The sequence below is a fragment of the Thermobia domestica genome, chromosome 9, assembly GCF_964235325.1.
Source record: "Thermobia domestica chromosome 9, izTheDome1.hap1.1, whole genome shotgun sequence".
In the NCBI taxonomy this organism is placed as follows: domain Eukaryota; kingdom Metazoa; phylum Arthropoda; class Insecta; order Zygentoma; family Lepismatidae; genus Thermobia; species Thermobia domestica.
This window is the reverse complement of record NC_137462.1, coordinates 246473045-246702844: the sequence shown is the minus strand read 5'-3', so window position 1 is coordinate 246702844 and position 229800 is coordinate 246473045. Positions and strand designations below refer to the sequence as shown.

The 229800-nt window shown below is 35.9% G+C and overlaps 4 protein-coding genes across 5 annotated transcripts; 1 reads left to right on the top strand and 3 right to left on the bottom strand.

Annotated features, from left to right (window-relative positions):
* Nucleotides 1-2360: 2360 nt before the first annotated feature.
* LOC145660658 (transcription initiation factor TFIID subunit 6-like) lies at nucleotides 2361-25186 on the bottom strand. Its single transcript, XM_081725973.1, has 4 exons — nucleotides 24527-25186; nucleotides 9217-9454; nucleotides 7671-7846; nucleotides 2361-2411 (listed from the first exon to the last, which is right to left on the bottom strand). Exons 1-4 carry the CDS (start codon nucleotides 24767-24769, stop codon nucleotides 2376-2378), a joined length of 693 nt encoding a protein of 230 aa, XP_081582099.1. The 5' UTR covers nucleotides 24770-25186; the 3' UTR covers nucleotides 2361-2375.
* A 34514-nt stretch (nucleotides 25187-59700) lies between these two features.
* Nucleotides 59701-146419, bottom strand: Ctf4 (Chromosome transmission fidelity 4). 2 transcript variants are annotated; one of them, XM_081725972.1, is made up of 18 exons: nucleotides 146080-146419; nucleotides 136373-136484; nucleotides 133536-133684; nucleotides 127261-127369; nucleotides 123307-123543; nucleotides 120437-120691; nucleotides 113012-113192; nucleotides 109907-110025; nucleotides 106886-107070; nucleotides 101576-101823; nucleotides 95975-96195; nucleotides 92836-92970; nucleotides 89826-89996; nucleotides 85363-85553; nucleotides 77937-78073; nucleotides 72742-72941; nucleotides 66750-66986; nucleotides 59701-60598 (listed from the first exon to the last, which is right to left on the bottom strand). In XM_081725972.1, exons 1-18 carry the CDS (start codon nucleotides 146154-146156, stop codon nucleotides 60392-60394), a joined length of 3171 nt encoding a protein of 1056 aa, XP_081582098.1. In that variant the 5' UTR covers nucleotides 146157-146419; the 3' UTR covers nucleotides 59701-60391. The 2 variants fall into 2 exon arrangements, with proteins under 2 accessions (XP_081582098.1, XP_081582097.1); XM_081725971.1 differs by having other exon boundaries at nucleotides 77937-78076; nucleotides 146080-146412.
* A 186-nt stretch (nucleotides 146420-146605) lies between these two features.
* Hmbs (porphobilinogen deaminase-like protein l(3)02640) lies at nucleotides 146606-179819 on the top strand. Its single transcript, XM_081725970.1, has 6 exons — nucleotides 146606-146775; nucleotides 155430-155502; nucleotides 160626-160809; nucleotides 168474-168559; nucleotides 173280-173461; nucleotides 179216-179819. Exons 1-6 carry the CDS (start codon nucleotides 146734-146736, stop codon nucleotides 179696-179698), a joined length of 1050 nt encoding a protein of 349 aa, XP_081582096.1. The 5' UTR covers nucleotides 146606-146733; the 3' UTR covers nucleotides 179699-179819.
* A 10120-nt stretch (nucleotides 179820-189939) lies between these two features.
* deltaCOP (coatomer subunit delta) lies at nucleotides 189940-221351 on the bottom strand. The gene is made up of 11 exons (XM_081725968.1): nucleotides 221198-221351; nucleotides 213359-213398; nucleotides 209157-209380; nucleotides 205215-205394; nucleotides 203734-203942; nucleotides 202936-203094; nucleotides 200811-200976; nucleotides 199727-199874; nucleotides 197613-197724; nucleotides 195070-195271; nucleotides 189940-191426 (listed from the first exon to the last, which is right to left on the bottom strand). The coding sequence occupies exons 1-11, from the start codon at nucleotides 221198-221200 to the stop codon at nucleotides 191337-191339; spliced, it is 1533 nt and encodes a 510-aa protein (XP_081582094.1). The 5' UTR covers nucleotides 221201-221351; the 3' UTR covers nucleotides 189940-191336.
* Between the last annotated feature and the right edge of the window lie 8449 nt (nucleotides 221352-229800).

The window sequence follows — 229800 nt, the reverse complement described above, 5'->3', positions numbered from 1 at the left end:
AGTGTACTAAATAACATGTCGAAAATTGACCAAATTTACAACAGTTGAACCCTGCCACTTTGGTCCATCTTTGATTAATTACAGCAGTTCTATAGACATCGTGCCAAGTGTAACTTGACTTTTACGATTTTTATGTTCGATATCAAAATAGTAGACAGATATCTACTGATGGACACTATAGGACACATGTCATATCCATAAATAAATAAATAAACAATACTCCTACCTCTATGTCCCATGACTAATTTTCTTTTACTCGTGAATAGCAGTCCGCTTAAGAGTCTTCATCCCGGCGAAATTAAAATACAGCTAATTTTACAGTAATTATGTGATATCTTCAAATAGATAAAAGATAATCGAAATGTGGAACAAGAGCGCCCTAGACAATATTATTTTACATGAGATACCGTTATCACGACTCACTTATCTGCTTTCGATGTCGAGCCATTTTGAAAATCGGCATTTATTTTCGCGTTTCTAAACAGCTGAAAACGGAAAGCCACTAAGTGACTTGTGATAACGGTACCTTACGCAAAATAATATTGTCTAGGGCGCTCTTGTTTCATATTTTAATTATCTTTTATCTATTTGAAGATATCACATAATTACTGTAAAATTAGCGGTATTTTAATTTCGCCAGGATGAAGACTCTTAACAAGTAATACACCAGTCATTGTTTTTCAGACGATCCTGTATTCTTAAAATTTTCCAGGCTAACGACTTTCAACAATTATTATTTAAACAAGAATTTTAGGAATGATCAAAAAAAAAAAAAAAAAAAAAAAAAAAAAAACCAAAAGATTGCGATCTTGGCCAATAATTAGTTTTTGGATCAGGGCCACAAAATTTTTGAACGGCCCCTAAATCGAGTTGTATTTTTTACGAAATAAGCACATAATACTGAGTTAAGTGATAGTTTGGATTTGGCTACACTATATGCAGCTCTTCAGATATAAAGCCTACAAGAAAATTTTTGACTGAATGGATCTTTTGATCCAAAATTGGATTAAGGGTCACAAACTTTTTCGAATGGTCCCACAATCGAGTTTTCGTATTATTTACGGAATAAGCACAGCATACTGAGTTAAGTGATAGTTTGGGTTTGGCTACACTATATGTAGTTCTCTAGATACAAGGCCTACAAGAAAACTTTTGACTGAAATATAATGGATCTTTTGATTCAAAAAATCAAGTACTAAACCTGAATTGGTGCCAAGAACAGGTCACAGAGCAAACCGGTATTATCCACGAATAAAAGAAAATTTACGGGATACAAGGGTAGGTCTGTTATTTATTAAAAGGCAGAGTCTAGATGTGGTAAAATGACAAGAACTGATATAGCACGATAAAGAAATAATGACGTGATAACTGAGTAACAAATATTTTCGCGTACAACGACTCTGAAATATTACCACTGCTCTTGAACTATTAAACTATTCACACAAATGGAATCCTGCAATTAATTAATTAAAATACAAAATGAAAGTAAGCAAAGCGAATAAAGTATTATACTCAGATCTAATTATAATGTGGTGTTCGGTTAAAAAGCAAGTTTTCACGAAGTGGCATTTTCAATTTTGGCAAATAGAAATCTACCTCAAGATTTTAAGCAGGATAAACTTAAAAAACTAGTACACAATTTAGATCAATTTCCTTCGTTATAGCAATACTAGCAGCGTTCACCCCGCTTCGCTGCGGTCACCCCGGAACGCAATAAACTTTGTTACTTAGATAATTTTTACTTTTTCGCTTTCAAATTGCAGTAAATGTTAAAATTATAGCGCCTGTCATTTATGTTAACCCGCCGAGTCACATGGTCATGCGGGTTGCATATAAATACGTTTATTTTTACCTATGATGAACTAATAACAAAGGATTTGTACGTATGGACACTTGAATGGTCAATTATCTCAAGACACTGGTAATTAAAAATTAAAGTGATATGATAAAAACCATCTAGGGTCCAAATCCTAATAACCCCCCAAAAATGAAAGAAATTGGTTCAGCCGTATTAGCGTGATGAGTTCACAAAGGATTTGTGCGTTCTCTTTTATATATATAGATAATATAGTATTTATCGACATTTTAATGCTATGAAATAGATTAATAGAAGGTAATAGAACTAAATATCTTACTAACATATGACATGGAAGTGTTAATAAGATGCTTTCATCAGTATAATTAACGTATTTCTCATGTATAATTCATTGAAAAGTCTGACAGTAGAGGGGAGAAAAACGGGAATGGAAGCAAATGCGAAAAAAATGAAATTATATAATACCTACAAATGAATTTGCAATAAGAAGAAAAAGGCTTCCCCATCGTTCAGTGGATACCATACATGGTCTCGGCTTCGACTCCAATTAGATTTCATGTTAAACTGTTGGACCCAGTCTCATATCGCTTTGGTGCTGAAATGAAACGTTACACTCCAAACAACTGTTTCACAAAGTGGCAACTTAAAATACTTAAAGAACTGTAAGCTCAGTATATTTAACAACACAAAATTATAACAGATAATAAGTGTGCTTTTCTTCCTTCTTTCCGCTCTGCAATTCAAATACACATTTTCACCAAAGACTGGTGATAGCATAGGGTCAGAGCGGAATATGGGCTGCGTTAATGAAAATAAAGTTTTCATAAAGTGAAAGATAAATTCTGAGCAAAGCATATACTATTTAATAAATAATATTGTTACAGTTTCGGCAAACTGGCATTGCCTTCATCAGACACATTATCTGATGGCAAAGATGAAGGCAAAGATACTTTGCCGAAACTGTATTATTATTTATTAAATAGTATATGCTTTGGTCAGAAATTGTCTTTTCTTTTATCTTATACAAGAAGTTCCAAAACTAGAATGAATGGTGTTCAAGTAAAAAGTTTTCAATAACTGATAAAAGGTGAGCCAGATCTGGTAGTTCATATATAAATGTGCAATCATCGAATATTTTATTTCATTATTTGGCTACCCTGGTGATCACATAACATCACATTCATGAATATGAATTACGATTAACCTCTAAATGACTCCAACAATACAACTGCATTGCATTCTGTAATTTTTGTTACAAAAAAATCGAAATAATGCACTGTAATAAGAGGTTAGATAGGGACCATCACCTAACAAATGAATCTTTAAAATACACTATTTTTAACTGATTATAATTAAATTATTCTTTAAATAAATAAAGTGTGAGTTTCACATACGGGATTTTGCACAATTAGTGTTCTGATAAACTCTGTTCCGTAAATAAATATTTTTAAAAACAATTGATATAATTACCAACAAGAATTACTAGATTTGTGAAATTGTACAAATGCGACAATTAGGTCATTATTTTCAACAGGAGAAACTGTATTGGGAAGAAAATTACATTTATTTGGGAAAAGGAGAACAAAATTACGTCTCTTTTTAACCATAGTGTCAACTGAAACACTTTCGTAATAAATTGAGGATAATGATTGATTAAAAAGTAAGCATTTCATTTTCATTATTAAATGCTCTTCCTTATGTTTAATCTTAAAAACTACAATAGCGCCTACGATTACTTTTTTGCTATCCGGGGTAGCTACAAAAATTACGGGTAAGGTATTCCCTGATTCTTCCCGGTTTTCCAGTTTATTATTATTATTATTATTATTATTATTATTATTATTATTATTATTATTATTATTATTATTATTATTATTTTGCCTGATAAGCAGTTAGACATAGACTTTCCCATGTTGATAGAAAAGACCAAGAAAACATGACAACGATGATAAATATGTAGTATATGTTTTACCTAAAAACAAATACAATGTATTTTATTTTGAAATTACACAACTTAAATAATAAAAATTCCTGCACAAATCAAGAAAATTAAACATCTTCCCTGCAACTTGAATCTGTAACTTTAGCCACATGATCAAAGTTTCGTCACATAAGAGGGAAAAAATTTACAGTAAAATAATCAACGAGAAAGGGTAGATGTACATAAAAGCGGTTGTGATAAATTAACAACTTATCTTTAGAAAACAAAATCAGTAGTACTCTCTAATTCATTTTACTTCTCTAAATTCTTCATTCTAAAATCAAATAATAAAAAAAAATCTAATCTGAATGCTGCATTTCCTCGTTAATACTGCGCATATCTTCCATTATTTTAATCTTCTTAGCTGCAAGCTTGTTTAGAATGATCTTTATTTTCCAGTCTTTAGCTTCTTTTTGTTTCTCTTCCTCTTCCTCTCGTCGTTGATTTGTTGCTTCTACAAAACGAATATGAGCAATTTGTGCATAATGACTCACCGATTGCCGTGTGGATAGTTTTTCAGTCACCAGAAAAAGACACTGAATCATACGTCAGTCTAAAGCCTGTTCTTTTAAATTATCTGCTACACAATGTGCATTCATTGAAATACACTTCACAACACATAAAATGGCGCAGAACATAACAATTAATAAATCAAACTGAACTACATACGGAACTATAAGACTATAATCCACATGCGGAAGCAGAGGCATTACATGCTATTTTGTCACATTGAAGCTGCATTTTTCCAGCAATCTCATTGTCTAAGACCATAAGTTTGAATACTTTGGACAGCGTGCATTGACGTACAGACGTGTTCAAATTATTACTCACGCTCGCAAACGGCAAAGTTGATGTTGCAGTTCTAATTTCGGAGTTCTAGAACATCTAATTTAAGGATAAAACCACCAATACATGATCCTTCATTTGTTTACTGTACAGCTGAAGTGGAGATATCACCGTTGAACGGCAGATGGCATTAGTAGGGGGAGGAGAGTTCTGAAAGTGGTGTTTCAGTTGTAGACAGTTATTGTGGTTTCTATCAACAAGTGAAGTCGTGATTACAGTCGTATTGTGATTACAGTCGTAGGCAGTTACGACATTCAAAGCGTTCAACAGTTCGAATGGGCCAGTTTAAAGTGATCATGACGTGTTTTGTGTACTAATCTTTTATTCTATGAAGTCCTGTAATCGCGAAATAACAGGAGAAGCCAGAGACATTTCTCTGCGTAAAATGGAAGTTACCAAAACATTTCTGGCGGAAGGAAGATATACACAACAATTTTTGGCGGAAGGAAGATATACACAACAACAAATTGTTAGTAGAGTTGGGGTTGGGCAAAAATTGTGAGTAGAATCTCTGAAGCAATGAACAAGAAATGAAATGAAATCTTTAAGTTTTACGTCCCACGGTTATGCCGGTTAGGCTAAAGGAGGCGGTGATGATGAGAGATGAATGAAACGGTGGAAAAAAGAAAGTGAGAGGAAACGGGAGAACCCCGAGAAAACCCACGAGCACGGTGTTTGTCCACCACAAAGTCCACACGGTGCGAGCTGGGATCGAACCAGGGACCCCAAGCACCGGAGGTGAACGCTCTACCACTGAGCCACCGTGCCCCCTGCAATGAACAAGAAACAAATGTATCAACAAAATTGGATTAGGAAGTGTGGGCGAAAACCAAAGCTATCGCTAAGAGGTATCAGAAAACTAAAAAGATTGGCACTGGGAAACAGAAACGCAACTTCTAAAGACTTAAGCGTAAAAATGACTGAGTGTGATGCAGACATTTTGCCTGAAAGTGTTCGAATTATTCTTTTGGCTGACGAAATAAAACCACGCAGGCGTGACAAAATTCTTTGGGGACAACGACATAAATATTCTTCCGCGGCCGGGCAATAGTCCTGATATGAACCCGATTGAAAATCTTTGGAGCGTCATGAAGGAAAAGCTAAAGAAGAAACACATTACAACCAAACATCAATTAATCGAGGAGATCAACAGTTGGTGGTATCATGATATTGAATTGAAGGCAAAATGTGCTAAACTCGTACATAGCATGCCACAAAGGATAAAAGACTTAATAAAAAATAAGGGATTTCATACAAAATATTAATTTGTGAGAGAGATCTGTTTCTTGTAAATATTCCATTTAACTTTTGTTTCCAATTTGGATATTCACACTGTATAGTAATTATATTTGAATGTCACGCACGGGTTTGTTTTATTGATATTGAAAAGCATATGCCACACCCAGTAGAAATTAGGACCGAGTTACAAAGCAGTAATTTGAAGTAAGTTCGAACGTGTTTTCTCACGCAATATTGTAAGAACAGTAAAATATTCAGAAACTGAATGTTGAGTCTAATAATTTGAACACGTCTGTACATCATTACACTTTGAATACATCAAACTTTTCCTTTCGTAATGATTCCTCTACCAAGAATCCTTGTCAACAACTTTGCTTCGTCCACCAACTCGAATCCATTTGCATCATAGAATCCACATTTCCGCACAGATGAGCTACAAACAGAATGACACTCAGAAGGTGCTGACTTGTTTCCTTGATTCACGAAGGCACTGATATTGAAAAGGGAGACGGGTGATTAAGGCCTGAATGATAATGGAAGAATTGGTGGAAAGAGATTGTAGAAGGAAACGGGAGTACCGGTACTCCGAGAAAATCCACGGATACGATGTTGTCCATCACAAACTTACTTCACCGTGGATCGAACCAGAGACCCTATGCACCAGAAGTAAGCGCTCTATTACTGAGCCATTGTGACCCCCTCCCTCCCCCCAGACACTGATATTGAGATGGACACAACCTTCTGTATATGCTTTTTAAACGCCTGCAGTCCCATGTTCCTTACCAAAAAGACGCTCGGCAAATGTTGAGGCAAGTAAAACATTTGTCACGTGGCACATCCCAAACCCACGATAAAGAATTATCTAACAATCAGGTAAGGATTGAATATGGTCTCGGAATATTTGGAAAACTAACGTGCTTGTTATCTGCATAGAAACACTGAATACAACGAACACCGAAATACAGTTTATCACTTTCGATCCTGGCTCTGTGACTTGAACCACTACACCAAATCGGTAGTTATAGTGAAAAAAAAAAAAAAAAAAAAAAAACGCAATTAAAAATATTAGGTAGTGAGTACCATGAGACGAAGGACATTGGTATGCAAATTCTCTTTACTTTTACTTCTTATATTTGGAACTTTTGTAACCAGATATTTTGGGCATGCACTGTTATTATTTAAATGTGCTCCAATTTATTAAATGACTCCAATGCAATCAGAAGCAAGATGTCTCAGCTCTTGTTTGTATATAAGACTGCACATTTCTCATGTATCTCATAGTGTCTGATGAAGCCAAAATGTTAGTTGGCGAAACTGTAACACGTATGTAGTTTTTTATGTGAATATATTGTTTTGCTCAGCAAAAGTTTGTTTGTGTTTAAAAACTCCAATGCATGTTCGACTGCGGATGGTCAATCAAGAATAATTACGGAAAACAGGTCTACAGCCAATCTCTCTAATCTTCTCCTTTTTATATTGTTTATTTTTTCAACAATAAAATTGTTACTATATTTTCGTTAGAAATTAACCTTTTTGATGTATAAGACAAAATTAATCATTTAAACATACACTATTAGCGGACTATTCGATACATCTTCATATTCTCTATGTATAAAAGACATATCAATCCCTTTAACTTCAGAATGAGTTTATTGACTGGAATGCACAAGAATATATATATTTGAGTGCTATGCAAAAGAATATATTCTCTCTACGCCAAAAACAACGAAAGGTATTAGTACACATATTCACTAGCAAATGTACAACATAATATAGCAACAAACGAACCTGTAACAGAACATCCGAGTTTCCGCAAATGATTTTCGTAATCTGTTTAAAATACGATACCAATTCGGGCGGCATTTTTGGATTTTCTGCTTCCTGTGACTGAGTGGAACACTTCTGCTCACCTTCAGTTGGAGGGTTAACTGTTTCCTGAGGAGGATCAGGAATAATCCACATTCCTGTAAGAAAATAACTAGTTCAAGTAATGAATCAAAATTTTAACGTATATAGAATCATATCTCATTTCATCTACAGTAAAAATATCAACCAGAAGCAATGGATGAACACGTGACTTCTGAATAATAATAATAAACAAGTGTCAGGAGGACTTTTAAACGCAATAAAGTTTACAATAAAACGTTAAAATGATTATGTTATCCCTGTATGTCGTAAAAAAATCGAGGACACCTCTCATTACTATACATTGAAAGTTGTGTTACCGTAATTAAATTTCTTTTTTGAATAAATGATTTATTGCAGTTCAATGCACTGACAAAGTGCGTAAGATTACTTTTAATTTACAGAAAACTACACTGAAATCCATCTTTTTATTCTAAGCTACCAGGAAAGAAATATTTTCTAAGTACAGCTATATTTCAACGTAACCATACGCACGCATTTCATAACTGCTACAATTTAATTTTAGAGATTAACTTATTTCGCAATCTGTAGTCTCTCTGCAACCTTTTAATTTGTATATACTTCGCAAATATAAAATAAACGCACAAATACCTCTAATACTTTGCAAAATAAACCCAGTTTAGAATGCTCCAAGAGCATTGCCAGAACGAACTTGAAAGGAATTAATTTTTTTTATTAACGTCTACAGGCTTTATACCAATTGTTCTATATACTTTATTATTCTACTCATTAAACAATTCTTGTAATATATCTATCCATTTATAATTTCCATGAGTAGTAAATTTTTTCCACGTTCAAGAGTTTTGTTAAAACGTTCTACGATACGCTGTTTTACGAAGACACATGCTCAAAATGGACGACTCAAAAAATAAATAAATAAAAATTAAAATTAAAAAATCGCAAAGTATCATATCTCTACGACTTCCGGTTCCCGAGATAAGGCTCCTTAAGTTTCCCGAAATCGGAACATTTTGCCCATATCTCGGGAACGGTAAGAGTGACGAGAAAAATTCCGTCACTTCTTTGAGATGGTTTTTGATGCTCTGTCGAATGGAGGAGAGCTCAGAATTGATAAATTCGCAAATAATAAACACACACATACATATATATATACATATAGACACAGAAAATTCAGTAATAACTTTTTAAGTTCGCTAATAAATAATAATAAAAACAGTTGACCAGTTAATCCTCTTGTTCAGAATTCGGAATCTTTAAGAGTTAAGATTTGCACGCAGCCTGGTGATAGTATTTTAAATACGTACGTCCTAGTCTACCTCCTACCTTAAATACATCCCATTTCTTTTATTGTTACACCTTTCAGTGCGAAGTAGGTTTTAGACTGTACTTGAAATTTTGAATAAACGAAAGCTTATTAAATTAAGACACTTCTAAGATTAAGACCTACCCTTGATAAAATATTTAGATTCTTCATAAGGTATTTTATCAGTTAAAGCTGCAGCTATTAAATCCACTTCATCTTCCTCTACAACGAACACATTCGCTTCTTTAACGAACGTAAATTTCATATCTTCATTCAATGAATAACCATATGCCTGAGGTACTTCAGACCAATGAAATGCATGATTAACGTCAGCAGTCGTCAAATTCTTCCGCTTGCTATGTCGCATAAAAACACAACTTTTCTAGAAAGAAGCACAAAATATTACAGATTAGGAGGAACAATAAAATATTTACTTCCAACTTTGTCTACAAGCTCTCAGATAATGGTTTCTTACTTCCCTTAAGCATAAGAAAACATTATAAGAATGAATAGCTGTAATCTCCTTAAATAAATATTCATATTTGATTGACGTGTATAACAGTATCTTTATTACAAGAAATAACGTAACTAAGGACAAAGTAAGCATGGATATTAATACAAGTTTAATGGCAGAAAGTCGTTCAATACAAAGCAACAAATAAGCAGTTGAATTAAGATGCTTACACAACAGTTACATATTACCAAATATCATACAGATAATACAAAAGAGACTTCTAAGATAGACGGTATAGTTGCAAGAGAAAAACATATATAATGCACAGAGTTGCAGTTAGGAAGCCCGACGGAAGAAGACCTATGCACAGACTATCAAATGGGAAGAATAATATTGTATAAAACAAGGTGTTTGATAAACTTGAGTAATAATCTAAACTAATTTGGATCGCCAAAGGATAACACTCAATGGGAAAATTTTCTGTTGCGACGAACCTTCAAGATTTTTACAACATAAAGTTAGTTCGTTAGCTATTACGAGAAAGCGAACTACGTTGAACGGTACAGAAAGACAATTCGGACCATAAACCTCTTTCGGTATTGGCAATATTTAAAGCCGCCCAGACATGAGCATGAGCCGCATGAGTTGGAGACAAACTCAGAAATAAGATTCATCCAACTCTCTCAATCATCGGCGGTCCCTGCTTTCTATCGTGGACACAACCTTTCTAGAAGTTTCGAAATCGCAACCCGATAGTTAACGTTGAGGTTATACAGCTCTCGTCGCAACAGATTATAGAAATAGGCACTCAAGATGATAGTTAAGTTCTGCAGCTAGTGTGTTGCATTAACTGCGACTCTATGACATTTTCCTTCTATGTTTGATGATGCGTCTCATCACTTAACTTTGTCTGTGAGTAGTATTCTTCTGGATGCGTTCTACCAGTATAAAACGCGTTGAGAGTGATGTTTTAATAGTGCAGAGAACTATTTTTAGGAAGATGAATCTGAATAACTTACACAAACGATAATTATCATCGGTTTCTTTCCGGACAGATCTTGTAGATAATGACGTGAGTCAAGTATATATTCAACGTTAGATAAATGTAACATGAATATGTATAATAATGTTATAGTTTATCTACTCAAAAACAGCGTATTTTGGAAATCTTAATTTTTAACAATTAATTCATATACGAACAGGGGCGATCAATTTACCTCAACGTGATTTATAAAGGTAACCAAGAAAGTTCTGTCACTTTTTGTTTAGGTCTGTATTCCATTGGCCCTCACACCGTGAGCTGAATGCGAATGGAAATAAGGCGAAGGTCAGTTGTTGGTGTGGGTATATCCAACAAACTACCTGGTTGTGGCAGTTCAGTTATACCGTGAATTTGCGTAAGGACAGAGTGAACAGGGGACCTCCACAGAGAGTCATAATGGCGTGTATGCTGTACAAGTTCAAACTGGGGTCAAACGTCGCTGCAACGGGGCGGAAGATATGCCAGGCCTTTGGTGAGGGTGTCGTGACTATGCGGACAGTGTAGTGGAGATTTAACAAGTTCAAAAACGGTGACGAAGCACTCGAGTGCCGGAAGACCAACACAGGTACAAAATGAAGATCTTTAGGCAGCAATTGAGGCGAACAGTAACCAGAGATATGAGGAACTGGGACTACAATTCAGTGTGAGTGGAGAAACCATCCGGCACCACCTCCATCAACTTGGGAAGCACGGTAAGTTGGGTCGATGGGTCCAACATGATTTGACTACGGGCTAGAAGGCAATGCGAACAGACACATTATGTTTCTTCGCTGTCTCGTCTGAGGAAGGACCCATTTCGGGACATGAGAAGTGGGTCCTGTACGAAGCTCCATGGCGCCGTCATCGTTGGTTAGCACCCATGAACCGGTTGCAAAACAGCCGAAACCAGCACTACACCAGAAGAAGGTCCTCTTGTGTTTTTGGCGGACTTCTACCGCATCGTGCATCGGGAACTGCTACCAGCTGGTCAGAGCATCAATACAACCGTGTACTGTCAGCAATTGAGCTGCGTTCAAGAAAAACTCAAAACATTGGAGCCAGCACTTCAGAATCGCAAAGAGATCCTCTTGTTATAGGATAACGCTAAACCTCACGTAGCTAGAATGACCCGGGAGACCATTCTACGCCTTGGATGGGAAACACTATACCATCCGCCATACTCCCCAGACATTGCACCGTCCGATTATCACTTTTCATTCCTTGGACAATCACCTTAGAGGATGCTAATTCAAATCTCTAGTAGAGGTATGCAAAATGCACTTGATACCTTCTTCGCTTCACGCCCCACCAAGTTCTACCATAACTGAATTCATGGCCTTCCAGAATATTGGCAGAAGGTCGTCGATGCTAAAGGGGACTATTTTTGATCTTCCAGGTATGTCTTAGGTCACATTTCGATGTTCGAAGGTGGTGGGTTAAAAAGCGACAGAACTAAAACAGAAACAAAATTTCTGACCATTCTGGGACAGTTATTTACTGTAAATCTGAAACTTGCATATTAATAATACTAGTTTAAATAAACAATATATTTTTTCTTTATATATATATATATATATATATATATATATATATATTATATAGATAGATTGATTGACTGATTAATTGCAGTCAACAGGCCAATTTTAACAACGTACTAATTTAATAATTTCAAATTGTACAGCAGACTTGAAGAGAAAGATTGAATCTACTTAACATTCAATACTCAGTTTTTATTTCAGAATTGTACATACCGTGCTAATACATATCATAGTCTTTCTTTACCATAATTGGAACTTTGACATATATGTATAACGGCTGAGCCGTTTGAAATTAATTTTTGTGGCATGGTTAGTACCTACTTCAACTGGGTTTTGATCATGTCACTTTCATTAAAATGCGTATCTTAAATGGGGTGAAACAGAGAGTTCACAGAGGGGATGAAAAATTTATTCCAATAATAGAGTATCTCACGAACCCCTCATGTTCGGAACATATATAACATTCTTACTAAAAGCAAGTGGCCACATGCTCCAGCATTCTAGAATATTCTGCTTCTGAGGAGGAGGCAATTTCTATGTTATTCTCAATATATAAAAATAACATCGACATTGTCTGTTTCGTCAGGGGAAAACGGGTGAACCGTTTCGAATGAGTTTCTGAGTAGTTAGTACTTGACTCGAGCCAGACTTTTATTTTGTCACTTTCACCATATTGCATATCTTAAGTGGAGAGGTCTTCAAAATTTATGACAAAAATATGCATCTCACGAGTTCTTCAAGTTAAGCAGATGGAACTTGGGTGTATAAAATATTTACTGAAAATATGTTGAGATGTACCCTAAGGTTTTCGACAACTCCCCCTCTAAAAGAAGAACACTTCTGTAATATTTTAAATCCCTATTTTGTATTCATAAAATAGCGAAAGAGAAGACACAACTGAACGCTTAAAATTATTTTTTAATATAGCTTACGTTGGCATGGGTATTTATCATTAGCTGTACCTTTAGACTGAAATGTGTATTCCAAAGGGAGGAAGGGTAGACTTTTCGCAAACATTAACGGCCGTACCATATGAAAGATTTTTTTGAAAATAGCAATTCGATCGAATTGGGTCGGTTTCTATCTTTTCATTTCGATCCAAATACCATCATAAGGGGCGGAAAAGAGGATTGAAATATGCCTTTCATAATTACCATAAACATATTCTTCCCGTCCTGAGAACGGATATTTCAGCTAGTTGTTACCAGTGTGCACAAGTGAAAAATATATTTAAAAAGATAAAGCCATTCTTTATTAGATACATCTTACTACTCAAATATTTTACTTATTATTATATTATTTTTGTCATACCGAATGCAGGTAACTTGAAATCAAATATTTATATTCATACATAATTCATGCTAATATGCAAGTTTACCTTGAATAATTTTATAATTTTACAGCAAAGGATAATGATATTTATAATGAGAAAGTAATAATGGGATGAGTAGAATTCAATATATATATATATATATATATATATATATATATATATATATATATATATATATATATATATATATATATATATATTCGCTATGCAACGCAATGGAACTTTTTTGTAGTTTGCAAAATTATAGTATATTCTACATATGCATATTTTACTTTGGTTCTTTATTGATTAAAACAGTTAAAAAGAAATACGTACTAAGATTACTATCATTATCTAGAGAAATCAATTTCAATTCAGGCCGAGGATGTATCACCATCGCCTACAACAATGTTAAAACTTTTTTAAATGGAAACTATGCGTGTTTTTTAAGATTCTCTTTTTTTCTCTCTCTCTCTCTCTCTCTCTCTCTCTATATATATATATATATATATATATATATATATATATATATATATATATATATATATATATATATACTCGTTTCGTTGAAAAACAAAAATCTCACCAAATAACTGGTCATCAAAGACGATAAGTACGATTTGTGAATTGAAGTCAATAAGGAAAATAGTCAACTTCGGAGCACCACTATTCAGCCGTGGAGACTGTTCTTGTTGTAGTACATACATATATAGATGTGATAGTTATATTTTATTATACTTTGGTTTCCACAAACGTAGCTTTTAAAAGTAATTAACAACTGAACGTCAGTTTATCCGAAAAGTCGATGTTCGCGAACTTTATTGACCACTTCCGTTTCGAATTTTAAAATTCTCTTTCCGTAATTCGAAAGATCTGGTTATAACTCTTTCTGAAACAAATTTTATATCGGCTCTGTGAGCAAACATTTTCTTTTAAAAAAAATCGAGAAACTGTCGATTTCTCAAAACTCACCACTTTCTTTAAAATAAATAAATAAAATAAAATAAAATATCTGAAGTTTTGACACGTTGTTTACTTTAACATGAATAAAAAACATACTGAAGTTCATTATCGACCAGTGCTTCGCGAATTAATTACAGCTTTTTGAAGTGAGCAAATTTTCTTAAGGTGTGATGTCCCAGTTGTCAACACTGGAACAATTATATGGCGATAATTGGATCGTGATTGCAGCTAACATTCATTAAATATACATTAATAAGGCTTGTCTAAGTGCTTTTTATTTATTTATTTATCAAAAAGAGAGACTAGATATCTGAAATGACTCATCCTCCCGAATTCATTAAGAGCAGTTTTCATTTTACTTTCGAGCGACGATACGCGAGACGAAAGTATTATGATCATGAAAAAAGGAAATCGAATTCAAGATCCAAACGTATTTACACGCCCCTATAAGCCGAAAAAGTTATTTATGGACGTCTGTTCGTTCGTCTCGATGTAAATTTGTTTACTCGCCTAGAAGGCTTTCAACGTATCTGCACTAAATTATAAACTTAAGGCTTTTATCTAGTATTTGTCCCAACTTTTGAGAGTGGCTGTACTTCCGCCCGTACAAGCGAGCGACGTCAAAAGCGGTATCATGAAGCGTAAGTCATTGCTGGATGAGCTGAAGAAGTGTTAAAATATCGGTTTTAAGTATCCATGATTGAATGGGGTAAGTATGAAAATCGTGTGGCCATGATAGTGTTGCACAAGCTAGGCAATCCACTAGGGGAGATTTCCAAAATCCTCCAGAAGCTGAAAATTAGAAAAAAATCGTTTACTGCACTATCCAACGAAGATTGGAAATGTGAAAGATCGGAACATGTGAAAGCAGTGGCAGTGCGTATCCAACGAAATCTAATAAGGAAACGTGAGTTATGCCTCGTGAGCTAAAGATATCGAAAGTGTTTATGTTTCACACGTTAAGCAGTGGCCTGGGATCCCAGGACATCTACTGACAAATGAAATGAAACGCCAGAGACTCCTAAACGCAAAGCGCTTACTTAAGGCTTCACTAATCTATGGGACAGTATAGGTAAGGGGAGTATAATTTGGGGGTACCAATTTCCTTCAAACCACAATTGTATTGGTACCAGAGGACCACGAAAAACTATGATGGCCGTCTCGGAACGGTAGCTTTTCAAGATGGCGTCGAATCAAAGATGGCGCCCGAGTCGATTTATAAAACTGGCAATATATCGGCTCCTAATTATCTAATTTTAACGTACTAAAAAAAAAAAAAAAGATAGCTCATTATATTTATAATAAGTAACGTTCTCATCATTTTGCCGTATCTTGGACGATACATGAGAAGAATAACAAAAAAATGAATTTCGAAGCGCTTTAAGATTTATTTAATCTACATTAATCGTGACAACGAAAGATTTTATGAAAAAATACTTTGGGCAGAAGAGAAAAGACATTAATTAGCTTTCGTTTGATATATTTGTGAACATTCTATCAATAATACAGCCGGAAATATCAAGATTTGAATGTTCAAAGGTGCACGCGGCAGTACTGCAATTCAATGTAAACAATGAATAGTGAGGCGGAATGTTTTCATAAACTCACCGAGTTAATGACGTTGTAATTAAAAGAAAGTGTCAGATTCGTGTCTACCTCTGAGACCTTATTTAATGACAAGAAGAAGAAAAGATGCATGGTAGTCCATCATTCACCTTTACCAAAATGTATTGCAGGTAAGAAGATTGAGCCTCCCAACATTACAACACACCCAATTCCTGATTGCCTTAGCTTGTTTTCGGAATCTAAACGGAAAAATTTACTTTGGGTTCTAAGTCGGCATTACAACTCTGGAAATTAGGCAGTTAGCTCTTGAATAGGATTTAATATACTAGTCAGGAACAACGTTAACCAAATACAATAGCTTATTTGCCTTCCATAAATCACCCAGCAGCTGATAAGTCAACAGTTAATGTCATATTGACTAAGTGCAATCAAAATAAAGTCAAGGCTAAATTTGGAAAATACTTTTGTTGTTGTAGATTAGGCCATTTTTCAAAAGCAAAAGAAAGTAAATGGATACATCTCAATGAATTTGACAGTATTTTCATAATGATGGGACCTTTTCACATATGTTGTAACCTACTTTCTAATATTGGGAGGTTATTGGTAATGCTGGACTTAGCAGTAGAATGAAATAATTGCAATTGGCTTCATTTGTTAAGTTTTAGACGGAAAGCAATACAACCGTGCTGTAAGACTCCACGAATGCGTCTACGAAGCTTTAATGAGAATAATTTGGAATGAGTTCTTGGATAATGTCGAAGTCGAAAATATTCAGCTTTCCTCTAACAGTTACAGAATTAAATTAGTTATTTTATTCATTTGCCGAAAACATACTGTATCTCAAGACAGTTTTGAAACGTTGTACGGAGACGACAAAATCAAAGAAATGTTTATTCTTTTCGAAGGCTATATGAATCATTTGAGACATGAGAATAGAGTACTTTCGTCTTTCTGAATGTTTTACATAGATTTAGTGGAGTTACTATTGGGCTTGATTCGAACTCGTAAGGAAGGTAATTGGTCCCCCTACCTTTCGTGTTTGCAAGAAATGACCCCATGGTGTTTTCTTTAGATAAAATGAATTATGCCAGGTACTTATCAATTCAACTGGCTGAACTATCCCAATTGAAAAATACAAATCTTTCCATTTTTGAGTTCTAGATGTCTGTAGAATGTTCTGTCCAGCGTAAATCAAAGAATCCATTCGCACGAATTTCCGTTGATCAGGCTTTAGAGGAGACAGTAAATAGAGATACACAGACAGCAGGTGGGACGAACGAATTCAGTTTAAAGCTTGGAGCAGTCAGTAAATACTATTTAACCGCAGAATATCGAGCTTCAGCACTTGAGAAGATGCGAAAATTTGTGGAAATCATTCCAGACAAGAAATACCAGCATCCGGTTCTTCAGAAGACCTGTATATCTAAAGACGAAGAATAAGTCTCGGCCTTAGTTAAGCTTCTGCAGAATGACTGGATCAACCCTTTCGACAAAAATTCCTCAACATTGTGCACATTTCAAAGGCTTAAAAACGCAGACAGAAGTTCAAAATGATTTATTATTAGCAAGACAGAAAGGAGAGAAAAGCTTACGAAGACTTCCAACATGATCGTTTAGAAATGATTAAATGTTTCTTTGACTCTACTTAACGTAAAACAATAACGAAGAAATAATTTAAAAGACAGATAGAAATATTTTAGGGAATATGATTTTGATAGCAGAAACCGTAACCTAAACATGGAAGAAATTTTCCTTTGGGTCCTTTACCATGAAGTCTAGCGAATCCTGATGGTACTTTAAGGAAGATTAATACAGCCACAGTAGCAAACTTTCTTGAGGGTATGGTTTCACCTACTGACCGTCCGCAACGTAAATCTGCAACAGTTATTGACGCAATGGAGCTTATTCATAACTTACATGAGAAAATGTACTTTTGATGAAATACCTCAGTTAATACTGCTAGAAGTTTTTAAAAGTAGGTCATCTCAGTGACCGAATAGAAGTAGCTTTTGATACTTATAAAGAGAAATCAAAGTCCGCTGGAAGAACTTTGAGAGGTGGTGATGAAGAGTGTACATAAGGTAAAAGAAACTGAAAGCGACTCTTAAGAGTAGTGACTGCAAGAAAAGCTAACGAGATTCCTAGCAGAAAGTTGGCAGCGAAAGAAAGAAGAAAGAAAAAAAAAAAAAAGATTTGAAAGGAAAATATTTTGTTCGTAATGTATGGAAACAAGTGTTTAAAAAGTACAGGAAAAGATATCAATGAAGTGCCAGACCTGTCATCCTCTCAAGAAGAAGCTGACACGAGAATAATGCTGTTTTAAGCTTTTTGAGTTGCCACTGTTCTCGTTCCTGTAAGCTACTTAGCTGTTCTTGTTTGATTACTACCATGAAGTATACACCTGCTTGTAAGTTCGCAGACTGTGATAACCTTCATCAAACAGATCCTGAGGAATATACAGTTAACGAAGAGGTTGGGTTTCAGACAGTGGAGAACTAAAATTTGCAAGATAAGTTTACATTTAAAAAGAGTAAAATAATATGAAATGCAGCCCATGTTACGTGCTTTTTGCAGAAGAGAAAATTTATTATAAAGATCGATTTTTACTTGAGTATTCTTAACGTCGCGGATCTTTGAACATTCAAATCTTGATATTTCCGGCTGTATTATTGATAGAATGTTCACAAATAAATCAAACGAAAGCTAATTAATGTCTTTTTTCTTCTGCCCAAAGTATTTTTTTCATAAAATCTTTTGTTGTCACGATTAATATAGATTAAATAAATCTTAAACCCCTTCGAAATTCATTTTTTATTATTCTTCTCATGTATCGTCCAAGATACGGCAAAATGATAAGGACGTTACTTGTTGCAAACATAATGAGATATCTTTTTTTTTTTTTTTTTTTTGGTACGTTAAAATTAGATAATTAGGAGCCGATATATTGCCAGTTTTATAAATCTACTTGGGCGCCACCTTTGATTCGATGCCATCTTGAAAAGCTACCGTTCCGAGACGGCCATCATAGTTTTTCGTGGTCCTCACGATACCAATACAATTGTGGTTTGAAGGAAATCTAGTACCCCCAAATTATACTCAAATCTTGGCTGGCCCATAGACTAAACTCGTCGAATTCAATTCACTGATGAAAATACTTTCAGTGTTGAGGAGATTTTCAATGCTCAAAATGACCGGAAGCTGGTGAAAAGTCTCCAAGGATTCAAAGAGGTCAGCATCCTGCCTCAGTCATGGTGTAGTGGGGTGAGCTGCGAGGGCACAATGTAGCTCCATTTCTGTAAAAAGGGGTCAAAACTTGAGCCAAAGTGTACCAGGAGACAGTGCTTGAGAGACTAGTCAAGAATCTCACCAACACCCTCTTCCATAGACAGAGCTGGAGCTTTCAGCAGGATTCAGCCCCAGCACCCAAGGCACGGACAACCCAGCTGTGGCTGAAGGCAAATGTTCCGACTTCATTTCCACTTCAGATTGGCCTTCTGCATGTCCGGACCTAAACCCTTTGGACTACAAATTGTGATCCAAGCTTCAGGAAAATGACTTGCAAGAAGAGGCATCCCAATATTGAAAGTTTACAGCGTTCCCTTTTGGAAAGCAGCTGCAGATTCTCCAGTTGATGTGTTGCGTAATGCAATTAATGAGTGGACTGTGTGCATGCTAATGGTGGTTGTTTTGAATAATTATTTGTGATTTTGGTTCATAACGTATCCATGGAACATACGTTATTAGGATATTAAAATATATCTTAACCACTTTATACTTAGAACTTTGGACTTGTATTTATGGTACGACCAGGTAAGGGTTTTTCGAAATCTTCCTACTCACAAAATTAAGGGTAGTTTACTGACGGGTAAAAAAAAAAAAAAAAAAAAAAACACGCTATTTTCTCGGAAACGGATCTAATGATTGTCTTTTATTTCATATTAAATGTTTAATTAATAACCCTATATTATGGAATAAGTCATTTGATAGAAAAATCTATGAGGGATGATTTATTTTCGTGAGTAAGTTTTTTTTCGGACGATTTTCTCAAGAAAGACTCACGTGATCTTATTCATATTTCATATAAATAAATATTTGATTAATAACCTGACAAAATAACGTACCTCATTTGTTCTAAAAAAGAAAAATACAAGGGATAAAGAAAAATACAAAAACACACAATGGAGAACACTAAATGTATGATAAAAAACACATGTTACATTATAGACTTGACGGGTGTCAAGAACACCACCACCACCACCAACAGCAACGCTCATTATATATCAAAATTAAGAAAAAAAAATTGAAATAAATATCCGAAATTTCAATAATTCACCAGCATGCTTATAAAATATTTCTGCCCAACACTAGCTTCTATATATAGGATTTTATTTTCCACTAACACGGAGACTTACGGAAGTGTAACTCATCGATTTGAATGAAACTTTGCGTATTTGTAGTACATCGAAAAATAATCGGCATATATTCTTATTATTTCGGCAATGCTGCGGGTGCAAGGGTAAAAACCACCCATCCAACGTTAGGGTGGTCTCTAATCATAGCCGTAAAACAATTATTTAAGGTAGAAAAAATTATGTCAAGGAGTCTTAGGACAACTGATTCAGAATCTGACGTCAAAATTACAAAATTCAAAATGGCGAATCGAATATGGTGATTGTAATTACAAAGTCTTCTGGTTTGAAATGCTTCGCAGTTAGCCAAGAACAATTACAGTTGCCAGGGGTTACTGCGAGAAAGTTGAAAATTGCAGACCGATTTGAAACCCCTTTCTTTCTGTACTTATTTTAACGAGATGATTGATTAAGGTGAACCCCTGCACCTTTAAGCAGGATTTGAATTAAAAAAAAAAAAAAAAAGCCCAACCCACCTCCGCCCATAAGGGTTTTTTCGCGTTTAATTGGGTTTTATCGAAATATTTCAATGTCTTTGGAGTAAGTGTTAAAATTTGATTTAGATTTCAAGACTATCATTGTCACAACTTGCAACAATTAAGACTATCATTGTCACAACTTGCAACAATTTTCTATTCACTGTTATTTTTTAAAAAAAATGCCGCCATTGTGAAATTTTATGTTGGATCGCTGCCAAAATACATACAGCTAATTTAGTGTCTCATGCTTCTACTCTAAAAAATTCAACTTAAAAGACTGAAAATTGCGCTTTGTAGCGTAGATACCCGCTATTTGAAAAAAATGGCCACCATTTTCGCAATTTTACGTTAGTATGATGCCAAAATCTATGTAGGAAGTTTAATGTGTGTCTCGTGCTTGTATCCCGAAAATTCAAACTTAAACGATAGTCAGTGGTACCCTGTAGTACGTGCGGTACAGGCATACGACGAACAAATGTAGATCGAATTATCCCAGGATCCTCAGTAACGTTCGCCAAATATATTAATTTAAAACAAAGATATAACTCATGCTTTATAAAATAAATGTTTCAAAATGTCTTATACGACATAAATATTTTCCAGCGTAAAATAATGGTTTTATTGTTGAAGTTCATTTTCGATACTCTGTGCGTTCAATTACGAGAATTTCCCGAACACTTGTTGCAAGACGGTTCTTTCCAGAAAATTAATTTAAAACAAATAACAAAACAATTCATATTTTATAAAGTAATTGTTTACGAAATTAAATATCTTCCAGCGTAAAATAAATAGTTTTATTGTTGAAGTATTCACTTCAGATGCTCTGTGCGCTCAATTGCGCGAATTTCCCGAGCACTTTTTTTTTTTACCTGCGAAAATGCAGTTTTCTTTACTGTACATTGAAATTTCCACTTATACAGAAGTCTGAATTTAGCACTTGCAATAGTATGCGTTGCGTAGTTTTCGCAACACTGGACATTAAGTTTCTTAAATTTGACAAGAATTTTTACGCTATTGCTGGTGTTGAGTCTACAGAATGCTTAATTGAAGAGTAGCAACAAATTACTGAACTAAACTGTTGTTGTTGGAAACTAAATTTTACTGAAAAATACTTGTGTTACCATCAAGGTAATAAAAAATAGTGCTAATAGTTTTACTAAATGCACTACATATTTACTGGTAGTACCGGCACCTATGGCCTTAAACCTGTCAAATGTCTGAGGAATAACGTCCCTCGGCGTCGCCAAGTACACTTCACGGAACGTATTTTATAAAATATAAACCTGGACATCTTACTTCACAAATAGGCTATAAGCATAATCCATACATTAATTTGATCTATAATTATCTTTTTTTTTTTTTTTTTTTCCCCATTCAGTCTTATGGTGAATGTTGTTTTATACCTTAATGTGAAAGAATCTAATTCGCCCAAGGAAAGTCCAAAATCTGGTAAAAATCACTTTCAATGTGATCATCATAGTTGTACCAATAATATACTAACAAAAGCTCAAAAACCCAGGTCGGTTTTAAAGTTTTTTTTAGGTGGGTCCAACCCGAAAAACCCACCGGTTTTTTTTCGGGCTGGGCCCACTTGAGCAAACCCTGATTTTAAGGCATACACCACGAATAACTCATTTTCCCCCCCTCGCTGTTCCCACATTATAATTCCCATTAACCAATATACTAGGAAAGTAACATACCGGTACACTGCACAGACCCATACACAAGACAATCTTCGAGTAGCCCGACTTAAATCACACGATCAATTAACAAGTGGATGAGATCACATGACCGCACACAAACCCATGATACACGGCAAAAACAGTAACGAGCCTAGTGGAACGGATTCATTCTCAAAACCCTGTTCAACCTGTTTATAAAATGGGGTGCTGTGCAGACTAGTACGTCATATTGAATATATATATATATATATATATATATATATATATATATATATATCACTTTTCTTGCTTCAAATGATGACTTAAGACGCTCTTAACTGTTATTACGCTGGCGCATGCCGAAATAATTGCACAGATTGCACAGACTGATAACATGCGTGCAAACTGATGTCCTCTCTCCTTATGGACATTAATACGCGGTCTGATGTATGGACACTACTGTGCAAAAACACCATTAAAGTTGTGCTAGGTGGCCACTATCGAACCGTGTTAGGGCAGAAGTGCAGCAGGAGCCACATACGGGAAAGTGTCCTTACGGAGCCGGTGTGTTACCGATGGAAGGTATTCGAATAAACGTGGAAATTTCAATAGCTTTTAATACCGTACACAACAGCATACGTTAATGCACTTATATTCGTTTCACACTGGTAAACATATAATACAGGTCTTCTATATCATAATATAGAAACACTGCCCGTGAAAATCGGCATGTTTCACAGTCGTCTTTGATTCGCACTCACTCACGTTAACCCTAAAATAACCCCTGTAATGGTATGACACTTAGTAACGTTATTTTATTTATAAACATACTATACTAATTTCCTATATTCTGCAAAAATACTCCACCAATGGAAATAAATATGGTTGGCGATCCTCTTTCATCTTCAATCACTCACTTTAACCGTCATTGTACCATTTTTATGACGGACCATTCTGCACCAGTGCCATAATGAGTAAACTTACGCACACGATATATAAACAGAAACTAACGTAACAAATACTTAATTACGCATGCACCCCCTTCTACTTCCGCAGACGGTTCTACCAAATACAAAAGTGGGTATGTGTGTGATTGTTCAGCGAAGAGAATGTTTTGTTTAGCAACCAAGACAAGAAGTTGAGATGATAATACCTAACCTACAAACCAGTCATATCGTAGAAAGCAACCAAGATAAAAATTTAGAAATAATACCTAACTTAATCTTAGTAAATGTAGGCCAACCAACATGATAAAAATGCGAGCATAAGAAAACTTTAGGCCATAATTAGTAACAACGTCTGCGTAAATAGTGCCTTGTACTCTTCTGACATACAGGTACCATATACGCAACTCAACCCCTAACATTTACTTAGATGCATAATTCTTTGAAGTCTAGGCATATTTTTGGAAGTGGGAGGCTTGAATATTTTGCTTAAATTTCGTGCTTTCTTGCTATATTTTATGTATTTTTTGATGGTTTAGGTAGGTTAAGATAAGATATTTGGATTTGGGAGGGAGAGAATTCTTTGCTTAAAATTCGTATTTTCTTCGGTAAATGTTTAGCAGACGGGGCCCAGAAGTACGTAAAAAATGCAAAATTTACTGGAGAAATAGAAGAAGCAAATGTTTAGGCTTGACATAACCTAACCAAATCTAACCTGAACTAAACTAAACTAACCTAATATTAATAGAAATAAACGAAATTCCATCATTTTTTCGAAAACTATGCTGGACTCTTACACTAATATAATCTGACATGAAGTAACTTAACCTAACCTTGCCTGAACTAAACTAGTATGAACAGAAACTTCGGAAATTGTAACACTTTTTAGAAAAAATAGCTGGGCCCCATCTGCTACACTGTCCCTTTCTTCCTATATTTTCTGTGTTTTTGATGGTTTAGGCTAGGCTAGATTAGGTTAGGTTAGAACTTAGTAACATCAACTCATTTCTCCCGCAAACATGGTGATTCTACCTGATTTTGTGTTCCCAATCTCAAAATTATCCCGAAATTTATAATGATAAAACTGATTCACAGACATCCACTTACATGCATAATTTCTCGTAACCTATACGAAGTATCCTCCACCAATATATTTGTTACATCGTCCGGCAGTCTTGGTATACCGGTTGCTTCTGCAGCAAATGTTATTGTGTCCTTTGGTAAGTTAACATATCTATTGCCTCCAGATGGCTTTTCTTCTTTCTTCTTCCGTGAAACAGTTTTGTCACCTTTCGTTTCCTCGGGCCTTTCATTCTTGACAGTTTCTGACTTCCCATTCACGTCATTCATAATTTATGAATTCTTCGTACGATTATTGTCTTTATATGAATACATACAATCTAACCACTTCCATATATTTCTGAGTTTGAGATCATTCACTGTATCTCTTCTTTCTACATGTTTTACTTTTCTTTATATTACAGATCACGATTCCCTCTAACATAATTTGAGCGATACACAGCTTCCCAGCAGTCGGCCATCTTTAAAACAAAAGAGTAATGATGTAGCCAAGCGCAAAGAAACATGAATAAGATACGATCTTCATGCGCTTGCTAATATTGTAACATGTAGAAAGAAAGTAATATTGCAACGATGATTTGAAAAATAAAGCAAAGTCAATTTGAAGATTTCCATTAGCACTCAGAAGTTCTATCAATTCTGATATCTATTAAAAATATCTGACTCGGTAATATAGTAAAGGGGAACTGGGACCAAGTTTTTTTTCTCTATTATAAAAAAATGATTATCAATGATTTATAACGTTCAAGATTTGAAGTAAACTTTATAACGATCCTCTCATGTAAAACCCTATATAACATTTACTACATAAAGAGATCTTGGTTTCAATAAATTCAATGGTGGGTTCGAGACAACATGACGTCAGGGTTTGAAGAATTGTCTCGAACTCCTGTTTAGTACAGTGGTTCCAAACCTTTTCTGGCTGACGACACACTTTACTGAACGCGACACACTTGTTGATATTTTTAATAATAATAATAATAATAATAATAATAATAATAATAATAATAATAATAATAATAACATCTATTATAGGCCCAATAGTGAAAACAATTTTTATAATGACTGTATGAAGCACTGAGCATTATTGCTGATGTTGAGGGTGTTGACTGGTACAGTCTGTCTCGATTTTAACTAATTATTATTAAATTCTTCGTGATATTTAAATTCTAAAATTTCACGACATGCCTTATACTGCTTGTAGACGATCCAAGAAAGCTTGAACAAGACTCTTGTTCAAGACCATTCAAGACTATTTGATGAAAATAACGTCAGCACTGACGTCATTTTTCTCTTGAATTCAATAGTTTCATTCAAGAAATTTCGTTTCGGTCCCGTTCTAAACAATCCAATTCAAGAGCATTCAATAGCCAATCAGCGCTCGAGTTTGAGTGCAGGAAAATACAAAACAAGTATGATGCCGTCGTGAGACTTAGCTGCAGTTGAATAAATATCTTTTCGTTACTCTTTTCCATAATTATCTGATATTCCAAGTGTGTATTATAATAAACAAAAGCTAATATTTGCGCCGCAAGATATTGTTAGTATTTTTTTATTGATAATATTCACGATTTATATAGTTATAATGCTTGCACGCCCATAACTTTTGTTAAATTTTGAGGCAGTGAGAAGTATAAGTATTAATTTGAGAATTTAATATACAAGAATACCGAGTGTAGATTAAGAAAGAAGAGACCATTAAATAAAAAGAACATATAACTGACTTTTCTTGATTTAATAAGAGGTTTTGTACTGTTATTAATTTCTAATAATATCAAATAATTGCGTACAGATTGATAATATGTTTGCAAACTGAAGTATCCTGGAAATGATTACATGTTATCCTACTGTAATCTAATTATTTTATCACGAAATCCACACGTAGTATTTGAGAAGTTATTTCTTAAGGTAGATGTTGCTTTCATGCGTGCAGATTAATTTTACTAGTTCTTTTCCGTAAGGTACAAATGTGCATCCTAACATATGCTACATACAAGACTGTGCAAAAATAATAATAAATAAATAAAATCGAGATGCTATTTAACAGTGTCGGGGCAGGAGCATTGAAGGGGGTCCACAGGAGAGTAGTCCGTACGGAGCAGGCGCGTCATCGACTGGGGTTATAGTACAAGAATAAGAATCATGTATAAGTTAGAATAGTGCAACAAACCCTTGACATAGTATTCACTCATTTGAACTGAACTATAGCTCTTGTAATGATTTGATACTGGTAACATTAAACTTATAAACATAAAATACTGGTTTCCTACATCATACAGGCATGTTTCGACAGTGGGACATTACGGTATTTCAGATAATTCTCCTTCATACACACTCACACATTTTAACAGTAAAATTACTATTCGTTTGACGGGTTATTCTTAACCAGTACCAAAACAGGGATAGATTTGTGAAGAAAGTCTGATGCTGATATGGGCGGTAAGTCCTCTAGATGAAAAATATTATCATTGTTTCGTTTGGTTTTCTGTGATTTCAGCCTTTTCTTAAAACAGTCTTCGATGCTAATGCATAAATAACATCAAATGGCAGTCATTGCCTCGTGATACACACAATTTTAGGAAACAGTTCGATTTTTCTTTTTGAGTGTGGTTCTGTGATCAGCACGCCATTTGAAGAATCAGATTTTTTTTTTTTAAAAAAAAGCTTAGTATAGGGAACGATTTTATACCTAAGCAGCACTTTACTTTTTTAACGTCACCTAACTCGCATTTAATGTAAAAGGGACAAACTACTTAGTGAAAATTCGATGGGATTGCTGCAAAATCAATTGACCTGTTTTCTAAGTTATTTAATATAATCTATTAAATTACAAATGCCTGCAGAAAGTTACGAAAAATATGCTAATATTATAACTATTCATGCGCAGGTCTGAGCTAAATCAGTACGCAGTTTCGCTTTCATTTGTTTTCATAGTTACAGTCTCTTGTTTTGGACTGCCATCTATTAACAAGAATATAAAACAGATTCAATACCTCTATGATCGTGTAAAAGTTGTTTCAAGTCCGTTCGAGACTCTTGTTCAAGTGTCTCGAACAATACTCCTTTGAACGTGTAAATTTCAGGTATTGAATGGTCTTGTTCAAGCTTTCTTGGATCGTCTACAAGAAGCATTAGAAACTGTGTAACACACCAGTGTGTCGCGACATGTCGGTTGCAAACCACTGGTTTAGTACAATGTTTTTGTTTAATACAAGTACTTTTTTAATTCTTTTTATTTTTGATTCCATCTTTGGACATCCCTGGCGTCCCCACTTTTACTATCTACTATCTGCGATATCATTTAATGCAGGCGAATTTTGGGTCTATGCCCGCGCTAATTTGGTTATATTAATGGCGTGACCAAAGTTATCTAGAGCAAATAATATAATCATTTTTTACAATTGATGTACTTTATAATAATACACAGTGGAATAGTCGACTTGGCTAAGGCTGTGAAAACACAAACTTGAACTACAAAAGAAAGAATAAATTCATTACTCTTCTTTCTTTATTTTTCTATTTTACATTCCCCTTTAAAAATTTAAATCAAAAGTTAGGTTTATTACATTTCTTTCACTGTTTTTATGATTTTCAGACTTTAAAAAGAAAACATATTTACATTGGCATGGCTTGATCCAACTCAGACTCCATTTGATCCAAGTCAGTACGCATTCGTCAGTGCAAAATAACCAAGGCTGAGTCGAGCCGAATCAGACGGATGCATGTCGAGCCAAAAAATGTTTGACCTAGATATGAATGTGTAGGCCTAATACTACTCTGTGTTCGTAGTGTCGCAGTAATATCATTAAATGTCTCTATACAACGCTGCAAGTCTGTCTTCAATATTGGGAAGGGGGGGGGGCGGATAAGACCGTTCCCATAATCTACTATTTTTAAAGGATGTTCAAAATATTTATGAAGTTGTAAAACAATGGTGTGGAGGATCAGGGGAACAAAGTTGTCTTCAACATTGGGAGGCGGGCAGATTTGAGACTTCTGGAGGGGGGACATCAATTTCATCTCACTTTCCCTTGTGGCAATCCAACACAAATCATCACATTCCTCCTCAAAAAACACATTTGAAATCGGATTATTAGGGAAACAGTCCCCCCCCCCAGTTCCAAGATTGGAGGGACATGTTCCCCTCATTCCCAAAGGATTTGAGCCAGTGTCTCTATATGATGTTTGAAAATGGATTTGTTGCTGTTGTGATTTGTTTCGGTAGGTGTTTTTTTTTTCATTATACGCATAAAACACACAGGAGAGTTGTTTGTTTTTTAACTAACATCATTGCGTGTAATATCAGTAAGGAGATATGGCTTTTTTCTCTAGTAATCACAAGACTGTCAGTGTCGGGCGTTGAATAGAGAAATAAGATAATTCTCCACAAATTCCAAGGTCATTGCACTTATTAAATTCCAAAGCCGTAGCATAACTAAGTATGCATGGCCCCCACGGAAATTCCAAAAGATCTCCACCCTTCCACTCTTCCGAAGTTCATTGTCACGCAAGATTTATATCTAAGCTATAGAAAACTTTTTTACTTTGTATGTTCGAACTAGTCAGTCACTACTTCCTCATATTATATAAAAATTGTACAGGGTGTCCACAAAGTCCTGGAACCATTAGAATTAAATATAGCTCGTAAACTATAGCAGATAAAGACATTTGGTTTTTTGCAACGTATTCTACAACTCTCCAAGTTTTATTAAGTTATGATAGTTGAGTAGTATTCTTATTACTCTGATCCTTTTAATGAAATTAATAGTTGACATGTTTTTTTGTATACTTGCAGATTGTTGTGAGCGACAATGACGACAGCACAGGAGAAGGCCCAAATCGGTGGTCCTATGCTGAGCTGGCCGTGTATGTGGTACAAGCTGAGCTGGTAAATCACTAGTAAATGTGCAGCGACAAATCCGCCAGAAGTATGGACGAGATAGCCATCAAAACAATCCATAATTGGATGGGCTGCAAAGTTTTTAGAGACAGGTAGCGTAATGGGCTTGCAGCGGAGTGGACGACCAGGTGTGGTTCAAGAAGTGATAGACAACGTGCAAGTGACATTTCAGCGCAGCCCTCAGAAATTGGTCCGTTATGCTTCACGCGAATTGCATGTCCCGAGATCAACAATTCATAAGGTTCTCCACAAGTGGTTACAGCTGCATCCCTACAAAGTGCAAATTACACAAGCTTTGGAGCCAACTGACCTTTCTCAGCGGACTGACTTTGCTGCTCGCATTATGGCCTTAACGAACGAAAACAATCAAGCAGTACTTGCCACTGGTCATGTTCTCAGTCGAAGCCACGTTCCACGTGTCTGCATATATTAACCAGCATAACATTCATATATAGGGTTCTGAACTTCCTCATTCGTGAACATGTTCGATCTAGCCTAAAACTAAAAGTTTGATGTGCTCTAATGCATGATCGATAATTGGTCCTTTTTTTTTTTTTTTTGCTGGGAACACGGTTATTGGGTCTACTTACTACGACATGATTCATGAGTACCTACTCCCTCAGGTGCTGGAACTGCAGCCACACATAACCTCTTTCCAGCACGATGGAGCGCCCCCTCATTGGTCTCTAGATGTGAAGGATCGTTTGGAAAGACATCAGGATGGAGCAATCTCCTGGCCACCGCGCTCCCCCTCATATCCCCCCCTTCGATTTTTCATTTGGAGGCACGTCAAGGACCGTGTTTACGAAAGCCCTGTTCCAGATATTGCAACACTTCGTACTCGAATTACCAACGTTGTCCAATCGATTGATGCTGATACGCTGCAGATTGTATGGATGGACGGAGATTGAATATCGTCTCGACGTCCTGTGTCATTGCTTGATTTTCGTACTTTTTATGGTACATTACGTCACAAATTCTATGCGCTATCCAAAATTTAAAGTTCTTAATTTAAGCAATTTGGCCTGAGCTTTGATCAATCACTCACCCACTCAGTCAGGATTTGTTATATATAGTTATATAGTTACATAATGTTATATATAATGTTATAATGTTATATAATAGTTATATAGTTATATAATGTTATATATTATATAATGTTATAATGTTATATAATAGTTATATAATGTTTATATATATATATATATATATATATATATATATATATATATATATATATATATATATATAGAGAGAGAGAGAGAGAGAGAGAGAGAGAGAGAGAGAGAGATGAGTATCAGAAAATGGAAACACCTGTGGTTGGCAACACGTCAGATGTATGGGTTGGCAGTGGTATCGTGGCGCCCGCAGCGCCGGACCGCTGGGGTGGTGTGTTAGGTCGGTCTCCATATTACGTCAGGCGCAGTGGAACAGCAGTGTCCAGTGGCTGCAGCAGACGGAGGTAGTGTAAAGTGGGAGACCTCTCAGATTTTCAAAGAGGGCAAATTGTTGGTGCGCGGTTATGTGGAGTGAGTGTGACGGCAGTGGCTACTGTGTTAGGTGTGTCGCGTGGGACAGTGTCGAAGGTGATGACGGCCTACACAACACACGGGAAAACCACATCGGGGAAGCGGAACAGTGGGCGGAAGAAAATCATGAGTAACAGGTCACGCCGGGTATTAAAGCGCATTGTCACGCAGAACCGTCGTGCCACTGCGGAGCAAGGACGGAGGAACTCAATCAGCACCTCCCCCACCCTGTTTCGACAATTACAGTCCGCCGCGAATTACATGACATGAACTTACGGGGTCGTGTTGCATGGGCCAAACCGCTCATCAGGGATCATAACGCTTTCGCACGCCGCAAATGGTGCCGCGACCATGCAACTTCGACCGTTGAGGATTGGAAACGTGTGATATGGTCGGATGAGTCATCCTTTACCCTATTCCCAACCACGGGCCGTGTTTATGTGTGGAGAACGCCAAAAGAATCTTATGATCTGCAGTGTCTCCGCCCAACTGTGAAATATGGCGGCGGATCGGTGATGCTTTGGGCCGCAATATCATGGTTTTCATTGGGTCCTGTGGTCACACTTAGCGGACGAATCACTGCTAACGATTATGTCGCAATTTTAGGAGACCACTTGCATTCTATGGTCCGGATGTTGTTCCCGGACAATGACGCCATCTTCCAGGATGATAATGCACCCATTCACACAGCTGGCGTTGTTGCAGCGTGGTTTGAGGAACATCGGGATGAAGTTCAACACCTCCCCTGGCCCGCCCAATCCCCAGATCTCAACATAATTGAACATCTGTGGTCCGTCTTGGAAACACGACTCCAGCGACGATTTCCACCTCCATCCTCTCTCACAGAACTGGCCGATGCCCTGCACGAGGAATAGTGTAAAATTCCACTTGCTACCATTCACGACCTCTATGCCTCCATTCCATGTCGCATCAAGGCTGTTCTGAAGGCGAAAGGTGGCCCGACACCATACTAATCTGGTAAGTTGCAATTTCGTTCAGGTGTTTCCATTTTTCTGATTACCATTTGTATATATATATATATATATATATATATATATATATATATATATATATATATATATATATATATATATATATATATATATATATATATATATATATATATATATATATATATATATATATATATACAGACTGTTCCATAATTCGTGTTATTTTCTACAGCGCTGGGAGAAGATGAAGTTTATACACTATTAATGTAAAATTTGGCACTCTTATTGAGAAATGTCTGAATTTTTCGAATTTCTAAAGAAAATAAGAGAAAATTGCTGTTTAGCCCTCCTTTTAGGGGTGTAAACACGAAAGTTCATTTTCCTTATGGGAGATTCAATGTTAAATTTTAGAAGCAGTTTTCTCCAATAATTATTCGTGAAGATTTTGGAGCAAATGAGTTGTATTTGTTACAAAATGTAAAAACACTCATTCACAAAGCTAGTAAAGCCGTCTCAAACATTATTTTGCGAAGGTCCCCCTTTTGGAGGGCAAGGGGCGTAAAAAGGTGGTGAGTGATATGTTACCAAAATCCTAAAATTTATTTTCGGAATGCCAGTAAGCGTGAGATTAATCACAAATGTCACAGAATTAATGCTCCAATGTCCTTACATGTAAGAGTGACTAAAAATGGGGCTACAGCCCCTTTTCAAAAAAAAAAAAAGAAAAAAATCACCATAAATATCCTTAGTAGGGACATACGAGAAGAAGGTATTTATGTTAATTAATGTGAAATTTGGCGTCATTGTATCAAATGAGTATGCGTTTTTCAAATCTGGAATGTTATTTTGATAACGCACCGCCTTAGGGGGGCACAGGGGGCGAAGCACTCAATGATGGATCTTTATAAAAATTCAAAATTTTGTTCCGGGAATGCCAGTGAGTGTCAGATTTTTCACCACTGTCACAGAGTTAATATTCTAATGCTCCTTGCATGTGCGAGTGACTTATATGGGGCTATAGCCCCTTTCAAAAATAAAAAAATCACCATAAATATCCTTAGTAGTGACATACGAAAAGAAGGCACTTTTTGTCAATTAATGTGTAATTTAGCGTTGTTGTAGCACAAAGGCATGAGTTTTTCACATCTGAAATGTTATTTTAGTACCCACTGCCTTAGGGGGCACAGGGGGCGAAGCATCAGATGATAGACCTTTATAAACATTCCAAATTTTGTTCCGGGAATGCCAGTGAGTGTCAGATTAATCACAAATGTCACAGAATTAATATTCCGATACTCCTTGCATGAGTCAGTGACTGATATGGGGCTACAGCCTCCTTTGCAAAAATCATATTAAAAATTCACTATAAATATCCTTAGCAGGAACATACCGGAAGAAGCTATTTTTTAAAAATCAATTAAGTTAAATTTAATTTTATTGTTCTAAAAAGGTATGTGTCTTTTAATATGGGATGTTACTTTGGTAGCGCACCACCTTAGGGGGCACAGGGGGCGAAGCATAAAATGATGGATGTTTATAAAAATTCCAAATTTTATTCTGGAAATGTCAGTGAGCATCAGATTAATCATAAATTTTGCAGAATTAATATTCCGATGTTTTTTTTTTTTTGCATGTGCCAGTGATTAATATGGGGCTACAGCCCCCTTCCAAAAATCACATAAAAAAATAGCCATAAATATTTTAGCAGGGACATCCGAGAAACCATTATTTCTTGTCAAATTAATGTAAAATAATTTATCTTAATAAAAAAGTATTCGTTTCTGAAATATAGAATGTTATTTTCGTGACAGCGGATTAGGAGGGCACAGGGCGCGCAGCATAAGCATTTGAATCTTTATTTAAAAAATCCAAATTTTATTCTGGAAGTGTGAATGAGTATCAGATTAATCACAAATGACACAGAATCAAGATTCCGATGCTCCTTGTATGTGCCAGTGATTGATGTGGGGCTACAGCCCCCCTCCACAAATCACGATAAATATCCTTAAGAGGGACACACCGGAAGAAGCTATTTTTTAAAATCAAGTAATGTGAAATTTGGCGCTGGCATTTTTTTTTTAAAATTCGGTATAATTTTGATAACGCACCACCTTTAGCGGCAAAGGGGCGAAGCATAAGATTGTGGATCTTTATGAAAATTCCAAATTTTATTTTGAAAATGCTAATGAGCGTGAGATTAGTCACAAATGTCACAGAATTAATATTCCAATGCTCTTTGCATGTTCCAGTGACTTATATGGGCTACAGCCCTCTTCCAAAAATCACAAAAATTCACAATAAATATGTCATAATTAATATGTAAGTTGTCATTATTGCAAAACAAAAAAAATAAAATATACAATAAACCTGTAAATTACTGTAAATGAATAACTTCCGTCAGTGTAACTGATTATGCATATAGCTTTGTTGTTATGTTGTCACTGGAATATAATCAAAGAATTTTATATTTTTAAAAATCAATTAGGGCTCTTTTTATAGCAGAAAATCTCACTCAAATCACCTACGTATTTTCTACACACTTAAGCAGAACCATCTCGAAATAGAACACAAAATGACAATGGAAAACGTAGCAGGAACAAAAAAAAAAAAAAAAAAAAAAAAAAAAATCTTAATGAAAAGTAAGATCTTAAAAATTAAAAGTGAGCTTTAAGTTTCAATATTGTTTGCTTTATTCGTAAAAAGAAAAAGCGTGTATTTTCATTACTTCTTACACAATAACCGTATTATCCAACTTTCCATATAACAACTTACTCGTATGTGCTGCAGACGTAATACACACGGACACACGGTTGTAATAGAAACAAATGTTTCCCGAGGAATAAGAATCAGTTGCTGGAAATTATTCTTTATTGAAAACAACTCTTTTTGGCTCTACTATCACTAATTGTTTAAAAAGATCATTAACCTAAGTGTAAAACCCATAAAATCAACTTACTTTTATTCGGCATACCCTCCTGAACGAGCAAGACATAAATTAATGCGATTTACTAAAGAAACTGTGAACACCTTCTCCAACATATCTGGAGTGATCATGACTATACTGTGGACAATCCTCTGTTTCAAGTCCTGTACGCTGTTACATGATTTTTGGAAGACAATTTGTTTTAGGAATCCCCACAAGAAAAAAATTGCATGGTGTAAGATCCGGACTTCTTGGTGGCCATTCGACACTTGACCCCATAGAAATAATCCGTTCCCCAAATTTCTCTCTCAAAAGATTTATAGTCGTATTTGAGCGATGCGCTGGCGTTCCATCTTGCATAAACCATAATTCATCACTTTGATCTAAATTTAAACGATCAAGTTCAGCAAATAGTTTTTCTCTTAGTAGCTTTGGGTATGATGACGTTGTTACATTTTCATCAAAAAAGAAAGGTCCTATCACCTCAGTCGCAGTTATACCATTATTCCTCGTTTGTCTATTGACACTTCTGATCTCACGTTCGGCTGTATCGATGACCAATCTCTTGCATGTTATGAGGACACAGAACCATTTAAGAAGAATTTTGCTTCATCGGAAAACATCACTTGAAATAAGAACATAGGGTTTTCATTTAACTTCTCGAGAAACCAGTTACAGAAATAAACACCATCACCATAATCACTTGCACACAATTCAGAAACCATTCGGACCTTGTATGGTTTTACCTTCAAGTTTCTTAAAATTCTTTGTAGCGTAGTTTTCTTAATATTTAAGCCTAAGCTTCGACGAGCAAGGGATTTCCGCGGTGAACTAGTAACAGATAACAACATCTGTCTTTTTGTTTCTTCTGTAGATACACTTGGAGATCTTCCTGCACTTTTTCTAGATGCAAGATGGGCAGTGTGAAAACAATTGCTGCGGAACTGTTTGTACAAACGGTGAATTTGCATATCGTGTACTTTTAATCCGAGTTCTTTAACTATACGGGATCTTGTTGCTCTTGCAGATTTTTCTGATAAAATGTACCATTCAATTACATTAGCACGCTGATCCTGAGTTAGACTGCATGATCGAAGGACACTACAGTATGAATGCACTCTTAAAGTATACTGGAAACGACAAGTAATTATCAAATGATTAAGCCAGTCTATCCCCGAGATTCACCTACTATGTAATGTCCATTTCCGAAGAAGTCAATCTAACCCAGGTGTTGATTACAGACACGAAATCCTATTGAACTGTCAACACGTTAACTCGTAAATCGTTGGTGTATTGCGATAAGAAAAGGTCTGAAACTGTTGTCAGCACACATGAACGAGAAGTTGAGTCAGGAACAAGAAGTTGAGGGTGTTTTATAAACAAAAGTTTGTTGACATTGCTTAAAATCAGCTTACAGAGGGACGCCAACAAATGATTCGGACGTGTTCCAGTGCTTCTTAAACACACATATCTTAGCATGCATTCTGAATAGGCCAGAGAGAAGCATGGAAGATAATAAAACAAAGTGATGTGGTTCTTTAAATGATTTTGGGACCGGGAAGGGGGAATTGAATTACTAAAGTGGTCGCTGGCACATGGAGGTAGCTTCCAAGCATTAATTTTGGTATATTTCCAAATATTTTGACGCTCACGGGAAATAACGAAAAGTTTGAATTTTTCTTACTGCCTATCTTCCCCAATTTGAAGGTTTGGAGTAATAAAACTAGAAACGCATGTACCATCATAGACGAAAGGGGAGGAAGAAGAGGAATGGTATCGTATTTTCTACCTAAAACTGCTAATTTAAAAATTCGTATAAATATAGAGCAAACTGCTTTCCGCATTTTACATTGAAACTCCAGTTAGGCCAATCAAATTTTGAGTTGACGCCACTAAAAGAGATCAACACATGACCGTTATCATGTTGTCGCTTTAGCTCTTTTTCTAAACAAACATTTTTCGACAATAAAGCCAAATTTCACTTTAATAATGAAAAATATTTACCTTCTGCCAGTAGGTCCTTGCGTATAAGGACATTCATCATGAATTTCTATTGTTTTATGTAAAAGGTTTGTAGCCTAATATCAGTCACTGGTACAGTCCGCAGCAAAAGACCTGCAACATGAGCATATATGTTTATTGTGAAACGACGAAGTCTTTTGCTCCAAAATAAGTGTACAGGGGAGGACGCCGAGGTTTCTCACGTTACGTTGATTCCCTGTGCTGTTAGTCGTAGTTTCACAATAAACTTACATGCTCATGTTGCAGGTTCTTTGCTGCGGATTGTACCTGGAAATAGCATAGGAGCATTAATTCTGGCACTACCACAATAAAATTTGGAATTTTTATACTTCGGCCCCTGTACCCTCCAAAGCCAAAAATTACCAACCGCGTCCTTTGTCCCCTGTTACCAAAATAACATTTCAGATTTGGAAAATACATAACTTTTTATTACAATAACGCCAAATTTCACATTAATCGACCAATAGAAAAAAAGCCTCTTCTGGTATGTCCCTGTTAAGGATATTTATCGTAATTTTTGGTGATTTGTGGAAGGTGGCTCTAGCACCACATCAATCACTAGCACATGCAAGGAGCATCGGAATACCAATTCTGTGTCATTTGTGATTAACCTAATACTCATTCACACTTCCAGAATAAAATTTGGAATTTTTATAAACATCCATCATTTTACGTTTCACCCCCTGTGCCCCCCTAAGGTGGTGCGTTATCAAAATAACATTCCAGATTTGAAAAACGCATACTCTTTTGATACAATGACGCCTAATTTTTCATTAATTAAAAAAAAATACCTTCTTCTCGTATGTCCCTACTAAGGATATTTATGGTGATATTATTATTTTTAAAAGGGGGCTATAGCCCCATATAAGTCACTGGCACATGCAAGGAGCATTAGAATATTAATTCTGTGACAGTGGTGAAAAATCTGACGCTCACTGGAATTTCCGGAACAAAATTTTGAATTTTCATAAAGATCCATCATTTAGTGCTTCGCCCCCTGTGCCCCCCTAAGACGGTGCGTTATCAAAATAACATTCCAGATTTGAAAAACGCATACTCATTTGATACAATGACGCCAAATTTCACATTAATTAACATAAATACCTTCTTCTCGTATGTCCCTACTAAGGATATTTATGGTGATTTCTTTCTTTTTTTCTTTTTGAAAGGGGGCTGTAGCCCCATTATCAGTCACTCTTACATGTAAGGACATTGGAGCATTAATTCTGTGACATTTGTGATTAATCTCACGCTTACTGGCATTCCGAAAATAAATTTTGTGATTTTGGTAACATATCACCCACTACCTTTTTACGTCCCTTGCCCCCCAAAAGGGGGACCTTCGCAAAATAATGTTTGAGACGGCTTTACTAGCTTTGTGAATGAGTGTTTTTGCATTTTGTAACAAATACAACTCATTTGCTCCAAAATCTTCACGAATAATTATTGGAGAGAACTGCTTCTAAAATTTAACATTGAATCTCCCATAAGGAAAATGAACTTTCGTGTTTACACCCCTAAAAGGGGGACTAAACAGCAATTTTTTTTATTTTCTTTAGAAATTCGAAAAATTCAGATATTTTTCAATAAGAGTGCCAAATTTTACATTAATAGTGTATAAACTTCATCTTCTCCCAGCGCTGTAGAAAATAACACGAATTATGGAACAGTCTGTATATATATATATATATATATATATATATATATATATATATATATATATATATATATATATATATATATATATATATATATATATAGAGAGAGAGAGAGAGAGAGAGAGATTGTGACATCCTTTCTGATTACCGTATTATTATTATTATTATTATCATTATTATTATTATAGACACAAACTTCGAAATGTTACATGACTATGGATCAATACTAAAGGAATAATATAAAACTTGAAAAATCGGTTTTAACACCGTAACATCATAATCTTTGGAATTTAAATGGCCTCCTTTTGCTGTGGGCCCTGCTGGCACGTTGATAACTGTTCAAACGCTAGATTGTATAGCACTAGTGATTGTGTACATTGTAGAAGAATGAGATTTTTTAAATTAAAATTTTCAATTGTTTACCATGTAACAGTTTTACTGTTTCATAAAAATCGAAGAATTTTTACGACTCCCAGGGACATACTTTGTTAAAATGAAGGGCATAATTATCTATTATATTATTGACTGATTTTACCCTCAAGCAGAAGAAATTACTGACGAGTTTTAAAAAAATATATTCAATATTCCACCAAAGTATTTTATTAACAAAAATGATGGTGTATCTTTTTTTTCTTTTTAATGGGAAAAGAGAACATATATTTATTATTTCACTCGCGAAAGACTAATCGCAAGCCCTAGGAATGATTAGAAATTTTCGAAGAAAACGTACTGCCTATTGCATTAAAATGAAATGATTTGGATGAAACTTATCTACAAAAATTATTTTCTTATCTCATTGTTTAAATAAGGAAATCTCGAAATTCTTCGGAGAACTCCTTTCGATCACTTATTCTTGAGTGATTTTAACTGTAACCAACGAGAATAAGGATGATTTCAGCTATTTTTAAAGTTTATTTTAATTTAAAACAACGGATTTGGGAATAAATAAATATATACAGTGCGTTCCACGAATAACACTAAGGCTCGTCTCCTAAAGAAACCAAGGTAGATAAAAACATGAAACCTTTTGTAACCTACAAGGCACAAAAAGCAGAAAATTATGCTAATAAGGAAAACCTCCATTAGGTGTGCTCGAAAGGAAATGAAATCAAATCTTTAGTTTTACGTCCCACGTGTATACCGGTTAAGCTAAAGGAGATGATGATGATGAGAAATGAATGAAATGGTGGAATGAATAAGTTGGGAGGAAACGGGAGAACCCCGAGAAAACACACGAGCACCGTGTTTGTCCACCACAAAGTCCACAAGGCGCGAGCTGTGAATCGAAGTAGGGACCTCAAGCAAGGGCGCCCATCAGGGGAGAAACCTTTTGTAACTTTCAAGGGACATAAAAAAAGAACATTATGCTAAGGAGAATCCCCAAAAGGGGCCTAAGGGGGTTACGGAGATGACTACAAAATTTTAAATAACAACCCCCATCATGTGATACCTCATTTGAAAGGTAATCACATGTAGAGACCAGTTTTGGAAACTTCATGTCGCTAGTGTATCCCTATCCAACATGGTGGCCATCCGTAAAGTACGGTCGAAGAAACATTGCAAAGCTGTAAGTAGAAAGAAACATGGTACCGTTTGGGACATACCACATTAATGCAGATGCTTGAACTGTGCACTGCTCACATCCTGCTAGTAATGTAAACATAGGACGAACTTCTCTCGAATCCGGGTACAAGTCATTAAGTATGGAATAACGGGCATCAACTATGCATTGGCACAAATCCGCAATGCTGTTCGGTTGTGTGCGGAACTAAATAGTCTTCAAATAGCCCGAGAAAAAAGTCGGGTAGAGCAAGATCTGGTCAAGGATCTGGCCATTCAATGGTGTCTTTAGGACCAATCCATCGTCGCAGAAAAACACCGTCTAAATAGTCACGTTGAAGACGGTGAAAATGGGCAGGACAGCCATCAAGCTGAAAAACAGGCGGAATCTTTCCAAATTCTTTGGGATTCTCTTCCACTGCCTCCACAATCATTGGTACAAATATTGCAGGATTGCCAGGTACTTCTCACCTGTTAATATTCCATCGATGAAGAGGGGCCTGATTATGTGATTACCTAAGATACCCGCCTAGACATTCAGCGACTGTTGGTGTTGTGTGTAGATGTATTTCATCCGAAATACACGAGGATTTGTATCACACTACTATCGGCAGTTATGCCTGTTGAAATTACCATTCAAGTAAAACGTACTCTCATCGCTGAAACACGTTTGTCAGCACAATGGTCCCACACGTCATGCCTCACATATCTGGTTACAAAACTCGATACGCATATCAGGATTATGTACACTTAACTATTAGATCATATGTGGTTTGTATGGATGGAAGTTTTTTTTTTTTCTAAGATTCTGTATGTCATTGTGCGTGATACACCACACGTTTGAGCCACCATTGTTATGGACTGTTGAGGATGTACAGTCAGCTCCGCTAACACTTGTATCTGTGTCTCCTCCGTAGAAACAATAGGGTTTCGAGGCTTTGGAGCATTGGCCTAACTGCCTGTCGTAAAGAATTTGAGTAATAAATGGCGTACAGGAGAAACACTAATCGGGTTGCGCATGTTTTGTTCATTGAACAACCGTATTGTTGCACTGTACGAACGATTCGTAGCACCAAAGAGTAACACAATTTTAATTCTCTGTTCAAGGGACCACATGACCACATTATGTCTGCAATGTAGGAAGGTCAAACGCACCAATACAGACACTCGTGTACGGCATTCAGACCTACTACTCCGGGCTGTAATGTAGCGCAGTGTTGGTCGGAAAACCATATCTGATAACGGTGCACGAGTAAACAGAATAACTTTGCTCAAGTACCTTGTGTCCAACACCAAAACACCACCACGGGCAACTCATCCTCATGAAATACATCTACTCACTAGCAAGAGTAGCACTTCAACAGTAGAGCAGTGGTAACGCATGCGGTCCAGGGTTCGAGCCTCGCAGGGTTCATTTTTCGTTAATATTATGGTACTCTCTTTTCTATCCGTTTCAATTCAATTTGCATGTTTTTTATTTGCAATCCTGTTACAGTGCTAAACGTGTGGTACGTGTATTGTGCGTTCGTTTCGAACTAGGACTACGTTAGACTTTAGAGTTGGTTGTGAACGAGGTCTGGTCTCTACGCGTTATTACCCTTCGAACGATGGACGTTGCTATTTAAAAATTTTGAAGTTACCAAACGTAACCCCTTTGGGCGCCCTCATGAGGATTCTCCTTACCAGCATAATGTTCTTTTATGTCCCTTGAAGGTTACAAAAGCTTCATGTTTCTATCTGCCTTGGTTTCTTCAGGAGATGGGCCTTAGTGCTATGCGTGGAACGTACTTTAAGGATGGCCGCCATGTTAGATAGGGACATGTAGTTTCCAAAATTTGTCTCTACACGTGAGTATCTTTCAAACTAGGCACCACACGATGGGGGTTGCTATTTAAAATCTTGTAGTTACGACTCGTTACCTCCTTGAGCGCACCTCATGGGGATTCTCCTTATCAACACAATGTTCTGTTTTATGTCCCTTGAAGGTTACAAAAGGTTTCATGTTTCTATCTGCCTTGGTTTCTTCAGAAGATGGGCATTAGTGTTATTCGTGAAACGCACTGTATTTCTTTTATATATATATATATATATATATATATATATATATATATATATATATATATATATATATATATATATATATGGAATATTAATAGTGTAAGTGGGCTTTGAATAGTCATTTAAGCTCAGCCTACTGGACGTCTTATGTCGTTTCTGCGGAAAAGATCTAAAGCTAGTTTTAAACGGAAGCATTTATCGCAGCAAAAGTCATATCATCGATATCCTACCGTGTAAAGTTGTAAATGATATAGTATTTCCTATGCCATTGCATATCCTATGGCATTTTTTGTCGATAAAACCTGCTCTATTTCGTAGCATTTTCCAAAACATTACGGGTCCGATTGCAGCGCCGTGGTGTGTTAAAGGGAAGCGAGAGATTTTATGCCAAATATCCATGCTCCTTGTTTTGTGTGGGAAATTGAATTGTAGTAAAGCAAATGAATTGAAGTAGGGATATTATTATTAGGCTGATTGAAAAATATGAGGAACATCCTTGTTTGTACAAAGTTAAAAGCGTGCAGTTTTACTATATGAATCCACCCAGAAATTCATAAAAAAGATACTTCTTTCTCTCTGGTTTCCTTTATTGTACCTTCAGCAATCATTTTCGAGGTGTGCTCTTGCATTCTCCGGTGCAGGTTCACTTTAACAGGTCTTCTGCAAACCAGCAAAGCAACGTAAAGTTTTACTATACGGATCCATAGTAGCCAATATAAGTAGTAGTAGTAGGAAAAGGAGGAGGAGTAAGTAGTAGTAAGAATAGAAATAAGTAGCAGTAGTAGGACTAGGAACGTGTAGTAGTAGTAGTAGTTGGAATAGGAGCAGGAGTAGTAGAGATAGTAGTAGTAGTAATAGTATAACGCTATCGTTATATGTACTCTAACCAACCCTCGTATACGGAAGAGGATTTCTTAGAATTAGTGCGCACCAAGACAGAATTCTTGGAACTGGAATGCTGCGAACTCTCTCGCTCACAAGTTTCTGTGTGTGTGTGGTTGCCCACCTACTCTTCTCTTCGTATGACCATATATGAACGAAGAATTCAACTCAGCTTAATTTTTTTTCTCCCCACCTTCGGAAGCTGAATTGCAGGGCTAAAGGCAGCAACGGACTATATGCAAAAATGTGCATATTTTGTGTTATTAATATTATCATCTGTTTAAATGTGGTTAATGTGCTTTCATAATCTAATAAGTATTCAATCATTTCTTATTAGTGAATCAGTTACCTTAAAACTAAATGTTTTGTGGGAACTATCTTCAATTCCCATAATGTATTCATGCGCCTTCATTGCGAGAGAAGTAGATAGCAATGACTGGACGCGGAGAGTGGGAAGCTAGCCACGAACGAAGATGGATCATTTTGTATTGCTCCCCACTTGACTTTTATTTATTTTATAATTATAGTGAAGTGAACTTATTATAAGCAGTGAAATTCCTATAGCAAATAGAGAATGGAATACTTCACATTATTTCCCAGTTAATTCTATGTATGTGGTAACCATAGTGACTTGAAAATTCTCAATGTAACATATGAAACTTACATTATCACTAGTTAATATAAAGAATGACATACCAAAAGTTTTCGATGTTAGAATACTCCGAAAGTTCCACCTGTCCATCAAATAGTGCAACAAAGATGAAACAGCAATTTCCGTTAATTAAAACCGATGATGGAACCAGCATGTGGGAGGAGTTTAAGAATTTCAACAATCTGTGGATAAATTTCTCATCTTTAATGATCAGTGTTTACGTTTACCGGTCAACTGACTTTCGTAATCGTAATTACGCGTGCGGGAATATCGTTCTTCCGTCGCGAATATCCGAAAGGGGCCAAATCAAAAATCAAATGAATGTGTTTTCATTGCTCGTGCTTTGCATTGAGCTAGGCGGGTAATGCGATTGATGGCGGTTTGCATTCAACGAACTGTTGATGTGGTGAAGATAATTATTAATGTGATAGCCTAAATGTTTATCAAGTGATTAATTAATCTACAAAGGACTATCAGAAATTTAAGAATAAGTGCATTGATAATTTAGTGCTCTCTTCAACTCTGAAGTTATTCACAGAATTCATCAAAAGTATTATCATCACCCAGAGTGACTAGTGCAATTCTAGAACATTCGGGTGAGATCAATTTTAATCACTTTCCTTTTCTATCTTCAAATATTTTTGCATTTATTCATTTATTAATTTGTTTCATTTTGTCGTGTTATATAGTTCTTCTGTTATGCTAATTTGGTGTTTAAAGTTTGATTAAGAATATGATGGAAGTAAAAGACAATACTTCCTCGATAGATATGCAAAAGTCAGAATGCATCACTATGGAAACAGAACAAACAGAGGTAGTTTTGACAACCTCAAATTGCGCAGAAAATAAAACCTCTAAAACAATTACGGAAAAGGAATCAAAGCTCAATGGAAATATGGTTAGTAAGTTTACAAACCTGGAAACTAATGCAACTTATATAGTTAAGAACAAATATCAAGCCCATCATCTAGCACCTTACTCAATCTTTCTTAAATCACGATCCGAAGACATAGGCAAAAAACACAATGTCTATCAGTCGAAAGATATTTTACGCTGACATACCAGGTATTGAGCATATTGAAAACTTGATAAAAATTAAATTTCGTTCGGGTGATGAAGCCAACAAATTTATGACACATCCCATCTTAACTAACAATCAATTGGAAGCTTTTATCCCAAACCATCTATTAAACTCAACTGGCGTCATTTATGGTATAGATCCAGAGATAACCATGGACGAACTTTTATCAGACATACAGTGTGACGTTCAAGTCACCTCAGCGCGCAGAATCTTTCGCAGAAATGATATCAAAGAGCTTCAACTAACGTCAACAGTTATCTTAACATTCGATGCACAAACACTTCCTACAGATATAAAATTATATTACATGAAACGAGATGTACATTTATATATACCAAGTATTAAACAATGCCTATCTGGTTGTTACAAATTTGGTCACAGAAAAAATAGCTGTGGCGCAAAAAAACCCACATGCGTCAAGTGTGGCCAATGCCATCAATTAGACTCTTGCAATAACCCAGCTTATTGCTTAAATTGCGGAGGCAATCACAGAGCGGACTACAATCAATGCGTAGAACGCATAAGACAATCCAAAATCATGAAACTAATGGCCAAAGAGAAAATATCTTTTAATGATGCCAGCACAATTATAAGACGACCTCCAGCTTTAGATAACTCATCATTTCTTTTTGAAATAAACAGAGATACAACAGCACAAACTTCTCTGTCACCATTCTCTTCTAAAGTAAAACAGTTCACTTACTCGGAAGCTATTTCAAACAAATCCACTCCATCAATCGAATCCCAGCGCGGAGAAACATTCGGAAGTCCACCAGGAAAAAAAAATATATATATAGTGGAACATAAATCCGCAAAAACTATGAGTGACAATAACTCCAAAAAAACGGTTCAATTCAACATTGACCCTGAACCAAACTTTAAAGATCAACTACATACGACATCTAATACTTTCCTTCAGAATTCCTATAGCGTGAAGAAGGACGGTAGCAGAATTTTTTCGGGTTCAAGAGAAGAAGCACCTGCTTTTAAAAGGAAAATACCTTTTCAACCACACACACAGCACACCCTTTTGAACAACGCTCTTCTTCAAGGAAAAGACTTTCCTAATAGAACCAAAACCTATCATCAACATCCCGTATACCTAAAGACACTGACTGAGCGGTATCAAATCACGATATAGGTAGTAAAACTAACCCAGCAAGAAAATCTCAAAATAAAATCTTTAAACTAAGAGAAATTCTTCAACGACACCTGAGTATATCACAACCAGATTCTAGTGAAACCGAAGCACAACTGAAAGTGGATACAATTATTCAATAACTTTTTTTTAAATCTAAGATTGAATAAAGTTTTCCAAAAAAGGAAAAAAACAGTTAAAAAATAAAATTTAACCATAGCTATATTAAGATAAACTTTAATGGATAATGTAATTAATAGAAAATTGATTATTTTACAATGGAACGCACAAGGTATGTATGGGAAACTTTATCATTTAAAATCACTGATTAATATATATTTTCAGGATATAGTCTTGCTACAAGAAACATGGTGTAAACCTAATATTCCACTAAGAATTATGGGCTACACTTGCATCAATCAGTTGAGACATGACTCACATGGAGGAATCGCTACCTGTATAAAATCAAATTTACAATATCAAACTTTTAATGTACAATTAGCTGATCACCATGAGCATATTCAATATATTGGAATTCAAATGTATAATATAAAGTTGATAAACCTTTATATTCCACCCAAAACAAAAGTTAATAATTCCTTTTGGAAATCTTTACTACAAAATCAACAAGAATTCGATTACATTTGTGGCGATTTTAATGTATCGCATACCATATGGGGATCAAATAGAACAGATTCAGAAGGACGCAAATTTCTTAAAATTCTTACAGAATCTCCATTTAGGTTTATTAATAACGGGTCTGCAACTAGAGTTCAAAATAACTCTTTTAGTAAAAATGAAATGAAATCTTTAAGTTTAACGTCCGACGGTTATGCCGGTTAGGCTAAAGGAGACGGTGATGATGAGAGATGAGTGAAATGGTAGAATGAAGAATGTGGGAGGAAACGGGAGAACCCCGAGAAAACCCACGAGCACGGTGTTTGTCCAACACAAAGTCCACACGGCGCGAGCTGGGATCGAACCAGGGACCCCAAGCACCGGAGGTGAACGCTCTACCACTAAGCCACCGCGCCCCCAAACTCTTTTAGTGTTCCAGACCTAACCCTAACCAAAAGAGACCATTATATTGAAGCAGAATGGTCTACATACTTTCATACGTGTAACAGTGATCATTATCCTATAATTTTCAAAACTCACATAATAAATCAGCTACCGGCCAATTCTCATAATTTCAAGGTACCTTTTAAATCAAAACTTCAGCATGTGGCAGAGGAATTAAATTGGACAGCATTTAGCAGTATAATTCAAGAAAATATTTCAAATTTAACTAGAGAACAAGACTTGTTTAAATTAATCAAAATCTCTGCCTCCAGACTATCAGAGAGACAAAAACAAGAGCGGATCAGAATTAAAAACTCTAAGCAGAATACACGCAACAAACCAATATGGTGGAACTCCGAATGTCAAAAAAGTGTCAACAAATGCATACATGCCTTCAAACAATTTATAACAGTAAAATCTCCTGCTAATTTTACTAACTACCAACAAAAGAAAGCCCTAACTAAAATCACAATCAATAATACAAAAGACAATACTGGCAAAATTTCTGTAACTCTTTACCAGATCGCATGTCAACATATAGAATATGGAACTTCTGGAAGAAATTCAGAAACTACCAAACTAACAATGTAAACTCTCTCACAATTAACGACTTCAGTTGGATTGAATCATTTCATTGCAAACTAACACCGTGTTCAGTCAATAACGACAGAATACTACTAAGCACTTATTTATTTAGCAACCCCAATCCTCAATTAGATAAAGACTTTACAATAAAAGAATTGGAAATTGTCCTAAAAAATGTACATAAAAACTCATCCCCAGGTATTGATGGAATTGGATTCAAACATTATAAAATTCTCCCATCAGAAGGTCTCCAAATCTTGCTAAACTACTACAACAACATTTGGAACTCTGGTATTATACCATCAACATGGAAAAAAATCTTAGTGACTCCAATTCCAAAAACTAAACAACAGAATGATACTTCAAACAACTTTCGTCCTATAGCGTTACTAAACTGCTCAATGAAAATATTCGAAAACATTTTACTAAATCGTCTTATGTGATTTATAGAACATTTTCAAATTCTTCCTCCTAATATAACTGAATTTAGGAAAAATTTCTCAACTTATGATGCTTTGTCGTTACTGTTATTAGATATTTACAAATCTTTTTACTTAAGGCGTTCACTACTAGCAATATCCCTGGACATTAAGGGTGCATATGACAATGTTATATTAGATAATCTTATCAAAAAAATGCATGAATTAAAAATACCAGGAAAAATGATAACAATCATCCACAACTCCTTAATTAACAGGAAACTGTATATTAAATGGAACAATTCATATTCCCTTCCTAGGGAAACCTCATTGGGCCTATTACAAGGAAGCAAATTAAGCCCTATCCTCTTCAACATATACATCTCGGATTTAATGAAATACAACTGGCATCCATGCTAGTTGATAGGCTTTGCAGATGATGTCTTGATACGCATGCAAACTAATAATATCAAAAGTAGTCTCCCTACACTAGAAAGGAATCTAAACAAAATAAACAATTGGATGAATCAGAACGGTTTAGAACTTAATGAAAAAAAAACTAAATCCATCATCTTTAATAGGAAGAGGAAATAACAACAATACAGTATAAAAATGCAAAACAACAAGATTAACCCAGTGTGTGAAATGAAATATCTAGGAATGCACCTCGACAGGAAATTAATATGGAGAAAACATTCAATGCTTGATGACCGAATTTATAAAATATCAAAATTTACTTAGTTGTCTTGCATCAAAAAATGGGGAATTAATCCTATATCCCTGGTTACTATTCTTAAACAAGCTTTTATATCAAAGGTACTTTACGGCATCATATTCATGTATCATACTCAGTCCCATATCAGCAAACTGGATCAAATGTTTTATTCACTAGCAAGATAAATTTTTTACAACCGGCATTCTGCTCAAAAACAGGTCTATTATCAGAAATTGGTTGTAACCCAATTCACATAATTATTTCGAAATATGCTTACCAATATATCTTAAACGTTCCTGGAAAATCCAATTCTCCAATCTCAAATAAATTACAACAAATAGACTTAATTCTGCAGAAAAGAAATACCCCTTATTCGAAAAACAAACCATGGTTCATTCAAGCGTATCTGGATTTAAAAAACATTAATCCACATATTCAGAAAGTTACCACTCTAAGCTGTTTCGTCTGGGATTATCAAGTAAACATTACGCAGATCAATCCAATTTACCACGAAGATCTAAAACAATCAATCTACCAGAATATTTGGAAAGATATTATCCATTTCTTTGACAAAGATTCTATATTTATATATACACTGATGCTTCTAAATTTCCAAATTCTAAAGTCGGAGCCGCAATATTTATTCCTGAAAAACCCACAACTATTAAATACAGACTACCACAATATACATCCATATTTGAAGGAGAAGATTTTGCGATACGCCAGGCTCTACTGTACATAAAAAGAAATAAAATACTAAAGACAGTAATGTGTTCCGACTCTTTAAGTGTATTAATGTCTCTCAACTCAACACACTGGAACAAAAAGTCTACCTGGCTCATATTAAATATCAAATATCTTTATGCAATTATGTCAAAAAATAAATATCAAATATCATTTGTGTTCAGTAAAGCACATGTCAACCTTGATCCAAATTCAACAATTATTGATCTAGCCGCCAAAAGTGCATGTCAAGCAGGCCAAAATATAAATATTCAACTAGCACCACAAAATTTCAAACATATAATATCAGAGTATGAAAAATCAGAAATCAAGCAATGGAGATCAAAGAATCCTTACTACCTGGAAAACTTTATTGGGAAATTCATGGAAACAATACTGCAATCTTCTCCAAAAACCTATCTTCCTGGACTAGACGAGAAGTGATAATATATTATCGCATGTTATTTAACACCGCACTAACTCCGTCTAAGTTATTTCAAATAAAAAGAAAGGATACTTATGATTGTTGGTGCGATAAAGGTACCGGCACCCTGAATCACTTAATATTTGAATGCGAACTATTTAAATCACACCGAACTAATCTACTCCAACAACTGAACTCTACTCTGGGACATGGATCTTTTTCTTACAAACTGGTTTTGGCATCTAACAATTGGAAAGGAATAAAAGCAATTATACAATATATAGTGAAGCCAGGACTTGATATATAAAATAAAAAAAAATCTTACTACCTTCCTTTTAATTTATTTTCATTTCAAACTAACTTATACAAGGAAGTAATATGCAAACCTTGAAAATAAATAAAAAACAAAAAACCAACAACAACCTTACAGTGAACTCGTAATAACCAACAGAAGGCACAAGGAAAATAAGTCTAATATATTACTTCCAAGGAAAAATTAAATAACAATAACAATAACAATATATATATATATATATATATATTCTTCCCTTATTAACATTTGTTGCACAATAATAGGAGGGTGCAAAATTGATGAAACACCTTTAGATGGTGAAGAAGACAAGACAAATCAAATTATCCACAAAAAATATTTGTGTTATAATAATTTGAGTGTTGTGATGGCTTACAGTTGCAAATATATATATATATATTAAATATATTCAGTGATCTTTGTTATTCCAAGTAATTACAATGAGACGTGAAAATGTGCATATTACATAATAATTTCTGTGTATGTATTTGATTCCGTATGTTTACAGCTCTCGCAGTACAACAGGTTGGTATTATTTTATACAAAATATACGGAGAGGAAATACATGTTGCACCCAACATTCCCCGAACTCTGACAGTACACTGGGTAACCACGAATGGAACAATCAGCTGATTCAGCTGAGGTGAAAGCAGGAAATAATCACAAACACGATACATATCAAAAGTTCATGGTTCGAATCCTGAGTTTCACCAGTTTAGTTCTTAGTTCGTTAATGTTTACTTGTGGGTTGGTATTTCCTAGTCCAAGAGTCTGTTTCTTTCATGAATCAGTACAAAGACGTTCAGGGATCAAACCCGATACCATTAAATCTGTTTATACAAACGGTAGCCCACAGGAAACGAACCCAAATACCCTCATAAATTGCCTTATCCCAAACAGGGACATACGGTAATCGAACCTATACTCCAATAATAGTAGCAGTAGTAGGAACGGGTTAGAAGCCCAGCAGGGGTTGGTTGGGTTCTGTTCTCGATATAAAATGGGGAAATTACAGACTTGCCAAAATTTTATGGCAGTTTGTGGAAGATTACGTGCATTTCAGGTTCGACTTTAATTTCTATATTTCCACGTAAATATGCATCTCAGCAGCAAGTGCACACCATATTTCCACTACCTATACACTACTCTATTAAAATATTAGAAATTTCTTCTGTAAATTTTATAAATCTATGGATCCGTACCGTCAAAAGTCCGTTGTATCATAATAAGCATATGCGACAAAGGGCTTTAGAAGAAATAGCGACTGAAATCTGTATTTAGTTTCGGAGCTATAATTGCGCTCTTCTCCAGTGATTTGTTTGCTACGTCACAAGATGGTTATGAAAATGTTACCGTGTAAAAGCACCATATAATTTTGATGCCATAGAATATTGTATGAGATTTTTGGCAGCACATCTGCTACGAGAAATGCTTCCATCTAAAACTAGTCTGACAGTGGGAGCTGTTGACTTCGTCCAAGATTGACCTGGACTCTTTCAGCTCTTCATGTTTGGTAATAAAGAAAGAAGGAATCTCAACAACGCCTCTCAACTGGTGATGTCATAGCTAAATTTAAGAATTACATCAGTGATTTAGTTATTCAATTCAGTAAAAATCGGGATTTTTTTTTTTGGTAAAAGCAAGGCAAAACATTCTGTAGAAGCAAGATTCAGTCGACCTCCATTGACTATGCGACCAACAGTCAGTGCATGATGTAGATTATAAATTTTGTCCTTCAAGTAGATGCAGAAACTAAAATTATGTATGGCAGGTTATTAATGTCAAATTGTTGTATACTAATAATGGTATAACGTTGAAAAATACTCTATCATGAATAATATTTAGTTTATCCAGTAACAAAATAATAATATCTGAACTTGAAGTATATGTTACGAAATAAAGTGATACACCGATGAAGTCATCTCTGCGAAGAACAAGGCTAGGCCTACGTTATTTAGAATGCCATCGAATCCAGAAAACTCATCTAAAATGCTATTTGTAGAAATGAAGTAATGAGCGTTAATGGAAAAGTGACTATAAATTGATAAGTTGCGTCTTCCGCGTGTGATTTACGACAAATAATTTTTGGGTCTATTTCGCAAAGTGTTTTATAACGTCAAAGTTAATCAAATTCATATACCAATATACATATTTTTGATATATAAGATTGTTCTAAATCTAGATTCTAATTTGGGGTGTATAGCGAGAGGTATAATAACTAAATCTCATAAATCAAAATTAAAAAGTGTTTATTAGAGTTTAATGTTGAATGTGAACTGTCTTATCCACTTGTAAAGCCTATCACAAACAGATTTCTCTGACACATACCTGGTAAGTTCTGATGAGGATGAAACTTCCAATTCCATGCTTTTTATTAATGCTCAGCTCCGACCCTGATATAGTTCTTGTTGGTGGTGAATTATTACCTCGGAGATACAATATTGATGACTAGTAGTCCTTTACTGGTCGTATAGTGGTTATGCCGAACACCCACTCTTTCGGCGGTGTTAAACTTGAAAGGAGTAGAGAACTTCTCGTTATGTTCATGATGATGATGGACAGAGATCGTATGTCTGAGTACCGCTGTGCTGAATTCACTCCATGAACTTCCTAAACTGCATGAACTCTCAGATGAATTGCCTCTTTCTTGAAATTATATAATATTTTATATCAGGATCTTTGCTGAGGTTGATAATATAAAAGCTCGTGGATGTGACGTAAAGCCACGTGCAGTAATCGAAATCCGGGTTCCAGCAGTTCCAGAACAAATTTCGAAATTTAGCTTTTCGTAATGAGTTCAATTATGTAGGTAAAGCTGTCATAAGCGCATAAGACAAACTTATAGACATGATTGTATAATAGAGTTTACATCGTGATCTAATTCTTCAGATACAATTGTCCATAAGTTAACAAATTTCCGTATTTTCTTATTTCATAAACTAAAAATGAGAATTAGATTTAACTTGAAAATAAAATCTAAGATTGGTACTACCATAATAAATATATATATATATATATATATATATATATATATATATATATTCTAAAGTGTGAAGTGCTTTATGTAGTGATTTTTAAGAGTTATGAATTTGAATATAAAATACACGTTTTATGTATCCTTCCAAAATAATATAATTACATAACATAATAATTTAGATTTATATTTTAAGGTATATTTAAATTAGTCCCCATAAATTGAACACGAGGCACAATTGGAATCTGTCTTTAGTGTGTATTGCCCAAACGTTCTGTCCCAAACTCTTTGCTCCGAACCGTTTAGTTAAGTGGCTATATAATCAGCTTTGTATTTCCGAGCCAACGCTGAGACTAACCTATAATTATATGATTGCCGATTTCCAAATGGGAACTAATAGAAATCGAACCCAGTAACGTTATCAAATGCTCTCCTAGAAAACAAGGACGTATGGGATTGAACACAAACCCTTATATAAAATGGTTTCTTTCTTAACAGGAATTAAACCTAACGTTATATAGAATGTCGTATCCTCACAGGGACATATGTGAATTTTAGGCAAATTCTTTATATAATGCCCAAACTGGGACATACGGGATCCAACCCAGGAACCGTTATATAAATTGTCGCCCAAGGGAACAGAGACATTTGGCACAGTTGTAGAAAGACAACGCCAATTATACCCTTAGTTAAGAAAAATTGTAGTACCTTATTACTCTCATATAATTCCGTTCTTTCGGCATAAGCAAATTAATCACTATATCAACAAACAGGAAAATGATACAGTTTTTGCCTGAAATACAAATGATATGCAAGTAAACTGAATATATAATTGTAGGAAGTAAGCTTGGATATCACATGGAAGCTTTCACGTCATTTGAAATAGAGAATGCGTTAGGTGTACTAACTGTCAAACAACTAAACGCATGTTTTTCGCGAAGTATCGTCTGCCTCTTGCTGCTATCGATAGTATGAAACCATGAACTATTTTCTGGTCAGTTAAAACAGTGTTCCTGGGAACCGCAGTGAAAAATATTTTACATGCGTTGTACAAAAACAAGACAATAAAAACGAAACACGGAAAAAGATTCGATGTAAGGTGCTTTGCCTCTCGACAAATCACTCAATATATCGTTTCCTTTATAAGAAGTCTCCGTGGTGTAATAGATAACAACGTGGATTTGAAATCGTGGGATTCTCAGATTGATTCCTGCTTAAGCTGTTTTGTTTTCTTCACCACAATAGAAGTATTTTTAAAATTATCCAGTTATACGAAAAAAGCAAATTGAGTAGAAACACATTTCACCTTGGCAGACATATTAGCGCGAAGAAATATTTTCATTTCTTGCAGTCCAAACCATGGACAATGAACCAGTGAATAGCGTTTATCGATCTTTTTATAAACAATGTCTAGTGTGTTGTTGGCAATACTCTACACTATATGTTTCTTAAGTTGCAAGTTCAGTTTTCGTCAAAAAGTTTTTATTTTTAGAACGACAAAAGAAGGCAAAATGTCACATAGCCGATGGTATTGATACGAATAGTAGAGATATAAGTCAGATACGTCTTAGGTTTACACATAAACGTAATAATATTATTAAGTTTCGTAAATTCTGACATAGGAGGGAGAAGGATCGGATCAACGAGGCCGGAGTAATGTGTGTGCCTCTCGTAACAAATCAATCAGTGTTCCTCTTTTAACTATGGTTCCTCGTGGAGTATTGGATAGAAACGTAATTTGATATCTTGAGGTCCACGGATTGATTCCCACTCACGCCGTATCCTTTTTGTTTCTTGAACAATCAGAAATGCTATAAAAAAAAAAAAAATCTCGAGCTCGGCTGAAACGAAGTTAACCATTTCGTGCATAACACTCACTGGAGTGGACACTACTGATTATTTACAATTGTGTTCTGTCGGAACTCTCCACCCGCAACCCAAGTGTATTGTTTTATCAATATAAGTTACCTGGGTGGCCTGACGATCTAAATTTTCCTGACACCTAGCGTGGAACTCTTAAAGCAGGGGTGTAACGTCATCGGTGCATGCTTGAAACAGACAAGAAAGAGGCGTGCTGAGTTCTTCTGAAATATCTGCTGACATCATCTACGGAGGGTGTACCAAACAAGTGATATTTTTCTTTCTTTTCTTTGTTACAATGTCTGAAAAAAGCTGACATCATGATATTATCAAGTTTTGTTCTTGCATCTACAGAAATCATCCAAACAGACATGTCCCATTTAGTGGACAGCATGCACTTGAAGCATATTTGTCTGCAGTATTGTCCACCGTAGTGGACTTTATGCATCTAATGAAGATATTATTATTTTTGCAAAAAATGTTGCTTACCACTTACAAAAATATAATTGGAGCCTCTGTGGCAACCAATGAGCCTCGTCAACCTTCTGTCTAATATATGTGAAATCTAGGTTCGATTTCCAGTTGATGTCACCAAACTTGACTCCAACACGTTATGGCAGACAGAATTAGTATGTTCAGAACACCTCCCAAAAAGACCATCGTTCCTGAAACCAAACTGAAATCAGGAACATGTAGACCTTTACACACAATCTGCCATGAACACATGTTACTCAGCATATTGAGGATGACAGAAGTGAACTAGCATCCGCGAATGAAGAAAAAGAATTTGAAGATCCTCCTCTGACTAGATGCAACCAGAGACAACAACAACCAACAATGAGGTGGTCAAAATATGGCAATAAATTTGCTCAAGATGTTTCTCAATTTCTTGGAAATAAAATGTAAGTTTTACAGGAAATGAAAGAAATGAACAAATCGACTTGCTTTCGCAGTTATTTACAGATGACATTGTAAATGACAGTGTTTCAGTGCAATCTGTGTGCGAATCAAAACTGCAAGGAACATTTTGGATTGATTCAGGTGAAATAAAAGTGTTTCTTGAAATAGATAAATCTTGTAATGACTTATATCTAATACCCAAAGAAGACGACAGTATTGGTATTCAAATGAAATTTTATGTTGCAAAGTTCTAATGACAGTAAACTCGTTTGATCTTATATGGAGATATCTTCATTTCTATAATTCACAGCCTCGAGATGCGAACGACAGACTTTATGAGTTACAATATGAAATGATTAAACTGAAGGAGAGATTCGAATTTGCTGTAAATGATGAAGAGTATGAACGCATTGACAGGTAAATCATACCATTTAAGTGTAGACTTAACATAAAGCAATATATACCCAAGAAACCGAAAGCTTGGGCTGAAAATTTGGGAAAGGGCAGAGAATAGTTGTTACTTGTACGATTTTGATGCATATGTTGAATTTTATCTTATTACTTGCATCAAAATCACTTTGGCAAATTTTCTACAATATAACTTTTATTCCATTTACTTTTAGTGTAATTTTTGCAAACTTTATGTACCACAATTCAGAAATGATTATCTTATTCAAAATGCATGAGGTCCAATCAACTGGACAGATAATGATTAAATTCTGCTAAGAAAATGTCAAATTTCAAAATTTTCAGTTTTACATGTCACAGAACACCAAGAACAATTTGTAAGAAAAAAAATCATCATATGTCAATGAGAACATAATTCATGCATGAAAGGGTTAAGGCTCACTACCTGACTTGTTTAAAGAAATAATAAAATACTGAAAAGATGTGTTATCTCTGTTTAGGAATGCGAATATAAATGAAAGAAGTAATCAGAATAGTTATGCTTTGTTGAAATAGTTCTGGAGGATTGCGCTTACTCAATAGAGAGAGGAATAAAACATACTGAGAACACATTAAAGAAAAGTTCCCTCTGAATTTGTATAAGCATAAGAGGAAATTCTTCCCTCGCGTTTAGAAACATAACAGAAAATAATGAAATGAACTAAAACTTTTATCTTTCATACAATGAAATTATAATTACTTAACTATTAAAGTACCACAAGAACACATGAATAGGGAATACGTATAACAAAAAACCTTCTAACGTATAACCACTCTTACTAGAATTTCTAGTAATAATCATGACAAAGATTTTCATTTGTCTCAGAGCTGTGAAAGAAACAAGAAGTTTGAATAAAGAAGATATATTGAACGAAATAAAATTTTCACTTCCGACTACAATAGGAAAGAACTGAAACTTTAAGTGTCCACAGTTAGTCTGGCTAGGGTAAAAGAAGCGATGATGATGAAAATAAGTTATGAAAGAATTGGTGGAACACATTATGCGGGAGAATTTGCAGAAAGCCCACGAGCACAATGTTGTCTACCACAAACTCACATGATGGGACCTTTGGAGCGAAAGGCGATCGCTCTACCACTGAGCCTTCGTGCCCCCTACAACTATTCCAAATACGGAAAGAAGTATAGAAGTTACGTCGTATTTACGCATAGAGACATTAAAACTTCGTATAATCACCATTTGCGGCAATTACATCAGACATACGTTCCCTCATATTGTTACCACATTGGAACACATTGACGGATGAAGTTGGAAATGATCTTAGTTTCATGACGTGAACCTGAAGTAGTTAATGATCCCGATTCTGTCGACGTATCTCCCACTCTTGAACCATGGAAACCAAAACATGTTCTATGGGGTTAATATCAAGAGATTTGGGAAGCCATCTAAGTAGATCAGTCCAGGGTGATCATCGAACTATTCCGTTGTTTATCTTGATGCATAAACAGCACTATTGTCGTGCATAAAAATGAATTCATCTTGTTCCGGGAAATGGCTTTGAAAAGATGCCAACAGCGTGTTCTCTAGTAATTGAATATAGGTTGTGCTGGTCATTCTCTCAGAAATTGACACGAGTTCACCAGGACTCGCAACTGTCATATAACTCCAAAATTGAGCTGAGACTCGGCCAGGGTGAGAAGTTCGAACTACGTGTCAGCTGATATTGTTTCACGTAGTTGGAACGGAATAACTTTTCGTCGGACCAGGTGAAATAAATGAAATGAAATCTTTGAATTTTACGTCCCACGATTATGCCGGTTAGGCTAAAGGAGACGGTGATAATAAGTAATGAATGAAAATGGTGGAATGAAGAAAGTGGGAGGAAACGGGAGAACCCCGAGGAAACCCACGCACACGGTCGTCGGACCAGATGACTAGGTTCTAATATGCTTATGTTTATGGTTTCCTAGCGTGTATTAGTTCATGTAACAAGTTTTAGTAGCAGCCCGGAAAAGTCCTATCTTTTTTAGTAATATTGTAAGATTTTTTTTCTTCCATCAATAAATTGTAGATTGAGCATTTAGGGGCAGAACGGCACTTTTACTTGAATTCCATAGAGAAAAAATAGTAACCACCTCACATGTTTCGATACTTCAGTTCTGACAGGCTGGAATACTATTTCCCCTTTGAGGTTTAATTTCATTTGATACGACATATAACCCAAAAAATTAACCCACAACTTTCATATTTATTAATCAGTATTACTATTTTTACCCTATTAACATTAATATTAAAAACGGAAATGGTCACTTTCGGTTGCAACAGGAAAATAAAAGTGGAGATGGAAACTACGCATGAGATACCAAATCCATATCAAAACACTGTTTATCGGTATTTACGAGGTGCATTTCAAGAAAAGGGCCGATAAATTTTTACACGGGGTGGGCAACACTGACGAAGTTGAGCATGCCCTAGTATTCTGTGTTTGCAACAGAGAATCGTCCGAGTGGAGATCTGTATGTGCGAGTAGCAGTACGATGAAGTGGCTGCCGTGATACAAAATCCCGCTCACAAACAGCAAAGAATGACAGCTGCGTATAATGTTTTTCGCCTGCTGAAGATAGGACGGGAGTGACCTATTTTCTCACATGGTGATGGGGGATGAAATCTGAACATCATACTCCACTAGGAAGCTCAAGCAGAAGTCAGAGCAATGTTGGTTTCATGGCATGGCATGTTTTGAGAGCAAAAGGGTGTGATTCTTGTGAAATTCTTGAAATCAGGACGAACAATTACAACGGATGTGTACTGTCAAACCCTGAACATTCTGCCACGTGCCATCCAAAATCGGCGGAGAGGAATGCTACCCTCTAGGATTATTCTAATTCATGACAACGCCCACCTACACACAGCTATTCATACTGTTGAGACAATTCAAAGATTTCGATGGGAACTATTCACAAATACCCTTACAGCGCTGACCTTGGCGCTTAGCGATTTTCTTTTTTTTTTTTTGCTTCACCCGAAAAAGTGATTTGCATTGAAGCACTTCAACGAAGGTGAAGTGCTCAAAATATCAGTTCTAGACTTACTGCACTTTCAGGTGATAGATTTTAGACAGAGGGTATACCGAAACTTGTGCCACGCTACCAGAAATATCTGGAGGTTCATGGTAACTACGTATGTCGAAAAATATCAAAGGAATGTATTTGTATATCAATCTCAATAAATTTCTTCTATCATTTTCTTGGTTTTTAAAAAATATCGGCTTTTATTTTTTTGACATGCACCTCGTATTACCGTTTTTTCACTATGGGATCAGTATTGAAACTGAGTTCTGGTTTGAATTGAATTCGAGCTGGACCTTAATCTTGACACACTGAAAATCTGTATCAAAAAGCTATTTCACGCTTTCTTCTACGTTTTTTGCTCTATCACGATCGATATTGAAACCGGAAATTTTAGTGGATTTCTACCACCTTCCGGTATTTAAACTAGGTGACTAAGGGTGAAGATGGAACATTTTCTTTGAACACTGAATCGATTCCAAGAAACTTGTTATCCCTATCTTCGTCTTCTGTATTGTGATCAATGATGAACCAGAAATAGTTGATTTTTACCATTCAAAGTTTGAATAAAGAGTTAAGGGGGAAGATGGACCCCCACACTTTACAAAGAATTCCAAACCATTTTAGGACCCTCAAGTCATATATCTGTTAATCTGCTAACATTTTTGGTACGCTGATGGATTCCAAACTGCTTCTAGCCTTATTTTACGTTTCTGCTCTGATATCTATCGACAGATAAATGGACACAGCAGTCTAAAAACTAACGTGATTGAAAAATATTGTAACATATTCGTGATAAGTAAACTCTCCAAATGTGTTATACTCCTTATCACTTCCAATACAGCTCTTTTAGGAAGTTTTATATCTTTAGAACCATTTATTTGAATTCAATCACTAAATAAATTATCGAAGTTTTATTTTTTTATGTTAAAAAAACACTTATATTAAAATATGTAGCAATATACAAAATGGCAGTGAAGAATGGAAATATACAAAAGATTATTCCTCTTGTAGATCAGTTAACTTGTATCCTAACTATTACTTCCTCAACGTTCACATAAATATTATACAGAGATAAAGAACACAGTCTTTAGGACTTTTTAAACATGAATGCTTTAAGTTTGGAAGCAGATGGAGTCTTTGAAAGTTTAGGTTTCTTTTCGTTTTCTTGATTTGAAGTATCTTCTTCACACTTTCTCTTTTTTGTATCTGAAGTATCCTCTTCACATTTTCTTGTCTCGGTTTCTTCTACACCTTCGGATTCCTTTGCTGGTAATTCTGCTTTATCCTGGGTTTTCTGAAAAATAAATACAAGAATAATAAAACGCAAGGAAAATGTTACATACTCATTGCAATAATTATAAAAACTGAGGAACATTTTCTAGCAACACGATTCTCTTCATCAGCTTCATTAAGTCTGAAAAAAGTTAAAAACATGTGAGAAAGTGAAAGGATAATAAAGATGATTCGAACTAAATACACCACTTCATGTCAAACAACATTACGGTAAAGGAACTATCGCTGAGCACTGTAAGGCTAGTCATTGCTCAGTATTGTTATTGCTCTTCATTTCCAACCGGCTGCAGTATATAGTAAAAATATTAGGTTAATTTCAACTTCGTTTAAACTAAGAGCATGATCTAATTTATTAATGTAAAGAGACTACTTAATTTTGCGTTCAGTCGTAGTTTTTACTTTTTCCATTAAGCGAACATTTACAATATTATGTTTTTTTATTATTGCCTATGGTGTAACAACAATCCAGATAATCATTGAGGACTGAGAGTTCTGGTAGTGCGAACATGTTCTCTGGAAACAAATATTCCTTTTGGTCTAATCTATATACAATTTATCGCATTAACAAGGGACACTGTAAGCCTCACCTAGATTGTTGAAAATCAGTAAAATACGATTTAAAGCTAGTTAGGTTTTTCCAATTGATTTTGCGGGAACTTCCAATTGGAAGATTAATACATTTCTGTAGTATTTTCTTTATCTTTGTGGAAACATGCGAAGCCAAAGGAAACCAATCCATTTCTCAGTGGTAATACTTATTGGGTATAGAGTTCAAGGATTGTATATCTTTTGTTGAACCTGTTTGTACTATTTGATTAATAAAGACATTTGAAAACTATTCGCGTGCCCTCTCTTTATGAGGTACTGAATTTCCTGACCACGAATATATAAGGGAGAAATTGAATATGTTAGAGCAAAAGGAATATTTGTAGCAAATTGCAGAACACGTTCCCGCTACCAGGACTTTTAATAATCAACGATTATCTGGATTGTCATTACATCACAGGGAATAATATTGCTACTGTATGCTTAATAGAAAAAGCAAATACTACGACTGAATGCAAACTTAGAAAGTCTTTTTTACATTTTTAAATAATAACATGCTCTCAATCTGGACAAAGATAAAATTAACCCGATACGGAGTGATCTTATTAATATGCTGCCGTCAGCTGGAAATATAGAGGAATGGAATAACAGTGACTAGCTTTACAGTGATCAACAACGTTCATTCGCTATTGTGTTGTTGACGTGAAATGATGCATTTACTTTGAATCACTTTTCTTATCCTTTTACCTTCCCATATATTTTTAATCTTTTTCAGATTTAATGAAGCTGATGATGAGGATAGTGATCCTCGAAAACGTTTCTTAGTTTTTATAATGATTGCAGAGAGCATGAAGTATTTTCTTTTGGATTATTTGTAATTATTATCACTACTCGCAATCTTGGCTTTTATAATAAATACAATCTAGTACTTAATAGTATTATTTTACACATACAGGGTTCCCACACATTTTCGTAAACTGTTTTTTCTGATTTTCCCAGACAAAGATTCACCTATTTTCAAGACAACAGTTTATTTTTTTCACTTTTTCGTAACCCCATTAGTTTAGTTGGATACCTAAACTAAAGGTAGGGCACACTAAAGTTCTACAAAATGGGTCAGCCTAGGAAACATGCGTGACTAAATTTACAAGGATTGTTACATAAATTCTATAGCTAATCAAAAAATATTAGAACTAGACATGTAATACTTTTAGGCCGTATTTATTGAACCTTCCTGTGATGCCAAATTTGATATTAATATAGGCTTTTGTTCTGTTGTTACAGGTCCAGAAAGACAGAAAAGTGAGCGAAGTGTGACAAGTGGAGAAATTGAAGGCGAGAGCTTTTATTGAATATTTCCGTAAGAAAGGTTTAAAGCCCCAGGACATCCACGCCAACATGGTTGCTACTTTAGATGATAGTGTACCTTCATATGCTACAGTGAAGATATGAGCAGCCGAATTTAAGAGGGGGAGAACCTCCATTGAAGATGATAATCGATCAGGAAGGCCCGTGGAAGCACTAACTCAGGAGAGCATTGACAAAGTGATGAAATCATCATGAATGATCGGCGAATGACCATCAAGCAGATTGCTGAGGCAGTGGACTTATCTACTACAAGTGTTGATCGAATTATCACCCAGCATCTGGGAATGAGCAAGGTTTCCGCAAGATGGGTGTCATAACCTTTGACACCTGATCAAAAGCTCACCAGACTCAACATTTCAAGGGATAATCTCCATCTCTTCCGGACAAATTCAGATGCCTTTCATACTCGAGTCATAACAGTAGATGAGACCTGGGACCACCATTACCAACCAGAATCCGAAGTTCCAGGCAGTGGAAACCGCCTCATCCCCACCTCCGAAGAAGGCCAAATCATTGTCCTCAGCTGGAAAAGTGATGGCTGTAGTTTCTAAGATTCGGAAGGGATAGTGAAGGTGTATTATCTTCCAAAGGAGCGAACAGTGACTTGGGAGTACTATGCAGGTCGTCTACGACAGCTGCATGATAATATTCGGCAGAAGTGTCGTAAAAAACTGACAGCAGATGTGTCACTCCATCGAGACATTGCCCCTAGCGACAAGTAGGTCATCGCAATGGCAGCAATTTATGGCCCTCTAACCTGCTTATTCGCCTGATTTGGCACCTCCTGAATTTCCTCTCCTTTCAAAGCTAAAAAAGTAATACGAAGGAACTCATTTTGACACTGATGACGACGTCATGCATGCCGTAGATGAAATTTTACACGCATTCGACAAATCATTTTTATCAGCTTTATTAACACTTGAACATCGATGGGCAAAATCTGTTTATGCCGGGGACTATGTTAAATGCCGGGGACTATCTGTATCTGTCAGGGGACTATGTTAAAAAGTAACACCATCCACAAACTCTCTGCTCCTCCGTTCATTGGTAGGCTTTTGTAACAACCGTGGAAAGTCTTCTACACATGCCAAAAACCTATTAGACGGGGTTGGTGACTTGGGTGAAATAGTGCTTTCCTTCGTTTCTGTACAGGGAATATCACCAGGACAGTGATATATATGAAAGCAATGGACAAAAGAGAATTGTAAATGGTTACGACCGGTAGCGAACCGCGCAATGTGACTACTACATAATTACACAAGAGAGAATGTATGCTCAGCAATGGTAGACTGAACAGCGTCGTCCAGTATTTGCTCAATGGTAAAACAAGGTAATGAGTGTGTGCTGGTCTGCTTTAACGCTGTTTCCCGAACGCTAGACTAGCGGCAAGCATGCTTTTGCGTCGGCTTCCATTGACCCAAAACTACAAACACTCAAGTTACAAAGAGTATATGAATATCGTCGCAGGTATGTTGAGCATAAGACGACCGTTTTTAAATACTATGTACCCCAAGTGATGCATAGTATTTTCAACGAACTTAAAAAGTTCGTTACTGAATTCTCTATGTCTGTGTGTCTGTCCGTCCGTCTGTCTGTTATTTGCGATTTTTTTAATTTTGAACCCTGCATTCGATAGAGCATCAAAAACTATTAGAGAAAGTGATTAAATTTTTCGCGTCACTCCAGCCGTTCCCGAGATATTGGCCAGAAAACGGCCGACTTCCAGAAATTTAAGGAGCCATGTCTCGGGGACCTAAGTCATAGAGAGATCATATTGGTGTTGATCAATATCTGAAAGGATGGTAAATATTTTGGTACCAAATAGTAACCCGTGGCCACTGTCCAACTGGCCACTGCTTTGGCCAATGGCTACTAGTTAATATCGGTACTAAAATGTTTACCTTCCTCTTAGGTATTGATTAACACCAATATTATCTCTCTATGACTTACCGTTTCCGTGATATTGGCCAAAATATGGCCAATTTCTAGATATTTAAGGAGCCAAAGTTCGGAAAACATAAATTATAGAGAGATGATACTGATCTTGATCAATACGTAAGAGAATGGTAAATACTTTGGTACAAATTGTAACTGGTGGCCACTGGTTTGGCCAGTGGCCACCAATTATTATCGTTAACAAAATGTTTACCATACTCTTAGGGATTCATCTGTCTATGACTTACCGTTCCCATGATATTGACCAAAAAATGATCATTTTCTAGATATTTAAGGAGCCTTAGCTCGGGATTTATTTTCGATAGTGTCTGAAGAAGGATAAGCTAGATATCCGAAACAGTTACAAATTATAATTTAAAATAAAGTGGATTTTAAGCTTTGGTCAGTGTTTCTTTTGTTAAAATGATATTGATGTTGATCAATACCTAAGAGGATGGTAAATATTTTGGTAACAAATATTACCTGGTGGCCATTGTCTAACTGACCACTGGTTTGGCCAGTGGCCAGTTGGATAGTGGCCATCAATTAATATCGGTACGAAAATGTTTAACATTCTATTAGGGATTGATAAACACCAATATCATCTCTCTATGACTTACCGTTCTCGTGATATTGGCCAAAAGATAGTCCCGATTTCGGGAGATTTAAGGAGCCAAATCTCAGGAACCGTACGTCACACAGAGATCATATTGGTGTTGGTCAATATCTAAGAGAATGGTGAACATTTTGGTACCAAATAGTAACCGGTGACCACTGATTAACTGTCTATTGATCAACTAGCCACTGTTCTCCAGATATTGGTCAAAGTTTTCGAATTTCTAGATATTTAAGCAGCCACATCTCGAGAACGAGTCATAGAGAGATGATATTTTGCTAATTTTTGCGAGAAAGAGAAGTAGATGTGGATAAAAAATTACTTCTACATCTAGGAACAATGACAGTTATCCTTCCAGCTTCATCTCTCCATTCTTTTTAAGTTTGTTCTGGCAATGCTCTTGGAGCATTCTCAACTGGTTCTATTTTTATTTATTTATTTTTTAAATATAAGAATAGCTGTTTCCGTAAAAGCATATAAGAGCACTATCCATTGTGTGCTGCAGCGCTACCGCTTTGTATTAGTACGCTGATGTGTATTGTTGTGGGTGAAGTGGTTAAGTTTATGTGTATGATTTGAAGGATTTATACTTAAATATTGGTCTATATCCATTTTTACTTGTTCCTTTGACAAAGTAGTTTATCAGTTTTGCGGGATATGCGTGTACAAGTATGTAGGTGCATTAGTGAGGCGACATATGTAGATCTACTACAGAATTGTTGCGAAACTTAGTAGATGATCTCACTGAGAACGAGATATATTTCACCCGTCTCACAATAGAGGAAAAAGTTGAACTTAACAATAAACAACCCACTTCGTCTTCCTTGATTGTGGAAAAAGATGAAAAGCAAGTAAGATATTTAGAGCTTTATGCAGAGTCGTTCTGACGCGTGATTAGTGCCATTACTAAAGAGTTCGACTAACATGTTTCCTGCAGTAGTCAGGCCTTTAGTATGATGCTAATCATACGTCAAAACTACTTTGTATAAGGCCCCATGAGTCTAAGTGGTACCATCAACCAAACAACAGTATGGTTACATACAAGGTTTTATGCGACTCACAGTGATTGCAAAGAGACTGGGCCTCTTCTATACAAACCCTAGTTATGGGTCTACCCATTTCGAAACTTCACGTTACATTACTGCATCCAATATTTTGTCACATCACACCTTAGGTACGAATTTAAGGCAATTTAAAGAATGAAAAATGAGCAACTGGACTGGAGAACTCAGGTTTCCTGCTTACCACGTCAGTTCGCTAACCACTTCGCTATCTAATACGTGTACTGACCAGCCACACAATTTCAATCTTAAAGTCGACATTTAGCCTTTCAAACCACACGGACTACAAAAGTTTGATTTGACTCCCTATTAGTTTAGGTGGAGTGAATAGTAGGAATGTTTCGAAGCCTTCTTGCAGTCATTTCTCAATTAGGCCAAATTAGTTACTAGTTAGGCAATACGATACACATAGAAAAAAGAAAACAGAAAAAGGCACAGAAGAAGATTACGACTCGTATTTTTATTTATTTTAATTTAGTGCTTAGATGTTGAAAAATGCATAGATCTGCAAACAGATGTATGACAATCATTATAAAATGTACATTCTTTACGTCGTAGATAGATTCACTGCGTTTAATAAGGATTACGGAATTTTTTAAGCTTATTTGGAAAGTAATGTTACTTACTTGAGTCTTTTGGGCACTTTGTATTTCCTTGTATCTCTTCATTGCTAACTTGGTTAACTCCGAAATACTCTTATCAGGAAATTCTTCTTGCAGTGACGTTTTCTCTTCTTCAAACCAATCAAGGAAATTCTTATTGCCTCCCGCCTTCTGCTCTTTACTATTATTTGTCTTCTGTTCCTTATTGCTACTTGTTCTCTGATTATTATTATTTAATGGAGTAAGGGTCTTTTGCTTCACCTTCAAAACACAAATTAAAAATAAAAGAATTAAACAGAAAATATTACAACAAAAAATTGTATTATATATATATATATATATATATATGAAAGATTGGAACGTAGGAAAAATTAAAATAATTACAAAGTGTACAATGTTTCGGTAAAACACTTCATCAGATTTAGATTGGACTAAAAGACTGAAAAATTACAGAACATACGTTCCAGGTATTCAGCATCTTCAGGCACTATAACATGGTAACCATCTGGATGCTTCCCAGCTTTTCTTTTTTGTTCTTTTTCTCCCCTTTTGATGAAGCATTTTAGCAAAATGTATTTCTTGTACCGTAAAGTGGGTATACTTTGAAGCAAATTTTTGAGCAAAATATGATTTCTTACTCAGTTTTCATCATTATACAGTAAAAAGAGAATTGATTTGTTTCCGTTCCTTTAGTGTATGATGGAACTGGCTTTAAAAATCGGTGCAAAATAAACTATGAGCATTTATTTTGCACCACTACAAACTTGTAATTTCCGTGCTCTTGAGTACCGCTTGGTGTGAAGCTAAAAGTGTGACATGAATTAGTCTACTATGGGGAGTTACGAAAACAGAAATAATTCTAACAGAAATATATAAATTTGTAATTTTCTATTCCTGGTTTTAACAATGTATTACAAATTCTCTGAACATTTCCTGAAATCTATTTCGGTGTGTAATATTACATAAATAACGTGCGATAGGAAATTTTGTTATTATGATACCGCAGCACAAACATAAGGAACTATTCTCTCTTCTACAACGTTACAAAAAGTAAACATTCATCTACACCCATTTCATACATCATAGCAATTCAGCTCATTACACAGAGCAGACGCTTTTTAGTTTTGGAATTGAACACGTACCACGATGCGAGATTTAGATTTCGATTGCTCATATTGCAGTTAACGTCTTTCCAAATCATCATGTGCCATACTCTTTATCTGGCTCTGCTTTTAGCTTCTTTCATTCTCTCTTCTTGTATTATTGCTACCGATCTCATTACTTTCAGCAACTGGTACCGATAATCTGTAGTTGCTATTTTACACTTTCACATGGTTCAAAATAACCCCAATCCGGATTCTTAACTCAAATATAGAGCAATAAAGCGTCTCACTTTCATTGCTTGAGTAAAACCTGAACTTCTCATTCTAATATCGTCTCTACAGACGTAGAAATTTAGAGCGATATTTAACTTAATATCGCTTACTTCTTCGCAGTACATGAAATGAAGGGAAAATGAAACATCGTAGTTTAACGTCTAACATAATACTCTTTAGGTTAAGAGAGACGGTTGATTAAGGCCTTGAATGATGATGGAAAAATCGGTGGAATTGAATGTGGGAAAAAACAGGAGTACTTCAGGAAAACCCATGGTCATGATGGTGTCCACCACAAAGTTACGTAGAGCGGATTGGACCAGAGACCCCACACACCAGAGATAAGCGTTCTCCACTGAACCATATGCCCTCATCTTCATAGTACTTAAGAGACTGATATAGATTTATTTTCTATTTATCATTTGCATATATCTATCCACTGAACTTTACTGTCTTCTCACAAAGCAAGTAACAGCTCAATTACTGCCACATTTCTTCAAGGTTTCTTCTACGTTGCCGTCTATAATATTGCGTCATTACTACGTCACGAAATACAACATTGGAAACATATATTCAAACTAATAATTTTTCATGTTCAGTACAGGATAACCCCGAGCTGCTGCAAAGTTTAACTATTTTAAGGTAATTAATTTGTTAAGTGAAAGCATTACGTAAAACAATGATTCACCTTCCGAGAACCAACTAATTCCTTCACACCTCTTTTATGAGTTTCCACGTGGCCAAATGATTAGCTTATGCGTCTTTGGCGCTGGAGATCCGAGTTCGATTCCCAGTAGGAGCTCGTGTTATTCGGATCCCACGTTAAACTGGATGTCGACGTCGACATCTCATATAACTTAGCAGCTGAAAGGGGCACTAAACTCTACTCGATCAACCATACCTCTTTCAGAAATCAAAATTCCTCACTTTGGTACACATTTTGAGAGATTTTTACTTAAACGAGGAGTGGTGATGTAGAATAAATGTGTAATTCACCTGGAATGTTACTTTACAAATGTCGTGTAAACTGTAGTAAACTGTCGTGTAAATTAGTAAACTGTCAAAGTTTGACACATTTTTCATTATCAATGTGTGGGCAATCGTCTGTAACTTTAATTCGACCAGAAAACTTTAACCAGAAATAACACTGGAAACTAGTCTAAAATCGCTAGATCACACCACTTCTTCATTTTCGCTTAATCATGTTGTTTGTTTCACTCACAAACACATTTTGAGTGCTTCCTTTATTCTTTTTCATTTATTTCGTCTTACCATTTTGCCACTAGGTGGTAGCATAATCGAGGAACAAAACATAATCGAAAAACATGTTTAAAGGTGTTTTATAAATTCAGCAAGAATCACAGATTATTCATCTTGGAGTGCGAAATAAAATAATGCTTATACGTGATATAGTTACATAGTAACATTGTGTATTTTGATACTGCAGCGAATTTTTTGCTTGACGAGTTGCTCGAGATCTGGTATAGAAAGCCAGATATAACGGTGCTGTTAACTATGCGATGATTATGCATCTCCAACTGAAAGTGAGTTATCTGGTCGGCTGTAGAGCAATGATGTTTATATTAATTGTTAGTGGAATGTGAGGAATACATCTCTAAATTTATAATAAAAATTATTAGCCCTATAATATTTCTATAGCAAGCAGAATTCCTTAAATAGTCGATATCTCGAGTAAATTTATCCATGGCCCTTCTTCAGGATTGGAAAACAGGCTTATGTCATCTTATGCAAGAAGTTGATCACATGTTACGATGCTAAAACTTTAGTCGGACTTATGTAATTATTTACAACTGTTAGATCTAATTACGATAAAGGAAAGCCCACTGTAATGAAGGTCTTAAGGACACTTACTCACCACTAAAAATTATTCTATTCTAGACCGTAGTGTACTGAACCTTATCTATAATCCATTATTTTTACGTCTATATTTACAAGTATTAAAATAGAAATTTCCTCTTAAACATTTCTTGCAGCTTTTTTCAGTTCACACAGATACAGTATCAAATTCAATAGGAAGACATCTTGGAAACACACTATGAAATTTAATATTACGAAATGCATATTTTTATCCAAATTGGTGGATTTAGTGATTACGTATGAAAAAAAAACTGATTATTAATTTTTATTGATAAAATTTGTAATTATGTTACCCTAAGCTTTGTCAAAATTCCCTTCCTCAATGTTTAGATCCAGATTTTTTGTTACAATGAAATTAGCCTCAAATACATTCCTCCCAATTTGAGATGAAGCACGGTGCAAAATAGTGTTGTCCTGAACTGTGTGTTTAAATTTTTGTAGATGCTTAGCTAACTCTAAAATAGCTTGTTTATCTTCTCGAGATTCTTTTTATGTGCTCCTTGAGAGTGGTGTTAATACAGGGTGTCCACAGAGTCTTGTTCCATGAATTTTGAACCGTTATAATCAAGAATAAAACGTGTCATATGAATGCAAGTTACACATGAAAAAAAGCGATTCTTTGGCATATTTTTCTATGAAAGTGAAATTCACCACATAAGTTAACACACAAATGAGAGAAAGGAAAGAATGTTACGTATAAGAAGAAAGAAAATAATGAAAACACTTTTTTTGCGCGAAAACAATTTCAAAATTCTATGCCCTGAGGACTTTTGTTTTCGATTAAATACGTAGTTGATACGTTAAATTTACAAATGTATAGGTTGACAGTTAAATAACATTTTACAACATCAGCATGCGAACCTATTTTTCCGAAAATTTCTTGTCAGTTAGCAACACTGAGGGAAGCGCATATGATGCGTACAAGATATCTGCAAATTATAGGGAAAACAGAATAAGAATCAAGATAATCTAAATGTTAATATCTGAAGGAAGAACTTAAAATTCATATACTTATTTGTATTTTTTGTTAGTTGGTAACACTATCCTCAATAAGTTCAAGATAAAATTGAACGATTCAGGACAATATAATTCGGCGTTGGAGTAAAAAGACACACAAACTGCTGTTGTTATCTATGTGTGTTAATGGTTTATGTTCAGTGTTGTTTTTAGCTGTTTATGTTTTGTTGCTGAAATGTGTTACTCAATGCAATAACATGTTTATTATCAGTACCTTCTTAAAAACGAATAGTTTTGAAGTGATTTGGAAACAATTTGTGCTAAAATATCCTGACAGGCCTGTGCCACATAGAAAAGTAATATTGGGATTTTATAAGAAAAATTCAAGAGACTGGGATCAGTGTTTCATCCACGCAAACATATTCGTGGAAAGGCTTATCTTCCCTACAGCAGATCGTTCCCCCCTCCCCCCGAGCTAAGTTAAATTACAATTACATATCATTCTTGGGCAGATATATGTCTTTTAGCAAATAGTTTCTGTATACCTTCCTAATATTTTAACTTTACTCTCCCCTGGAAAAACATTCCAAATATAAGCCTAACTGGGACTGTGTGAGACAAGTCCTGAATTAAAAGACAAACTGTCATGACATCTGACTTTTTGGAAGGTCTACAAAACAGTTACGTGTATTTTGGGAAATTATTCCGCCATTTATCTAAAGAACTATACAAACCAAAATCTACTTACACAAACCACCTGGAAAACGCTGCCGCATCGTTCCTTTCATCTCTCTCCATTCTATTACTTCCTGTAGGACTATTTAAGGGATGTGTACCATAATTCATAAATATCAGCAGTGATAATTTCAGATTTCCTTTAGGGGAAGTTCAATCAGCGGGGGCCCACATTGAACACAATCGGAGATATGCCCCGGGTAAATTTTGTAGTTTCGGTGGGGTTATTTCCTGGACCACTCACTCACATTATCAGTGTAGAATTCTTCAGGCAAGCATTAAGACACGGCATTAAAACCATGTAATCGCTTAAAAAAGTCAAGTGATCTCAGATAAAATGCGACTAGGTTTTACCCATTCTCCGGAAAAAAAAAACTTGTATTCTATGATATTTATTCTGTTTTGTGCTATAATGTACAGACATTTACTGCGCATCATATGCTGCACTTTGGTGCTCACGAGGTTGCTAGTACACAAGAAATTTTCGGAAAACTAGGTCTTTTTGCTGATGTCATAAAATATTATTTAACTGTTAACCCATAGATTATAAACATAACATGTTAACTTTTCTACTTGTAGGAAATCGGGAAATCAGTGTTGCTACCCAATTCCCTTAATCTTAACTTTACCAAATTTCCCTCAATAACTTTACTTCCAAAAACACTACTGCCATATGTTGCATACCGTTGGAAAGGTCATTCCATTACCTTTCAAAATTCTACATCTCACCTCTGTAGAATAAATACAAGGTGATCAATACACAACGTAAAGTCAAAAATAGTTCACAACCTGTGGCTCTCAAACCGCTGAGAACTGGGCCCATGTTTATTTGAGCTATTTTGTTTAGAATCACTCATACTGCCATTCCTCAAAGTATTGTCCCGGAACATCCTGTATATGTTATTATAATAACCATTTTTCATAAATTTTACAAGCAAACGTAACTTTTTTCAAAGTAAGTGTGCATCAACACACACCAAGACACACACACACACACACTTAAAAAAAAGAAAGGAAAAAAATCAAAGTGAACAATATACACCAGTAGATTCTGTAAGTAAATTCCAAACCTTTGATTGTGCTTCAAAAGTTGCAAGTGGTCTAATATTCTTATTTACAACTGGCGTCTTATCGAAACTAGCTAATCCTTTTCCAGCTGGACTCGGAGAAATACCTTTTTTGAAAGGATTAACTTTCTTTTGCCGAGGGGATAGACTAGGTTTCACTTCAACTTCCAATTTTCTTCTATTCAACGCTAGAAGAACATTACCTTAAAGAAAGAAAACATTTCAGATATTATGTAACCTAGAATAAACAATTCTTATGTAGACGAAATCTTAGCGATTCAAGTATTATAAAACTATGAACTAAAGGAGTATTTCATTCACGGTATCCGGCAAGAACTAGGACATCCATTGGTAGAATTTATAGAATTAAGAAATGAATGAATAAATAAATAAATAAATAAATAAATAAATCAAGCTTTGTTGATATTGCACTCTTCTTTAACTGAATGTTTAGACTTATCCTCTAAGATTTAATTAACGATGGCTCATCTCAAAAAAGCGATCTATACTGAAAGTAATATCGAAAAATTAGAGCAATAGAAACAAGTACAATAAAATCTCAGAATAACAGATTTGAAATATGACGTAGCGAAATTTGAAAAAAATACAACTTTATGTTGGGTTGTAACACTATTATTCTGTCTCTTTAGTTATGTTTACATGATGCAAGATTGTTTTCTTTTAATCAGATTACATTAATATTATGAAATATTACCAGACAATGTAAGTTCCCGATCAGAATGGACAAAAATTTAAAGGCATTTTAACTCTGAAAGCGAGATTTAAATAAAACACGAAACGGTGAGTTACTAGCAATTATATGAACAGACAATGAGGACAATTTATGTGGATCCGGAAATCTAAGAAGGATATAGAACTTTCGTTACCTGGACAGTAATGAATCAAGACAGGGTAAGTAAATGACAGATTGGGAGTGGGCGCGTGATACTACAAAGGTCTTTTCAAACCCGTCAATATCTCAATTCAGTAATAAATCTGCCATGAAAGAAACCATTAGATAGGTAACACACAAATAGTGATAAAAGTACTGGGGTAAAATTAGTAACACAGCGGATATTAATCTTCTCTTGCCGGGCCTACGTGGCAAGGGTAAAGGAAGCCTCAAGTTTGTATGAAAGATTAAGAAGTAAATTACTTGTTTGGATTATTCGTTGAACTGGAAACTAAAAATGTGTTTACTGACGGCAGACAGGGAACAAACACATAGGAGGGAGCAAGAAATGAGTTAAGTATAAAACCAGGACAATCGTAATGCGGATAGGCAATGGAGGTGCCGATGAAACAAAAGATATAAGAGATCGTTCGTTGGTGGTCATCTCCGAGCAGTGTTGGTATGTGTGCTGATAGGATAAAGTCAGCTCGAAGCTGAGCATGATGAAGACAATCCACAAGCAGATGCTGAATACTTTGTCTAGCTCCGAAGGTTGCAAACAACGGTGGGTCTTTAACACGAAGCAGAAGTGTGAATCTCCAATGTGAAGCGGTGTTAAAATTCGTTCCTCCTGTTGAGAAGATTTTAAGCTGGTGGTTCAGACACCAAGTGCAGGTTTGAGTACTGTACATGTAATTTACTGTTGACAGCCTAGTCCTTTTGAGCTGTCAGCGCTGATCCAAATAAGCAGTGAATAGTGAACACAGAACATGGGGAGATGAAGCTCTCTTCCTAAGCAGCATCTCTCGCTGCACGGTCTGCCTCTTCATTACCAGCTATGTCAATATGGTTCAGAACCAAGGAGAGTTCTATTTCACATCTTTGTGATAATAGTCTATGACAACAGTAGGACCTGCCAGACGAAAGGATGTTTACTTTGTACATCAAAGACGTTACTCAAAGCACTTTCGAAGTCAGTATAGAGTAAGTTCCTGCACAAATGACATGCAGACACATAACGTGAAGTTTGTAAAATTGCAACCAGTTCAGCGGTGAACAGTGATGAAATGGCATGTAATTTAATACTGTAAGTACGTACAGCTGTATATACATAAAATCAAGCTGTATATACATAAAATTGCTGTAAGAGGGAACGATATTCATGTTGAAATTCGTGAGGGCTGGTGCTTGGCTTCTTGTATTGGGCCAAATGGAAAGAAATAGAAAGATCTTCCTTGGGCGTGTAGGTAGAAAACCAAACTCACATAACGGGGGAACTTTGACGGCAAGATCATCCAAAAGTTCCAGAGCACGAATTCCACACGGCCTGGTGACGTTGGATCATGCCTGATAACATTGGTAGCGCTCTACAATTTCCAGTGTAAAAGGTGAAAGATGGAGGCATTAATTTGAGATGAGCAAAATAGTAGAGCATTAGCCGATGACAGCGCTGAGTTAAAAGCTGGCTCTGTGCTGCAACATACAAGCTGGGAATAGGACTGGTACGGAATGCACCAGTCATCAAACATATGCCAAGATGATGAGTGTTAAGTTGGCGTACCTGGTAAATCTGTCGGATCCATAAACAATGCATCCATAGTCCAATTTTGAGCGGATTAGGGTACGATACAATCACAGAAGGACAATGCAAACAGCATCCTAAGAAACATGGAACAAAACTTTGAAAATTGAGTGCTCTTAGATAGTGATACTTTACCGCTTGTAGATGGACTGCCCAAGACAGTCGGTGATCAAACTAAACGCTCGAAAATCGGATGTAGGTCAACAAAATAAAAGCGCGTATCGTCCAGATAAAGTTCTGGATATTATGTGCAGTTGCGTAAGGGATAAAAGTGGACACAGTCTTGTCGATGGAGAAAATATATACAGTGGTCGTTGACTAATGTGAAAGTATAAAAATGAAATGAAATCTTTAAGTTTTACGTCCCACGGGTATGCCGGTTAGGCTAAAGGAGACGGTGATTATGAGAAATGAATGAAATGAAGGAAGTGAGAGGAAAACGGGAGAACCCCGAGGGAACCTACAAGCACGCTGTTTGTCCACCACACAGTCCACACGGCGCGAGCTGGGATCGAACCAGGGACTCCAAGCACCGGAGGTGAACGATCTACCACTGAGCCACCGCGCCCCCCCCATGTGAAAGAATGTTCAGAGTGAGTTGTAATTGTCTAGCAGTAACACGGAGATGAAAAGAGTGGCAATACATTGCCAGGTCGTCTACATACAACATTCCATGAACGGAAGAACCATTTACCGCTTCAGCAAAGAGTCACACTTACGACACTAAACGTTGGAAGGCTATTTTCTTGCAAGAAGCGGTCGAAGAATGTGGATCCCAATAGAACTCAAAACTCGATGTCCAAGAAACTGATGGAGAAGAAAGCCCATACTGCCTCGTACTCACCAACGAGATAGTTGACGTAAAATTCTATAACGCCAACCCTTCAAAAAGCCCAAGAAGACGGTGATCGCGAAAAGCATCCTGGATTGTACTCTCAAGATGAACAACATGATCAGTAGTGGAACAGAAGTTCCGGAACAAGTCACCACATTAGAGATTGAAAAGCAAGGAGTTAGTTTCCAAACACCACAATAAACACTCATTGATTATTTTCTCCAATAGCTTGCACAAGCAGCTGGTTAAGGCAACTGGGCTATAATTGGAGATGGATGTAGTCGATTTCCCAGGTTACTGGATAGAGGAAAATAAGCCTAACAAAGGATCCTTCAATCCAGATGCAATTATAGAGAACTAAAAGATGTTGTTTGCTAGTTGCAGAAGATAGCGAAGTATAGCATAATGTATGGAGTCTGGTTCAACTGAAGTGTTATAGTGCCAGTGAGATCAGTGGTAAGTTCAACAGTAGTATAAGACAAGTTGTGCTCTTCATTATTTGATGACGTAAAATGTAAGGGTCTACAGTCTGCTCGTACTTAAACTTATAGGAAATCAGGTGAATAATGAACCGAACTAGAAACTGCAGCAAAATATTGGCCAAATTCATTGGCAATCCGCTTCTGGTCAGCGATCAGTTCGTTTTGCACAAGGAACGCAAAAAGTAGACGAAATAGAATAGACCTGAAGACGATGAACTCTGGACCGAACACCACTCACTGAACTCAGTGGCGGAGATCTTTTCAGTAATCATAAGTTCACAGATTACTTTTTCGTCCTTGAAAGTCGGACAATCTCGAGACCAAGCTGGAAGTACTGCTTTACAATTGGCACCTTTAGGCGGGACCATACATTATGTTGGACCGTATGCTGTGCCAGAACAATTGCCGCAGATGGCAAGAGACATTGCATGACTAGATGAGTGGCCGAAAGACTGGCATTTAAAACAGTGCAAAGGAAACGGAATCTATGGTATCACTTTTAAGCCCGTGATATGCTACAGTAAGATGCGCAGGTAGGTTTGAGATGCCAAAAGTAATGATGTTATGAAACTTTCAGTTGTAGCACACATTTGCATGTAGACCCGCTTAACTTTCAGAACATGGTGCTCAAGTAATTTGTCGTTGATTTCGGCTTCCGACACGCGTGATGGTCAAAACAAGCTGATATTCAACTGATTATGTACTTCAACTTTTATTGGGACTGTGCCCAAGGAAGTGCATTTGAGTAATAACTTTGATTGTTTGTCATTTGCAGTCTGTACAAGAGTTTTATTTCTAAGTTTGCGAATATGTCCTGCTGGAAAAGTTCCACTGGCAATATGTTGCAATTGTCTAAGAAGAATAAAAGGTGGAAGTTTATTTCAACAATTCATCAAATTATATTTTAATGCAACATTCTGATGACCATTTCAAGTTTCCATCTTTTAGAAATGCTATTTCAATGAAAAACATAGAACAAAAGAACTTTTCTATTTTCCAGGTCATGTCACGGTGTGCCTCTGGTTGAAGTCCGATGACTTTAACACATCATACAGCCATCATCGTAAGTCATCTGCCACCACTGACAGGTCACCTGCACAAATAAAGAAACTTTCTATATATTAGTAGGGAAAGGATAAATCGGTCGTGATCGAACTTATATTTCGTTTATTTCTTTCACTTCTGGCAATACTGCTATAACATGTAGTTGCCTTTTGTGTGGGTTAATTGATTGGACAGACAGCGGAAATGTCAAAATTAGCCATTGGTCCCCTGTGTGCAGGGTGATACATTCAAATTTCAATAAATTTGTCAGGTTCTGACAGCGGTTAAATTATTGAAAAAATTAGTGAGAAACAAAAGTATGTGTTGAAATCAAACATACCTATTACTATTTACATAACTAACCTTCATCATTAGTATTTTCTTCTTCATGATTGGAAATATCATTGGTCGGCGGAGGTTCATCCTCATCATCATCATCATTGCGCACTGAATATGCTCTCTCATTATGTCTATAAGATATTTCACGATACTCGGGCCCACTACTGAAAAATAAATAAATAAAAGGTGGAAATTTTCTTTAAACAAGCACGAATGAATATGAATATAATATATATATATAAGGGGAGCTAAATCTTTGGAAACCCTTTTACTTTGAAACCTGAGAAGAAAATGCGAAATGTGTTTACAGGAAACAATAGTAGAGGCGCAACTTGTAGGGTACATGACAATCATGGGCGCCATTTTGAGTGGAAATTCAAAATTTCAAATGGGAAAGGGGGCCATGTTGCACACAAGTAGCATCGGCATGAGCTCAGAAATCCCAAGGTGTAGTTGTTTCTTTCACGTCTTCTATAGTTTGCACGTTATCGTTGCAGGTAATCCAAGATGCCTCTTACAAAGGGACAGAAGACAAATCACCTTAATATCCCGAGAACGCAATTCCGAAGTAATCGCAGAAGATTACAATGCAGTACCCAGACAGACATCCAGTATAACACTGCATGTTGTATACGTGATCACCGCATTCCGAGAAATTGGCACTATGGAAGATAGGGCACATAGTGGGCAACCAGACTGCCATCAATTAGAAGATTGCAATAATGACTCTAGTATCGTCTAAGAAAGAAAAGAAATGAAATGAAATCTTTAAGTTTTACGTCCCACGGTTATGCCGGTTAGGCTAAAGGAGACGGTGATGATAATATATGAGTGAAATGGTGGAATGAAGAAAGTGGGAGGAAACGGGAGAACCCCGAGAAAACCCACGAGCACGCTGTTTGTCCATCACAAAGTCCACACGGCGCGAGCTGGGATCGAACCAGGGACCCCAAGCACCGGAGGTGAACGCTCCACCACTGAGCCACCGCGCCCCCTCGTCTGAGAAAGAGTCGCAAATGCAGTAGGCCTACTCGTCGTCTCTCACTATAAAGTGGTATCAGCCAGTGCTCCATTCTCTGGACATTGCATACAGATTGCTGGCATCCTTATAAGCTTCATATGCAACATAAATTAAATAAGGATGACCTAGATCGATAAGTAGACTTGTGCAAGTGAACCATAAACCAATACGAACTGTATCCCTAATTTACAAGTGGCATACTGTTCAGTGACAAAATGTACTTTTGTTTGAACGGGGAAATAGATGGGAATAATTGTCAGTATTGGTGTAACAGTAATCCGAACTAGGTTGATCAGAGTAAAGAACAAAGTTCGGCAAAGCTAGTGTCGTAGTGTGACATATGGGACACCCGCATCATTGATCCGTTTTCATCGACAACTGTAACGACGCACAGCACCTGACGCTCCTGCAGATACATGTATTTCCTTCTGAGCCCAGACGGCAGTTTTCTTTATTATTTTCAACATGATACCCCTCCCTGCTATAGCGTTGGTATGCGTCAATTGATCAACGCACAACTCTCAGGGAAGTGGATTGGTCGCTGTATTCCAGTGAAATGGGACCTCACACTCCTTGGTTTCTATATGTGAGGGTATCTGAAGCAGATGTGATACGCTGAGAAGCTCCTAATATAAGACACTTAAAGGAACGCATTCAGCTGCGTCTGGCTACATTTCACCAGACATTGTCCTGTATCTGCAGTCAGGGTGGATAGGTGATTACAGCTGTGCATTAGATAGGATGACCACCAAATAGAATATGTGCTGTAACTCGCAGTTTGCAGGTGATTTTTCAAACTTTCAGCGTTTATAAGGTGCAAACCATATAAGATACGAAAGAAACAATTACACCTTTGGATTCATGGTATGCGACATATGAAATTTTGAATCTCCGTTCAAGGTTGTGGCCAGAGTCGCCATGTACCCCTCAAGTTACTGCCTTTCCCCTACTACTATATCTAATTAACAGATTTCGCATTTTCATGTCAGGTTTCAAAACAAAAATGTCGAAAGACTTTTGACTCATCCTGTATATACAAGTTCTTATTGTAATAGCAGATAAAACATATATAGATACATACATGTGCATATATATATTAGTCAATAAGGACAACACAACAAAACAAAGAGAATACTAGGAGAGAGTGAATATTGCTCATGCCAACTGTCAACCATCTTGAATGTTATTATGAAAGAACATGTAACCAGATTAATGTCAAAGAAGAGTTGATGGCAAAGAAGGAAACTAGAAAAACATACATTCACTTTACCCGCTGGAGAATGCAAAATTTTGAATGCTATGTGGTCGGTTTTTCTGATGCATGCTTGAGATCTACGTTTCATGAACAGTATTTTCTGACTCCTTTCCATACAGAGGTGTACTCATACTACTTGCATGGATCTATGGGACATCCACTTATTAAAAGCAATTATCATCTTTGGAGTCACGAACGATTCATCAGTGTGTGTACGAGAAACTGTGTGTGTGTGTGAGAGAGAGAGAGAGAGAACGAACAGTTCTAGAAATATCATTCTCTCCTCGTCAGAGACAAGTAGATAAACATAAGGTATTCTGTAATGTTCTGCAAATAAAAATTAATTAAAATAAACAATCTTCCTACCGATTGGGTGGCTAATGTATTTGCGTGCCTAAAACATTCTTAAATAAGACCGGAAGACTCTTCGGAAGGCACCACGGCACATACTCTCACTCTTCTAACTAAAATATATCCTACTCACTACTTACTTGAATTTGATTTTAAAACTTGGGTACTATATGTATATTTATTTACGACATTAATTAATAAGCACTCTGAAAATCAATACTTGTGCACTCATTCTTTAACAAAATTCTGACTTGTTATTCGTCTATGAGTTTGTCCACGGTGCTCCAACTTCCCACCCAAGTTCAAGTCACATCCTAAGTAAGTTTAAAGTACTGAGAAAATTTAAACTCAAATATGTAGCTTGTAAAACAGAGAGGAAAGAAAATAAACATTTTTTTTACAAATGATAAAGTAGAAACAATTAAAGATTGATACAAAATCCAAATAAGTGTAAAAACTCATATTCAGAAATTAGTGCGTATCTCACTATAGAGATACACCTACTGAAATAAAAAAATTCTATTCGGTTAAAACTGAATTATTTTTCTTTGTATACTGAAATACTGAATAGTTTGAAATAATGATGTTTCTGCGAAGTATGTTAAATACAATATTTTTAGTTTTTACTTCCTGAAGAATTGAAAACGCTTGCAGGGACATGGGTTTAGAAGTAAATGCAGAGAAAACTATATACATGAAATACATGGAAGTGCGTCGGGACAGTAATACGGCAAATTGTGGATGCGTTAAAATATTAAATAATACTTTTGATAAAGTGCATAGTTTCAAATATCTAGGATCAATATTAACAGAGGAAAATCATATTCACGAAGAAATTAAATGTCGACTGAAAGCAGGGAATTCGTGTTACTATTCGGTTCAAAATATCTTGTCGTCGCGAATTCTGTCGAAGAATTTGAAGCTTAAAATATATAAAACGATAATCATGCCTGTTGTTCTGTATGGTTGCGAAACATGGTCGCTCACTCTGAGGGAAGAACATAGACTGAAAGTATTTGAAAATAAGATCCTGAGAAGAATATTCGGACCCAAGAGGAACGGGAATGGGGAATGGCGGAAACTTCATAACGAGAAACTACATAATTTATAGGTTTACCCAACATTGTTAGGGTCGTCAAGTCTAGGAGGCTTAGGTGGACAGGTCAGGTAGCTAGAATGGAACAAAGTAGAAACGCTATCAAAGTCTTGACTGGCAGACCCATCGGAAAACGACCATTAGGAAGACCTAGGCACAGATGGGAGGACAATATTAAGATGGATCTCGCATAGATAGGAATACAAAGTAGAAACTGGATGCAGTTAGCTAAGGACAGAAGTCAGTGGAGAGCTTTTGTGAACGCGGCATTGAACCTCCGCGGGTTTCATAGGTCATAGAGAGAGAGAGAGAGAGAGAGAGAAGAATTGAAGTTTAACACTTGAATTAAAAATTATTTTATTTTAAAATTCAAAGTAATCTTTCTGACAATATATGCAATGCCTAAGTGCTAACTGTGGAATGTTAAACTAAAAAACAGTTTATATCCAACGGTTCTGCCATGTAGGCCAGTGGTTCTCAATCTTTCCGATAACGCGGACCCCCTGTTCATTCGAAAAGTGATCTGCGGACCCCCTTGCAATGCTATCTGAAATTTCACACAGTATTAAAAAAAAAAAGTATATCCTGATTAGAATTACCACTGACAACAAAAAGATCAAGAAAAATAATGCAATAAGTAATTTATTCTAAAAATACATGATTGTTTCCTAGTGAACTGAATTTCAATTGAAAATACAGTAGCTTTCAAGACTTTTTTTTTTTTTTAAAGGAAATCCACTTAATAAACAATGTTTTCAAATATGGGGTCACTAATGTGAGGAATGAATTTTTTTCTGTTTTTCCATAATTGCATTGAAATCCGGAATAAATTATGTCACCATCAATCTTAGGTCCGATTCCACATTAAGACGATTTCTCTTTAAGGTTTTAATACTGCAAAGAGCAGAAAAGGTCTGCCCACATAAGTAAGTGGTAGGGAAAGGTATCAAATGTTGCAATGCCTTTTTTTGACAACTCTTTATATTCACAGGGCACATAGTAAAGGAAAACATTTAAATTTACAAACGTAGGTATAATTTCTAATTGCTTTCTTTTTAGTAACTGAAAAATACTTCTTGCATAACAGCGGTGAGTTGCATTTTATTACAACACATTTCAATATTTAGGCGTCGCGGACTCCCTGGCTAGGTCCCGCAGACCCCCAGGGGTCCGCGAACCCTACTTTGAAAACTACTGATGTAGGTTAAGGGAGACGCTAATGATGAGAATGAATGAAATAACATTAAAGAAAGTGAGAGGAAACGGAAGGAACTAGAGAAAAACCACGCACATGGTGTTTGTCTATCACGAAGCTCACTTGACACGAACTGGAATCGAATCAGGAACCCCACACATCAGAGGTGAACGCTTTACTACTAAGCCACCACGCCTGTCCAACATATAGAGATCCATTTTATATTAAGAGCATAGAAATAGTGTTGTTTCAATGCATCCCATTTCCAAGATAGACAGATGGCCAACTTACACAGTAATAAGTAATGCATGTCTTATGGAAAATTGAGGATTTACATAAATGAAATCAAGTTAGGCACGCGGCCAAGTTACCAGGTTTTCCTTGCACTACATTCCATCTTAAAAACTTTCATTTGAAGAGTTTTCTGAATCATTCGTGTACCTTGTGTTTCTTCTGTCTGATGAATAAACAGTTAAGAAATGATTGCCGGCTGACTGGTCGAGCGTTTTAGGCTGGCAATAGCAAGCATTACGTGTTGCTGCTTCGAATCTGGCTCAGAGCAAAAAATAAGTGTTGTTTCCTCATGACATTCTATCACGATCACTCATTTCTCGATATTTTCTTTAGCATAAAGAGAAAAGCCGTGGAACGTTAAACTCAAGTGTATATATATGACATGCTTTTATCTTATTTAAAAAAAGAATAACACCTAAATGCTAAAATGAACGAACACTCTGAGAAAGGATATAATCAAGATGAATCCAAGATTTCGGGAAGCTTCAGCCAGAAATTGAAAGGCAATTCTGATGCAAGTGGCAGAAATTTGAAAATAATTTACTCTAAAATCTCAAGCTTTTAGCAACTACATGTATACTTAAATGCAGGCAGGCCACATGTGCGAGACATTGTGCAGCATTAATGCTCCTCACTAAACCCACTTTCACATTTATTAAGTTTTTTTTAATAACTTAAAAACAATGACGAATATTAAAAAAATAGAAAATGAGCCAGGTAATATTTACAAAATACTACTAAATAAAGTAAAAACTGTATCCGAATATTTTCTTGGAGACCAAACGTTTGAGTGTGCAGTTTATGACGTCATAACTGCTGGGCATTCAAATTTTTGCACTACAGAAGGTTGTTTGCTGTATATCTGACAATTTCCATCCGGTGCTGCCACCTGGCGTATCATGCTGGAACCATGGGTTGACTGGCGGGAGCAGCGTTGCGTCTGACCTTGTAGGTGAGTGAGTGTTATCGAATGTCGCCGAAAATAAACCGTATTGGAAAGGTTATTTTTCCATGCTAAGTTTTCGTACGTACTCACTGTAAAACAGTGTCGGCAGAATGGATTAACACTCGAGGTGACTACTGCGAAAGCTATTGTGCCCGTTGCATACAACAGCCTCTCCTTGAGAAACATTCACCCACGAAAACCACCAGGAAGAAAGTGACACCCGTAGTGCTTAGGGAGGATCCGTCGATTGGCGTACCAAGAAAATCCCCGAACTCAACGAGATATTGGGCCACAGATTTTACCTCGCACCGTCAACTGTGAACAAAATAATTCGCAAGCGCCTCAGTGTGAAGTGTGTGCGGAAGGCCCATGTACACCAAATGCTACCGCGTCACATTGCCGAACGTTAAGACGAACTGCAGGAAACTGTATGAAAAGTCCCTAGCGGGTTCCAAATGGAAGAAATTTGTTGTAATGGATGAATCATATATCCATCTCACTGCTGGTGGTCACATTCGGGCGATCACATATCTTGACATAAACGGGAAGGGGCGCAGCAAATTTGTTTGTCAGTACAGGGGGGGAAAGTTTTCCTCGTGGCTTTATGGTTGTTACAGGATTTGTATATGAGATTAAGTTGATGATTCGCAAGGCGGACAAAAACGTGAAATGCGAGATACTTCCAAGAATCCTTCTGACACTTATCTATTAGAGAGACATCCCACAATTGTATGGAATGGAACTGAACCAGGTGATGATCCATATGGACAAGGCTTCGAGTAATACCGCCAGAACATTACGTTTTTATCTGGAAATGGCAGAGAAAATAGGAATTCGTGTCATTCCGTTTGAAGACACTGTCTGAAAAACGGAGATGCCAGTCCAATGGATTTTTGTGCATTTGGACTGTTGAAACTACGTCTTCAATATCGCCGCCCGCGCACTCTGGATGGTCTCTTGAAAGCTTGCAGGGAGGAATGGGACAGAATTCCCACGCCTGTTCTGTGCCGGAGTTTGCTGCAATGGAAACTGCGATGCTGTGTGATAGTCCAAAATACTGGGAGTCGAACAAAACAGGATCGGGTGAGTACTCGTTAAAAATAGTCGGATATAAAGCGAACAACTTGCAACCACTATCAGTTCATTTGGTAGCATTTTACAGATATTACCTGCTTACTTTCTAAATTGCTAATGCTCTTCATTGTTCTTAAGTTTCCTTAAGTTACTGAATAAAACTCCAGAAAGTTGGTGAGAGCTTAGTTAAGACCCTAACACAAAGAAGTAATACGTACAAATAATTAGAAGATATGTCCTCCTCTTCCTGCTCTTCCATTTTCTTCCTAGCAACATCTGACAGTCTCTCAGCAAGGTGTATTTTCCCTAGCTTGGAAGCATATTTCATTGCTAGTTGGACTACGTGGTGACTAGGCATCATCTCACTTATCTCCACAGCGCGATACTCGTAACTGCTCTTGCAGGAGAGCTACAAATAGGAAACGTATTTATGTTAATAATAATCGTAATTTATATTAATCATCTGAGACACATACAGCACAAAGTAACAGGATTATCATCTGGCATGTTGCTACCGTCTTTCTTCTATTAAGTCTTTACGGAATTTATGTACTTCAATGGGTTATCTCTATTCAGAGCTCACAGAGAAATATTTATACTGTGATAATTTATGGTATATTACTGACCAAATTTAAAAATATATGCAACATCAAAAACAGCGCCGTAACTTAGATTTTTTCCGGAGGGGGCAAGCATTAATATTTGGGTTCCCTAGGAAGAATTGTTTCGAGCCCTCTCGCAAAATTCGAAAATAGGTCCCTTCTTTCCATCTTTCTCTTACTGTTTGTGGGTCTCCGGAGTCTGTGGGCCCTACCACACGCCCCTGGACCCGTTCCATATATGACAAATTAATTAAGGGGGCCATATTGACAAATCTCAAAGCTATACGAATAAATATTATTTCTAGAGCCCCTAATAGTAGACATCTTTTACTGAAATGGGCCCACGACTCGTTTTTGTTTTATTTACCTTTTGTGTTCTGTTTTGTTTATGTAATGTAGTGAACATGTTTGATGCTTCATTTATAATTCCATGTTCGTATCGTATATGGAGTAAGAAAATTTTATCTTAAAGGGGTCCCCCTCGAACGGCGGGAAGATTCCCTAGGGAGCAATTGCCCCTCTTGCCTCCCCCAAGTTACGACCCTGATCGGAAATGTTGATCTATACTATTTACCATATAATACAATACTAAGTGACAGTTATTAACACTATTCCGCAGACAAAGAATGATACTCCAGTGTAAAACGGGTTTACGTGTTTAGAAGTTCTAAAAGTAATATTTAATGGACGCTTGCAGGAGTGACTTTTTCCAGAGTTGTAGCTGGTAATGACCAAAAGTAACAGTCATGGCGCAATGAAGATGTGAGGATCAAGAATCCAGACAATGGTAAATTTTCAGATACATTTCTTGAAAACCACATAAGCAATCACGAAAAAATTGCTCAGTTACATGAATGGACACGAACAAAAAATCACCTTGTTACCAAAAGATCTTAAGTGATTTGCAGCCACAGTTTCATCATTACCATTGATAAAGACGGGAGCCATAGGTCGGAATAGACCAGCAATTGAAAAATATTGATACTTACAAGGTAAATCTTATACTATATATCAATGAACACCATTGGTAACATAGTATTTGCTATACAGACTATCTACAAACACTAACATCAATGTCACAAGTAGTGCAGTATAGTCAACACGACAAGACATATGTAGTCAAATGGTAATAGCTTCTTCATATTACTGATTCTTAATTCATTCTCTTTATGGTCTGATTCGTCGGTGACTTTTTGTTCCCATCTACTGACAAATTCTTTGTATACATGCAGTATTTTCGTACGATATTTGTGGGAATATTAGTTAAGCGTGTTTCGTTTGCGATAATGATTTGCAAAATTGTTGGAAGAAAATTTTGATTTAGCAACGTTATTTCGGGAGCTCATATATGAGCGTGAATATAGTTCGTTGCATTTAATGTGAGATAAGGGTGATCTCGAAACTCCTTTCATTAACATCAAACAGAATTTCTTAGATAAGCCAGGGTTTAAGCAAACTGTATCTCTCAAAAGTTTACACTACTGCAGCATGTGAGACATGTACATATCAAGTGAGTCACTTTAAGATCAGTCAATAAGTTGGGTTCCTTCTCGCTGACTACAAAATGCTATTGTTGCGGAGGAGTGTTCCAGCTTATGTTAGAGAGGGAATTCAGTATTTAATAATGCTAAAGTACACGAAGGAAAATTTTGATAGAAAGAAACAGACATAAGTAAAGGAAACCTCTGTGTAATAGAATGGTGAATCGTGAGTTAGAAAAAGCTATATATATAAGGGTCGTTCAAGGTTGACCGGCACTTTTCAGAGGAAACAGATAGCACAAGAAGCACCAAACTATGTCAGCTTTCTCTGTGAGCATCGAGGCACCGTTACCATCATTGTGGCAGCTCCCTGATTCCTTTGGCGTAGAAAGAACTTGGTTGTTGTTGTAGCCACTGGAGGACATGGTTCCGCAGTGTTTCACTTGTCGCGAATTTTTTCTCTCCCAGACGGTCTTTAAGGGCTGCAAACAATAATATTGTCATATTATCATTGGGGGGTAAATTTAAACTGTAGGGGGGATGGGGCAGAACTTCCCAGCGCATTTCGGGAAGTGTCCACTTCTGATCAAATGTCAGCTGGAGGGGAACCCAACTTGCACAGTTTGCAGAAGCGTAAGTGGTTATGAATGACTGTCTCAACACTCCTGACACTGATATTCACCTCGACAACAACATCTCGCACTGTTACTCGTCGATTCTCAAGAATCATTTGCTCAACACGTGTGATATTCACTGTTGTGACTGCAGTCGGGCGAATGTGTCCATGCGTTTTATTTGTCACCAGCTCCCATCCTTTGCGAAACTGTTCGCACCATTCGTACACTCTTCTCCGTGTCATCGTTTGTTCACCATACTGTGCTTGCATCTTCTGAAAATCTCACCTGGTTTAACTTTCTCCTTCACAAGAAATTTGATTACACACAGCTGATCCACAGCCATAGACACACTGCTTGCCGCCATGTTCGCTGCAACTGCTGCGTATGCGCCAAATACGTCACGCCGGGCGCTAGTTACTCGAGAAGGAATACATTACGTAGCAAAACAAGTTTCATCATGATCCGGCTATTCATCGATTATTTACGTACGAAAATCCCGGTCAACCTTGAACGACCCTTGTATATACACGAGTACAAGGGGCCCAGGATTTTGAAGAAAACAATGAGTAATACAATAAATGTTTTAACAAAACCGTCTTATCAATAGCTCATTGTGTCTCTAAGATTTTTTTACTAGATAGTTTCGGCCACTTAAATTCTGGCCTTTCCACCAGGATAAGTCATTCATATGAATATGGAATCACTTTATAAACACATTTTGCATCTTTGGTATAAGGCTTCGAAGACAGATAGAGACCTCTTTGATTGTTTCTGCAGTGTTTTTTAATTCCAGTTTCTTTATGAAAGAAATGACAATTTAACAATTCTTCTGTACATATTAGTAACAAGAATGTGAGAGACCTGTAGACACCAACAAAACATAAGAATATCATTCATACAATACATTAACACGCTAAGGGATTCTTACAATCACTTACTTACAGGTAACTGTAATTCCTGAAAACACTTTGCAGTTTCAAGTTTTTGGTTCTCCCCTGAGCCTTGATCACGAGTTTAAAAATAGGAGAAATAGTAATAAAAACACGAGGGAAGTAAAAGGAACAGACTCATTAGGGTCGAGCAGTGCGAAATATATCTTGTCGAAATTTCAGGTCACTTATCTAATGACGGAGCAGCACATTGCAACATGGCGGGTTCAATTCGTGTATTCTTTGGCAGTGGAAGGCTGCCAGCTCGTATTGATGTTTTTATTTCTATGCCAATGTTGTTCGTATTTATTAATTACCGCCTTCTGTTCCTTACTCAAACCATCCTTTATCTACAACCAAATTTGGATTTAACAAATTTTTGAAAACAAGTTTCGCAATTTTATTTTTAGCCCGCAATGAAATTCCTGAATCATCAATATTGTACTGTTTCTCTCAAATGTTTTGACAGTCCTAAAACCGGGTATTCTGCTTTGGTGTCTCTAAGATGTTCTTTACCTACTATTTTGAAGTTTCTTTTCGTCACACCTATCTATTCCTCCTGGCAAATGCATTTTATTTCATAAACCCGATTTTTCAATGGGACCAGTGTAGTAAGTCTTAATTTTTATTTATTATTACTATTATTATTATTATTATTATTATTATTATTTTAATTTTTGGGAGGTTTTAATGCACTACGGAAACCGTTTTGTGTAAAGATATTATTTAAGGCAGTTGTCAACCTGGGGTATATAGGTAGACCCACCCAATTATTGATGTAAGTTTCGGTTTCAGAACTGTCGGAACATAAATACCTTTTAACCCGATTATATCAACTTAATAAAATGAACTTTGAATACCCATTCATATTACCTAACTTCAGCAATGTATGCTTCACATTTTTAATGCATAATAAATTACCTTACACTATATTCCTGATTTTCACTTTTCTTTTGTTAACAATATTTATGACCAGATTAGACACATTATTTTTTGACAATTTTTAAGATTTCACTGGCTAACAATTAAAGAGAACAGAACTTCTTACTTACTGCAAACAGTTTTAATATAGCCTCTTTCAGAATTTTTTCGGCTTCACCTTTATCAAAATCGTAGGTTGACTTCGTCTTGGAAAGAACTTCCATTGTGTTATACTTCATATTTGAACGCCAGAATTGCTCTTCCAACTGAGTTTTTTCAGTGCCCTTTTCACATAAAGGAAGCTGAAAAAGAAAAGTTTTAGATATTTTATTTTTTTAAAATAAGAACATTAATTTTAAATTAACAATAACAACAAAAGAAGTGAGTGAATTCATCAGTTACATTCCATATTTTTGATAAGTGAAAAACTTGTAAAAGTATTTACGTGGAGCAATCAAAAAGTTTCCGGAATTCTGTTCTAGTTCTTTATTACTACAATATAAGTACACATTTCCTTAATCGCTTTCAAAGTTGGCACCTTCGGAACACAGAGACTTGTTTCATTGCTCCTGCGATTGGTGGAAACACCGACGAAAGTCCTCTTTTGGTATCTTCCGAAGTTCAACCGTCGCGTTAGTTTTGATCTCTTCTACGTTGGTGAAACGGAGAAGACCCATTTTTAGCTTTGGAAAGAACCAAACATCCGATGTTGCTAAACTGTTTTTAAAGCTATCAAACTCTCTAAATCAGATTTCCCCGAATTTGCACATGAATTTGATGTTTGCGCGTTGCTTGATCAACTGATCACTACACACTCCTCCGTTCAGCTACACTTCCCATACACAGCCTGCAATCGCCTGTTCACACTTACTAAACTCATAATTAGGCAACCACAGGGCTGTACTGTACAAGATTCATTGTGATTACATCGCAAATACCAAAACTACATCAATTCCTGGAACTTATTGACTGCTTCTTGGATATTCGTAAGTAATTTTCTCTAGAGTTTTAATTAATTCAGTATGTGCTGCACAAGTAACTGAATACTAATGTGCATCGAATATGGACCAGAAACTTCATGATTAAAATCATTCTGCATGAAATTACTCGCAAGGGTATCACTGACTATATGTTTTAATATTAATGTTCGATGTTTTTAATTTCCCCGAATTCATATTGTTTACCTGTTTTTAAATCTTAATTCGATTGATCAAATCTACTAATATTAAACGAAATATTCGAGGTGGAATATGTCGGAGGAAAACTACTTAAAGTACGTAGTTGTATTATATAAATAGCGTAACTTCTAAAGAAACACGCGTGAGGAAGGTGACAATTGGTCATTTAAACCTTGAGTTGAATTGCCGTTTATCACCTGGGTACTAGTGAAAATATAAAATTTAATCACTAAGATACTACTTCAGATTGCATGAAGCTCGTTTATTGGTGAAAGGACAGATGAAGATTTTTGAGAGCTAGGAAATTGTTAATGTCAGGAAAACTTACGTTGAAAATGACCGTATTTTTTTGTTTGTTGTTTTCCACATTCCTCTTCGCGTCCTCAAACAAAACTCATATGGAAGCTATACTACTACACAAAAACTGCATAATTAAAAGGTCACTTAGAGGATTTGAAGCACTTTTACAGGTTATTTTACTTCTTATGAAGTTGCTGGTAGTAGAATAGTAAAATGTCTTTTTTGTGGTGAAGATGATTTTTTTTTTTTTAATTTATTAAGCAAGCAAAATGAAATGAAATCTAATATAACATCCCACGATTATGCCCTTCAGGCTAAAGAAGACGACGGTTGATTAACTGAAATGAATAGTTATGGAAGAATTTGTGGAATAAGGATGTGAGAGGAAACAATAAAACTCACGAACACAATGCTGTGGATATAATTTTGGTCTGTTAATGCTGATCGTATTATATATATATATATATATATATATATATATATATATATATATATATATATGAAAGTATTCACTTCGTCGAGTTTTTTAAAGACGGCTCAGGCCCGTCTTTCAGATCCGGCATCTGAAACTTTTGGCCGGAACGGGTTATTATCATAGCCATTTTTTGTTTTCTTTTCTTTATTGAATATCCATGTTTGAAAAAAAGGATGGACAAGGGGAAAGCAAAAGGGAAAAAGAAAAGAACAAACAAAACCACAGCACAACAACAAAACAAACAACAATATACTATAAAAAATTAACAAAAATTTCATTGCGAAATGCTGTTCAGCTTAACTCTATCTGTACCTATCCTGAACTATACTACTTAATATTTCCATCCTGGTCTATTCTATCCCTAACCCAAAAACTGCAATAATATAAAATACAATATATACTAAAATACATTATATTGTTATTAATTCAAATCTACTTATCTATCTACTAATCTACTCTTCTATTTTGTTTTTATATATTTATTTGTTTATTTTTATATATTGTTTCCCTGTGATTCCTAACCATTTAATTCCTAGTGATTTATTTTTCTCTTAATTATTAGACAACCAAAATTATAGTTAACAGAACAAAATTATACCCACGTAGAAATTAAATGTCGACTGAAAGCAAGAAATTCGAGTTATTATTTAATTCAAAATATTTTGCTCTCGCAAATTCTGTCGAAGAGTTTGATGCTTAAGTATGTATATATATATATGACGATAATTATGCCTGTTATGCTGTATGGTTGCGAAACATAGATGAAGAATTCAGACTAAAAGTACCTGAGAACAGAATCCTGAGGCAAATATTTGAAACTAAGAAGGACGGGGAATGGTGGGAACTTCATAATGAGGAACTGCGTAACTTATATCGTTTATGTAACATGGTTAAGGTCAGTAAGTCCAGGAGAGACACATCGGCAGATCATATACCCAAAATGGAAGACAGCACGAACGTTTTCAAAATTTTCACTGGAAACCCAATCGGGAAAAGATCATTACGAAAACATAGGACCCGATGAAGGACAATATTAAGATGAATCTCGCAAAAATAGGAACACAAAGTATAAACTGAATCAAGCTGGCTAAGGACATAATTTAATGAAGAACTTTTGTGAATGTGGCACTGAACCTTCGGTTCCATAGGCCATATAGTTAGTTTAGTAAGTTACATTATATGACTCACCTGTAGAGGTATTTCCACAACTGTGGGCCTTGGCATTGTATGAGGATAATACGATCCTTTACATAGAACACACCGAACATTCTGTTGCGACTCGTTTACTCCAAGTACGAAGTAATGATCAGACTTTCCTCTCACCTAAAATTAAGAACAACAATTAGTAAATTTACCGTATGTCACGATTTGTACAAAACCTCTTGATTCTATGTGAGCTTGACTGCTAATTTGCTTACTGAAATTAGGCACTTCCAAGCCTGTTTTGTGCGATTAATGGTAATTTTAAGAACAACAGTCTCTCACGGCTCGGGAGAAGACAATGGTATGTTACATTTTTTACTTTCGAGTAAATCGGAGAAGTTCAACATTCCGCATACAACATAATTCAATGACACACATACCAAACAAGCTTCCTCTACCATTTGCAGTTACGTTTCCAAAATTACATACTGTTCTGTGGTCCGATCCGAACCCATTCTACTTAATCACAAAATTTCACCGGAAGTGGTGCTTACCATCGTCTTCTCCCGAGCAATAAGTTTCAATAATACAAGTGTATTCACAAAAATGCATTACAGATCAAAACATCGCAGATGTTATGGTGAAAAACGAAACTAAAATTAGAATTATATTACGTATTATACAGAATCTACACTGCGTGCTCACTCAATATTTTGTTAGTCCATCTTTTAACCGAAGCACGTTCTGGACACGGCGTGGCATGGACTCTGAAAATTGCTGATGTTTCCAGGAATCTGACATTATATACTCCTGATGGCATCCCACAATGAGCCCACAGATATCGGTGCAGGAATCATGATGCTAAGAGCTCGTTCCACAACATACCATAGATGTTCTATAGAATTAAGAAACAGTGAGTGAATGCTGCAGCTGCGTGAGATGTTCCTCAAGGCAAGGAAGGACAGTCATGGTTCGGTGGCATCATGCGTTATCGTCCTGGAAAATGCTGTCTCCGTGTGGCAGAAGTGTTGCATTGTAGGGTATATGTGATCTCCTAACACCGTCAGCTACACAATAGATCTTCCACTGTGGTCCATGCATACAAACGGTTCCACACCATACCAACAGAAGGATCCAAACCCCATACAGCAGACTCCACGTGTCTGTACAATAAGCACCATGCAAGAGAGATTCATAGCTTCATGCTGTTGGTGCCACACACGCACGCGTCCATCTACGTAGTGTAACATAAACCATGATTCATCGGACCAACATACCCTTTTCCAATCATCCGCAGTTAGCGTGCTCCTGCACCCAAGCACAACGAAGTCGCCGTGTCGAGTCGTGAGGAGTGAGTCGTCTTCTGTGGAACTTAATGCATGCCAGTGTACGCCGCATAGTTGCGTGGGATATGGGTGTTTGCATCCACTATTGTATTAGTCACGTAATTCCCAGATATTTATGATTTGTTTGGCTTTCATGAGGGGCCGCGGTGGCTCAGTGTTAGAGCGTTCACATCTGGTGCTTGGGGTCCTGGGTTCGATCCCAGCCCCCGCCAAGTGGACTTTGTGGTGGACAAACACCGTTTGCGTGGGTTTTCTCGGGGTTCTCCCGTTTCCTCCCACTTTCTTCATTCCACCATTTTCATTTATCAGTCATCATCACCGTCTCCTTTAGCCTAACCGGCATAATCGTGGGACGTAAAACTCAAAAATTTCATTTCATTTCATTTCATTTCGTTTGGCTTTCACGAGACATTTGACGTGACGCTCGCCCCGCGATGAGACCTTACGTATGCCCTTACAGTTCCGCCTCTTGAAGGCCATTACTCATTTTCTTTGCCACTCCTTGCACACTTTTACTACACTGGAACGGGAGCATCTGATAGGTATTGCTGTCCGGGTTACTGACACGCTTGTTGTTGTCTGCGAACATGTAGCCTCATATTAGTTCTTTCTCTGCAATACTCCTAATCGGGGTGGTCATGTTACCAGCTCTGTTGCTGCCTATGCCTTCTTGTGTAAAGGGGTGGTTGCAATTCAGTGAGTACTCAAGTGTATATTCACGTCAGTCCAAATGTATTAGGAATATATTATTTAAACAATGTAGGCGCACAGGATAGTTGTACTAACCCATCAAGATTCAATTTCATTGTGATTCTTCGAATATTTTCCCAGCTTGTGATTTAAATAATATTCAGTAGAGGTCATAACAACAAGATACAGAATGGTAGTTTCCTGTAAGTTAAAAACATCTGTATATTTCAATATCATTTAATTGTACCAAGTAACGAGAGAATAATTGATTTTTTTTTCTTTGAAACATTTTTGCTGTCAAAAATATAATAATATTCTATCAGATAAATATTTAAGCAAAGATGCAGAATATATTTATAACGTATATGGTATTCAATAAAAATTAGAGCAGCCGTAAGAATATCAGGAACCAAACAATTTGTTCTAACATTAATGAAAACAACATTAGAAAACTACAAAAGCATTCTAAGGAGGGATATCCAGTGTTTCCAAATGCGAATTTGTAGCAATTTTAGCCTTCTGCGAAAACGACATATTTGAATACAAGCTATTGAAATTTCAAAACTCAACGTGGCCGTCATATAAATATGTTATTTTTTTTATTTTTTATTAATTTTTTTGAATCAATTGTGAAAAATAAATTTGATGAAGGTTTAAAAAAATGGCTTCAATTTGACTCCTTCCTGTAATAAAAGAAATAAAATCACACTTTTTGTAGTACGCTGCAATTTGAACTATTTATAAATGGTATCATGTTAATAAACATAATCACCCCAAAGCATCAGAAATTCTACTCAATTTCAGGTAAGTTATGTTTATAAAATGTTCAATGCAAATAGTCGGCTCTGAATGTATTATTCATTATTGGATGGAAATTCCTTAACTTTTATTGCAAGGATACGCATCGAAAGAGAGAAAAGGGAATAATAAAGGCATATGATCTAGAATTTTAACATGGCTACATAGTATTCAACAACAGTTGCTTCCCATCGGAAACAGAGACTGGAGTGATATTTGCTACATTTAAAAATATATTTATGAACATTTAACTTTTTCTTGCTTAGCACATATTGACTAAATTTCACAATGAAGCTTTTACCCAGTTCTTTATACTACACTAACTAATTAACTTATAAGTATGCACTTACGTGAGTAGAAGTATCGCATATAGGAAACCAACAACCTTGTCTCGTAAGCATCCTAATAACACCTACTGAATCCACAACAATTGGACTTCCTTCATCACTAAATCCAGCCCACATCAACGTGGATTTGGGTGACAAAGCTAAAGGCTGGAACGGAGTTAATCGTATCTTATTAACACCAACTGTAATTATACTATATCCAAGATTTTGGTCCCCGGGTAAACCTGTACCATTAACGGAGGAACAAAAACACATGAATAAGAATTTTACATCCACATAATACAACTCTAACAAATAGAATTTATTCACAACGACAGATAAATAAATAAAAATGAATAATCAATGAAAAAATAGTTTAGAACTAACATGTTTCAGCAATGAAGTGAAAAGTGAAATCTTTTTTGTCTTACGGTTATGGCTGCAGGCTAAAGACAGATGAAAAGTGCACGTGAACGATGGAAGAGCAAATGAAATGAAAGTTGTGGGAGGAGCAGACTCTCGTGTATACCCAAGATCACTCTGTTGTCAACTTATATGACATCGAAGCGAATCAGGACCTCTTCGCACCTTATCACTACCATTGAACCATCATGTCCCAAGTAGTTTGTTATATTAATGTTACACTAAGCATGCAGAATTACTTATCGTAGTTACAGATGTTTGATATGACGTACGAACCCCAGAACAACTCTGAGGATCTACCATTCGCTGAGATCAAGCAGTCACTTCATGACGTAAACTTTCCACGAGTTCGCAAAGGATTGCACGTTTTATGTTTCACAATTATCAGTACAGTATGTTAGCTAGTTCGGCCACAAATGTTGGATAAGTTAATTTGATCCTAGCTGAAAGTTCCACTTCATCTCCTCCTATAGGTTCTTTTCCTCACATTGTAGAAGGATGAAGCTCGTATTTTTGAGACTTCGTGTAAAGAGCTAACGGCTTATTTATGTCGTAAGGCTTTTGCTTAAGTGTCCCTGTTACTACAGTTTTGCAAAGTTAAAAAAAAAAACTCAGAAAGGGATACATATATTCGTCTCAGACACGTATAATCTAATAGTGGTCCACACTCATAACTCTAGTCTCCATATACTCCATTACATGAGCTTAAATTAGATGAATAGTAACTCCCTCGCCTACCAGAGATATTTAATAATAAACTTAGGTAAAACTGGAAAATCTGAAGTTTTCATCTATTGTATGCTACATCATAGCTCCTCCTCCTAAAAGTTTTAAGTGTTATTGTTACTTTTACTTTTACATTTCGAATGCCTGCTTCAGGAGTCCAATTTAGAACAACAAAGAAAGAAAAAATGAAGAGTACAAAAGCAATAATATTTAAGAAAACGGTTACTAATATGAATTTCAATCAAAATGTAATAAGTAACAATATTTGAATTTTAAGTATGAAAATATAAAATTACAATAACGTAACAATTAAAATTATATCATAATAATTGTAAAACAATTCTTCAAATTAGTACAACTCTGAAGATAAATGCAGTGAGTGCGTTTGAAACTTCACTCTAATAAAATAAATACGGAAGGAATATCGAAAGTCTTATTTATTGAATTACAAACACCTCCGTAAAATTGTGTGGAATATAAAATAACAAAGAAGTTACTAAGCTCTATCTTATCATTATAGTATAACTTTAAAATCTTTAAAATGGTGGCTCTTGTTCCAGCTCTCTAACATCTTCCGGAATTGAGACTATTCACGCGTTAACACACACAAATGCCAAAATTGCTATTTTGCAAGACATAAACGTGTCCGCCATTTCTAAGAGGGGAAGGGAGGAACAAGAACAATTAATAGTTTTCTATTTTTCTTTTAAAAGTAGTTAACACTGGGGGCAAATTTCTACGATGGTCGATTAACAATACTGGATCACTTCAATGGACTGCTGCTCCAAATATACAACTAACAATCAACATATTTCTCACACAACACTGTGATCATAATGACAGTATTGTGTTTGTAATTTATCGACTGGTAATTACACTTTGCTTTGAAAAGCAGTTAGATTCAATCAGATTCTGTTTTTAATTAAAAGTAGGTCTTTCCGCGCTTGACTCTTATTAAATGTAGATCTTAAATTGATAATTTGATATAATATGAAGTACCATGAGAGTTTTAATCTGTTGTAAGTTTTATAAACATTCTTCCGTACAGGATAATTTATCGTCGTTGTTTCGGAAAACTTGCTTCTCTAGGGCTTCTCTCTTACAGACTATCTCCAACTAACCTCATTTATTTAACTTTAAGCTTATCCTTACTAGTGAGCTCAATTGGGGGGTTTAAACCAAACATCCCTTCGTAAGATTATAGCATTTTCATCAATTAATCATACCGGCTGGCTGCTAATAGCACTACTGCTAAGTGATATAACATGATCACTCTACTTAATCTTCTACGCCCTACTTTCAACAATAGCAGTTACCCTTTTCATAATAAACAAAATATTCCACATTAGACAAACTGGGGACGAGGCACAAGTCCCAAACGGCACTGGACTTAAAAAATCCTTGTGGTGCTACCATCTGTCAATCTGTTAGTCAAAGTTTTAGATATACAGTTTCATATTACAGAACCAGATTCTAGCTCAGTTCTTACAAATAATTTGTATAAATACGTATTCTATCGTTCTGAAGTAAAAAAATAAATAAATAAAGCCTATTGTTTTTTCTTGCTGTTTGCATGATAGCATTTGTGTGGTGACAAAATATTAAATACCTATCAAATGTAATTCATAAATCTTTCATAATGTCTATTTTTTTCTATTCCCATACCATTGACCTCGTATTAGTAACATAATGTCGTGTTTTAGTTATATACGTCATAAATTTTGCTTTCTTTGTGCTGATTTGAAGTAAATTATTTTTCACATATATTTATCATATTCAACTCTGTCCGTACCAAATAGTTGTCATACTCGTAATTAACTACTCTTTACTCGTTACCAGTACTAACAATAGTTTTGGTATTACTAGCATAGCTGTTACCGTTGGAATTTTTTATTATTATTATTATTATTATTATTATTATTATTATTAGTAGTAGTAGTAGTAGTAGTAGTAGTAGTAGTAGTAGTAGTAGTAGTAGTAGTAGTAGTAGTAGTAGTAGTAGTAGTAGTAGTAGTAGTAGTAGTAGTAGTAGTAGTAGTAGTAGTAGTAGTAGTAGTAGTAGTAGTAGTAGTAGTAGTAGTAGTAGTAGTAGTAGTAGTAGTAGTAGTAGTAGTAGTAGTAGTAGTAGTAGTAGTAGTAGTAGTAGTAGTAGTAGTAGTAGTAGTAGTAGTAGTAGTAGTAGTAGTAGTAGTAGTAGTAGTAGTAGTAGTAGTAGTAGTAGTAGTAGTAGTAGTAGTAGTAGTAGTAGTAGTAGTAGTAGTAGTAGTAGTAGTAGTAAGAAGAAGAAGAAGAATATTTCAGATTTGCTACATTTTTGAGACCTGAGCCTTGGTTGTATGTGAAGTTAAAGCCAAAAGTTGTGTCACGGACGGCAAATGATGGCTTTACAGCAAATTAATAATGTTTATAATAGAATGTGAAAGAAACGCTTCTTAAAAATTAAACTACGTCAACATGTTAAAACAATTTTAAAAAAACTAATTAATCATGCACTGTGCACTCTCATTGCTTAACTGAACGAACTCAAACCTAAAGGAAAAGAGTTTTCTACCCAAATCTCATAAGCAGTGGGAAATTTTAGTACTATAGAAAGTGCCCCCTTTGTTCTTTCCCTTTTATGTGTTGAATTTTTAGGGCTTTTTTGTTTGTTTGTTTGTTTTACAATAGAAAGTTTATACGCCAAGTTTCATTTTACTAGCTTCAGAGATTTACGAGATACACTACTTTAAAAAAAAAAAAAATACCCCACCCTTTTTACGATACGTATTTCCAAAAATTCTTTCTTATATCCTGCTTTCCTAAGAAAATGATTTTTTAAAATTAAAATTTAACGACTCTACTTGTAGTAGTATGCCCAGAAAGTCACTTATCTTAACTCTTTTATGTAAGAGTACAGAAGATAAACACAAACTCCTGGACTTTCATAAACAATTTCCGATTTCTTTCGACGTAACTTATTCGTACATTTCTCACAGGCTGTAGTTTTAAATTCACGCACTGTCAAGAAACAGGTTTCAAAAACGTAACAAACTGAAAATATAATAATATGATGATTAATATGTATTTATGTATGTGCGTAATATGTATATATTTATTGCCTCATTGAAGCTTTCGTAATTTGGAAATATACCTTTAGTTTGCTTTTAATATGAAAAAAGACTGCTTTTCTGTAAATGTTCGCAGGCTACAACCATAAATGACTATGTATTGGTTTCTTTAATGTATTGTGTTGCATATTACATTAGTAATTTAACGTTATTTGTTGATTTTTCTTGCTTATACATATCAATTCTATCAAAACACACTGTGAAATATAGTAACTGTCTGCGTTCTTAATATATATAATCGATATTTAGTGTTCACTTGTGAAAGATCTAGTAGGCTTTTGTCCTAATTAAGGAAACTTCGGCGGGCTTTTGTTCTATCTTTTGAAAGTTGGAGTGGGCTTTTGTCCTACTCTTAATAAAATTCACTCCACAGAGTATATATAATGCAATTCTGAATGCTTGCTTGGTCTCAAAAAAGTCTGGTAAAATATGCTGTTTTAAACATTTTTATGAAATTCTTTTTTAGAAATTTGTTAAGGGATTCTCGTATCTCCATTTAAAAGAAAATAATTTCTTAATCAATTATATAATTAATTCCTAGAATGCCCATGAATATAATGTAATTCATGTATAACTGCAGAACAGGTAATCATAATAATTTTAGTAGTACAAATATAGCTGTTTCGTTGGAATTAGCTACGTTCGTAACATTATTGACAACAAGTTACTGCATCGTCGCAACTTTGTGTGGTGGTGATGGAGAATTTCAGAATTAAAGTAGGTGAATGAAAAAGGGACAAGGCCTAAATGGCACAAGTCCTAAACGGCAGAAGACCTAAAATTCAGGTTTAGTGCCTATATTTTAGGTCTTATGCCGTTTAGGACTTATGAATGTTACCTGGCAAACCTTTCCTATCAAAATCAATGTAACAACAAAATTAGCTATTTTCCACTAGCCTTCTATCATGGCGGGGTCTTCCACCCTTTCTAAGGCTTCTTGCCCAAGTGAATTATGATTATAAAAACAGCCGAACAAATATCGTTCACCCTTCTCATTCTCATAGTAGTAACAACATTTATTACCTTGAACCTCAGATAAGAAGACTTCATCACGTACACACAAGATTTTAGACAAGTGGAGGAAGACGACGAGTAAATATTGAGTGCACAAGTGAACAACAACAGTTCTGATGTGGCGTAAATTGATTGAACTGAAATTTGGCGTCCCTTTCAGCACCAAGGACATTTTAAGGTGGAATTCGAACCATTGTAATGTTATCAAATTTCAAGACTATTCCATCGGAAATCGAAATCATAATCCCGTGCGCTAAAGGTGCGCACGCTAGCCACTAGATTAGCTATAGGCCGGAGGTGCTAGCTATGTCTCATAGAAAAGTAATTTTAATTAGCACATTGCTCGTATACTTACCTCTTCCCATATGGAAGACTAAGAGTAACTTTTCATCTTGACCTGCCAGACACAAAATGGGACCAGGAACTGAGAAGATCTCTCGCTGCATCCCACCAGTTGTAAACAGTCGCATATTCCTTGTGTCGGTGCCAACAGCTATCCAACCTCTCCCAGTAGCAAGTGCTAGGGCTTCTTCCGAATCAGGAAGTTCATAGCTCCATTCTTTATTACCATCCCATGATGCCAGCTGAAGACATACAATTTTACTGTAAACAACAATAAAATAAATAAGTAAATAAAAAAAATAAAATAAAATAAAAAGAGAAAGATGAGTAATTATTTTATCTTGTTTCTTAAAATATTTTTGAGCTAACAACATTCCATACTGCGGTCTATATCACAACCTATCTTTAATTGAATTTAATAATTACTCATTACACATCAACCTATTTCGTAACAAAGATTTTCAGCAAGATTTCAAAAAACAGGAAGGTATAAAGAAATAAAGAATTTCTCCAAATGGAAAATTCCTGGTAAAAACTCCAACTCTTCACTGACGAACTTTTGTCCATTTTACCATGCTGGAGGAAAATTGTACTGAAAACTTGTTTGGAACAAGCTTTTATGAAGCTCGAAACAAATTTTCTTTTAAAAAATAAATTTAAAAAACACTATTATTTTAAAACGCTATAATTCTTCGAAGTTCTGAAAAAAGATTAACATATTCATTTCCTACACCTAGTCCTCGTATACAGGATATTAATAAACTATATCGATAAACACGGACTGATTCCCTACATAAAAAAAAAAAAAAAAAAAAAAAAACATATGAAGCTGTGGGAAAAAGAACAATTCCTAGGGCCGTCCAAAAGCGTGAAAAGCTACATTTCAACACGCGTTAAACATGAACATGAAAAACCGTGGAGTGGCAGTCGATATCAGTGTAAAGAAAATTACACATACGCTATCCCAAAATGCACAATTAATACTGTGCAATGGGTGTACAAAGGATTCCCCAGATGGACAATTCCCAGATATGCTCACAATCAAAATCTTAGATACGCTTTGAATTAAAGGTTGGTAAAATTAGGCAAAAGTAAGCCCTAAAAACAGTGAATACATATGTCGGCAGGAAGTCAGAAGTGTTAGAGACTGACGGATCGTTTTGTTCAGAATAACGCGTGCTTCGATGTACTGTTTTACAGTATATTTCACATTTTTCACATTCCAAACACTAAAACTCACAAAACAGACGGTCCCTAACACTTTCGACTTTCCACCGACACATTAAGTATTCACTGCTGTCAGTGCTTTCTCTTTGTTTACTTTGGAATCATGCTTAAGTCAGACAATATTTGAGAACTATGTTGGAAACATGTCTGGGGAAAATGCCATGCAGGGAATTCCTTGAGCACCCATTTCACATTACTGAAATACGAAATTTTGGATGGCGTTGCTTTCAGTTTAATGGCCCACGATTATGCCCGTTAGGCTAAGGAAGATGATGATTAAGGCAAATGAATGATGGGAGAATTGGTGGAATGAGAGGTGGGAGGGAACGGGAGTACCCCGATAAAACCCACGAACACGATGTTGTCCACCACAAACTTATTTGGGCGGGGATCGAACCAGGGACCTCACGCACTAGAGGTAAGCGCTCTGCCACTGAGTCACCGTGTCCCCCTTTGATGGCTTTTTTGTATACTTCCTTTACGTTGATATTGACTGTCACTCCACATTTCTTATGTTCAAAATAACAAGACTTGAAATATAACTTTTCTGTTCTTTTGGACGGCCCTAGCTATGAAACTATGCACTGTTGCCCATAGGCCCATATAAACTTTTTTTCTAATTTTGATGTGAGGAATCACCTTTTAAGTTTGTTGGTATAATTCATTAACACCATGTATATAAAATGTTCGACTATTCTTGGCACAAGAGTACAAGAGCTCCCTCGTGGTTAAGTGGTTAGCATACGTGTCTTTGGCGTGGAAAACACGGGTTCGATTCCCGGCGGAAGCTCAGGTGGTTCAGATCCCACGTTAAGCTCTAGCTCCACTTATCATATGTCTGAAAGGGACGCTAAACTCAAAATCATCATCTTAGAATATAATTTCAAAGAACATCATATGATAGGACCAGTAACCAATTCTGGGGTACTCAATTTCATACATTTCTTGTTATCTCTTATTGTTATTCCTGATACCGATAGAGAAATAGACTGGCGAAAGAAGTCGTTCTGTTAAATCTTCATAAGCTTACGCATAACCTAGTTACGAAATTTAAACACAAGAGGGATTTTTTTTATACAACATATATAACAAGTAATCTAAAATGTATTCAGCCTTTTGCGCCCGAGATGGCGTTAGTGTCTCAAACCTCATGTTATACGAATCGCAGCGGGTCACACCTAACGTAATTTGAAAACTGTCAGTTCAACCTAGTAGATTTGCGAAGTGTTGCACATTTTGTAATCAGACGTAAGATACTGCGCTGTGAAGATCAGTGAACTTTCTTTCCGAAGAACGGAGCAACATTTTACAATTTAATGTGGATGAAGACCAAACCTAAAATAATAATAATAATAAAGCAACAGACAAAATATGGTTCAGTCACTTTCATTCTGGAAATGTCGATGTTCAATATGCTTCTCGCAGTGAGCGACCACTTACAGAAAAAAAAAAAAAAAAAAAAAAAAACTAACTTCTATATTCTGGCATAAATCAAGCAAGATCGATATGTAACCAAACCTTGATATCGCCAAAGACCTAAACATCCATCACCAGACAATGTTAAATCATTTGGCAGGCTACAAAGATAAGCTCGACGTTTGAGTACTACATGATCTGATTCAAAAACATTTACTCGACCGATTTTGTATCTGCGAACCTCTACTGAAACGTAATGAACTCGAGCCATTTCTGAAGTGCTCAATCACGAGTGATGAGAAGTGAATAACTTACGACAACAATGTGCGAAAAACATCGTGGTTGAAGTAAAGAGAAGTTTCATAATCTGTGGCAAAGCCCATACTGATGTCCAAGAAGGGGATACTGTGCGTTTAGGGAGATCGGAAGAGTTTGTGCATTTGATGCTGCGTGTACTGCAGAAAATTTACGAGTACACCTAGAAAATTTAAAAGAAACGTTCACAACTGCTTAACACAAATGGTGTCCTATACCACACTAACAACGCCAGAGTGCATACATATTTACATCAGAAATTAAAGTAACTTGATTGAGAGGCTTCAATGTATCCATTGTACGAGTCCGAACCTGGCAACATCAATCATTTGTTTCGGTCTCTGCAGAATTCTTTGAATGATGATAAATTAATTCAAAGGAGCCATGTGAAAACCACGTGTCACAACTGTTTGACCAGAAACAACAAAATTTCTGCAAGTCATCGAACAAAATGGTGCGTATGTAGTTTCATATTGTTATTTTCAAATCACAATAAATACATGTTCAATTTGGACCTTGAAAAGTTCAATACCTTTTCAGACAACTGTTGGGAGAGTACGAAGATGTGTTAAGTGCGTTAGTAGGTACCGGTTCATGGCGATATATATATATATATATATATATAAAACTTATTAAAAGAAGAAAGAATTGTATTCCCTGTGTATGGTTTTGTTCTTTTATGACTTTTACAGGATTATATTAAGTATTCGTTTGTATTGCCTAAATTTTATGTGTGTGTTTATATTGATGTCAATTTCAGTAAAAATCGTATTTGGTATTATAGTACATGTCTAGTGGTATATTTTGATAATGATTAGTTTACAGTATGGATATAAAACTTATTTATATATGAAAATGTTTATGTGCAATTAGGCCTATCTAGTAAGAATAACGTTATATGCAAATTTCTTATTGAAATATCTACTGCAGCACCTACAAGAAATTTAAATACATGTAACAACAACCAGATATTTTATATACTATATAATATATGTGAGGGTTGAAAGTTTAGTAGTGGCAACATTATTTTAGAGACGCTACAACTAAATCAAATAATGTCCCTCATACTACATGTTGTTACATACCTATCTTACTTCAGCACAAATGGACTTTCCCTTCCGAGACGAGAAGAGTACAGCCTCATGTAGCGGGCTATCTGTTACACACATAAGCGGGTGCTGTAAGTCAAAGTTATTGATGCCATGTTGTTTTCGAAACAAAAACAACGGAATTGCATAAAAATTGAATGTGCCAAGGCCGTACAGCATGGGAGTGTCATCAAGTTCAAGAAGCTTGATGGAATCTGCATTGCCTTACAGAACAGTGGCAAGGTGGAACAAGTCTTCAACAAGGAACGCCAAAATATGGAAGACACGAAAGGGCCTGGTTATCCTGGTGTTAGTAAAGAAGACATGAATGCTTGTTCCATGTTACTAGACACTGATCGACGCCATGCTACTCGTGAGATAGCCCTGAAGATACATTTAGCACATACGACTGTTCTGCACATTCTGAAGGAACGCTTAAGCATGAGGAAAACTGCATCATAATGAGTTCCACACGAGTTGACGGAAATGTAGAAACAGACACAATACGACGCTGCTCGTATCCACTTGGAACGCTACAAGCGGGAAGGAGAGGTTTTCTTATGTTGTATCTTTAGGTTGGATGAAACATGGACCAAATAGTACGAGCCACAATTGAAAGGCCAATGAAACAAATGGATTTTCATTATGGCTTATCACGAAAATCCAAAGTTCGTCAGAACCCCATCAATGTGAAAGTTATGGTGATTCTCGTGTATAGTAGAAATGCTGTAGTACTAACAGATACAGATACAGTTTCCCCATATAAGACAGTCAATGAGCAGCATTTTTATTTCTTTCTGGAACAAAACTTGCGACCAACACTTTTTGCAGAACTCACTTATCATTATGCTGGACAACGTTCAAGCGCATTCAGTGTATGATGTGACTGATTTATTTAATCAATGAAGCTGGGAAGTGCTGTACCACCCACCCGACTTTCTGGACTTAAGCCTCTTCATGGCAATCGTTTCAGAACTTTTCAATAGATTTTTCAGGCGGTAGACCGGTCCATTAGAACTATCAACACAATAGGTGCTGCTACAGTTATCCAACAAACTCCACATTGCAGGCAAAGGATTAAGCACAATACTAGTGACTACACTGAAAGACTATAAACCTTTTTAACATGTATTTATTTTATGTGAGTTGAAAATAAATAGTTGCCTTTACTTTCAATATAAAAATTGGAAATCGTGTCATCCTTAGAACAATACATTAAGGAACAAGTTATTGTAGATATCATGGATACTAAACATTTATTTTAGGTCTATTCTTACCTTGGAGTTTCATCTTGGTGTTCACAGGCTAGTACTAATACTTCTGATGACAATGACGCCATGGTATGATTTAAATAGTTATTCATATGAATTGTGTGATGCACTGACGTGTCATGGAACTCAACGTCTATTGAATTCTCATCTTCCGTATTGAAACAACGAACCATTCCAACAGAATTCCAAACCTTTCAAAATAAAACGAAATAAAAAATGTTATGTTTTATAGTAATGGCTTACTCAGCATAAGAGATTATATGAAATGTAAAACTAGAATTTAACGTGATATCGAAACTACATGTAACAGCTTTCAGGATGGGAAGCTCTGAAACTACATATTCTAACCACTAGTGACATTAACTCCTTCCACTTTCTGAATTCTGATAATCGAAGTGTAAGTTATAAAAGTGTATTATTGATGGTTTATCATTATACGTGATGCTACAATTGTTTAAATTTTATGACGAGTGTAGCTTATCAGTGTGCGATTTAGCACCGGGAGGCCATGGCGAGCTAGACTCGTCATTTCAGTGCAAGGGGTTAAAAGTGTACAGAGAAGAAAAATCCTCTCATGATAACGAAGAATCAATACTGTATAATATTCGAGAAACACCACCTGATAATCCTTAATAACGAAATAACCTACTATCGCAAATCACCAGAATATTTTTATTTGACAAATTACAAACAACATCACTAGCATATTATTTAACAAGATTCATTCGACAAAATCATATTTTAACGAAGTAAGAACGTAATGTGTAGAAATTACTGAAGCTGCTAACTGAAACCAATAAATAATTCAATTTATACAATTCCATTGTTTAATGTTTCTTCCAATCTCATTTGGCATCGTTAGTTGCTGGAAGCGACGAGATTCTAGTTCTTGGTACTGTTGGTTGGTAATTTGGTACCGGGTATTCTGCTCTGAGCCCAGCCGCCTCGGTGCTTGGATGTTGTAACCGTGCCAATTTGATACACAGCGGTTTGGGAGATTGTTGTTGAGGATTCCGTCTGGTGGCACTCTGTCACATAACAGATTGATAGTTTTAAGTAACCAGTCCGCCCGCTTGGCCCTGACACGTAACACGCGGACTACTGTGAAATACTTCAAATCTCAAAACTGTTCCATGACAATGCTCACCCTTTGTTCCTCAACATATTCCTGGTATAAATTGTTCAATTTGTCGAAAGCTCTAGAGTACCCACCATATAGTCCGGACTGGCTCCTTCAGAGTTTGTTCTGTTTGATGTCTTGAAACGTTTCATGAGCTGAAATACCTTAATCTGTCGTCTGTAGGTAATTATAAGCTCAGAACACTGGCACTTATGGAGACGATCTATTAAACCCAGCTTTACGCTGGAAGAAATGTTTCAAGTTTTAGTTGTTATGCAGAAAAATACAAAAGACTTCTAATATCATTCTAATTACGTTTCCGTTTGACTATCTATAAAATTTTGGCTGATTATATATAGTGCATTCTTTTTGCTTTATCTTTGTACTTCCTATGGTTACATAAAGACTTCAATAATGAAGATTTTTTTAATTCTGTCTGTTATCAATTTGTTCTCGTAAAGCAGTATACTCCTTTTGCTGTAGACATGTATTTTACTTCACATAAAATAATTTTATTTCTTTTTTGGAATTTATATAGTCTTTCCACGTGAGACGAGTCTCTTTTCGTTGCCGATTCTATTTCCAAACGATGCTAGGTATTTAACATTTTGGTGGTTTGAAGGTGACCAGATACATACATTTTGTTTTACTGCGTTTTGATTCTCATCGCTTCAATAAGCCTAACAAATTACTCTCTTAGCCTTCCAAGCTTTGCCATAGAAACAGATTTAAGATTATTGATACAGACTGAGTTCGAAAGGATAATTGATACATTTCAAATATTTCATTAAACATTTAAATTTGTAAATTTAGAAAGATGAGGTATCATTAACGTAAATAATGTAACAACCGATGGAAACAGATGCTCGAATACGTGCCCAATCTCATTCATAACTCTTCACTTTCCTAGCACTTACATGTACCTTCACTGTATGTCTTGACCATTATATTTTTCTTGACTTATAGCAAGATTAATATTGCAAAGTAATTATTTCCTTGAACCACAGAATTTCAGAAGCTGGCATGATTACTCCTCAAAACAGATGTAAGTGTGCACTGATAATAAGATTTGCTATGCCCACAACAGCAGACAAGAATGACCATAATTGAAGATTCAATGTAGAAAACAATGTAAGTGCCACTTTGAAATTGTTTCACTTATTTTTTTAATACGTTTATGCCTTAGTTAGATACTTTGTTATATGCTAAGTTGTATTTCTAAGCAATAGTATTTTCTATTTTGTGACACTTGGGCACAATCTACTATCTTTTTTCTCTACTGTTGCAGTGACTATTGACATTGTTTTCTACAGCGAGTCTTTAATTATCTTTTGTATTCAAGAGATGATTATATTGTGTGTTGATCAAATAATTTACTTTAATAAGGAAAATTTATAGTTCACAGACAAATGTGCGAAGATATTCAATTTAGTGTAGAATTTACAATTTATGAACCAGAACTATGTACTAATTAAAATACTGTTAATAAGAGTATTAACACTTTAGAACACCTTACATTTAATATAGGGTGAATTGCAGCAGTGTAACTATTAACCTTATCAACATCACTTTGTAAATTTGACTATTCCTCGGCTTTCATTCACTTAGGTCGTGTTTTGAGAACTTCTTAATGTGAAAAAAATATGTTTACGTTTATACGACCGTATCTGAACATTAATACATTACTTTTTGTTTATAAATAACTTTAATAATAGATTCCAAACACACTTTCTACCGGAACAGTTAGTATCTATCTATCTATATGTATGTATGAGTTTGATTCTAGGTAACAGTCAACATCAGCCAATAGGAAAAATACGTAAGAAAAAAAGAAATGAATATATCGAAAGCCATATTACAGAACGTATATTGTTATAGCATTAAAAAAGAGGATTGGAAAATCTTACCATGAAATACTGCTGTAAATGCGATGGCGTAGAACTAGGCTGGAAAGGGGCTTGAACAGGAGATGAAGGTTCCACTTCATTTATCACACTCAGTTTTGTCTCAGCGTCATCATCAGCACCTACGAAAGTAAAACAACATATTACAGTCTTTCAATGCATTACTGTGTGCTTGAATGTACAGTTGCCAATGAAAATACATACTTATCCCCCTAAAGTTTTTATTATTATTATTATTATTATTATTATTATTATTAAGAACTGGAAGAACAGATTAATTGCAGTACAGTTTTCATTGAAATATATATATAAACATTTTTCCGGATGTTGGTGATATGTTCGAAACGGTCTCTTCACTCTAACTTTATTGACACAACATATATTGTATATGGAATAGTATAACAATTTTGAAATTTTGCAGCCGCCTGTTTGCAATTTTTTAACAATTTTGATTACCATCTATTCCCTGCCTCAGAGGCCGTATTCTATCAGCAGCGGCACAGCGAGGAGGGTCTGGGATCTCGAGCTGTTCCCTGCCAAAGCCTATGAGAGAGAATATTGTGTACCTCGTAGTTATTAAACTACATTTTGGTAAATTAAAATAATTTTATTGCCTGTTCTCCTCGCCCCCACACAAGTATCATTTTATTCGTGTGATTTTTATGATACAATGATCACGAAATGTATCTGCCACAAGGAAATATAAACAACATGAATGTTACAAATCTATTGACTAATAAAAGTCTGAGTGTTCTCTATTTGTGTGACGTTGAATTTACTTGAATACAGTCCATCTAAAATATGGCATTTTAAACTAACATGAACTGACTGCTAGTCCCACATACTCTGAAATAAAATCATCGACCGCTCGTAACAAAAGAGAGCTCTACCGCGTGCGTAGCCTTTCCAGATATGTGTGCTGTTTGAAGATAGATCTAAATGTTCGACGTTACAAACTTCATTACGTACAGGAATTACTAAGGAAGAAAAATCATTACTCAATGGAACACTCACTCACTTTTTTCTTTATTACATTATTTGAAAGGTTTACGAAAGTTTCCTGAGATTATCACGAAGTGTCACAACTATTATTATTAGGCAAATTACAGCCCAAAATGACGTTGCAAAAACTGAACAAAAGTGCAAAATTGAATGATGAGTACTGAAGACCACAATGCACTGAATGACAGACGTGTACGATGATAGCAGCTGGATATTACTAATGAATGGAACATCTCAACGATACACATGTCTACCATCTTTCATAACTGCTGAGGCAGAAAAAAAAAGGGTGTTCACGCTGAATTGTGGAATGTCACCACGCTACTAGGGGGAATTTGTCACTCATTTTCCATTACTAGGGCCATTCAAGAGGTATCTGAGTAGCAGGTGTCAGAACGAACGAGGAAGTTCCGTAACCCCTCATAATGGCTTCAGGCATTGAACATTATCTCTTTGCATAGATGAATCGCTGTATCGTTGTAATAATATACGGTAACTATTATAAAAATAATTTGTACTATGAACATACTTTTGTGTAAGTATATGCATAACTTGAATAAATTTGCGCATTGAGTCTTGACAACCTCACTCATTTAACTACCCTCACACATTTTGGCATGCAAGAGATGAAAGGCCGATCGCTCATATCAGAAACAGACATTAGATGCATATTTATAGTGAGGACCATGTCTTTTTAACTTTTAAACTACTCGTAAATCTCTATGTATAAAAGAAGTCCTGACTGAGTGACTGACTGATCAAGACCCAGGCGAAACTGCTTGAGTTACAAACTTGAAATTATGACAGTGCACAGGATTTGTGACGTATAGTAGCAATACAAAGGAAGGATTTTTTTAAGAATTCGATGGGGAAGCAGGGGGTAAATAGCGGTGGCAACTATTATACTAAAATGCCCATATCTCAGAATCACTGAAGTGTAGACATGAAATTTAGTATATGGACTTTTCCCATTTAAAATAATTAGGCACGTCTTTCTGTATTTTTCCTAGAAAGGGGGAAGGGGAATGCGGAGAGAAAAAATGGTATAATAGAGTGACCATATCTCGAAATCCTATACAGTTAAAGGCATGAAATTTGGTATTTAGATTTTTCATTTAAAATAATTAAAGATGTGTTTCAGCGTTTTTGATATCTCTCTCACAAGGTAAGAAAAAACGATGGAAGAAAACAAAGAGAGGGGTTGCAATTGTTAAAATAACATGGCCACATCTCGAAATACCTTAAAGATAAACACATAAGATTTAGTATTTAGACTTTCCATTTAGAATAATTAAAGACGTGTTTCAGCGTCTTCTCATGTTTCCCTTAGAAGGGAGGGAAAAAAGGGAAGGGTTGCAATTGTTATAATTAGATGCCGTATCTCGAAATCCCTTAAGATTGAAGATATTAGGGATATGAAACTTTCCGGAAATTCCGCTCTTAACGAGAGAAAGGGGGCGGGAATGGGCAATTCCTAACTTTTCTTCAACATACAAAAACGACTTCGACGTTGTCAGTCTCATCAGGGCAAAATGGGTGAACCATTTGAAATGAATTTTCAAACATAGCAATTGGGTCGAGATGGGTTTCACTTTGATCGAAATAGGTATTCTAAGGGATCAAAGGGTTTAAATTTTTTCCGAAGAATAACGCCGTAAACGTAATCTTGCCGTTCGAAGCAGTGAAGCAAAGACTGAAGTGTGAAATACGAGGCCATAGGCCAAGCAAATTCGGAGGTCTGGGGGGCGGAGTCCCCCGCTAGCCGAAGACTAGTAGATGATATTTAAAAACGCCGAAATTTTGTACGATGAAAATATCAATTGGGAGACATTGTCCCACATATTCTGGAATACTACCACAGATTAATAGTATTGCCAACCCAACATCAAGTAGTATAAATATAAATATAAATATAAATGGTACTACGACAGGTTATTACATATCCCAAATCTGTATATTAACCAAACACCTACAATACCACACTTATTGTTGAGCATTACAAACTAAGGACTATAGTGTATCACAAACATCTTATCAGAAACAAATTTTGCAACCCTGAGAGTACAAAATAACTTTTAAATCCCATTTCATTACACAGATACATACCAGTAACGCTCTGCTTTTCCGCGCCGTCTTCTATTATTTTATCGATTTCAAAGTCATCATCTGCGCGAAAACCCACTTCAGCTTTTATTTTCTCCAACGAAATGGTATTTTCATCATCGTCATCATCATCGCCAAAATTATTCTCAATTTGTACTTTGCTTTCTTGGTCAACTGGAAAATCCTACACAAATGAAAGTAAAACAGATATATCAAAATAAATATACACAATTAGTATTTTAGGTTTTGTCTTTACAGTTAAATTATACAGAAGTTATGGGGTACTAAATCATATCTTTTTTCATTTCACGGAGAACGGTTTTTGACAATAGCAATAATGATCTTACGTAAACTGCAAACGACTTGTCTCTCTAACATCTTTGTAACAAAACACCACTGTTCTTTAGAATAAGAAACATTAGCATACAGATAGTTACACGCAAAAGTCGATTCCCGAACATTACTCAGGACGTCTAGCAGGGTGGATTGATTTAAATCAGACTGATTTAAATCACGATTTAAATCAAGATTTAAATCACTTGATTTTTTAAATAAAAATCGTTGATTTAAATCGAATTCCGAAATAAATTAATTTAAAGTGAAAATAAGTAAAATCCCGTTTCTGTTCTGTTATTTCGATTATGGAAGTTAATAATCATAATACAATAAGATTCAAATGTACAGTATAGTATGAAAACAAGTGTCATGCAGAGGATGATTAGGGAAAATCCCATTTTGAACAGGTAACGGAGCAATCCTGCTTTCTTCTTTTCGTAACAGTGGGTTTGGGTTTTAAAATCGTTAACTATTCCAACGAAGAAATTACCATCGACATTTAAGACGAAAATTCTTTTTTGAACGTGTCTGTTTGTTTGTTCCCAGACAATTGGGCGTATTTAGAGGGGTCCTATCACCCCTCTCTCTCTCTCTTTTATATATATATATATATATATATATATATATATATATATATATATATATATATATATATATATATAACTTTAGGCGAAATTTATGTATTTCATGTCGCAAGCTAGTGCTGAGTTTTAAAAAATGGGCCCTTGCCAAATATCAGTAACTTTTGTGAAAAAAAAAAGTGTCATTTTGATAAACGTTGTTGCACTTTTTCCTTAATGCTTAACCTTTATAACGTATTTTTAGGTGATAGGGTAGAATCTTCATTATTCGATTAAAAAGTACCAATAAGGCTTTTTACTTAGTTTTCTTCAAGACTGGAGGCATTTTAGAACACGTTACATACGCTTCCATGCCTTTCTGCGTTGAGGCATAGTGTGTGATGACGTCATAAATTTAAAAATATATTTTTTGTTATGCGTATTATTATTATTTTTGGCGGGTTACATTTTGCATTCAGACGACTGAAATTTTACACACTCGTTCAGTGCACCCCTTTATAATTTTCAGATGTTTTCAGATCTCTGCGTGGAAACAGCGGGGTCCAGAGGGGCAAAAATGTTTCAAAAAGGATATTTTTAACAAAAATAGCTTTTTTCGTGATTTTCCCGCCTCAGATGGAGACATATGAATGGTACCGTTTGAAAGGCTGTTCTATTCTGAAGAAAATGATGTACGTACTATGCTCCTAGGATAAATAGGGATGTCTCAGGAAACTGTTACCTGAGATCCTGTTTTATACGGGAATCTAGGGTATTTGGGGAATATTATTTTTCGCGGGCTTACTTTTGCACCTACAAGACTGAAATTTTGCACATTTACTCAGTGCACCCCTCAGTATTTTTCAGATTTGTTTCAGATCTCTGCCTTAAAACAGGGGGAGGGGTCCACAGAGGTAAAAATTTAAGAAAAAAGATATTTTTAACAGAAAATTCCTTTTCTCGTGATTTCCCCGCCCCAGATACATGATGGAGACATTTGAAGGGTACCGTTTGAAAATTTGTTTTATTCTGAAGAGAATAATGTACAAATCATGATCCTAGGATAAATAGGGATGTCTGAGGAAATCTTTATATTACATCTGGGTCATCGTGGGAATGTTCTTAGCTTATTGTTAAAAAGCTTCTTCACCCTTACTACTCAAGATAGAATCTTGAAATTTTGTATACACATTTAGTACAGCTCTTAGTATTTCCTAGTTGATTTTGAGATCTGTGCGTTAACACAGGAGAATCCAGAGGGGATCATTTTTTTTTTTTTTTTTTTTTTTTAATGCCGATTATTCTCAAAATTTCCCGCTTCAGGGACATGATAGGAAAATGTGAATGTTACCGTTTCAAAAGCTGTTCTATTCTAAAGAGAGTGATGAATGTACCATGATCCTAGGATAAATTGGGATGATGCTGTAGCTGCTTGACTGGAAGTCTATAATTTACCTTTAAGAAGAGTCATAATTTAAAAGGGTTAAAAAACATTGTTTGGGATTGATATAGATTAACGATTGGGGATAATTCAAAATTCAACCCTAATACTTTCACTTAAATGGCATAATTAGCATTTAATACTAATTCCTAATGCTTTTCTTCAGTTCGCGACTTGTATTATACGAGGAAAAAGATTTGATTTAAATCAAAAAAATCGATTTAAATCAAAAAAATCAACAAAAATGATTTTTTTAAAAAAAATCATGATTTTTTTCCACCCTGACGTTTAGTAAACTTTTCTCACCAAACTTAATACTCCTAAAAAGCAAATTTTCAAACTTCAATTACCAAAAGACAAAATGTGAATATGTTGCTAAAAATTTGTATCTCCTTTCTTTATTTGTGCATCATGATGATAATAATAAGCAGAAGGGGAATATGATCTTTATTAACGTGTCGAGAACAGATGAAAGCAAAAATACAGCACCTAGTCTTACAATGCAATGTTATTATTGTAGTATTATATATATGGTTAAAAATATAAGCTATGACAATATATTCAGCGTCAATTCCTAAAATATATAAAGAAAGTAAAACCAAAATAATTCTAAGTTATATAGCTGTTGAAATTAGTGAAAAGCCTTGTGATTAAAACATGTTTCTTGTCATTTGGTTGAAACAATATTCTAGCCAATAAAATTAATAGTGTACGGACCTTCAATATACAAGTTTCCCTAGGCTGTAAAAAATAAAATATTTTTAAGATACTTTTATAAACTATACATATAAGTGTAGGTGGGTCCTTCATCACTTCCCCACGTAATGCCTATTGAGATTCAGGCATTTGTCCCACCGTTGCACCAATTTGTCCAAAACTTTTGAAAAAAAAAAAAAAAAAAAAAATCAGAGTTCTGGCTATTTGGGCTAGAACATTGGCAGGGTAGATGAACTTACTCAACCATTGAATTAAGGTATGCAAAGTTACAGAAAGATTGAACATTTCTGTTCGAACAACCCATCACATCATATGTGTACGATGAATTCCTCATCAACTGAGTGGCGATAATCGACAGATGAGAACGGGTTGCAGTCTTGAAGGTTTAATGTGATACCAGCAAGATGCAATGCATTATTCATGCGTATTGTAACAGGGGATGAGATATTTGTCAACCATGACACTTTCGATGGACGATGAACATTTAGGAACAGATGAAGGGAATCGGATGTAAGGAGAGAGCTAAACAGTCAAAGCCCTCATTTTATTTGCAAAGGGTTTGGAAAAATTGGTACAACGGTGGGACAAATGCCAGAATCTTATGGAGAATATGTGGAGAACTGAGGAAGGACCCACCTACACATGTAAGTATAGTTTGTAAAAGTATTTTTTTTTCCAGCTTAGGGAAACATATATTGAACGACCCACGTAATAATGCATGATTATATTGTTTTGTTTAGCATTTTTAAAGAATTTTTGGCCCTTCTATTTTAGTTTTCTTTTTCAAAATAATAACATTTGATTTGCTTTAACATGCAGAAACAAATGTTTATATTCAGTAGGCACTATCTTGCTTGTGAACACGCAGCATGCAATTTGTCTTCTTTCCGACAAGTGTAAATCAAGAAAGTTGATTATACTATTAGTTGACACTTTTTTAATTTTTTTAATATTTAGTTGATTGATTTCTGGGTCGTCAGCAGCGTAGCTATTTCTTCTCGTTACAATAAAGCCAATGGCCTACACACTAAAAATTCAAAATAAAAATCTACAAAAGCGAAGTTCAAATATGACTTCGTCAAAACAAGATATTAAAAACGGAAAGTTCAAGTAAGGAACGTGAAAAGTCAAAAGAATAAAGAACAAAACATAAAATAAATAAAAAGAAAATAACTCAAAATGTACCACGTAACTAGAAAACATTAAAAACGAAAACTTTTGAGTAGGTTAATTATTCTAATTTCATGAATAAAGGCGAGAAATTTTACGGTCACAGAGAACGTATTATTCCCTCACGCATAATTAAGATTTTTAGGTAGTCCTAAACGTTCTCTGAGATCTAAGTATTCTAGATTCTACAAGCATATGCCGAATACTCTGTAGTACAACGATACAACCTTCACAATGGGGATGGTTAGAGCCATGTATTAAATACGAATGGATCAAATAAGTGTGTCCAATACGCAAGCATGTCAGGACTCGTACTTCATCTCACTCACTGGTAAGCGAAGATGTCTGCCAATTGCCCAGAACAGATTTTAATTTTAAACTTGTTTTCGTTGTTCTGGTTCCAATTCGGTTGATAGTGAGAAAGCATTCGCTGAAAAACATACCTACTAAAATGATGCTTTACTAGCTTCAAGAGCTTAAAGATGCTTGTGAATTGTCACGCTATGCTACTAGTTTACATTAAAAGGGCAATTAGAAGATAAATGTCTTCCATTTTGTAATATTTATTAGAACCGTCACCTAAGAAGATATTGATATAAAAACAATTGATATATACAGGATAATAATATATAACACAAGTAATATAGTGGAAAGAAAAGCACCAAGGGGAAGTCCTTGGTTCCCTCGTGTGTGTCCTTTAATGTTTTGTGGTCCTTCCTTCACTCAAATTAAGTCATGTAATATTCAACTACACAAAGCATACTCACAAACGTCCTTTAATGGATGCCAGTCCTGGTAGATTTTTCTGCGTTCTTAGTTCCTGTACGACGTGAATTCGATACACCTAACTACACAATTGTCGGGTGTAGGTAGAATGAATTTTTTGCTTAAAACGCTAGTTTTTATATTGTCACAAAACTGTTTTGGAATTTAGAAAGGCACTTTGTGTGATTTTTTGATAATGAGAAAATATGTTTTTTTCTTTTTTACTTTCTTCCAAAATAGTCACCTTGAAAGTGCTGTTTTCATTTTCTGTAAATAGATTAAATTGTTATTTTGTTCTTCACAAAGGAGACGTCACTGATTGTATGCACGTCTAATAATTTTTAAAACTTTTCATTGTTTAATGTTTTTGGGAATATAATACTACTAAGATTAAAGTACTGGAGAGAGTGTTTCAGTTCAACCTCTGCCATTGCGGCGTTCTTGGTTGTTGTCAGTAAGCCCATTTCCCTGAATGCCGACATACATCAGTTCCCAGCAGACAGCGAAAGCACAGTCCTGCTGTTGTAGCTGATGACATCTCACCAGAATATCTGGCACTAGGTTGTGGTTACGAAAGACTTATAATATATGTAGGCTTACAATAACGCTCTGTGAGTCAGTGCATATAAGCACATGACGTAGCGAAAGCTGAACCACATGATCGAGAGAAACTTAATTGCTGTTTATTCATTAGCAAATACTGAACACAAGCAAGCAAAGATTAAATTTCGAACTGTCCTTGTCTGTGACGAAGGCACAGACAACAGAATTCTTGTTTTCCGAATCATCTGTATAACGCACATTGAAGTCGAGATACTTCCAGCAACGCTCCAAACTTTTGTAGGTATCCCTGAGTACTTGTTTGGTGTATGATGACAACCAAAGATCGAGCCTAATGGACTCAACAGCCATGATGGAAGGGTACAAACATGTAGCAAAGAGACGTGCATACAAATTTGTCTTCGATGAGTCTTCGATAACCACGAACGTACCAAAGACTTGATGCATAACGGTCGTAAATCTAGGCACCGTGCACGCGTAACGCAAAAGTCAGCTGCAGGGATGGTAGAAATACAATGCAAAAAAGGCTATATAATATCCGAGAAGTCTTTCATGATGATAGGCTAACGATAGTTCATTAGCTGCTGCATAAAGGCTAACAGCAGGACTAGTATGGAAAGTATCTGTAGCTCATCGAATGCCCAGGTGGTAAACGATGAGAAGTTGTTTCAGTCGAGAGGAATGAGAAGATGAATAAGATGATACAGCCGCACTCTAACTTAGACCGAATTAGGCTACAATAGAATCGCAATAGAACAATACGTGGGTGGAAAGTACAAGGAGCAAGTTCATAACTCGAAAACAAAAGTACTTAAGATTCCAAATGTGTGGTGTTAGCGTAAGTCCGAGTGTATAAGTCAAGCAACGATCAAAAGTTCAACACAAAAATCAGATCTAGTCAATAAATGTAAAACGAGTGTCATAGATACAAATCTGGATTAACGTGCGAAGTTCATTGGCGGTAGAAGTATACATACTGAGATCTTCTGGAAAGGAGAATCGGAAAACAGTCTCGTTCAACCACTGAACAAGACAATTTAATGCAGATTTAAGCTATGGAGTAATAGCGCGAACGTATCTGGAGCGGCTATAAATAACTTGATCGTCAAACATACAAAAGATCATAGATAGGAGCCTGGATCTGACATAAAACACTGCTGATGTTGACAGCATACAGTGTGACACGAAGAACACTATTTCTGGGAACACCATTTTCCTGCAGAAACCGGTCTAAGAAAGAAGAACCGACAAGCAGCTTAAAATAAAGTTTATTATTGAAATTAGTTAATTAAGAATTTTGTCATATGGCAACAAAGAACCCAGTCATGCAGATGTTTCAGAATTCTGTAGCGCCATGTTATCATAATCCTTTTCAAAATAAATAAATAAATAAATAAATAGCAATAAAGTGCTAGCGATGAAAGAAGGCTTCTTGAATCTGATAGAGGATTGAAATGAGAGAAGGCCTTACTGAAATTTGTCCAAGAGAGTGAGTCTGACTCAAGAAACTACACCAGACGCTTGTACACAATGTAATCAAAGATATTACACACAACTCATTGAGTAATTATCCTGTAGCTCGTGGCAGTCGTTGCGACTTTCTCTGGTTTGAAGACTGAGAGCACCAGAGCCTCACGGCATCGAGGAGCGAATGTCTTCTCTATCCAAATACGACTGAACAGCTGGAATAACGTAACCTTTGATATATAACTAATTCCTCTAGGTATAAGATGATTATCATTCATGGACTTACATGTCAGTGAAAAAAAAAAAATTACAAAATTATTAGTCAATAAGAACAATTGAACTAATCATAAAAGCCATGCTTATGTATATAATCAGTATAATATAAACATTAGTTTAAAAATTCGCATTTACCTTAATGAAACTTTCTTCAGCTTTGGTATCTGGAATGCATCCTTCGATTATGCCCAGTTGCCCCATTATATCACAATATGCTATTTCACCGTTGCCAGTAGGATTCCATGCTAAAGCACATAATGCGTGTCCTCGATCATGTTTAATTTTATTAATACATTTATGAGTTTTTACATCCCACACAAGTATGATGCCATCGTAAGAACCAGCAACCACATATTTTCCACATGGGGAGAATTCAGTCAAGGAAAAGCCCTACAAATAATAATAATACAATCAATAACTTTCTTTCATAGCTGAGTACTTCTATAATATCACATAAAGTAATTTCTAAAATTGAAAATATAACAAATTTCAAGAACTTATCTTAATTTGTCACAGAAAATTTATTTCGAACTGTTTCGACAGTTCTTTCTAACATATCTGTCAACGCATTTGGTTCACACATGAGCTCATTAATTTACTTCACATAAGAACATCTTGGATTTCGTGGCAAAATTAAGAAAAGTCTTACTGCAGAAAAAATCCCCGAATAAAACAGAAATCAGCTAGCCAAGATCATTAAATTCAACTTATCTAGTCTTCCATGTAAAAAGATGCTTTTATGAGAACTGAATTGATAAGCTCGTGAGTGACTCACGGTCCAAGAGTAATACATTAACATATGCATTCTAACGTAATTCATATAAAATACATCACTTTTTGTGACGCTTAATTCTGAAGGCATCGTTTTTCTTTTTTAAGTTCTTAACAAAAAATGCCTCAATTCTTTTCTTTAAATAAATACAGTCATTCAATTTATATTGTACACAAAGAACCAGTTTCTTTAAATCTACCAAATATTTAGCTTAAATCTTTTTAATACGATTCTACATAACCTTATATTATGCTTGGAAAAGAAATCACTCCTCAGAACATCCCGAGTTCTGTCTATACACGTATGTACAAAGTGTGACAACTTACTTCCTGTAAAAAGAAATGTTTTGATATTTATACACCAGCGACTGAAGTCATCTTCAAAGTATTTGGTTAGCTAGTTCACTTTGCTAGATGACTGTACCAATGGCAGACACATTGCTGGAATTCGTTTTCTGCATTACTATGCAGTGTGTTTGTTGTGATACGTTGGATGTCCAGAATCTCATGAAATATGTGCTTTTAACATAGTTTTTAATTTTCGAAAGATCTAAGTTGCAGAAGAATATGGTGTTTTTCCAAGTTTCGGAATGGATTTCTGCGCTAGAAATTCACGAAAATTACTTATCTTCTGTTACTTGTATTCTGTGATCTTTTGTCACAGTTCGGCACATGTGCTCCAACTGAGATGGAAATCTAGTTTCTTGCATCAAGGGCGGGAGTATTAATTACTACGGTACCAACAAGCCCGATTTCCTGAAGACATGTCGCAACTGGTCCAAGATAAATACCTAGAAGTGGTAAAAATGGGACACAATAATGATTAGAATATAGAAATCAATATTCCAGACTTTCGGCAGGCCAGGACGCATCAACACAATCTTGTCATATTCCATTCTAATGATCACATATGTAAGTAATCTGATTCTGAATACCTCACAAAAACATCCAAATTGTAGTAAATCTAACGGAGCAACCATACAAGTTGTCGTAAATAGTTTGTACTTTTTCACATAAACTCTCGGATACTTTCATGGAATTCGTATTTGTGAAAATTTCCCAGATTTTGACTTCGCTGTTTTGCTTCTATTGTATGTAGTGAAGACGATTTATAATAGATGTGATGTATTAATAAATTACATTTCATACATAGAAGCTCCATTTAAAAATAAAGAAATAAGCAACTCTGGGTTCTGCTAAACTAATCCAAGAACTCAACTTGCTAGTATGAAAATACTCATTAGGCTACTTTTATCAGAACTAAATGACCACTAAAATTTCTATTACGTTTATAAAGTCTCTAGAAGGTCTACAAAATGTCTACTCCTGGACAAAAGTAACTCTAACGTAAGAAATGAAATCTTGTGAAATGAAATGAAAGTTTTACGTCCCTTCACTTTCCGAATTCCGCGATTTTTCCGATTTTACTTTCCGGATTCCAGAAAGTAAAAATTCCGGAATAGGCTATCCCTATCCCAGAGAACAAAAATGAAATGAAATCTTTAAGTTTTACGTCCCACGGTTATGGCTTCTAGGCTAAAGGAGACGGTGATGATGAGTAATGAATGAAATGGTGGAATAAAGAAAGTGAGAGGAAACGGGAGAACCCGAGAAAACCCATGATGTTTGTCCACCACAAAGTTAACTTGGCGGGAGCTGGGATGGAACCAAACACCCCATGCACCAAAGGTGAACGCTCTACCAATGAGGCACCGCGGCCTCAGTGCCAAGGCTGTACGAGACGTTGATCTACAGCTTAACATGTGATCTGAACTCACTCATAATCGAACTAGGTCTTCCGCGTTAAAGGTGCGTCCAACGTCTCCATGATACACAACATAGTTAATTTCTCTGTTAAACCACAATGAAGCACTTTATGAAAATGAGATCTTTCATTTTACGTCCCACGATCATGACATATAGGCTAAAGGAAACGGATGATCTATGAAGGTGGATATGAAATAACTGGTGGAATGATAGTGTGTGAGGAAAGAGAGAACATTGAGCCCCAGAGACACGATGTTGTCAGTCACAACCATTGCATAGGATAGGACTAGGGACCACTGAACCAGAAATGAGAACATGAATCACTTTAAAGGTGTGTACTATTGTCTGCAGTTCTATTTAACGAGAGAGAAATTGAGAATATTATTTCAGAATGTACTTCGTGCATATGCATACAGTCAATTAAAACACTGTTTAGTCGCATTATTATTATCACTTGCATTTCTTACCAACTTCACTTGTTCGTCAGAAAATGAGACGAGTTTAGACCACGTGTTTCTCTGTAATATTTGTACTTCTTTCTCTGTAGGTACTGCAATACTTCTTCCATTCGGCTCCCAAGAACATCGACCAAGCAGCTTAGCCAAGAAAAAATCGCTACATTTTGGTAAATTATTCCACGTCTTAACACAAGAACCATCACTAATACTCCAAATACGAAATGTGCCATCACTGCTCGAAGAAACCTGAAAAACGTTCAAAAATAAGATTATTAAAATCTATATAAATTACGCATGTACGTACATAGTTAAAGAAATAATTAGGGGAACATAAATCACTCAGATAATCGTTAAGTCTTTAGACTTAAGAGCAAAGGTAAATGTGGGTAGAAGAAAATAATGTGTACAGTTAATACTTGAAAATCCATGGCAAATCACTCTCTCTGCTTTCAGGGTTCAAAAATCAAGATGCATAAAGAGCTTTCACCTAAATCGACTTTTTAAATTTGAATCACTTGTATCTTTTTAAAACGGAATAAAATTTAAATGTTGTTCCTTCTTTTTAATAGATAAAACTACGAGGGTTTCTCGCTTTAATTCACTGAAGTTAGAATGAAAGCGAAATCAGGAATTATCCATTCTTATGTTGTGTTTTACGCATGATAATTACTCAATACATTACTGTTCTTCCAACATCTAGAAGCGGACGGTCACCATGATCTCAAGAATTCAATTCACGATAATTAACACTTAAGAGAGACAATTAATTAGTAAAATATAATGTACATTATATGGATAGAAATATTGGGTTATCTGAAAGGTCAAGATGCATTCTTGCAACACATGGGGCCATTTTTGAGAGTACTAGAATCATTTACAATTAAAGATGCAAGGGCTCGGAAAAAATCGGCTTTTTGGAAAAAAAACCTCGGATTTTTCGCTTCGCTTTTTTGCTTGAGAAATTTTGGTCTTTTTTCAAAATTCTGCTTTAAATTGATAAAGCAGACTTTGTTTCGCTTCTCTATAACACAAAAACTCATTTAATTAGTGGTTGATGCCGATAATAATATAAAAACTCGAAAATAAATCATAAATTTCGAAAAAATATTTCAAACAATTTTAATCTTAACATATTTATTTTATGAATTCCAAAGGATTAACCAATGTATATAATGAGAATTTTTGAACCTCTTATATACAAAGGTAAGCAGGGTTGGCAAGAACCATGGTTGTTTTTGAAAAAGCCAAAAACCCGTTTTTTTTGTTTAAACCAGTTTTTTTTTTAAACCAGATTTTTTTGGTTTAAATATTTTGCTCTATGTATTTATATTACATATTGACAGACATAAGTTTGTTTCGCCTTAGTGTTATTATGCAACAACGGGGTTACGCTGAAAGGGATCACATAAGCTTAAAGAAGTCCAGTCAGTAAATTTCTTAAATTGGGAAACTCCCGCTTTAGCCATCGGGAAAATCCCATCATTACTTTAAATGTAAAACAATACCGGAAAAATCCTGTTATTGCTTTGCATGTAAAATTTAAAGGTCAACGTATCACAATCAGTACGCTAAAACTGAGGTATTAAATTACAAATTTAGTATGCAGATATCATTGAAAGTCCAATCCAATATTGGAAGCTACGTAGGCAGTCGATAAATTTTGCCAATTTCTGTCAATATATTTACAACCTTGGCTTCTTTATAAAACAACAGGCATTTGCGTATGTTTAACCTTAACATCCGAGGTTATCAAGGAGAAGACTTTCGCTTAAGTGATATCCAAACCGCTACACATGAAAGAAGGGTTGTGGTTCAACCGAGAATTGAAAAAAAAATGAAATCTTTAAGTTTTACGTCCCACGGTTATGCCGGTTAGGCTAAAGGAGACGGTGATGATGAGTGATGAATGAAATGGTGGAATGAAGAAAGTGGGAGGAAAAGGGAAAACCCCGAGAAAACCCACGCACACGGTTTGTCCACCACAAAGTTCACTTGGCGGGGGCTGGGATCGAACCCGGGACCCCAAGCACCAGAGGTGAACGCTCTACCACAACACAGGCCTTTATGACAGTGTTCATAAAATATTTTAACTAAAATCAATCAAACACCGAGACTGACCTGTAAACATATAGGCTAACACATTCCGCCATTGATATGCACGCACATGAATTTTGGAAAGTTGGTGCCGTTGTCTATTAGTTATGCCTTTACTCATAAACTTTAAGCTCCTCTCAAATAAAAATTAGGAATTTTTAGAAAAACGAAACATTAGTAAGGAAAACCATTCCCAAAATACTTTTCTAAATCCGCCACTGATTCTCAGTATAAAATGATCTTCAAGGCTGTATCCGGAAGATTATTGCTAAATATATAAACGAAACGAAATATTAGTTACCTGTACTCATAAACTTCAAGCTCCTCCCAAATAAAAATTAGGAAATTTTAGAAAAACGAAACAATCAGAGAAATCCCTGTGAAAATACTTTTCTAAATCCGCTACTGATTATTTGTATAAAATGGTATTTAAGGTTGTATCCGGAAAATTATTGCTAAATCATTGCACAGCTACAAAAACAGAAATGTGGAAGTACGGTTTGACAGATATACTGAAAACCGTACGCTTTGATGGATATATAGGAAAATGTAAGTTTAACTTTTGCGCTAGAAGCTAGAGTACTAAGCTCTTAGAAATGAAACACGAATGACATACTGAAATGATCCAGAGAAGAAAAAAATGTCGATCACTCAAAAGTTAAAATAAAGTTAAATAGCCTCTAAAATTGCCTTCAAATACTACATTCTTTATGTTTGCTTTAATTCGCAAAACATATGCTCCATCCATCTTGATCGTGAATTCCAAAGCGAAATATGACATTTAGGTCATAGAAAACTTATCTAACTATAGAGTATACTATAAGAAAACTATTTAGACAGAAAATTCATGAAAATGAAAAAAAGCCAAAATTTCCAAAATTCTCGTATATTTCCCCAAAAACTGGCTTTTTATGTAAAAAACCATCGATTCAAAAAAGCTGGCTTTTTTGCATCTCTGTTTACAATTAATGTTATTGCTATGTAATTTGAAAGCTGTCAGTTCCAGCATTCTCAAAAAGCAACCGCACGTCAAGATTGTGAAAAGTTGCGTAAAGTTTACTATGACAATGCTGCATTAAAAACGTAATGTCAATGTCAACAGTGGTTTACGGAATTCCGTATTGCTGAGCTTGATTTCAGCGATAGTCCTTTCAGGGAGGTCCAACGAAGCTGATGACAAAGATATTAATCAAATACACGTTGTATGACACGAAAGATTGCAGAAAAAATGCACACCAATCATTCAATACATTCATGACCAGTTGATGAAGAGAACGTAAACAACCTTGTCCCTTTAGAGAAGACTACGCATGGGTGTGTCCGCCTACAGACCGAAATCTTCTCTAGAAAAATATAATGAAAAATTATAAAATGTCAGGTAAATCTTTTAGTTCTGTACTTCAAGAGTTCAGAATACTTTCAACTTCTCCTTTTCTCTACTTGATCAAATTTCTACACCAAACAGTACTACATAAACTTGTATTTCTTATTAATAATACAAAATAAGATTTCTAGCGTAACACTTGGTATGCCTTATATTACTTTGGTGACTTAAATAAAAAGATGAACAAACAAACAAACAAACAAATAAATAAATAAATAAAGGGAAAAATGACAATAAGCTACATCCATGATTTATAACATAAAGAAGTCATGGTGTATTATTTCAAATACAAATTATGCTATATAATACAAATTACATATGAAAAACTACTTCAAGAACTAAAGTTTCCGTTTCTTTTAGATATAGTATGGTCATTTGGTGCATATAACGTACTACTTTTCTAAGTCTTGTCCTCAGGTAAGTATAAATTAAAACTTATTTCGTGTGAAACAATTTCTTAAAAATTTCACTGAACATTAACTTACCACAAATTCTTCTTCAGGATCGAGAGCGACACCAAGAATTGCTGCATTGTGTCCATTTAAAATTTTGTCTTGACTAGTAGCAATATCCGTCACATGGATAGTCATGTCACTAGTTAGAAAGACAGAAACACTTCAATCAATACAAACTGTATTCAAGAACTGAGAATCAAATCAGAACTGAATATTTATTAAAACTGAAATAACAAATTGTCTAAATAATGTGGAGCCTTTTGCACATGATTTCACATTACTGTTACAAATCTCATAGTCGCAGCGGGTCAAACCAAACGTCATTTTTACAACTGACACTTGAAGCTAGTAGATGTGCAAAAAGCGTTGAAATTATTATTATCAGACATAAGTATTGCGCCGTGAAGACAAGTGAACTTTTCGCAAAATAGAGCTGCATTTTAATTTCATTTCAATACAGGCACAAATGCTGCCCAGGTTCATGAAGAAATTTGTACTGTTTATGGGCAAGATAAATTATCAAAAGCAACAGCCAAAAGATTGTTCAGTCGCTTTCATTCTGAGAATTTCGATGTCCAACATGCTCCTAGCAGTAGGTGATCAAAACAGCAAAAGTTAATGATATTCTAGCAAAAAATGAGCAAGACCGACATGTAAATAGTCATGACACCGCCAATGACCTGAGCATTTATCACCGAACAGTTCTAAACCATTTAAAGAAAACTGGTTACAAAAGGGAGCTCGATACTTGTGTTCCACATCATCTGACTCAGAAACATTTACTCGATCGAATTTCCATTTACTGAAACGTGAGTAACTTACGACAATATGAGGAAAAGATCATGGTCGGAGACAGAAGCAGCTCCACAGTTTGTGCCAAAGGTTACATTGACGTCCAAAAAGGCTGTCCTATCCGTTTGGTAGGATTAGGACATCCTCTATCATGAGCTGCTGCAGGACTGAACGACCTGTACTGTCAGCATTTCGCGCGATTGCAGCTTCCAAAGAAACAGTCGGAACTAGTCAAAAAAAAAATTAAATGGAATCTTAAGTGTTACGTCCCACGATTATGCCGGCTAGGATAAAGAAGAAGATGATAATGAGAAATGAATGAAATGATGGAATGAAAAAGTGGGAGAACCTCGAGAAAACCAAAGCACACGGTGTTTGTCCAACACAAAGCTCATTTGGCGCGAGCTGAGATCGAGCCAAGGACACATGCACCAGAGGTGAACGCTCTACCACTGAGTTACCTCGCCCACGGGAACTAGTCAACAGAAAGGATGTGATATAACATACCCACGCTGACAACGCCAGACCGCATACATCTTTAACAACGTCAGGTATTGGCTGGGAAATTTTCATGCATCCATCGTATAATCCAGACTGTCCGAGCCTAGTACTAGTCTTCGCTGAATTTCTTAAATAGTGTTAAGTTAGTTTCAAAAACGGCCTGTGAAAACCACCTGTGTCAATTTTTTGATCAAAAACCACACAAATTTTATTGTGACGGAATTGTGATGTTGCAGGGAAATGGCAAAAGGTCATCCAACAAAGTGATGCATATTTGGCTTCATAATGTTATTTTCAAATAACAATGACCTCAACTTTGACCTTCAAAGGCTCAATACTTTTCAGACAATCTGATATAAATTTACACTATATCAATGTTATATGGACTATAATTTACCAATAAAGAACCATTGATGAATAGTTCGAAAGCATGAGGAAAAACAGTACATTACAAAAATTTAATGATGATTATTTCGCCAGTAACTGTTGTTTGCCGTTTAACGATTTTTACAGTTTTTATTTCTTTATATATATGGTTTGTGTGAATTTGTAAATTTTATTCTCCTCTTTTGTCACTTTCCTTCTTTTTTTTTCTCACTTTCCAGATAATATCAAGAGTCCTATTTGATAAAAATTCGAAGACAATTATTGCAATCATGTTTACTGTTTCAACATTTGGAACTAAATCAAAATATCTGTAGATTTAAAATAAATACTAATTTGATATGTATTTAATCATATACAGGGTGAGTTCAAAGTCTTTGGACGCCTTATTTTGAAACCAAGAAAGAAAATATGGAATCTGTTGATGGGTGGTGCATATTGCAAACCAAGTAACACTGGCGTGAGCTATGTAACCTGAATTTTTTTTTTCATTTCTTGTATGGTATACACGGAACACTGAAACTTTGAAAATCACCTACCAACAGTGAGCTTAGTCCACGTCCTATGTACTAGTCGCCATCCCTTTAATGCACAATCGTAATCGCCACACCTACTCCGACTGCACACGCAAGATAATATTCGATTGAATGGTGAATACGTTTCTGTAGGTGCTTTACATCGCGGAGTTTCTTAGCATACACTATCTGCTTTAGATGGCATAACAGATAGAAATCAAAAGACATGAGATCTGGTGATTTGAGCGATCATTGCACGGGGCCACGGGACTATTCCACTTTGCTGATGTGAGAGTTATGCATTGAGCCATTGATGCACACCAAGACCATACTGGGGAGGAGCTCCATCATGTTATAAAGAAGAGAAGTTGCCGTGACGAACTGTTGTGCAGTTAAGCTAGTATCGATGAAAAATGGACCAATAATGCGGCTGTTCCATATGCCATACTACACCATTACCTTTGCAGGACTATGCTCCTTACTAGATCAATCTAGTTCGGATTATTGTCACACACCAGTACCGACAATTATACTGACTGATCTCTCCATTCAAAAAGAAACAGGCCCCGTCATTGAACAGTATTCCACGTATAAATGAGGGATTCAGTTCGTGTTGGTTAGTAGCCCACATGGAGTACTCTACCTCTTAATTTGTGTCATCTTCATTTAGTTTATTGTGCACGTGCAACTTACAAGGATGCCAGCGATTTGTATGTAATACCCGGACAATTGAGGACCAGCTGACACAACTCCTATCTTCAACAATACCAGTTTATCATAATTTGATGATTACATACATAGATAGTACTGTGCGATACTGGAGGTATGTCAGATGGCGATTGTTGTAGTCCTCTGCAATGTCTCTGAAACTGCGTTCTCTGGATATTAAGATTTCTATTTCTGTTCTTTTGTTAGAGGATTGATTCTTTTTTGTTTATCGTCCCTTTCAGTAGTGAGGCTATATGAGACATGGACCTACTGATTAACGTGGAATCCGAACCACGAGCTCCCGCCGGGAATCGAACCCGGGCCTCCTACGCCAAAGACGCGTACACTAACCGCTTAGCCACGAAGGAGCTCTCTTTTGTCAGAGGAATCTTAGATCACCTGCAGTAACTATGACACTTTTTAAAATTTCAGTGTTCACAACGTGCAAACCGTACAATATATGAAAGAAACAATTACACCTTTGGATTTCTGAGCTCATGGTGGTGTAACTTGATATGCGTCATACCCCCTTCCGATTTGAAATATCTGCCATCTCTACAATGTGAATTAATCTGCGTGATCTTATGTAATAGATAAAACCTACAAACTACATCTCCCAAAAATGTAAACACCAAGGAAAAAATAAATGGAAAAAATAATGAATAGAACATTAATCAGAATTCAACCTGCGTATTTTGATTTTTTCTTTCTCCTTTTCAATATAATTTGTTTTGAAGATTTTTCAATCAATATATAGGTCATAAGACTTCCGTAACTGTATATCTCTTGTCTCTTTAAATGATAGTAAAAAGGACGGTAGCACTTGTATGGGACACATCATTTACTTGAGAGCTCCTTTGTGGCTAAGCGGTTAGCGTACGCGCCTTTGGCGTGGGAGACCCGGGTTCGATTCCTGGCGGGAGCTCATGTGGTTCGGATTCCACGTTAATCAGTAGGTCCACGTCTCATATAGCTTGGACTTATATAGCTGCTGAACGGGACGTTAAACTCAAAATCAACTCAACTCAACTCAACTCATTTACTTGAAGGTCGAATCTGAGTTGTTTTGCTAGCCACTCAATCAGAGAATTGCTCATGTAAGGAAAATCTTTATAATTCCTCATGAGAACTTTTAAATTTCAAAACAGAAATAGAGGCAGGACCATAGTTTGATCAAATTGTTGAAGTCGACCGTCTGTAGGTACGACACCGATATATATATATACACGCTACTAACCAACTGAACTAATGACAAGGATAATTCAGATATTGGGATTATATTACAAACAATGTTATCCAGGAACATAAGAGTTTTCGTTCATTACATGGTTTACAGATCAAATTTGGTTTCCAAAAATGTGCATCATTTCTCAAAACCTACAAATTTATTTGATTTATTTGTTTGTTTTTCAACGACTAAAGAACAATATGGCTGACTTTGATGGGAACAAATAATAGCCTCTTCGTTATGAAAGTGTGGTTATAGGTGGAATTTTAGAAGAAATCAGTTAATACTTACTAATACAATTGTTCTAGGAAACATTCTCTAGTCGTAGTGTGTTACATAACAACAAATATAGCCTGGCTTTCGAATTCTACAAGACCACATAGGCTCAAATTGTACAGGAAGTTCAATCATGGAACAACATGCAAAAAGATATAGGGTCCCCAGACCTTCCGGTTTAAGCGAGACAGTCCCGGATTAACATCATTTGTTCTCCTTCAAACTTGTTCAGAATTCCAAATATCCTAGTTTTTATCCAAAACATAATATTATTTGTACGATTTTTCTCGCATATGCGGTGGGTCCTAGTGTAACTTCTGATTTCTTAAACCACACGATTTTAACCGGCTTATTTTTTTCTATTTGAGTCGAAATATTCTATTTGAAGAGTCTCATGTGTCACTGCGCGACACTGTTGTCAGTGCTAAAGATGGCCGGAGTGCTCAGGATGTACGCGCCATATAAAAAGAGAAGTTTTATTCGTTCTCCATGGTGCAAGGACACAGCCATAGATATCCACAGGGAAATGGAGCTGGTGTATGAGAACAAGTATTTAGCAATGTAAAGTGTGCAATGGTGACGCAAGAGTTGAAAATAGACGAGAAAATGTCCAGAGCAATGGAGGCAGACCTTGTTCCTCGCTGACACCGGACAACATTACGCGTGTTGACGAAATGGTGAAAGCTTATTGACGTATTCATCTGAAAGACATTACCTGGAAGTATGATAGTGTTTATGTCATTGTCTACGGTCCGTTGGGATACCGCAAGGTGTAATGTCGGTGAGTTGTTCCTTAGCTTCTTAATGATGTCAACAAGAGCAAACGAATGGTCATGTTACTGAACTGCCTGTAGAGTTACGAGGAGGGTGACAATTTTCTGGACTTCACCGTTACTGGCGACAAAACGTGAATACTGGGTTACTGAGTGACTCCCGAGTCAAAACAGCAGAGCATAATGTGGAAACATCCCTGCTCGACAGTAACGAAGAAATTCCGATCATCATCGTACGAGTAAACTGATGTTCAGTCTGTTTTGAGATAGTCGGAGTCACTCCTACTAAATTTTCTGCATAGAGATGAAACCATCAACGAAGAACGCTTTTGCCACACACTATCTCATTTGCAAGCAGCTATTAGGAAAAGTGTCAGGATGTTCGGGATGGATGTTTTATTACTTAGAATAGCTACTAAAACAAGTTTTCTGAAACAATTATATTCACTTTGTGAAGGCGTTATGCTAGATAACATACATTATACTGAGTTGTAAAACTGAAATACAAGAAAATTATAGGCCCTTGTCATAATCGCATCAGCTCAGCGTGATTCTTCATAAACAAACATTTATAATTATTAGTATTATTATTTAAAAAACCCAACGAAATGGCACATTTTTTAAAAAAAGAAAGTCTTATTTTCCCCTGAGCGCTTGGAAATGACTTATTTACCAATATGCTCTTTACGCTAAGGGAGTTGGATGATTAAGCAAGTGATGATGAAAGAATTGGTGAAATGACAATGTGGCAGAAAATGGGAGTACTTCGAGAAAACCCATGAACACGATGTTATTCACTAAAACTTACTTGGTCGGGGATCGAATCAAGGACCACCAGACGTAAGCGATCTACCACTGAGCCACCATGCCTCCCGTATTTAGCTTATATGACATAATCCACGACGCAACTATTGTAACGATATGAAAATTAGTAGTTAGTGTCAATTTTCTCTGATCAGCTTTCAAACTTGTAACTTACAAAAAGTCTTAAGAACAACACCAAATTGCAAGAGAGGGAAAATACGATACAGATCGAGCTAAATTTAGTCAGTAAATATCATAATTATTAAATTAACCTATGAACAATGGGTACAAACAAAATACAACATAATTGACTAAAGTACTCACCAAGATCCCGAAACTATAATCTGTCCTTTTCTTCCTACACAAATATCTGTGACGGGAGCTGTGTATCTTGTTAAAATTCCATCCTGATCTGCACTAGGAAACGTATATGCCCGAACACTGTTTTTTGTACCCACGAAAAATCGATTCTCCTACATGGAAATTTAAAAAAAATATATATATTATTTTTTTATTCATGCAAAATGACAGCAAAGTTCCAGATACATTTATTTTACATTGGAACATAACCAAAATAAACTGACAAATAAACAAAACAAACAAACAAAAAGTCACATGATGACATTAAAAGAAATATGTCCCAGTAGTAAGGCTATGGAAAATGGCTACACAATTACCGGTACATGCTGGTTCATAAGATTTTTCATGGATATAAACTACTCAACATTTCGACACCTGGTGGCAAAGCATTACCTAGTTTAGGAAGCTTGTAACACAGTGAATGCTTGACTAGGAAATTTATTTGACGCTATATCATTATTTTATAGAATATTTTGTTTATAAAAGTATAAACATATTTAGGTATATGTCATTTAGTATAATTTGTGTGTTTCTTTCTTCTGCTGAGCGTGCTATTCATAAGATAAAATGCCAAACTGTCGTAGCGTACGATTTGCTTTTATATTGAACGAAATAGTCACTACAACAAGTTTATAGAGTAAAGTGTCATTCATTCATATTAATTCGAACCGAAACTTTTGCGAATAACGATTTTTGCCGATAATTAAACATATATTTACTTAAAGGACAGCACGTAGAGTACACCTTTATTTTTTCTTACAATATACTGTACTTTACATAAAGAACACATGCCCTCAGTTAATGACACAAAAAAGCACTTATAAAAAGTATGAAAATATTGTCCTCCATACTGTACTGCTACTTTCTGCTAAGAATGCTAGGTTGACGAATTCATAGTTGATTGGCAGGTGTTCCTACCACTTTTGCTCAATATTTGCAGAGTCCATTTACTCAACTTTCCATCTCCAGGGCGCCAGCCCATTAAATAATAATAATAATAATAATAAATCTAGACCCAATTTACAATTGAAGAAATTGCTTGAAGTTGTCCAAAACTGAATCGAATATAGTAAGCATGTGAGAATTATTGACATTGGGAATAAACGTTTTAATGCACAAGCATAATATGGACTATTTTTGCATTAACTGTTAAAATAAACGTAAACCTAACAGATAACCTAGTGTTTGAAGTGAGTTAATAACTTTGGAAGTTTTCTGCTGTTCTTATGAGTAACATTGTATGTCTATAACATTGAAGCCAAGAACACACATGCTGAAGAAATAGCGTTGTATGTTGTTGTTGAGTTCTACCCAAACGACGTCATTTCTTACCTATAAATCACAAGTTATTGAACACAAACAATATAGTCATTTAGAGCTATTATTTACACTGATTAATGCCGGTGTTCCCTCAACTCTGAACTGGACATGATTGATATGAAATTATAATGATGCATTCATTAGAATAATGGATGATTCCTTGGGGATAGCAATGTTGATCCTTCGTTCCATCCAATTTCGAGGATTTGCTGAAGCGATCGGTAAGATGCTCTTGTTCCTTCTTGATCTCATCTTCAGTTACCGAAATAAAGTTAATTCCTCTGATGTGCAGCATACAAAACTCAAACATGTTTTAGAGGTAAGGATTTGTCCCTCAGTTGGGCGCTGAAGGTTTGCCTTTGCAATGAGTCTCTTCATTATCCCACACAGTTCCTTACCGTGACTTTGGCTAAGAAACGCCCCTAAGCTTCCACATTAGATTCTAGTTTATTGTTACACAGGTTAGAAAAATTCTTTCTATTCTTATATTGTACTGCTGACTCACATGGGAAATAACAGAACTTCTTTAGATATGGTATTAATTCCTGGAGAAATAAAATATGCGTCTTTCGGGATGACTAAACCGCGGTTGCAATATATTACAGGCAATCACTTATAATACCACACAATCATAAGACTGGATTTCATCCTGGACAATACATATATATGTACAATTTTCAGCGAAACTCCACTGGCTTTTTTCCCCCCGACTGATTATTCTGGTCGGTCTATTTAAGTCCAGTAATTATGATGTTGAAATTTTTTGAAACTCTTCTAAACACAATTTCTATAACACTGATTAAATTACTGCGATCAAATGCCACTTATTGTTTATACGAAATAGTCCTTTCATCATCGGCATCTTTAGTAGAGTAATCCAATTCAATGTTTATTTCATATAATCGCAATGATACAAGGACAATTCTCACATTCACCTACCGTACAGTTTCCATTGTCTACATCACATACTGATTTTGCCAGAAGATGTTTCCGTTGATGTGCGCACAATTTGATGTGTGACACACACACACACACACACACTGAATGAATCCCACTTGATCCAGCCAGAACACTGCAACTAATTAAGATTGAAAAATGGTATTGAGACTATACTGAAACCGTTACTCAGTAAGAAGTAAATGGGACGCAGTGATGAATGCACCTCTTCTTTATCTTTGATTGTTACAAAATGAGTTGTCTGAAAACTCTGACACTGTCATTGGTATATCTAACTTCATTCTTCTTACTGAGAAACTTAGTTTCATTCACTATTGCAGCGCATCCGAGGAAACTAATTTATAACATTTTAAGTTACAATGCAGTAAATGAAAACAGTGAGAATTAATTTTTACCCATTTTATTTATGAATAAATAAAATAAAAATATACCCTGAATATATTAATTAATCATATGTTAATTAATCCAATATTACCATGACTATAAATGTAATCCTTACATAAAAGGAAGACGTTTCAACTTACAAAATAACATATGGCTACTGCCATTTCACCAACACAGTTGGACACAGGATCATCATCATCCAGTCCTTCCCAAATACGAACGTCTCCATCTGAACCACAAGTTAACAAATACCTTAAAGAAAAAGAATAATAATTTTGTATTAGAAAATGAATCAATCGATTGTAGAAGGACGTAACAAATTCAGTCTAATAAGCCATTATACATTAAAAACTGAAGTTTATAACAAGGGGGAGGGGGAGTAACAGAAGTCTAGAAATGAAATCTTTGGGTTTTACGTCCAGCGGTTATGCCGGATAGGCTAAAGGAGAATGAATGAAACTGTGGAAAGAAGAAAGTAGAAGGAAACGGGAGAATTCCGAGAAAACCTACAAAAATTACGTTTGTCCACCACAAAGCCCACTTGGCGCGATCTGGGATCGAACCGGGGATCATGTGCACCAGAGGTGAACGCTCTACCACGAAGCCAACACGACCCCAACCTGGACGTCAATGCAATTAATGTGTGCTTACTTGCATTGACTTCAAATCCTCTATAAAATCAACATATATAAATACACACGAAAAGACAAATCATACTGATTCTCAAATGAAACAATAATGGAAATTAACTTTATAACAAATTAGTTCTTATTTCTAGAAATACAACTTAATAAATACGAATAAAACCAAAATTTTAGTACATAAATAATAAGCAACACTTTTCTTAAAGACTAAATAAAGAAAGACAACTAACGGAAGAGAGTGCAATTTGAAGGGGAGTTCGACAAGGATGCTGCCTCTCGCTAACACTATTTAATGTCTATCTAGAAGAGATAGTGAAAAAGAGCCTACATAATGATGATGGCATTTCAGTATGATTAGGTAGGTAGAATGAGAGGTAGAATGATTAGGTGTATACGGTTTCCAGATACGGCGCTTGTTGCAGAATCTGAAGAGAAAATCAATAAGATGTTAGAAAACTTGAGGAAGGGCTGTGAAGAATATGGGATGAAAATAAATGTTAGAAAGACAAAAGCCATGGTGATTGGAACGAAGAGATTGGTGTCAAATATAGAAGGGGAGAAAATAGAGCAGATGACTAGTTTTCGATACCTGGGTAGTATTATCAGTGATGATATGAAGTAAGAACGTGAAATAAAAGCAAGGGTAGGAATGGCGAAAGAAGCCTTTAGGAGGAAGAAAAGTCTGTTTTGTGGGACCTTGAATAAAGAGTTGAGAAAAAGACTCATAAAATGCTTCGTGTGGAGTGTTGTACTGTATGGGGCGGAAACGTGGACATTACGTAAAGGTGACGAAAATCGATTGGAAGACTTCGAAATGTGGGTGTGGAAAAGAATGGAAAGAATTAGTTGGGTCGAGCGGAAAACGAATGAGAGAGTGTTAGAAATGGTGAGAAAAGAATACTTTTAGATATTATTAGGAAGAGGAAAAGAAACTGGTTGGGACATTGCCTAAGAAGAGATTGTATCATGAGAGACGTAGAAGAGGGTATGGTGGCGGGAAAGAGAGGGAGGGGGCGAAGGAGACTAAAATTAATGGATGATATTAAAACAGAAAGATCATACGCTAAGACGAAGAGGTTAGCGGAGGACCGTGGAGCATGGAAGCTTCTCAGCTGCGGCAAGTGACCTGCCAATAAAGGGAGAATACCTATGATGAATGAAAATTCTTAAAGACAAAAATTAAAAACAGTAATTGTTTGTTAATCGGGATTGATAGCTAAAAGGAACACAAGTGCTTTCTCAACATCAGGTGAGAGCGAATCGACGTACGAATTTACAGTTTACACGATTCTGTCTAATAGAAAAGCTTCCCTCCCTGTGAAGGTCAACGACTTGCTTTCCCCTTCTTTAGTTGTAAGTGGTGGGAGGGAGGGGAGTTTTCTATCAGGTTGCCTGGAACAGATAATAATGATCGTTTGTCAGTTATGCAAAGATTATTTTACGTGCAGGTCAAGTTTAGGCACACTATTGAAAATAGTTCTTTAAAAAAATTATAACTCTTTCACTAATTTCACTCTTATTATCTTCTAAAAAGATTTGTGCTGGACGACATCACTATATACCACTTAGCATAGATTAAGTTCGATGGGGCCACCAGAAGTTCTGTAGTTGTTGAAATATTACAATTCTTTAACGATTTGTGTATAAATAAAGCGTCCATATTTGCCATAAAAACTAGTGTATAAAACACGAAGTGAATCAGGGCAAGGCAAAGCTGATGGAACTGCATAGGGGTATGTTTGAAGGGAGCAGTCGCGTCAACAACGGTGAGTATGCGTGTAAGCAAAAGTAGTGAGAACACATGAGATTTCTCAGTGGAGTTTCTATAGTACTTAGTTTTGCGCTACACTTGTAAAATAGAAATGAAATGAAATCTTTTGAGTTTTACGTCCCACGGTTATGGCAGTTAGGCTAAAGGAGACGGTGAAGATGAGAAATGAATGAAATGGTGGAATGAAGAAAGTGGGAGGAAATGGGAGAACCCCGGACCCCAAGCACCAGAGGTGAACGCTCTACTACTGAGCCACCACAGCCCCTCCTGTAAAACAGAATATAGCATTTGTACACCGTGCAGAAGTACTCAACCGGTGGGAAATAGTATATACAAATCATCTTTCATATGCACTTACTTATTTTAAATGTCATAAAGCACTTGTAATTTTACAGTAATAACCCTACACTTCCAAACACAAAATGGTGATAAACAAGTTTAGACATTTAAAAAAAATGCAGGAAAAATTCATAACTATTCTATCAGGCTTTGTTTCCATATTGTCAAACTGAACACAATAACACAATGATCAAGGCTATGTGATAAAAATATAACTAACTACCTAACTCTATGGTCTACGGAACCCGGAGGTTCAATGCCGCGTTCATAAAGGCTCTCGACTGACTTCTATCCTTAGTCTGCATCCAGTTTCTACTTTGTATTCCTATTTCTGCGAGATCCATCTTAATATTGTCCTCCCATCTGCGCCTAGGTCTTCCTAATGGGCTACTAGTTAAAAATTTGAAAGTGTTTTCACTTTCTTCCATCCTGGCTACATGACATGCCGACCTAAACGGTATAAATTATGTAGTTCCTCAGTATGAAGTTTCCGTCATTCTCCGTTCCTCTTGGGTCCGAATATTCGTCTCAAAATATTGTTCTCAAGTACTTTCAGTCTATGTTCTTCCCTCAGATTATCGTTTTATATATTACTACCATACAGCACAGCAGGCACGATTATAGTTTTATATATTATAAGCTTCAAATTCCTCGACAGAATTCGCGACAACAAGAGATTTTGAACTGAATAATAACACGAATTACCTGCTTTTAGTCGACATTTAATTTCTTCGTGAATATGTTTTTTGTGTGTTAATACTGATCCTAGATATTTGAAAGTATCCACTTTATCGAAAGTATTATTTGATATTGTAACGCATCCATAGTATGCAATATTACGACCCCGACGTAACAGCACGTATTTCGTTTTCTCTGCATTTACTTCAAAACCTATGATCCTGTAAGCATTTAATAAGACCTGTGCTCTTAACTTACGTCCAGAACCACTACTTTTACGCTCTCTTCTCAGTGACGTCATCACCGAGAAATTTGAGCTTGTCTGCTTCGCGAACGAAGATTTGCAAGTAAGACAAACAGTACTTTGTGTGTGTTCGAATTGTGTTGCTTTCCTTTCTAGTGTCAAATTTTTGTGGAAATATCTTTCTATTGTATGTTTTTAACTACCTGAACGAATATTACCTAATAGCGAAGTATAAAGGTAAAGGAAAGTTCTGTCGCTTTTTTACCTACCACCTTTGAACATCGACATGCCACCTAAGACGTACCTGAAAGATCAAAAAGCGCCCCCTTTAGCATCGACGACCTTCTGCCAACGTTCTGGAAGGCCATGGATTCCATCCCAGTAAAATTTAGTGGGCGGTGAAGCCAAGAAGGTATCAAGTGCAGTTTGCACCTCTACTAGGGATTTGAACCGGCGTCCTCTAATGTGATTGTTCAAGGAATGGAACAGTTGATAATCGGAATGTGCAACGTCCGGGGAGTACGGCGGATGCAATAGTGTTACCCAACCAAGGCGTAGAATGGTGTCCCGCGTCATCTTGCCCACGTGGGGTTTAGCGTTCCTGTAACAGGAGGACCCCCTTTCGCTTCAGAAGTACTGGCTCCAGTTTTGAGTTTTTCTTGAATACGGCTCAACTACTCACAGTACACAGTTGCATTGATGCTCTGACCAGCTGGTAGCAGTTCCCTATGCACGATGCAACAAGCAGTCTACCAAACACGCAGGAGAACCTTCAAGTGCAGTGCTGGTTTCGGCTGTTTTGGAACCGGTTCACGGGATGCTAATCAATGATGATGCCGTGGAGCTCCGTACAGGACCTACATCTCACCATATGTCAACACCCTCTCCAGAAATAGCTCCTTCCTCAGACGAGACAGCAAAGAAACACAGGTGCCTGCTGGCCTTGCCTTCTGGCCCGGACTCAAAACCATGTGGGACCTATCGACCCAACTTGTAGTGCTTCCCAAGTTGATGAAGGTGCTGTCGAATGGTTTCTCCACTCACAGTGAATTGTAGTTCCAGTTTCTCACATGTCTGGCCACTGTGCGCCTCAATTGCTGCCTGCAGATCTTTCTTCTGTACATGTGTTGGTCTTTCCGCACGTGGTGCGTCTTCGAGTGTTTCGTCATCGGAGTTAAACTTGTTAAACCAGCGCTGTACTGTTTGCGTAGTCACGACACCCTCACCAAAGTCCTGACATACCTTCCGACCCTCTGCAGCAGGTTTGACTCCAGGTGAACTAGTACAGCATACCCGCCCCCTTATGATGATCTGTATAGGTCCTATGTTCACTCTATTCTTACGCACGTTCTCGGTGTAAATGAACTGTCACAACTAGGTGGTATGTTGGATATACCCACACCAACAACTGACCTCCGCCTTATCTCCATTTGCATTCAACTCACGGTGTGAGGGCCAATTGAACACAGACATCCACAAAAATTGACAGAACTTTCTTGGTACCCTTTATAAATATGTCGGAAGAGAATATATTCTTTACGTGGGCTTGGCTGTGCAGACATGCGTGGTTTCGTAGAAGCGTAAATTTTCAAAACAATACTGCAAGATGGGACATGTGTGGTGTGGGTATGTATTTATTTTTACGTGTATTTGTGCCTTTTCTTTCGTATTATATGGTGTTTTGTGTGTGTGTTTGCAGGTGTAAATGAAAATACCTTTTTGTGCTGTAGCAAGGTGCAGGAATCATAATACAAAAACAAAACGTACAGGTACTGTGTACCACAATTTTCCTAAGCATTCTCTTCTTGCTAAACAATGGGTGCACACATGTAAAAGGAAAGATAAACTTTAAAAACGCGACTGTTTGTAGTGTACATTTCTCAGAAGAACATTATTTGCGAGATCTGAAATTCTAGGCTTGCCGCCAAAGAAAATTCTGAAACAAAATGCAGTTCCCTCAGTTCAACTAGGCATTCAAAGTCCAATTCCTACCCAATATGAGTTACTATATTCAAGCCTCCCTTTCATATCCAGGTGTTCCACATGATAGAACAAGATATGAATCGCGAGGTCAAAAAACGGGCTCTGTAAACTTATCTACACTTTCTCTGACAAAGAAAAAATTAGATAAGGAAACAGAAACAGAATTTTGAGATTTTAATATTGATGTGGAAAAACAAAATTAATAACTAGCTATATGGAACAGTCAAACAGTAATCTCAAAAAGCAAATTATTAATCTCAAAGCAAGAAATGTTGTGTTGCGTTGTACCGTAAATAACAAGAGTAAAGAAATCAAATTTCTGTGGGGCTGTTGCTCCATACTTTGCGCCATAGGATGGAAGAGTTAGACCTTTGAAAGTGGCAAGGTTTACTATTTCTAATTCATTGTTGTGATTATAAGTATATCCAAAAGACGAGATCGAGACGAGAAATGTCTCGTCTCATCTGCAATCAGAAAATGAGAAGTACCTTTTAAATTCCAGTCTAAAAACATGGCAGTTCTCGTCTCCGTTTCGTGGCAAGACGAGAAATTTCACGAGTCTTACTGTCAACACCAGTTCACCCAAGTATTAGACCTTAAACACTGATTTAGTATTAGACGGTTCACAGTTTTTAAAAAACTATAAATTGATGAAGTGATTGTAAGAACACAAAGAAGAGCATCCATTTATCAAGATTTAAAGATACGAAAGTCATTATACAATATACTCCAATAATAAATACGGTTTAATATTGTTAAATCTCACCCTTCGTGGATCTATCATGACTCGGAAGGATTCTCATAACTACTAGTTGAAATTAGGAAGTCAGGACAAATTTTGTACACAAATTTATAGAAGAGACTAGAAAAACTTTGAGCCGAGACGAAAATAGATTTTTTCAAAAATCGGGTAGCTACGAGACGAGAAAACCTTATTTCCCGTCTCGTATCAACTCGTACCACTACTTAGCATCCATATATATAAACCAAAAACATTTTTCCGGACTGTATACACGCACGTAGACAAGGGGGGGGGGGGGTGCGAATCTCCCAACCAGAAATAAAAAAAAAAAGAATGATACAAAAAGAAACGAGAAAAAGAAGAATCAGCGTTAAAAATAAAAAGGTAGCAAGCACTTGGTTACTCCTCCTTATGAGGAGCTTTGTGCGGATGAAACAGGGGGGGGGGGGTTAAAGTTGAAAATGGATATTATTGTAACGGAGCATTTCGAATTCCAACTAGCTCCATGCTAATCCTTTGGATAGAGGTCTGCGTGGATGCGGATATCCGCGTCAAAATGGGTATCTGCGGATATATATTTCTTTTCTGTGCGGATAGCGGATAAAGTTGCGGATATGGTTTCCTACATCTTTTCCCTACTTAAGAAACGTTTGTTTCGAATTAAAAGTTTTAAAAGCGGTTGAAAAATAACTAAAATCAAAATAAATATGTTTGAAGCGTGTGACAGCAAAAGGACAAGAAACGACACGAGAAAGTTGTCCTTTTACTGCACTTTTCAATATTTGTAGGTGATACTTCTCAAAGTACCGCTATTTACTTTATATATATGAAGAATTGTCGGCAAAGCCTCTCTGATAAAGCTGAAAATTTTTTACACCATTGGCCTTGAAGATGAAGAAATGTTTTCAAATAAAGTTTTTCTGGCCTGAGAGGTCAGGAACCAAAACTCTAATTTAACACACCACATCCCCTTCCATAAACTGAAAATTGGTCAGCACAATTATCTTTGCCTTTTGTGACAAACTGGAAAAGCACGTAGGTCACCGAAATAACAAACAAATCACATCATTCTTCAGCAACTAAAACCTTAAAAAAAAAATAATAATAAAAAAAATGCTCATCTCTCTCTCTCTTTTTTTTTTTTTTAAATCTTATCTGTTTAAAAATATTTTCTAAATCATGACTATTATAGAATATGGAAAATTGTATATATTTGCTGCCTCATTATCTGCGGCCGCACAGACCTCTACTTATGGACTACAAATGACGATCGATAAACCAGTTCCATTAGATAGGCTCTCAGGTAGAAGCCCAAAAACCAATAATAGAGCCTGGCAACATAGGTTCCAGGTCATAATGAAATGAAAATTGTTATATTTGAATGAACAGAGAAAGAAATGTAGTTATTGTAAAATCTTTTTCAATACTCTTTTTTTTTTTACATTCTTTTACTCGAGATTTCTTCATAGTTTGTTATTAAAATACCTACTAACATATCCTCATTTGATTGTCCTAATAAACCAATATATGTTCTAGTAAAATAGTTTTATTGACCGAACCCCCGGTGATAACCACAGTATTTCATGTCACGCCTCTTCCCCCATTACGAAGTCCTGGCTAAGTAACCAATATATGTTGCCAGTAAAAAGTTTAGGATGATTCAGCCTCTGGTGTGATAACCACAGCATTTCATGTCACGGACCCCCCCCCCCCTTTCCCACCTTAATATTACTAAATCCTGGTTACTGCCTGCTGTATACTATCAATGTCACGAAGTGAAATCATAACATCAATAATGATTACATAAAACATAACCTGTGTTGGCTAATCGACGTGACGTTTAATACGGATGGGTTATGTCTTAACATTGACGTGGAGCAGATATGAATTTGCAATTTTAAACTTTAAGCCTGAGTACCGTATATTCAACAAAATAAAGCGCTGGACATCAAAGCGCTTCCGCATCTGAATGCATAGATAATATATCATTATTACCAATTGTTTTAAATATTTATTGAGATATTCCTATCAGTGATAACAAATTAATCTATTCATACAGGGTGTGGATCTCACCTCATCATTGGTTCCGCAATTATTTTAGCTCCAGAGTCCGTTAATTTCAGAGTGTGTCCTGGTAACACACATACCTGGTATTTATCAACAATTTTGCATAAATACATTTACAGTAACATTTTAGATATAAGTAAATTTAAAATGTAATTATAATTCAATAATTATCTATCTCATCAAAAAATAAATGATCATGCAATATACATTGTTAATTTTCCATAATGTAAATTACATTAAGAAAATGCTCCATTTATTATTGGCTTATTTATTTATTTATTTATTCGTAGTTAGTGTGCAGAAGTGTTGTGACAGCAAAAATCTTATGTACAAAGAAAGAAAAAAAAAGACATTCTGCCTACTTCAATACCTACTTGCTTCTCGCTAGTGACGTCACGGAAAACGAAGAGCGAAGTATCTGCGCTTATAGCCCAACCTTTCTTTCTAGTAACCTTGCTCTGCATTTCTTTCTATTGTTCTCCTATCATCCTCTATTAAATTTGCATCATCAGCATACGCCATAACCTGGTAAATACCATTGGGCTCTAGGCTCTGGTTGCATTCTTTGATTTTCCTTACAGAGTACTCCGGGACAAAGTTGAATAATAACAGCGACAACGCATTTCCTTGTTTGTTTTATCAATCACGTAACATTTTCAACACAATTCATTACTCCGCATGGAAAGATATGTTTATTAGGAACAAATTTCTGCAGGCGCCAGAATTAACTATTAAGTTATACACCTGTATTTTATGAAAAACAACTGTATTAAATGTTATTTTCAGCCCGCAGAATATTTCTGTGAAACGTACAAAAGCTGTATTGTATAGTGTTGGCACTGCGAAACCATTACAAGTGCTAGAGGAACTCTTCTCAGTGTGAAAATCCATGTATTGTCGCAACTTTTGTTTATTCACACGCCCACAATCGCTGATGCACCGGCTCCCTTACGTCGCACCCACGCCAACTTCGCTATGCCCTGGCTTTTTGGATGTTAGCAACACTACTAGTCTTGTTCTCAAACTGTTACCCTCTTAAGATCTGAAACTTAGACTTTATTATAGTTACAACAACTGCATGCATAGCTCACTGATAACATACCCAAATCTGATTTTGGTACAGTATTATTATACGGATCCAGAGATTGTAAAAGGTACAGAAAATTTTGGGGAAGTCTTTAATTTGCCCATTTTATATCGAGAACAGACCTCAACAAACCCCTGCGGGGCTTCAAACCCGTTGCTACTACTACTACTTATACTATGGATCCGTATAGTACAACTGTTTGCTGATTTTTACATATAAGCTCATTTATCTGTGCATCGAGCGCTCCTCTACGGAATTAATTTCATAAATCTATGTCTATATAGGATCTCACCTTCCGTCATCTGTGTAACACACATCTGTATGTCCTTCTGTATGAGCATAACGCATTGGTTTTTGATTTACACTCATGTTTAATATACATACACACCACTGATTTTCTATTGCTATACTCTGTCTTTCAAATATTTCACTACTTCCGCAAGTCTTACAAATTTGTAAACAACCTATTTAATATTAACATCCAACCCTCACACTGCTTCCCGCGATTTTTGATGTAAATCACGATTACCAGATCTGCGTTACAAAAATATCAAATACGAAAAATGCAAAAAAATGCTTAAACCTCCTTTCCAACTACGAGTAAAATGTTGAATTCAATTTGTATGTATCTTATATTAATTTAATAAATAAGTTCAGTTAGGGTCTTCAGAATTTTCATTATGAATTTAGATGTTTATGTTAATCAGAATATGTTGTTAAAAGTATTTTGCTGCAATCGACTGAAACTCACTATCGACTATTAAAATCTATTATGCAATTATTCGTGTTGTAATTCGATGTATCGATGCGTAAATTCGTCTGCGCAGAAGGGTCAGGGACCAAACCAACTCTCATGTATCTCATCCTTGGAGCAATTATATGACTTGTGAAAGTGTAAGGGAAACTAAGGACTTACTTTTCCAAATATATATCGAAACTTCATGACATGAGTGAAAACAGACTGAAAGTAGGATCAAGGAAAAGTGAGGTATGCATCAATGTTCAATATTTATCGTAAACAACGATACAAGTGTATTATATTTATATTGATGAAAATTATACCGGCAAACCAAATAGAAAAATAAATAAATAAATATATATATATATATATAGATTGAGGATGGAAATCTACGGGAAACTAAATATTGTAAACTGAGAAAGTTTTGTAAAATGAATAGACATTAGATGATAAATGTACGTAGCGTGTTCGACAGAGTAGGGGAAGACACGTCGTCTCAGTGATCGAGTACATATCCAGTGCAAAGGGATTTTGTACGGATAAGGAACTGTGTGAGCTAAAGATGATCCACATAGGATTCAGATTTAGAATAGCCTACCACAAAAGTGCTAATACCGTAGTTAAAATGAGTGAAAGCATATGAAAAAGGAGTGTCTGAGATTTTAGTTTCTACTGGCGAATATTGGTGCGCAATATAAGGAACGCGTATTTTATGCTTACAATTTTTTGGCATATTTTTGGAACTGGAGGGCTAAAATATTTTGCTTAAATTTCATGCATTCTTGCTATATTTTCTATTTTTTGATGGTTAGGTAGGTTAGAATAGCCTATTTGGATTTGGGGGGGGGGGGTCAGAATTCTTTGCTTAAGATTCATACTTTCTTCCTGTATTTTCTGTGTTTTTGAGGTTTAGGCTAGGTTAGGTTATATTAGTAATTACATTCAAGTAACAAGAACTCATTTCTCCTGTAAACATCGAAATCCCAGGTCCAAAATTTTCTCTTTTTTTGTTGTTGTTGCTATATAGTGTTTGTTTTCAATATCAACATCTGTGCATACCGTCGCTAACGCTCCTGCACTCTTTGGGAATAGTCCACCACGCGGCGATTCGTCCACAACTTTATTAAGTACCACAGGATGGTTAGCGTTTTTAGCAATAGTTCTTAAGGCATTAGTCCCGGTGCGCAGTTGTGCCCGTAAAAGTCACATCAGTTTACACGCATATTATCTATTCGTACCTTGCTTTGATTTTCCAAGACGTTCTTTGCTCTTATTATCCTGGTGCATGCCGAGATGATTCTATTCGGCTAATTTTTACCTTTGGGGGACTGTTTTGCTATAGTCTATTCACATTCGGTTAGGTTATTTTAATAACATATAATTCGGATAGTAGCGCCGAGCGAACATCAACGAGTAAAGGTGAGTTAGAGCCCCTCAGAATACGATGTTTTCTGTTTTCGTTAGTGTTGGCCCCCCATTACTGAACAGTTACCTTCTATTCTATGCGATTATTTCATCACAAAATTCATCCGTAGTGCCTTAGAAATTGTTTATTACGGTAGAAATTCCATACATGGATGCAAATTCACTTTAAGAGGAGGACTTTTACGGGTTTAAATACGCGTCCTGGCGTATAGTACTATAAAAACGATATTGAGTTAGTGCAGGAGGGCCGCAAGGAGTTCACGCAGAAGTGCGTCTGCAGGACGTTGGTGCGTCAGCGACGGAGTGTATGCTTATAAACAAGGATAGTACAAAAACACTTGATATCGCTTAAAATCCCAAAAGTTTGAGCGCCGCTTGAATTGCTGTTCCACCTCGTACAGGAGTGCTTCGCTGGTGCAAAGTAGTATGTTACACAATGGTCCTTGATATACACTAATTTATTTAAAACTCTGGTATGGCGCTTGTAATGGTTTCACAATTGCAGACATGAAATACTTGTTTGTTGCATTGTGAAAAATTTCTCCGACAGTGCAATTTAATATTTTACACAATTCTCTTTTATATGCACTGACTCATTTTAACCGTAATGTTACTATTTTTATGACAGAGTAGTCTTAATCAGTTCCGAGCACTCCGTGCATGTTTTTAATAGACCGTCATATTAAAATAATAACAATAATAATGGTTTCAATCGTGGTCCGGACCCAAGAGGTTTCCGCGCTAGAGTATTATCTGCTCTCGGTTTGTGTAATACACACAAGAACGCATAACAATGTTCAATTTTCTTATCGATCCCAATTGCTGTCTGGAGAAGGAAGTTTTTTCAAGTTGAAACTGATTATAAAACTTTAGCTGAGATCATCAATTCACCAAGTACGTTCGAACAATTTGAGAATTTTGTTCATTGAATCTGAAATTAATGTGAGTTTGAACTTAGACAAAATTTTAAAGCACTTTGCAGAGGGGAAAAAGCTAGAAAAATAACTTATTCAATAATAAAAAAAGATGTTTATGAATGTTAAGTGATATTTAGAAGTTGATAAAATAAAATTTATTTCGGGTGCAGTGCCGCTCCAAAGTACAAGATTTACGGAGAAATGAACAGAATCAGACGAAATGTCAGCATGAGAATAACAAGAAAGGTCCAAAATGTATGGTAATTAGGAAGAAAACACGAAGTTAAGTCCTGAACTACGTGAGTTCGCGTATTGATGCGTTGTTTGGTAAATAGGCAGTAGAGCATAATATTGTAGTGTTTCAAACTCACTGTCTTATTAAGTAACCTAGGAGGAATATGCTGCAGTAAGGAGGAAAAACAGGAATGTAGAGCGAAAACTATAATAATAGAATTGGATCTGAGCCAGGTGTGGAGAAATGGGGCAAAATATGCTATTTGATTTCACATTACGATTGTATAAATAATAAAAATATATATGGATCTTACATCTCACATGTATGATAAGGTAGAAATACGAAGTGAAAAGTGTGCTTTTTACCACGTAGTACTTTATGAAGTGTAGTACCGGTAATTAAAATAACAAATAAATAGTAATACATCGTTGAAAACAGCTTCATGTGGGTTTAGTCCGGGGCCTCCTTCTACGAAAGATTAGCCATTTATTTGTAACGAAAACAATACACTTTTTTTAAAAAACAACTATATATATATATATATATATATATTAATAAATGCTTTCATAATCACTAAAACAAATGGTGGGAAAATATGCACTTTTCAGAGTTGATAGACAAATACTCCTTATATGTATGTAATTTTGTATTAAAATGTAGAGTAGTGCCACATGTATATGACCAATTAACTCAAATGTATTTTTTCAGGCGAACATTTTGTTTTCTTTCCATTCTATCACAGAGTGTCATATATATATATATATTGTGTGTGTGTGTGTGCATGTATGCAAGTTGCCTTGCAACGTTGGGCTTCGTACTTCGTAAGTCCGTCCCTGGGTCTACATGGCACCTTGAGACATTCTGCACACTTACTCTCTTAGCGCATGCCGAAATAATTGCGTACAGATTTGATTATATGTACGCAGACTGATGTGTCATGGAAATTATTACGTATTACCATGTCAGTGTCGTGCACATAAACAAACATATTTAAAAAAAAACGCATAAAAACAGCACATTTGTATAGGATAGGGCACTTATTGTGGTTTCATATTAGTGACTCTATACTTGTAATCATAAAATGCACGTTCCGTACATTGTGCAGAAACACTCTGTCGGTGGAAATTAATTTGTCGAATTTATTCGCCTATTTTTAATTACGTCAGAAAGCATGCATTCGGCGTCTTTAACTGTTGCTCTGCTCGCTAAGCACTTCCTAAGGTATTTTTAAGTCACATTGGGAGCACGGTGGCTCAGCAGTAGAGCGTTCACCTGTAGAGCAATCCCAGTGCATGTAAGCTTACGGAGGACGATATCGTGCCTCACGTTTCTGTCCGTATTCTCATTCCACCAGTTCTTTCATAGCTCTCCTCGCTGATCTTGTGGCTAGCGAGTATGTATTGGTACAAGTATTCTCGGGTTCAATTCCCGGTGAAAGAGCACAAATCGTGCAACATTAAACTAAAAAAATGAAATCCTTGAGTTTTACGTCCCAAGATTATGCCGGTTATGCTAAAGAAGACTGTGATGATGATTAATGAATGAAAATGGTGGAATGAAGAAAGTGGGAGGAAACGGGAGAACCCCGAGGAAACCCACGCACACGGTGTTTGTCCACCACAAAGTTCACTTGACGGGGGCTGAGATCGAACCTGGGACCGCAAGCACCAGAGGTGAACGCTCTACCACTGAGCCACCGCGGCCCCCAACATTAAACTAAAGTTTTCATTTAAAGTCATATTAACTTTGGCATTCTGACTTTCTCTAATACTCGTTTTCCCGGGTAAATCATTAGGAGTTGACTTTAAGCATAAAATAATATAATATTTTCTGGTCACAACTATAATACTTCGCTGCCATGGGGGTCATTCCATGTCAAGTGGACCAATTTTGCACAAATGTTACCTGCCACCAACAATGAAGAATGGGTAAATTTGAATTGAAGATCTGTATTGGTTATGCTAGTAGAGCGTTTTCAAAGAGGGGGGGTGGCTCAGTTTATCCACCTCTGGTGCATGGGGTCCTGGGTTCAAACCGTGCTCCCGCCAAGTGAACTTTGTGGTGGACAAACACCGTATGCGTGGGTTTTCTTGGGGTTCTCCCGTTTCCTCCCACTTTCTTCATTCCACCATTTCATTCATTTCTCATCTTAGCCTTGCCGGCATAGACGTGGGACGTAAAACTCAAAAATTTCATTTCATTTTTTTCGTTTTCGAAATGGCTCCTCTCCTTCATTTTTGCCTATAGTACAATCTGGAAGACCAATATCGCTTGATGTGGCTATATTATCTACAAGAGAAATTTTCGTAATGTAACTTAATTACAAAGAGCAAATGATCAATAAAATTACTACTTGCATAGTATACTACAGAAATTAAGTCTGTGGTGATTTTGTGAACTGACCTAGAATATAACTTACAACCATCCAAAAGCCAAACAAAGCCCCAACACTCTAATGATATTAAGACATGCTTTTTGCATTGGTTATGGTTACAAGTTGGTGCAAGGTTGGCAACATGGCAATTTTCGGGTAACAAAAAGGTCTATTTTTCGCATACTTTCATTTTTTCCCATTTCTAAGGCCACATATCCCTTAAACAATATGCGCTAAATGTTTTATATATTCTAAAGTACGTGTGTTATGGTTTCTCTCTTTTAAATATCAATCTACTGACTTGACTTCATACAACTTTATGGGAGTCTAAATATGGCACACGTTAAACGTGCACACACTTTTTAGCCAACTTTGTTAATTTATTATACAAATTCTGAATTTGTGACCAACTGACCTTCACCTACTCTCAAGGTTTTCCTAGGAAACAAATTTTGAAGGCTGTTGCTGAGAGAGGAGCCATTTCGAAAACGCTCTACTGCTACAACCAATACAGATCTTCAACTCAAATTTGACTATTCTTCATTGTACATATCAGATAACATTTGTGCAAAATTTGAGAAAAATCTGAGATGATGAAGTGGGGACCATTGGTCCACTTGACATGGAATGACCCGTAGTCCATATCAATTTAGGCAGGAGTTGCATTCATAGTTGTAGGGTTATTGAATTTATCATATGTAAAAATTCAGGACAAGGTAGGAAACTTTTATTTTATTATTTTGTTTTGTCCAAAATAGTTCCTGAACCGAGATACAAGCCGCCAAAGATGGCGTCTTCGGCGCCGTTTTAAACTACGATTTTCGGAAAACATTAAATACTCTATTTCTAGAATAGTGCAAGATATTTTGTTCCTTTTTCGTGTATTTGAATATAATAATTTATTGATTCAAATGATATTCTTCGTTTGGAAATACGTCTCTCAAATTTTCGTGCTTTAGTCTTCTGATAGCCCATGGCGTGTCACACACCCCCCCCCCCCCAAATCAAATAGTGGCTGTCTTTAAGTTTAATCAATGCTTTTTTGTGTGTGTTAATATTCCCTCTTTCCCCGCAGTATGCAATGAAGACAAACCTTTCGTATATTTAGATAATTATTCAGTAAATATTTCTGTCCTCTGCCCTTCTTCTCACCGAACAAAGTACGGGAGAATGCTTTGAAACTTTTAACATTATTCAGCATGTTTTTATAGTACTTCGGAAAGAAAAACTAGAAAGGAAATTAAAATATAAAGGATGAAATTACCTACCATACCCCCTACAAAATCAATCAGCAACACCTTCGAAGTACTTCAATCGTTCTTAGGAGGAGAGAGTGTGAGCTATTTTCGGTGAATTGCTCTTAGTATAGGTAGAAAAATAAATCAGTTTTAGATGAAAAAGTAAGTTAGACGAAATATTTTTGCCTCCCCTCCCCCAAATCCACATGATATTGAGCATGAAAAATGGCAAACTTATGGGGGTCACCCAGTATCACGGGGGTTCCTTTTAATCCTTAGTAATTCGAATACTAACTGTGGATAGTTACTACCATTCACAGACGGGGATAAGAAATACTAGACGAGATTTCCTCCTCGAATAGTCATATTATTATTATTAAATTTTAGATCAATATTTGTCCTCAATGCTGACTCTTCCCGCCGTGTGACTTACGGAAATTTGACAGTGAATAAAGTTTTCTAGTACTTGACAGTGCTTTGGACTCCAGAATTCGTATTCTTTAATATTAAAGACAGCATCAAAGATAATGTTTTAAAGTTTATACAGGGAGTTATAGTTTCAATTTAAGCCAATTTTATTTTGCCTATTCTGTGCACTTTCTTTAGAATAAGACTTTATTGGGAAAAATATATAATTTAGTATTTCAAGAAAGGGTTCTTCCTCTTCCGAGAATATAAATGCTGTTTGCAGTAATAAGGTGCCGTAAAACTTTGGACTGCTATATGTACTGATAAAGTGCTGTATCACTTTGGACTACTGTGTGTATTGATAAGTGTATAAAATTTGGACTGTTATGTGTAGTGATAAAATGCTGTAGAATGCATTTACCAAGTATACGTCGAATACATGTCAAGCTTCGTTTTTTATATACGGTAAAAGATGATATTTATGTTTCTATATTCTTTGAACATCATCTATGACTTGAATTTATTTTTTAATTGTATTAAGTATGAATCTTCATTATTTCGAGTTGTTTTAGTGCATATTTTACTGCCTATTTTTTAAATTTTAAGTGCTTATTTGCCTGCCTATTTTCAGGTTTTTAATGCCTAAACATCCGGTCTCTAGTTATTACTATTGTAGAATCCTCCAAAATTTCGTTACTCTCCGATATTCGGTTGCTGTTGTTGTGTAATGAATACACATATATAATTATGTCCCTGGAAATTCTCAGTACTAGTTGTTTTACGCAAATAATTCCCTAAGAATTAAATATAACTACAAAACACAAAACAACCGATACGGAAAATTAACGGTGACACGTCAGGTGAGCGCGAAATACGATTAAACGGCATAGAAGGTTACCAGTTATAATTTGAAATTAATTAACAAACCAATTCCCATAACAAATAACTTTATTTGAAGAGTAGTGTAGCAGACAACAAGTTAATATATACAGAGAGACACAAGCATTCGTCTTCACTTAAGACTGTCTCTTTCATAACCTCAGTATTTCACAATATATTTCCTTTTTTTAAAATAAATAAATAAATAAATAAAGGTTTGTTTGACAGACTGAAGTACAATAAAATTCCCACAATAAAGAACAATAAGGAAATAGCTCTGAAAGCATTCAGAGTTCCATTCTGTTTTAGCTTTTTTGTCTTGTAGGTTAGCTGTAAATTTAAAAGGTGCAAAAACTAATCAGACGGGTTATCAAACAGCTAATCTAGCCAATATCACAAATCGCAATCAAAAGGCATTTGCCCTCACAGAATGGCTACCATTTTCTTATCAAAGACATCAGTACTCAGAACACAAAGCATGTCAAACAACATTCGTCAAAGAACCAACTTAACACTAACATACAAACTAGACTTCGAATCATTTTTTTTTTTTTTTTTTTTTTTTTCACCTTTTCACTTTTGCCTCAAAACAGATATATCTAAATACGTACAAATTAGTGGTTAGGATTTTTATATTGAATTTCCATTAGAAAAAAAAAAAACTACAGTAATTTATGTACTTCTTTTCACTAATTAAACATGAAACCATTTTCAGTATTATACGTATTACTAGGTCACATTGGACCCTCTGCGAGCTACACTTTAACCATTTACCTAATACACTGTGCCCCGTCACAGATGATCACCCTGCATCTGCATTCAGGCACTACCAGCGCTGTAAGTGGTGAGTAGAACAGCTACGAGCACTAGACAAAACCAGAGCCAGAGACAAACGTTATCCCGCTTTTTTCCTTATCGTCTTTAAATTGGAGATTTTATTTTCAAACATTTTTAAACATAAATTTTATTATTTGACTGAACGCAACACTGTTCAGCCTGAATTTGCAACACTACGTAATAAGTTTCATATTATATGTTTTCGTTTTACATGTAGATTTAAAATACGTAATAACCTGACGTAGTATCATTTGACAAAACGGAACTTTATATTGAGTTGACAACACTTTGATCTTGTAGCATCACAGAGTATGCCAAACAATGATCTTGCCGGTAGTTTCAAGGTACACATTAATCTTCATCGCTTTACCCTCCTTGCGCTTACTATATCTACTTGATGAAGTTCATCAACATTGTTTCAAATCCGTCAATTTCTGTGTATTTTGTCCATTAGTTTTAAAGCTACAAGGATGTATAAAGATAAATGGTCCACCCGGTATAATACAAAATTGAAAAGTTCAACCAGAATTGAAAGTGTGGAAAATTTTTAGTCGATTCTGTATTTTTATTTTGCATTTCTTTTATTACAGTTGGCGATGAAACAGACTAATTTTGTAGTAGACAAATTGAAGGAACTCTATCCTGATTATGTATTTGATATAGGTAAGATTTGACATATTTTATGTTCGTAATAAAGTACAAAACGTATAGGGTGTATTCATGATAATGTTAAAATTTTGGGGAAGTCATTTGTTACATCAAATGTAATAAAAGAATTATGAGTAAAAGGAAAAGAGCTACGAGCAGCCAAAACATCCTTTAACTATTATTTAGGCTTGTATATACATACATATATATATATATATAAAATTAGTTCTTAAGATTGTTCTTGTAAGAAACGTTACTATAGTTAGGCCGACCGAGGTAAGAATCATCTTGGTTGAGTAAAGATACGAAAGAATGGAAGGAGGGGAAAGTTGATGGACATAAATGGTTTTCAGTGTAAAATGGTGGAATTTTTCCAACTGCACTAGCCATGTGGGCTCCACGCTGATAATGCGTCCAATGTTAAATGGAAAAGCAACATTTTCACGTCAGCAGGCTGTTCCTTTGGTCCTCACCATATCCACAACACAGCATTGTTGGAAAATGGGTTCGAGTGTTTTAGAATCCCTCACATAACATGTTTCCCATGTCACATTTAGTGACCTTACGTTCCGTTTGACCGTTATATATATATATAATATACACGAAGGGATACGCTTTCAAAGTCTTAGCTGGAAGACCAATCGGAAGACGACTATTAGGAAGACATAGGCGCAGATAAGAGGACAATATTAACATAGATTTCGCAGAAATAGGAATAAGAAGTAGAAACTGGATCCAGTTGGCTAAGGATAGAAGTCAGTGGCAAGCTTTTGAGAACGCGGTATTGAAGCTTCGTGTTCCATAGGCTATAGAGTTAGTTACCTTATACAGAGTGGTAGGTAACTCCACCGACAAACTTTGGGATGTGATTCCTTATATGAAATGGAAGAAAAAAGTTCTAATAAACGTGGGACGAAAAACGTCTCCTTTCAGAGTTATGAACCGCCGAAAATTCGAAAATTCACGTTTCGAAACGCTCTGCCTTAGAAACTACAGAAGCGGTTTAAGGAATTACAAAGGAACTAGTATGCGAACTATCTAAATATCCATGTTTTGCCATCCTCCGTTATCGGCGAAACGAACTGTAAAAAGGAAATTGAGGTATAGGGATACTCCTTTAAGTACTAATAACGCATTCGTTTCGCCGATAACGGAGGATGGTAAACCATGGATATTTAGATAATTCGCATACTAGTTCCTGTGTAATTCCTTAAACGGCTTGTTATAGATCCTATAGTTTCTAAGGCAGTGCGTTTCGAAACATGATTTTTCGAATGTTCGGCGGTTCATAACTCGGAAATGAGACGTTTTTCGACCTATGTTTATAAGAACTTTTTCCTTTCATTTCATATAAGGAATCGCCTCCCAAAGTTTGTCGGTGGAGTTACCTACCACCCTGTATATACGAGGGGATATAAAAAAAGTTCGTGCAATCACCCAGAAGGAATCCACTCTGGAAAGCTCTGACACCATGATGGTATTGGTCCTTCTTTACGTCGTCACCGTGGCTATTGACACATTTTTGTCAACGGTTCATTACTTTCCGTAAGCCCGTTTTGTAAAAGTGTGCTGTTTGGCTTTGAAACCACAGTTCAACCTCAGAAATGAGGTCATCCCTACTGTCAAAATGGCATCCTCTGAATGGACGCTTCATTTCTGGGAGTTACACCACAGAGCGCGATGACCTATGATCATAATTGAAGTGTGCGGTCAAAAAATTCGATAACCCACATTGTACTTTTTTTATTGTTCTGATTCACTTTCTTCAAAATAATTTAATAATCATCATAACTATTAATAATTTAAGCACATAGTCTTTTAATAAAGATTAATTAAAACAGAAAATTGTAGCAGGTCGTTAGAAAATTCGATTTTGCACATTAATTTAAAACTTCAAGCACTATATTCAAAAATTTTGTTCTTCTGGCTTTGTAGGTAGCTCTTTGGTTCTTAATAGTATATCAAGCCATTGTGGACTAGACACCCACCATATTGCTGAAGATTGGATATATTGGCGAGATAGAGACCATTGTGAACTTCGATTTTTATAATATATCGCAATAAAGTGTCTCAATAGACTTTCGAAATGCAGGATGTGAGCTTACTTTTCAAACTAGCGAAAACGCCCAACTTCAGTAATACTCCCTTTTCTGTCCTTCCATTATTTCAAGCTCTGGGATAAGTAGTCCATAAATGAGACATCTGCGTAGTAATTTCATAGCATTGATCCAGAAATATCCTTTCCTACATAAACATATTTTGCGTTGAAATAACGTGAAAGAAAAGTAATGTTCGGTTTACAGTTTAAAAAATGGAAGAACAGACTTGATCAGGACTCATCTGGTTACAAGAACTTAGGAAATTAACACTTCTGTGAAATTAAGCTGTTGTAATTTTGTCATAAAAATATAGATTCACTTAGCGGGCTGCATAATGTCAATACCCGTTTCTTGACGGCATTATAGATTCAGGACTTTATAAAAAGTACCATATGGACAGTTCAAATCCAGTTACCATCTTAGACAGTTTGTAGATTGGCAAAGTTAGTACTTTAAAACAGTCATTACTTTCCTTCTGTTCTGCTCTTTGTAATTAATGTTTTTATTATATACGACATTTGTTTATTATTTCATATCCACGTAAAACTGCAAAATAAATAATTTTCATTCCCATTGCTGCCAAAAAATGCTATACAAAAATTATAAATTGCGATCCAAATTTAATTTTTTCCAAATTCCTACACAAAAAACACACAGTAATAATAATAATTATAAACGCTGATACATATATAGAGTTCACTCTAAATATTTACTTCATCTTAGGATATTCAGGTCAATACAATTGGATTGCAGCATTTTTTACTGTATATTTTGTTAATATTTCAGTAGCAATGTGGAACGTGAATTTTGAATTGAAGTTAATGTACATTATAATTAACCCTTAGTAGAAAAGAGTTGAGTTGAGTTGATTTTGAGTTTAACGTCCCTCTCAGCTGCGAGGCTATTTGAGACGGGACCTACTGATTAACGTGGAATCCGGACCACATGAGCTTCCGCCGGGAATCGAACCTGGATCTCCCACGCTAAAGGCTTAGTAGAACAGAATCATGGTCTAAATCCATGTGTATAACAGGGTATTATTCTTCGTGAGTTGTTATTCAAATTTGTATAAGTATTACAACATATTTTTACATGGATATACAATCTACAGAAGTGAATATCATTTTGTACAATTTACTATGTCAAAAACTTTGTCAGGATGTCCAGTTCTGCCAACGATTGTATTGATGTGTTGTTTGTCGTATAAAAGATGTATTATTGTTTAAAAAACGCAGTATCATGTGTCGTGACAAAATTAGTCTTTGAAATTAAAATAAATTAATCAATAGAAAAACATATTTCCATGGTCGGGTTTGAAACGTGCGACCTACCTAGAACTTGATCATCTTATCTCTGTGTCTGTGGTTTAAGGAGGTTAATTAGAAGTAATTTAGATCAGATTTGTGCTCTGTTTATTAAGGGTCTTCACTACAGCGAAATTAAAGTACTGCTAATTTTAGAGTTTTTCTGTAATATCTTCAAAACAAATAAAAATATTTGAAAAGCGGAAACGTAGTGAACTAGACAATACAATTTTGCATGTGATACCGTTATCATAACTCATCCATCTGCTTTCGATTTGCAACTGTAGATGGATTTAGCATTTTTTGCAGGTTCTGTAAATAGCGGCATATCAAAAGCAGATAGGTGAATTGTGATAAAGGTATCACATGCAAAATCCTTTTGTCTAGTTCACAATGTTTCTGCTTTTCGAATATGTTTACTTGTTTTGAAGATATTACAGAAAAACTCTAAAATTAGCGGTAGTTTAATTTCGCTGTAGTGAAGACCCTTAATATAAAAGTACGAGAACCATCTCAAGGTATAGGAGCGTGTACTGGTGGTAAAATTGTGCATGTCATGATGTTTTATGTGTTAATACGAGGAGTGATCAGAATGTAGGGTTGCAAAGCCTGCAGTGAAAAGTGTATATATTATTTCATACAACCAATACAGCCAACAGATAGTACATACATTACGTTATTTTTCGACATAGTCTCCATATCGGTGAGGCATCTGTCGCATCGTGGGATGAGTTTGAGGATTCCCTTCTGGTAAAAGTTCTGTTCTTGGGTGTTGAGGCACTTCGTCACGAAGTGTTTTACCTTCCCGTCTGAAGCGAAGCGATGACCTCCTAAGTGCTCCTTCAAGTACAGTAACAGGTTAAAGTCGCTTGGAGCGAGGTCCAGGCTGTATGGAGGGTGGTCGATGATGTCCCATTGAAACTGCTTCAACAGCGTGGTAGTCTTCTGGGATGCACTGCTCGTCGGTGACGCTTTATCTACCAGCCGCAAACTTTCGACACCATTCTGCGACATACTGACGAGATATTACTCTCTCGGTAAACTTCTATCAGATACCGGTGAATTTCAGCCGCGATTACATGTTTCGCTCACAGAAATCGAACTGAGCGGACTTGTTCGCGAGACGAGTTTTCCAAACGAGTCGCCATTTGTGTTTACCTACACTAGTGTCGTAGGTGGCGAGTGGCTGAAACTGGACGGTTGCCAACTTCATGTAGTAAAATTATCGCACATTCCTTATTCCTCTATAAAAGACGAAACTCCAGAAATATTGGCCTTGTAACTTCAGTTTCTGATGCTCCCTCATATGTGGGAAGTGGTTCATCGTGAAATCCTGAATTTCTCTAACCTTGGAAAATAATGACTTATTTTCCTAATTTGTACTTTGTATTGTATGTGAATTGATGTGTCTCTGCCGTAGGAGACTCGGGTTTGATTCCCGGTAGGAGCTCGTGTATCCTATGTTAAGCTGTAGATCCACGTCTCATAAACTGGCCACTCGCTTCTCTTTGAAATGCTCTGTCCTCAACCCATATTTGGAATTAAATAAAACAAATGTTTATTTTCTTAAGGTAATTGAGATCTTTATTTAAAATATTTAAATTTCCTATGTATGGTTAGCAGAATATAGCTTTTTAAAGTAAGGTGGGTGACCAAGATTTTTTTGAACAAGACTGTACATATGATCGATATCAAGTGTCCAAGTGTTTTTAATAATGAAAATATATATTTGCAGTTACAATGACGACCAAAGGAGATGAAATCCTGAACAAACCTTTATCTAAGATAGGACAGAAGAGTTTATTCACTAAAGAACTTGAAATAGCATTAGAAAATAAAGATGTTGATTTAGTAGTGCATTCTTTGAAAGATCTTCCCACGACTCTTCCTCCTGGGATGATAATTGGTGCAATATGCAAGTAAGTATAGTGAAAAGAGTAAATTATTCACGCACAAATATAAAAAAGTGTGCTTTTATCTGATAATATTAAATTTCTACTATAATTGTTCAGAGTATAGTTTTAGGAATATAAACACAAAAAAGTATAAATTGATATTCGTGTATATACAGTAATCACGCATCCCGTACATATATAGTAAATTCACGATTAAACGGACGTTGGATCATATCAATGAACTTGGGCTTGGATTCGGAGGTGTTGGCTTATGAACATTTCAGGCACTTTAGATCTTAGTTAATTAAGAAAACATATAGTTGCTGCTGCGACACATGAACGAAATGGGCATAGTACTAGAGAATCTTCTTTTCTGTGAAAGCGATGAAGATTGTTAAAAATAGGACAGGCATTACAGTAATTGAAACTCTTGAGAGCTGACGAAGGAATGGAACAAAATTTCGGGGTGTGAGATTAACAAATATTGGCGTTTGTATACTCAACTGTCTTTCGTTTTAAGAAAAAAAAATGGATAACTTATTACTGAACTTTTAAAAATTTGACAGTCGAAAGAAGTAATTACTTGTGTTCTTCCAAGTTTTTCATTTTTATTAAATGTTTAGTATCAGTGGCTGAAAAATGTTCCATCAACAGAGAGATATGATTAATTTTTGTTGGTAAAATAATCAGAATTCTGTTTCGATTCTGTGGTGCAGAAAATATTTTCGGAGGAAAAAATCCTTTATATTAACATTATGAGAAATTGAAGTGATTTCTCATTTTCTCTCCATTAAAAAAAAAAAAAAATTATTTTCTGATATCTTCATTGATTGTATGACTCATTCCTAAATGTACTGCTGTAAAAGATTTGTGAAAGAAGCTCTTAGCGTTTAGTGTAGTGTTGTAAAAAAACGGTTTTTTTTCTGTGAAGTTTTTTTTCAATAAAAAACATCGTTCTTTTTCATGTTTTTTTTCAAATGTCTGTTTTTTTTCTGGCAGCTATTATTTATTGATTTATGTTGAAGATTATTGAAATAATCAATAGTACTTGAGTCGAAGCCCTCGTAACTTACAAATCGTTTGTTTCCTTGTACCTATACGAGCAAAATCGTGTGATTATTCCTTTCGGACCCAGATCATTTTTGGCGTCTTCCTACTTTGTCAGTTAGCGACTTATTGCTCAAAAACCATTTACCCTATTGATATGGTTAAGACCTTGTTTTTTAGAAAAGGAATGTAGCTATTTTTTGGTGTACGTTACATTGCAGTGTTGCGAGCGAGTGGGAAATTACTGAGGGAAAAGTAGGGTTGAAAATTTACAAAAAAATCCCTAACCGAATTTCAAGATTTTTTATATCTAGCACCACTGTTGCCATATGGGTCTAACTCACCTAAAAAAATTCTTTGGTGCGTTGACAAGGTACAGTGAAAACCTAAAGTTGCTGGCTTCCATTCAAAGAGAGAAAGAAAAAATTCTCTGTTTCCATACACATGAAATTTTGACATTTTTTACGCCTCAGAAGCAAAAACCAACAGATATGCCGGGGCTACAGATTCTCTAATTATCCTATTGAAACTTTTTATGGTGCGTTCTGTAGGTTAAAGAGAAGGCTTTCAGGTAGTGGTACATTTGTTGCAACGTAGCGAACAAGAGGGAAATAATAGAGGAGAAAGGGAAATTTGCCAAATTTTTTACTTAAAATCGGGAATTAATTGTTTTGGCTGGAACCACTGCCATAAAACAGACGTAAACTATCTGAAAGTAAACCTTCGTACCCCAAGAATACTTCCTACAAGTATCATGGCGATATCTAACAAAGTAAGCATTTAAAAAAAAAAATCTCATTCTACTTACAAATTCACAATTTTCTTAACATTTACATAACATAGTTTATTATAAACCTTAACTGTACTTCCCCTAATTATTCTACCGAAACTTTTTATGGTGTGCTGTGTAGGCTAAGGACGAGGCTTTCAGACAGTGGTACGTTTGTTCGAATGTAGCCAACAAGAGGGAAATAAGAGACAAAAAGGAATTTTTTCCCAAAATTTCTCCCTAAAATCGGAAATTAAAATTTTCTGTAGCTGGCAACACTGCTAGCAGACTCACACAAACTATCTTAAAAGAAGCTTTGGTATCCCTATAATATACCCTACAAGTATTGTGACGATATCTAATAAAGTAAGCAGGTCATTAAAAAATATTTCAGTCTACCTAAAAAAATCACAGTTATCTTTCCACTTAGAGAACAAGGTCTACTGTAAACCTTAACTGTACTTCCCCTAACTATCCTATTGAAACTTTCTATAGCGCGTTGTGAAAGGTAAAGACAAGACTTTCAGATACTGGTACTTTTGTTCCTATGTAGCCAACAAGAGGGATATAATAGACAAAACACGTAATTTTCCCCTGACATCTTGAATTAAAATTTTCCGTAGCTGGCAACACTGCTACCAGACAGACGAAAACTATCTTAAAATAAACACTGGTACATTACTAATATATCCTACAAGTATCATGGCGATATTTAAGAAACAATGCTTTTAATTACGAAAAATATATTTCGATAAAGAGAAAAGTAGGGGAAAATCAAGAGTTAGATCCTTAATCCGAATTTTTCGTGCGTCCCCTAATTACCCCACTGTAACGATATGTACCCGAGTTTGTTCAGTAAGACAAATGTTCGACTGGCGTAAGTTGACTTGCATTCGGACCTATAGGTACGGTTTATAACAAAAATTTCGAATTTTTTGCCCAAATTTAAGGAGATTTTAATTTTCGTAGTTGGCAACACTGCGCGCAAGCCCGTCCAATTGATGTCAACAATTAGGTATCCATCCGACGTATCTACCTGACAAGTCTTAAGGAGGTCTCTCTAAAACGAATGAAGCTACAGGGGCAAAGTAATAAAGAAAATTCGAAAATTCTCGAATTTTTGACTGGGGTGAAATTTGAGAGGGAAATTCGACACACAGAAGAAAAAGAAACTAAAATGATAAACTATGGACCAACCATATTTGGCAAAAAAATATATATACCGATATCTTAATTAGTGACCATACAGGAACGGATTAAAAAATTGACACACCCGTATGTGCCACTTTGGCCACCTGGGTCCGAAAGGGATATGAGTGTACATTTAATTACATTTTTTTTGACTACTAACTTGTGTTGTTGTAGTAATTATAGTCTTGACTAATAATAATATCGTTGTTGTAAACAATCACAATCTCTCCTTTTTACATCTTAGTTCCAATACTGATGTTGAGAAATGCAGGGTGTTTCAAAATGAATATCGGGGAATTATGTCTTCGTAGTACTAATTACATTTTACACACAATTATAAACAATACATCAAATAAAAGAACACCTCAAACAGTTTTAGCTTCAAGTGTTCGATGTGAGCTTCATTCGTCACATGGCACACATTGAGTCAATAGATGAGAAAGGCCCATAAACTTTCCGCCATATGGCACAAAACATTCAATTCACACAGACGGTTGCACTGTAACTACAGATTCAGTCTTTGCAAAGTTAAAACACACAAAACTTTCTGGTCTCTAGTCTCCATCTTTGCTACTTTCTCTTTCTAACGGCAGACAGAGGAAACAATGCATGGCATGCGTGTGTACAAAACTGTTGGATTTACTCTTTTATTTGATAATACTTATAATTGTAAGTTAATTGTAATAAATACTACAAAGTTTCAAAACCCTAATATTCATTTTGAAACACCCTGCATTACTTCAAATTATGTCATCCTATATTCATGTCTTGTATGTACACTCATGTCCAAGATTATTGTCGAATGTCTATAAATATGTTGTTGTAGGAATATAATTTGATAACGAATCCGCCTGGTATTTCTTATAATGTTAGTATGTGTATAATCGGCAAAGACATGTATGTGGCAAATTTCATGTCAAAACAGCAGTAAATAAGAACAATAAAACGAAAATAAAACTTTCTTGTCCATTTAGCAACACTTTCTTTTACTCTTTCTCATTTTCATATTTATAATTCTTTTCCTTTGAAATTTACCACAAATATACATTTTCCGATTATACACAAAGTATCAGTATTAAAAGTACCCTGCAAAATCATTATCAAATTATATTCTTACAAGAAGACAGTTATAGATATGCGACAATCATTGTGGACATGAGTGTACATATTATCGGGCCGGCCCTAGGCAATTTGTCGCCCGCGCAATAACGTAATTTGCCGCCTAAATCTTTATCCAGAAATAACAAATCTTAAAAGTCACGATTTTAAGTGTGCTACTCCAGCATGAACAACGAAAGGGAGGGAAACTACACTCGCAGTCAGAAAGGCTTAAATACTTACTACAAGTACAATATTGTTGTGTCTGTTTTTTTCTTTAAATATTAATCTATTATGTTAGTGAAAGATAAAGCAAATACATCTGAAAGATGGTAATCCTTTTTATAGAATTCAATATCGAGTTTCAATCTCAACATATCAGTTTGCAATTATATTGCAACTAGCTCTTTTACCTTTATTTCTTGATTTTCCTTCTACATCTGTTATTTTTTTTAAAAGTGTTTCCACCTTCCATGATAACGATCTTATTTGCGACAAAGACAAGAAAAGCTTTCATATCAGAACTTTGATAACTAACCAAAGGGGAAAGGCATTCGAGAATTGAGTTCCTATATTTGACAACAATCAAGCAATTTATTCTGGGATTTATTTTACCATTTGTTTTAGCACTGATCATGTGACTTAAACTAATGCGACCTAAACATAATTTATGAATGTAGTATTCAAATAGAAGATCAGCTTAGTCAGTGGTGCCCACCCCCCTCATGTCCATGACGCACCCCCCCTCAATTGTCTATCCGTAGGTGTTCTTCCATGGAAAAAAATCTTTTCGATTAATTTTTACACACTCTCAAGCATAATTATATAGATTTTTAACCCCCCAAATATTTCAATGACGCAATTTGCGTCATAGCACCCCCCTTGTGGGCACTCCTGGCTTAGTAAATTTAGCTACCATGATCATGAAGTCTGTCTCCGAAAAGAAATATTTATTTTAAATAAAATACTTATGACTAGAGACCGGATGTTAGGCAAAATGCCTATTCTTTAATATTAAAGATATGATCAAAAAGGAGGCGTTAAAATATTAAATAATACTTTTGATGAAGTGGATACTTTCAAATATTTAGGATCAATATTAACAGACGAAAATCATATTCACGAAGAAATTAAATGTCGACTAAAAGCAGGGAATTCGTGTTACTATTCGGTTCAAAATCTCTTGTCGTCGCGAATTCTGTCGAGGAATTTGAAGCTTAAAATATATAAAACGATAATCATGCCTGTTGTTCTGTATGGTTGCGAAACATGGTCGCTTACTCTGAGGGAAGAACATAGACTGAAAGTATTTGAGAACAGGATCCTGAGAAGAATATTCGGACCCAAGAGGAACGAGAATGGGGAATGGCGGAAGCTTCATAACGAGGAACTACATAGTTTATACGGTTTACCCAACATTGTTAGGGTCGTCAAGTCTAGGAGGCTTAGGTGGGCAGGTCATGTAGCTAGAATGGAAGAAAGTAGAAACGCTTTCAAAGTCTTGACTGGTAGACCCATAGGAAAACGACCATTAGGAAGACCTAGGCGCAGATGGGAGGATAATATTAAGATGGATCTCGCAGAGATAGGAATACAAAGTAGAAACTGGATCCAATTAGCTAAGGATGGAAGTCAGTGGAGAGCTTTTGTGAACGCGGCACTGAACCTCCGGATTCCATAGGCCATAGAGTTAGTTAGTTAGTTAGTTAGATATGATCAAAAACAACGTTTTAAAGTTTATATGGGGCGTTATAGTTTCGATTTAAGCGAATTTTATTTTGCCTATTTTGCCTATTTCGACCTTTACTGCCTAAATAATTGCTTTAGTGCCTAATATTGCCTATTCTATGCATTTTCTTCAAAATAAGCCTTCATTGGGAAAATATATAATTTATGTAATATAATGCACACATATTTACTTATATTATGTGTTTGTAAACACAAGCTCGTCATACGTTACAATATATATACAGGATGAACTTCAAAGATGTTCACATACTTCGGGAGGTGATTCATGACATGAAAAGAAGATAAAAGTCCTCTTGAATGTCACGAATCATCTCCTGAAGTATGTGAGCAACTTTATTTCCCGTTCCAATTGTCAGGATTCGATTTTCGATTCCAAGTTGGTACTTCTGTCACTCGAACACGACGCAGAATTCGACAACATGCAACAGAACTTTTTGTCTTCTTTTCATGTCACGTATCACCTCCCGAAGTATATGCACATCTTTCAGATTCACCCACTATGTAGAATGCATAACATGCCTCGTTTTTATATATACAGTAAAAGAAGATATTCTTTAACAAACAAATATGTTTCTATATTCTTTGAACATTATCTATGACTTGAATCTATTTTTTAATGGTATTGAGTATTTATCTTCATTATTTCGAGTTACATTTTAGTGCCTATTTTACTGCCTATTTTTTAAATTTTAAGTGCCTATTTGCCTGCCTATTTTGCAGGTTTTTAGTGCCTAAACATCCGATCTCTACTTATGACAGATATTGCAGCCCCATGGAAATGCGCGTGTTGCACCTATGGTAGAGCCAGCAATGCATATCATATATCTAGTCGACAGATTATTTATATATGATATTCAGAAAAATATTAGTAGGCAAATTAGTATTAGTTTTTACCTTTTGACAAGTTATTTGCATTTTATACTGTTCGTGATATTATTTTCGTACTTATTAAAGGCCTACTTTCACGAGAAAAAAACAAATGTTAATTTTCTTCGTTGATATTGGTGAAACAGTACAGAAACCCGGATTATTAGTAGGTACGCTACTCATATAAATTGTAAAATATTGGTATCGTATCAGTATCTAGTGTTTAATTTATGTTGCATTTTATGGTAATTACACCTACATAAAAATACTTCAGACTTAAATGACGTAAGATACATTACAAATGACTATTTGAAAAAAAACGAAATTTAGAAAAAAAACGAGAGGCAATGTTTTTTTTCTAAAAAAAACGTACATTTCTGAAAAAATACGAACGGTTTTTTTTCTATTTACAACACTAGTTTAGTATCAACAAATGGATGATAATACTTTAATACCGATAAAATTTAATTCACATATATTTACTTACAGTGAACATACAAAGTCAAGAAACTATTGTCAGTAACAGAATTGACCATGCTTTTGATTGGAAATACCTCAACCCTACATATTATCTATAAAACTAATTGTAATCGGAACTTTGGCTTCCGAACTTTCCGGTGACTAGATGAGTTCATTAATGTCTATTTTGGAGCTTGACAAAACAAGCCGAGGTGAACCGAACTCAGGAGCTCCCGGCGTGCAGTGGTTGCTGAGCCGAGCCGAGCTTTGTACGTTAGATGATGGACAACTTGGCCACCAAATTTCGTTCATATCCGGCCAGTAGTTACCGAGAAATAAAGTACCACATACACAGACATACATACATCTGGAATGGAACTATAAGCTCCTGATGCTTGCTCCGGGAAATAATAATTATTGCATTAAAAGAAATGGAAAGTTTTATTGCAGTGAATCTAGTGCTAGAGATGAGTCATTTCAAATGGTTCTTTATTTGTACATTTTTCAGGCGCGAAGACCCTAGAGACGCTGTAATTCTTAATCCCAAACACAAGGAAAAGACGATAAAAACTTTACCTGAAGGAAGTATTGTAGGTAATGTATAAATTAATTATTTGGAACTGAGTACAATTTTATAATTACTCTCATGTTTAATAATATTGAATATTTCCTCTCTTCCGGAAACATTCAATGTTATGTCTTTTCTGTGCATACATATCGCACACCCGGTGGAAAAGAGTTACAACTCAAAAAATGACAATTTTAGTTATCATCGCCATTAGATAGAAAGAAGTGACCTCTACCTGGTGGGATTTTCGTATAAATGTAACTAAACAAATAAACCTCTAGATGGCAGAAATACCAGTATTCAAGGGAGCGATTTTGATAGAATAACCAACTCTAAAAGTCATTTTCCCACAAATGTGTATTTTTGACAGGTAACAGTATTCCACCGGATGTGCGATATACATTTTATTGAAAGAACGTTAACTGCATGACACTAGGAGAATTAGGTGACTCAATAGTAGAGCGCTCTTCTAGTCCATGTGAATTCGTAAAAAGTACATTATACCGTGGGTATACTCAGGACTCTCCCATTTTGTTCCACATTTTCATTTCCTAGTTTTTCCATAATCATCTCTCTTCAGCCCGAAAGTGAGATGAATAAGATATATATTAACAAAAGTTTGTTAATGTTTGTAATAAAACTAAAGAGCAAAAAATAATTTTAATAAAACGCTAAAATGCAGATAATAATAATATGTAAAAAGCAGAAAATAATTAACCGATCCTAATAAGGCAATTTCTTATTTAATTAAGTTCATTATAAAGCAATGACTGTACAAACGTACCTATCTAAATGTGAACATTATACTGTATTTACTTACTTATATATATTTCAAACGTTTATTGAAGGTACGAATATTTTTATTATAATCTAAACGTTGAATTTGTTTGTTGATTATTAATTATGAGGAATATGCTATTGTTTAAAGAAATTTTCAGCATGATGTTATAATAATGAAGGAATGAAAGTATACTTCCATTATTCGAGGGGAGAAGAGACGTAACTTTGAACATGGCCAGATAAAGAGCAAGAATACTGGCACTCGAAAGTACAAGACTTATGTGCATGACAGTTTGAAGTTTTTAGATAGTCAGAGCATAAAAAAATAAGGGTAGAATCGAGAAGGATCATTGATGCAAATATTGCCAGTTTTTGACAGCTCTTTGAGAAAACTCAGAAGCAGGAAATGAAGTAGATAATATAATTGATGGCAGTGAACAAAGTGTTTAAGAGAATGGTGCCCAAGTAGTAAATATTAACACTTTGATAATTGCGAAACTTCATGGAAAGAAGAAGGTTCACAATTTTGCCTGTCATATTTACAGCGTACCTCATAAAAACAAATTTGAAGTGGTAGGACTTAAGTGTGCAAATAGGGAGAGAAGTGCGTTTGCGAAGAAGTCTGTGAAATATCAATGGGACAGTGAAAAATCACTGTCTTGAAGTTTCAAAAAGGGTTGGCAATAAATACAGTTTTTCCTTACATCTATCTGAATGTTGATAAAAATTAGATGAGGCATTTACACTAAAATTACAAATTGCTGAGCAAAGCAACGTTTATTTATAAAATAATAAATGGGGGACAGTTTCGCCAACTAATTGAACATATTAGCTTCATCAGACACTGTAAAACCAAGAGAGAATTGCATCTAAATACAACAAAATCGCAGAAAACAGAATCCTGGGATTCTGTTATATTTAGATGCAATTCTCTCTTGATTTTACAGTGTCTGATGAAGCTAATATGTCCAATTAGTTGCCGAAACTGTCCCCCATTTATTATTTTATAAATAAACGTTGCTTTGCTCAGCAATTTGTAATTTTAGTGTAAGTTATTCAATATAGCAAAGCTAGCATGAATCAGTTAGTTATTAGATGAGGCAGTTTAAGATGAAAAGAAAATGAGAATTTTTTGTATTTAGAATTGCTATTTCTATCAAATTAGTTATTTACTGAAGATTAGCAGGTGTCTAAAATTGTTCATTTTAGATTCTACTTCAGACAGTGATAATTTGTTTCTTTCTGCGTTATTTTCGTTGGGTGTTTGCCATATTGTGTTATAAATATATTGAAATTTTCAGAGCAAGCATTTTATATGCGTGACATAGTACTGTCATTTATGTTTTAAATTTTGAAAATGTCCAAAGGTGTTCCGTTTTATGGTATTAGCTATAAAACAATTGAAGCGTGTGCCAACCATATATATTAATGTCTAATGTAGCCTAATGTAAAATTGTACTTTCAACTTTTGAGGCATTAATTTCTTTGGCTTTAGACAGACTTTTTTTTTTTTAAGATAGGCAATAGTAGTAAAACTTAATACTATACCGCGTGTATCAAAAGTCGAGGGCCATAGGCAAACTCCGTTGTGAGTGAAGATACGAAAAAAAAAAAAAAAAAAAAAATAGGAGAAAAAAGGTAAAGTTGGAAATAGAAGATGTACATGTTCACTGAGTCATTTTTTCGTGTCCTTTCGTTCCGCTCGAATCATCTGCTAAACTAGAAACGTTACTTTTTGATACAACATAGAACGACTTACCAGTGTAGAGGCCAAACGATCAGTACAACTGGAGAAATTCCACCATTTTAGATTGAAAACTACCTATTATAAAAAACTTTTTCCATTTTTTCGTATGTTTATTCATAACAGAGTTCGCCTATTCTGCGGACTTTTGATACACCCGGTATAGGTAGATATAAATATTTATTAGGATAGGTAGATCATTTTCTTATGTCAATAATTTTGCCGGAAGGGCGCTTACCATTATATCCCCCTTCCCCCTTGTCTGATCAATCACTTACGGAAGAAGCTTTTATTATGTATTGTCCTCAGTTAATATCTTACATCAGTTGCTGTCTTCTGTCCCTCTTTTTTCCTTTCACTCTGTCTCTCAGAATATGATTCCGTCTCAAACTGTATTCTGACGAGTTTATTCTATTTTTAATTACCTCCGAGATGAGAGTGTTTTTACACTATTCCTGGCAACTTCACATTGACTTTCCTTTTAGCCATATTTTTCAGTCCCAGTCAGTATTTGACCGTCCCTTCACCCTTCTTTTTTGCGTTGCAATATTAAATACGTTGAAGTGAGTGACGCATTGATTAATTAATATGCACTTTACATCCTTTGTCAGGAGCAAGGTTATATGGGACAAGATCTACAGTTTGGTGTGGGATCTGAACCACTGTAGTTCGTTCGATGCTCTTCCACCAGGAATCGAGCCTGAGATCTCGTACATATGCTAGCTACTGGACTAGCTAGGAAGACGAATGGCACTTTGTTATACTGAATAACAAAAACTTCTTTTAATGGCTACTGCAAAATTTCCTTCCCATTTTGAGAAGAAATATCCAGACTTTTAAGTAAACCAGATTCTCATATTCTATATATATCTCACAGAACTCTCACATCAAATTTGCACATATATCCAGCATTTCAATAGAAACATATAGTAAGCAGGGTAATGATTTAAACAAACAAACAAACAAAAAAACTAAAAGAAAAATGCGACAAATCGTGCAAACTTTATGGTGATGTTTCCACATATCTCAAACCATCTAGATAACGTGGGGGATTCGGGTTCGATTACCGGAGAAAGCTCATGTTGTTTGGGATTCCACGTTCATCAGTAGTTCTACGTCTCATATAGCCTTGCTGCTGAACAAGGAGTTAAACTTAAGTCATCATCAAGCCATCTACAAGATCTTTTCTCATACATTATAATCCTAGGAAACATGAACGTGAGTGGTTTATTAAAATCAAAATTATGTCAAAAGTATTAATGCTTAAGAGCTAGACTGAACTCAAACGATCCGTACATTTATTCTTTTTATTATTATTATTATTATTATTATTATTATTATTATTATTATTATTATTATTATTATTATTAATAATAATAATAATAATAATATTATTATTATTTATTGGTGTGTAAATTAAATTAAGTCGCTGTATTTTTGACGCAGTGAACTAACTTCGACTAAATTATATCTTCTGTACTCTGTAGTCTTTTGGAAGTGTCCATTTATTTTAATATGTTTAACTCTGTACAGTAATCTCACTTGTGCAGTTGCGTATATTTTTGTCCCTCTGAAGTGACTTAAAATATTCACAATATGCAAGATCAGTTCAACGTATTTCTATCAAGTGTCCTCCGTGGATAAGCCAGTAGGCTCGTTGCCTTTGTAATCAAGGGTCCAGCATTCGAGTCCAGAGATGGAGGATAATTTATCTCGGATGCAAACCGGGTAATGATTCGGATTGCACTTTAAACTTTAGGTCTGTCTACATGTAATCTAAGTAAAACGAAATAAAAAAAATAGTTTAAACACAAAGAAAAAACTTATTTGTTTTTTAAACCATGGTTTTTCCCAACTCTCATAGTAATAGAGAAAGCCCCTTTTTTAAAACCTTCCATACAGCGGGGTGGAATTTCTCAAAATTCGGTCGTATCATTCTATAGAAACTAAGGAAAACATTTGTACCAAATTAAGTCCCCCAACTCAAAGGGCGCTCTGTGAATCCGTGTTATTTATTTTATTTTTAAAGCATATTTGTTTGCGTCTCTTCTTTCCTAAGCGAGTAACATGCGGTTCAACGTTCGACGCGAATCCATGTTAGAAAGTGTTTCGCCTTATATCGTTGGTGCCGAAAAGGATATTAAACTATATAATCACTCAATTAGTGTAAAACGTATTTGATTGTTGAATATAAAATAGTATTTACTTAATTTTAATTTCAGGTACAAGTTCCTTGCGAAGAGCTGCTCAATTGTATCGAAAGTTCCCTCATCTAAAGGTGAAAGATGTGCGGGGAAATTTAAACACAAGGATTAAGAAATTAGATAATGACAACACTTATGATGCGTTAGTATTAGCCTATGCAGGATTGGCGCGAATGGGTTGGACTGAACGTATTAATGAAGTAAGTAATTATAAAGTAATGTTACATTTTATAAGTATTTGAAGTCAGGTTGCAGTTACAAATCTTTAGAATGAAGACTGTAATACATACATAAACTCGAGGGTACCCACCTTGCTCTTCTTTAACATGTTACGGATTTGTTGAGAAAGCATATGAAACAGAATTTTCTCTTCTGTCAGTATTGTCAAGACGTAGGTAAGAGAATAGGAAGGTTTAGTGGGGTAAGGTGAATGCAAACTAATTACGTTCTTTCTCAATTTCCTGTGTACATTAATATATCTAGCACTATCTTCTTGAGGTTTTCAGTGTGGGATTCCACAGTATACAAACTTAAATTCATGTAGGAAACTGCGGTGGTGACTTCTTCATCTAGAGTGCCCATGTTCGCATTTAGTTTAGATTTCTTCGTTCGAATGAAGGTCTTCATATCTACCTTTCTATGGATGCTGCCATTCCTTGGTCATTTTCACTTTGTCAATGTTGTGTTTTGTATATTTTAGGTATTTTAAAAGGCGTGATGTTTAAGCATACATCATAATTACTCATATATAAATGTACATGGTTATTACCTCTGTAGGTATTTCTGATTCATCGTATCTCCATTAACCCCGTTTTTTCTTAACTATATTTTGACAGTGCTGACAGAAGCCAGTGAAAATTTGACAAAATTTAATACAAAATCTTGAACAGTACGATACAAATGACCAAGGTAGATACCTTTTTGGGTTTACTTGCAAAATAGCTCTTTCAGCAGCTTACATTAACAAAGGCAATACACAGCTTAATTCGACGATTGATTTCTGAGTATGTAATTGGCATGTCAGTAGTGAGACCAATACACAACTTCAAACGTGCAATGTAAGACATATTTTGTGTATATTTTCTCTGTCAATAGGTACGTTATTACAGGAAAATGCATTGTTTATCCTGTTCAATAAAACGAACTAAAGCTAAACAGCCTGTTGCAACCGAGAAGGGATATGACAGGGAAATGAATTTTGGTTGGATAATGTGTAGTCAGTACATTGTCTCACATCGCCGTTTGTTCAGTATTTTTAGACTATAATTCACTACCTTTTAATTGACGTAGCTGCTTCACGATGCTGGATTAACACAGAAAATTCTGACTCCAACACGGGAATGCCCATCTGTTCCGTTCGACTGAGTGGGGCATAGTTTATTTTCATAGGGCTTTAAAACTGTATTCTATACAGGGGTGGAAATGGAACTCGAGAATTAAGGGTACGGTGACTCTAATTGGAAGTATCTGTCCAATGAAAGGTTTTCTCTCGAAATCCATAAACATGTAGAATTGTAAATAAGGGGATGCTATCCCTTCGCGTACCATCACAATTCCATCCCTGGGGGGTGAGGGGGACGTCCTCCAAATCTTGGAACTGGTGGGAGCTGTCCCCCCCCCCTAATAATCCGATTTGAAATGTGGTTTTGGGGGAGAAATGTGATGATTTGTGTACGACTGCCACAAAGGAAAGTGAGATGAAATTGATGTCCCCTAGAATAAGCCTGAAATCTGCCCGCCTCCCAATGTTGAAGACAATTCTGCTTCCTTGATCCTCCAGAGCATTGTTTTTCAACTTCATAAATATTTTGAACATCGCTTAGGGAAAAAAAATGAGAATGGTCTTACCCGTCCCCCCAATATTGCAGACAGGTTTGCGCGGTTGATTTCCACCACTAATTCTGTATAAGTGATTAAAAACTTTTGACTGCTACCGTACGCGTACTTATTTCACTCGTCTAGTTTTGGGAAGCTTGAACTTGTCTAAGGTCTTCAATGATGTGATAGCTACAAAAAGAGAGAAGAGTAGTGAGAAAATTTGTAATAGAAATTAGCTGCGGATATGTTTTCTGGTTACGGCAGTTTCTTGTCTGAATTTTAAAAAGAAATCCGATCTTGGCAGTCTAACTAATGGTGGTATACATTATTGAAATGAGCGACTTTCTGTCACTATTTCAGCGATAGGAGTAAGACTCTAATTTCCGACAAAACACGCACAATGTTCTGTAAAAATCAGTGTTCTAAATAAACATTCAGGAAAATATTTAAGATTGTGGGAAACGTGCTTCCACATTGTTGGACCATTTCAGCTACGAGATGTTTTTGAAATTTTCAAAAAAATCGGACCATATTCGACAAAACTATTTTCTACGAAGGTTATAGAATTTTTATTTAAATCTTGGGGAAGCGAGTTAAGTGAATTCTCACATTTGATTGATTTCAACTGCAAGTGTAGAGACTTTGAAATTCTTAATAAACACATACATCATATTGTGTTTATAAATAAATTAATATTTACGTAAGTTATCATGAAACATCTTGTTAAACCTGAAGAAGGGAGGAGAGATTCAGTCCTTCCTTCTTGATTGGCTTTAAATCCAAGTAGTGGGAATGATTATAAAACATCAAAAAGTTTATTCTGTGAAAATTTAATATTTTTACGAAAGATATATTGAATCATGTTTTCAATCGGAAGGGGAGAGTAATTCATACCACATTAAGGAGAGTTAAATTCACTGCTCATTCTTGATTGATTTTAATCCGAAGCACTGGAGATTACGGTAGAGAGAAAAAGTTCAGTACAAATGAAATTTAGTAACAGTAATAATAAAAGACTCTTGAAACTGAAAATTTTATTGATAAATTGGGAGTTTGATGCGGATATCAGCAGTGAGGCTCTTCGTTCCTTCAGTTGAATACCTTGTTGAAGACTGGTTTACTGTAATTGATTGCCCAGATCGAAAGATAAGTCCGAGTGAAGTATCAAGAACTGAGTGAATTGTAGAAAATTTATCGTGGAACTTGAAAAGAAAGCGAGGGGTAGGAGGGTAATTTACCAATTTTAACTCCCTGATGATAGGATGATTGGGAAGCCTCAAAGAAAATATATGACATTACGCCAAAATCGAACTTTTTTAAACGAAAATTGTCGTGGAACATACTTTTGAAATCGAAAGGGGGCATGAAGATAATTTAGTTCTTGAGAGATTTTTAACCCCAAGCTTTGGGAATATTCACAATGCCATAGAGGAATATACATTAGTCTTGTCATAATCGAATATTTTTTAAGTAATTGGAAAATTGTGTTGCATGTACATTTGAAAACTTCCAATATGGGGTGAATTTTATGCCCTTAAATAATCATGTATATATAGTGACTACTTAGGGGCAGAGCTATGAATGGGGGCTTGTGATTTGTGAGGAAAATGCTGGCTTCTGATTGGATGAGGGATGCAGACTCCTGATCGGCTGTTCTTGTGGTTAGGAGTGTTTTCTCAACTCAGCCCTATCTGGTCGGCCCTTTTCAGGAACAAAAACAGACATTCAACCAAGCTATTTCTCGTAGCCACAACAACAGCCAATCAGGAGCCAGTATCTCTCAGCCAATCAGAAGCCAGCATTTCTCTCAGCCAATCACAAGCCCCCATTCATAGCTCTGCCCCTAAATAGTCACTGCTCACGTCTCCGGTCTCTTCATTACAATCCCTGAAGACGAATGCGATGTCTGCATTCGAAACGTCGGATGTAAATACCTTCACCTGGCTGACAGCCCGAGAAGACTTACTAACATCACGTCGCCAGGAAAAATTCAATTCTTTCTTTGTAGTTACTACTATATTTTGTTTCTTCGCAGTTTAATTTTGTTTCGAGTCGTCAGGTCTTAATTGTTTAAACTAAAGAGTGCAGAAGGGGAGGGGAATAGATGTGCCAAATTGTATATTATGTGTCTGATGTATTTATGCAGATGGCAAGGATAGGAACTTGTTTCATTGAACAAACATTAAACTATTTTTTGCAAACTTAAATATCCTAATATGAAGAAAAATAAATTAATTAATAAAATGATAAACTTTAAAGAATAATTTAAAAAGCGCTAATAATATTGTCTGTAACGTAGGTTTTTTCTTTACTATAGAATTTTCAGTATTTTTCATATAGATTTTCCAGTTTCGGACTCAGTTACGTTGTGGTGGCATCTTCTCTCGTGTTTTCGGTTTCCTCGTCAGGTCACTACAGTCACTTAAACAATCCTGTATATAATAACCTATTTTTCATCCTGTGTATAAAACAAGACGAAAAATAGACTATTATTACTATCTTTCATATTCTGGCAACCCTGTAAAGTAATGCAGGAAACCACTCCTGTATCCCTTCATCCGATAACACTAAGTAAACACAACAGCAGCAATTCCAAAATAAATACAATAACTTAACAGTTTGGTATTTGGTCTAGGAATTAATTCGTGCGGTTGGTACGCACACATTGAAGCTGTAGTACAAACAAAAATACATAAATACCTTAAGAAAAATATTGTCCATCGCTAGCCACCACTTTCGCCCGTCTGTCAGGCAATGTACGGATTCCGTGGCGAAAGAAGTCCTCATCCTTGGAAGCGATCCAGTCAGAGACCCATGTTTCGATATCTTCTGAAGAAGTAAATCGCTGTCCAATCAAATCGTTGTTCATGCAATCGAACAAGTAGTAGTCCGAAGGAGCAACGTCTGGTGAATACGGCGGGTGGGGTAAAACTTCCCATCCGACATTTTCTAAATAGGTTTTGACCGGTTTTGCGACATGTGGGCGAGCGTTATCATGTTGAACAATAAGTTTATCATGTCTGTTCTCCCATTCTGGTCGTGTTCTGGCCAGAGCTTGCTTCAAACGCATTAATTGTCGTCGATAACGTTCTCCATTCATAGTTTCACCCGGTTGCAGCAGCTCATAGTACACCACACCTTTCATATCCCACCATATGCACAGCATAACCTTTGCACAGTGAATATCTCGTTTTGGTTGTGATGGACCTGGTTCACCTGGTTTCACCCAGGCCTTTTTTCGTTTAGGGTTCTCGTAATGGATCCACTTCTCATCACCCGTAATAATTCGATGCAGAAACCCCTTTCTGCTCTGTCGTTGAAGCAGCAATTCACAAATGGTTTTTCGTCTTTCAACGTCTCTGTCTTTCAATTCATGTGGAACCCAATGTGACATCTTTTGAATCATTCCCATGGCTTTCAAGCGTTTGGAGACTGTTGTTTGATCAACGCCTAATGCTGCTGCAAGTTGTTCCTGCATTTGACACGAATCCTGCTCGAGCAATGCTGTCAATTCTTCGTCTTGAAATTTTTTTGGCTGTCCAGCTCGCTCTTGGTCTGCCAAGCCGAAATCACCACTTCTAAACCGTGCAAACCACTTCTGACACGTTCGCTCAGCTAGAGCATGGTCACCATACACTTCCACCAAAATACGATGACTTTCAGTCACACTTTTCTGCATGTTAAAGTAATGCAGCAGGACACCCCGCAAAAACACTTTATCAGGCACAAATTGCGCCATGTTCACTTAACTACAAACTGGTGTTGTTGACGCTTTAATCCACTGCCCTATACTACGAATGATACGCGATGACAGGGGTTTGCAACACATGTGTGGATACACGGAACTGTAGGACGCTCCGTTCGTTGCGCCATCTCTTGTCCACCCGCACGAATTAATTCCTAGACCAAATAGTACTCCCTATGATAGCGTTTCATAATACCTTTTTTTGAAGTGAACTCAACAGTTTTAAACAAGTATTGGAATTTTAAAATGGATCTTTAAAAATTCCTTAAGAGTAACTGATATATTTTTTTTTTTTTAAGTTGTTTGAATTTCGTTGTTAATATATCATATGAGTCAGAAATTAATGGCTTCAAAGTTAATTGATTGTGTATATGCATTTCTTTTAATCTAGATCCTGGAGCCAGATACTTTGATGTATGCAGTTGGTCAGGGTGCCTTGGCTGTGGAATGTCGTGAAAACGATAATAGAATTCTTCAGTTGCTGGAACCACTTCACGACAGAGAGACTGTGTTGTGTTGTCTGGCGGAACGAAGTTTTTTACGGACTCTTGGTGGAGGTTGTTCCGCTCCTGTGGCTGTAAAATCTGAACTCAAGGATTGTAGTTTAGTGTTAAATGGAGGTGTGTGGAGTTTAGATGGTAAAGAGATGATTATGCTCTCTGAATCAGTTAGTCTTCCGGATCTCGACGGCGAACCGGCAAAGAAAGTGCTTCGTCAAGAGTCCAGACCATATTGTGCGATTTGGAAAGGTGTGTTGGCTCACGAACATCTAGAACATGCGGAAAGTCTTGGTGAAAAATTGGCGAAAAAGATGGAAAAAAGTGGGGCATTGAAAATAATGAATAAAGCGAAACAAGAGGTCGAAAGCAAATGATGCTCAAAGTGGATAGTATTTTTTATGTAGCGTTGGTATTATATTTTAGGTGGCAACTAATATTTTGGGATATTAAAATGTTTATTTTTTTAAATAAATAAAAAAATGATTTTATTGTTAATTCTTTATTTCTTTATAGTCAGTTAAGTGTGGTCATAATGTACTAACACAAAAGCAAAATGTAGACTATTTTATTGGGTATCATAATATAGGGTTAGACACTTTTTCCGATGACTTTAACGCGACGGATAGCTGAATACGGGTTTCAACTTTTTTTGTCATGGTTTTTTAAAACTGAGGAGGAACAAGACAATCAACCCTGTTGCCTTCAACAGTTACAAATAAGAGCGTTGGCTATACAGATATTTATATGTTGCTCAATTAGGTCCTTTCTCCACAAAGCACCAGAGTCAGCAATAAGTTTTAAAATTTAGTATTCGCTATACACGCAAACTCACAACTTAACGGTACCAATGTTAAAGGACATCTACGGTGTTACTCTTAACACCGTAGCATTTACTGACTTAAAAAGGGTTTGATCAAATGAACTGGTATATTTTTGTGAGAGAGCTAAAGATGGTAGCCTTAAAGCTGAGAAGAATACGAACGGTACTGATAAAGAGTGAGCTGTACCTTGAAGGAACTGAGTTAGGAAGCTGAAACTAACACTGCTCCTTATATTTACCCTGTAAGTCAGTGCATTTGCGACATCTGTCCTACAGATTCTGAAGTCCCTACAAATATTCTTTTATTATTATTATTATTATTGCTAGTGTAGCCACTCACGTGCAGCAGTAATTGCCTCCTGAACACTCCTAAAAACGTTGTCCCTTTAGATGTTTCTGGAAATTGAGGAACAGATGGTAGTCGGAAGATTCCATATCAGTCGAATAGGATGGATGGATAACACTGTAAAGCCTAAAGAGATCAGTTTTACTGTTGTTTCAGCTGCAGTGTGTGACGAGGCATTGTTATGCAATATCATGAATCCCACTCTATATGACCAGACATATAGCATTATTTTTGGTTCATATTCGGTGTTTCCTAGATGATCATGCCAAAAATGGCTTTCAGATTTTCACGCACTGTGTAGTGCAACAGACCTTCCAGTAGGTTTTTCTACTTGCAACACTAAAATTATCAGTTTTAAATGTTGTAACCCGTCGTTTAACTGTCGAATATGAAGAACCAGTCACCCGGAGTTTGTGACATTTGTTTACAAAGACTTGTTTTCATCTTATGATCATCTTCCTGAGATGCCATTTTCACTTTGTTCTTGAAAACGAAGAAGAAATTAAAATCATACTAAGTTGATTTTTGCAACATAGAAACATTGACAAGTATACCACAAAAATGTCAGCGTCTATTTAATAATTTTAGTTCATTAAATCTGCCTAGACTAGACAACCAAATGTTTTAAAATTCTAAAATAGAAGTGAGAATGCTTAATGGCGTCAAATAGCTTAAACACTGGCCGACAGTAGACACGAATAGCAACAGTCACCACCATCACCTTCATCCTCTTTCTCCCTTGGATTAGTGATCCTCCATTGATTGTGGATTATACAATTGTAGTATCATAGAAATATTGTTCCTGTGAAATCCATCCAGCCTCTTCGAAGATGCTGGGAAATTCATTTCCTGTTGGATTAATCTACATACATGAACAGCTACAAACATCAAATGCATATACAAGGTAACCAAAAAAATTCTTGCCGTACTAGAACAATGATAAACAAAGAGCAATACAGTGGAAAGTCATATCCTTAGGTTTCGAAGTAATCTCCATTAACATCCAACATTTTTTACCAACGTTCCTGCAGCTGCAAAATACCTTGGTGATAAAATACAGCGGTCGTGAATGAAAACAACTCCGTGAATGCGTTCCCTCATTTGCGAAAGATCTCCCACGGAGATGGTGTCGGGAGAATGAAATAGATTGCGCAAGGTCCACTGAGTATAGTGCACGGCACATAGTCTCCCAGTCAAGTTGCTGCAGAGTCTTCAGGGTCCTCTTTGCCACCTGTGGCTTGGCATTGTCGTGCAGGAACAGCACATCCTTGCGATTAACCCATGCCGGCTCCTTCTACAGCAATGCACGGTGCTTCCTTTCAAACTGCTGAGAGTAGAGGTCAGTAGTGACGATCTGACCAGATGAAAGAGCTTGTAATGCACGATTTCTGGAACTAAGGCGTGGCGGTGCGTTCGTTCACGATATTCCCCCCAAATGCCTGGCATATACGGCAGCTGACAGGTCCACTTTAAAGTCGTATAACAAACATACGCGAACAACTGCTTCGATATCTATATTTCCTTTGACATTGGACGAACTATGATTGCTGTATGTGCATGTATTATTAAAGTTCAGTGGTCAGACTAACTCCCGATGACAGGCAATTGTGTCATTTCATTTCCTCTCATAGCACATAGTTAATGTGACGTCAAAAGTGGCAAAAACTTTTTTGGTTACCTTGTATTTTATATTCTGAGTGGCAAAAAATTCATTTTATGAAAGCATGTCATATTCATCCGAAAACCCTCTCACTTTGGGAACAAAAATTTGTATGTATGCATTGAATATAGTTGAACACAAAATTCAAATTATCATTTGATTCTGGCGTGTACAACGTCAAATTACATGAAAATCCATGTGAAATTCATCCAACGTTGGAAAATGAGAAGTCACTGGGAAAACTATCTTTCCCATTAAAAAAAACAACCTAATATTGTGTTAAATATCTTGCTAATCAAAAGTATCAAGTTACCAGTTGACTGCAGATAAGAGAGAATGCTTCATTTGATTAAGAAATCCCTCGAATCCGACCGCTAATTTCCAATCTCTTTAGAAAAGTCAAAATCCATCCTTTAAATATTAGACCGATCATAAACATCGAATGGGCATTTAATTCTGTATAGAATAGTATTTGTTCCTCGAACTAAACTCTTACATCTATCGAACCATTCGCAACAGAATTTCTGATTTTGGAAGAACTTTACATGAATGTTAAATCAACATAAATCAGGTTCGGGCCCGGGAAGTTTTTTTTATCATTTCACTTTGACAGTAGAACTTAGGGGAGGGGGAAATATATAGAAATAAATAAAACTTAATAATTCTTGAACCACCCGACAGATCTCAATCAAACTTTCAACATGGATGAGGCCTGGGATGGTTTTCATCATTCCACTTTGACGGTACAACGTAGGGGAGGAGGAAGGGAGAGAGAAATTAAAAAAAAAAAAAAAAATTCAAAATGAAAGTGACTGTACTCTTGAACCATCCGATCAATCTCGATCAAATTTCCAACATAGATAAAGTTGGAATTGTTCTTATCATATCACTTTGATGGTGCAACTTGGGGGAAGGGGAAGATATTTAAAAATGTTCGAAAATGACCAATATTAGTGTCGAGTAGATAGTTTTCGGAGTCGCTGAGATTAACAGTAACACTTCTGATCCCGTTTTAATTCAAATTCAACCCCGCAACTTAGGGAGGGGAGTGGGAAGATATATAAAATGATCGAAAATGACCGACATTAATGTCGAATTCACAGTTTCTGGGGTCGCTGAGATGAGCAGCGATACTTCCGATACCGTTTAAATCCATGTCACTAAAAACAAAGACAATATATTTCACGGGTACCAAACAAATGAGATAAGGAGTTGTGCATTTAAATTTTTTATTTTGATTTAGCGAAGCAGGTAATCGATGCTAGTATTTGACAAACGACAATTCATTTAGGCAAGAACTCTGCCAGATCCAACTGCCCATTCCCAAGGTAGGAAAACCAATATTATTAATTTAAAAACAAAATCAGTGAAATAAAATTTATCCATGTTTTTAATGTTGGACTACAACGAATCTCAAGTTAGGTCAATTTTTGTTATTGAGAGACCTGACACACACTTCCAGTAATCGTTATTCAGATACCTCACAGACACGTCCAGTCATTCATAATATAAACTTTCTCAAAGATGTCTACTGTAATATAGAAGCGACATTAAGAGTGGAGGAAGTGTGCTAAAATCGTATTCGAGATCTTAGCTGCTGTTTTACACGTTTCATGATTTCTACAGCCCGGAACAGTCTTTTCTTTTTGGGTATACACTGACAGAATTCACAATTTTCATTAGCTTTTAAGATTGTTGAATTAATGTCCCTTTCAGCAGTGAGGCTATATGAGATGTGTACCAGCAACTTCATATTGGTTGAGAATCAATTTCCAAGCTCCCAACGGCAGTCGAACCCGGGTTTCCTGCACCGAAGGCGTGTGCTTTAACCATATAACTACGAGGAAGCTTCTGAACTCCTAAGACTTATCTACCCAGAATTAGTAAATTCACTGTTGACAACAGCGTTTCTACTGCTCCACATGCCCTTTCCCCACTCTTTGTACACAGCATAATCAAAGATTGTTGAAAAGTTAAAAAAAAAAAAAAAAAAAAAATGCGCAAGTTTAGTACGCAAACAGGTGAACCAAATGAGATAAATACTGAACGAAATATGCAGAAAAGATTGTAGTCATGAAATCAGTCGATAACTTGTAGATTTTGTGATTATATATAAAATCACAAAATTACATGTTACCGACTGACTTCGTGGCAGCCCTTGCCGAGCCAGGATCTACCAGCTAGCTTGTAGCACTTGTATTGCAAAATTATTCAGACAGTGCATAGGATTTATCATGTAAGATTCCACTGAGGAGAGATTTTTGCAATTTCGACGGGGAAGAGGGGTCGCAATTATCTTGAAGTGGACATATCTTGGGATCTCTGAATGTCAGAGATAAAATTTGGTATATGAACTTCTCATTATAATAGACACGTGCATAAGCATTTTCTGATATTTGACCTAGAAGGAAAGGAAAAAAGGAGTGAGAAGGAATAAAAACGGGTGGGAATTACCACTGTAAGATTTCCATATCGGAATTCGGTATTTGGACTTCTCATTTAAAATGATTAAACACGTATTTCATGTTTTCTGATATTTTCCCTACAAAGGAAGGAAAACAGGCGGGAATACAAAACAATAGTGTCACAATTGTTGTAATTGGATGGTCATATCTCGAAATTCGTTTGAGATATATGAAATTTGGTATTTAAACTTTTAATTTAAAATAATTCAAAGCGTGTTTCAGCGTTTATTGATACTTCCCCTACAAGGAAAAAGAACTGGGAGAAAAGAGAGAGTAGGGGTTGCAATTGTTATGATAAAATAAGATGACCATATTTTAAAATTCTTTAAGATTAATAAATCCATGAAAGTTGGTATTCAGGCTTTTAATTAAAAATAATTAGAGACATGTTTCAACATTATTTAATGTTTCAGTTAGAAAGGAAGAAAAGAAGGTAGGGGTTGCAATTATTATAAGACAGCCATATCTCGAAATCCTTTAAGATTAGATATGTTAGGGACATGAAAAGCGCTAGGGTCTTTCCAGCTAGCTGAAGGCTACTATTATTAATATTAAACATTTTGTATACAGTAGAATACCGAAAACTCGGCCTAATGTGGGCCGAGTTTGTAAAAATGCCGGGTTATCGAGAATGGGGTTAAAAAAGAATACGAGTGTTTCCTCAAAAAATAGAGTAATATACTTGTATGTATTGGTTGCTTGAGAATACAACAGAGAATATCCTTAAACAAAGGAAAGTACGTCTTTACTATACATGAAAATGAAAACTAACCCTGGCAAATGTTGCAGGTAGACTGAACGCACGCCGGCGCCAGACACGTGGTGGAGGAGTGGGAGTGTGACGTGAGAAAAAATGCGGGAAAAGGGGATACACGCACGCGGTCAATGACCTTGAATGGGTCTACGCGCGGGTTTTTTCACCCTGCCAGGATGTGGCCGAATTATCCGGACTGTTTGGTTATCAAGTAAGGAGTTTTAGGGACTCTACTGTAATTTTAATAGTTACTGTTCATTAACTTTTCCATTGAAATAAATATAATTTTACCGATGGTGGAACAAAGTCATCGTCCATTGATTTTTTAAGCAATCTTTATTAAAGTAGTTTTTGTGAAAATTTCAGGGAGTCCAACCCCACATTTGATAGCCCCATAATTTAGGAACCAAAAGCTTGCATACCGAAATATTTCACAAGCCTGTATAGAAGATCAAGGAGAGAAAGAGATCGGTTGAATTCGTTTGTTATGTAATGAAGTTGTTGTTAACGTTTGAAGATAGGCCTATATGAATATCGGATGTAGAAGAGAACATACAGTAAACCAAAATATGCGACCACAAACAAAAATATAATCACCGAAGTATGAAAATAAGGGACGAAGCACAGTGTCGAAGCAGGTTTGCTCAGGTGGAAAATCAGAATAGTATCAAACACGAAACTGAAATGATGCATGCTCTTGGATTGACAATTAGCAGGCTCACTTTTCTGATGCACGTATTATTGTATCACCTCACACATTATTGGTAGTCAATTTTTCAGTGTTGCTGTTGATAAAGCGCTCCGCAGTGAGTTGGTACTGTATGTACTCTTCTACATCCGAGATTTATATAGGAATTCATATAGGCCTATCTTCAAACGTTGGCAACACTGAACATCATGACTTCACAGGTATGGTTCTACTCATAATTTGATTTTCTACATGTTATAATTTGTGTTCCGTGCCATTTAACAAATCTTCATTTTGTGCTTAGTTGGCAACACTGCATTATATATGATATTGAGCATGTCTGTGGGCACAATGTTTGCTTACTATACTGTTGTGTAAATGTCATTTTGATTACTTTAATCATTTTGAAGTTCTTCCTGTGTAAGTGTATCTTTTGCATTACTATCTTCACATGATTCTAGATTCTTCTTTCCTTTGTATCTCCTGTGTTTCTGGGTGTCGGCCCTTAAAACTTTGGATTTCTTACTTTTTTTTTCACTTCTCTATCGATTGCATATTGTTTGATTGGGCAATGCTACTATCAATATAAGATGTTCCCTCGTGAGGTTAAACAAACAAAAGGACTATTTGAAAAGGAAGACGTGGAAACAGGTTGTTACAGAAGAAGGCAGAAAGATGTACAGGATCCTGCGAGTTGCGAAGGGTGACAGAGCAAGGGAAGAGTTTTAAAAAAGAAAATGCAAGAACATAGAAGAATTAATGAGTTGGGAAATACGAGGAAATGTAGAAGGTGGTGAATTCTATGGAACTTCGAAGGAAACAAGGGGGTATTACGATGGCAGTAGAAAATAAGAATAGGAACATAGTCAACGAGAAAAATGAAGTCTTAGAAAGGTAGAAAGAATATGTTGAGGACTTAAGAAGAGGAATAAGAGTAGGAATAGACCACGTGGCCTAGACGTTGAACTAGAAAATGAAGCAGGCGACGATGATAAAGGGTTTAGCATTCTTCGGGATGAGTCTCAAAAACTGCTCGTATATCCAAGATTAGGAATGGCACGGAAATCAGGATAGATAATATATCAATCAATTCATTAAGAATATGGGAGACAAGGGCAAGAAATAATTGATCCGACCGTGCATTGAAATATATGAAACAAGAGAGTAGCCAAAAACTTCCCAAAGATAATGATAATACCGACGGCTAAGAAAACGAACGCAAAGAGATGCGAGGGTTATAAAGCTTAGTCTCATATCTCATGCAGCAACAATTTTGTTTCGAATTCTGAACAGGTAATATGGAAGAACAAATTAAGTTGAGGAACAATTCGGGTTCAGGAGAGGTAAGGGCACAAGAGATACAACTGCATTATTAAGGGTGATCGGTGAAAGGTTTATAGGAAAAGAGAAAGAAATGTATGTCATATTTATTGATCTAGAAAAAGCTTTTGACTGCGTAAATTGGGAATTGTTGGAAGTTCTAAACACGGTTGGGTTGGAATGGAAAGATGGAAAACTGATAAGGAACTTACATATGAACCAACAAGTGTTAGAATAGGGGAGGAAATGACAGGAGAGTGCAATTGGAAGGGGATGCTCTCTATCGCCAACAGTATTCAATATCTATCTAGAAGAGAGAATGTAAATGAGCCTACAAACTGAAGACGACATTTCAGTAGGAGGTAGAGTGATTAGGTTATATAGTTTGCAGATAATATGGGGTCAATCCATTTGAAGTGGTCCAAATATAGTGAAAGTGGTTGCTCGACCATCTCCGAAAATTATAGAAATTGGAGGGTGATGAACTTTGTGTATGAGATCAATAAGACTATTCACGTTGTCGTATGTACAAGTGTTCCTCAATGGCGGCCTTTTTTTTTTTGGGGGGGGGGGAGTGACATTTTATGCATTTGCAAGCATGTACGAAAACTAGTTACGACGTACGAATCAGATGAACACGAAATAAAAACGAATGTTTACAGGAGAGACTGAGGTATACGGAGAATATATACTCTTACTTCTAAATAAATATGCAGGGTTGCAAACCAATACATGAAATCACCAGAAAAACTACAGAAAATGGCATTTGTAAAGGGGCTGTATGTTGGAATTGCATAAATTGGAGGGTTCATAAGTTTTGTGCTGAATACTATTGCATGTAAAGAGTCTGCAGAAATATCTACAACTATGATACTACTGGTGCCATCGATTTATGGGGTCCGAAAGCTGGAGTTTGTAATTTTGATGGCATTTTTGGGGCGTAATATTTCACGAGGGCAAGTGCTGAAAATTGCTGCTTAGTCCAGAAAGTAATTCTGTATGTGAACATACTGAAAAAAAACAAAACATGGAGACGCGAAGAAAGCACTACATGACGATGGTCCTAGCCCGGAAAAATTTAAATGTTTGGATATGTTTCATGTTAGATCTCAAAACTAAGCAGAATTCAGCAATTAGGCCCACTTTCGTTTGTGTTGTTATGCAAAAGCTTGGCAAGTGGCGTTTATTCCGCATTTCTACTCCATGGTCATTGCCACGTCTATATGGGAGAGGGGGTTAGCTCCCCCTTGCACCCACGACACCTATCGTAGAACTGGATCGCGGTATTAAGGCACTTAATATATCAACAGTGTCATTGAAATCCAATTCCACTTACGGAAGTTAATGTGTTCACAAGGTTGCGTTAAATAGCATAGATAGATGTAACGTAACGATTGGAAGAAAGGGGTCGGTGTCAAATATAAAAGTAAGAAGGGAGAAAATGAAACAGGTGACTAGTTTTCGATACCTGGGTAATGTTATTACTGATGATATGAAGTCTGAACGTGAAATAAAAGCAAGGATAGGAATGGCGAAAGAAGCCTTTAGGAGGAAGAAAAGACACTTTTGTGGGACCTTGAATAAAGAGTTAAGAAGACTCGTACAGTGCTTCGTATGGAGTATTGTGCTGTATGGATCAGAAACATGGACATTACGAAAAGCGCTAAAAAAAAATGACTGAAAGCTTTCGAAATGTGGGTGTGAAGATGAATGGAGATTATTAGCTGGGTCGAATGGAAAACGAATCAAAAGGTGTTAGAAATGATGGGGAAGAAAATAACAATTTTAGATGATATTAAGAAGAGGAATAGAAACTGGTTAGGACATCGGCTAAGAAGGGACTGTATTGTGGGGAACAGCCTAGAAAGTATGGTTGCAGGAAAGATGGGAAGGAGGTGAAGGAGACTACAATAGTCGATATCGAAACAAAAAAAAAAAAAAAAAAAAATCGTACATGAAGACGAAGAGGTTAGGTTAGCGGAAGACCATGGACAGGGTGTCTATAAGTCACGAAATCAGAAAACGTCACGAAGTCAAGAAAAAGTCACGAAATTTAGCTTTGGGGGTCACGATATTTTTATAAGTACAAAGACTGGAAAATTTTATTCTATAAATCGTCAAAATTCACCACCAAAAATGTCTGTGGTTGGCTTTAGATGCTACCAAATCACAAATAAAGAACGCTTCTATCGCATGCATAAAATTTGGCCTAACTTAGACCCAAATTCGCTGTTGAGAATGTTACGAAATTTTATGGTTTGGTAAAGAGATCACGAGATAGTCACAAAATTTCATTTTGGAATTTTAATAGACACCCTGATGGAGGATGGAAGCTTCTCAGTTGCAGCAAATGACCTGCCAGTAATGGAAGAATATCTATGATGATGATGATGATACTTCAAATAAGGTAATCTTGACACTTGAACACACTGTAATTTCTGGAACAAAGTCAACATAATAACTAAATGAATGGAGACGTAAATTTTTATGTAGATATCGGGTTAAGTATCAACCTCTTCAAGTTCATATGTTGGTTTCTTTAAATTCCGTGTGAAAACACAGTTAAACTTATTTTTAAATTTATTCCAATCGTTTACAAATAACTTTAATACAGCGTAGTTAACAAATAAAATCAAGTACTTTCGTAAACATGGCTTTGTTTTTCTACTATATACATTTGCCGCTACCAATTTCGCCCTACACCGAATGTTGGTTGGTCTGAAATAGTGCTAAATGTAGTAACACTCAGGTGTTCTTTACTTTCAAATGCTTTACTGACGACAGGAAATCTCTTTGCTCAAGAAATAACCTGAGATATGCTCATGTAATTAATTCAAGGAATGCTGACTTTTCCATAGTCTATAAATCTATTTTGATTGCACAAAATACAGAATATAACACGTTTTTATTTGATAATATACGGAAAGAACTTAACTTTCTGCTCCAGTTCTTCATACAGTTCAGCAAACTGTCTATTACACATCTCAAAATCTCATACAAATCCAGTTTGATATATTACCTCAGGTAAATATATTGTTATTCATCATCGTAACGTAACTGCTCCCAAGCACTGATTTTAAGATGGACAAGGAAATATTTCTACAATATTTTACATGTGTGTGCTAGTTTCTAACTTGGGAACTAAAATAATTCCATTAAATTAAATTATAAAATATACATATACTTGATGTGCAGAGACGATTAACCTATATAAACTTTATAGTTTAAAAAAAAATAATAATAATAAAGAAAAACTCAAAGACGGTCGCTTCATTGCTTAAATTAAGTATACATTATTTATCTGAAGACCACCACATTGAATTTTTACAATACTTCATTCAATGAATAAAGTCCCGATATGTAGGTGTATGACTCTATGCGCGAGCATTTTACATAGATAATTCATTAACTGATCTCAAGTATATTTTACTTTAATACTTTACACACGTTTTAATGTTTATAAACAACATTTACTGGGTCACCAAAATATTGTGCTGTTACATAACAGGAAATATTGTTTTCACTATCATTGTTTTGAATGCATCTTACGACAATTAACCTTTTTCCCTTTATTTTTTTTTAAGGAAAAGAAATGTATACGATCTTACACGGATTACATTTCAACTTGATGACAGTTACTTTTTTAATTATTTTTTTTCTTTCTTTTTTGGCAAAAGGAACACTTCAGTTTCTGTACATAAGGGTGAAATATTTTCTCACACCAATTGTAGCTTCAAGTCACTTTCATGCATCCATCACTCAGCATTCTTTCTGAACGTACTACTATTAACACCTGTGTACTATACCTTCACTGTTCATGTGAGAAATATTGCAACCACTCTTGGCAACGTAACGGTCGTTTTATACTGTTCCTCCAATTCAATTGATCTTATATATATATATTCAGAATTTTATCTCAGGAATTTTCATTTTTCCCCATTTTAATTATATATGCATATTTATACAACTTCGTATTTGTCTGTAAAGAAAACTGTTTCCACTGAGAACTTCACAGGAGTTTCATCGTCCACCGCTAAGACTTCAGCAATCTGAAAAATTAAATAAATGAAAGTACTCCTTTGGTGATTATAACAAAAAACATTACAAAAATACACAGTTATTAAACTTAATATATATATTTAAGTTGTTTACTTAATTAAACGACTCTTATATGTGATAGTTGTTATATTCGGTTTTTAAACTGACGTGCAAGAGGACATTCATCATGACTCAGATACTGTACTCCTGATCTACCGAGAATCACTTACGGTATTTAGCAGAGAAAGATGTATTCTCAATATATCCACGTGAACCCTGATGGCATTACCATGCTTCGAAAACAAACGTCTCCTTCATTTTGATGACCGAAGCCTCCAAATACGAGCACTATGGGTGTTTTTTAACATACAATTCGAAATGAAAGTATAGCTAAATTGATGGACAGATAGCACAATTATTCAAAACAAGTTTTGCTGATCATGATAAAAAAATTTGGTTGTTGTCTGTACGGTTCCTGATACAATTATTTAAATAATTTTTGATTAGAGACTTTACTTAATTAAGAACTTACTGTAAGTTACATCGCTATGATTTCTTCATGATAGAAGATGTTATCTAAACAGATTTGCTCATCAAGCTATTAATATAGTATTTCGTAGTGCGCTTCACGGAAACTTTACAAGAGTAAAAAACTGAAGTCACTGAATTATGTATTTGATGCCGAAAGCATTCCACATGTTCTGGATTAGATATAAGGTAATTATGACAACTATATGTTAACACTACAGAACTTCAACAAGATTTCCTTCGATTCTCCATAAGAACTTCAACAAGATTTCCTTCGATTCTCTATAAACTCCCGTGTGTAACTGCTACTGAATTAAATCAGTTTTTCTGTTGTCCTAAATAATCCTTTTTTCTTCTCTGTTTTTCATTAAAAAATTGTTTATTGCACACGATTCGATTCTGATAGAACCAAAAGTTATCTAAAGATACGGTTCAAAGTTAGTTTGTATGACTACAAGCAAAATAAATATATAGGATAAAAGAATAAAATAGTTCCTACTTGCTAGCTGTTGCAGCATTAAAAGTTAAGTGTCTTTTCATTATGTGCAATTATATTATTTCTTATTTTCTGACAAATGATTCAATTCTTTTTTCGCTTCGTGATTTTTTTTTTTTTTTTTTTTTTTTTTTTTTTTTTTTTTTTTTTTTTTTTTTCCGAGGGTGCAAATAACGAGTTGTAAGTTTCATAGACAGTTAGTTTAAAGCTCACGCTAGAGAATGAGATAGTCTAACCGTCTATTGCCTTGGTGGAAGAAGTGTGGTGAACGTAGAAAATTTTCTCGTCTTTGAGTGCGTGTTATACGAATAAGGGGCAATATCGAGTAGTCATATTTTTGTGGGCTAAACGGAAAACTACTACAGAAGTTCACAGATGTGGGTGCTGAATAAATGGATAAGCAGCTCTTTAAAGAAAGCCAGTAATTCATAAGACATTATTTCACATTTGGTCGCTCTGCAACCGCTGCAACGTAAGTCACTGTCAATGATTGACGAAGTAATTCAGAATGACCGATGGATCTTTTTGTGATCATTAGCATAGAAATTTAACATTTCTACTATACAGCACAGTAAAGTATATTGTGCATGAATCTGGTTCCATCACACTTTCATATCTTTATAGTCCCCTGATAAGATTCATGGGAGGTCCCGATTCAAGTAAAGATCAATCCATTGTTCGAAAATGTTTGTTTTCTAACTGGTTCCATACTTAAGGTATACTAAAACTGGTTTATTAAGAGAAATGTCTCATGCAAACTGATTCGATTCAGCTAGAGTATCAATAAGTTGTCCGAAAATTGTTGTTTTATGAGTGGTTTCATATTAAGGAATACTAAAACAAGTGTATTACTGAAAGAAATGTCTCGTGCATTCCGATTCTTGCGTTAACAAATACATAAGATACGTAGTTTTATATGTGTATGTTTTAGTGTATTTGGTCTAGGAATTAATTCGTGCGGGTGGACAAGAGATGGCGCAACGAACGGAGCGTCCCACAGTTCCGTGTATCCACACATGTGTTGCAAACCCCTGTCATCGCGTATCGTTCGTAGTATAGGGCAGTGGATTAAAGCGTCAACAACACCAGTTTGTAGTTAAGTGAACATGGCGCAATTTGTGCCTGATAAAGTGTTTTTGCGGGGTGTCCTGCTGCATTACTTTAACATGCAGAAAAGTGCGACTGAAAGTCATCGTATTTTGGTGGAAGTGTATGGTGACCATGCTCTAGCTGAGCGAACGTGTCAGAAGTGGTTTGCACGGTTTAGAAGTGGTGATTTCGGCTTGGCAGACCAAGAGCGAGCTGGACAGCCAAAAAAATTTCAAGACGAAGAATTGACAGCATTGCTCGAGCAGGATTCGTGTCAAACGCAGGAACAACTTGCAGCAGCATTAGGCGTTGATCAAATAACAGTCTCCAAACGCTTGAAAGCCATGGGAATGATTCAAAAGATATCACATTGGGTTCCACATGAATTGAAAGACAGAGACGTTGAAAGACGAAAAACCATTTGCGAATTGCTGCTTCAACGACAGATCAGAAAGGGGTTTCTGCATCGAATTATTACGGGTGATGAGAAGTGGATCCATTACGAGAACCCTAAACGAAAAAAGGCCTGGGTGAAACCAGGTGAACCAGGTCCATCACAACCAAAACGAGATATTCACTGTGCAAAGGTTATGCTGTGCATATGGTGGGATATGAAAGGTGTGGTGTACTATGAGCTGCTGCAACCGGGTGAAACTATGAATGGAGAACGTTATCGACGACAATTAATGCGTTTGAAGCAAGCTGTGGCCAGAACACGACCAGAATGGGAGAACAGACATGATAAACTTATTGTTCAACATGATAACGCTCGCCCACATGTCGCAAAACCGGTCAAAACCTATTTAGAAAATGTCGGATGGGAAGTTTTACCCCACCCGCCGTATTCACCAGACGTTGCTCCTTCGGACTACTACTTGTTCGATTGCATGAACAACGATTTGATTGGACAGCGGTTTACTTCTTCAGAAGATATCGAAACATGGGTCTCTGACTGGATCGCTTCCAAGGATGAGGACTTCTTTCGCCACGGAATCCGTACATTGCCTGACAGATGGGCGAAAGTGGTGGCTAGCGATGGACAATATTTTTCTTAAGGTATTTATGTATTTTGTGTTTGTACTACAGCTTCAATGTGTGCGTACCAACCGCACGAATTAATTCCTAGACCAAATAGTTACCTATAAAAATTTTGAAAGACAAAAGATGGTGTGTGTTATTTCTCCGTTTCTCCTTGTATGTATAATATGAACAAAGAAATCTGGGGAAGGTATAGAAAATAAATTGTATGTCAAATATTAGAAACATTAAAATATGAATGTAAATTCAAATATAACGGTTTTCGCTTATTCTTCGTCAAATAGGAAGGAAAGAAGTAGGAAGAAATAAATATTAAGAAGCGGCAATTGAGGAACATCGTAATTATCAGGTGACTACAGTAAGACCTTTCTATGCAAAGTTATATTATTTACGCTAAACAAAGAACAAAACTCAGACAAATTTGTAGTATGCATCTAAAACCATCTTATTGTCTACAACCCTTTAAACTACACACTTAGAAAAAGAAAAAATAGTGTATGTACCTTCAAGTCAGCGTAAGATTTCTTTGAAACGAAGGACACTTGGACTGGAAAGAAATCGTTTGGCGTTCCATTTGCACTGAATTCCAAAGTACCTGATTTATTTGACACATCTATCAGAGGTAATTGCCAAAGGAGGATATTTTTACGAGGTTCGTGTACATATTCCCCGTCACATTCATTCACTATAGGTGCTGTTCCCATCCTGAAAAAGAAATACAGTAGTTGTATGTGTTCTGATATCCTTAAACAGCACACTGTCAATTATACGTGAAAATTTCGGGAAGACAAGTTTTTGAATCAACTTGAAAATTCCCTTCTTGCTCTGCTATTCCATCACATCAAGGATTTCAGAACAGGGTTCCCATACAGTTTTCCAAAGTATTTTCCCTGACAAAAGATCAATTTTTCCACTTTTTCATAAAGCCATTAGCTGAGTTAACTTCCTATAAAATGGGACGGCCTATTAAAAATGACAACTATATATATATATAAAATAGGTCTACGCGAACATATACACGGTATTAAGGCTATCAGCTGTTGAAAAATTTCACGGTTCAACTCTAAAGACTGTCAGTAGATCCTAATAAAATTTGTATGGGACTTGCGAGAAAGTATACTCTTTGAAACTAAAGAAGAATAATCAAAATCTGTGTTAAAATTATTTGAGCATTAACACAATGCAGTCAGTTGATTACCATATAAACACTATCACTTGTTGAGGAGTTTCAGGGCCTAATTCCGATGACTAAATTCTAATGAAATTTATATGAAATTACTGCGAGAACATACTTTTTCAAACAATATGTAAGTCAACAAAATTGAGGCACCTGTGTCGAAATTATGCATGATCATTCACAGAATTATCGTATCAACAATATCAGCCATTGAAAAGTTTTATAGTCTAGCTCCAAAGACTATGCTTAAAAAATTAAATGCAATCTTCCAGTTTATGTTCTTTAAGCTATAGGAGACGGATGATGATGGAGGAATTGGTGGAATGAGAAACAGAAACGTGAGTACCCACGGACACGATGTTGTCCACCACAAGTTGGCCGGGACTCCACACAGCGGAAATATATATATAAAATATATATAAAAGTGAGTCGGATTGATATTTTTTTAAGTCGGTTAAAAAGATATACGTCATCTCAGTTCAGAAGGTCAGAACTCTCTCTGTCTGCATTAAAGGATTCAAGATGCTGTAGCTCAACTGATTTCACAGTTATGGCACAACACACTTTGATAGAATTTAATGCATTTTTCACCTATTATTCTATATTGTTGTATTGCATGATCTCTACATCTCAAATAATCTTATTACTTCAAAGTTACCTTCATTATGGTGAACAACTACTTGGTTTCCCCTGACATTAAATAACTTTTTTTTTTTTTTAACCTGACAAAAAAGTTCCCTAATTTTCCAGGTCTGTGGAAACCCTGCAGAAATGAGATCAGTTGATAAGGTATCCACTTTTGTGTTTAATATATGTTCTCCCTTCTCCCATATTATTCTTCTTTAATAGAAGAACAAACTGATGGTGTTCTAAAACGAAGTGCACAATAATGGAGATTTCGTATATATTTCTTTTGTAGTTAGAGAATGAGCATCTGAATGATAAGAGGAGAATTTTTACTCCTCAAGTATAATATTAATAAACATCGATAAAATGAAATGACCAATAATTTTTTATACTTCTCACTGCTAAGAGAAAAACTGATGTCATAAAATGTATCAATCAATATTTCAGCAATCATTTTGTAACTAATATATCGTAAGAGACTGGTGTATCAGTGGTAACGCACTTATTTCTGGTGCGTACGGTCCCTGGTTTGTTCCATGCCCATGTAAGTTTGTGGTGGACAACATCGTGTCCGTGGGTTTTCTAGGGGTACTCCCGTCAACCTAACACCTTGGTATTCCACTGATTCTTCCATCATTCACTTGCCTTAATAATCTGTTTCACATAGCCTAAAGGACGTTACACTTAACGACTTCATTTTTACTAATATGTCGCTACAGAGTCAAACTATTATATAGCTCTTATAGCATGAAATTCAAGAGAAATGGAATTTAAAAAAAAAAAAAAAAAAAAAAACTTTTTTTATGCATTGCATTGTATTAAACTATAACGATATTAACTGAAATCTCCTCTACTGTATGGTAAATTCCATATATAATTTTTTCTTTAATATGTTATTTTTCAATCACGTAAGAACTACTCATAACATTATGAACTTTTCTCGCGATCGTGGTGATTCCAGCATACACTGGAGTAACTTATGATTTCTGAGTAACTTGATCTTAGTTCTTTTTTAGCACTGAGGCTACATACAAAAGTACGTACTATTTAACGGGAAATCTCTTCATCGCGAATAAATCCCGGTTTTCCGCGCCCCAAGCGAAATCGTTGCTCACTATGGACGGCCTGATTTTACAATCTAAGTAAGAGTCATAGCAATACTGTATTTCTTAAAGGTCGAAAATATTTTTCTTGTATACTAGTAAATGAATCATGTATCCAAACAACAGTGCTATTACTTACGGTAGCGGGATAGTAATGCAAACGTCATTTAATTCCATCTGATCATGTTCCAATTCGTATTCAATGTTCACATCGCAACCTCCTTGTCCATTTTCTGATGGCCAACAATTAACTGAAATTAAACATTTAAAGTTTTAATACGCATGTAGTGTCACCTTATATTTTGACAGATTATATATATTACTTTAAAACATGTATCAATTGACCCTTCTTCCATTAATATTCTCCCCATTCCGTAATATATTGTTTACGAGAAGGAAGATATTACGTGTACATAAATCAAATAGATCAGTAATATGTGTTTTAAAAATGTACTATTACAAGAGTTGAAACTTGCTGCTGTAAAGCAAGGATTTACGGAAAAATTCAATGCAACATTCATCTGCGGAGTAAGTTTTATACATTAAAAATATAAATCCAAGATAATTTATAATACGATTAAAATTTATGAAGGAAGAAAATAATGAACCATAATTATTATATGAATAAGGTATATATATGGTGTGGGATTTAGAATTTAGATCCCTATTCCTTCTTGAACATATGTATTAAAAGCAAAGAATTCGCTCGAGCGCATGTTGTCACCTAATATATATTAGAAAAAATTCAAATAAAGCATCGACGAGAATAGCTAAATTTGTTAATGTAAATGCATAATCACCGATGTTTCCAGTGCTGAAATTAAGACCGAGATTATCATTTCGAGTGCTAAATTTAAGACTGATGTTATCACATAAAACATTAAAAATTATGCTAGTCTGTCACTGCGTTTCAGTGTTATTGTTTTGCACAACTGGATAAAGACAATACCTATCTTTTCTCCAACGACATAAATCCTAATCTGCACCCTGATTCATACGAGTATACTTTAATATTTCGTATTTTATAAACAGCCTTCGGTCTACTTCTTCCCATAAATGCTCAATCTCTGCTTTGAATAGGTCCCGTAAGTATCCTCACCTTCCTGTTTTCCTAGAAGTTTCTGGCATGAACAGAGGTGTACTTCGGGTCATTGTCCTGCTGAAAAGTCCAGTTTCATCCCATATTATCTTTAGAATGAGTCAATATGTGCGTCTTCAGGACGTCACAATATTAGAAACGATCCATAGTTCCTTCAACAGGCGCAAACGGACTAACGCCCGAACGGGAGAAGCATCTCCATACCATGACATGCTCGCCGCCATGCTTAACAGTGGGTACTTGGTACAGAACATAGTTTCTTGCATCGATTGGTCGTCGAACATATCGAATCCCATCGGAAGAAAATACACTGAATTTACTTTCATCGCTTCAGAGTACACGCGACCACTGTTCAGCTGTCCAGTCCTTATGCGCTTTGGCAAACTCAAGTCGGGCCTTCCTATTCTTTGCAGATATTAATGGTTTTTTTGCTTGGGCGACGGCCATAAAGATTCGGCAGTCTAAGGATCAGTTTCACAGCATTGTTTGAAATTTCCACGTTGTGAAACGCACGCAGCTCTCTGCTGATATCAACAGCAGTCCTCTTCGAGTCGGCCTTTGACATCTTCCGTATAAAATTTTTAGTTGGAGCGTGATTTTACTGGGTCTACCGGTTCTTTGTTTATTATCTGTAGTCCCTATTGACTGTTGTTTCTTATTCCAAATATTTACGATTTGTGTGGACAGACCAAACTCCTTAGCAACCTATGCCTGAAACTTGCCACTCTGTAAACCAGCGATTACTGTAGTTTTCAAATCTCCCGAGTACTTCTTGACTTGAAAGTCACAACAAAACACAACTTAATGTAAACAAACAGCATTAGATGTAAACCATAAATGCTGACGTGAATTGTATTTTTTCCCAGCGTTAAACTACAGCGTCAAAATACTTTTTGACCGACCATAGTGATGTTTTTTTTAGTTTTGTATTCATCACTGTTGGCTGATTTCTGACATGTGTTTACACAGACGTGTGCCATTGCAGACAGAGCTGCGCTGGTTGAGTAGGGAAACGCACTATGCGCTCCTTAGGGGCAAAAATGCGATTGTCAAAATACTTATTGTCGCTACTGTACATAAATAAAACTCATGTTTCTCAATACACTAGTGTCTGTCAGCGACAGGAAATAAATAAATAACTGAACAGAACTTACTAGATAATGGAATAAAACTTTCGTCCTGTGTTTGAAATCTCCATTTAAGGACACCAACATCTGTATGTAGAGGAAAAGGTTTCGCTGGGTTCTTCAATCCAATTTGCGATCTCAGTTTGAAAAGTTCCTTATCAACATTAGGATGAGTCTGAAATGATACATATGAAATACTCTTCAATTTTTACCTCATTTGACAGTATATTCATATACATATATACATATTATTCATCCAAGTATGCACTTGAGAGAGAGAGAGAGAGAAAAAAACAAAAACACGACACTAAGGAAAATTACTAGGAAGAGCAAAAGATCAAATTAAAATAAGACGTTACTAACAAACAAAAAAGAATATTTTTTGAGTAAAAAAAAAAAAAATGCCATTTGACGATATAGCATGCTGACGATGATAATTAATTTGGGAAAGGTAAATGACTAACTTGTGTTGGTAAATTATTGTTCCTTCGTAGAAAGCAAAAATAATTATCTCCAATCAAAATTCAAATATGTATGTATTTAGTAATTATAGTATTCCAAAACATGTCCATCTTAACTGAAATTTTATGTTACAAACTAATATACACACACATATTATATATATATATATACAAAATGGAGATGATCCTAGTACTTTTAGCATTTTATCGTATTTATTCGATTATATGTCGATACCCTGGAAATCAAAACGAAAATATGTAGTCTTTTAAAATATTTTTAGTAATCAGTTTTACTTCTTCTAATATACTTAAACATTACACTGTAACTGATCAATTCATTTAAAAATTATTGACGAATAAAACACTTGAAGGAAACCCACATTTGAATGTGAGTATACAACACAGGCATGTCCTCTGTTGCATTCGTTCACGTCTTCTGATGCATTCATACATTCATTTTGGTTTACATTAAATATCATGAAAAAACAATCTGGGAGGGTATTCCAGATCCATCATTTACTCAAGTAAACTACATTCGAATTTGGTAAATGATCTACAATAGGTTTGTCATAACATATAAATGATAAATTTAAAAACGTATTTATCACAAATATAACTTAAAAAGAATTGCGTGAAAACTTTCAACGTACCTGTAGCTGAATTCCTCGTGAATCATTATTTTCAAGTTGTACTCGAATTCGCCCACACTTTTCATCTGCTATACGAAGAGTTACCATTCCATGCAACTCAAAGTTCTGTAAACCACCATCACGGCCAACACGAATTTGTAATCGCTCCTCTTCCCTCAAATGGACGCTGAAAAAATATTTTTTTTTATTAAATTATTTTCCAAAGAAAACATGAAACTCAAAAAACAAAAAACTGCAATTCTACAAAAATAGGTATTTTATCTACTGATACGGATACGAAACCCACACAATACTGGCTCCTCTGTAGTCAAATGGATAGTATTATTGGTTTTCAACTGCATGGTCTCGAGTCCCATCTCCAGAAGGATAGTTCGCATTACGTTACAAGGTATTGTAAATTACGAAACTAAACAACAAATATTCCAGTGTAAACAGCTATAGCTACCATAAATCCCGAATTTTATTACATTTTTATTCACGTTTATGTCGATTTAAATAAAAATCATTACGTATCACTTTGATTGTTTTAACATAAAACTCGTCCGTATTTGCCACTTTACTTCTTTCCTCGTATTTTACGACCTGTATGCATCTGATACCAAAAGCAATTTGTGCTTACGTAGTGGTTCGTTGAAATATGCGGTCTTTTTCTTTAGATCTGCACCTATTCTTCAACGGACAGCTCAGATCGGCTCTTTTTATGAAAAGCAGACTAATGGACTTCCTCGTTATCGTCAATATTACCACATCTCTTCATTCAATTTTTTATTTCCCCTTCTCTTTGTAAATAAGAAATAGGTTTTTATTCTTACAAATTCCTCAGAAGAGCTGCATAACTTCAGTTTTCTTAATGTATTAATATTTCGCTAATCTACTCCACGTAGACCCGATTTCATTGTCTATCAAAAAATGGGAGATAAAGATATGCTGCACTCTGATTGGTAGTTTAAATAATCTTTCTTAACCGACATTTGAAACTGACCCCATAAACGTCCTAAAAATATATATGTATCCATATGATTAGTCTATGATATTGTAGTCTGAGGAGAAACTGACGAATGCATCCATATCAGTCAAGAGAAAAATGAAGTTTTGGTCATTCAAAGAAAATACATCAACACGGTAAACAAGTAAAATCAAGAGAGAGGTCACTCAAGACTATATATTTTGAAATACTTAGGTCCACAAGTGAAGGCAAAAAATCAAATGAGAGGAGAGATTACTCCAAGACAAGCAATATTTAACCAATGTATGAAATATCTTACATAAAATTGAAATGTATGTAAGAAAGTTAATAAATATTATACTATGTCCATAATAATTTCACTGCAGAAGCATCGATAACAAAATTGGAGCAGAATCCGTACTAAAAGAATGAGATTATTCAAACATCCTCGGAAAAACAACAGATTGAATTCAAAATGAATCTGTCAGGAATGCATTCGACCGAGTAAGGATCCAAGAAGTAGTGGAAAAATCTAAACTAAGCTGATATGCATGTGAAAAACAAACACAAAACTATATATATTTATAGTATAAAACGATCATGTTCCCAACACCAATAGCCGGTGAAAGTCAGTTTACATTAGTTACAGGACATAAGATGGAATGCAAAGTTGCAAACCTCTGGTAATCTAACATGCACTGCAAGATCTCAATAATTAACACACAGTATTTCATTAATTGCATATTAAATCCTATTCCATAATGAATTATTGTTATGTCATGTATGTTATGAAGTTATGTCATGTAACTTCAGCTTAATTCATTAGTGAATTACAACATATCCAGAAATTGCATACTGGCGCTTTCTCAAATTTCCTTCGAACATGGGCACTGGATCGGTTACAAATTATCACCACCTACTTTGGCGTTGGTCCCATTCTTCGCTCCCTTAAGTTATGAATAATTTAAATTTTAACTAGAATCTATCATAATTGACTGCCAATCCAGTTAACTTATTTCTTTATTTGTTTATACACCTATCGATATCTCAGGAACGGTTAAACCGATGAGAACCAAATTTGATAGCAACCTATAGTTGGCCATTTACCTCCACGTCAATTTTCGTGAATATCTGAACACTGTAAATCTCATGTAAAAAAGAAAAAAGAAACATACGTACTCTTCAACGTTTTCAAGAGGTGAAGGCAATTTCGCGGCAACTGTTTTACTGCTCGGAGTCAGTACATTTTCTCCTTCTGACTTCAACTGATCTACAAATGACTCTACATCCCGAGATTTGCTGCCAAGCTTCATTGCCTTATTAGAGGCTGCTGGTTTCCTAAAATAGAATAAACACACAAAATTTAAAGGAGAGAGAAATACACATTTTGCAAACATACACAAAATATGTAACATACTGTAGTATAGGATAAAGAACTGTTTAGTGTTACCCAAGTTATAGTACAATATCGGCCATCCTTTTTAACAATCTGCACCTGTTGAGTATGATTCCGCGGAGAGTTCCGTGTTGGTTGACTACAGTTTAGAGAGAACAACTATGTAGAATTCACCAATCATTCAGATGTGTCACCAGTTCTGCTTTATAATAACGTAACTAATTCCCTCATAGTCAGGATAAGAACTTGTTGATATTTTCTTGTAATATCTACTGATAAATCATTATTCCTAACTCTAAATGGCTGATATAAGGCAGCAATTCAACTTTGATATTCGGAAAAAAACTTGTGTAAACAACTACAGACTGAAGGAACAGAATAATCAAGCTGTTTATTTTTACCTTTATTCTTTATTTTATTTATTTATTCTTTATTTATTATATACTATTAAGTATTAAGTATATACTATTAATTATAGAAAAAACTTTATTTTTTGGAATAAGTTGCATCAGATTTAATTAACCGAAGTAATTAACCAAAAAACAAAAATTATAGTTTTAATGATAAAATATTCCACATACGGCAATGACGAGAATGTAGGTTTTGGCAACTCTGATGGGATTGAAGCGACATCACCAATAACGGGAGATTGTGAATAAACAGTATTGCTGCCAAACCCTCCTCCACTGAATCCAGGACTCTTCACCCCTTTCTTTGCAGCCTCCATTCTCTGGCGCTGGAGCTCTTTTGCTTTCTCCCGCATTTTATTTTTCGCTTCTCTTTCTTGTGTCTGGAAAGCAAAAAATAATGGTGTCACAATAAATTTTCATTTGGAACACACAATCTAATAGATGACAATACATTTAAACCACCATGTAATTACTTCTCTCTTTTAGGTCTTCTATTCTATACTTTAAGAACCCAGAAAGTTTAGTCATAGAAATAAAAGGCCACTAATGATTTCTACTTTGTGCTAATCCAATCCAATATATATATGGGTTCTTGCTATTTCCTCACACCTTCCCCTGAGCCTAATCAAAAATCTTCCCACTAGGGATTTCTAAACTAAAATTTTATCAACACCGAGAAAATTTTCCCATCCATAATCTTGACTCAATTTTACTGACGAGTATGTATTAGGGAGTTTGCATTATGTGTCCCTCTCGTTTACATGTTTCCGAAAACCCTAAGCTTGTGCTCATTCCTGTGAGTTAAGGGACAACTTTTAAATTTACGTAATATGTCACGACTATTACACTGTTTCACGTGGCTGCAGTCTCATAACACACACACAATTTCACATCAGTCTACCAACACACAATTTCACATAGATAACTAATAGTTCTCATTTTCTTTTCTCCATCTCGGATATTGCGTTTGTACTGTAGGGGCAGAAACATGGACATTTCGCAAAAATTACGAAAAACTACTGGAAGCTTTCAAAATGTGGGTGTGGAAAAGAGTGGCAAGAATTAGCTAATTTTTACATAGCGCTCACTCAGTTCTTTCAGTTTAAATTAGATGAAAGTTTAACGCAACCATAAAGGAAGAGGAGTAGGTATATTAATAGTCGGTATTTAAATTATCTTGATTATTTTAATAGTTGGAAACAAATATGTTAATGTTAGAAAGATCTAATAGCTCCCCACCCGAAGTTGAATTTAGAACATTTTTTGGATCTGTGCGATGTGTTTTCTTCCTTTAAACCTATGAAACAACAAACGCATTACACCAGAAATAATGTAATTATCAATGTGCAACCTTATTACAAAAAAATAATTTAAGCGGATCTTCATCTTTAATCTTTCCATAATTAAAACAATCATAAAACGTGAAATATTGAGTTGAGTTGATTTTAGTTTAGCGTCCCTTTCAGCAGCGAGGCTATATGAGACGTGGACCTACTGATTAACGTGGAATCCGAACCACATGAGCTCCCGCCGGGAATCGAACCCGGGTCTCCCACGCCAAAGGCGCGTACGCTAACCGCTTAGCCACGGAGGAGCTCAAACGTGAAATATGATACCCTTAAGAGAAAAAGAAAGCTTTTCACAAAACTTACCTGTCGTACGGCTTGATAAACCTTCTCTTCGTGTGAATCCATTTCTACAAACGTTCTTATCTGAGCAAGGTTTACGCTCTCTCTATATCCCAAAGCTACAATTTCATCGAAAGCGAAAATCAAATTGAAAGCATTTTCAATTATCTCTGATTCTTCCATCGAACGACAATACTCAGGAATCTACGGAAGAGAAAAGAAAAATTGGAAGTGATACTTTGATTACTTATTTCACAGAAATGTACGAACTAAATATTTGGTAAAATATTTTACCATTCTCTATGCAGTATAATGTGATGTAAATAGATCCTGGGTTCAAGTCTTGGTAGGTGCCCAGTTCTACCTCTATACGGCAAATAGTGAAACACACCATAAACTATGAAGAAAAAGGGAAGAGTTTCCAATAACATGTAAAAGACTTCTAATATTGATCTAATTTTCGACTTTTATATCACCATCTTCACTGCCTTAGTGCTATGTTGATAACAGTGAATAGCATGGACGCAGTCTAGTACAATTCATGTGCGCAGTAGAACAGACATCGGTGGTGCAAAATGGGAGAAAGCTCTGATTTTCAAAGAGAGAAAATTGCAGTTTCATAATTATCTGGAGCAAGTTTATCCAGTAGTGCCAGTGTTTTAGATATAATGAGACGAAGTGTGCAAGGTGATGGCAGCATTCAGAACTCATGACACGACTAACCAGAGAAGAGCCTACCACTGAAGAGGAGGCAGAACTAACTGTAGAACTCAAATTAGCACCTGAAACGACCTGTTCCTTCAATCACAGTCCGACACTTCCTAACACAAAATCAGGGGTCGGATTGAGATGTCGAAATCTCTGACTACCGTGGCAGCCGAGAACATAAAAATGATGATACCGACAGCATCCTATTTCTAACACTAAGCTGAGTTTATGAATGGTAAACATGCATCACTTTCAGACTGGCTACTTTCTACCGTTCACGGCGCCGGGATGCACTTTTACAGTTCTCAAGGTAGGAATTACCGCCAGTGACTATGTGAACATTTTAGGTCACCATCTGTATCCTATAGAATAGATGTTGCTCTAATAATGACGCAATCCTCCAAGACCACTCCCAATGCTAGACCATTTTAGGCTTGATATAAGGAATATCTACATCCAGTCTGCTCAGTTTTCTGACTTAATACTCAGATTTAGATAGTGTTGGACACAAAACTTAAAAAACTGAAACCGATTTTTGAAAACTTTCAAAACTACTTCGGTTTTCTATCAAGTCGGTTTTGGTATTTAAAAAAACGAACCGGTTTGAAAAAGCCAAAACATCAGTATTTTCTAAGAAACAGTTTTTGTCCATCTCTACTTTTAGATGAGCGAGTTCGACGCAATTTCTCCCTTCATTATAGGTGACGCTACTGAGTGCTGTACTGTATGTAGAATGCTTCACTATTCTACCGAAAACGGTTCTAGTTGTATGCCTCAAAATCCGCGACAAATACAAACTCTACTACAGGCTAATGTGATCCAACTGCTTATTAATCAGTTAAACTGGATTTTGTTTAGATATTTTCATTACTTTTGTAATTATTTGTACACTGAAGCCAAGGAATCGCGAATTTGGAATACAAAGTTATTACTTACCAGAAAACAATGAAAATATAATTACATTACAGAAGTACCCACTGAGCCTGTCCAGTCAAACGCTTTATCAGTTAAAGAGGGAAAAATAGAAACAAAAATTAAAGACGAAAGAAAAAGTCAAAAACCATCCCGGTGGCGCCATACTGGGATGTAAGGTGATGTGATCGTGTTATCAGGTTACGTTGATGGAGCGTAGAAGACGAAGATTACAGTAAAGGACAAATTGGTCGGTAGACGTGCAAGGGAGTGAAGATATTATAAAGGAAGGAAAAAATGAAAATTACTCGCGAAAAAATGGGTAAGTTGAATGATTTACAAATTGAGATATGATTGTGATCACACGTGTATTAGTATAACTTTAGATGGAACATAAAGGGGATGTTAAAGTTAATAAACCGAAATATCAATCGCCAATGTTTCTATTTACAATTTTAAAGCTGGATCCTAGGCCTCCCTGAAGGGCGGCCCTGGGGGACACCGCCGCAACACCATTCGATATGCCCTATGGCATTCCCTTTTTTAATTTTTGTTTGGTTCATTTATGTTGAAACGTTTTTCGAAATATTTCCGTGGAAAGATTAAAATGGGCCACTCTGTATAAATGGACCTCCCCCCCCCCTCTCTCTCTCTCTCTCTCTCCACTGAAGTACGAAACCAGTTGTCGATTGCAGTTTTCGGACCAAAGTCCTAAAGTGAAGGGCCATTTATGAAAATTGTTAACAAATCATCCAGTGACCTACTGAACACTGGTCGCCAGCTCCAAATTTCTAGTCTCCAATGGCGACCGGAAATTTTGCGCCCTGATATATATATATAATGGACCGAATTAAGAACTTATTTTTTTCAGAAGGTTAAAAAGCCGTACGTATCTCAGTTCGGAAGGTCAGACACACCATACACTGTCTACGTTAACGGATACAAAATGCTGTAGGGCAACTGATTTCAGACTTAAGAATCCAACGACAAATCATAAGACAACACATCTTGATACAATATAACACATCTGATGTATTATTCTATACTAGCTGAATTACCCATACTTCGCATGGGGGTTGTATTTGGAAGTTAACGCCTGTGGGAGTATCATCATTCATCTCAGCGACCGCGAAAACTATGAATCTGACACTAATATCGGTCATTTTCTACTACTTTTACATGTCCTGGTAAACGCCCCGCCCCTGGTTCGAAATTTTAAAAAAGCGCTCCGTCTTGGTCTGGGGCCTGGACCAAGGTACCCGTGACCCAAATTTGGTAACTCTCGGTCCACTAGTCTGGTCCCCAGGCCGCACACAAACAAACAAACTCTTTATTTGGTTTATATTAGATAGATTGATGATGTGTTGCATGATCCTTATATCCAAAATAACCTTGTTACTTCAAAGTTGCTTTCATTATCGAGAACGACTATTTCGTTTCTCTGGCATTAAGGGATTTTTCAGTAATTTCCCTGGCATTAAGGAATTTTTCAATAATTTCCTGACACAACTTAAATTCCTTAGCATTCCCTGATCTTCCAGGTCTGTGGGGACCCTGTTTAACATCCAGATTTGAAATATTGAAATATGTAATAACCTTACATACTACCATTTGAAAAACAGAGCTTTAAGTTAGGTTAGTATCAGGCATCACAGGGAATGACATATAATATTCCCCTGCCGATATTTGCATAGTAAAAATTTAAACGTTTTTAGTCAATTAGTTTAGAAACTACAAGGGCGTATCAAGATAAATGGTCCACCCCTGTAAAGAGATTCATAAAAATTAACGCAGAAGGTTATTTAAGACCAAAATTCACACCTCTGATGATGCTCGCAAGAAGATAGGTAAGTAAAATATGTAAGGAAGAGAATAATCACCACGCAACAAAAAGGTAAATACTTTTTTTTAATCATATATACATAGCAGCGTAAGATGCAATCTGTAACATTTATTTCTAGTTATGAAGCCTGTTTAACTACAATATGCATGTTCTTTATACCGTAATGGTTTGACAAACTCGATGTGGCTAAATTTTTTTCATCGTGAATCCCTAATGTGTTCCGTAACTGTGCTTTTTATATTGTTTGGTTATGCCGATATACGTGCTGTCACATTCACATGTTATTTCATACACTCCAGAATGAGAATCTTGTGATACCTACTTCTTTAAAATGGAAAAGGCAAATTACTTAGCAGAAGACTTAACAAATTCTATTTACTACATCTTTATTATTATCATCATCACATGACAATTCCGTTGAGAAACAAACAAGAGTACTTAATTAATAAATATAAAATTTGAACATATAACATTAACTGAATACATGGTTTTGCTATACGTACCACTCGAGAGAATAACCTTAGAGTCTCCAAATCTTCTAATATGTTGCTAGCTTTTGTAGTAATTAGTAGCATATATAATTTCTCCAACGGTTGATACACATATCTTACAGACTCTGTTTCTACAAATGTGTGCTGTTTTCCAGTTGACATCAATTTTGGAAACGCTGCAAGTAGCCCCTCAATCCGGGCTTTCGTCATTTCGACGAATTGCCGAGAGACAATGGCTGAAAACAAAAAAATATATATATAGGTTATGCCAGATAAACGTAAGCCTTAAATTTTCCTGTTTATATCCAAAATTATATCTTTTGTTTTACTTTTGACAAATACCATAATAATCTTGTGTTACGTTGTATTATTTGCATCAATTAAGAAAAATCTCAAATTCTTGTACGAGAAATCTGAGATTTGATTTTTGAATTCCCAACTGCCAGAATTACCTCAAATCTGAGGGAATTGTGGGAAAGTCTTCTAGCTTCTATTGAATTTACATTGCAATGCATTTTCGATAATCATGTCATTGATTTGCTTTGGCCATCTCAAATAGTGTTTTTAACTGTTTTCTATCTCTGTTATAATAAGAAAGTTACAATAAAAACGCCTCATAGTAAAACGACTCTATCCTGCAGAAGCAAATACTACATAAATATAATCCTACAGAGCAAATAAGAACAGTTTAACTATGAGAACTCATAACTAGTTTTTAAAACTAGTAAGCCTCAATATACAAGATAACCAAAGAATTGATTGATTGATTTTTGGTTTTGCGTCCCGTTCAGCAGCGAGGCTATATGAGACGTGGACCTACTGATTAAACGTGGAATCCAAACCACATGAGCTCCCGCCGGGAATCGAACCCGGGTCTCCCACGCCAAAGGCGCGCATGCTAACCACTTAGCCACGAAGGAGCTCAAGGTAACCAAAGAAGATCTTGCCGTTTTCCACGCCCACTTAATCATGCGCTCACAGAGAGGAAACGAAATTATGCATGTGCGTGCCAAGCGATCGGAAGTTAGCCTGATTATCGACCTTCAATAATACAGGCAAGTTGTGCAAACACAGCAGTCATAGCTTGTCCAGTGTCGAAACCCAATGGAGGTATCAAAGCAGCTTGTTCGCGTGAGTTTGTTGTATGATTTTAAAATGAACTTGTCAGCTGCCACATATGCCAGCCATTTGGGGAGAATGCCGTGAACGATCGCACCACCAGGCACTGGTTCCAGAAATTCTGTTCGTGAGATGGGAGACTTTCGGATGAGCCTCACAGTGGACGACCGGACATATGTTGCATGACGAGGTCTGAAAGCAATCACCAAGCTGTGGCCTAACGTATGATGAACTTGCAGAAAGGATCTATGTTTCTCCTGAAACAGTCAGACTGCACCTGCATGGGATAGGGAAGACATAGAAATTAAGCAAGTCGGTATTCCACACACTGTCGGCAGCCAACAAGGAACGAGTGATAACCTGTTTGTCCTTGCTCACTCGGTACCTGAATACATTCATTTTTGATCACTTGCTCCCTGATGACGAAAAGTGGGTCCTCTATGACACTTCCAAGCGTACCAGACATTGACCCTGTTTCTCACACCTCAAGATCACCTCTGACCCACGAAAGGATGATGGAATTGTAGGCAAGTGGTGCATTACGAACTCCTTCCACCTGGCCAGACCATCGTTGCTGACCTCTATTCTCACAAATTGCAAAGGGTGCATCGTACAATTGTGGCAGAAGGAGCTGGCACTGGTGTTCGCAAGTGTGCTGTTCCTGCACGACAATGCCAAGCCACATTTGGCAGAGAGGACTCAGGAGACCTTTCAGCAGCTTGGCTGGGAGACACTATGCAATGCACCATATTCACCGGTCCCTGCGCCAACAGATTACTACTTGTTTCATTCCTCAGACTACCACCTCCCTGGAAGACCCTTCGTAAATGAGGAACACCTGCGGAACGCACTCAGGGACTTCTCTGCATCCACGAGTGACGAGCTTTATCATCAGGGTACTGTGCAACTACTGGAACGTTTTCAAACGATGTTGGATGTTGAAAATTACTTCGAAACCTGAAGGTACGTACCGTCCACTGTTTTGCTCTTTGTTTATCACTGCTCTAGAACGATAAGAACGCTTTTGGTTGCCTTGTATTTAAAACATTTAGAGTCCCAGCATATTTTGGAAAACGTAAATAGCCTATATTGTCAGCTACATTATTTTCAGTCAAAATCTGAGTCTAGATCTATTGGGAAATTTCATTTTTATACCTAGAAACCAATTTGTACATTTTCTTTAGCATTTCACCGTGTTCTACTATAAATTGATCACGTCCATTTAGGTGACGGGTTTGTCAGGCTTCGAATAGGAATAATATATGCTTCACGCCGAGCTGCAGGGAGAGTCTTCATGCCAAACACGATTAAACAATTCAGGAACATGTTCCTTGTCATGTGCAGAAAGATGCCGGAGCAACGCATAATAGATGCCATCAGGCCAAAACGCTGTGTCTTTCGTAAAGCACAAAACACTACCGAGATCAGCAGCGGCAGGCTGTAAGGTTCAGTATTCAGAGAGCAGAACTGAAGTGGTGTAGGTTCGGCACGTTGTTCGAAGGAGGAACTCCGCTGAATAGTGAGAACTTGAGACAGTAGCAAAATGACATTCCAATTCAGTGACAATCCTGTCCTTATCAGTGACCAACACACCACTAACGATAAGGGCAGGAACTGCAACAGAAGAAACACGCTCCTGGAGCCGACGAAGTTGCAACCAGACCGCGAAGTGCCAATTATGACGTTTAGCTTGCTTAAGATAGAGAGCGAGCACGATTAAAAGTACGGCGAGCTCGATGTCAGCCCGGTATAGCATGAAGAATCTCAGACTACCAGAGAAGTATTCGTTTACGTCGAGAACCATCATAGACGAATAGTGTCATGTGCTGCTGCCAGTATATTTCGCTGGAATGCCGCACAATGATCATCAACAGAAGAACGGAGTTCTAGAGTAAACTGAAAAGTTGCAGACAAGTGACTCCAATAAGCTTTACATAAATTATAAGCAGTGAAAGAAGCTGAAAGGATGAGTGGAAACCCAGTGACAATAATAGGAAAATGGCCACTGCCACAGAGATCGCCATGTACTCGTCAAGTTAGGTGGGATCCAAGTTGTGGACTACAAAATGAGAATACGACCCGCAGCGGTAGTAAAATGAGTAGAACTGCCATCGTTGAGAAGAAGTAAGTTAAGTGTTGTCAAGGAAAGTGGCAATCTCTTGACCTCTAGGCTCGGTATGAGAAGAGCCTCAGGCAAACGGTACCACAATTAACAGGATATACTATGCCTCACTACTGCGTGCGTTGCGGGATTCTGTGAAATCCCAGAGCGTGGCATGCTAACAAAAGGTGTCCGCCTCCTGGAATTCAACGCACCCATTCACTGCTCGAATGCTGGCCAGGCAGATGCACGACCCTGAGTATGAAATCCGTCATAGTTCGCGTTTTCTCTTGACCCACACAATCTTCATCCCACTTCTTCCCAACCGCGTAGTCACTTCCTAGTGTCAAGTACTTCTGCGATGTTGCCACGTTTCTTTCTGAGGTGCAGTAATGGATTTTGGACTACACCTTACTTCACGTTCGGACCTATAACACACCAGCGGTGCAGAGTTAGGAGCTGTACATTACCACATGACCTACATAGGTATGCAGGATTACTTATGTAAAATTACATCGCTCTACGATACGTGGAAGTGGGTCAGGGTAAAACTTTCTCGCGCAACTCTCGTTAGCCGGGAAATTTCAAAGAAATCACACATCATTTGCAAATTACTCAGAAACTATTAATTTGCGACCCCCGGTTTATATAGGTGAAAATGTTCCAAAGTACTTGTATAGAATATCCCCTTGCAAGGAATGCATCGAATTACCAGTCACCCTATACATATGTGGTTTTCAATTATTTATTCATTTAATTTCGTAAGGTTATCGCAAGATTTAACCACATTTCTGTGTCGTAACTTACCATCGTTTTTTCTCTTCCATAACATGTTTTACTACTGAAACTATTAAATTACCTTTGACCTTCTTAGTATGTATGTAAGAGGAATTGTACTTCATGAGGCTCATATTCTTCAGCACTTATAAAGGACATTTAAAAAAAAAAAAAATTCCTGACTACCTTATGCTAATAGAAAACTTAAACTTCTCACCTTTTCCAGCTTTGGTACATACTGCGGCTGCTATTAGAACCTAAAAAGAGAATGAGTCAAAGTTGTATAAAACATATGATGCATTATTTTCAACACTTTATCTTATTATAAACTAAAGTCGTCAGAAAATATAAGGAAACATACAATTCCAACACTAGCTCTAGTTGTGAAGGCTTTACGTAGACCACGAAACTTGGAACAAAACAACAGCAAATTATGAAAAGTTTGCAAGTCAATCTTCTTTCTACACCATTTTAGTTGTGCTCTATTGCATCTTGCAAATAGGTTTCCTTATATGAACACGCGCCAAAGTACATAGTATACACAACTGTTCTTATTTCTTAAATCTATGTCTGTCCTGCCTGTAACTGAAATTTATGAACACAAAAATTCAGGTTAAGATAGATTATTTCTTCCTCCACAGAAAGTTCCCGAACGAGATCCCTGAGAAAATGAGGAACAGCTCGAAGGCATTTTTCCCTTCATATCCAACTGCGAAGAAATGGGTAACACAGTTTAATTGTGGTGTTTTCTCATCATATCATGCACGAACGCAAGACCAAAAATCAGGGTTTGAAAAAACCCGGGTTCTTGTGAAAAATCCTAACCCACCTGAACCCATATGGGTTTTTGGGGTATTTTCGGGTTTAATTTTTTTTCTTTCTTTTCGAAATATTTCAATGTCTTTAGGGTAAAAGTGTTAAAATATGATTTGTATTTCAAGAATATCATTGTCACAACTTGCAACAAGTTTCTATTCACTGCTGTGTTGAAAAAATGACCGCCATTTTGAAATTTTACGTTGGATCACTACCAAAATATCTAGAGGTAATTTAGAGTATCTTGTGCTTCTACTCTCAAAATTTCAACTTGGAAAACCGAAAATTGCGCTTTGTAGCGTGGATAACAGCTATTTTGAAAAAAAAAAAAAAAAGTCACCATTTTGAAATTTTACGTAGGTATGCCGCCAAAATCTATACAGGATATTTAGAGTGGCTCATGCTTGTACCCTGAAAATTTAAACCTGAAAGACCGAAAGTGGTATCCTGTAGTATGTATTGTACACCAGGGGCAGATAGATTCCAAGTGTGTGTGAGGGGAGGGGGGTCAGAGCTGATGGAGGTGAAATATTCGTCTAATGATCTAAAGGACGAATGAACACATGTAGATCGAATCATCCCAGAAGCCTCATTCGCCAAATGTTTTTTAGAAGTTCACTTCCCATACTTTGTGCGTTCAATTACGGGAACTTCCCTAGCACTTGTTGCAGGACAGTTCTTGCCAGAAAATTAATTTAAAACAATTAAAGATATAATTCATATTTTACAAAGTTAGTGTTTCAAAATGTCTTAAATGAAATTAAATATTTTCTAGCTTAAAATAAATGATTTTATTGTTGAAGTATTCACTTCCGATGCTTTGTGCGTTCAATTGCGGGAATTTCCCGGGTACTTCTTTCACGATAGTTTTTTTCCCTCGAAAATGCAGCTTTCTTTACTGTACAGCGTGGTCCGGAAGTGAGCGTACCCCTAATTGGTGTTTTCTGAAGGATTTAGGGTGTTGATGGACATTCTTAGCTGGAGATGCTTAATGGGTGGTTAGTGCCTCAACTGGAAGAAAACGATATAAAAAACATTGTTGTGATACAGCAGGATGGAGCACACTTCGCGATTCACATGCTCAATTACCTGAATCAGACATTTCCTAACCGCTGGATTGGAAGAGGTTATGCATTTTCACCAGCTCCCTTTGCCTTTCCTCTTAAGAAGTCCCGTCCTGACGACACCAGACAGTGCTCCCTGGGGTTTCATAAAGCAACTAGAAACACTCGATATCACACAAAGAAGGAATTACGAGCAGCTGTGGAACACGCCTTCACCCTCGTGACTCCGGAGTATTTCTGCAAAACATCTGCGAGAACTTGGCGCAGAATTCAGCTGTGTTACGACATGGGTGGTGATCATACTGATGTTTATGTCTCTTAAGACTTCAAGATAATTGTGAACAGACTATAACTAACACTATACTGTTGAAACTAAAGGGGGGGCGCCCACTTTCGGACCACCCTGTACATCGAAACTTCAACTAGCATGGGCGTCTCTGGCAGGGGGACGCGTTACCCCCAAATATTATGAAGTACAAAATATTCAATATTTTATTCTGATTTAATTTATTTACTAACGACAGAATAACACATAAATAATAATTATTATGTTTATTTGGAATATAATATTCAGGCTCTGAAACGATTATAACAGAGTTCTTGATATACCTCAGGGGGTTCGTGGAGGTAAGTAGAAGTGTAACAAATGGAATCGAAAATAATTAACAGGTTGGGCTAGGTAGTATCATTTAAATTACTTTCTTTGATGTCCCCCACAAATTTTACATGCCAGAGACGCTAGTGTCAACTAGTACGGAATTTTGAATTGAGCACTTGAAATAGTAAGCGTTACGTAGTCTTCGGAACTCCAAACATTAAGCTTTCAAATTTGATAAGAATTTTTACGCTATTGCTGGTGTTGATTGTACAGAATGCTTATTTGAAAAGTAGCAACAAATAACTGAATAAACTGTTGTTGTTGGAAAACCAAATTTTACTGAAGAATATTTGTGTTACCATCAAAGGTAATAAAAAAAAACAATACTAATAGTTTTACTAATGCACTACATATTTATTGACAGTATCGGCACCTATGACCTTATACCTGTCAAACATATGAGGGATAACGTCCCTCGGCGTCGCCAAGTCGGCGAGCACACTATTCACGGAAAGTATTTTCTAAAATATAAAGTTGCATATTTTACTTCAAACAGGCTATAAGCATGATCCATACATTAATTTGCTCTATAATTATCTCAAGCTAAGGTAAGGTTTCTTATTCATTCAGAATTTTATAAAAGTCTTATGTTGAAAGATGTTGTATACCTAAAGCGAAAGCATCTAATTCGCCCAAGGAAAGACCAAAATCTGACAAAAATAATTTTCAATGTGATCAACTTAGTTGTACCAACAATATACTAACAAAAAGCTCAAAAACCCAGGTGGGTTTTAAAGTGTGTTTTTTCAGCTGGGTCCATTTGGGCAAACCCTGACAAAAATAGCCAACTTTTCAAAGATCACAGATGAAATTCTTGATCTTATCCATACAAAGTACAGACAGTACATCAAACAGTAAATTGCATAACCTGGATTTCTCATGTCCTGAGTATCTTCAGATTGAATAAAGTAAAATACCAAGAAACGAATCGCATAATCTAGTATATAAAAATTAAACTGATCTTGTGGGTCATTGAATCATGGAAAAACTCTGAACTGACTCAGATGGCGTTTTGTATACAGTTATCACCTACCTCGAACAAAGCTTTTACCATGTCAATTTGATTAAAATGTGTATCCTAAGAGAGAGCGGAAAGTTATAACTTATGCGAAAAACTGAGTATCTTATGAACTCTCAAGCTTGCAACATGAAACTCGGTACAGTATATAAACTCCTCATTAAAAATAAACGGAGACGTGTCCCAGCGTTTTTGAAAATTTCCGAATGAGGAGGAGCAACGATATATATATACATACGGGGGCTGAAAAGAAATAAGTGGCAACAGTTTTATTCCCGCGCAAGGATTTTTGTTCGAGCTGCTATTCGCAACACATGTAGAGGGTGGGTAGAGCTATACAACTCGGGTGGCGGCGCTAGTATAGGTGCAGCAGTGACAGTAGTGGAGCGTGCTGAACGTAGGTTGTCGAATCACACTGCTCTAAAGGGGATATTTTCCAAGTTAGAACAACGTGCATGGATAAAGATCGAAAGTGGCTCGTGGAAAAAACGGCAGGAAATGTAACTCTCAACTACGTGATGCATGCGGTAAGAAGTGTGCAACAGGAACCAGTGGGAGGTCGAAAACCGAGTCACTGAATTGATTCAATTTTTGCTGCATATGGACAGGAGGTGGACTGCGACGGAATTGGCTAACGAGGTAGGAACATCACACACTACAATGTTGAATATGTTGCACAATGTACTTAAATACCGAAAAATTGAATCCCGGTGGGTACCGCACCACTTTACAGACGTTCAAAAATGGCATAAATACGTCGTCGTCGGTGATCATTTGGAACGTTACAGAAGGGAAGGTGGCGGCTTCCTGGACGAAACATAGGCGCCAATCAAATGAATGGAGCCACCCATCATCTCCCCGACCCAAGAAGCTTCGTCAAGCACCAGAGAATGTGAAGGTGATAACGATAGTGGCATACGACGAACGTGGTGTCATATTACGGCATGCAGTTCCTCCGAACCAGACCGTAAATGCAGCGTACTACGCAGGTTTCTAGATCATCTTCATCCTTCACTGCGCAGGAAACGACAAAACTTGATAAGGGATCCATTCATTGCTTTGAATGATAACGCCCTTTGTTACAATGCAGGTGCTGTGAGATTCAAGGCCACCCACCCTATTTACCGGACATGAATCTATTTGACTTTCATCTCTTCTTTAAGATGAAAGAACCACTGCGAGGGATGCGTTTCCGAACCAGAGATGCCACACTTCGAACTATAGGGCGCTTTCTTGAAGACATCCAGAAAGAGGGCACCGCTGCTGGTATCCTGCGACTTCCCCACATCTGGCAACGGGTGCAACATGCAGCAGGAGCTTACGATGAAGACCTGTAGAAGTTTCATGATTGTACAATAAATGGTTCACGAGAGATTTATATGTTGTTTCTTTACAGCCCTCGTATATGACATGTAAAATTAATAGAAAATGACCGATACTAGTGTCGAATTCATAGTTTGTGAGGTCTCTGAGATGAATACTGACACTATCAATGCCGTTTAAGTGTAAGTTCTGCCCAGGGGGAAAAAAATCATGATTTTTTTAAAAATATCATTTTTGTTGATTCTTTTATTTAAATCGATTTCTTTGATTTAAATCGCATCTTTCTTCTCGTACAATACAAGTCAAGAACTGAAAAAAAAAACATTGGGAATTAGTATTAAATGTCAATTAAGACATTTATGTGAAAGTATTCGGATTGAATTTTTAATTAATCTCCAATCGTTAACCTATTTCAATCTCAAATAATGTTTCTTAAGCATTAAGGAAAAAGTACAGCAACGTTTATCAACATGATACTTTTTCCACCAAAGTTACTGGTATTTGGCAGGGGCATATTAAAAAAAAAAAAAAAAAAAAAAAATCGGAGCTAGCTTGCGGCACGAAATACATACAAAATACGTAAATTTCACCTAAAGTTATAAAATTAAAAAAAAAAAAAGTTTAGAAAAGGGGATCGGACCCCTCTAAATACGCCCCTATTATCTGGGATCAAACAAACAGACGCGCACACAAAAGAATTTTTGTCTTAAATGTATATGGTGATTTCCCCGTTTTAATAGCTAATAATTTAAAAACCCTATGTTTCGAAGAGAAGAAAACAGGATTTCCCCGTTACCCGTTCAAAACGGGATTTTCCTTAATCATCTACTGCACGAAACACTCGTTTTCAGACTGTGTCGTAAATACATTAGAGTCTCATTGTATTGATTATTATCGTCCACAATAGAAATAACAGAACAGAAACAGGATTTTACTTATTTCCACTTTAAATTAAATTATTTCGAAATTAGAGTTAAATCAACGATTTTTATGAAAAAAAAATCAAGTGATTTTAAATCAGACTAATTTCAGGTGGGTCACCACCCGGAAGTCAGTACATATTTTAGCTCATTGCCTTAACTACTGCGCAATGAAACGTTACATATTATAAATATTGTAGTATAAGATAATGTTTCAGCTACAGCATAAGATACTGGTTCATTTGGTTCTCTCTTGATATCGAAAAATGTAACAAATAAAAGAAATATATTTGATTCGTTTTACAATGAGCACACAAGATGGCACTTGTTGCTAGATCTTACTAGAAGTGCTCCGTTTTATGTAATGTTTATTTGTATGTGTAAAGTATTTTAAATTAACAGTCTTATCACGAAATAGATATATTGTTTGACCGTTTTTCGTGTTATATTTCACATTTTATTTAAATATTAATTTAAATTTAAGGAAATAGATTTTGAGACGGAACTTGCGCAGAACGCCATAATGCGTTGTTGCCAAATTAGTACATTTACTGTAGTAGTCACAATAAAAAAATTCCTTGATTCCAGCGTTGCAGTTCGAGAAGAGGAATTATGGTAAGGATCAAAAACTAATTTCTCCAGTAAGTATCCAAGCAGAATTCCTTTTATTATCTGGCATCAGTAAGCAATCGACACTATCTTGCAACGCTACACTATTCACGCAGCATTAGCACAGCACCGAGAACACCTAGTAATCCACTTTAATCAATCCACCCTGGTTCAGCCCCGCTGGCACGGGGTAAGAAGAGACGAAAAATAAAAATAAAAACTTGGGTCACTAGTTAATTAATGACGATCGCGATATTTAAACCCGAATTTCGGCAAAAACGAGCATGTCAACAGGCCTGGCAATTGACGGGTGTAACGCCAAAGACATTGCTCGTACATGTACATATACATACATTTTGCTTATGAATATTGGTGAAGATTTATTTTGGTATGTTAGACATTACGGTGCAAAGATATCCGATTGTGGATGAAATATATTGAGAAAATGGCAAATATCAGTGATGTCTGTGATTTAACAGTGTTTTGTTTTGTGCTCTTAAATACTAACAGAAGAAAATATGCTGAAAATGCGCGAAAGATAAATTAACGAATGCAAGGACGCATAGTCGAATACATAGGAATGTTACGACAAAGAAAAATAAAGTTACGTTTTCAAGTCGAGCCTATGGTGTGAAATGCTATTGGGAAAAAGCAGCAACAAAGACATTTTTCGAGCGTGTTCGATTGTCAGTGGAAAAGGTGCATTTATACCAGGGATGCAAATAACCACTCGCCCGGGGAGAGTGGTTCATTGATGCGGGCGAGTATTTAATATCATGCCGAAGTTAAGTAAACGATTTCTACTGTGGGATGTGGGCTAGTAAAATTTTATTGCTTATTTGCATCCCTGGTTTATACCATATAAAGAGTTTCATCGCTAATCTCGCTTATGTGTATACATACCGTCGTTGGCATGCCTTCTTCCTACGAGCCCACCCCTCGCTCACGCTAATTCCCCTGCTCTGACTCAGTTAAATAGCATTCGTGTTCTTTAGAGACCATCTAGCACATGTTAGTTAATGTTTTATTTCAGCCCTCCTAACCACAATCTGCATCCAGTAATGCAACACCTCCATTAGAAGAAATTCCTACGGTAATAAGGGTGCAATTCGTGCTAAGAGACTATAATATTTCATAAATGTATGTTTCCCGATTAAAATAGGACAATACCGTACCATGAATGAAGCGTAACGCAACGTATCAGCCAAAACTAACAATGTTTTCGGTAGGCAATATGTAATTTTTAATGTTCTTTTTGTTCATTAGTTAGAGGAACTTAATGGAATAAAAGCCAGTTTTTCTTGTTGACAACGTATAGTCAATGTGCGCATAAGCATTCGTTTTTTAGACGATTATACACATCACGTAGCATCTGGCACCTGCCACTGTGTAACCCACCAGTCTTAAAGGAGCTTGATCCTTCATGTTCTCACTTCACACTACATTTATACATTAATGTAGAACATATTACGTATTAACCAGACTATTATTCATAAAATCATACACGACTACTAAAAACAATAAGAAACATTTATAACCGGACATAAATAATTCCGGCAGATACCAGGTTCAATACACCACACCAAGTACCCTTCACCCTATCTTAAATTCATGAAGTAAGAATTCTTAAACAAAATAAACTTAATACCATTGTTCACAAATTCTTTCCAAAACTATTTCCACGCTGCAGTCCAACTTCGAAACATGTCACGAATTAATACGATATATTTGGTGACGTGGAATGCACACAAAATACAACCCTGAGTACACTTGCTACTTGTTACATCAGGAATGTTATACTCGATCTTCTCAGAGAATATTTTGTCGGTTAGTTTTTAACAAACTTCCATCAATTTTACATAGTGAAAAAAATTATCTGAGTTTAAATTCGGTGAAGATTGAAAAAAATATATTAAGGAAAAAAAACTTACCAATTAAAATATGCAATTTAGAAAACATTGTCAGTCTATTCATATACAATTATTGCTAATAAAAAGTGTGGAAATTAAGAATAGTTCATCAAACTAAAAAAGCATTTTCCTTTCTTTTCTTGCTTTAAGAATTATTTAAGATGTTAACGACAGTTTTCACCCCAGCATTTGCATGAAGATTGAAAGTATAACTGCAAACTTATGTACACTGATTTGCTCTCATTTCATGCAATTAATTCATCACGAATCTCACTCACAGTGTCTTAGAGATTGTTTCTTAGCGTAGGGGTTACACTCATGGGTACAGATTCACTTTATAAGGACTTAATCTAACGGGATAAATACACGTTCGAGCATATACAATAAAAACAACTGTGCACAAAACACCAACCAACTTGTGCTAGGTGCCACTCAAAGTGCTATTTAGCGAGGCAACTAGCAAAATTTGGCTTCTTCTTTGCGCTCTAGTTTTTATGCCATACATTCGCACGTTATATTTATACGTTGAATTGTAATATTTGATAATTAATTTGGTGGTCTATTTGAATTTAATCTATACTATGTGGGATGCATATTTTCTTTTCCTGACCCAGCCTACCCAAAGCCTTATTCTCATTGGCTGATCAGATCACGTGACAATAAACTTCACTTCCTATTCCAGTGAATCCATCTTTGGTGGTGATGAGAAAATGCAAGACCAAACCAAAGACCTGGGTGGTCTTGGTCTTGGTCTTGCATACCCAGTCTTGGTCTTGGTCTTGCACTGGAAGCATTGGTCTTGGTCTTGCACACGCAGTCTTGGTCTTGGTCTTAGTCTTGCTTGCAAGAGTCTTGCAAGTCTTGATTTTAACCCTTTACAGGCCGAATTATTTAACAGCATCCAAAAAATTCCTTGCTGTGTTTATACGATATAATTTTGTCTGTAGAAACTAAAAAATAATCATTTTGAAAAAAAAAAAATGATGCACACTTTCCAGAAAAGGGAATGTGTATTGAAAATCACATTGGACGGTAAGGTTACATATACTGGTAAATCTACATATACGGATACGTTCCACATATCTTCATTTATGCTTTAAAAAGTACAAAGTTTATATGCTGTAACAATAAAATGTATAAATACAGAGACTCAGAACAACACTTCTTTGTACATTAGTAGAAGGAATGGATTCCAGACGTTTCAGGAACATATTCCAGGAATATATTCCAGGAACATATTCCATACATGTTTCGCAAAATAGGTCTTCTTGTTGATGATGCAATACACTGAGCTGTTCCATTTCCTGCGTGCTGAATTGATGTTTTTGGTTGTTTTTTTTTCTTTATGTACCTGGTTACTGGGTTGATGTTCCTGGTTTGTTTCAGAAGAATCGAGATCATTACTTTCGCTATAGAAATCTGCAATAGTAAATGAGAACAGGTTATACTTTCCATTCGAAAATGTATGAATTTGCAATAAAAAGAACATATAGGCATTTGAAAAATATATCCCCATCTGTTCAGTTTTGCACATTACAAGAGATTCCTAATTTTCAATTGTTACTAACAGGCAGTCCAATCCATGAGCCTGTATCATATTATGTAAGAAAAAGAAATCCATTTCATATATATCAGCATAGAGCAGAGATGTTTACTCAAATCATAAATAAGGTATCGCAAGAACAAAAAAGTTTTACACAATCAATTTATATATTATATAGGATAATTCCATACATACTATATACATATTTATTCAAAAAATATTGAAACAAGTCACAAATATTTTATGTGATTTACAAATCACATACCTCAATTGAGTTTTCTTGGGCTAAGATCTTTCTCTTTATCATGAAGACTTGGTAGCATTGGATTTTGGAAACTGAAGTGAAAAAATGAACAGACCCTGCTACAGCGAAGGAAAACATGATCTTACTGCTCAGTGTGACTTTAAAATCACAAACCTCATTTTAATCAATTTCTCAAATGCTACTTATTTTATCAAAATACAAATTAGGAATTCGTGTTCTTTAGATACATATCTGCAACAGCAAATTTTCTTCCCTTCCACTATTCCTTTATAACATCAAAACAATGCAACTAAAAATCACAATACTGCTGGCAGCTATACACGGTTATACTCTGCAACCAATGACCCTGCACTTTGCTCTAATAGTTCATTAGAGGCGCTGACTCTTGAAAGGAAGTCCACACATTCAAGGATTCATGAACAACAGCAACCAATCCACCACTAACGTCACGTCAAGTGTTATGATATAGTTTGTGACTTCAAATACACTATTGCCGGTACAGGGTTAAGAAATCTTATGCTTTTTATCAAGGGCGCCGATTTCTCTGTAAATTTGGGGGGCATTCAGATGCAGAAGGTATATATGTAAGAATTTTCAGACAAATTGCATTCAAATTATGCCAAATATTGTATATTCATAAATACAATAGGGGGCAGCATGAGCTCTGGGGGGCCGGGCTCCAGGGCCCCCAGGATCGGCGCCCTTGCTTTTCATACGTAAATTTTACTCTGGATAAATTCTACAATGCGCCAATAGTAACGGTAATACAATGTATGTTTCTAAATGAAATATAGTTTACCTTCGTGTAAGTATGATGATAGTATACAACATAGGTGATAACCTTTATTTTGTCTCAATGGGTCCCCACGCTTCACTACTTATAAGATAAATTACAACGTTTCGTAATATTTTTATATATTTTTTAATAGATTCAATACTCTACTGGTTCCCAAATTGGAGAGGCGCATGAAAGAAAATCAGGACGGCACAAATTACTGAAATACAATAAATTGCTAAATTATTTCTACACTCTAAATGCGTAAGGATTTTTTTTATTTTCAACTAATCTTTGTATTGAACAAACTTATAATTAAATATTTAGATTTCATTTTACTGATTCCAATATGTACTCTATGGGCATTACGCAAAAGCGACGAAAAAATATTGGAGGCTTTCGGTAAAAGAAGAGAATTAGCTGAGTTGAACGGAAAACGAATGAGATGTTAGAAATAGTAGCAGCAGGGAAGAAAAGAATTTTAGATGTAAATAAGAGGAGGAAAAGGAACTGGTTGGGACATTGGCTGAGGAGGAACTTTATTATGAGGGACATGCTAGAGAATATGGTGGAAGGAAATGAGACTCTAGTTGAAGGAAGGTATTAAAACAGAAAATTTCTGCGTCAAGACGACCGTATATCGAAGCTTCTGAGTTACAATAAGTGACCTGCCAATAATGTAGAATAGCTATGATGATGATATGTTAGAAATATTCGCCAAAAAGAGAGAGAGAAAAATTAAAATAATAACGATTATAATCAAACCTCTTAATATTTTAGTATAACTTCTGTCAAAACTGAAAACGACTCAACTGTCCATGTCTTTTGTGTAAACTTAACTTATACAAATACTTGTGACCAATATTAGAAATACAAAAACACAGCATCAAACTCCAAGTTATTTGAAATAGCTGTACAAAATCACTCTCACTTGTGAATATGGATTATTTATTGTTGTATAATGTTATATCGCTCAATCCTCGTGTGCCATATATCTCAGGAGAGTAAAAGTCATATTTATAAACAACAACTTATAAGTACCCGACCATGAAATCAAACTTGCGGTCACATACAGAAGTTTTTGTCAATGCTATGAAAATGTTATTTCGATATTAATTTTTTGAGCACACATTAAAAATTTCTAACGGATGCTTGATCCTTGAAGTCAATCATACCCATATAGTCGGCACATATTTTGTACGGAATTACCGATGTTCAATACTACATTTCTCTTTAGTTTTAGAAGAAGAACACCACTAATATGTTTTGAACTGATGTAATATCTAGTTTTACGTGCCATGCTTTTTTCACCGAGACTAATTGAGATGGTGATCATGAGAAATGAATGAAATGGTAGAATGAGAAAAGTAGGAGGAAACGGGAAATCCCCGAGAAAACTCACGCACACGGTCTCTATCCACCAGAAAAGCTCACATGGTGCAAGCTGGGATTGAACAAGTGACCCCAGCACCAAAGGTGAACGCTCTACCACTGAGCCAGTACTTGTGCAAGACTCTTGCGCAAGAGTCTTGGTCTTGGTCTTGATCTTGATCTTGCACCCCTTGGTCTACGTCTTGGTCTTGAATCCGAATTCCTGGTCTTGGTGTTGGTCTTTCATGCAAGACTCTTGCGCTCATCATTAATCTTAGGCGAACACATGATTGAATAAATTGAGTTCTAATGTATATTGTGTATTGTTGATATCATTTATACATATAACTTTTATAAAGTTCTTATTTAAGTATATTTATTGAAACAAAAAGAAGGCAGCTTTATATTACCATTTATCAAGTTGATATGATTTATATACGTAGACGTAGCTCTTTATAAAGTTACTTAGCATTTGAGCATTTTTATTGAAACAAGGGAAAAGGCACCACGATATTAAAGTTTAAAGATTAAATCTCTCTTTTTACAAAGGGAGAGTAATGCGTAAGAAACTTATTTATAAAGGCGGCCAAATATGTAAATGGTATATTAACCAAAAATCAGCACTGCAAAAATTGTGCATAAACATGATATACATATCCACAGTGGCCAACATAATTTTTCTCACAGTATTGCACCAATCATGAAGCGAACCACATTCAGTGGTACAAGTCGTAGCTATTATATTTGGCAATGATTTTGCGACTCGCTTGAATTGTAGGAAATAATACCAGTACTCCAAAATGAAATGATATCTTTTAGTTCTAGGTCCTGCGAATATGCCGGTTAGGCTAAAGATGAAGGGGATGATGAGTAGGGATGCGCACGAGTCGAGACATGTATCGAATCTCGACTCGAGTTCAAGTCGAGACAAACTTTGTAAAATTCGAGACGAATCGAGACAAACGTAATTCTCGACTCGAATTTTCGAGTCCAGACATGAGTCGAGTCGAGACTGCTCGTAAAAATCTCGATTCGATTTGAATGTCTCGAAAACCTTTCTATAATTTTTAATATTTTGAAGAAAGTATTAGTTAGTGGAAAAATGACGTATCCCCTTTCAGCTGCAACTCTTGAGTGGAAAAATGACGTATCCCGTTTCCATCTATAATATTGTGAGTTTGTGGTGATATAACAGTATCTGTCATTGGCTATCAGTCTAGAAATCGGCCAAGCGTGACCGCTGATACACAGTGCTGTTGAAAGTAATAATGGCCGCTAAGCAGGACGTTGAAAGTAATTCCAGTCTGGGAAATTCGCCTGTTAAACCACGAAACGGAGACAAATGGAAGGATAATGAATGTAAGCTTAATAGCAACACAGAGAAGATTTACATTGGTCCCATAGGTAAGGAGGTACCGGATAAAATACGAAGTGATGTTAGGTATTGTAAAACTGAGTGGTGTAGATAGGCTATTTGAAGGATATCGATTCTGAAACAAAAGATAATATTTTAATTTTGTTTTACAACATGCAAGATTTCAACACGCAAAATGCCTATCTATTTGGGCTAATGAGGAGGTCAGAATGTGAACGTGTGTACATTAAAGACAGGAAAAATGTGAATGTCTTCGGGTGCGCCAATACTTTTTATGTTCTTCGTCTGTCATCTGGAATGAAAGTTAATGTATGCCAAACAAGCATTCTGCAATACCCATGGTATCACTGAACGTAGATTGCGTACCGCCCGTGGTGATTAGAGAACACATACGAAAGTTATACCTGCGAAACCGTTGATTTCTCCCAAAGAGGACCGTACAGGTAAACATCAACACCGCCGTCATGCTATTTCGGAAGGAAAAGTAGATATTGTCAGGAATCACTTTAGGTCGTTTCTAAGATACTATTATCACTACAGCAGAGCTGCAAACCCTGAACGCTCATATATACATGCTGTAGTTTCGGCGCATTCTTTACAACAAATGTACGATTTATGTGGGGAACAATGTGAACAAAGGAAAGTCGGTCCAGTGAAATGACGTACATATCGATATGTGTTCAATAATGAATTTAACATCACATTTAAAATGTCAAGCACCGACACTTGTAAAACTTGTGATTCGATGCTACACATAGAACCTAGACGACCTGAATATCATATACATATTCATAAAGCCGAAGCAGCCTACCAATCTTTGAGAAATGCAAAGTAGGAATGCAAATACATTAACAGCAGCACCATAGTTGCTGCTATGGATCTGAATCAAGCACCACGCGAACTGTTTTCTATTTGCTGCAGTTGTGGACATATTGTTTCGGGTTCCATTTCTGTCATAATGATTCTGCTGTTATGTGTCTGGTCAGAACCTGTTGCTTCTCGTGATAGTGATGAAATTGCAAGCTGTATTCTTCGAGTGATGATGCACCTACCAGAGATATTTGCACCAGACGTACTAGTGTACAGTGATTTGTGCGTTGGACAAAATAAATATTCGCTCATTATGGGACTCCGACTGTATTTGTTAAATGTCACCGACCTCCAGACAATAGAACATAGTTTTGAATCTTGGTCATATATTCCTCCCCTGCGATGCCGATTTCGGTATCATTGAGAGAGCGAAGAGGAAAACAATCTGTGTACACCCCCACACAAGTCACTCTGATAAAGACATCGCTTAAAAGGAAGCCATTTCAACTCAAGTCATCAAGATGACAACAGAAGTCATGAAGGTTATATCATCGTTGCGGTATGTTCTGATATTTAGCAAGAAAACAGAAGATGGGAAAGTCTTCAATGTGAGAGCAGCGACTGGCATAAAATTTATGAAAGGCAGCACATAGTCCAAGGGAAATATACATACTCCACGTGTAAGCCTTTGAGTACTCTACGTTTGCAGCGAGGAAGGTATGGTTTTGGTATCCAAGTATCCTGAAGGAAGATCTATTCAGAAGCATAAGTATGATCATCTAATGAGCATGTTAAACTACATTCCACCACGAATATTACAGATGTCTAAAATGGAACAATGACGACAGGAACTAGGTAGGGGTAGAGGATATTGATAGTAGCGGTATCGAGTGATAATGTGAAGTGAAGTGTCTCTTCAGGACGTGAGTACTGTGCCCTGGGTAATGGCTTATTGTGCAGTATAATGTGTATCATACTCGTCTGCAGTGTTGTGTTTATAGTGTGTACGGTTCTAGCATATTAGGATGCTGCTGTACAAAGGAAATATGTTTTTCTCTAAAACATGTTATTTTTGTGGCTACACGAACATGTGTGAATTTCTTTCTCACTGAGTAGAGTACGTAAAAGTTATTTGCAGAGACGAACATGGTCTACTCTGTTGTGTTATTCTGTACGTTACATACATATTCGCGTATTGGAACTTCCATTTTGATCCGTTAATATACAATGCTCGTATTGGTTTGGCAGCCATGATCATGTGCATATCTTATGTTTATTTTTTCTCAAGATGCATGATGATTTTTTCTAAAACATATCAGACCTTCCTCTAATATATGTGGTTGTAATTATGTACCTTTCTTTCATAGTAAAACTTTTGTCAATTGCAACGCAAAACCTTCTGTTTATCGAAAACATTAAAATGTGGGATACGCACCTTTTCCACTAAGCCCCTCAATTGTGGGTTCAATATCTCATTGTCGAAAGGACTGGAGACAAACATATACACTTTTCTGTGGGGACAAACATATACGCGTAAATCTAGTATTTTAATACAGATAATAATTGGAATAGTTTTATTTTCCAGTGCTATATTTTAATATTAGTAATATTGAAATTTTTGAACTTATATTTTTCACGCATTTGAAAAAAAGGATATCATTATTAGTAAAATTAACCTAATACAAACACTTTTTTATATTTTTTTCAATGCTTCCAATTTTTCCGGAAAGAAATCGAAAAAAAAGGTTTTTTTATCAACAGGTTCAAAATTTCTGGAAATTTTACAACCTTAGTTCGAACACAATTGTACTTGGCCCAGCATTAAACTCTGATGATAGTTTCTATGCAGTTCGCTGATTATCCTGTTTTACCAGTCTGCTCAGCCTACAACGTCCGACATATGTAATGAGGTGGGGAGCGCCCAAAACCTCGACGCTTGGAAGTCGTTTCCCCTTGGTTTCGCCACTTGTTGAAGACACTCACCACACCACTCCTCGAACACCTGAAAAGTCCTGCAGTTTCCGAAATTCTCGTGCCGAGTGTTTCTGAATGAGTATATTAAAAATTATAGACGAGTTGAGTCGAGAGTTTTACGAGCTGTCTCGACCTGACTCGAATTTTACAGTGTGTCTCGACTCGTGCGCATCCTTAGTGGGGGTTTTTATCCCCGAAACCGTTTTTCCGCATTAAATAAAAAAAAAC

What these genes read in the sequence shown, in the direction of transcription:
- LOC145660658 (XM_081725973.1), bottom strand. Translation starts at nt 24,769, where the DNA reads ATGAATGACGTGAATGGGAAGTCAGAAACTGTCAAGAATGAAAGGCCC. An exon ending in GGTTACGAGAAATTATGCAT is followed by an intron (nt 9,455 to 24,526) that starts GTAAGTGGATGT and finishes GCTTCTTTCTAG; the next exon opens with AAAAGTTGTGTTTTTATGCG. An exon ending in ATCTAAATATTTTATCAAGG is followed by an intron (nt 7,847 to 9,216) that starts GTAGGTCTTAAT and finishes ATTTTCTTACAG; the next exon opens with GAATGTGGATTATTCCTGAT.
- Ctf4 (XM_081725971.1), bottom strand. Translation starts at nt 146,156, where the DNA reads ATGAGTGTAAATCAAAAACCAATGCGTTATGCTCATACAGAAGGACAT. An exon ending in CTGACGAACAAGTGAAGTTG is followed by an intron (nt 120,692 to 123,306) that starts GTAAGAAATGCA and finishes TATTATTTGTAG; the next exon opens with GGCTTTTCCTTGACTGAATT. An exon ending in TATGCGATACTTCTACTCAC is followed by an intron (nt 92,971 to 95,974) that starts GTAAGTGCATAC and finishes TCTTAATTTTAG; the next exon opens with GTGAGAGGAAAGTCTGATCA.
- Hmbs (XM_081725970.1), top strand. Translation starts at nt 146,734, where the DNA reads ATGAGTGAAAACAGACTGAAAGTAGGATCAAGGAAAAGTGAG. An exon ending in ATAATTGGTGCAATATGCAA is followed by an intron (nt 160,810 to 168,473) that starts GTAAGTATAGTG and finishes TACATTTTTCAG; the next exon opens with GCGCGAAGACCCTAGAGACG. An exon ending in GGACTGAACGTATTAATGAA is followed by an intron (nt 173,462 to 179,215) that starts GTAAGTAATTAT and finishes CTTTTAATCTAG; the next exon opens with ATCCTGGAGCCAGATACTTT.
- deltaCOP (XM_081725968.1), bottom strand. An exon ending in CCTACATTCTCGTCATTGCC is followed by an intron (nt 203,095 to 203,733) that starts GTATGTGGAATA and finishes ATTCTATTTTAG; the next exon opens with GAAACCAGCAGCCTCTAATA. An exon ending in AATCTTACGCTGACTTGAAG is followed by an intron (nt 191,427 to 195,069) that starts GTACATACACTA and finishes TTAATTTTTCAG; the next exon opens with ATTGCTGAAGTCTTAGCGGT.